Source organism: Bicyclus anynana, chromosome 9, assembly GCF_947172395.1.
Source record: "Bicyclus anynana chromosome 9, ilBicAnyn1.1, whole genome shotgun sequence".
Classification (NCBI taxonomy): domain Eukaryota; kingdom Metazoa; phylum Arthropoda; class Insecta; order Lepidoptera; family Nymphalidae; genus Bicyclus; species Bicyclus anynana.
The window spans coordinates 10291108-10579465 of record NC_069091.1 but is presented as its reverse complement, the minus strand read 5'-3'; the positions used below and the strand labels follow the sequence as shown (position 1 = coordinate 10579465).

Genomic DNA, 288358 nt, shown 5'->3' with positions numbered 1-288358 from the left:
GCTAATATGAAATTTTAATTGTTTTTGATGTTTTAATAAACATAAACAATCTTTAATGAAATTTATTTTCAAACAGGTATACGATGAAAAACAGTCTATGTGGTATTGTATTATACGGAATCATAAATTTACATTTTAAGCAAATTTCATCCTGATCCATTCAACCATGCGTGATTGAGTAAAACAAACCAACAATTACATCCATCCATTCGTTTAAACGATTGCGTTTTATAATATTACTTATTGCTTTTGAATTCATTTACAAGAAGAAGGCTTTTATACAAGAACTGTTGAAAAGCCAAGTGAAGAGTGACTACCACCGTACTCGTATGCATTAAGCTCTACAATGGTTGAGCACGAATCGAAGGCAAAGGTATCACATCACAGCTCTCATTATATATATATTTCTAAAATAATTGTGTAAGTCTTTATTACAACGTCTACAGAAACATATCAGTAAAAGAGCGCTAGATGCTAGACGAGAGCTGTAGATCCGACCTTAAACTCGAGCGAGATTTCAATCTACGAGAGGATATTTTATTTCACTTTTCCGCTCGAGGTGCGATCGGGATCGTTCATTTTATCGAAGTCGGCTACTTTTCAGAAAATATATAGATCCCTAGTATTTATAAAGAGCGTTCAAATTGACTCTTCAACGAAATTGGACTTTTTTTGACAGAATGATTGAAGAGATTGCAAAATTCAAAGCAGTTGTTTGTATTGTACATTCAGTACCTACAACGTAGAAGGCAAAGTGCTCACTCATTACGATTATTACGAGTATAATATTAGCGGACGCCCGCAAACTTCGTCCGTGTGGAATTCAATTTTTCTCAAATCCCGTGGGAACCATGAATTTTTCCGGGATGAAAAGTACTCAACGTGTAATCCAGAGTAAAATCTGATTCCATTCAAAACAGCACATCGCTTCAGTAGTTAAAGAGTAACAAACATCCAAACAAACGTTCATACAAATTTTTTGTTTATAATATTAGTAGGATTATCAGGCTTTGGTATATATTGTAGAAAGTAATCAATCTACCGAATCGATTTTGAAAATACTGTTACTACTAGAACGCCACGTTATTTGTGAGTGGCTAAAGCTATATTTTATCCCCGTATTCTCACAGGAACGGGAACTACACGGGTGAAACCGCAGAGCGTCGACTAGTGTTAAATATAAAAAATCTGGACCAGTGAGAGTAATTAAACTCCCGTGGAGAAAGTTTCATGCGTTGGTTACAATCGAACTTCTGTCGTCATTACAAAGTTTAAGGGTATTTTTGTTTTACAACAGTATTAGTCCCCATTCGCACGAGACTTTTTTAACGCCCGTCAAAAAAGCGTTCAAATACAACAAATGCATTCCCAAGTATATATGTTCACACGATGGCGTTTTTAAAACACGACGATGTTTTCGAGCAATGTTGGATTTTCAATTTTGGGCGTTGGAAACCTTCATACTATATTTGAACACTTTTTCAACGTCCGTTAAAAAAAATCTCGTGCGAATGGCTAACCATGAAAATTTGTACTGACACCTTAAAACAACAAATCTTTTTAAAACTACAACAATGCTTAAAAGTGAATAGTGTAAAGAAAATACTTCATAACCTGTCACATTTACAAACACAAAAGGGATACAAAAATAATTATCTTGTTAGTTCGTAAAGGAACGTTGAACGCATTTAACGTAAAATCTTGTTAGTATTCTTTCCCTTTTTAAGTTCATTATGGGAATATTATGTTCCTGTAAGCTCATTTTGCCTTCGTTCAAAAGAGCTCAACAGTATTGGAAAAAGTAGATTTTCCGCCATTGGGAAAACTTTAGATCGTCGTCAGTCAATGGAGCAAATATTCCGAGAGGTTCCTATATTACGAACAGGTCTACAACGAAAAATGAGGTAATAGATTTTGAAGCTTAAAAATATTTCCAAATAAAATTGAAAACTCATACAATCTAAGATAATCTCATCGAGATCATAGAGACGGTAATAGCTAATGTTTATCCCAAACATATGTTATAATTTTTTTCTACTCTCATTTTTTTTTTCTACCTCCAACTGTGTCAAAAAGCTATTCATTCTTTTATTTTATTTTAGGAATTCCTGAAAACAAATACCAACGACTTATTAGACAGGCCAATAGCGTTGTCTATAGGTGGTACAAAAGTTAGTTTGCTATTTCGAACAACTCATAAATGACTGATCTTATCTACCTCAGTCAACCAGTCGTTTATGTTATATACAAATTTTATTAAAACTTACTTTCTTACAGGTCGTTTGGTAATTGTCAATATCACACTGGTAAATCGTGCTGCAATATATATTTTTTTATTTTTAAATAGTTCCATGTTCCATGTTTACAAAAATTCAGGCTTCCTTAGAAGAGACAAAATCAAAATCCATGCCCAACGCCAATTACTGTTTACCAAGTTTTGTTAATTCTATTTTTTTTATCATGGTCATATAAAATACTTATAGCGTCAATAGCTCAACGGTAAGAGCGATCAGACTCATCACCGAGGGGTGGTGGTTCGATCCCCGCCCGTTGATCCATTGTCGTATCACTCTTAACACAGTCTGTCCTCTCGGATATAAATCGGAATAACCTCTCGGTATCGAATTCGTCCAACCTTGGAGCTTTTTTTTATTTTAAACCATAAACCATTTTTTTATTTTTTATTTTGACGGCCTCCGTGGCACAGTGGTATGCGCAGCTGACTTACAAGATGGAGGTCCTGGATTCGATCCCCGGCTGGACCGATTGAGGTTTTCTTAATTGATTGAATTGGTGAGGTGAGATTGTAGTCAAGGGCTAACTTGTAAAGAATAAAAAAAATGGTGTATTTTTGTTTAATATTTATTAATGCTTTAAAAGAAATATATGAATACTTAGTTTATTCAAGTAATACATTTTCGCTTTTGTAAAGAGGAAAGCAGGTGGAGCTTTATCAGTTTAGAATGGGAACATTGGCCTCACTTCCGTCCTTATCTAAGTTTACTTACGTTTGCCTGGGAACCATGAGTGAAATCAGCTGTGTCTTCCGTATACAAAAGTTGCAATCGTTGGGAGGTGTTATACATATGTATATGGCAGGCGACCTCGTGATGCTAAACGTGTACTTACTCGAGCGTCGCGTGGATTTTTTTTTAATTTCTGGAATGTCTGAAACTATTTTGAAGACCTTCACTGGAATATAAAGGACTTGAGGACTAACCAATGGTCCCTGCGGGATTTGTAAAATCTGACTTTCACGTAGATGAGGCTCTTCGTTTTTTTATTAAAAGTATATAATAATAAAATTATGCCGTGAAAAAAAAAATATGCGTGATAGCCCAGAGGATATGACCTCTGTCTTCGATTTCGGTGGGTGTGGGTTCGAATCCGGTCCGGGGCATGCACCTCCAACTTTTCAGTTGTGTGCATTTTAAGAAATTAAATAGCACGTGTCTCGAACGGTGAAGGAAAACATCATGATCACCTGACGGTGAATGAAACCTGCATACCAGAGAATTATCTTAATTCTCTGCGTGTGTGAAGTGTGCCAATCCGCATTGGGCCAGCGTGGTGGGGCGTGACTATTGGCCTAACCCCTCTCATTCTGAGAGGAGACTCGAGCTCAGCAGTGAGCCGAATATGGGTTGATCATGATGAATAATAAAATGTTTTCATTTTATTAAGAAACCGAGGCTCTGTACTAGTAGGCGCAGATCTATCTACGAACGTTTAAATAAATGTGTCAACAAATAACCATAAACAATGGAATACATAAAAGGATTTGTATCTGAAATCCGATGAAATCCACAGTATTTGCTTCATAACTACACGGATACGTACAGATTTAGAATCCAGTTACATACAGATCGCTCCTGCCTTTTACTGCTTATTCAATTTTCCGATTTGTGCTGGTACATATTTTTATTTCACATGCAAAGTATACTTTAAGTGAATAGTTTGAAATAAAAATATCATCACTTTTAAGTTACGACAGTACGCAAATCGTCCAAATAACACCTAAATACCTATCACACTAATATTATAAAGGCGAAAGTTTGTGTGTGTGTATGTTTTTCCTCCTTTGCGCTGCGGCTACTGAATAAAAGCGATTTGGCTGAAATTTGGAATGGAAATAGATTTTACTTTGGATTAACATAGGTTACTTTTCCCGGATTAATCGGTGGTTCCCGCGGGATTTGTGAAAAACTGAAATTCCAACAGGCGTCCGCTAATTACAGTATAAAGGCGAAAATTTTTGTGTAAGTGAGTATGTTTGTTACTTCTTTTTCGCCACAAGAACTGAATCGATTTGACTGAAATTTGAAATGGAGATAAATTAAACTCTGTATTTATACTTTTTTCCTAGAATAGGTACATGGTTCCCGCGGAATTTGTGAAAACAGAATTTCAGGATAACTCGCAGGCATCCGAGAGAAAATAGCGAAAGAAATACTCAAGTAAGACTTGAATTTGTATCAAAATTTTCCTCTAAGCTCGACATCGCATCGGAGCAGCCTCGTGGGTTTAAGCTCTATATCTTCTTTCATAAAAAAAGAAAAACCTGATAGACCTATTATATGTACCTATAGGGTGCATTGTCATCATCTTTAACAGGAGGTGGAGGTCCACTGCTGGACATAGGCCTTTTACATGGACTTCCAAACAAAACAGCTAGCATCCAAGTTATATATTGAAAAACATATGATGATGATTATTAAATGTTTTAGAAAATTCGAACGTAAGTTAAGTATCTACCAAAAAACAGTATCTATATTCCAAAAAAAAATCAAACGACTTCTACAAATAGCACCCGGTAAGCGATGTCATCTTTCGTCATTATTTTTTAGAAAATTATATATCTAATGTACAATCTGCCCCAAGTCACCCACACTTCCATGTTATTGACAATCTTCTATAGGTAATACTCGAAGCGGTAATTGCTTCCTACGTAACCTACTTGTATAATGAAATACGCCTCAGGAAGGAGGAAATTAATATTTTTAAAAAGCTCGCAAGAAGGAGGAAGATCCTAATACTTATGGAGTGTTTTAACAAATACGATAAAAAACGATAAACCTGCATTAAATTAAGATAAACCTCAACAGCTCTATGGTAAAGGGGCCAATAGGTTAGATGTTACTTTATTTAATGGTCTAAAATTATTTATTATTTAGTATATGAAAATTTTTAATTTTAAATATTTTTTTGAAAATACGACCCAAAACGCCTGACGGCCATGGTGGTCTATATTTCAACCGTTTAATGACATCACATTAACAAATCCTATACAAACAGCGTTTGACAAAAAAATTAGTTAACAATTTAGTTTGACGTATAGTACCTACATCAAGTAACACTGACGTTACAAAATGGACGACAGCGTTTTTGACACTTGGAAAATTTTAAAAATACATGATTTTTAAAATAAATTTTATAGGAAATCCCTAACTTTTATTAATAAATATCGATATATTTCAGACCCTTATTCCATGTACAACACGTAATTAATATTGTTTTTACTCGTAATAATAAATTTGATATAAGTCAACTACCCCATATTTCGTCGTATTTTGTTGTTCTTTTTTATTTTGTTACTCATACCCTAATTGGCCCTTATATGAGCTTGTTTCATCCCTGAGACTTGATCGTAATATACAACTGCGAACAAAGGTAAAAGTAGATAAAGTGAAAGTATTTCGGTTATTTGTTAGAAAAATAATTAATGTTTATTTTGAATCAAAATGTATGTTATTTATAAATAATTTCGTCTGCGTGAAATTTAGTTTTTCACAAATCCCTCGGTAACCATGGATTTTTCCGGGATAAAAAGTAGCCTATGTGTTAATCCATGCTATAATATATCTCAATACCAAATTTCAGCTCATTCAGTTAAGTAGTCGAGGCGTGAAAGAGTAACAAACAATTCATATCATTAAAATAATCAGTTTTCGCAAATCTCTGGAAACCATGGATTTTTTCGGGATAAAAAGTAGCGTATGTGTTAATCCAGAGTAAAATCCATTTCCATTCCAAATTTTAGCCAAATCGCTTTAGTAGTAGCGGCGTTAAAGAGTAACAAACATCCAAACATCCATACAAACTTTCCCGTTTATAATATTAGTAGGAGTAGGATAGTTAGTAAAAAAGTAGATAACTAAAAATTAAAGCTGCTTCCAAACGCGCCTTAGTATTACATTTGTAAGAAATGGCATAATATATTTTATCGCAAACATTGAAATGCTTGTGAGAGCTGGGACGCAAAAGCTAGAATTCACAAGTACCACTTCCAACTCCCCTCGAAATCCTCTTATAAAGCGCAGATTTTTTAAACGATCTCTTTGCAAAAAAGCCCGCTCGATCTTTTACTCTTTAATGTAGAGCTCACAACAATTTGATAAGACTACAATAAATCGCAGGGTACTTCCCTGCGATTTATTGTAGTACCACCCTACTTCGAAACCATTACACAGGGTTTAAAAAAATTATAATTAATTAAAAAGTAATCTATATATATAAAAATGAATCCATATATCCCTTGGTCACGCCGTCACGCGTGAACGGCTGGACCGATTCCACTATTTTTTTTTTGTGTTTGTTATTGTCATGAAAAGGTTTAAGACCATAATACGGAGAAGGTTATAGGATACTTTTTATTGCGAAAATAAAATGAGAAGGGGTTGAAATAGGAGTTGGAAGTTTGTATGGAAAGTCCTTCATTTTTAGAGTTACAGAGTTACAGTTTTAAAGATCATAAATCATAAAAAAATACGAAATTTAATGCAATTCAAAAATTTTTTAAATTCAACCCTTAAATTAGTGAAATAGGGCTTGAAAGTTTACATTGATTTCCACGCGGACGAAGTCGCGGGCGTCCGCTAGTCCGTAATAAACGGACTAATATTATATGAACTTTGATGGTGATTAGAGACGAAAATGTTGTGAACGGTTATAAAAATTCTAACCAAGCAATGTTACATTATACGTTTTTACGTAATTTCATATTGTACACGCAATTTTACTTAATTGCCTACAATTTGAATTAAAAATGGGTGAAAGTGAACGTTTATTTATATCATAATAGCTAATTGTATATAATTATATCTACTTAACAAAAATATTATTATTATTGTACATTCTTGAAAATTACAATAATAAACAAATAACTTCCCTAAACTTGAATTCGTTAAATAAATAGTTATTTCTAAACAAATTTCTTTTCTTCACAATGAATTTAAATTTAAAACTAAACTTCCACCGTTCCTTCCACCTTTGGGTACGACCGAAAAGGATCTTTGCCAAAAAAAAACGAAAATAATAATATAGACTTCGCATCGTTTGAAATAAATATTACAGTTACTCTACACTTTATTATATAACAACTAGCTGACGCCCGCGACTTCGTCCGCGTGGAATTTAGTTTTTCACAAATACCTCGGGAACCATGAATTTCCCGGGATAAAAAGTAGCCTATATATTTTAATCCTGATTATGATGTCTCTACTTCAAATTTCAGGTGATTCGGTCAGTAGCCGAGGCGTGAAAGAGTAACAAACATTCATACCATCAAAATCATCAGGTTTTCGCAAATCTCAGGAATCCATGAATTTTTTTCGGGATAAAAAGTAGCCTATGTGTTAATCCAGAGTAAAATCTATTTCCATCCCAAATTTCAGCCAAATCGCTTCTGCAGTAGCGGTGTTAAAGTTAAAACAAACATACATCCATACAAACTTTCGCGTTTATAATATTATTAGGATTATTTTATTTATTTATTAGATAGTTTTTGGTTCTGAGCTGGTAGCTCTGGATAGGCTTTGTAGGTTCAACAAGACACGTTAAAAAAAGAGAATTTCATTCGTAAGCTTGAGTTATTGCAAACAACAGTGAGGGTAGCATTATGAAACGAGCAAAGTCACAGTAGATTTAACTTCGGGAACGATTTCTCGAGTTCCGGCTGTTTTTCAACGCATGTAGAGCAGAATGGGCTCATATTTCAGCCCTCGCTGTTCCATTAGTGACGTAGGAGCCCCAACCAATATGGCGTGGCGGCGAATCTGCAGTGACAGGGGCATTCACCCCTCGTGCAACTAACCCTCGGTTTTGTTACAAAATCGATATATTTAGTAACAGTTGCTATTTGCAACAAGATACTCGTACATGGACTCACAAAGTTATCCTTTAAGCCACTGTTACACATGCTCATTTCAAGCACGAAAGCATGCTACTTTTGAGCAGTTGCTAATTATAAGCTCTACAGCAATAAGATCTATGCGTGTGGAACTGCGGAACACTACTAGTTAATCATAAAACCATCTAAATGATGAATATATGATGAATAATAGATTTATCACTCACTTTAAGTGAAATTTGTTATTCCAGTATATTTGTGCAATTAACATAATGTAAGTGTATTATTATACATAGCCGTTAAAAGTTAAACTCTTTGTGAAATTAAAAAGATTTTTAACATCTCGAAAATCAAGATTCAGGTAGAACGTATTTGTCCCTGACACAATAAAAATCCCTGGATTGCGTTTGTCAATTTATCTTGTCTACTGTTGAATCCACATACATTTATTGAGGTTTTGCTGAGGGTACTACGATGTTTAAAACATTGACTATGTTACGACAATTGTTTATAAAGCCTTCTAGAAATTTACAATAATTACAGGATTTTTTATTTTTAATTTTTCGTATCAATTTTTTTATACTTAGATGGAAAGCGGGGTAACTTGTGTATAATGAAAATCCACACATATTTTTCGGTTTCAACACAACATCGTACCGAAACGCTAAATCGCTTGGCGGTACGTCTTTGTCGGTAGGGTGGTAACTAGCCACGGGCGAAGCCAGTCAAAAACTTTAGTGGATATACACGAAATTTACCAACCACCTATTCTAAGTGATTCTGTTAAATTTAATCTTACCTCTTTATTATAATAATAATAAAGAGGTAAGATGGGCTATCACGGCTCTCAAGAGTGGATATGACCTCTGCCTCCGATTCCGGAGGGTGTGGGTTCGAATTCGGTCCGGGGCATGCACCTCCAACTTTTAAGTTGTGTGCATTTAAAGAATTTAAATATCACGTGTCTCAAACGGTGAAGGTAAAACATCTTGAGAGAACCTGCAAACCAGAGAATTTTCCTAATTATCTGCGTGTGTGAAGTCTGCCAATTCGCATTGGGCCAGCGTGGTAGACTATTAGACTAACCCGTTTTATTCTAAGAGGAGACTCGAGCTCAGCAGTGAACCGAATATGGGATAATGATGATTAAAACAAATATCAAGTCAACTGAGAAATGTCATCTACCTACTATATGATATCCACGAAGGGTCGCCAGGAGGCACCGGATGAAATTATTAAATAATTATTTCTATTTATCCAAACAGAAAATAAATATACTACCAAATGTTTGCCTAAATTACTCGTTGTATTGTACTTTAATGGAATGTAAAGTAGAGACCCTTCTACTAATGAGACTTGAGGAGTGTAAGGCGACCTCTTGCGGGTACAAACCGTCAACCCGCAGAGGGTCTTAGTGCCTCTATTGAAATTGATGGATTTCTAAAGAATTTCCTTTACAACCTGGAAGTTTTATTACAAACTAGTCGTTGCTAGAAACCTCGTTTGTGTGAGTTTTTCTCTATTTGCAATAGTTTTACATCGTATACCTACCTCTTTGGAAAACAAAATAAAAATTCTACCAACAAAATTAATAGACAATAAAAATTACCTAAATAAAAACAGTTATTATAACAGAAATATATAATTGAAAATAATGGATAAAGGCTTAAAATTTAAACATACATGTGAGTTTATACCGTTTTTATTTAAATAATATTATGAATTTTACGTCAGTAAAGTAGAAAACTGACTAAGTGCGTGTCGGGACACGGGCAGTGTAGGATTCCGTAGATTAAGTTAGCACTTTTATCCCTTATGTAATAAGGCACAAAAATACCGATAAGGATACCTCACACCATGGGTTAGATGATAAAAAAATCATCTTGACTTTTCCGCACATCCGCATCTAGCGGAAATGACAAAACTATAAGGGTTCCTCGTGGACTACGGAACCCTAAAAATCGTCGATAATTATAAGTCGATAAGTCCTCACTCTCCGTTGATACGGATTTTTTCAATTAGTTATGACAATATTAACACCTTTCAATCCATATCGACGAACATGCTAGTATAGAGGTAAAGTTTATCAGGTTGTAGGGCGTAATCTCTAAATAGACTGAACCTATTTTGGAAAATATTCTATCAATAGAAAGCCACGTTATTTGTGAGCGCCATAGACTATATTTTAACCCCATATTTCCACAGGAACGGCAACTATGCGAGTGAAACAGCGGGGCGTCGATAGTATTAGTATATTCCTGTGTGCCTCCATTTTGCTTTAATCGATCGAAACAGCCCAAAACAGTAGCCTCCGTTGAGCTGTGCAGCTTAACTTACCAAGGCCTATAATCCTTTCGAAGTAATTGCCCCATTTTGTTTTCAATTTCAACCAAAGCTCCACTTTTGCTAACTTCACCACTTATAAGCGTTTTCCTCAGGCTTACAGCCTAAGTGTAAAGTTATTCGATGTAAACAAATACCTACACTACTAATTAAGGAGCCGTGATAGCCCAGTGGATATGACCTCTACCTTCGATTCCGGAGGGTGTAAGTTCAAATCCTGTCCAACTTTCAGTTATGTGCATTTTAAGAAAATAAATATCACGTGTCTCAAACGATGAAGGAAAAAGATCGTGAAGAAACCTGCGTACCAGAGAATTTTCTTAATTCTCTACGTGTGTGAAATCTGCCAATCCGCATTGGGCCAGCGTGATGGACTATTTGGCCGAACCCTCTCATTCTGAGAGAAGACTAGTAACAGTAAAAGTAACAGGGAGCCGCGGTGCATACGCCGGACCGAATTCGAACCGGATTTCGCCCTCCGAATCGAAGGCAGAGGACATATCAACTGGGCTATCACAACTCTCATAGGTAATAATAAAATATATAATGAACCGTTTGATGAACCTTTGCATTCACCTTGACAATACATACCCACTTGCCTTCCATAGGACCCATAGCCAACAGTGCTATATAAATCTATATCTATACTCTATACTAATATATAAAGCTGAAGAGTTTGTTTGATTGAACACGCTAATCAGGAACACTCAGGAAGTACTGGTCCGATTTGAAAAATTCTTTTAGTGTTAGATAGCCCATTTATCGAGGAAGGCTGTAGGCTATTATATTATCCCCATACTCTTACGGGAACAGGAACCACGCGGATGAAAACGCGCGGCGTCAGCTAGTAAATAATATAGGTAAACGAAGTATATTCGCAAAGACATAAACAATTCAGTACCTACTACCTAATTGGTGTTAAGGCAGCTCGCAACTGACCGCACGGTTTGATAAGAATATCCCGGTATTATCCCAAAGTATTTATTTACACGACCCCGGACAGAGTACATAAAGAACCAAAAGGAAACGAGGTTTACTGGAATGATCTACTAAACAGTAACTTTATAGAGATTCCTATCCTTTAGGGTCGTGATAACCTCATGGAAAAACATATTTCACACAATATCGGGGTGAGAATTATGTAGGTAAGTCATACAAGTACTTTGCTTAGTACTTTGGTTAGTTTTAACGGAGGTACATTATTAAAAGTAAATAAATAACAACCAATATTGAAACTCACATACGTTTGTTTACATTTTAATATTTTTTCAATTGCTCGATTATGTACCTACTTATATTTTTGTTTCATTCGATGTATTTAGTTTAATAAAAGTTTGTTTCACCCGCGTATTTCTGCAGGAATATGGGGAAAATGTAGCCTAAATTACTCCTCATAACATTAGCTATCTGCCAGTGAAAATCCTGTGAAAATAGGCTCAGCTATTTCAGAGATTAGCCGGAACAAGATGACAGACAAACAGACAAATAAGTTTTACTAATAAGTTTCGCAAATATCTATTTTCATTTATGTATGTAGCGAAAATTAAAATTATGTACAATTATATAATTTAATATAAATTAAAAGCTTTTTCTTTGTTTCGTATGTTTATTTTCCGTTGAACTACTTTCTTTAAACTTTGAAATGTTCTAGTCAGTTTGATGATAGATTAAATGTGTTCTCCCAAGGAAACTGTTCAAATACCTACATTAGACACTTCAATTATTGAATTAGTTTAAAAAAAATACTGTAGGTAGGTACGTCGCAGCAAAATTCCTCCATGTTTTAGCAACCGACATACTCGTAATTCCATCCTTTCCTGGAATCTTTGGCAATTCAGAAATAATCTAAAGAGAAAATATTCGTTAAAATTGTCGATGTTAACTTTCGAAACTGTATAATTATGAAAATATGATAAATCCCTACTGCTTTAAACAAATTCCCTGTTAGAGATACCTAACTAATAAGGTATTTAGTTGTAATACCTTAATAAAATGCTGAAGTATCTAGTTTTCCGAAGCAATCAGGTGGTCGTTAAATATTTAATAAATGTCTTTCAACAGCAACTTTTTAAATAAACACAATTTTATGTCTGTACTAATATTTACCTACGTCGTTTGTATCTACGTCCACTGTAATTAAGTCAATTGAATGCTACAATCACAGAATAAAGAATGATCCAGAATGAGTCTTAACAAGCAGCGTGGTAAAGCTGGTGAAACCCATAAAAATCCGTCACGTGTCTCCTTGATATCCGCTTATATACAAATATTTTTTATAATTTGTATTTCAAAATTTAACCAACATTTACGTAAATTAATATTATAATAAACAATAAATATCAATAAAAAAATACTAACGGCTACGACATCATCGTTTTCCGTGCGCTCTATCTGTTTATTATTCTTTAATCTGTGGCTACAATGTAACCGGAAAGGTGTTGATTAGGTCTTAGATTTTAAAGTATAGAGAAAAAAATAATATAAATGAATTTTAAAATTTAGGTTACCTCATCTAAAAATTGACTAATAATTTAAAATTTGGTGGAAAATTAACCTTACTTCTAAGATTTTGTACTGAACACAAAATGTTTTGTTTCGTAAAATGGAGCTATAAAGTCGAATTAAACTGTTTATTTATAGGAGAATATAATATCACAAGAAAAGCTTTTTGTGTTATACCTACCTATCTACATTATCAGGCTCGTCACGGCCTTTTGTGAATTTTAAAATTAATGAGTAGCGATCCGTATCAAACAAAATTATTAATTCATAGGTACCTTTGTAAATAAATTCAGCTCCACCCGCTTACCTGTAAAGGTGTTGTATACAAATGTAGGCTTATATATAGAATACCTACGATTAAAATCTGGTTCGCTGATCCATTGGTTAGTTTGTAAAACAGAGATCTTGGGTCGGGTTTAGAAATACTATTTTTAGGGTTCCAAACGTACGTAGTCCAAAAACGGAACCCTTATAACATCACTCGCGCACATTTTAATGGCGGTCTGTTTTCTTCGAATATACTGGACCAATCAAGTTAAAATTTATTACACATATCAATTCTTGTGACATATACGCAGAAATGTACCGTGAATAGATGAAATTTGAATATGGGGGATTTATGATGTAAGATGGAGAGATGAAAAAAAACTTTTGCCAACTTCATCGTGTTATACATCGAATGAAAGTTAAGAGGATCTTAAAAATATTTTTTTCTTTCTTTCTACAAATTTTCAGCTTAGGAGATCACATTAGGCAGTTCCGGTCATCATCATTATTCATTGGATACAACAACTTTTTTGATGACCTCTATGGTGCAGTGGCGTGCGCCGTGAAGACGGAGGTCCTGGTTCGGTTCGATCACTGACTGGGCCGATTGAGGTTTTCTTAATTGGTTCAAGACTAGCTGATGGAAGGCTTCGTGGCTAGTTACCACCCTACCGCCAAGCGATTTATCGTTCCAAGCGATGTCGCGTAATAACCGAAAGGTGTGTGGATTTTCATCCTACTCCTAACAATTTAACCCACTTCTATCTTAGATTGCATCATCACTAACCATCAGGTGAGATTATAGTCAAGGGCTAACTTGTAAAAAATAAAATGTAAATTAAATATATAATTAAAAATAAGCTCGCTAACTCACATTGGGGCACCGACGTTCTATGCTCTATAAAGAATCTTTTATTTTAAGTTTTTAACCGGACTCTGCAGTGTTGTGAATGCCTGTAAAAGATGGCTGCAGTAGTTCAAGAATTTTGTAACTCACTTATATATAATGTTTTCTGCTGTCATTGTCGGCGTTACAAATAAATAAATAAATAAAGAAGGGTGCCTGGGTCTGTAGCCATGTGGCACATTTATTCTCTTTCTTCAAACGCCAACGCTTCAAAATAAAAAAAAATGTATGAGAATGACAGATCCAATCGATAACTTGATCACGTGACCTGTCGACAACGAATGTCATTCCCACAGAACACAAAGCATAGGTAAGCTACGTTTATGGTCATTCCCATACATTATTTAATTATGGAAGCGCTTCCGATTGTAGAAAGAGAATCGATGTACCTTTTTCTGGATTTACAATAAGCTAATGCTGACGATTAAAATAAAAATAAGTATACCTATGTTTGTGAAAATATATAGGTATCTGTTTTAGAATAACTTTGTTGGATAATCACATAATAGCAAACAAAGTGTAACACGAGAATAAACTAGAAATAGCCATTAACGCTGCATTATACTGTTAGTAAACATGTTTTTAATGTATCTCAAACAGAGCTCAGAAGGGGAGTGAAATAATAGCGCCCGTTGTACATCGCTTGTCATTGCGGCGGCTCTGCAATCATACAGCACTTGAACTGCAGGTATTAAACACCGTTCACACTCGCACGGCCGCTACTTGGATAATGTAAACGCGGTTATTACGTGCTACCTTTGTCGTGTTTTCTAATGCAATGATTTTAAGAAAATATAATAGACTATACCTACTAATAAAAATAAGTCGGGTTTTCCTTCCTGACGCTATAACTCCAGAACGCACGAACCGATTTCCACGGTTTTGCATTCGTTGGAAAGGTCTCGGGCTCCGTGAGGTTTATAGCAAAGAAAAATCTGGAAAAGGTAGGGGTAGGGTAGGGGTAGAGTTGGGTAGGGTTAGTTGAAAGTTTACATAGAGTTTCACGTGGACGAAATCGCGGGCGTCCGCTGGTACCTACTAATATTATGACAGCATTCTCTGCCTTCTCCTTTCTTTAATTTTAACTTTTCAGTTTTAACTTAATTCAAAATTAGCTGTGCATTTTAAGAAATTACGTGTTTCAAACAGTGAATGAAAACCATCGTGAGGAAACCTGCATATCTGAGAATTTACTTTCTCTAATCTCTACTATCTACACACTACGTGTGTGAAATCTGCTAGCCTACACTGGGTCAACATGGCGGTCTATAGCTTATACCATCTCTTTCTAAGAGGAAAGATAATTAATTAATTAATTAATACAGTCACCGCAACGGTAGCTCCGAAAAAGATCGCTGAAACGATAGCTTCCTCGATAAATGGACTATCTAACACAAAAATAGTTTTTCAATTCAAATTACTTCAAGCCAACCAAACAAACAAACTCAAACAAACTCAATCAAATCAAACTCTAGCTGTAATATTAGTGGGTAGTAAAATTTAAACAATTTCTAAGGAATATTGTGAGAACCATAATTTGTCGCTCTTAAATCTCCCTCATAAGCCTGTCTATTGTTATTACATTTACATATACATAAATATCTACTTAGCTATAGTCATTAACTTCATTCTCTTATTTCCATTCTTCCAATATTCCGAGCATAATAGCGAGCACACACGTTCCGTAAACCTTTTCTGTTGATATAAGATAAAATAATTATGGAAAGCGTACCCACGGGCCTAATTGTATTTAAGAATTACTAGCGTAAAGCCTTTTCGCGTAATTAAAATGTTCATTTTGTTTTGTATGAAAGGCTCAAATTGAAATACGGCACTTAATTAAGTATGCAAATAATGTTGTATCATCCGAAAATCTCTCATATAAAGTACATAATGAGTATATCCTAACAGCATATGTATAAGACAGATCTATGTTTGAATTTGGTTCAAATTTGGAATGAATTTATTAGTAAGTATAGCATATATCCTGGACACACAATACTTTGGCTACTTTTTATACTATCCTAAAATCTTTGAAAAAAAGATAGAAGCTCTAGAAATGTGGTGCTGGAGAAGAATGCTTGGCATATCCTGGACTCAGTTCCGATCCAACATTTCAATCCTCCAAGAACTGAGCATCAAACAGCGTCTTTCTTCAATAGTCCAATGTCGCATACTGACTTTCTTTGGTCATATTACAAGAAAAGATGACACGTCCATAGAGAGACTTGTGGTGCAAGGAAAGGTGGAGGGCACAAGAGCACGTGGCAGGTCACCAATGCGCTGGACTGATCAAGTAAAAACCGCTCTCCATGGATCGCTCCACGAATGTTCTAGGAGAGCCACACTGCGGGAGGAATGGCGAAGGATAGTGAGGCTTGCCACCGCGCCCAAATGACGACCACGACCACTCTTTCAAGAGTGTAACGACGAAGAAGAAGAAGAAAATCTTTGATTTCCGCGCAGAATTTCACGCGAGCGTCCTCTAGTAATAGAATTCTTGTTTTTTATATATATTAACTTGGATGTGTTTTCTTAGATTAGCTATCAGTGTAATTAACGAGCTATCAGTGTATTATAGCCATAATAGCCCAGTGGATATGACCTCTGCCTCTGATTCCGGAGGGTGTGGGTTCGAATCCGGTCCGGGGCATGCACCGCCAACATTTCGGTAGTGTGCACTTTAAGAAATTAAATATCACGCGTCTCAAACGGTGAAGGAAAACATCGTGAGGAAACCTGCATACCAGAGAATTTTCTAATTCTATGCGTGTGTGAAGTCTGTCAATCCGCATTGGGCCAGCGAGGTGGACTATTGGCCTAACACCTCTCATTCTGAGAGGAGACTCGAGCTCAGCAGTGAGCCGAATATGGGTTGATAACGAGTAATAAACCCGTTCGCTGCATTACGAGAAGTATTTTGTCGTATATGAGTTTCTGTCTATACGGCAGTAATTGTCCATATCCTGGTGCGGCGGTGGATAAACTAAGTTTCCATACAAGAACAAAAGTGATAACTATATTCTTGACATCCTTGCTTCATATGTAATCAGTTTCTCATAAAAAAATGTACGGGAAATATTTTTGCGCAACGCACAGACATACAGTTATTTTCCTCTGATGCTGCACGGGAACTATTTGGCCGTACCTCTCCACGCCGTACCGCACTGGCGAGAACGCACACGGCGCTTCGGTTTGCACTAGTATGGTGCGTAGTTCAGTCGTTTCCACGTTGCTTTTTTTGTAGAGGGGGAATTAAGAAAACACTTTAAAATCTTAATATGACAATCAAATTTCAATAAAACAAACAATAAAGATTTTACAAAGCAATGATAATGCAAAGGATTTCGATATCGATAAGGGTGGAGTATAAAAAAGAATGGACAAACAAGAAACCAGGAGGTTTCCTGGCAACATCCAGGATCATAATTAGCATACTTTTCTGAGTACAAAACTGTCCACAGAACGAGGTTCTCATATTATGCACATTCAACACCTCAGTATAAATATGAACATTGAGGTTTTACTAAAGTCAGCCACTGACGATCAAGTAAGCTTAATTGATCATCAGTGCCTGACTTAAATACAATTAATTTGAAATGAGCAAATCTTATATGCGTGCGTTTTATTACTAATGTTTGGTAAGTACCTACGATTAGAAGATAATATAAAAGTTAGTAACAAAAAGTTAAACAATACAAAAGTAACGTCAATATTTGTACAATTAATAATGCACTATTACTCGTTATATACAGTGCATTGCTATAGTAAGTAGGGTATTGATTTTGGTTGAACGCAGTAATCTAACAACGCCTAGCGTATACCCATAGAGGCCGCGGGGCAAAGAGTCTAAATTGACAAAGTAATCCTTGCATTGGAACGGTTTAGGAACGGATTAATGTGACATACTCCAACAATAAGCACTGCATTCTATACTAATATTATAAAGAGGTAATTTGTGGTATTCTATTGGGTAAATATACTGCATCGATTTTGAATTTTTTTGTACCACTAAAAAGTCACATTATTTGTTAGTGTCATAGGCTACATTTTCCCCGTATTCTCGACGATAAATAGGCCCTTAGTAGCATGACCTTCCTGTTTATGTATACTTAATTTGCACACTACTATTACAAAACACTCCCATGATATGCAGGCGACGGGGGGAAAGACTACGCGGGTGTGAAATCGTGCGTGCGGGGAAGTGAGGTGCATCAGTCGTCGGGTTTTCATTCATCGCTACGCCCTGGCCCGCGCGGCCAATCGGGAGTGTTACGAACGAAGTTATAGCCGTGATAGCCCAATGGATATGACCTCCGCCTCCGATTCCGGAGGGTGTGGGTTCGAATGCGGTCCGGGGCATGCACCTCCAACTTTTCAATTGCGTGCGTTTTAAGAAATTAAATATCACGTGTCTCAAACGGTGAAGGAAAACATCGTGAGGAAAACTGCATACCAGAAAATATTCTTATTTCTCTGCGTGTGTGAAGTCTGCCAATCCTCATTGGGCCAACGTGGTGGACTATTGGCCTAACCCCTCTCATTCTGTGAGGAGACTCGAGCTCAGCGGTGAGCCGAATTTGGGTTGATAACGACGATTGAAGTTGTCAAGCTATAGTCCAAGTCTCTATCCTTAACGTTTGAAAGGCAGCTTTGTATTTTAACTCGACATCTAAATAGCATAAATAAGAAATAAAAGAGCACCTCTCTAAAAAGACCTGCCGACGGACTCGCATTTTATCTCGCTCCGTTATTTCCTGTTTGCCTCCGCTTTCTTGGCTCCGTCGTATTCACACCCGCACATTTTTTTATTCCCCAGTTGCCTCGAATCGCTGTACATTCCTAATAGGGTACAAAGAAACATACAAAATTGATTTGTGGTACTTACAAGCTAGAACTACTTTTGACTTTCGGAGGCTTCGGCCGTGGCTACCGACAAAGACGTACCGCCTAGCGATTTAGCGTTCCGGTACGATGTCGTGTAGAAACCGATAGGCGTGTGGATTTTCATCCTCCCCCTAACAAAGTAAGCCCGCTTCCAGCGGCCAGCCCTGCATTCAGCGAATGCCTAACGACTCTCTTGATGTCGTCAGTTCACATGGTCGGGGGTCGACCTACACTGCGATTTCTACTGCGGGGTCGCCATTATTTTATTGTAATTTTTTTTGCTCTGTCTGTGACACACATCAACTAATATTAATTCCCCATAACCACAAATACATTGCAGTGTTTAGTTATAGTAGATATATTTTGACTTCAGCTTTGATTTACACTTGCTTTTAAGCATTACAATTGCTAATCAGATCGCGTGAACTAGTAACTCTTCAAACCTGACCTACTTTTGCACTCATGCTTCAGGCATGTATGTTATTTTCGTTCCAGTTTTATACTCTTTAAATAAAATATTACTCAATCAAATACTATCAGTCTTGTTGGTTAACCAATACAGCTAGCTAGCTAGAAGTTTAATGCGAATCTTTAGGTCCTGGGTTCAAGTCCTCGGTTAGGCTATTAGACGGAGAGCCAGCAACTGCCAGGTCGCAGAGAATGGTGGATTTACAAGTTCGAGCAGTCTCCGACGACCTCCCTGGCGCAGTGATATGCGCGGTGGATTTACACCACCCTACCGGCAAAGACGTACCGCCAAGCGATTTAGTGTTCCGGTACGGTGTCGTGTAGACACCGAAAGGAGTGTGGCGTCATCCTCCTCCTAACAAGTTAGCCCGCTTCCATCTTAGATTGTATCATCACTTACCATAAGGTGAGATTGTAGTCAAGGGTCACTTGTAAAAATATAATGTATAAAAATAATAATAATAAAAAATTCGTCATTTTAGTCTACGATAAGTAAGTACCTACGGAAGACAGTTACGGGATTTGGAGCTTAATTACTTTGGGAAGTAACAGTTTTCAAAGATCCAGACCCTCAAACATTGTGTGTGATTTTTTTTATATTTCCCTCGACATTAAATTAGAAATTATATCCCGATTCCCCCATGGCAACCCTTCGCTAGACTCGACAATAGTCAAGCGGGTTGGGATTGAACTACCACTTCTCGGTGTTAAGTCTGGCCCCTTTACTTACCACTGAGCTATTGAGGCTTTGGGACCCCAAGGTACATACAATCAAATGGACTTCGATATGGCAGCCTAAAAACAGGTAAGTACGTACTTAATACTTTCTATCCGGAAACATAGAACAGTTACTTCCGCCCTTTACTTTTCGTAATCTATACTATTATAAAATTGTAACGAGTTTGTGTCTGTACGGACGTCAATGTTAATATGGGCATCATTTACATCAAGAAAACTCTTATATTTATCTATTTATATCTGTTTTATCGGACGCCCGTGACTTCGTCCGCGTGGCATTTAGTTTTTCACAAATCCCTCGGAAACCATAGATTTTTCCGAGATAATCTAGACTATAATCAATCGCTACTTCAAATTTCAGATGATTTGGTTTAGTAGTCGCTGCGTGAAACAGTAAACAAAAATTCACGAAACTATAGATTTTTTCGGGACAAAGATTATGTGTTAATCCAGAGTAAAATCTATTTCCATTCCAAATTTCAACCAAATCGGTTTAGTAGTTGCGGCGATAAAGAGAATTAAGAAACTCTCTGGTGTGCAGGTTTCCTCGCGATGTTTTCCTTCACCGTTTGAGACACGTCATATTTAAATTTCTTAAAATGCACACAACTGAAAAGTTGGAGGTGCATGCCCCGGACCGAATTCGAGCCTACGCCCTCCGGAATCGGAGGCAGAGGGCATATCCACTGGGCTATCACGGCTCAACGTATTATATATTTTTGGATATTTAATAAGATGCTCCATAGCTTTTGGATATTTATGTTGTTGGTCCGTCCAACTTTCATGCAGTTTCAGTATGGAGATTAGGCAAGGCTTACTTGTTTAATTGAGACCGGGTAGATGTAACTAAAATAGTTTTCCAAAAATAGCCAAACTCCACACGCGGACGAAATCTTGAGGCAAGTACTTACACAATTAGGTCAATTTGAATTAATGACGATAACTAATCCGAAATTAAGTGTATTATTATAATATATCAGACGCGGTGCGGTTTCCCCCGCGTGGTTCCCGTTCCCGTAAGATTACGAGGATAAAATATAGCCTATAGCACTCAGGCATAGTGTAGCTTCCCAACAATGAAAGAATATTTCAAATCGATTCACTAGTTTCAGAGCCTATTCTCAGTGTGAAGTTCAGGTGAAGGAAAAACATCATGACCTGACCTGCATACTTGAGAATTTTCTTTATTCTCAACGTGTGTGAAGTCTGCCAATCCGCATTGGAGCAGCGTGGTGGACTATTAGCCTAACCCCTCTAATTTTGAGAGGAGACTCGAGCACAACTGTGAACCGAATTATTGATTGTTAATGGTGATGAATTTATTTTTAACTCCTAACGAACGGCGACGGCCTCCGTGGCGCAGTGGTATGCGCGGTGGATTTACAAGACGGAGGTCCTGGGTTCGATCCCCGACTGGACAGATTAAGATTTTCTTAATTTGTCCAGGTCTGGCTGGTGGAAGGCTTCGGCTGTGGCTAGTTACCACCCTACCGGCAAAGACGTACCGCCAAGCTATTTAGCGTTCCGGTACGATGCCGTGTAGAAACCGAAAGGGGTGTGGATTTTCATCCTCCTCCTAACATGTTAGCCCGCTTCCATCTTAGACTGCATCATCACTTACCATCAGGTGAGATAGTTAGTCAAGGCTAACATGTAAAGAATAAAAAAAAATAAAAAACTAAAGAAATTTTATTTTACAATCTACTTATTATGCCTACCTACTTTTCAAAAGCTACGCATAATCGCAATCATTAATCTAGTCCTATGACACATAATTCATTGAAGCGAAGCAGAGGAAAAAATGAAGTAGATAAATAATAAAAATAACACGGAATAAAAAGCAGTCACGGATACGCCTATCACAGGATGAAGTCATTCCGAGCCATTCATTGTCCAAGCAAGAGGAAATACCGGTCTAGTAAAAACACGACAAGCACTGATTAAAATGCGAAATCTTCACCATTGTAACTGTTCCTCAAGAGCCCACGACGAAAGTAAAAGACAGAATCTCTCCGCATTTTGCACAGACAATTACAGATTTACGAAGAACAAAATACCTGTTTTGAATAGACCAGCGACTTAAGAGAAAACTTTTAATTAAAGTTGTGATTAATTTTCACAATTGACTCTATTATCGGTAAAATTTATCACTTTCTAGTTGAAAATGAAAGGATTTACGAGCAATGAGCGTGAATTGATTGGCTGCATCTTAATTACAAACTCATTATGAGCCATTTTTGCATCCCACTACGGGCCAGCTGGCCTTTACACTATTTTGGTCTTTTATCAACCTATTAAAATAAACTTCAAATAAATTGACAAAATTAATTTTAACTAGTATTTATCAGTAAGCACCATTTTTGTAATTTTCCAAAAATGTGCTAATTTTTATGATGTTTTATATAAATTTTACATTTTCTTTGCTTCTGTACTTTTTACACTAAAAGATAAAAATGTTTTCTGTAAGTTTTAATTAACCGAAAAAAACTTAATATTTACTAAATACTTAGCCTTAGTATCAATACTGGAATTATGTTAAAGGTAAATTGTATTTTAAAAACAATAGTTGAGCTGTTTATTAGCTTGTAATCTGTTTCGGGAAGGTTTTGTATATAATTCCGGCACTACTGAAAAATTGTCCGCTGGGAATACTTGCAGGCGGAGATGACAGGAATCTCCGAGCCAGTGAAGAAAGGTCTTTTTATAGTGTTTTATGCATATAAAACTTAAACTATAGTCTAAAATCTAGAAATTTTAGTATTAATTTATTTTGATTTCGAACGAGTAGTTCATACACCATCTAATACTCGTCTACATTATTTTAGCTTGATTTTGATTTGGAATAGCTACAAACATTTCGGGTTATAAGAAATCCGAAAAATAAATCAACCAGGTGAAGAAACACTTTTCACCACTCTCTACCCAAACAAAGAATGAGCAACATAATCGTTAATACTAAGTGGTTGACTGGCAATGGACCAACGAAAGCAGGCATTGGACGAATTCAATTTATACTAAAGGCCCGATTGTGCCAAGTTCGTAAGTACTTAGTACCCTATATACGAGTATAGCAGTAGTGTAGCCAGGGGCGTAGCCACCGCTGTGTCAGCCATATTAATGTTACGGGGTCCTCAGACTACAGGGGGGGGCCCTGTAGTCTGAGGACCCCGTTAACGTGTTAAAGCAAAAATTGGTAAAACTTAATGGATTTCTCTGAAAAAAATCATTTAAAAACAGCCTACTTTCACTTTATAAATGAGAAAATTAAAAAAAGTAAATTTTTTCCCGGGTCAAGCGTAAACCCAATAAATAGAAACATCCTATACATATATATATATATATACACATGACAGCGACTTAACCTATATATATATATATATATATATATATATATATATATAATATATATCGCTGCCATGTTTAAGCCAGCATTTTGGTTTCTTTTGTGAGAAATTTTTACCCTGGGCCCTACCTAATTTTGATACAGGGCCCCAAGGCACGCTACGCCACTGAGTGTAGCGGAGCTTTGTTCAATTAGATAATACTTTAAGAGGATTTACGCCTTGTTTTAAATATTTTACTAGCAGTTAGAATTTTTCTAACAGCTCTAGTTTTCCAACAAAAAAATGTAGAATGTTTAAATTGTTACTTTTTCTGACGTTTGCATTTTCGCGAGATATTCTATACTTTATTATAAAGAGGTCTATTCCAATCCACTTAAACTATAATTGCGTTATTTTTTTATGCACAATACGATTATAGATATAAAATATTTTAAAACTACCCCTACACATTTAATTCTGATAAACATTCGTCAGTATTGCGTCAATATAGAATATAAATATATTGTATAGTGTACCTATACGACTCCATATTATATTATGATCTATAAGTAATGTCAATATACAATATACATATATTGTAAATTATACGACTCCTATAATATCATTTAAAAATTTTTTTTAGAAATATATATTTTCATTTTCTCCGTGTTAAAGAATTCTCTATATCTATCAATTTTATATTGTCATTTCAATCTATTGCCGAGATATTAAATCACAATTGTTATTCCAATTTGCAAAAAGCAATGGCGTGCACTTCATAGGTGCAAAAATGCACTGCATACCCTAATAACTCATTACGAACCTGTATTGGGAAAGAATTTTCAATTTGTATATATTAGAATACCTACATACCCTAGTTAAAAACCGTGTGCATCCAACTGTTTAAAAGCTATATCATAAACTACATCCATATCCAGTCAAGCTGGTATAACGTGAATGTGTAACAAATATTTAGACATAAAAGGTTCCACAGTTATAAAATGTGTAAGATTTAGTGTTCCTCTCTAGGTACAGAGAGCATCTTAGTGTCCTGTGCACAATGAGTAAATAACGTCTATTACGATCGAGTAAAGTTGTGAAGATTTTATTTTAAAATAACCTGAATACGCTTTGATATAAAAATGTTATTTCAAGCAGAAATGCGTTATTCATGTTTGCTTTTACGTAAATATTACCTGTTTCAATTATTGTTCTCTCGAGAATAGAATTGAAATTGTAGGCAAGAATTCAAACCGCTGTGAGCTTCTATTGTTGTGAAGGAACGTTTTGTCACAAAACTCAGTTTATGCGACACTACAGCGCCAAGCCCGAGCATCATAAACCGTCGGTGGATAAAATTATACTGTGTACACAATATGGACTTTTGTTTTATTGAAACCAATATGTATCAAGGTTATGTACTGAAGCCAGATATTACAAGCTATTATTTAACTCGCGAGTATTATATACCTAGGACACACAATCCAGTTACAGAGGTCCAATTTCGAGAAAGAGATAAACCGCTGAACCAAATTCGGTTAGGCAGCGTTCGGGAAACTTTTGATCCAAAAATCTTTAATGCCTGAAGACGAAAGTCTTCAAACAGTGGCAGTTGAAAGTGATGACCTACGGATACGAGACTTGGTCGCTAACTATGGGTCTCATCAGAATGCTCATAGTCACTCAGAGGGCGATGGAGCGACTTAAGCTTTAATTTCTCTGTTTCATAGTTCGAAGAGCCGATGGATGTTGGAGTCCCAAGGTGCTGGAATGGCGACACCGGCACTGGAAAGCATTGGTCGACCCCTAGATGGACCGAGGATATTAAGCGGGTTGCAATGAGCCGCTGGATGCTGGCGATCGAGACCGTGGTGTTTGGGAAGGCCTACGAGTAGGTATGTCTTGCAATGGACGTCCATTGGCGGATAATGACAATGAATTTAACTTGCCCTTTTATAAGTGTAGGTCAAATTAAAAGCTAAATTAGGGCAACTTTCTGATCCTTAACTTCCAATCACTTGCGGAATCGGCCCAGAAAAAAAAAATGTGGCAACTAAAAGGAAAATCCATAGGCTGTTAGACGAATCTTGTTTTGTACTATGTGAAATTGATATTATAAACCAATGAAATCTGGAAGCTGGTCTTGTCATTCAGACGGGCAGTCTACCGTAAAATGGTTCTGTTATTCTTTTGAGATATGGAATCCTGTAATAATATTATGTGTTTATTTCAGTAGAAACTGATTAGGTCACTCATGAGTGAGAGCCTACGAATGCTAGACCTATGTGTACGTCATTTTATAAAAGCTGAAGGTGATTTTGCCCTTGCTACGAAACTGTTTGGCGAATGATGACACGATTTTTCATATAACCTTGAAAGAAAAATGAAAAAATAGCGCTTGATGATTGCTGATGAGGTGGATGAAGGCGCCAAACACCCAATGATGTTTGGATCAGTTTTTTGGAACGCTTGCTACATTCAAATGTCATCGCAATTCAAGCTCCATAGTTGCTATACTTACGTGGGCGCATGGGCTGACAAAATTCCAGCTTTTATTTATTCTATGACAAGTTAGCCCTTGACTGCTATCTCACCTGTTAAGTGATGTAGTTATTTTACCCATATCTCTGACGGTTTCTACGCGGCATCGTACCGGAACGCTAATCTCTTGGCGTCTTTGTCCGTAGGGTGGTAACTAGCCACGGCCGAAACCTTCCAGCAGACAGCTTTTACAGAATGACGAAGCTCATGCCATGAATGTCATCACATGCTTCTCTATATTACTAGTGTGTACACTAAAATCATAAATTGCTTGTGGTTTTTTTTAAAGTAGGTAGTAAGTCTACATTAAAAACTAGCATAAAGATAGTGAACATACAAACCGACAGCAGAGCAAACAGTAAAAAGGTAAAGACGAGACTTAATTAAAAAAAGGAATGAAGCAAAAGGCAATATCTACCTTGTGTCTCAAGGGGGACTCTTCATAGTGAATGAAGTCGAGCATGACCGACCAAACCGCTGTAGAAATGTTGTGACACGATATTAGTCTGCTCTGCACACATCTTGGTACAAATAAAAAAATAAAGGTAATCTCCAAAAGAACTTCTATTTTCAAAACTGAAGTGGTTACTAATACATACAGATCTCATAGTTGCATTTAAATAGCTTCACAAAAAGAAACACCTTTAAAATGTCGAAAACAACTGTAATTATAACACTGTTGTAGTGGCTAGAATTTTTTATTAACTGATTCAAAAATATTGTTTCATATTATGAAACATTCCCAAAAAACTTCAGTTTTATTGGAAATAATATGGGCGGATGTTTGAAAGTTTGATAGAACGCCTAAGGCACGAAATACATATGTACATTACTAGTACCTATAAGGTACCTAAAGTACCAAGGTACCAAGGTACCAAGTACGAGTACCTAAGGTAAGAGCACACGTTGTACACTAGAGGTTCTTTATCTTGACAAATATTTTCAATATGATATAATAGAATACAATAAGAAACCTAACTTAAATCTTATTAGCATACAAATAATACAAGCAAGAATACTGCTCCATATCTGCGTTGGAAAGCCAATGAGCCCAATAATGAGCCAGCCTTAAAATTATTACCAGCTTTTTTTGTCTTATCTAAATTGTCTAGCCATTTTATAAAATTAGGATAATTTGGAGTTGTTGGGGATTGGAATGCGATAAATTGCGATGAGCAGTTTTAATTCTGGGAATCACATTCCTAAACAATTTAGGATCCTATCCTATTTCCGAGAGCAGTCTACATTCACTCACTTCTTTTGTGTCTGGACAAAGCATGTACTACTGGGTTCCACAGGACCCGTGAATCAGGAAGAATACTCGCTAAAACTCTGCATGCTATTTGGGGCATCAAGGACACGTGGAAACGTGCTTTTCGACTTACCGACCAGTTTTTCTTCTGCGGAGCAAGTGCGCATCAGCTGCCTGATCTCTCTCTCGTTCCAAGGTCTCATATAAGCCGATTACGGTATCACAAAAGCCTACAATGTAAGACCTCCAATCGGGCCAACCAAATTTTATGATGGTTTAAATTATAAATATAACTTGACTTTGTTACTAAAAAAGTTTATTTTTTGCCGCGGAGTTACCAATGAAGATAATAAGCTAAATACACATCATAATCACTTCATTTAAATGAATTTACAATCAAACGCTCATTGTTCGTGAGGATAAATGTCGGTATCTAAGTACAATATTTCCGTCAGTTGCCTATTTTTCACGCTCTTACATCTGACTCCACTTTCCCTGCCTTTAACCCTTTCGGGCAAAAAGCTCTCTACTTATTTAAATCTGTACGAAATGGGTATTGAACTCCCTTAAGTCAAATTTCATTCTCCAATATTTGACCACTTCACGCTTCAAGCTCGATTGCATTGAACCCGTTTAGGGTCCCCTTCTAATAAAAAACAGAATTGAGCGGAAATGAAATAAGCCTAACCGGTTCTACTTCGGTGCCTGTGAGGTGAGCTCAACTTTATTTTTTGTCGCACCAACGCAGTGCTGAACAATACACATTGAGGAATTTATTTATCCTTATTTCTTGTTTTATTTATACAGATTATAGAACATAAACCACCGGAAACAGTGATCATAAAGTCTTTAGTTGAATAGAATAAAAAAACAAGACGGATACTCGACTAGGTAACATACCTATAATATAGCCTTTCTTGATGAGTACAGTTTAGGTTTACCAACAAAGAAATTAGAAACGAAGGCACATATGTTTTCTGTGAGGTAGAAAACGCATGTCATTTCATAACTTATTTATTTTAAACTAGCGGACCTATGACGAAAAAATAGTTTTGGTGTGTTCTTCTTATATGGGTTTCCTATGATATGCGTTCTCGTATTTATGTGGCCCGGCGGTATTCTACTATTTATAATAATATTAGCGACGCTCCGCGAATTCACCCTCTTAGTTCTTTGTGTATGTTACTCGCTGATAGTGAAGATTTCCATTGCTAAAGATTTTTTTTCAATTCATTTTATCGGTTTAGCCGTGAAAACGTAGGTAACTTCCACGTTTATAATATACCTAAGTACTGACAACTAGATAGGTTAGTTTTCTTATGACGTCATCGCAAATTGAACGTGCTGGATAGAAAAAAAAACAAAAATAAATCGAGTCACCTTGATACCCATATTGAATTCGGTATGAATGAAAGTAATCTATTGGGATGATATTATATTTCCAATGATGTTTCTATACGAAGTTTTACTTTATACAGGTTGCTCGGGAGTATTTTCCATAACTCTAGAGTTATATTCTATAAGGAAAATCAATTAAAAATATCGAAGGAACATGTTTTCGGAAATTAATATTTTCGGAGTAAATAATACTTTTTTTTTACCAGGTCTAACTGGTAAAAAAAAAGTATTATTTACTCCGAAAATTGACTACAATCAATCTCACCTGGTGGTAAGTGATGATGCAGTCAAAGTTGGAAGCGGGCTAACTTGTTAGGAGGATGAAAATCCACACACCTTTCAGTTTCTACTCGACATGGTACCGGAACGCTAAATCGCTTGGCGGTACGTTTTTGCCGGTAGGGTGGTAACTAGCCACGGCCGAAGCCTCCCACCAGCCAGACCTGGACCAATTAAGAAAATCTCAATCGGCCCAGCCGGGGATCGAACCCAGGACAAAATTTTTGTAAATTTTTGTAAATCCACCGCGCATACCACTGCGCCACGAAGGCCGTCTTCTATTGTGTATAGATCTTAAAATGTATCACTTATACGCATCCAACAACAACAATAATGACGTATTTATATTTTAAAATGTAACGTTCTCACTTTGTAACATAAGGGTGTGTGTTACATGGATATTCGGTATTATTTGAATTACTTTGCATGATTTTTTTAGTAAGTAAAATATTAATTAAGCCTTTCAGTTCCTATAAGTGTACTCATGAATACCTTGAAGTTGTGGGAAATTCTCCCGAGCATCCTGTATAGGTACGAAACATTAACCGTTCTACTGTCGAGATGTTAAAGAGCACCTTTGATATTTATAACCCAGACAGAATTTAAGTTATTGTACTTTATCTTGTCAATAATAATCCTCAGCTCAAATATTCCCAATTTCCTGTCGATATAAAAGGAAATTGCTTTACAGTTTTAGAATAGTTTATGCACTATAGCGTTGGAAGCGAAATCACGTTCATAGCTCCATTTATTATATTAAATAGCATAGTAGAATTTTAACCGACTTTCTGATGATGGAGTCGATACACAGACGATGGAACTCGTCAACGATTTACAGCAGGTACCTTTTGTTTGGGCTTAATTTATTTGTATTGATGTGAAATTTCCACCTAGATGGGTTGTGACTGTATTAAGGGTCTGATGATGAAGACGAAGGACAGTGAAGAGAACTCCTCGACGGTTCACAGTAGCTACCTTGTGTTTGGACTTGATAAATTTGTATAGATGAGAACTTTCCACCTAGATGAGTTGTGACTGTATTAGGGGTCTGGTGATGAAGACAAAGGATAGTTAAGGGAACTCCTCGACGGTTCACAGTAGCTACCTTGTGTTTTGACTTGATAATTTTGTATTGATGAGAACTTTCCACCTGGATAGGTTGTGACTGTATGAGAGGTCTGGTGATGAAGATGAAGGAGAGATAAGGGAACTCCTCGACGGTTCACAGCAGCTACCTTGTGTTTGGACTTGATAAATTTTATATTGATGAGAACTTTCCACCCATATGGATTGTGACTGCATAGGAGGTCTTGTGATGAAGACGGAGGACAGTCACCTTTCACGTTTTTCTGAATATTATTACGTGTGGATAAAGGGGGAGTGAAATTTTGTATATGAGTTAAGGTAGTATTTTTAAAATTGGGATTGTAGGACTTAGATACTTAAAGGCCCTACTCACACATCTGCCGCAGGGGCAATCTAGGGTGTAGGAGTGGGGATAACCCTTAATTGCATCCTTAATTGTGATGTGTGTAGGCATGCCGGGGCAATTTGGGAGGATGGCCCTGCGGCAGGGCGGCAGGGGCGCGAGACTATCCTTGATCCCTAAGTCGTCCCTGTCGTCGGTGCGTGTGTAGCGCGATTGGGGCAATTTCTCAGTCAGTTTGTCAGCAGCTGTCACACGGAGTGCACGTACAAACAGCGTAGAATCAAAATGTGTACTTTTATAATATTTATGTGGCATAACTGACTTCTTTTCTGTAGCCATTTCTTCACCCAGTATCTCCTTTTCCTTTTTTTTTGAGGTAGCACCACAGAAAGCGCCAAGGCTACTCCAATCTTTTGAGTGGTCGATAATATGGGTGCCATTCTCAATACGTGTGCTAAGCTCGGCTTATTCTGGAACACTGCACGGCAGGCAAGTATGTAGAGATACTCCCGATATCGCCACAACCGCCGTGCACCCTAGATTGCCCCTGCGGCAGATGTGTGAGTAGGGCCCTTTATCATAAGAAAATAACGTTTCAACTAATTGCTCATTATTTTTTGTTCACACTCAGTAGGTGTGCTAACACTAAAAATTAAAAAATAAAAATTTTAATAAAAAAAATTCAACCGACTTCCAACTCAAAAATTAACCTAAACTAAAAAGCAAAAAATAACATCTTACCTATGTGCTACCTTCTGATCACTTTGAAGGCGGTGCCAATCCAGTGTCATGTTTTAATTAAAGCCGTTTCTGAAAGAACCACAGAAATTGTATAATTTAAACGGCTTGAATTAAAACATCACTGGCTTGGCACCGCCTTCAAACTGATCAGAAGGTAGCACATAGGTAAGATGTTATTTTTTGCTTTTTAGTTTAGGTTAATTTTTGAGTTGGAAGTCGGTTGAATTTTTTTTATTAAAATTTTTATTATCTGTCCAACCAAGAAGATCTACTTCTATCCAATGTGATTACCTGCTTTTGGGTTAATTAATCATCATCAAAGAGAGTTTATATAATTTATTCGCTGACAACTCAGTCCAATTACCTTCTATTGGACTTGTATTGCATTCAAAAATTAAATTGAAACAAAACTCAAACTTCAAACCTCATTTAAAAAATTATATATCTTGTACTCAAACCATAGAAGTACGAGTCGGTACAAGTACTTATAATTCTATGACTCAAACTCACCAGCAAAGGATGTCCCAAAATAGGCCTTAATTATTTATAATTGACAAGCGGGTTGATAGTATTTTTTACGGATGATAGACACGAATTTTTGCTTATAAAACAATTTTCAAAATTCTTGAAACCAACATTAATTAATTTTTTTTTGTTTCGCTCCCTTGTCCACAAATTATGCTTAGACAATAGACTAAAAGTGTTCAAAACAGCCAATGAAAATAATTGTAATTGAATTCATATCCGGTGTAAACTGTCAATGTCATGTAATATTGTCAAATATCAATATGACACATTTAAAAAAAATATTAAATCGTAGACAGAGGAGCATGAAACAAAAAAAAAACTTAAATTGCTATAGGAACGTCCTAAACGAACGCGACTACGCGCACATCACTGACGATCTGTCAGGGTGTGAGTTGCAAGTATATTGCCATGATGAAAATTCTTAATTAATGTTGTCAGCTAATGAAAAAATTTTTTTATTAAAAAACAACATTTTATTTTTAAACTTTTTATTTAATTAGTAAAAAAGTTCCAAAACATTTTTTATTTTAGGTTTTAAACCCCATACATTTTATGTTCTTTTAAGATAAAAATAATTTGTTCTGCTTAGTTGACACTCTGATTAAAGGCCCAGCCTCCATACAAAATTGGGACATGTCCATTGTCTGTCGCTTTTTGAGGGGGACGAGGTAAATTCACTAAATAAAATATCATACTTACTTATATATTACATACCAACCTTCAGTATTATTGAAAGCAGAGCGGCGTGTTTCAGTCTATTCAGTATTCAGAAGTCCATTCGCATACTTGCGGTAACCTTGAACTATACACATTCCGTGCCTCAAACGACAAGGCTATGGCTAACTATTTTATTATATACTCGTACCTACTTATAGTTTATTTGAATTAGAAGCCTTTTGTAATCCTACTACGAATATAGATATATTTAGTACGTTTTTGTGTGTTTATTTGTCAATCGCGCAAAGATTGCTGACATTTTGCAGCTTTCCGAGATAAAGAAAAGAACGAGTGAAGCTACTTGCAATAGTTTTAGAACAAAGTTCCAGTCGTCACCATCAATATCATCCCATATTCGGCACGCTACTGAACTCGAGTCTCCTCTCGGAATGAGAGGGGTTAGGCCAATAGTCCACCACGCTGGCCGAATGCGGATTGGCAGACTTCACACACGCAGAGAATTCTGACGGCCGCGTGGCGCAGTGGGTAGTGACCCTGCTTTCTGCATCCACGGCCGTGGGTTCGATTCCCACAACAGGAAAATATTTGTGTGATGAGCATGAGTGTTTTCCTGTGTCTGTGTGTATTTATACATTGTATAAGTATTTATATGTAGTATATAATTGTATATTATAATATCAACTATCTTAACACCCATAACACAAGCTACTCTGTATGCTTACTTTGGGGCTAGATAGTGATGTGTATTGTTTAAGTATATTTATTTATTTATTTATTATTATTATTATTATTATTAATTAAGAAAATTCTCTGTTAAGCAGGTTTCCTCACGAAGTTTTTCCTACACCGTTTGAGACACGTGGGATATTCAAGTTCCAGTAATTGTCAGTAAATCTAAATATACTAAAAGCCTTAAGCCTTTAGACCTTCACTCCTGAGTGCACTCTATGTCATACCCTCTAAACTTGGTACGTGCATTAGACAAAGCTGCATTCACGAGGCCACGAGAGAGCTGCCTAAATAATTAATCTTCTAACTTTCTAATCCCTGCCAAGTGCCACAGAATAATTAATAGCCTAGAGAATGAACCAGAATTGCACATATCATTGGAAATCCCGCTATTCTATCCCGGGTTATAAGAATGTTAGACTGTTATGGTTTAAAAAAAAAGAATATTTGCTATATCTTTTGAATATGACGAATATTCCCGTTCCACTCCAATTTGTCATAAAATACGGGAAGCAAACCTATGACCTCTCGTGTCTAGTCCTTTTGCCGTCGAGATTTGAAGGCTTTAAATTTAACGTTTAATGTTTATACGTGGCAATTAACTGCACCTGGTTTAACTAGCCCTAGTAGTAACCCTGTGAGGCTAAGGATACCATAAAGTACAGACACCATAAGGTACAAATACCATACTATAACCAATCTAGCCTTACGAGTATATGGTATGAAAATTATATAAGATATTGAATTCTGAATCCTGATTTCATTAAAATCATTTTAATTATTTTAGAGATTGTCTTTAAATAAGCAAATCTATACTTATAATAAATCTGTAGAGAGGTCAATTCTGTATATTTCCCAAAATAGCTATCAGGGGGTGATTAGTGATCGATACTGATGCCAAAAATGCAATCAGTAAAATTTTTGTCTGTCTGTCTGTTTGTTTGTTCGTGATAGAAACAAAAACTATTCGACGGATTTTAACGAAACTTAGTACAATTATTCTTCATACTCCTGGGCAGGTTATAATATTCTTTTCATCACGCTACGATCAATAGGAGCAGAGCAGTGAAATGAAACGTTGGGAAAACGGAAGAAGTTACTCCATCTTTACAGCTATACTACTGTAAGGGCTGGATTAAAGAGGTCTAAGGGCGGACGAAGTCGCGGGCTTCCGCTAGTCCTTAATTATTATAGAATTACTACAGCTACCATCGTGAATTTCTAAAAAAATTTAACTTTGTATAAAAATCACAAACTGCCGTAATTAATTATTTATAAACCTGTCAGAAACGGAGCATATTTGGGGCCCACGTATCTTTAACTTTTAAATTAAACTAAGTTTGTGATCGACCCTCTTTAGAACCTTCAATCATTCAGACATGCCTACATATTCGATTTTGTTAATCAAGTCGCTGTTAGACATTTAATAAATAAAAATACTGTAATCTTTTAACCTGTCTATTTGCAATAATATTATATACTAATATTATAAAACTGAACAGTTTGTTTGTTTGAACGCGCTAATCTCAGGACCTACAAGTCCGTTTTGAAAAATTCTTTCAGTGTAAGCCATCCCATTTATCGAGGAATGCAAAGGCTATATTCCGTATTCGCACGAGAATGAGAACCACACAGGTCACAGCACGTCAGCTAGTAATACATAATATAGAGATTGCGTTTTGCATGTTCAGTAGTGCTATTCTATAACGATGTTTGGTATAACTCACAAGTGCGAGTTTCGAAATCATCTCTATTTCTTTCTATAGTATCGTGTTAGACAGAGAGAGATGAAGTTTGAACTTTTCATCACGCTACGATGAAAAGGAGCAGAACAGTGAAGGGAAACGTTGGGAAAACGAGAGAAGTTACTCAATTTTTACAGCGATACTACTGTAAGGGCTGGATTATAGAGGTCTAAGGGCGGGCAAAGTCGCGGGCGTACGAAAGTACGAAATATTTTTCTAAAATATTACTGCACTAGAAGAAGAAAATATACTACAATAACTCTTGGAAAATCCAATTTCATAGTTAAAATATTTGCCTGAAACTGTTATAACGGTCTCTTTGTACGTTACGTTACTAAATAAAAACCCCTAAATAGAGAGTATCGTTTCTTTTGTTAATGTAGCTACATAGCCGAGGTCAAGGTTTTCATTGGTTCAGTAATGAATACAACAGAAAATAAAACGTATGAAATTTTCCTGCTTGAAGTACATTTTACAAGTTGGTCGACTACTACTCTATTGCAATTGCTACTTATGTGTTAAGTATCTATCTATACCTTATATAATAAAACTGTAACAGGTCTAATTCTGTGAATAGAAGATATTTTATAAAAAATCTTGGAGAGTATTATACTGAAGCCATAAGTATTTTTTGTCTGTATATATGTCTGTGTTTGTATTTTGAAGACTAAAAAAAGTAGGAATGTGTAGACCAAATTTTTGTTCTGATTTTGAAAATTCAGCACCTCCCATAGATTTCTAGCAGTAACTTTGTAACTATAAAGAGTAGACACGTTTTATACCAATTTATAAACCTCGAGAAGCGCATACATTTTTTAATTGGTACAATCAATTAAATAATGTATTTAATGACCTTTAAAAAAATATATGAAACTAAATCATATATTTTTTAAAGGTCATTTAATCGGGTCATCTTCGTGAAAGAAAAATAATTATTGCACCTAAAGCTTCTTCTACAAAACAAATAAAACATTATTTATAAAAATAGTACATTGGTAATTTAATCCGTAAACTTTAACAAAAATCAATTCTCTAAAATCTTAATTACAGCAGCTACAGGCTGACTGATTGAACTGATTAAGACAAAAAAATGCAAAAATCCGAAAAAAAAATTTAGCTTGGTCACCCTAAGGATTTTTTCAAACTATTTATATATGTTTTAGATAATTAGGTGGTGCATCTACCATTTGCGTTTTATCCATTAATACCCCACACTCTATACAACTACTAAATCTGCGAATTTAATTTTTAGCACGTCTCAAAACAACCATTAGCTGGCAGAGGGATACGGATACTAATTGACTCTAACAATAATTAACATTATAATATACTAGTGTATATCTTAGCCATTTTTCACAATTAATAGTTATGCAAAAAGAGCCAAATTCGGTACAAATTGATTGTAAATTTTTGTTGAAACACTTTATTTACGTTTTAGTCAAAATGCTTTTTTTGCCTAAAATTTCCTGAAAAGCTCATTTGTAACAATGTAAACGTTTCTTTAACTTTTAACTTGCTCATTCAGGAAGAGGTCTGACATCAATTCGTATTTAATGTTCTGGACGTAAAAAAATGTTGACAGCACATTTCTTATGTATTCTTCGAACGGACGTCTTATCTACCTCAGCTTCCGGAGTCAATGTCTTTCTTGATACTATCGTAAAGTGGGCTCTAACTATTCTTGTATACCTAATGTTTTATGCCAGAAGGTCTATAATTGAACGAAGGCACACATGGTGCCTAAAACCTATCATAGAGAAAGCCTTCTACACTGAAGTAATTTCCTGTATAATAATAATTATTTCTTACCATTGATTCCAGTGGGCCACCAACATATTCTGTTCCTGTATCATTAGAATGGAAAAGCTTTGAAATTACTTAATACTAAATATTTTGAAACGAATATTTCGAAACGAATGATTCTAAATAATTTAAAACTTATCTGATTCAGCTTTGAAATTTAAGCTTATTTTGTATTTAACATTTGAATCAAAATAGTAATCAATAAAAAATTTAAAGAAGAATATTGAATCTCGAAGTACTAGAATTAAAACTGGTTTACTTAGTATGCAAGGTACTAAATGTAAATTAAATCGCTGGATTGCTTTGAGATTAAAATAATTGGATTGTAGAAAAGGTCAATAGATACACGTTGTAAGTTTTATAATCGCCTTGTTTATTATTTTCCCATTTTTTATTTTTTATCTCTATATTCTTATATTTTTCAACATAAAATACTCACATACATTATCTTACATCAAATAACATTTACCGTGCATTACATTAATAATACATTATAGTAACACACATTATTGTATTACTTTAGAGGGAAAATTCTTTGGATATTTTGCTTTTGTTGTCATATTACTTACGACTTTATTAATTATGTAACATCTATTCAGAATTTCAACATTCAGGATATATTACAATCAGTATAACTTTAATCATTTGGCGATCTTATATAATACCGTTCCATATCACGTAATAACTTACTGTTACTTCTTTCAACTAATCAGTCGTGGATCCTATATATCAGGACCCAATGTAACTTTCCACTAATTATTATTAATAAATTATTATATTATAATACAAAATCTACCTATTACATCATCTTTTACAAGTACGACGGTCCCTAATTCACTATTCCAAAAAACCTAATGTCTTCATGATTTTATTTGTTTCTCAAAGGTAACTTTAAATAGGTCATTTTAGCACAAAATGTAGTCCCCAAGCAAAATACCAATTTTACCAATATTTCTAAAATACTAAAATTGTGCTTTAGCATTTTTAGTTCAAGTACAATTCAATTAATATATTTTTTAAGAAAAACGGTATTATTATTGATTTATCACTTCTTTTGGAAGGTAACAGAATAGTAACTCATGGTAACAGAGGTGTTTTACATACAAAAAAATCTGTCCCACATCTCACGGCACTATGCAAAAATATATATATACATTATAATATTTTGAATGTACTTAAGATCATAATGCTATAGTGAATCAGGGTCCAAGTCTTTTATTTACAATATTCACATTTAGAGAAAATAACATCTGTCACCCTATACGTCAGTAGCACAGCCGTCTTGAAAGCCGTCATCTGAGGGCCTCGTGATCGTGAGTACTCGTTTGAGTGCCGACACTGGGGGAAGAACTGGTGGAGCACGCTGCCACACCCGGAGCGTGCGCGCTCCACCTACTGGTAATCCATAGTCTGAGGGGTATGGGGCGTCCCCAGGACCAGCGTTCGCCGTCGAAATAGCGTGTGATCGTGGAAACGTCCGGCTCATGTATCCCAACTCCTCCTGCGATCCACTTACACTACTATTTTCTATTATCGGTGTTCGGTCATTATAATACGCAGGTATCGCTGAACTTATCGCGCGAGCCAAATTATTCGCTTGATTCATCTTGATTTGATCCCAGAGACCAGATGGGTATAACGAATCTGATGTCTCTCGCGCATATTCGCCACTTCCTGGACGATTAGCACTCTCTGGTCTAGTATCATTAATGAGATCAGGATCGATACCGCCGGACACCGTTGGAGAAACAACCACCGGCCCTCCCGCTGTGACTAAGCTTCCTCGACCTTCGTAGTGGTTCGTCGTATAAGCTATATCATTTGTTCTTGGTGGTTTTAATACTGGGTTACATTTGACGTCATCATAGTTCGGAGAGTCTTGTCGATTAGCCAAAACCGCTACATGCGGTCTATCAGTGACTGTAGGGTGTACTTCGTTTCCCGAAACGACTCTATCTAAAGTGTTTGGTGTTTTACTTTCACAAGCAGGCGTAGGGCGGAATCTTACAAAAGTAATTAATAAGCCCAGTGAAATTACAATTATAACTAAAAACAGTGCCGCACCAAGACTCGCAATTTGAGCGTTTCCTAACGACGATATTCCAGCAGCCATGTGTATGACATGAACCGTAAAGTTAGCTTCCACGTTGCCTCCTTTATTTTCAGCAACACAATAAAACTCGGTCGAATCTGATTCTTGAGTGTTCGTAAGAATAAGTGTTGATTTTTTCTTAACTTCGCCCTCTTCAAAAATATAAATTTTTTGGTGTGAGTTAAAACTAGTCCCATTTATTAACAAGCGCCCGTTCCAATACCAGTTAATATTTGCACTTGGCATGGCTTCCGTTCTACATACGATGGTAGTATTGTCTCCTACAGCAGCCTCCACGTGTCTGCTTACGGGTAATATTTCCGGTTTACAGGCGAATTGTTCGAGAGACAGTTCCGAAAACGGTTTATTTTCTAAACGAGGTGGTGAAGCACAACTCGGCGACAAGAATAATTTATGTTTCGACAGCCACAATTTAAGATCACGAAGTCGGCAGTCACAGGTCCAAGGATTATCAGACAAATCGATAACTCTTAACTTTTCAATTCTTTCCAGGAAAGACAAAGGTAGATCTCGCAAGTTATTGCCGTTCAATTTCAATGATTCCAAAGAATGTAAGTGCCTGAACACCTCAGCTGCTATATCTCTGATATCACATCCTGATAAGTCAAGTTTTACTACGCTTCCGAGATTACTGAGAGCGTCTGAATGAAGTTTTGAAATAGGATTGTTAGCCAATGTAAGATCTCTGAGAAATGGAGCATCCTTGAAACTATAAGAAGGTATTTGGGTAAGTAAATTGTGAGAGAGGTCTAACTCAACTAAATTGGTTAGGCCCTTAAATGCTCGTTCGTTTATTTGACCTATATTACAACTACGTAAATACACTCGTTGAAGGTTAACTAGTCCAGTTCGTTCAAAAGCTTCCTGAGGTAGAATTTGTAAATTATTTCCTGAAAGATCCAGTACTTGCGTAGCAGGATCTACGGGTTCAGGAACTGTGATAAGCGCCCGATCCACACACTCTACAGTTTGTTTTCCACCCTTCCACTTGCACACACACACTGCAGGGCAAGATCCAGGGGGAGCAATCCCAGCCGTAATTGTTTTTGACACCACCACCATCACTGCCACTATTAGCCACTTCATTTTGGTATTTCTGTAGTCACTGTTCACAAAACATTGGTTTAAAAAAGTTTTAATTTAATGTCACTATCCAAATTAATTGTCAGAACTTTTATTGTCTACACGTACACCACTTCTTGTACACGATACCGTATCACATCTCTACTCGAGAAAGTTGGTGAGCGACACATGACGGCACAGCGACCGCTCGCGACGGCTGTAAGTCAACTGAGAGGGAGGGATCGTCGGAGTGAAAAGCGCACGACGCATGCGCTCAGGCACCCCCCGCGCCCCTCTCTGCGGCTTATCCTCGGCCACCGAGTTGAGTAGCTCTACTCGACGTGTTGAAAGAATTCCAAAAGTGTAATTTTCTACCTGGCTGTGACCGCAGCCGACAGAGCAGCTCGCCTGCCCGTCACGTTCATTCATAAATACCTGAGCCAGTGTGGCAGTGGGAGCGATATTTTCAATACGGCTCGAGATATAACAATGCCACGCTCGCCCGCCTCCAACACGCAAGCCGCTTCGATTGTTATACCATACCTTTTTTTTATTAGAGCACGTTGAGACAGTCTCAGGTATGAGACAAATTAACAATGAAAAATTGATGTCCACTGCAGGTAAAAGGAAGAAAGGCACAGGATGTGCATCAATAACCTACCGACTAAAGAAACAGTCCTTCATTCATGGTTTCCTACAAACTTATTTACCGTAATTTGTTTATTGTGTTTGTAGCTAACAACTATTGTTTTCGCGTTGCATTCATTGTGCCAGACATTCTTGAATACCTTTACCTACTTTTCGTTTTACTCATTCATAACACGTAAGTAACTAGACATTCCAATTTGCTTTACTCTAGTAACAGTTAAAATATGGATTGGGTATTCACAAAAATTGGAAAGTAATTGAAAGTAAATTATGTACATTACACTTAGATAGAACCAATGCTAAATCCGATGACACTTGTGTCGATTTTTTTATGTTAAAAATTTAAGGACTGAGTAGAAATGATATACGAGTACCTAAGTTTTAAGTAAAAGTGGTCATTATTGAAAACACATAATTACCAGCTAGGTAGGTACTAGGTACAAGAAAGTAATAAAATCACAGGCACTATTTATTTTTAGGCGCCATAGTCATTGGCCCACACACATGTCACACCCACAATCTTTTTTGAGATGTTTATCAAAACGGAGGTATTTTATGAGCCCATTCATTATTTTAATTAAAATATTTGTAATTGACTTCGTGTATTTTTATTCATTGAAAATTTAAATTCTAAATTGGCCCTAAATTAAATTCTGCCTTATTAAAAAATATTTTCCGTATTGGGTGAAGGAAGATCTTTGAGGAGGAAATATTCCTTGAGTATCCCAAGGGTGCACTAAGAAAGAAAATTTGGGAAATTCCGCCCTAAACGGATTAAATATAGGATGATGTTTTACAGAAATCCCTAAGTTTTTAATTTATATTCATAACGAAGTCAGTCGCAAATTGTAAATGGATTTACAGTTCCTATTTAGTTAATATGTAAGTATTTTTTTAATTCTACGACTTATAGATATTTGAAATATATATTTTTCTAGTTACGCCCATAAAAAATAGTAATCTAGTAATTATAATATAATATTTTAATTTCGATTTTCCTACGCCTTGTTTTTTAATATTAAAATCGCAATTTTAATATCTTGTATGAAAGAAAATATGACAGAACTTTACAGGATCAACTGCTTTATACTTAACTTATTTTTTATACATTCGACGAATTAAAAAAAAAAACAGTAATCTGCATCAAAAATATATTTTTATGAGTATAATATAAAATCTTCGTGTTACTTTGTTCACACATGATAATCTCCGAAAACTTCGCACAATTTCATTGGAATAAATTTTGAGAATATATTTTAGTCACTTATTATTACTTATAAGCTCATTGCTGGGCTCTCATTTACCTGCAAAAGAACGAAATTGGGTGTTTTGATCCACCACGCCACTATAATACGGATTGGCGGACTTAGGGATAATGTTTGACTTCAAAACGATCACTATCAGATGTTAATGACCATAACGAGGACGACGACTTAACGTGCTCTCTGAAGCATGAGAATATAACACTATAATAGATACCAACCGACTACCCAACCGCCTTTTAAGATTTTCTTGGAATTGAGAAAAACTTAATAGGACTTTATTATTTTTTCATGGATCTATACTTCTATACTATCTATACTAATACTATAAATGCGAAAGTAAGTCTATCTGTCTGTGTTACCTTTTCACAGCTAAACTTCTGAACCGATCAAAATGAATTATGGAGCAAAACATAGGGTACTTTTTGGTCCTAATTAAAATAGAAGGGTGTGTAGTAGCGGTTGAAAGTTTGTATGGAAAGTCGTTCATTTTTAGAGTTACAGTTTTTAAAATTTGTTCATAAATCTTGAAAAAATACGAAACAACGTGGTTCAAGAATTTTTAAAATTTAACCCCTAAAGTGGTGAAGTAGGGGTTGAAGTTTATTCATTTCATTCATTTCATTTTTGAAATTTCATTCAAAAAATAAAGACGTATCTTTATTTATTTAATAAAAAATACTATTTTAGTGTTGAAAGCGCAGTGTTGGTCGACATTCCACCAGGTAGACCGACGACATCAACCGGGTTACCTGGTAGCCGCTGGATGCTGGCTCGAGACCGCTGGTGTTTGGAAATCTATACAAGAGGCCAGTCCAGCAGTGGACGTCCATTGGCTGATAATAATATTGATTCTTTTTTGTCACATTTATTTATTTTTAAGAAATTACGTGAAGGAAAAACATCGTAAGGAAACCTGCATACCAGATAATATTTCTTAATTCTCTGCGTGTGTGAAGTCTGCCAATCCGCATTGGGCCAGCGTAGTGGACTATTGGCCTAACCCCTCTCATTCTGAGAGGAGACTCGAGCTCAGCAGTGAGCCGAATATGGGTTGATGTTGATGATTTATTTACGCTTCTTTTTTTAATTTTCAACAATGCCTTTAGAGCAAAAACTTTAAATAAAAACTAATTCCACGCGGACGAAGTCGTATTCCAAGTAGGTGATCTATTTTCGAATCCATCTGCTTAACACGGTGCTCATTATCATTATGAGGTAGCGAAACATGTAAAAAAGTGGCATATGGTGGCTGGCACATGACACGCGGCTGGCACACGTCCTCGCTAGGGTTGCCAACATTCAGGGAAAAATAATTACAGTACTTTTCAGATAATGTATACTTATAATAAATCTGTAAAGAGATCAACTATCGGGGGGTGATTAGTGATCGATACTGATGCCAAAAATGCAATCAGTAAAATTTTCGTCTGTCTGTATGTTCGTTATAGAAACAAAAATTACTCGACGGATTCTAACGAAACTTGGTACAATTATTCTTCATACTCCTGGGCAGGTTATAGTATACTTTTCATCACACTACGATCTATAGAGTAGAGCAGTGAATGGAAATGTTGGGAAAACGGGAGAAGTTACTCCATTTTACAGCTATAATACTGTAAGGGCTGTATTAAAGAGGTCTAAGGGCGGACGAAGTCACGAGCATCCGCTAGTCAATAATAAACCCTTCTGGCAGTCTGGTAAAAGTTTAAATAAATGTACTTAAACAAATTATAGTACGAGTAGGTATTCATTTAAAGGAATAAGCAATAGACAAAAATAATTACATATTATATATTGTTACCTATTATTTTTTTTATAAAAAGTATATTTATTTACACTTCTTGTATTGCATTTTTCAAGATTTTTTGGCTAAAATAAGAATGTGACATGGTTGTTCTTAAGTTAATTTTTAAGGGAGGCAGTTTATAGTAATTAGACGTCTGCTAAGAACGGGTTTTGCAAGAGGATCGGATTATGGAGGTCCAAGGGCGGACGAAATTGCGGGCATACGCTAGTTTTGTATCATCATCATCATCATCATCATTAGCAACCCATATTCAGCTCACTTTTGAGCACGAGTGTCCTCTCAGAATCCACCACTCTGGCCCAGTGCGGTTTGGCAGACTTCACACACGTAGACAATTAAGAAAATTCTCAGGTATGGATGTTTCCACACGATGTTATTCCTTCACAGTTTGAGACACATGATATTTAATTTCTTTATTTTCGTATAATTTATAGTGCTGACTCAAGATAAAAACCTTGTGCACACTGCATATTATAATAGGGTTGGCAACCCTAGTCCTCGTCCGTCCGTCAGCTGTCCGCGCAGCTGGAGCCAGCTCGTGTCCGCCTGACACTCGCATGCCACGGTGATACGGCTTCCAAACATTCTAGCATATTTGTATACTTGCCCTTATGCTATCCTTACTTACAGTAGGTAGGTAACATAATGCTCCCGACCGAATGTTTCTCTGTTCGGCCACGGCCAATTTAATGGTGAGATTAACCATATACGCAGGAGATATTATAGTGACCAAATGCGCGCAAGCACAGGTGCACTCTATACAGTGGCGTAATTAGGGTGGTGCCATCGGTGTCCAGGCACATGGCGTAGACTCTTGGGGGCGCAAGAATAGATAAAATTAAGCATCAGAATGGACAACGCATTTGCAGTAGTACGTTAAACCTGCGTTTGAGTTTTAGTGAGTGAGGCACAGTGGGTGGTATGATAGGCAAAGGGTCTAGTTAAATAGAGCGCAGTTATAGAAGCTCGCACAGGGCGCGGAAAAGGCTATTTACGGCACTGCTCTCATAGTTCGATGAATCAAACCAACACGACCGGTGGTGAGAGATCAGGCGCAGGACTGACGGCTTTACGTGCTCTCCGAGGCACAGGGGATGTACTAACACCGCCAACTTCCCAACTCCAGGCTGCTATTAAGATTTGTCTTGTGAGAAAAATCCCAATAACGTATTTTTTTGCTGGCCTGACTCGGTATTCGAACCTTGGACCATTGTCCGCTGAACCAGCTAACCACGGGACCAATAGGGCAGTAACATAACATTTCTTTACCATTTATCTACTCAGCTTAAATACAATGGTGGATTTATTTTACCGCCAGTAGGCTGTTGAATTTTTGCCGCCCTCTGTCTTTATTCAACACCCTAGTACGCAATTACACTAGCTTTAATTATTCTGGCAATTAATATGATAAAATTTGTGTTCTATGAATATATTGATGACTTCATTATTAAATATCTCTAACTGTAAGACAAAAAGTTTTAGTCGCCACTAAAAATCTGCCGCCCTACTTAGTCTGCTAAATCCGTCTTTGCAATATCACGCTGTAGAGTCAACATTTCCTGTGGATGCTCCGGTTTCGGGGTGAAACGTACGTAGAGAGTATTTCGTCGGACCTGGGTGACGTTGTCGCATGGGTTCGTTGGCTTTTTGCGGATGATAGCAAAATAAATAAATCATGATGAACTTCCGCAAAGTAACGCCTGCTTCTATCCAATATGCTAAATCCGTCACTGATGAGATGATAACTGGTGTAATAGAATGGAACGCACTGAGCGGCACACATAACAAAGATGCCAACTTTGTCATATATTGACTAACTTAAATTCCGGCCCTAAATACATAATATTATACTTTGTATATATTATATTTTATATACCTTTACTTCAGCCATATTCAATGTGCACAGTTTACCAACAAACAAATTAAAAATTAGGGTATAAATCGCTAGTCATTTCACACCATATAGCTACCTTTAATCGAATAATTCACAATCAAACGTTTATTTCCAGTAAGAAAATCTTATTCATACATTTGTTTTCATATCATAAACATAACACATTACAACAGTTGGACGATCTCAAACTGTTTTCCTGACTGAGACGATAACATCTATTGATGGAAACGGAAGCAGAAATGTAAACTAAACCATTTATCATTGTTACAATAAACTGTTCTTTCTCATATTCAGAATCATTGATGTATAAATCAAATGTTATTATTATATTATTTGTTTGTTCTGTTCACAGATTAAAGAATAATAGGCAGATAGAGCGCACGGGACACGGCGGTAATGCAGCCATTCTAAATAGAAATTCAAAAACTAATATGTTCTCGAGACAGGACGACACAAAGCGTCGCATTAGTAATATCCAATATTATTCAAGAAAAATGGCGTCTAATTTTTTTAAATATGTATTTTAAAACTGTTTATAAAACCTAAAAAAATAAGATGGAGTATTTTTTTAGCTCAGGTTAGGTAATTGTTGTTAGTGAAATACAAATTATGAAAAAAAGTTTGTATATGGCAGATAGCAACATTTTATGCAGATATCAAGGAGACGTTTGTTTTTTTATGGGTTTCACCAGCTTCACTATGCGGCTTGTAAAGACTCATTCATACTGTATCATTCTCTATTCTGTGGTTTCCCAGCTCGGGTTTAGTTTCGCAAATTGATTGGTTGGCTTCGGTCCTGACTAAAAATGTTTTATTTATACGTTTTTACACTTTATCATTGATTAATCATAGATCATGATAGATGTCTTAAGATGTCACAAGTCATAGGTAAATCGTAAACCACCTTAAACTTAAAAAATCTCAAATCCATAATCTAACAATCATATTTTGAATTATTAAACGCTTTTGATGTTAGATATTCGCAGGCAGATCTGATTTTCAGACAAAGAAAATACATAAAATTGTATAACTGAACGAATCGCAAAATATCTTTATTCAGTAAATCATAAAAATCAAGAAAAACGGGTTTTAAACCGCAAGAGACATTGAATGAACTTTTAATGTCGTCCAAAGATATTAACCTACGTCTAGCGCATTTTGTTGATGAAAAAAGCGGACATAAACTGGTTTTAATTGACCAGACATGTACTTTTTTACGCTATTCAGAGAGATTAAATGGCGTCGAAAAGTCAAGTTAATTTATAACCGTGCATTTTTTATCTCGAGCTTTTAACCGAATATACGTCAGTAATAATTAACACATGAGCACAACACACAGAAGAGATGTCCCAATTTCGTTATGGGCTAGTTCCAGTGCCTATTAACTTGACGAATTTGAACAAGACGGTATGGTACTCAATTATTTTTTTAATTTAATACAAGTTTGTGGTGTTTTAGGGAGTGATCTCTGGATCTACTGAACCGATTTTGAAAATTCTTTTACCATTAGAAAGCCACGTAATTTGTGAATTCTGCGAGTACTTATAGAATATTGTATCCCCGTATTCTTACCCGAACACAAACTGAATTGAATTTGGGAACGAAGACACGAACTCTTTGTCCTAAAGATAGCAATGCCATAGGGATGAAAACCATCCCTTGCAGTGATATACTTTTAGCATGTTCGATGCAGTTAAAATGATAATAACTAAAACGTAAAAATTTTTTTTTTATATTTTTACATTATGTCGGCAATTTTTAAAGATGCGCCTTCAACTAAAGTTCTGAAGCTGGACTTATCAGTACAGTATATAATATGTATCCGTGACAGATTGGCCTAACCCCTCTCATTCTGAGAGGAGACTCGAGCTCAGCAGTGAGCCGAATATGGGTTGATAACGATATATACTCATATATATAGTTTTTACACTTCCTAAGCACACAATTCGACATTGTTGACTATATTTAGGTATTATATAACTTTCGTTGTTTTATAAGCGACTAAATGAAGTTAAGACAATTATGCACATTTGGCCACCTCACTTTTGATGCGCTAGTGTCCTGTCTCTAGTATAAAATATTCTTGACATCTAATACATCAAAATGTGTTTGTCGCAAACCTCCGAACGGCTCGACCTATTTTAATGTTTTTATTAGGTGTAAGAATAGATCGTAAAGTATTTTTCCCCCTCATAAGCTCCCATTTTTTAATCGTGATTTTATTTATGGTATAACAAAATTTACTGAGCCTGCTAGTGTAGTGTTTTTATTTGGTTATAATTAATGGAGCTGGAATATATTTTATCAGTAAACGCTTAGATACGAACTTGTCATGTACAAAAATAAACAAACACGATGGGTACATTTGATTGATGATGATGACGATGTACTTATGAGGGTACATTAAAACTTAATCAGTCTTCTAGCGAAAGTTGACAGTCATTAGAGCTATTCCAAGTTAACGAGACCGACCGAACACCGTGGAATTATTTAACCTTATTTCCCTCCCGCATTACCACCATCGCGTCCCTATCTTGAGGTCGTGGCGATATATTGATTTTATGTGAGTTCAAAGTTTTTATTAAACGCAACAGTGGCGTAGCGTGCCTTGGAGGGGTCCTGTATCAAAATTAGTTGGGAAACCCAATATGAATTGTAAAGATATCTTAAAACAGAAAGATGTTTGAAGAAGCTGTGAATATACGGGAGTTCATAGGTTCTTCACACGTAAGGGGCCATGCAGTCCAGGGGTATCATACGGCGGTAGTTGAAACGCAAAATGTTATGTAACACGATATAAACGATAAACAAACTTGAAAATTAAATGCACAATATGAATGGCCACTTACATAGGTATCTATTGTTAAAAGGTGATAAAATAAACCAGAAAAGGCCTGGCTGAGTTTGTTTTCAAGGCGCGAACCCTCGTAACTTTAATTTGAAGTTTGCAACTAATTATTGGGCCGTGATAGTCCAGTGGATATGACCTCTGTCTTCGATTCGGAGGGCATTTGTTCGAATCCGGTCCGAGGCATGCACCTCCAGCATGCCTCAGACCGGACTTTTACGTTATATATTGTGCATTTTAAGAAATTAAATATCACCTGTATCAAACAGTGAAGGAAAACATCGTGAGGAAACCTGCTGATAGGAATTTTCTTAATTTTACGTGTGTTAAAATCTGCCAATCCGCATTAGGCCAGCGTGGCAGGGCCTAACCCCTCTCATTCTGAGACTCGTGCTCAACAGGGGTCCGAGTATGGGTAGCTAATGATGAATGAAGACTAATTATCACCATTATCTAATAATATTATTACCTGACATTTCGAAAGTGCTTGTAAACTAAGCCTAATTGAAAAAAGTGAATTTTAATTTTAACTGACTTTGGCATGAACTGCTATTGTGACTAAAAATTTAAAAGCTTCGCACCTGTAAGTACGAGTATATAAAGTAATTGCAGACCACCATCTGCATTTACAGCTGCTAGTTAACCTTAATCGCAGACGATGTTATTTTTACTATGCATCGTAGTTTTATAGACACAACTATATTTTTTATACACTTTTACACAGTACATTAATTTTTCATTTTACATTCAAACAATTGTGATACTGTGTGTATTTTAATTTTTATAATGAATCCTTCCTGGACACTGGAGTTACAAATTACACTTTAATCGACTCATGTTTAATTACGGTTCGTGATTTCATTGTCTCTAATCGTTTAGATTGGCCATGTATTTGACATTAATAATTAACAATAATTATAGTCCTTACTAGCAAAAGCTCAATGGTTTTACCCACGTAGCTCTCGTTCCTGTGGGATATCAGCTAATGTACTTTATGTTATTCGCTGATAATATGGCTTTCCGTTGGTGAAGGAATTTTTAAAACTATAAAACACTAACAATCTCTAAAAAAGTGCAGGTAATCCTGCAGGAGCCGTGATAGCCCAGTGGATATGACCTTTTCCTCCGCCTCCGATTCCGGAGGATGTGGGTTCAAATCCGGTCCGAGGCATGCCCTCCAACTTTCAGTTGTGTGCATTTTAAGAATTTAAACATCACTTGTCTCAAACGGTGAAGGAAAAACATCGTGAGGAAGCCTGCATACCAGAGAATTTACTTAATTCTCTGCGTGTGTGAAGTCTGCCAATGCGCATTGGGCCAGCGTGGTGGACTAAGGCCTAACCCCTCTTATTCTGAGTAATGATAATGATGATGAATTGAAAAATTCTGAGGTTGATAATGATGATGATAATGAATTCTGTAGGTAGGTAGGTCATAATCATTATCAGTCGATGGACGCCCACTGCTGGACTGCCTCTTGCATGGACTTCCAAACACAACGATATCGAGCTGCCAGCTTAAAACTTAAAATGAAGTAGCCGAAACTTAAAATGTTAATTCGTGTTCAATGGATATAAATCACACATCCTTCTACATTTTAAATTCATACGTAATGAAGACTGGTCTTATCGGCCATAATAAATAACCCGGAGTCGAAGCCGACCAAATTAATTTCTTTGTTTTTAACGACGAGCGACCGCGATAGGGATCTCCTGATAGCCCAAGAACGGTGGAATAAAAGTTAAGTTAAGTTAATAATGACTGTTCGACGGTTACCGCTAAATTTGAACACTGAATCTAAATAAAGAATAGGTCAAATTGTGATATCTCCATAAAAGTTGGACGCTTTTAGATTGTTACTGCGATGTCACGATACTTCGAATAATGACTACGTTGATCGTGTAAGTGATATTTTTATATACCTACTTTGCATCTTTGTCCTTTGTTTTGGAAAACATGCAATGGAAAAACGAGTTTTGCACTTTTAGCTTGTAAACTACAGTAAGGCCAACGAGGCAAGGTAAAGAACACTTTTTATTTATAAAGAAATAAGTTTACAAATTAAAATTGTACATATGTTTTGAATCATCATCATATCAGCCGATGGACGTTCACTGCAGGACATAGGCCTTTTGTAGGGACTTCCAAACATCACGATACTGAGCCGCCTGCATCCAGTCAATCCCTGCGACTCGCTTGATGTCGTCAGTCCACCTGGTGGGGGGTCGACCAACATTGCGCTATCTAGTGCGGGGACCATTCCAGCACTTTGGGACCCCAACGACCATCGGCTCTTCGAACTAATATTTTCAATAGAATTAGCAAAAAAATATATAATAAGTAGCATATTGAGGGCATATTGTAAATAATGCTAAAGAATGAAATATTATGGGATATATTTGTTGAAGCTCTGCAGAACGTATAGAGCTAGTTGCCTACACATTTAAACTAGGTTAAGGGATTTTTGCGTCAAAGCATACGCTAGCTTCAATATCACGCTAATATTGTAAGCCCGTGATAGCCCAGTGAGCCGTAATAGCCCAGTGGATATAACCTCTGCCTCAGACTCCGGAGGGTGTAGTTTCGAATCCGGTCCAGGCCATGCACCTCCAACTTTTCAGTTGTGCGCATTTTAACTATATTATATTTATAAACTACATAGGTACAAATACTTATACAATAATGTGTAAATACACCCAGACACCGGAAAACACTCATACTCATCACACAAATATTTTTACAGTTGTGGGAATCGAACCCACGGCCTGATGCAGAAAGGAGGGTCACTACGGCACCACGCGGCCGTCTAAATTATATTGATAAAAGATTTGATTCAAGAAAAAGACGAAGAATTGTATAAATATATCAGCCAATACAAGATTAATTAGGCTTATCGTTTGCTACGAGACCGAGGAGGATTACATCATACATTTTCATAGAGCGGATATTCCACTTAATGAATGAGTTGGCCACCATTAGTGTCGCCACCCAAAACGTTATCCGGCCGAATGACGCATTGAAAGAATCGTAAGTCCCATTTACAAATTAATTAGGCCACATTGTATATGATCATACAATGTTATGAAGATAGTGTGTTAAAGTAAGGACAAGATATTTGTTACATTCTTAGAAGTAGTCATATAAAATTTTGTTTAAATAAAGACTTCCTGTGGCCACTATGACTTCATAAGCTATGCGTATTCAAATTAAAAACTTGTAACAATGTGTAGGTATGTAATGTACGATGATGTTATGTTGAAAACAAATGTGTATTCACCAGTGTAAATGAAAACAACTGTGGTTTATGTATTCGTTATCAACCCATGTTCAGCTACCTGCTGAGCTCGGGTCTCCTCTCAGAATGAGAGGGGTAAGGCCAATAGTCCACCACGTAGGCCCAAAGCGGATTGGCACACTTCACACACGCAGAAAATTAAGAAAATTTTCTGGTATGCAGGTTTCCTCACTCATGATGTTTTTCCTTCACCGTTTGAGAGACGTGATATTTAATTTCTTAAAATGCACATAACTGAAAAGTTGAAGGTGCATGCCTTGGACCTAGCGCCTTCCGAATAGAAGGCAGAGGTCATCCACTGGGCTATCATGACTCTTGGTTTATGTATTATCTAAATAAAAGAAAAAGTAGATTTCACCACGATATAATCGAATTAAAATATTTTTTGTGGAATTACTAAGTTAATTCGTGAGGTAATAAATACTTACTTTATACCAAAAAGCAACTCTAACACATTCAGTTAGTGAAGATAGACGTTAAATAGTAGACAAGTATTGAGAAATAATTAGACACAGCTTCCTGTTATGATTATGTAAATACATAGTTGGCAAACATGACCTCCTTTTCACTTTTCTCATGAATCAGTGGTAACCAACACGCATGTGTCATTGTCTTGTAATACTTGTGCAATGTGAATATAAAATTCGATACACGTCATCTTTAAATAATCCTTGAAGATTTAACGTTGAATTAGTATAATAGTGACAATTTCTTGACGTCACTTTTTATAGTTCGTATGAAACTTTGGTTCTCCTATATTCTCCTGTAAATATTTTATTATTGCATGATTTTCTCACGTATAACTTAATAAAAATGAATTAGTACAATTGCCAAATTTAATGTAGGTACTACATAGTTTTATAATGTGTAGTTTATTAAATTATTAACTAGCTGACGACCGCGACTTCGTCCGAATTCAGTTTTTCACAAATCCCGCGGGAATCATGATTTTTCCGAGATGAAAAGTAGCCTATGTGTTAATCCAGAGAAAAAACTATTTCCAATCCAAATTTCAGCCAATTCGCTTCAGTAGTAGCGGACTGAAAGAGTGGATGTTTCTTATCCATACAAACTTTTGCGTTTATAATATTAGTAGGATATGTATTTTTGCAAACATATAAACATTTCATTACCATTTAAATTTTTGTCTTTTTTAATTAAAATTAGTTACATAATTACCTAATTATCTTGTCACGACGTAATATGTGATCCAGTTAAGAATAAACGTATATATTATGTTCTGTAGTAAACAAAAATCTACTAAACTTATACGTTTATTGTATGAATAGATAATGGACTAGTATAATCAGAATTTTTTCGCTTGTAACAAATCCACACGTAAATAGATATCTAATAAGGAAAAAGACGAGCCGTATTCGCCACGCGATATGAACATTATGACGTACCTTCTTCATATAAAACTTTTTGCACGTCAAAATTCTGGGACCTCTAAATTGCAAAGGTGTCTTTTCTGAAACGTAAAAATGCCTTTTTTACAAGCGTATATTAAACTTCAGTTGTTAGTATCAAATCTTGAAAGTTAAATTTAGACTGAAAATGCATGCTTGTTCAGTTCTTGTGACAATACATTGATTAAAAATATGTTGCAGTTAGGAATGTCTTCCGCATGAGGGTACCCCTCAAAGATAAGGAATTTTCTATAGTATACCTACTTGTACGTTTATTTTAACAGCAAAACATTTTTATCATCATCATCATCATATCAGCCGACGGACGTCCACTGCAGTACATAGGCCTTTTGTAGGGACTTCCAAACATCACGATACTGAGCCACCTGCATCCAGCGAATCTCTGCGACTCGCTTGATGTCGTCAGTCCACCTGGTGGGGGGTCGGCCAACACTGCGCTTACTAGTGCGGGGTCGCCATTCCAGCACTTTGGGACCCCAACGTCCATCGGCTCTTCGAACTATGTGCCCCGCTCATTGCCACTTCAGCTTCGCAAAACATTTTATCTGCCATAAATTATTTCTGCGACCATCGTCTCTTAACGAATTTTTTATGTAGTATGGCCAAGGAATTCTGCATGTTATCCATGTCTTCAGCATTTATATAAAAACTTGTTTTTAATAATTATTTAACTTCTAATACTGATGAGATTTTATCCCGGAAATACCACGGGAACCGTGGATTTTTCCGGGATAAAATGTTGCACAATAACTACATCTATCTCCCTGTGAATGTTCTGTTAAAATTGGTCCAGCCATTTCAAAGAGTAGCACGGACAAACAGACTGACAAATTTAAAAAGCTTTTGGTTTGGTATTGTAAATAACTATAAGCACTTGAAAAAACACAGTTATGAGTATTATGAAATCACAGACATACACTTCAATTTATTTATATGTATTGATTGATAATTCAAGTAAACTTGATAATAGGTAAAGGAATTTCAATTTCTACCGTAAGGTAAATAAAGCCTACAGATACCAGGTAAAGGAACTTTTGTGCGAAAAGAATCGGTGACATTCTCAGACCAATTATTATATAGGACCTGCCTCGATAGACGTGACTTTTCTGTCAAAGTATATGATCAACGATCTAATGCGATTATAAAAACTATCTCTATAGAATCGATGTTAAATAGTTGTAATCGTGTTCGTCGGTTAAAGAGCTCCGTAAAAATACCTTTTTGTGTAATTGAATTGTGTAAAAAACGGGCAAAAACCTTTAGATTAGTATAAGATATATACCAAATCTAAGCTCGTTTTCCTCAGAAAATGACAGACAATTTTGTTCGTGACTTTGAGTGCGATACAGGTCCTTCTATAATTGGTCTGAGGTGACATTGAATTGAAATTAGGGAGAAGCGAGTAGGTTCCGCAGAACGGCGATGTTTGCAATCCTCAATGCGAACAAAAGCGAGCTACGAACCACTGCATGAACAAAATCAACATCGTTGAGCTCACGTCACGTATTTATAATCCCGCATTCGCTTCCTGCTTTTTGTTACTTTTAGCCCGAGGTTATTAAAAGGAATTAAGCTATTACGGGGCCCCTTTGTGAATTCTATACATTTGTTTCATAAAAAAAAAAGTTCTGTACTTTTAATAAACGCGCCGGCGTTTCTTTGTGATTTGGCGACCAAGGACGCAAGCGGCCGTTTCACGGGAACCGATTTGTCGCGAAACCAAACAAAGCATACACATATCTATTCTCTATCCTAGTAAATGTATATACATAGTTATTAGACTTGCTAAGTTATGTTGTAAAATGGGATAGTTAAACTTGCGACAGGTATGTTGCAATTAACAATTATATAAAATTTATAAGGTGTACTGTATTATGGGATAGTTAAATTACAAAAGGTATGTTGTAAAATGAGATAGTAAACTTGCAAAGCTTGTAAAATTAAGCAACTTGATTTTTAGGGTTCCGAAGTCTACAAGGAAACCATAAAATTTTGCCATTTCCGTATGTCCGCGGTATAAGGCAATGTAATTTAGCATAGGGATGTATATTCATTATCTCTTTAAAGTAGTAAGAAGAAAATTTAAAAAAAAAATCGATTATCTGTAAAGTCGGATTTATCGACGATAGTTGAACGTGACAAAGTCATAAGAAAATACTAATGGAATGGTTGAATTTTTCAAAAGAAAATGTTCGTTTCTCTAAAATATATATATAAATCTTCATAGACCAGAATATACTTCATTTCTTATAAAAAAAGTTGGCAACCCTAGAGCAAGGCAACGCTGCATTACATCATCTTTTTTCGAGTGTGCAGCCGGCCTCATCGAATTATAAGACGTTGTAACGTCAAAATTTGTGGGGTTTATGGGTATTTTTGTGCATTAAACAAGGGTTTAAAGTGCTAATTTAGTTGTATACGGAACCCTACAATGCGCGTGGCCCGATGCGCACTTGGTCGGTTTTTTAAAGTCATTAAGCAATTTCATATTTACACCGTTAACATATTATAGCACAGTATTTACACTTCCATAAAAATGTTCGCTCGTAAAAACAGTTTCTTGCGTACTTTTAATCAGCGTAAATATTTCGCATGTAGAATTTTTACTGTACCACTGCAAAAAGCTACTTCAGTACAAATGAAATTTTGCGCCAGTGTTCTGAGAACACCAAAAAAGTGGCAAAATCCGACATCTTTTTTTAAAATAAACAAGTATTGTCGGTGCGGTTCGTACTAGGAGAATGTGCAAAAAAGTTCCAAAACCGCATTTGCTTATCTAGGTACGCCAACTAACTGGGAGTACCTATGTAAGCAACGCATTCCCAACTGGGAGTAATTTTTACTGCGACTGCACGCTCGTGTTTGCTTTTGGAAGTCATTTTGCCAACGAGCGATGGGATGAATTAGACACTATTTATTGAACTCAGGCGTAGTGCACCCTTACTAAGGGTTCATTTACACGAGCGGCAACTCTACAGACGACCACAGTCGACTGCAGTCGGCGACGTCTCTGCGGCAGCTGCCGCTCGTCTAAATGAACTCTTAAGGTCGCCATTGACGGTCAATTGTTCTCACGTTTCTGAAAAGCAAACGGAAGCAACAACGTGGCATACATTGACGGCATATTCGCGAAGCACCAGACTCATTGGGATTACATAATCCCACTCAGTCTGGTGCTAAAAACATCTAAACCTTACCTCTAGGTACTGCATTACTGTGTAAAATGAGTACCATTATGTTTGTTGTAAAGACAAGATTTAATATTTTTTTTATACATTTACATATTTGTGCTTTCACACGTAAAGGGCCTCTGCAGTCCGGGGGCCCGGTAAAATTACTATAAAATCGGTCATAGAGTATGCAGTTTATGACCTATTTTCAACAATGATATATTTATTATAGTTACAAGCGTAACTCTGACAAAATTAGAGCTCAAACGTTTTACACGTTTAAACTTTAAATTCATTAAACCTTTTTTTCGTGTAGGTAGGTACGTAATATACAAAATTTTACAGCACAAGTGCACTTTACTCTCGGTTAAGCTTTGACCGATCTTTTGTGGAATGGCCCAGTTTTCGCCGTCATAAATATTTTATAGAGTTATCAAGGGATGTAAGTACTTACATTAATATAATTTTTAAATTAACGGCTATGTATGGCATTGTTCAGCGAGATTTAAACTGGCAACAAACACGGTGATAGTTCTGAGAACATTCCATCATTATCATACTATTTTCATAGTCTACAGAGCGAGGCTTTCCTCCGTCTGATGATGAAGATGGAGATGGGATACAGATTTTACCACACTGTTCCAATGAGGGTTGACGAGTATAGATAAAAAAAAAATTGAGGAAAGAAATTGTTTGTTTGTTTGATTGAATAGGCTCTGAAACTACGGAACCGATTTGAAAAAATTCTTTCACTGTTGGAAAGCCACACTATCCCCGAGTGCTATAGGCTATATTTTATCCCCATACTCCGACAGAAACGGGAACCACGCGTGAGAAACCGCGCGGAGTCTGCTAGTAATTTAGAAATTCAGGGCAAAGAAACACGCCGTAGGTGGCTCAGTAACTAAAAATTAGGTATTGAACTACCCCGCAAAATCCTTGATGGAAAACAAAATACATTTATTAAATTTCTAAAAAAAATCTCTCATTTCTACTTTGATAATAAAATAGGACTTCGTAACTTTGTAAGTATTTACTGCACACAAAAATACATTAAAAATGAATAATTTTAACTTAGTGTTAACATGCAAAGGCGGCAAATTGCTATAAGGAATCTCTACCAGGCAACCCCTGACGAGAGGACGTGGAGGGGATTGAGAAACCAGGCAAACAGTGTCTGCATCATCATCATCCTCATTAACAAACCATATTCGGCTCACTATTGAGCACGAGTCTTTTCTCAAAATGAGAGGGGTTAACTGGCTCAGGATTCACCTTCACATATGTAGAGAGTTAAGAAAAATCTCAGGTAAGCAGATTTCCTCACGATTTTTTTCCTTCACCGTTTGAGACACGTGATACTTAATTTCTTACAATGCACATAACTGAAAAATTGGAGGTGTATACCCAGGACCGGATTCGAACCCTTTCGATTCGGTCCCGGACCCGCCGAATCGAAGGCAGAGGTCATATGACATATCCACTGGGCTATGTCATATGACCTCTGCCTTCACGTAGGTAATGAGATAATGCTTGGCCCTAGTTTATTTTATTATTATTAGGTATACATTTTCGTTAGAGTAATTCAACAAGTTTATTACAAGCACCCGCCACTTAGCTTCGAAGTAAATTGACCTGCAGCACAAGTTACAGCGTAAACGATACCGTCTCTACCTACGAGTACATCACGCCGTCCCATTTCTAAGGCATCCCTGAAGGCGCGCTAAATTAAACTTTAACGTTATTACTTCAATGTTCAATTTAGATTGACACTTTCAGGTGTTATTTATTTGGTTCAGTGGAACACTGTTTTAACAAGCCTAAATAGAGATTAAGAACACCTAACCAGTGGAATTAATATTACAGAGTCCTGGATCAGACTATGAAATATTTAGATTTTTTTTAAATAAATTTTCATTGCCTGTCCATAGTTGGGAAGTAGGTAATATTAAACGCCGTCGTTGGAGAGAACGTTGGAAGTCTAAAAGTCTTGGTTAGCTTGGTATTAACATGTATTGCGTAGGGAGGAAAGTCATTTTACTAGAAAAATGTTGAATGTTCAAGTGGAAGTACATAAGAGGAGAGGAAGACCAAAGAAAGTGTTGGAGTGTGTGAACGAGGACATGGTAAAGGGAGTGGATGATGAGTTGACGTGTAATAGAGACGAATGAAAAAAATTTACATATACTTTCGATCCCATTTAAGTAGATTATGGGAAAGGAGATGATGATTATGAATGACCATGAAGTCCGTGTTCAAATAAAATACTTATTATTTTTAACCGACTTCAAAAAGGTTCTCAATTTGATTGGATTTTTTTAAAGAAATTATAAGTTGCAGTCGGAACTGAGTTGGAAAGAGCACTTAGTAAGCTAAAAACATAGTGTCGTATTAATTGGTGCTGTTCATATCGTACAAAATTTTCTTTTTCAGACAGTGCATTCAGCAACGCTAATTGGTATGAATATGGCATTAATTACCTGCTGTTGCCTTAGCATAGATTTTTTTTATTTTTAGAGTACTTAGCACATTTTGTGTTTAAAAATCGGTTGGTTTTTTTAGTTAATTTCATTTAGCCTTACCTACATGTGATAAAATACACGTTCAATTTACACGTGATATTTAATTAGACTAGACTAGCAACGAAATTATTCGCATAAATAATACGATGCTGAAGGCCAAGTCGCGGCAGCTTATCACTTTTTTATGTTGCCGCGAGACATGTTACAGCATGTTCATCCTTTAACCTTGTTTGTATCAGAGAATGTATCTACCTACTCGCCTACCTTAGTAAGTAGGTACCTATTTACGTATTTCTTAAACCGACTTCAAAATAAGGAGGAGTTTTTTTTTGTTTGTTACCTCCATTAACTCTCTCTAACTTCGCCATTTCTTGACCAATTTTGAATTTTTTTTGTTTGAAAGAGTAAGTACGTATACTTCCAGATTAGTGGTCTCATTTAATTTTCATGAAAATCGGATTAGTAATGTTGTATTAAAAGCGAAATAAATAAGTCTTTGAAGTCGGTTAAATTTTTATGTTAAAACGATTATTTATTTATTTTTTACTTCTTTCTGCTACGCCTTCTTGATCTTCGTTTCGCTACAAAGGTCGCCGGGTCGCTTTCTCCACTCGACCTCGTAGGCGTGCTTCATTTAAAACTTCCTTCGCTTCGCGCTTTACAAAAATACTCTAGGAGTGAGGAGAAGGCAGACAAGACTGCACGGAGTCGGGGTGCCCAGATTTTGATATTGACAACAGACCAAGACCATCGAGACCCGGAGTCGCTCGAAAATTTATATTCGTCGCTGGGTACAAATTGAGATTGGTTATGTTAGATTTTTAATTATTTAAATAATTATAAATACATAAGACAACATATAAAAACTCCTTCTTCCAGATAAATGTTTTAATCTGTACTGTTTATTAATGATAATGGTTTTATTCTGAGGTTGGTAGGGTATTGTGATATATACTCTATGTAAAAGAGGCGAACATGCGATTATGTGGCGTGAAGTTTATTTAATTAATGTATTATCCATCTACCAAAGTAACGATTTGTTTAAGAATGAGTAATAAGTTATTTGAAATACAGTTTATACATTCCAGCTTGTGTTATTTTATTCCATTGCTTTTATCAGAAGTGAGAGTACCTACGAACACGATGTCATTACCTACATTAAAGTCGATCTACAGAAAGAAATGTAACGGCATTTAAATGAAGTGTGAATTTGGGAAACAGTGGTTTACATTACGAGAAATGCGATAAAAATCATACGTGTGTACAACCATTAAGTATGTATACCACTGACGGCTATGGGACGCACGCCGCACTGGTCCCGGTAAAAGTATTTATGCGATGTCGGTTGTCGATGCTTACAATATCTAACAAGAATGAAGAAACGTAAACGTAACACACTTATACCATGTTGACGATATTTATGAGCAAAACAGTCAAACAGTCCAACAGCACTCATAAGAGGATATTATTTGAAAAACTGCGAGAGAACAGAGAAGAACGTGTAAATTAATAACAAAATACAAAGATGCATGTGTGGTGTTAGCTGCAGAGTTATATGAGATGGAATCCTGTTGGTTTGACGGATGAGAAATACCAATGATGTCTAAATATATTAAACTAGGTGTCTGGTGAGTTTTATTAGTTTGATTAAACAGCCTCATAAATTATTCAGTTGTGACTAATATGAAATAAAATTACAAAGAATAAATAATCACTAGGTGAAACTAAGTATGGTTGATAGGTTGTCAGTTTGTCTGGCTTATTGTCAAAACATTTTTGTTAGATGACTATATCTAGGAAACCAAAATCATTTAAGTGAAAAGTACACACACACACACACATACACACTGCTCAAGAAATTAACGTATGAAGACAGACCACTCTAGGGTTGTTAGGATGTAGGACACTGGCATAATGTAATATTGAGAAATCTTAATTATAGAACTACATTACATCCGTTGCTGACATGGGACTAAAATGAATTAACTAAAATATTGTTTTTTTTTGTGCCTGTAACTTCAAACTATACATTTGTTATATGTGAGTTTTTATGACTGAATAACATAAAAATTAAAAATATATGAAGTTTTATGTAATGGTTCAAGTATTATTTTAGGCCTTGATGTAGGTACCTGATAACAAGTTTTGAGACAGCTATTACAATATTTTCAGATAGGATTTGCTTAGATATATCATTATGTAGATTACTGTATGTACTTAATATAAATTTTTTTAAATCTTTTAAGAAATTGGATTGATAGATTTCTTGAAAAATAAATTTGTAGTTATGTTTGAAAACCTATTTAACTATTCAAGCGTTGACAACATGCCTTCAGCCTATTTAGTATAGAACAGTTATTAACAATCTGCAGCAACACAGTAAATGATTCTTATCCATGAATATTATTATATTCGGCTTATCTACAAGAGTACTAAGAGATATTATGATATTCATCTTAATGAAATCTTATAATTAATTAAATTGGAGATTTTTTTTTAGGGTGATATTAAAAAGTTACTTGTGTGACAATTGAGTAATAAATAATTAATTATAATAATATCATTGATCACAAATTGTCTTAGAGCCCAGTCTGTATGGACTTCAAGTAAAGAGACACAGATTGCCATAAATAGGTTGTAAAATATTTGTCTAAGACATATTTTGACAGTTTTGTGGGTGGGTGACGTTGGGCTCTCTTTTCATTAATGGTCATGTGCAGATGTATAGATTCTACATACAAGTAAATTAACCATACTATTGCTGTTGTTTTAGATTCAATCAATCAGTTTATTATTTGCAGATACACTAGTGTATTTAATCCATGTCTCATTTGTTTATTTCTAGCATTTTATTAGATTGCAACATTTTGTATAATTATGAAAATTAGTAATTATTATGGGGTTGTGGTTAGAATTATATATTCGGATGGTTACAATGATATGTGCATAAGGTTTTAACTAGGGTATACTAGTACACTAAAGGTAAAAAAAAAAAATTAGAAAATTCCTTGGCCAACATATTAAGTGGTATAGGTTTTGAATATAGATTTGTATTGGGTCCTTAGGTAGTCAGTACATTTGTGCATCTACAAAGTGCACGCCACCGAGTTGTTGGTACCTGCATGCAACTGATGGGTGGTCTGCATCAAGTATGAATCAATATAGAGACTTAAATCATTACATCAGTAAAATAATTAATGGATATAGCCAAAAAAAAAAAAAAAAAAGAAATTTAACAGAATTAAAAAAAAAAGAATATACTAAAATTAATGAATAGGTAAAACCTCTGATAGCAAACTAGAGGTATATAACAAAGGGGGTGGTCTGGTCTAAGACAGGTTTATGCTACTATTATTACAAAAAAGGGGGTAGTCTGAAGATAATTATACAATACATAGTCAAATATCATCTTTTCTTATCTAGTGATAACTACTAGGATTGGATTACATACTAAAATTATTACAATCATAAATCGCAATATTTTCAAGAAGTCTTTATTATCATTAAAAAAAAAAAGCATTTCTTTAAGAGAAAGAGTCTTTTGTCTGAATTAAAGTAAATTGATAGATTAACACATGTTTAACATTTTATTTCATTTTATGTACCAGGTCTAAGGTTCATTCAATTATAGACTGATTTTCTCTTGGATGCTAGGTATGCTAGTTATGTTAAATTAAATTATTTGTCAAACAAGTATGATATTTATCTGAACGATTAAGTGACTGAGCTATGTGATACTGTGTGAAAATATTTGATTACAGATCCGAGATGCATGGATATTGATTGATGAATATGGGATATATGAGATTCTCATGATAATCATTGGGTTGAACACAGCCCTATTCGACAGTTGACCCAAATCACAAAGATGAGAGAAGTTACACTATGTATTGATAACACACGATTTAAATTTAGTATTTTTATTTATGATATGATGATATTATAATTATGTATTATATTGAGAGTTATTAGTTTTGATATCATATATACATATATTTTAAATATTTGCTCACATCCATGATGTTATTCATTAATTATGACTTACTGATGACGATTTGTGTTTTGGTAAAATTTTAATATAAGGATAGATGTATTACACAGGCCGACACGATTTTCGTTGTCCAAGATATAATTATTTTTTTTCTACTGATTTTGTAGTGCTGATTACGAAATCAGACCTAATTTTATCATATCACATCAGATTTTTAGTAAAATTAATATATTCGCTAGTTTTGATTTTTCAGTGAAATTTTCGAGTTTTGGCACTCTTTCTTTGAATTAAGCGACCTCTCATGAGAAATTACTTCAGTTATAACAACGACACACCTATTTGTAACGCGTTTCGTGGAAATAAGCTGTTATAGTGCCTTTGTTAAAAAAAATATATATATATTTTAGTTAATGGTTTTTTTTTGTTGTTGGAAAACGTCTGATAAACATAACGTCTTCTATAAAGTGTCACAATAGTCCAGATATATTTTGTTACATTTGTTGAAACTTTATGATTCTAAGCAAAAACTGAAAAATTTGTGGAAAATATGTATAATAAATATGTAGCTTATTTTGACTTCAAAATACAAATAAAATCGTGGACTCTGCAGTTTGTACTAATCGTGTTGAACAATTAAGGCAGTGGACACTGGACATACAGCAAAAGACAATCTCTACCTTTTGGTACTACCTATGATATAGTGAAAGCAAGACAATCATACAGATATTGTTATTTTTGCTGTATGTTAGAAGCTTTTAAAGTAAAATTTGTTTTCCTTTTTGTAAAAAAAATTGATGTGATAGAGTAATTGTGCAGGTATTTTTGTGTTCAAAATACTATAAATTACTGATAATTTTTACTGAAATCAAAACAACGTTCAAAAAGTATTCATTTGTCGGCCGGTGTTATCGATAATATTTTAGATAGTATTATAGTATAGTAGTGTTATGACGACTAATATACCGTTATTTGTTTTGTGAATGATTATGGATATATTTGTTGTATAATAATTTCTCTATTGATTATTACACAGCAAAATAAAATAAATAAATAAATATAAAAAGATTCCAACGAATTGATAAACTCCTTTTTTTTGAAGTCGTTTAAAAATGTATGTATATGTATTTATATCTGATTTTATATTTTGATTATCTTCTATCACATGTCATCTGGAAGTCTAACACGATCATGAAGTCCTGTAACTATATTAGTTCTGAACTTGATGGTGAGGGGTTCGGTGCAGATGCAACACATCATCTGGAAGTCTAACACGATCACAAAGTCCTGTAACTTTACTAGTTCTTGACTTGGTGGTGAGGGGTTCGGTGCAGATGTCACACATCATCTGGAAGTCTAACACGATCACAAAGTCCTGTAACTTTACTAGTTCTTGACTTGGTGGTGAGGGGTTCGGTGCAGATGTCACACATCATCTGGAAGTCTAACACGATCACAAAGTCCTGTAATTTTACTAGTTCTGGACTTGGTGGTGAGGGGTTCGGTGCAGATGTCACACATCATCTGGAAGTCTAACACGATCACAAAGTCCTGTAACTTTACTAGTTCTGGACTGGGTGGTGAGGGGTTCGGTGCAGATGCCATTAATCGATGATGACGAATTTGACAAATATAAATAATGTTTTGAAATGATGAAAATAGATAAGTTGATTGACAAAAGCTTCACATGAACATTATGTTTATTTATAATATGTATCACTCTTATTCTTATTTAACATTTTTATGATAAAAGTATATAGAAGAAATCAAGAATTTCATTATAGTTTCATTGGATTCTTTTAAATAACTTATGGGATGCTGTGTGATAATTAATTATAAAATTTTATTGTTAACATTGTTCTATTTATAGTTGATATTATAGTAATGTCATAATTTCATGATATTCTTGTGTTGTTTGGGGACAAACTTTTAGTAAGGATGGCCGAATATTAGAAGATAAAGACATTACATTTGTAAATATTACATATCGTCTATGTACTTAATGCTTTAAATTAATCTACTACTCTGTCTAAGTTAATTACAATATTTAATAAGTCTCTGTCTAGAGTAAAGCTCCCTCTTGTCATCTGGAAGCTCAGACAAATATTAGAAGATAAAGACATTACATTTGTAAATATTACATATCGTCTATGTACTTAATGCTTTAAATTAATCTACTACTCTGTCTAAGTTAATTACAATATTTAATAAGTCTCTGTCTAGAGTAAAGCTCCCTCTTGTCATCTGGAAGCTCAGACAAATATTAGAAGATAAAGACATTACATTTGTAAATATTACATATCGTCTATGTACTTAATGCTTTAAATTAATCTACTACTCTGTCTAAGTTAATTACAATATTTAATAAGTCTCTGTCTAGAGTAAAGCTCCCTCTTGTCATCTGGAAGCTCAGACAAATATTAGAAGATAAAGACATTACATTTGTAAATATTACATATCGTCTATGTACTTAATGCTTTAAATTAATCTACTACTCTGTCTAAGTTAATTACAATATTTAATAAGTCTCTGTCTAGAGTAAAGCTCCCTCTTGTCATCTGGAAGCTCAGACATACATAAGACCTACCTCGCTAGATGTTGTTTTTCGTCAAAGTACATGATTTACTTGTATGATCTAATGCGATTATAAGAACTGTCTCTGTAGAATCGAGGTTTCATAGTTATAACTTTATATTAACATAACTTTTAGTTTAGTTTAGGAATGACAAAATGACAGACAATTTTGTCATGAATTTGGGTAATTGGACTGAATCTGGAAGTGATTAAAGATTGAATTTATTTCAAATTTGTAAAAACAAGAATTAACATACCAGTTTAACTGAATTTAAGTGTTTGGATTTTTATCAATAGAATCACTATCAAAATCTGTATAGGTCTGTATTCACAATTTGTAAATATTGAATGAGAAATCTGTTAAACTATAATTATATAATTCTTAAAGAATAATTAAATGTATTGTAGGGTGTTTCAACATATTGTTAAATCAAGGTTTAAAATTAGAAAATATCTGTAATGACAAAATTGAATTTTACTACTTGTAAATCAGTGAATTTAGCAAGTAGTAATAATAATAGATTAATTGGGACTCACTTTTGTTATAATTAGAAATTATTGGAGAATTAATGAGTTGTGGTAATAAACATAAATTAAAATTTTAAATACTATGAGACATAGTTCAGTGAATCTTTATAATAATGTAATGTTAGAATTTATTTGTGTTTACAAAGTTTGAGGACAAACTTGTAGTCAGTATGGCCGAATGTTAGATTTTTAATTATTTAAATAATTATAAATACATAAGACAACATATAAAAACTCCTTCTTCCAGATAAATGTTTTAATCTGTACTGTTTATTAATGATAATGGTTTTATTCTGAGGTTGGTAGGGTATTGTGATATATACTCTATGTAAAAGAGGCGAACATGCGATTATGTGGCGTGAAGTTTATTTAATTAATGTATTATCCATCTACCAAAGTAACGATTTGTTTAAGAATGAGTAATAAGTTATTTGAAATACAGTTTATACATTCCAGCTTGTGTTATTTTATTCCATTGCTTTTAGTTATATTTTCAGACGGAAGTAATTAGTAACGACATTAGCTGTAACATGTCTACCAAAGAACATTTATAACATGAACATTATACATTTTATTATATTACCTACTTCATTTTAAAAATATTTTTGCACGTCTAATTTGTGGCAAAACATGTTTGGACACTTAATTATGAATCCGTTTATTGTAGGCATCTACTGTTACCCAAACCACCAAACCCATGTTTTAGCAAATAAATTATTATTATTAAAGTCCAATCGATAGTCAAGAAATGGTTATAGTTTAAGTGTCATTAAAAAAATTTACCCACGCATCCTAAGATAAGAAGTTTAATAAAAGCTTGGAAGAATATTTAAAATGACAGACAATTCTAATATTATTCGTAGATAAAGTGACTTCTCCGCATTACAAACCAGTTCTATTTACATAATATACTGGTACATAAACGTACCTACAGACACGTATGAGTCAGTGATACGGGCAACAATGCGTGTCTGCTCGGCGCGGCGATAAACCACGTGACAAAGGACTCACTTGAATCGACAGGTTCACACACGTTCTATTCCGACGCGAACCGTAAATTATGTTACATTTAAACCTGCTGTAGGCTATTTTAGTGGATTTGAACATATTCGGTATTCATTATTCACACATTCAAAAGCTTCGTTATGAAGAGGCTTTATTTATATACATAGTGATATAATGATGTGCTAAATTAAACAAAAACAAATAAAAAAAGAAATACGTTTAGCACCTACATCTAAATACATTTAATCATTATAGATAAACTACATGAAAAAGTATACTTGGGTATTTTGTATGAAGAAAAATATAACTATAATATATATAGGTATAACTACTTATTTATCTAATGCCAGATACTCACACTTATTAAATCTCAGCAAACCATCACAACTTCAAACGTTTGACTTACCTATAAAAGGAAGATATTATAAAAGTTAGTAGCGGTATAGAATACATATGACTAAGGTTGCCAACCGTAACATAATATATAGTATAGTACTCTATTTACGGTCTGTGTACTAAGTATATACTGAAGAAATATACAGTAGGTACGCAAAAATACTAAATTTTCATCATTGAAATCTAACAAACACGACCTATGTGGCGCAGTGGTATGTGCGGTGGATTTACAATACGGAGGTCCTGGGTTCAATTTCCGGCTGGGCAAATTGATATTTTCTTAAATGGTCGAGGTCTGGCTGTTGGGAGGCTTCGGCCGTGGCTAGTTACCACCCTACCGGCAAAGACGTACCGCCAAGCGATTTAGCGTTCCAGTACGATGTCGTGTAGAAACCGAAAGGAGTGTGGATTTTCATCCTCCTTCTAACAACTTAGCCCGCTTCCATCTTAGACTGCAACATCACTTACCATCAAGTGAGATTGTGAACGCTATGAACAGTTTCGACAGATAAATAGCGTCTAGCGTGTCCAAAGTTGTCTATATTATCAAGTTCCGATCTTTAAACAAAGAAATTACAAAAAAGCTTGCTTTTGGTTTTCAATAATTTAAAAATTACATTAGACCAAAGAAAAAATTACATTAGAATCCAAATAAAAAAAATTACTTATAATATTAATTAATGTTTTTTTTTCGCTTATTCCATAAAATACGTACTATATTTTCTTTAAGCGCACTATATTAATTTTATAGCTAAATCTGAAATATACTATATTTTTCTCAAGAAATGTTGGCATCCCTAAAGTAAGCGGATTCAATATTGAGTTATGTACCTACCTATCATAAATACTTTTGTCACAAATCAAAGAATTAAACGCGTTCACACGTTTGCGGAAAACAAATTGCCCTTTTCTTGTGTGAAAAATGCTTTAAAATCATTATTATTTTTGGTTAACAATTTTAAAGTTCTCAATTTATGGATACAGAACATACAAATATATGAAGCAAGATTTCTCGATTATTACTCACACTCATATGCAGAGATTATTTATCCGTATTGATATCTCACTTATCCACATGAAGTGGCCTGCAAAGGGTCGTTTCGGTTTTATGTCCAATCTTGTTATAAATGCATCTAACGTTCGTCGTAAACACACCGGAATCACGACCTTTAATAAAGATCTTGGCAGTAATATCTAGGTAGGTGCCTATTGAAACAGCTACTAAAATGTAATAACCCACTCAGGTTCCGCGCCTGGGAATGATATTCATCTCTCTCAAATGTTATTTTAAGGATAGCAGACACATGAGTAAAACTCGATGTGAGTAAGTATCACTACGCTAAAATGACAAAATATGAGTAGGTACATGTTTTAGGAGGAAGATGATTTCTATATGCCAGATAAAAATGGGGCATGGATGTAAAATTAAGACTGAGTAAGTAACAAACATTTATAAGGAAAATAAACAAACCCGACGGATATAATCTAAAGTATCCGATCAATAAAATGAAAATGGTCTGGGCATATTTGTAGATTACAGAACGGAAGCTGGACCGAAACAGTCACAAAATGGGTGCTTAGGGGCGAAATAGAAAAAGGGGACCTCAAAGAAGATGGGTATCTTCTGACAAATGTGGCAAAGTCTGGATGCGTGCAGCCCGAAATAATAAACTATGCAAAGATTTGGAGAGGCCTACGCCGTAGATGCGATTTGTACATAGTCAAATGATTTTTTTCATTAATCTAAAGAAATAAAAGCCAAAGTCACTCATCACGAAATCTTAAAAACCCTTAACGTATAGAAAGATGAAATTTAGTAGGGAGGTAGTTTATTGTTAGTAGGCGTCCGCTAAGAACGGATTTTGCGACAGAGCCGGATTAAGGAGGTCTATGGGCGAACAAAGTCGCGGGCGTCCTCTAGTGTTAAATAAAGCATTTTTATTTTATTTTAATAACATTATTGTTTTTAACATTAAACCTAAGAATTGACCCCTTTATAAAATGTTTTTTGTAATTTTTTTTTCATTATTGAAAATTATATCCATAACTTTTCAAGTTTACATCCTATCAAAACCATGGCGCAGGTTGTCTACGTCTAAAATATTAGTCCATAAAGTACGTACGGTGTCTTAAGGCTTGTAAAGTAAAGGAAACGCATGTTAACATAGAATACTCTAAAATCTAAACCCATCGACCTGCATTGGAACACCACGGTGGACCTAAGCTTTAAGTCCCTTTCCCTTAATAGGACTTTTGCCCTCTTTTTAGATATCGTATGTTGTACCGATGAAGATTATTTATTCTCGGCTCAAATTGTAAACAAAACAAAATAGATGAGTTTTATCTTAGTACAGTAGTAATACTTATAACAATGTCTGTAATGTCTGTATTTATATCATTAATTTACTGCACGTTTAGTAGCACCAACGGTTAAGAGCAAAACAGAAAAACCAATGTTCATACAGTACGACCTAGACAGTCTCCCATGTCGTATAAAAAGGATGAAACTCAGAAACCGGTTGATCCTTGATAGATTTCATTAAACGAAGTTCCGTGTTTTACTCGCTCTATACCCTAAAAAACCAGCCTATAATAAATCTCCATTCACTTATCAGGCGCTAATATCAATAAAACTTAATACTGAAGGTGGACACCCAAATACTCTTAGGTCGATAAATACCGAGATCATTCCATTGATAAATGAGAGGCTCAAGCGTGGAGGATAAAAGGGAAATTGTGTTGGAATGTCACTTGCGGCGCGAGCACCCATTCAAAGAGTCGTCTCTCGCAGGAAATCGGAGCGTGTATTGAGGAGTGTCACTCGACTCGTATATTCAACGACGACTCGCATACAAATTATTGCATTTAACACTGCAGTTCGCACGCCGTGTCTCGATGCGGGTTTTTTTTTCAATTAGTGTGAATGGAAACATTCGCTGGTTATACGGTAAACCGAAATAACTGCAAACTGTTTTTTGGGTCACATTTCGTGTAGGTAAAAGACAGAATTTCAATTCATAAAAATATTTTTAACCGTAAGTGGATTTCAGTTGGCTCGTTCAGTATTTGGATTTTATAATCGTGTACTCGTACAATGTAGGTTTCTAGGGTTCCTTAGTCAATAAAGAACCCTGATAGTTTCGCCAAAATTAAAAAAAAATCATATATATCAAGTAGGCTCAGTTTACAAGCACTTTTGATACGTCAGTGTACTATTTGTAAAGTTTCTACCACTGGTTCGGAAGGCAGGAAACACAACAATTGCTCTTTTAACAAAAAATCATACAATATTATAATTTACAATTGATGACAACATGTCATGTCCATCTGTCTGTCCGGGGTTTAGCTCAGAGACTTTGACTATTAGATAACTGTTTAAAATTTAGCATGAGTTGGTATGTACAATGTACATCAAGAACGGCGAGAAAGTCGTAAAATAAAATCTTGAAAAATATTTATTAATCACGCCTACAAATTGATGATTCCTACATTAAATAAGGATGATTTTTGTCATCTATGACATAGTGTGGAATATCGTTGGATAGTTCTTTAAAAATAGTGTTTTTTCAATACAGGGTTCATTAAATTTTCGAAAAACTACTTCGCGTAGCCCAACACACACTTGGCCGGTTTTTATTAATATTAGTTACTGTCACCAACGGCAATATAAATATGCCTTTTCATCAGAGTTTTATTTTTTAATTACCCTAAGAAATCGTAATTTTTTCACGTAGGTTAAGTAGTAGGTATTATAACATGTAGGAGGTGCTACGAAATTGCGTTCCTTTGCTCACATAACTTACATTCTTAGCTTATCCTTAATTCGCATTCTCAGCTAATAACATCAGCTTACGTTATTTTGTTTCAACGAGATTATATTATATGAAATGATATTAAATATTACTAGCGCATGAAAATTGAGGCGCTCAAAAGAGGAAATTTCCACATTTCTGTGTTAGTCCATCTCAGACGTCCGTAAGATGAGCGTAATAATAGTTAAATATTATCTACAATGCCGTGTTATGTGTTCAGGAAGTGTTTTCAGCTCAGTAAGGATATAGGAATTACATATCATATGTAAGTACTTAAATATTATATATTATATTTCATTCGTACAGTAAAAAAAATATGTAGAAAGCAATAAAACGTATGCTAAACAAACGCAAAAATCTCAAATGTAAATGTTGATTATTTTTATTAGTAATGGCAAAAATTTATATAGGCACCTAAAGGTTTCATTTGGTTTTCATATTTTGATATTGTATCAAACTCTGATTTTCATAGCCAAATATTTACATTAAACCTAAGCTATCGGTTGGATGAACCAGTGGGATTGATTGCGTGAATACGCATTTTAAACTCAATAATGAACAGAAGATACACGGCGTATTTCCAAACAAAATATTTTATTATCGGGACGCCGGACTCGGTACATAAATCCTTGTCCCGATTTACCGGGGGTGTAACTAACTGCTCTGGATTTTTATCCTGAGATGTAAGAGGAAAGATAAGTTTGACGTATCTGTCAGTGGGATCGTAGCCCCTATACGATTTTTTTTTATTCTTTACAAGTTAGCCCTTGACTACAATCTCACTTGATGGTAAGTGACGATGCAGTATAAGATGGAAGCGGGCTAACTTGTTAGACGAAAGTCCATACCCCTTTTCGGTTTCTACACGATATTGTACCGGAACGCTAAATCACTTGGCGGTACATCTTTGTCGATAGGGTGGTAACCAGCCACGGCCGAAGCCTCCCATCAGCCAGACCTGGACCAATTAAGAAAATCTCAATCGGCCCAACCGGGGATCGAACCCAGGAACTCCATTTTGTAAATCCACTGCGCATGCCTCTGCGCCTCAAATAGACCGAATACATTTTATTGAAGTGTCAAAAATCACCTACTGCCAAGGTGCCAAGGTAGGGATAGTTACCCTCTTGCAGAATATCTATATCCCCTCTCAAAATCTCAATAAAGCTCGACTCAAAGCCCCGAATCCAATCACAAAATATTCTCCTCTTTTCATTCAATCACAGTCGTGCCTACTCCTAGCAGTCTTTCCGTCTAGTTCGATGGAAAAGAAAGAAAGAAAGAAAAAAGAAAGAAGAAACGAGACTCTTTTCATTAAAAGTCGTATACAAAATGGCATCACTATCTTGCTGAAGTGATAACTTCTTATGGGAAAGTAAACCGTTTCGTAACGTAACGCGTTACGGCGCCACTCTGTCTGGCTTCCGTTTCTCTCACGCATACGGCAGCAGAATTAAGTTATCACTTCTTTCGAGCGTCCTGAGTTCCTGACACGTTTCTTTTTTCGTAAACCTCAATAATGGTTACAAATAATGGTTAAAAAATGTTATTTTAGCCTGACCGGAAACCGCATGAGTCACAGCTCTCCATACATGTATATTTAACCAACAAACGCAAGCAACAGTTTGTCACGTCGAAGTAACGGAAATAACTTATCAGACACGGCGCGTCGGCATCGCATTATATTTTTATTTAGCCGAGTCAGCCTGTCGGTGCCGGCTACGAATATAAAAACACTTACAGCTGACTCGCCGCTCGTCCACTGCGGCGGTATTTTACACTTTTGTCATCCGCGCGGCACAAAGACGATCCCGGATTATTCTTCGTGCTTGGAACAGGTAATAATGTTAGTGATGCGCCTGACACATTCTTAATATCGATCGATATCGATTTGTTGGTAATAAGTGCTTTAAGACGTCGATCTTAAGCAATAATTACAAAATCAAACATTGTCATTGTAAGATTTTGTGGTGGTTTTTCAGCCCATTTCCAAATCCTACCTTAATGAGCTGCTTTTTGAACTGATAACTTCTTTTTTTTATTCTTTACAAGTTAGCCCTTGACTACAATCTCGCCTAATAGTTAAAATCCACACCCCTTTCGGTTTCTACACGACATCACGCTAAATCGCTTGGCCGAAGCCTCCCACCAGCCAGACCTGGGCCAATTAAGAAAAAATATTCTTATTTGAGGGTAAACCGCTTGGTAACGTAACGCGTTATGCTGCTCTGTCTGGCTTCCCCATCTCTTACGCATATGGTAGCAGGCTTAAGTTATAATTTTTGGAGCGTCCGGAGGCACACATGTTTATTTTTGTTTAATGACAAGTTAGGCCTTGACTATATCATCAACTGACGTGGTCTACGATGATAGTGGGCTAACAAGGAAAGGTGTGTTAACACTTTGACTATTTAGACTATGGACCTGTTTCGCACCCAAATTCACCAACAAAAAAGTCTGTCGTTTTTTGAGGGGGACAAGGTAAACTCACGCTATATAAACCGGCATTTTTAGGGAGCTCTTTACACGGAGAAAACGATTACAACAATGAAACATCGATTCTATAGCAACAGTTTTTATAAGCGCGTTAGATCATTGATATTTGATCTTTGCCAGAGGGGTAACGGTTAGCGGAGCAGGTCCTGTTATTAATGGTCGAAGGTGATATTACCGGAAAGCTAAATCGCTTGGCGATACGTCTTTGTCGGTAGAGTGTTAACAGATCATGGCCGATGCCCACCACTAGACAAAAAAAACTTTAACACTGAGCCATTCAAGTAGGCTGAATACTGAATGACTCTAATTAGAAAAATAAATAATTTTCTTCCATTCCATTAGTCATCTGATCTTAATTTAGTAACCAATTGTTTATAGATAATCCCTGAGGAAACTCTTTTACTCTATGCTGATGCTTGAACCATTACATAAAAACTAAAAGTATCGAATTATCGATAGTTTAAAATAACATTGGAATCTCTATCGAGTGAGCAATATCGTGTCGGTGCTATGTGATTGGCGCGCGGAGTGGGCGGCTGCATAATGAACCGAGGGAAGGGGACGCGGGGAGGTGTGGGGGGACCTCCGCATTCTGTCGTCTGCCACATCGGAACCCACGACCTGTATCCTGCCTTCACAACTGTCAATATTACCACTAACTATTGGGAAGCTAACTTTGTTATAACACTAGAAGACTAGTAGTAGTTCTTTCTTTCTTTCTTTCTAGTAGACCCCTGCAGTTTCGCTCGCGTATTTCACACTAATGTAATGAGTACGATGGCACAATAAATTTTGCTTATAATGTATAGGCGATGTTACTTGCTTATAATGTAGCTTTCCATTGATGAAACTCCTAACCAAAAATCATATCTTATTATTTATTCCGAAATGAAATCGGTAGTTATTTTTTTAACTTAATTTTTAAGTGCTCAATCAAATTTTTGTTTGATGTCATAAAATATGTAAAATATGAAACCTTATTCGAGTCAAAATTGTTTAACTATATGTTTAGTAATCGAATCAGAAATGAGGAGATCCGCAAACGAACCAAAGTCACTGACATAGCTGAGCAAGTCGCGAAGCTGAAGTGGCAATGGACAGGCCACATATTTCGAAGAGCCGATGAACGTTGGGGTCTCAAGGTGCTGGAATGGCGACCCTGCACCGGAAAGCGCAGTGTTGATCAACCTCCCACTAGGTGGACCGAGGACATCAAGCGGATCGCAGGAAACCACTGGATGCTGGCGGCTCGAGACCGTTATACTTTGAGTTCCATGCAAGAGGCATATGTCCAGCAGTAAACATCCATCGGCTGATAATGATGATGATGATGATCAGTAAAATAATTTAATTTAGTGACCGATATCCAAAGAACGTTTTAAAGTAAAATAAAAAATAGTCGCCTCTGAAGTTACAGCACGAATAGCCAGCGAAGTTTTTTGAACGCGAGCCACTTTTCTCCTCGATTGCTGCTTTTTTTTTACTTTGCACATTTCGTAGATACCTATACATTTTCAGTATATTGGTACAACCTGCGAGAGCCAGACACACATCATTTTAAATAGGCTACTTTACACTCTTTTCAAATGGTCTTAAATTATTCGTTATTGTTCTAAAAAATTGAAAAGGAATTATCATAGAGAGAGAGAAATGGTATATTTCAACTGTTTCATGACTTGACATTAACAAATTCCTTACAAACGATGCGATTTTGAAGTCGGTTTTTTTTATTATTTTTTTTTATTTTATGCAATAAAGAATATATCTATCTATCTATCTATTAATAAAAGTAATAAATTCAACTATATACTTCTATGCGGTAACCCTAAATAATGTTTACTATTTTGTGTTTGATCTGGTATTGGAAAATTCAACAAGTCTCCATTTAACCGCGAAATCAGAATTGTTCCTTTGACGTCCAAAGCACGCCCTGGGGGGGAATGAGTAAATAAAGGGGACTCCTTTATTGACGAGGTAAGGTCGTCGATATCAGCGTTTTGTTCATCCATTTAAATGAAGAGACTTGGTATAAATGTTTCGATTCAATTTCTATTTAACAAATTTCTAAAAAAAGGGAACTTTATAAAGTCTGTGTGGTACTACGGTGTGTGGACTATTGGCTATTTGGTGTAAGTTTTGATTATCAATAATAATTTTTTTTTATGATAAATCTTAGGGAGAATAAATCTTTATACAATATCAAATAGTTCCGACCGTCTTTTTTAAACAACTGCAAAAAAGGAGGAGGTTCTGGACGGAGGACGCGTTTGTTATTTTTAATGGTAATAGTAACTTCGTAATTTGTTAACCAATTTACCAGATTGGTCCCATTTCATTTTCATGAAAATCGGTTTACTAATGTTGTGTTAAAATGGAAATAAGTATTTGAATTCGGTCCAATTTTTATGTTAAAGAGATTATTGTTTATTTATTTTACTTTAAAAGTTTAACTGTCGTGAATATTTTCTGTAATACTGAAATAGAAAGGTGACTAGACTCACTTAATAACTGTCGGCGTAATACTTAGTAAACGTTTTGATATATGTCGGCGCTGACCACTCAAGCTACCTCTACCACACACCTCACTGAAGTCGAGGAATGTAGACAGAGATCCTCAAAACATCCACATCGATCGCACATAGATTAATATTTGAGAAGTTAATTCTTTATTTGCAATAAGTGAGCCATAGAATCCTCAGTAAAGTTATAGACATTACCTTTTAGAATAGTTTCTCTACATTAAATTATCCGTCATATAAATAGTTTTAGTTTAGATTTCATTCAAAAGACTAACTGCGTTACAAGTATACTTTGCCCACAGCTTAAGCGTAATTAGTTAATATTGTACCCAAATTTTCACCCAACTCTCTACTAAATACTAAATCGCTCAGTACCAAAGTTGACAAGTTACTCTTGAACCGCAACGATCTAAATTGAACCTTTGACACGGAAGCACGCCCCGGGGAGACGTGGCAAATAAAGGGGCTTGCTTTATTGGCAAGGTAGCGGCGTGGAAACTAATGGTGATAAGTGTTGGTTCATCAGTTGAAAATTATTATTTTTATGCAAATTCATGAAGACCTCAAAAATCATCATAAACTATTTGCATGTGTATATGTTTGAGCCGGTCCGGATATTTGTCCTCAGACCCTTACATTTTAAAGACCCATTCAACAATAATACCCAGCACTATAAACGAGTAAAAAAAAGTTAATTCCCATTTTATATTTAGGGAAGATAAAAATATTTTTCGGTGAAGGAAAACATCGTAAGGAAACCTGCATACCAGAGAACTATCTTGATTCTCTGCGTGTGTGAAGTCTGCCAATCCGCATTGGGCCAGCGTGGTGGACTATTGGCATTAGCCCTCTCATTCTGAGGGGAGACTCAAGCTCAGCAGTTAGCCGAATATGGGTTGATGACGAAAAATATTTTTCAAGATTTTACTTTGCGATTTTATCAAAATTTGTTATGTGCTCATGCTAAATTACAGCTTTCTAGTAAAAATAATCCCTGGCGGACAAACAGACGACGGACATGGCGAAACTATAAGTGTTCCTTGTGGACTACGGTCCCTACGGAAGACTCTGAAAAAATAAAATTCAAATCAAACCTATATTAATATTATGATAAGAGAAGGTTTATTTTTATAGATATATTTTTATGAGATTATAAATTATTTAAGAGGACATCACCAAATTCTTAATTTATTCATCGTTATCAGCCCATTTTAACGGCCCTATACACCCAATACAATGCCTTATAATTTTTGATTTTTAATAAAATCAATCAATCATTTTAATGAAATCCTAGAAAAGCAATGAATAAAGTAAATATAGTCTGAGAATAAATTCCGCAGCTTAATTTTTTATACCGCCTTCGCCATTTCATTGTTCGTTAAGAATTAAAGTTAAGGCGCTATGTACAGCTAAATCACGCTGAATGATTGGGGTTGTCTGTAAAATGTATAACTCATATAATTCTGCATAAATTTGTGGTTGTAATAGATCGTATTTCTGACCTAATGGCCAGTCTCAAAACACGATTTTACGAACTTTCCTCGATCGAAAATAATTGCAAAATTGCCTCTGAAAATACTTAAAACTCTTAATATCTCAGTTATACCTAAAGTAATTTCGCTACAAAATATTATAATTATTTGTCATCTGTTACTAAAGAAATTGGCCAAACGATATTTTAAATACAAAGAATATTACATTTAAAAAAAAATATTTATTCATTTGGCACTTAGGTCCTTGTATTCTGAATCGCGTCTTCTCTGTTACTCGTATTCCATTAGACAGTGAGCGTTGAATCGCGCTGCTAGACGGATGTGCGCTAAGTTGTGCTCTCGGACGTATAATATTTTATTCAGGAAAAATTGTTTTAGTTTTATAAGTTTGAGACATTCGTGTAGCATAAGTTTTATAGACATAATTATAGTGTTAATAATAATTAAATATAAGTAATAAATTGATATTATAGTATAAATTATTTAAAATGCGCCCGAAATTGAAGAATATACAATATAAAAAACAACAAAAGCATATGCTCGAAGTTGTGTAAGTACCTGCTTATCTATTTTTTTTTAATGATTTTTTAACAAATAATATATTTGGTGATGTGTGAATGTCTATGTACACGAGTACTGTACCTATTTTTCAAATTTTCTCATAGTAGTTTCGTGGAATAGGGGGATGTCGATTACACTAAGTATTTTATGCTGCGAGTTCGAGCCTTGGACACTTACATAATATCATTTTTTTTTAATTTTTCTAATAAAGTAATTTAATTTTTTCATATTTTCCTTTTTTTATTTTAATATTTATTTGTTTTCAGTCGGAAAAGACTTTTGAAGATTAATTCTGAAAATTCATCAATTCGACCAGTTTTGCAAGAGTAAGTTTTTATTATCGATGACCTAAACTAAATAAATGCAAAAGAATCACCTGTTCACTCTCAGTTGCGTGCACTTCATAGATGCAAAAATGCATAGCCTACCCTGAGTACTCCTTACGAACCTGGATCAGATAGGGCACTATACGTACAAACTTCTCAATTTTTTACCTTGGCAAAAGCCTATGAATGCAAAAGAATCTGTCTGTTTGTCTTTTACCTTTCACGGCTGATTTGCTGAAGCCATTAATATAAGTTTTGTTCTAATTCTTTAACCCTTAAATGCTATAACCCATTTTAATCATAATACATACATGTTCTATGATTAAAATGGGTGTAAAAACACCCACAATAAATATTTATACAGGGTGTCACGTAATCAATGTATAAAACGCCAATGGTAGATACACTACCTAATTATCTAAAACTTATTTGAATAGTTTTCAAAACATCGCACCCCATCTAAATCAGTTAATAAATAAATAATTATAATAATAAATCACAAAATTACTTAAGTATTATACTTTTTTGATCACCTAAGTAATTGTCCAACAATATACAGGTCTCAATAGCAATTTCAAATATCCTTACAAGAGTTTTCGCATCAATTTCAAAGGTCGTTTTTTTTAATTTTAGAATACAGAATTCTCAGCACGAATGCCCTGCAAAATCGCTGACAATACCAACAGCTGAACCAACACCAATCTCAATAGATACAGGAGCTATGCAGAAACCAAATTATGATGAGTAAACGGTTTATTAAATACTACACGGCAAAAGTTGTTTTGCCTTGCCGGCATTAAAAAATAGGGATGGTTTGATAAACAAAATTTAGGGTTACTTTACTTCTACCTATTCTTCTACTAAAGTTATTTCAAATATAACAATAAGTAGTGAGATATTTTTCATAAATCTTAGAACACATAACTATTTATATTTTTTCACATAACTAATTTAGCTGAAAGTCGATGTAATTTTACTATGTTTTAGAGAAGTTGCCGAGGAGCAGTTATACACTAAGATCGATCGAGGTACATATGAACCAGTGCAAGGTCGAAGAATCATAAATATTATGCATTTCACTTAAATAATATAGCAGCAATTGCCCATGGTATGAAAAATGAACACATTGCCATTAAACAACTTACATTACAAGATTAAGTCGTTATTGACCCTTGTGGTCTATTCGTGGACCATGACTATCCTTTTATTGGAGCTACACCCGATAGATTAATAGGAGATGACACAATTGTGGAAATAAAATGTCCGATAGTGACCTTCAAGAATGGGCTTAAAGAATCCATTCAACAAAATAAGATACAAATATGGAATTACAATAAGAAAACTAAACGTATAAATAAGAATACTAACTGGTATTATCAGATACAAGGGCAGTTACACGTTTCACGAAGAGCAAAGTGTTTATTTGGAGTATGGAGTGGTGAAAATAAGCCTCTCAAAACAGAAACGATCTTAAGGGAGAAAAAAATGAAAGAAATACTTCTCAATTTTTATATGGATTGGCTATTGCCAGAATTGGTTGATTTACGAAGAGCGCGAGGTATGCCAAGAGAAGAAAATCCTCCTCCTCCTAATTCACTCTGTGATAAAAAAGAAAATTACCTTTGTAACAGCAGACTGCTTAGTTTTAACGAATTATAATACTACTGGAAAGCGTAATAATGGAGGAGAGATATAATTGAATGTATTGTATTTATCTTTATTTATTAATTGTATTATTTCATAAGTCTCATGACATTTATATGCCATTTTTATTTTAGATCGGTCGAAGAAAAGGTAGAATATGCATTGGCGTTTTATATAGAGTTAGCACAGGAAGTGGATATTGTGTGTCTATTGTGAATATCAACATGTATAAAATGTCGACAATAATTACTTCCAATATATCTCAGTTATATTTATTCTACTGTACTTTGTACAATTTCGAAAAAGAACACTAGATATTAGATATAGAAATGATTTAGAAATTATTTAGATATAAAAATGATCATTAGAAATAAGATATAAAAATGTTGATTCTTTGTAGATTGAAGATAAGTAATAGGTCAATTTAAAGGCTTATTGATGCATATTAACCAAATATAAAGACCGATCAATTTAAATTATATATGTTTTTAATTTTTACATACCCCTTTAAAATAACTATAATATTGAGAACCATTTTTTCGTAGGCAATTAATTAACTGGTTTTTTTTTCAATAAAAAAATAACATCATAATATGTTCTACCTGCTGATCAGTATGAAGGCGGCGCTTAGCCGGTGTTGTCTTAATTTAAGCCATTTCTGACAGGACCACATGAAACAACACTGTCTGCAAAATCTAAATCTATACGATATTCTCACATGGCTTAAATTAATACATCACCGGCTTAGCATCGCCTTCATACTAATCAGCAAGTTGAACATATTATGATGTTATTTTTCGCTTTTTAGTTTAGTGGGTAAGTTTTTAGGTTTTGAAGTCGGTTGTATTTTTTTTTTATTAAAATTTTTATTATTTTTCCATTTTTAGTGTAAAATTTCATCTCAAACTAATACATCAGACCCCTAATGACAGTCACAACCCATCTTGGTACAAAATTCTCAGCAATACAAATTAATCAAGCCCAAGCACAAGGTAGCTACCGTAAACCGTTAAGGGGTTCCCTTAATTGACCTTGGTCTTCATCAACAGACCCCTAATAACAGACACAACTCATCTAGGTAGAAAGTTCTCAGCAATACGAATTAATCAAGGCCAAACACAAGGTAGTTACTGTAAACTGTTAAGGAGTTCCCTTAATTGTCCTTGGTATTCATCACCAAACCCCTATTGTGGAAAGTTCTCATTAATACAAATTAATCAAGCCCAAACACTGCTGTAAATCGCCGAAGAGTTCCCTCGTCTTTTTTATGGCTCCATCATCAGATCGATTTTAAACCTTCATGAAATTTTAGTGTTTAAAAGTACTAAATAGAAAAGCTTACGAACACACTAGACACCCATATAATTTTCGAAAGTTCCTCTCAATTTCTCCAGGATTCCATCATCAGATCTTGACATGATGGCAATGGGACCAAATGGGGACTATACCGTTTCAAACAAAAAAAGAATTTTTGAAATAGGTCCAGGCGTCTTTGAGTAATCGGTGTACGTAAGAACCTCCTCCTTTTTGAAGTCGGTTAAAAAACTAAATCAATACATCAAAAGGCCAAAGAGCAAGAACCAATATTTATGTATACATCATTATAAATGTTAAATATATTTGTGTAAAAAGTTTAGTCCAATTATTAAATCTGGGTGTATTTACACCCATTGTAGTTATAGTGGTGTACAATATTATCAGGGTTAATTTTATTGGTCAGCCTTTTGTAATGGGTAAATGCTAAAGGGCCCTGTAGTAGGTACCTATTTCATGGCGACGGCCGAATGACGCAGTGGGTAATGACCCTGCTTTCTGGATCCAAGGTAGTGGTTCGATTCCCACGACTACAAAAATATATGTGTGATGCATTTTCAATGTCTGGGTGTTTACATAATATTGTATTAGGTATAAGTATTTATACCCAAGTAGGTATTATCAACTAAATAGGTACCCATAGCACACGCTTACTTTGGGACTTGATCGCAATGTGCGTATTGTCCAAATAGGTAAGTAGGTGAATAACGGATATGACCTCTGCCTTCGATTAGGAGGGTGTAGGTTCAAAACCGGTCCGGGGCATGCACCACCAACTTTTCAGTGATATGCATTTTATGAAATTTAATATCACTTGTCTCAAACAGTGAAGGAAAAACATCGTGAGGAAACTTTAATTCCTGAGAATCTTCTTAATTCTCTACGTGTGTGAAGTCGTGATGAAAAAGTGTGTTTTGTATTTAATTTAAAAATTATGTAGTTAAAATTTTCTTATAAATAAAATTACGGAAATGTTTTTATGATAATATGTAGGAACCTATTCATTGACGAATAGGCGCGAATTTTTCAAGCGACGCGTCGGCCGCCGAGGCCCCGCGCCCACCGCCCGCGGGCGAGACTGGCGCGATAAATTCGTATCTCCCCGCACCCCGCGTAATAGCCTAAACATTGTCTATTCATAGCGCCTTAACAAAAGAAGCCACATTTAAACGTCTCCTCGTTAAAGAAAAACTTCGCAATCTTCGCCCCGCAATCAGGTCGTAGTTGGCATTTAGGGCTGTACTTTTAATCCGTTACTTGCTTGTTGAGACCCAAAATGCAAGAATCTTCGCTTAGGATAATAACATTAACTCTTATAAAGTAAGACAAAGTATTTAAGAAACATTTCCGTATATCCCTGCACGTTTTTCAGACGCAAAAGCTGCACTGTAATGAGATTACTTTGCCTTTAAAGTGTAAGCTTTTGCAAATGCATAAATATTAATAAAGTATACATTATTCATATGCAAATGTTTGAAATGTGAATACGGAAAAGTCAATGAAAAACATGTGAATCAAAAAACATTTCGTATTCACGTAAAGTTCTTTTAACCATGTAAGCTTGAGAGCAAGTAGACATTAGGCGTTCAGCGGGCGTTGATAGCGTACATACATCGCGCTCAGCACGACGTTTTACGAGCGCAGTCAAGGTATCCATACTACCTACTGGTTTACTTCAAAAATGGACGTCGAAGCGCGCGCTCAAATGTACAACGACAAGGCGGTGCATATTGTATCTATAAAGCGCGCAGCTAACGCCCACGCAAATTCTGACGACGCGCGTCTACCGCGCGCTTCGAAACGCCTAATATGTCATCATCATTATCAACCCATATTCGGCTCACTGCTGAGCTCGAGTCTCCTCTCAGAATGAGAGGGGTTAGGCTAAAAGTCCATCACGCTGGCCCAATGCGGATTTGCAGACATTACACACAGAATTAAGAAAATTGTCAGGTTCCCTCACGATGTTTTTTCTTAATCGTTTGAGGCACGTGATATATTTGTTTAATGCACACAACTAAAAGGAAAATTTAGAGGTGCATGAACTATACTGCAATCGAACCTATGCCCTCCAGGCAACACAGGCTCCAATACAATATTTAAAGAAATACACCAATACATATTTAGAAACTTTAAGCTTTATACATTGAAAAGAAACCAAGAGAAATAAGAAAAGTAAATCATTATAGAAAATATCAAGGGGCCATTAAAATCGAAACGTATAATACAGCACAGATTCAGAAGCTCAAAGGAGCCCAGGAGACTTATTTGTAGCAATCTCTATTCACAAATACGATTACCATAGCGAATCCGGAGCACTCGGCCGATTGTATTATGGGAATATTTTGCTCTTGTAAGTTTCGAGCAAACAAGGAAAGGAGATGCGAAAAATTATAATATTTGTGTAACTCATTTACGAATTTTATTTAAATTTAAATCGATTTATTACCAAGTAGACTTAGTTTACAAGTACTTTTGAAAACAAAGTTTGACTATTCGTAGACTGTATGCGTGATAGCCCATTGGATATGACGTCTGCCTCCGATTCCAGAGGGTGTGGGTTCGAATCCGATCAGGGGCATGCACCTCCAACTTTTCAGTTGTGTGCATTTTAAGAAATTAAATATCACGTGTCTCAAACGGTGAAGGAAAACATTGTGAGGAAACCTGCATACCAGAGAATTTTCTTAATTCTCTGCGTATGTGTAATCCGCATTGGGCCAGCGTGGTGGACTATGGGCCTAGAGACTTGAGCTCACCAGTGAGCCGAATATGGATTTATAATGATGATGATGAAATTTCTTGTATATTCTTTAATCACGTGATTTGGTATTCACAATTAATTTATTGCTAACTGATCAAAATTACTAACCAGTGTGTTTACCTTTGTGAAAATTAGGTTTTACGGAATACGAAAAAAAGTGTTATTATTGATTTGATGTTAATTATATTAGTTGGCTAATAGACCAAAATTAGTGAATATGTCAATTGGACTAGTAAAGTAGTCTTAGCTCTTAAGAATATTCATAAAAAGCTTAATTTTAATAACAATGATTGTAACACTAACTCATAAAACTGCAAAAAGGTTGATTTCCAGCCAAGTTCTACAGACCTTACAGCAAGACGTTAAAGAATTTTCATGATAATCCCGGCGCGTTAACGGTCTCTTGGGTATCACTTTCATTTTCACTTAGGAGCCACCGACTGCTCCATAACCATTAAATCTTCTTGTTTACTGCCCCTGTTTGTACGAGCTACCCCCTTAGCCACCCCCCTCACTTTCTAACTTATTCACGTTGCAAACTAAACAGTAAAACGGGTACGCCGAATGAAATCGTTCCTCAAAGACAAAGAGTTTTATATCTCCTGAAAATGCGAACACGAATCTCACCCTCGCCGTCAGTAAATTAAACATTCATAAATATGTAACGGTACTGAAATACTTTTCACAAAAATAGTTAATAATGCCTAATCTTACACTTAGACTTGCACATATGTTTTCTTTAACTTAGGTATATACTATCTATGTGTTTACAGTTCATATACCTACATATAATATTTTTCCGTCTCCATAGCACAGCTGCTGTGGCGCAGCAGAAACACGCGGTGGATTTACAAAACGGATATCCTGGGTTCGATCCCCGGGTGGGCCGATTGAGGTTTTCATAATTGCTTCGCCCGTGGCTAGTTACCGGCAAAGACGTACCGCCAAGCGCTTTAGAAACCGAAAGTTTGATAATATTTGAGTTTTTTTTAAATATCTTTTAACAGAATCAATTCGAAATCACGAATTCCCCGCAGATAAAATCACAATCCGCGGAGCTTGCTTGCAAAAAAATTTAACAAAGAATCGGTCTGTAAACCCTTTGCACGATATAATATTTTCCATAATTGTACTTTTTGTGACAAGAATAAACATAAAATGGTATCCTTATCTCATTCCAAACATCGAGCACGCACCAAAGTCATAATTTCAGGACGAAGTATCGCACAGGCAGAAGCGTGCCTTACAACTGATGATTCAGTGTTACGAGTGTTCGCATGTGCCCCAAATCACAGACTAATTTTCAAACTATTTGACCTAAAAAGTCACATCCTACTAATATAATAAACGCGAAAGTTTGTATGGATGTTTGGATGTTTGTTACTCTTTAACGCCGCTATTACTGAAGCGATTTGGCTAAAATTTGTAATGGAAATAAATTTTACTCTGGATTAACACATAGGCTACTTTTTATCCCGAAAAATTCCATGGCTTCCCGAGATTTGCGAAAACTGATGATTTTAATGGTATGAATGTTTGTTACTCTTTCACGCCTCGACGACTTAACTGAATTAGCTGAAATTTGGTGTTGAGATATATTATAGCATGGATTAATACATAGGCTACTTTTTATCCCGGAAAAATCCATGGTTCCCGAGGGATTTGTGAAAAACTAAATTCCACGCGGACGAAGTCGCGGGCATCCGCTAGTATTTATATACAATCGTTTTAAATTTTTAGCTGGCAACATTTTTTTTATTAAACAACCATCATGAACAATCTTTAATAAAGAACTTCGCGTAGCGTTCGCGTAATACTGTGTATGTTAATTTAAGCAAATACACACGAATATCACTAAAGTGAGTGTGTGCATGACAATTGGGATTTGTGATCTCTCAATTGCAAAACCAATATTTCCAAGAAGCATGCTTTAAGAAGACACATATAAAGCTACTGTTACACATGCTCATTTCAAGCACGAAAGCGTGCATTATTGAGCAGTTGCTACTTATTAGCATGTGTATCGCAAGATTGCTAATAATGAGCATGCTTATTTCGAGCTTGCTCAAGAATCCACAGTCGTGCGATTTATGAGCATGCTACTTGCTGCGCATTTGCATTGCTATTCTGTATTATCTTCACCTTCATCTCTCCTTGTCTAACACGATACTATAAACAGAGAGCGATAGATACAAATTAGCCTGTGTAATTGGAATGTTTGCTTTGAGCATGCTTATTCAAGAGTATACCTAAAATAGCATGCTTATTGCTAGCAAATGTAATCTTATGATAAGCATGCTCGTATGGAGCAAACTTAATAGCACGATTTTAGCATGCTATTTTAGAGCATGTATAGCAGTACCTTTATTAATATACATACCTACCTACGAGATTCAGATACGCTGTCGAAGAAAAAGTAGTTTTTCATAACGAGACTTGGAATTTATTATAGTATATTATGTAATAACATTATTTCCCATTCGATTGACGGAAACTATAACACGCCTCTGTATAAACCCCAAAAAAAGAGAACAAAAGGCCATAACGATAAAACACAAAAGGTGCCTAATCTAGTTCTACACGGCTTCCATAAAGAGGAAAACTTAGATTTATGTTTTGAGATAAAAACAATGCAAAGAAACATTGCTAATGCCTTCAGCTGCTCGCACACTACAGTAATGGAACACAAAAACAGGTCCAACTCGGTTCCGCGGTTACACAAAACTATACAACTATTTGTTGAACGTTAATTTAAAGTATTCGCCATGTGGTACCGTCACGAGATTAGTGCGGTGCTGTTCTTTGATAGCTTATATATAATGTGTAGTTATAACAGCCTCATTGGTCCATTGGTTAGTCTAAGTGACTTTGGATCATGAGGTCTTGAATTCGAGTCCTGGATCGGGCTATGAAGTGCTGAGCGCTTCCTTTTAAGAAATTTCTGTAAATATTCTTAGCTCGGTGTTGGGACGTCAATGGTGATCTGGGACACATTAGCTCGCCAACCCTTTGGAACAGCAAGTTTCCTCGATTCTCAGAGGGGACGCCTAAATGAATTTCGAATTTTGAATTTCATGCAAGCGATACGTTCTATATTGAACTGTGTTCATTAGTCTGAGACAAATCTATACTAATATTATAAAGCTGAAGAGTTTGTTTGGAACTACTGGTTCGATTTGATAAATTCTTTCAGTGTAAGATAGCCCATTTATCGAGGAAGGCTATAACAGAAACTAGAACTAGAACAGGAGCCACGCGGGTAAAACCGTGCGGCGTCAGCTAGTAGCTAATAAATCCTCATAATATGTCCAGGTTGACGTCATTATTGCTGTCACCACCGGAATTAAAGCTTCTTAACCGGAATTAAATTAAAGATCTTTCTGTTAAACTATAAATGTTCAATGTAAATAATCATAATATTAATTAACACGAAAACAAAAAAAGTATTGCATTTATTGAAGTTCAGTTACAGTTCATTTATCATTTTTCAATGTGTTTTGTATTGAGGTTAGTTTGTGTGCGGCAATTACAGCAATCAATCATTCGTACGATAAATATCTAAGTAGTGTTAAATCAATACGACTACATTTGAAGTTATTTACTACTGCCGAGGACTTAAAAAAAAAGAGTAAAATTATTCGTAAATATATCTATTTGTATCTGTAGAAGTAAAAGTCGCAGACGCCAATTTTCTTTTAAAATTAAGCTGCAGCTACGAAGTTATTTTTATTGAAACAAAAGAAACTAAACCAGACGATGAAAAACCAGCCAACAATATATTCTAAGCACTTTACATGATATTATGAAACATTTAACATTAAATGTATATGTAGGTAGAATATGTAAGTCACAAAATAACTACTAAGTGTCAGAATAAGTTAGGTTAAATAGATATAGGTATCCCAGTGGATATGACCTCTGCCTTCGATTCAGTGCCGATTCGATGCAGTGAATTATCATGTGCATCAAATGGTGAAATAAATATTGTAAAGAAACCTGCATACCTTTCCTTATACTCTACGTGTGTGTAGTCTGCCAATCCGCATTGGCCCGGTATTAGTTTGGGGAACATTGGGGTAGCTTAACCCCTCTCATTCGAAACGGAAATCCGTGCACAACAGTAAGCCAAGTATGGGTTGTTAATGATGACGAATAATGATTGATGAATGATTGAATAATGATTGGTTAATGATTGATGAGTGCTATCTTTTTCTCAAAGCAAACGTCACCTGTCTACAGACTAATGTAGTCAAAACAAATCACGATCATTTGTAATGAGCCTAGGCAGCGGTTAGTCAAAATTTGTCTGCGTAATAAATTTAACGGTCGGCCATTTATTTACACAGTGACGGGAAACTGAGACTCGCCTCTGGAGAACACTTTAATTTATGGACACTTTCCTTCTGGGAATTACTCTTTGCTTGCTTAGTAAAAATGGATTTTCTGCAGGCGTAAAAAAGCCGAACATTAAATTTGATAAAGTTGAGTCTAATCAAGAGGGCGAGAGACTTCGGTAAATGTTTCGTTTTTAACCGTAGGCTTATTTTATTGAGCCTCTGTTTTTTTTTTTCATAATTAAAAATGGGATAAAATTTACATTTAAATTGAGGGTTTACTCATTTTGATGGAGATGATCAAAATGAGACTTGGTCGCTGACTATAGGCCTTATTAGAAGGCTCAAAGTCAAAGATGGAGCGAGCTATGTTTGAAGTTTCTCTGCGTGATCGAATCAGGAATGAGGAGATCCGCAGACGAACCAAAGTCACTGACATAGCTCAGCAAGTCGCGAAGCTGAAGTGGCAATGGGCAGGCCACATAGTTCGAAGAGCCGATGGATGTTGGGGTCCCAAGGTGCTGGAATAGCGACCACGCACCAGAAAGCGCAGTGTTGGTCGACCCCCCACTAGGTTGACCGAGGATATCAACCGGATTGCAGGGAGCCGCTGGATTCTGGCAGCTCGAGACCGTTGTGCTTGGAGGTCCATGCAAGAGACCTATGTCCAGCAGTGGACGTCTATCGGCTTATAAGGTAAGGTAAAGATCAAAATGATGTTGTCTCTTACGTAACGGTCTCTGCTGTTATCTCATAAGGAAGTCCTGGATAGGATTCATAGCGATGGAAATCTAGTCAACTATATTTCTAAATATTAATAATAAAGACTGGTTTTAAGACCTTGATTTTGGCTTTTTTTCCACCGCTTTGTGACGTTTTGGTACAATCCAAGCTTGATAACGAATAGCTGGTGCAACGTTTTTAGTTTTAATCGTTGTCAACTTGTAGTAAAAATTAACGTCCAACCCAGCAATAGAGTATTTATAAGGATGCCCTAACCATTAAGCATTTAAATAGTCTAATGATGATGGTTAGTAACAATTTTATATGAGAACACTAATAATAATATGACTAGAGTATGCATGTATGTACATATAGAGAATGTCTATGTATGTATGTACATGTATATCTGGTTTTCGTTAATAAACATTTTGACATTTACGTACCTACACCTACAAGTATTTTTTTTATTACTTAAATATAGAAAAAGGGAGAGCGTCAGTATGTTGTGGTCTGAATAATGCAGGGTAATGTGGAAATTAAAAAAAGTGGTATAGTTAAGGTTTAAATAAATATAAATATGTATATTAAGTTACGGTCGCCATAACTACAGAACAACTTTAGTAAACATACTGAACTTTCAAGTTGAAGTTTGTTTATTATCTATCATCCGGACAAACATACGCTACATCCGCATATCGGTATAACAATGCAAACGTTTACTTATGAGTTACAACAGTCATCGAGATACTATACCTACTCTCCCTTGTGAACTTTATAGATGCAACAGAACAGCAAAAAAAATGTAAGGGAATGACATTTGCTATCGATAGGTGACGTGATCAAGATCTGTCATTCTCGTACTTTTTTCTAGTTATCGAAGCGTTTGCAATCGTAGAAAGAGAATCGACTTGCCACTTGGCTACAGGGGCAGGGTCATGTATGGGAATGACAGATCCGATCAATAACTGGATCATGTGACCTTTCGATAACGAATGTCATTCACATACATTCTGCCCAGTTATGTCAGCCACTGATTCACCATCATCATCATTATCAACCCGTATTTGACCCACTGCTGAGCTCGAGTCTCCTCTCAGAATGAGAGGGGTTTGGCCAATAGTCCACCACGCTGGCTTAATGCCAGATATGCCTTCCATGTTAGATTGCATCATCTAACACTAACTACTAAAAACTATCTCGTAAAGAAATTAAAAAAAAATCTTCACTAGATATGTGTTTGGTCTCATGCTATACATAGAGGTTAGTATTTAAATAACAATTTGTTAGGAAAAACAATATTCAAAAATGCATACTACAGATGTATAATAACAGGAAATACATTGTACCTACATACTCTTTTATACAACAATGTACCTAAATAATTGGGCGGGGTCACGATAAACTTGTTTAATTACACATCATGCGATTTAGCCACGCAACCAGCCATTCCAGACATTCCTGACATTCCAGTGCTGCCAAAGCCTCAACTTGGCTTTCGTATTGAATACTCTTACAAAAGCACAGAATCAAAGACAATATCTACTGCTGCCACGGATACAGCAAAGTCGAAGAAGATGCCTGCGGTTTTTCGATTATTACCCCAATTTATTGATCCCTAAAGAGCTTGATAGGGTGCATCCGATCCCCAGGCATACACCTCCAACTTTTCAGTTATGTGCATTTTTAAGAAATTAAATATCACGTTTCTCAAACGGTGAAGGAAAACATCGTGAGGAAATCTACATACATGAGAAGTCTCTTAATTCTCTATGTGTGTGAAGTCTGCCAGTCCGCATTTGACCAGCGTGGTGGACTAAGGCCTAATGCCTCTCATTCTGAGACAAGACTTGTCTCAGAATGAGAGTTATTAGCACAAGCTCAACAGTGGGCACAAGCGTTGAGCACAAGCTTGAAACAGTTGTTGTTGCTTTTGTTGTTAGTCGAACAAGACTTTTTTAGGAGTGGGTGTGGGTGTGGGTTTTTAGGACGTGTGATTATTGAGTCTAGCCGACGAAGATCGAACCACGACCTCTCGATGATGAGCCCGCCCTTTACCGTTGAGCTATTGAGAATTTTAAGTTTAAAAGAAACATGAACATTTTACTGATGCCGTACACGCTCTAAAGCTTAGTACGGTAAGTAGATGGAGAATAAATAATTCAGATTCGCGAGACTCTCAAGTAATTAATACAAACACATGGTTTGTTTATCTTGTCAGTCTAATTAATTTAAGGATCTTACTTATGGACCGATTTTAAAGCTTGCACGTGTTGGAAAACGGGTTGACATCAGGAGCGGATTTAAAGTGCAAAACACCATTGTTGTATGGGAAATTATCAAGTTTAACAATTCCCATTAAGAATGTTACCAACATACCCTCGAATGCAGAGAATAACCTGAAGTCCCGAACTTGTGACCGAAGGATGAGGGTTAAAGTCTTACCTTTAGGTCCTAGTTGCAGCGTTAAAGGGTAACAAACATCCATACAAACTTTCACGTTTATAATATTAGTAGGATAAGGAACCAAGGTATTATAGGTATATAAAGATGACTATAAGCCTACTTTTTATGTAGATACAATACTATGAATCACTAATTATAAATGTTTGTCAGCCCACGTTACACGATTAGTGCTCAAGTACGGTAGCCAATTATGATGGCTTTGAATGATATCAAAGGTCCAAAAACTTGGGTCCAAGAATAAAGCGAACTTTTTATTTCAAGTGATATAATGAGAAGTCACGAAGGTCTGACAAGTATCAGATTAAAACAAAATCTTTTCTTTTTTTTTATTCTTTACAAGTTAGCCCTAGACTACAATCTTATCTGATGATAAGTGAGTGCAATCTAAGATGGATCGGGTTAACTTGTTAGGAGGAGGATGAAAATTTACACCCCTGCCTAATGTTTTGTAGCAACTGCTAGGCTATTCTGTAACGATATTTTTATAACTCGCAAGTGCGAGTTTCGAATTCGCCTCTAACTTTCTCTGTTTAACATAATACTATAGAATGAGAAAGATAGCGGTGAATTCGAAACTCGCACTTGCGAGTTACACAAAACATCGTTACAGAATAGCCGTGCAGTGTCTACTAACAAAATAGTATTTTATTTCGATTTCCATTTAAGTGGAATAAACAAAGATGTACGAATAAATTATGGCAGATAGCGCTGGTACATTGGTCGACATAAAGTCGTTTTGTTGTGAAATAAATCTGGACAATGTGTTGAGGGTGCCGCCGCAGCCGAGTGGCGTGGAGCCAGCGCCTCGCTGTCGCTGCTTCGGAGCGGCGCGCATTGAAATATTAATTTGGACCGTTTTTAGAGAACAACTAACACTCGGGTAATTTATATTCAGTTTGGTTCGTTGTTTTAGTAACTGAGCACAAGTTGCGTGCCAATATACCGCGTCTATATTTAACTGTACTGCTTAAACACTACAATGCAACGACACAATACTCATTTTTACATTATTATAAAGAGGTAAAGTGTGTGTGTTGTTACAGGAGGTAATCTTTTAATTATTTTACCACTAGAAAGTCACGTTATTTGTGAATGTCATAGGCTATATTTTATCCCCGTTTTCACGGGAACTGGGACTCCGTGGGTAAAAACGCGGGGCGTCAGCTGGTAAATTAATAATCTGAGAAGCTTTACGGTTATAGGGTGTCATTCCAATGTCCCAACTCTTTTTTTTTATTCTTTACGAGTTAGCCCTTGACTACAATCTCACCTGATGGTAAGTGACTCTTGCACAGGCTTTTCGTCTATTTGTAAGGGTAGGCAAACAATTGATAACATTTAAATAAATATATATGTATTTTAAATGTATGATTAGTAGGTGACTATTACTGATAATAATATGAAAACATAAATACTATGGAAAGATTTGGGAAGAGCCTACGCCGTAGCGCTGACTTGTACATAGGTAAATTATTTAATCATTATACAAACTAAAGTAAAGTTTGTAGTATTTTAGTAATCTTTGGATATCCTAAACCGATTTTGAAAATTCTTTTACCACTAGAATGCCACGTTAATAGGCTACATTTTATCCCCGTATACTCACAAGAACGGGAACTATGCGGGTGAATCAATCAGCTTTGGGTAGTTGTAAGTAAACTTACAAAACCTTCCACAACAATATAAAAACATCCAACATTATACCTACACTTAGTTAGATAGTCAAAGATATATCCATAAAGACAGGTTCCAAAGCACAAGTCCGTATACAAAGTATCCCCTTGTCGCGAAGATCTTTGCATATCGCGATCAAAGTAAATGTGGGCGTTTCAAACGACTCGCCGTAATGTGTTGCTGTATTATAAGCGGGCTCGGCGAAAATAACAGCCACTGGCCGCCTGCCAACACAAGAAAAGGCATTTATTACAAAGGGGACCGCCACGTAACAGTAGGCTGGTTCAGAACTAACATTTATATAAATGTATTTGAAAATATTAAGCAAAACTACTCAATTATTCAATGTAAAAATAACTTTTAACAACAAATAACATAATGACCTGGCTTATATACAAATTAACGCAGGCCAAAAATTATGGTTTTTGTCTGCTATGCCTGTAATTTTCAATCCATGTCCCCATAAAGAGTAAGCCTGGCCCTGCAGTGGGTCGGTAAAATAAGCTAATTAAGATGATAGATTATTATTTTAAAAGATTGAAATAGGCTAGTTGACACTTTTTTTAAATGGTCCTAAATTGTTCTCGTTATCGTTCTACTAGATTTTTTTTGAGATGTGATTACATGAAAATTTTAGTTTTTAAATATGTGTTTGACAATAGGAGCCAAACCGCCTGTCGGCCAAGACGGTCTATATTTCAACTGTTTCATGACGTCACTATAATAAATCCCTTACAAACGGAGCGTTTGACAAAAATATTAACAATTAGTTTGACGTTTAGTACATCAAGTGTGCTAGTGACGTCACAAAACGGATGACAGCTTTTTTGACTTTTGGAAATTTGAAAAAATACGTGATATTTAAATTAAGTTTTATAAGATAAGTTTGTTAAATTCTCAACTTTTATTAATTACAATCGATATATTTCGGATCCTTATTTCATGTACTACACGAAATTAGTATTGTTTATATTAAATTTGATATGAGTCAACTATCCTATTCCCTGTATTCTATTCTATCTCTGCTGGACTTATGAGGATAGGACTTTCCAAAAGCGAGCCGCCACATACAATCCTCTGTCTATGAAATCCCATTTCATTCATCTTCCTGAAGGTTGACGGCCGGACCATTGAGTTACATTGTATTTTTTAATTCTAAAAATACAACGTACTTTGTATAAAATATATTACTGTTGAAATTTATTTTTAATTGCGTAAATAGTGAGCCATTTTCCATTGCTTGATTCAGTACAACTTTATACCGCCGCCCCGCAGCTAATAATTCACGACACTCCGTGAAATGCAATGCGGATACTGTGATAATATACGAGGCGCAACATAATCGTAGTTTTTCTGGGAATACAAGATTAAAAATTATGTATGCTCGTACAATATTGTTATCCCTGGATACTGATTTCGTTTAATTTACCTACTACCTACATTGCTATTTTATTTTGGATCTCTAATGTGTATGTATCACACAATATGTTTTACTGAACCGATTTGGCTGTAACAGAGAGAGATAGACATGACTTTGTTATCCCGGAAAATCCAGAAAAACGTTTTCGTGGAATATATAAAAATCTTTAGATTTTAAAGCGAACGGAGTTGCGGGTATCTACGGCTAGTATTGTACAAGTCAGAAATTATTTTAGTTTTAGATACATAAAACAGTTATTTAAAATTTTTACTTTTTTTTTAAATTTTTACGAAATTATTTTAGTTTTAGATACATAAAACAGTTATTTAATTTTAAAAAAAATAAAGGTATTCATTATATAAATAATGAATACCTTTATTTTTTTATTCGATAATTTGCCATTGCAATAAAGCCTCAATAGTTCCACGGTTAGTCAAACCCAAAAAGTTCAGGGTATCTCTGTCGATTCTGTAGTTTTCGTATTAGTTTACCGTTAACTATTAGGGAAAAATGGGAATATTAGTCGTGTTTAAAAACATGGCTTATTTTCTCTATCAAATATATTCGTAGAAATACAAATAGAGAGCGTCTAAGAAGCGCCCTAATCCGGACTGAAAGGGATATTACTATTTACCCGAGCTTCATCACTAATCGATTTCTATTCGACAACATATAAAAACACTTAGATGTCTTTGTTGATAGATTGATACCAATTTGCTATTCCGCAGTTATAAATCATATAATTGCCACGACTCAATTATCCACAACTGTAACACTATTATTTAACAATGTGTTCATAATTGGCCAGTATGAGTTTCGTATTCGATAATAAATACAAAGCGAAATATAGACGAAAATGAAACTCGCACTGTCGATTTAAAAAAACGTCGTTTGAGAATGGCCGAGGCACGCCGTCATGATGCTGATGAATTGACTGATTACATTGCTTTGTGGACTAAATATATTTTGAAATAGACAACTTAATATTGTGAGAATAAGGTCAAAGTTTCCAACAACAGGTTGTTAGTGTAGGTTACAATTAAACATCATCCTACCTACCCTACAGAGAGATACGAATACTTTTTTATTTTTTTACAAGTTAGCCCTTGACTACAATCTCACCTGATTGTATATAAGTGATGATGTAATCTAAGATGAAAGCGGGCTAACTTGTTAGAAGGAGGAAGAAAATCCACACTCTTTTCGGCTCGAAAATTTTCGCAATCCAAACTAGCCACGGCCAAAGCCTCCCACAAGCCAAGCCAATACCTTAGCATTCCATGGATTACCCGTGCGTGTACTGGGTCCGTCGTGTGGCAGAAAGAAAAACTCCGAGCAGATCCCTGAACTTGTGACCAATGGATGAAGGTTAAGGATTTCCTTAACAATCGATTAACACTCCCCTTCTCCGCTCGTGTTGTTCTTCCTGCCGTACCAAAGTTCCTACTAAAGCAGCTTTGTAGACCTGTTCTAATATAGAACTGGCTGCAGTTCAACAGAGGCCCAAGATCTTTAAGCTAGTTAAAGAGATTTTGCTAGTAATCCTCTCGCACCCACTTCTACGACGTTCAAACTAACTCATTTGTTAGGTCGAATATTTATTCACTTTTATACTGTGGTCCTTCGGATGGTTTGTCTCCCAAAGCACAGTAAGCTCTACAGGTACAAAATGAAGTTATAAAACTATAACCCGACTACGAATAAAAGTGGTCTAAAAAGGGCGAAACAAAAAAATATTTATGATAGAAATTGGGAAATGCATAGGTACTAAAATAATCATGGTAGAGTCGTGGGAACCCATTGTATTCCTACTCATACCTATGTTTAATGGAGGTGTTTTCTGCATAATCACAGTAGGTATATAGTAGGTGCGACCACGGCTTTACCATGATCGTCGTTATCAACCCATTTACGGCTCACTGCTGAGCTCGAGTCTTCTCTCAGAATGAGAGGGGCTAGGCCAATAGTCCACCACGCTGGCCCAATGCGGATTGGCAGACTTCACACACGCAGAGAATTAAGAAATTCTCTGGTTTGCAGGTTTCCTCACGATGTTTTCCTTCACCGATTGAGACACGCGATATTTATTTTCTTAAAATGCACACAACTGAAGAGTTGGAGGTGCATGCCCCGGACCGGATTCGAACCCACACCCTCCGAAATCGGAGGCAGAGATCATATCCACTGGGCTATCACGGCTCTCTGTTTACCATGATCATTTTAAGCCAAAAAAGAAGGAAAAAATCCTTCCTTTTTTGGCTTCGCCGTTGTCGGGTAAAAAAAGCTATCTTCTTACTATTACGTAGAATATGAGATCTTTTAGTGTTAACAATAATATTTCATTTTCATAAATTACATTCTCCAATATAAATCTAAAATATAAAAATTCCCGTTCAATTATGTCCCCGATGCTTTACAAACTCACTGGGCGTTTATTTCTAAATTTCCTTTTACCGAATCCAGCGCAATAAGTCGGAATTAAATGTGTCTCTTAATTCCTACCAGCGAGTCCCTTTGTTTGCGATTGTTTGTTCTGCTAATTGTGACGGAAGTGCTATTTACGGATCTAATAAACTTCCAGCTCGTAACTTTGCCAATCATGAAAGACTTGTTATTGCATTTTTATTGTTATTAAAGGCTCTAATTTTCAGCTTAAAAGATAAGCTTCATTCAAATTGTTGTAAATAGTAGAGTCGTCAAGCAGCAAAATTTTCCTGAAAATCAAATTAGGACATTTTTATACATACTCTATAATTGTATATAGAACCGTGATAGCCCACGTAATTCCCATTCCCATGGGAATACGGGGTTATCTAGAACTTATGTTACTCCCTGATAATGTAGCTTTCTAATGGTCAATTTTTCGAATCGGTTCAACAGTTTTTGAGTTTATTTGTGTATACTAAAATACAAAATACAACTTTTTTTCTAATCCTTTTCATAATCTAGGTACACTTATATTATGAAGAGGAACGTTTTGTAATTTTCTAATGAAAGAAAAACCTATATTATGTTAACCTGTGTCTAACTAAAACCTGATGCCGTATGCGTGAAAGAAAGGGAAGCCGGACACAGTGGCGCCGTAACGCGTTACGTTACGAAGCGGTTAAACCTCCCATAAGAAATTACCACTTTAAAAAGTAATACTACAACGGGAGTCGGACGCAGTTTTATATTGGTCAAACCAAAAACCAGTGTGGTCTTCGCTTTATTCGGAGTATTTATGGATCGCCAGATTATTTTGCCAAAGAACAAAGAGTTTCCACATGTCAATATCAGTGTTCGGCAGTGCGTAAAGTACGTTTTTTCATTAGGTTCGTAACTTCGCAAAACGTAAAAGGAAACCTCACAAGAAAATAATATGACGAATAGAATTTGCTAAAAAGAAAGTTTTTCACCGTATATAAATAGGCCGTACAAAAAGAAATAAAGTGAAGATCATAGATATAAAATATGTTTGTAATGTTTTTTTCATCAGGTTTATGTTATAGCAAGTTAAGACATTTTTTAGTTTAGTTCTGAGAGGAGACTCGAGCTCAGCGTGAGCCGAATATGGGTTACGAGGTTTAGACATTGGCATTAGGATTTTACTCCTGTTCCAAGTGTTAGCCCACTATGCTACTCAAATAAATAGCTCAACGGTAGGACTTATCGGACTTATCACCGAGGGGTGATGGTTCGATCCCCGCCCAGTTGGACTATTGTAGTACCCACTCCTAATACAGTCTTTCCCGACTAATTGGAGGGAAATGAGAATATTTGTACTAGTATTTAAAAAAATTGGCAAATGTAATTTTTTTAAAAAAGGTCTATGTACCCACTAAAATGCTTTTTCACTGAAGCAGAATAATATTTCCCACAACTCAACTCAACGTAATATGAAACTAAATACACCTAATTATAAATATAATTAAATGTGTGCTATTTACTCTCTAATAAATCTATTATAAGGAAAGATTAGTACCGTATAGAAAATTGTTGTGGGGTTCTTTAGCGTCCCATACTAAATTAACATACTGTGTGTAAATATTAAAATATAATGAAACAAATGAATGAATTAAATGAGCAACATATAGCAATATATTCATTATATTTTAAGTTTGAAAATATATGTTTATATTAAACAGATATTTTTAATCTTAAAAATAAGCTAAAAGTGGAGTTTTGGTCACTTAATTAAAGTCCTGCCATCAAAAACCCAAGGGTCGCATCTTTCAATTATGTGAAATTCGAATAAAAGCTTTATATTTTACGGTAGATACCTAATCTTCATTTATTTTAATATCTCACTACAATGCCAAGCCTCCTTCCTTCCTCATCCATAAAGGAGTTAAGGAAATTTGATGTTTAGAGGTCTATGCCCAGCTGTGGATGTCCATCAACGTTTAATGATGATGTTTATTCATTTATTTATTTATTTGTAATGCTAACAATGACATCAGAAAACATTATACATAAGTCAGTTACAAAATTCTTGGACTGCTGCAGCCATCTATTACAGGCATTCACAGCACTGCAGAGTCCGGTTAAAAACTTTAAGTAAAATATTAACCTACACTTAATTCTAAGAAAATGATGATGATAAAGCTTAGACACACCAGGCTTCTCTAATGCAAGTTGGTGGGCTTAAGGTGGTCATGTCTGACAGTGTAACGATAACTATTAGATGTTAGATGTCCGGAATCGATGATTTAACGTGCTCTCTGGGGCACGGGGAAACATCGGTTCCCTAATATGTAATAATCAAATTCTGGGCCTTTGTAAGAATTTCTTGGAAGAGAGAAAAGCTCAGTTTATTATAGCTAAATAGCTCTACCCAAAGATTTTGTACTATTAGATATGACACTGGGTCAAAATAGAGTAAAAAACGTACAAAATGCTTCGCTATAATTCCATTTAGTCGCATAATAAACAACGAAGGTTATTTAAACAAATAATACCTTAATATTGTCTACAATATCGAATTGTGTGTTCAGGAAGTATAAAAAGAGAGACCTTACCCATCCATGGCTTCACCGTGCGGGTGCCGGGTCCATCGCGTGGCAGAGAGCAAAACTCCGAGCAAAGTCCAGGACTTGTGGCATGTTTTTGGCACGTGACATAATAGTATAAATCTTTGGTTCTATCCAGAATCTAACCCAGCACCTTATGACCCGATCTAAAATCACACCAAGGCAATCTTTAAATTTTATTCGCAATTCTTGGTGTTTATTGATTTATTTCCTAATTTCGTGCAAAAAGGATGTATAAAATAAAACCGTCCTAGATAGATCGGCGACACATTAGCATTGGCAATGTTCCAAAGTTCGGAAAATTGCTGTAAAATTAGTCGAATTATACTTTGCCTATTTAATCCTGTAGGTAAATAAGCATAGTTTAGTAAAGAATAGAAGGGGACAAGGATAAAATTTTGGTTTCCTTGCCACACAGTGATAAATAAATTCTCTTTTTAATTTAAAACATTTAAAAAATGATGAATACATTTTTTTTTTTATTTATTACATGTTAGCCCTTGACTACAATCTCACCTGATGATAAGTGATGATGGAATCTAAGACGAAAGCAGGCTAACTTGTTAGGAGTAGTATGAAATCCTCACCCACTTTCGGTTTCTACACGACATCGCACCGGAACGCTAAAACGCTTGGCGATACGTCTTTGCCGGTAGGGTGGTAACTAGCCACGGCCGAAGCCTTCCACCAGCCAGACCTGGACCAATTAAGTAAACCTCATTCGGCCCAGCCGGGGATTCCTCTTAGCATAACCTTCCGAATTAGTGGTAGTCATCTTGTATACCTCAAAAGGAAAATCATGTAAACTTTAATTATTCAATATTAACTTGCGTTAAATAAATCAGAAAAAGTGAAGAGAAGACACCGAGAATTTCGCTCACACAGATATTTTGCTTAAAGCAATAACGATCGAACATGGCCTACGAATCTCATTGAAAAGTTCTTCAATTTTAATGACGAACTTAGCAAAGGTCGGGAGAAAGTTTCCTCTGAGTAACAAGTTTTACTTTAGTAACAGACAAATAATTTCGAAAAGGAATAATTATCGCTTTTAAACTAGCTATTTGGCCATGAATTCGCTTCGATTTATATTTTTAGACATAGTACTCGTAGGTATTTACCCTTTATATATCAGACCGTGATAGGCCGTGATAGCCCAGTGGATATGACCTCTGCCTCCGATTCCGGAGGGTGTGAGTTCGAATCCGGTCCGGGGCATGCACCTACAACTTTTCAGTTGTATGCATTTTAAGAAATTAAAAATCACGTGTCTCAATCGGTGAAGGAAAACATCGTGAGGAAACCTGCATACCAGAGAATTACCTTAATTCTCTGCGTATGTGAAGTCTGCCAATCCGTATTGGGCCAGCGTGGTGGACTATTGGCCTTACCCCTCTCATTCTGAGAGGAGACTCGAGCTCAGCAGTGAGCCGAATATGGGTTGATGACGATATCACCAATGTAAAATTTATTTTACAAAACGAATTTAGGTGAAATGTAACTATCGTAGATTTAAGTTTAAACGCCAAACCCGTACCAAAATTTATTTATATTCTAGCTACATCGCTTCAAAATCCGTAGAGTGGTCTTGCGTTAGGTACTCGTACGTATATGTATTCCAAAACACAAATATAATTAGCTAATATTTATTACTAGCTATGTATGTAATGTTTATTACACATATTTCCTCACATAATCCTTATCTATGAAGAAAATTATTTCATTTAACATGCATATTTTATACATACATACAGTAATGTGTTTACGTTCGTTTTTGCACGCGATGCCATAAAGCATAAAGAAGATGACGTATGAATAACAAGTGCAAGCCAATAAGGAATTGGTATTGTCCAAAAACATCAATCACTTTTGGGCAACATTGTTGTACCGAATATTGTTGTTCTAGTAAATATTTTTGCGCACACAGCCATAAAACTTGCTTAAAAAAAAAGTTTCGGCAAATGGACAAAGCCGATGCCGTAAAAATTATAGGTAGAAAATATTATTTTGTACCCATGATTTTCATTTTATTATAAAAATCAATGCTATACAAAATATAGTATAAAGCAAGTTTTTTGTGTATCTATACGGAAACGGAAAATTATTTAAGTATATTCGTTTGTCCGATACGTACTCATCATTTTTATTTTCTGAAAAATACCACTTTTGAAACTATATCCAACAAATATATCTCCTTACTTCTACTTCTTAGCTACTGTAAAGACTACCTAATAATAATAGCAGTCTCCAGGCAACAAACCATCGACTTCCTCAGAATTAGAACACATGGCATAAAATATTATATTATACGAGTACCTTCTTGATATTTTTATGAAGTTCTGTTTGCTAAGGCAAAGTTTAATATCCTGTACGGTTGCTTCCGCCCGCAGACATTTTCTTTATAAGACCGATATTAAATGTTTATATTTATAAGTAGAGCAGTGCTTTGAGTCTACAGTATTCTATGAATAGCTGTTTCTCATCAACTCCAGATGAATGTTGTGCACTTTTAGTTATTATAATATCGTCAAATTATAATATAGTATTTTGGTTGGTATATAGGTTATATTATAGGTTACTCAGTATAATTTTTAGGGTTACGTAGTCAACAAGGAACCCGTATAGTTTTGCCATATCCAGACGGATAAAGACTATAGGTACGCTGACGAATGGATAGACAGACAGACGTCTATCCATACGTCAGCGGCTGAGCTCAGAGACTATTACTACTATAATGTAATTATGTAATTTAGCATGACTATATTATTTAATTTAAAAATGTCGACAACGAAATAAAATCTTGCAAAGTACTTTAAAAGTGGGGTGATTTTTTTACTCGTTTATCTCAAAATGTGGGGTCTTTAAAAATATGGTGGGTCTGTCAAACACTATTTTTTCAAACAAACGAATTTTCGTATTGTTTGTTCTACAGTGGTATGGGCGGTTTATTTACAAAACGGAGGTCCTGGGTTCGATCCCCGGCTGGACCGATTGAGATTTTCTTAATTGGTCCAGGTCTGCTGCTGGTGGGAGGCTTCAGCCGTAGCTAGTTACCACCCAACCGACAAAGACGTACCGCCGATTTAGCGTTCCGGTACGATGTCGTGTGGAAACCGAAAAGGGGTATGGATTTTCATCCTCCTCTGACAAGTTTGCCCGCTTCCATCTTAGATTGCATCATCACTTACCATCAGGTGAGATTGTAATCAAGGGCTAACTTGTAAAAAATAAAAAAAAGAAGATATAGATTTTGTGTCGATAAACATAAAACTGTTTGTGACATAATATACATAATGTAAGTACATGAGAAAGAAAATGGTATTTAAATCCATTAATGAACTAATAACAATTAAACGATCAAAGAATATAAGCATTCAGAAGTTCCACTTACTTTTCGGTCATTACTACAATTTTGGCACGGAACCGGCGCGCTGCGTCACTGCCGAGAGACGTAAAGCTCTGAGCTCTTTATCTGATCTTATTAAAGCCAGCACGGCACCCCATTCCGATCACGTAGACAATTATTCGAGTAAAGTGTACGGGCTTGAATCACTAACCTCAGTGAACGGCCAACTTTTACAATAAATCCGTCCTGGCCTCGACAGTTAATCAGTCCACCGATAAAAGCTTTAATCACGAGTTGGGTAGGTACCTGCGAGGCGGAACTCATTTTATTCTATTAAGCTCTTTTCATAAAGTTGCTGTGACGAAGACTGAACTAGAGTAATCGCTTTACATGACTTACCTATCTACAGCCTTTCTTGAACAATACTGTTTACCAACAAATAAATTAGAAATGAAGGTAGAAAACGCATGTCATTTCATAACTCCTATATAGTATAGAGTATTATAAAAGGGAAAAAGATTTGAAGAGCCGTACTATGAAATTGGCGTAAGTTTATTTAAAGAAATAACTTACAAAAAAACTAATTTACAAAATATCTAGTATTGTTGTTATAAAATCGCGTATGTCTGAAAACATTACTTACTTTATAAACAAATGTTTTTATACCAATTTACACAGCACAGTATTTTTTTAAAATGCCTCCGAATTATTTTTCTGTGCGTTAGAAGTAAAAAGAGATAAATAGGTAGGCGTATATAGTGGGACAAAAACACGCATTAAATTAAACCTTTTGTTATTAACCTATATACCTGTACATATGTTTTCTGTGCTTATATTATATTCAGTGTTATGACACATCATTTCAAATTCAAAATTATAAAACTCTTTTTTCTTAAGAGTCCGTACAATAATTCAATCTGCAATATTAGCTCTCGTCATTAGTTGTGACTTAAAGAGTTACCTAATTTATCTATTGTTTTTTTATTACCAATATATAATTAATTAATTAAGCCATACTACATGATTGTAATTTTTATTCTTAATGTGTAAAATGTATAATTTTCTCTCAACTTATGATTTTAAAATTTTAAATTCCTTGTTTAAACTTTTTTTTTCAGTTTTTGGCATAATGTGAATTTTTAATATAATTTATATATACATAATTTATATTTTGTATTTTTCTTTTTATTTGTCAATTATAAATTATGTTAACCGTATTACCTGTACCTACTTTTTGTATGCTGTGGCTACCTATTTATGTAAAATATTCTAAGTCTGTGTTCATATAATTTTGCTGGTGGTCCAAATAAATAGATATAATATTAAAAACCACAAGTCGCACATCTCCAACCTTAATACTTTCTGAACTTTCATTTCTAAATTAAAAGTTTTTAATATCATAATAGTGTGATGTAGCGTGCAACGTGCAACACGAATTGAACTAAAATGATTATCTTCCACAACGCGAGTACGTTCTCTTATGTTGGTACAAAACGGGAGGCGATGTCGACGACATTTCATTTTTGAAATAAGTTTCATAGAGATCCTTGTCCGTTCGCGCATTGTTTACGAACAAAGCGGAATCTCGTTCGCTCCCGTTTCGAATTCGAACGCAGATCGAGTCCGCCATTCGCGTCCAACTTATCCGTCTTTGTTCGACAACTATTGATGCTTGATGAAACTTTCTGCGTCTACGTGTTCTTACAATATTATTTCATCCATTTGTCGATGGGAACGAGCTTTTGTGCTACTTTTACGAGATTATGCTGGAATATTGTCGTAGTTTATAATACTATTTATTTAGTTTCGTATTTCGTAGAATTTGGTACCAATATTCTCTAGGTTGGGGTTCGAATCTGGTCCAGCATGCACCTCCAACTTTTCAGTTGTGTTCATTTTAAGAATTAAAATTTCACGTGTGTCAAACGATGAAGGAAAAACATCGAGAGGCAACCTGCATACCAGAGAATTTTCTTAATTCTCTGCGTGTGTGAATTCTGCCAATCCGCATTGGGCCATCGTGGTGGACTTTTGGCCTAATCCCCCTCATTCTGAGAGGAGACTCGAGCTCAGCAGTGAGCCGAATATGATTTTATAAGTAAGCGTCGTTGACTTGTTATTTTCAAATAGAAATTCCACGTGAACAATGAATATTTTACGTAGATGATATCAAAAAGTTATTTTTATTAAAGTACTTTGTAAATTTTACAATTATTTACGCTAACTAAATACAATAATATTTAAATTACTAGTAACTAACCTAACCTAAACTTATTATAAAAATAAAATAAAAGGAAATATAAAATTCTATCAACAGACTTAGGCGGCGTAGAATTCATCCGAATCGATGATCATTGGTAAAGTGGTTTATTCAATATTTTAACAAATTTTATTATGTTTTTTTTAAAGCTTTAATAATAAATTTAGACAAACAGTGTTAAGAATATTTTTAAAGTAATATTCTTTATACCTAACTCCTAAAGTCAATTGAATCGACGAATTTTTCCCATAGCAAGCATTCAAAAACGCTTTCAGGGGAATATACTTCTGGGAGCGGATGAGAGACGTGATTCAATTTGCATGCCATGATGAGCGGATTACTGCTGCCGGTATGTACTTATATAATATAAACCTTTGGCACAAAATATGGCCAAAAACGCGATATATTAAAGCACTATTGATCGTGGTAGAAAGGTAAATCACATATTAGTACATTATGACGTAAGTGCGCTAAGTTGAAAATTACAGCCAAGGAGATATTGCAAGTTTTTGTAAGGAAGCAGATGCTGTAATTATCAAAGCGCACTTTGAACACACTTTCTGAAAATGAGTTTGCATCTTTGTCTGTTTTCCATATGATGGTAATCGCTATCTGTGCAAGAATGACGCTTGTCATTTTTTCAACAGCATAATTTGCTGATTATGAAACACGGCCAAAACTCAAGTGATATTACGTCGACGCATACTCCGACGTAATATCACGTGCATATCAATTAGCATAATTTGCAATAATGCAAGGAGTTTGTTAGTGTGCTATATTTTTACACTATATATGTGTGTTTGTTTAGGACTCGCTCCCGGGTACGGAGTGTTCAAAACTAAAAATGGCAGAAGCTAATTCCAGAGAATTCATTATTCCGTGATTGGCACAGTATGGCTTCTATGATCTTACATCTATATCTAAAAAATATTACTGGGGTGTGATTTCGCTATTTTATACTCGTCGATGTAATATTCGCCTATATCAAGTTTTATTAGAATTTGAACTTTATTTCTATGGGATGTCACTAACAACGTAGTTGTCATGGTAATGAGCGATGTCACAACGCTGTACTGTAACTTTACAGAATGCAGGGGCTGATTAATAAATATAAGCGGTGGGGTCGCTGATAGTTTTTAATCACTATTACATAACATTGTAAATACATATAAAGGTATAACTTTAAACAGTCCTACTTGTTTAAAGTTGTTAAAACTTGTTTATTAGCAAATAAATAAAGGATAATACGTATTGTATTTTATTTAATAAAATCTACTATCTTAAGTTTAAAACTCTTATAGTAACCTACTTTACAGAGAAAAATCCAAGTGAAACCGCGTAGATTTGTTCCATTTATTTATAGACTTGGCAAGCGACTTTATCTCTTGTGACAGAAACAGAAAATGGAGCGGCTTTTATCTGGATTTTTAATCGCGTAGAAAATAGCTACCATCCTAAGCTTTTCATGATAACTTGTAATAATGTATCAATATCTATATACAAATGAATAAATTTGAAGTGTCCGTTTGTAACATTAAATCAAGATAAGTGATAGATATGATACCGTACCCTCAATCACACGTCACTTGTTAACATCTTATAGAAAAGGAGATATGAAGTTCTAACCCAACACACTTCTCCAATGCGGGTTGGCGGACAAGGGTGATAATCTTAAAGTCGAAATCGAAAAATTGTTAGAAGAAAGAAAACCCCCGCATTTCATAGCTCGAGCCAGGCTCGAACCCAAGGCCTTCTGATCTGAAGCCACATAGGCTAACCATTGGACCAACGAGACAACTACATTTTATTATTATCTAAAATTACTAGCAACTAGTGTAAAACATTTATATATGCAACGTTTTCTTTGTTAAAGGACTAAAAATGTTCCATAGTTAAAACTCTACCGACCCAGCGCCGCACTGGTACTAATGAATGAGCTACTATACCGCGCGGTGGTATTACATGGGTACCTTTTTCGGAAAATAAATCGATTTTAATGAAAAAGGAAAATAGAAACTTTCTTAATAAATGTTATAGCACAGTAGATATAACAAGGTTATAGTTCGTCACGTGATCAATACCTAATTTCTTATTAAAAAGTAATAGAGTGAAAACTGAATGTAGGTAATTACAAAAAAACACATTTCAAAGTTTATTAAACCAACGACCTCAATGTAACCGCCAACAGGCGTCAAGCTACGTTTCCCAATAAACCTTGCTATTTATTTTACTCGAACACTTACGATTATTTAAATATTTAATTTATAAAACTATAGATAAAATGGATATTCGTAATACGAATATTTTAAGTTCTATTTACGTGACACATAAATGACACCATAGAACTGGATTCCAAAACATGTATTTATTTTTAATTTTAAAAGACGTTATTTTAGATGAGTATGGACGAAAACGACTAAACGATAGACTTTTAATCATGCCTCCATCTAGAATATTTTAATTTAGGCTTTCAAATATCGTAGTCTAAGATTCTTTAAGAATCGACCTATATCTATCACCTCCAATCTCTTTAATTAGATGAAAAGGTTGAAAAGCGTTTCTAATTCGGATGTTACCTACTGTTTTCGCTTCACCTCTTATATAATATCGACATGTAAGCCCCGCAGAATGTTCAGGCGCTAATGAACCGCGCGATGAACATCGTACCAAAGACTGTGGAGTGATCTTGGGGTGGATTTTTTTGAGCGCACCTTCTTCGCTTGTTCATTAGTGTAATTAACTTACGCCGTACTCTTCCACAATTCGTTCCTGTACCCCCTCGTTATTAAATTGCTCTTTTACTCTCAAACATTAAGTATAATTTATATTCTGACAAAGCTCTACTTATTAGGTACATTTAGACTTCACAGACTGAATTTCTACTTACGTTTTAGAATTAGTAGAGCTTTTTGTAATTCTATTGCTGTGCTTACTTCCGCTATCATGCAGCATTGCTGTATCCTAGTCTGAAGGTTATGGTTGCCGGTGTAATTACAGTAAGACCTACTGGACAGTTTGATGTGCACAAGTCAGCACTTTGTAGGACGTAGTCCTTGTATGCTCAGCAAAGTCTTAGTCTGTTTGTAAGCGGTGGTTTTCTAATCACCGTCAAGTGGGCTTTCCATGGTGGATGCATCTGGAAATGTTAGTCGTGTTCAACGGACTACCAAGTACACTCGTAGATGTACCTACTTGTAGGGACTATAAGTAGATAGGTACTTACCAAGTATACTCACTTCCGTGAGTGTTTTTTTTTCTTAAAAAAGAATATTTGCCATATCTTTTTAATCATTACCAATATTCCCATTCCCCTCTAACTAGTCGGGTAGTGTATTAGGAGTGGGTACGTCAATAGACCAACGTGGCGGGGATCGAACCACCACCCCTCGGTAATGAAACCGTCCGCTCTTACCGTTGAGCTACTGAGGCTCTGTTTATCAGATTGTTATTTTTTTATTTAGCGAAACATCGTAGTTAAACCATAGCCCTTAACATCATTATACATACAGTGAGATAGTGATAATATAACCAACTACAGTTGATTTTAAAGCCGCGCCTAGCTCCTAGCAACATTGTCAACCTCTTTTAATAACCCACTACTAGCCCAGGATTTCCTTCTTATATGAGAGATTTGGAGCTTCACAATACACACAACCCTCATCATCATCATCATCATCATCATATCAGCCGATGGACGTCCACTGCAGGACATGGGCCTTTTGTGGGGACTTCCAAGCATCACGACTTGACGTCGTAAGTCCGCCTTCCGGGGGGGTCGACTGACACTGCGCTTACTAGTGCGGGGTCGCCATTCCAGCACTTTGGGTCCCCAACGTCCATCGGCTCTTCAAATTGTGTGCCCCGCCCATTGCCACTTCTGCTTCGCAACTCGTTAAGCTATGTCGGTGACTTTGGTTCTTCTGCGGATCTCCTCCTTCATTGTATATGGACCAACCCACAACCCTGCTCGTCATATTTATCGCGATTTTAGTTTTTTTTTTGTATGAACGATTTTATTCGTCTATGCCACAACGTTTGCCGGATCAGTCTAAAAAAGCGATACAATAAAAGTTCAATAGGTGAGATATAACCGTACAACCTCTCAAGCTACCATTTCTCGCTGTTTCACTGTCAGTTAATCCGACGATTAAGTGCTTCGTTGACAGTTTTTAGTTAAAGTTACGGTGCGCTTTTTCTGGAACTGAGTAGATCAAAACCTAACCTAACCTAACCTAAACCTAAAACAAAAACAATATTATATGGAAATACCGTGTTTTCCTATTACGCTGTTTATACACTCTGAAGCGGCTCAGCCAATTATGATTTTTTTGTTGTATGAAAATAGGTAATTAAGTATAAGTACCTATTTATTATTCAGCCCATACTAGCACCCTTCATTTATTAATATCTATTAAGTATTTTTGTATAGGGTAGAACAACATTTGCCGGTCAGAGCTAGTAGGTACTTATCTATTCTATAAAAAATTTAAGATTATCAAATTAAAATTATATCTATTGGAATTTGTATAATAGGCAGATACAATCACCTGAATACTTTAACATTCAGCTTTTTTTTAACAAAAAGAAGCCATGATAACCAGTGTAGGAAATCTGAAACCGGCGCAGCTACGGCTCAAAATTTCCCTTTGATCTATTTAAAAAGCCCCCGGCGTTTCCACGGATTTCATTACAAGGGGAACTTTTAAAGGGACCAATTCTCGGTACCTTAGTACGAATTTTTTTACAAATCTCAGAGAATGCTAACAAATAGCCTAGATTTCGGTGAAAAAAATTGCTTTGATTTCAAAATATGAGTTGGAGTTTTCTTTACAGCCTTGATAAAAAATTGTTATCACTTAGAGACCGTTAACCTTAACGTTTCATCTTTAACGAAGTTTTTCGAAGGTTTTTCACGAAGCTGTATAACTGAGGACATGATATCTCATATTACTACGAAGAAAATAAAAAAAAACATTATCCTCCTTCTGACGCAGGCGAGTGAAAATACGATTTATGCTTAAACAATGGGGATGATGACTAGGTTTGAATATATTGATTTTTATGATACATTCGGGTAATTATGGTCAATGTTAATTTATACATAAAAAGATTGTCTGGATATTTGCAAAATAAATAAGATTCAAAATCTATTAAAAATCTATTATCGTAATTAGATGAAAGTTCATACAGTTTTCCTTTCCTTTTTGTGACATTTTTTAATACATGAACTATAAACATAAACGCACAAATAACAAAGATATTAGTAATTTTGTTTGAACGCCCATACAAATCTAACGATCATTATGTACCTATGACGTCATTAGTTCGTGCCAGCGCCGCAAATTTGACCCTTTAAATCCCTGTAGCTCCGAAAGTAATGATCGCAGATATCCTGTTACTTTTACAAAACATACATACTCTTAATTTTTATACAATTTAAAAAAACTGTAATGATCTCTATTGAAGGGACCTTTGAAACTCGTTATCTTCAAAGCCAATATGATCCAAACTCTATATTTACCTATCTACTCACTTACCTATTATAAACACATGGATTGACAAACTTTTTTAAAATGAACTTCTGAAGTTAGGTACTTATTTTATGAATTATGTAGGACTTTTATATACAGTGTTTAGCGATTATTATAATAAAGAGGCTAATGGAAAAGGTCGCATATACCTAGGTACTATAATGATATCATGCGAGTACCTTCAAGTATACCGTGGGTAGGAATGTGACAGTTTACTAAGTACCATCACCTAGGTTTATTGACTGTAAAAGCACGTTGAAGTTGCAGGAAAAGAAATACACAACGAGCACTCTGCAAGCTTGATTTTACGTGCAAGTAGCTTTAGTGTCTGCATTGAAAAATGAGGGGATAGCTTTTTGTGACAGCTTTCATGTTTTTATACCTCGCTGGAGCTTAAAACAAAAAACCGTTTAAACGCGTCATTTGCTTGAAAGAAGCAAAAAATAATGCAAAATGAGGATATTGTACTTTTAGGGCAGCTATCCAATTTATAGTTCTTGAAAAGAATCAGTTCAACGTACAATTTATCTACACTAATATTATAAAATTGAAGAGTTTGTTTGTTTGAACGCGGTAATCTCAGGCACTAATGGTCCGATTTATCGAGGAAGGTTAAATTATATTATATTTTATCCCCGTAATCCTGCGGGAACGCGGGTGAAACCGCGCGGCGTTTAATAGTAGTAGATATACAGGGTGTCCTTAAAAACCGTAAAATTTCGACTAACATATATTGCGTTATTTTAGTAGGCCTTGATGTAAGGTATCACCCTGTAAAATATGTTGTAGTATTTACGGGACCTGTATAAAGAATCTATCTTTCGCCTACTTTGGGCTAACGCTAACTTTAGCCTGCGACTTAAGTTTAATTTTTAAGGGGAAATAATTCTGATATACATGATTTTTGCGAAACTTTAACCGTATACACAGTTGATCTTAGCGTAATAATATATAGCCCATAGCCATAGCCTTCCTCGATAACCTATCTAACACTAAAAGAATTTTTCAAATCGGACCAGTAGTTCCTGAGATTAGCGCGTTCAAGCAAACAAACAAACGAACAAATTTCAATTAGTAATACAACGATTGGCCATATTTCACATGTGTACAGTAGATAATTTTGTCTTTTTATTTAAAAACATACCTACCTACGAGTAGGTACATACAGTCGAAAATAGAAGCTTCACCTTTTTGGAAATCGGTTAAAAAAATACTTAATTGGTAAAGTTCCGACAACGCCTCTAAGAATTTATGGAAACTAGACAATCTTATTAACAAAATTTTCCATATTTAAAAAAAATATACATTATTTTGAAAGGCCATATGTTATTTATTAATAGTAGGTATGACGAGATGAATAATAACAGTAAGGTTAGCTTATATAGCGGCCAAAGAGGATAAATGTACGCTGCGCTGTCCAAATCAGACGAGATCCTTTGCGAAATTGTAGTAGATTTTGTGCAAAGTAGTTCAGTGCAGTAATGCGAGGTCACGCATGCAAGCGGAAGGCGCGATCTCGGAGCGCACTTCTCGCATGGAGAGCAGCTCTCTGGAGCGTAGAATGACCCGACTAGACGTGCTCTAGTATTGCCAGCTCGACGGAACTTTCGAGAATATCCCGACAATTGTAAGCCCAAAATGTTAGCAAAAATATTAAAGTCCAGTGTCAAAATAAAAACTATACTCTATACTCAAATATTGTTGGTGATTAAACTTTGTATTCTATAGTTTAAAAATGAAAGAGTTTTAGAACTCTCATATTTTTCCTTTCAGTAATTTTCTTTTTTTTTTCATTATTTATTTTCCTTTTATTTTCTATTAATTTGAGCACGAGAACTTGCGATAAAAAGGCAGACGCCTCATTGTATTTAGGTTAATATTTTGTCATATACCATAGTATGATAGACAATTAAGAAGTTTGCGATAAATATTAGTTTTTAATTTTTTCCTAAATAAATTTGCACTGGCACTGAGTTTGCAAATGTCAATAATAAATAATACATTTTCAATAGAACCTAAAATTCTATTTCATCGTAGGGCAATAAAATGCGAAGCGTACTTATTGAAATTTGACGTAGAGGATCACGCAACGTTGTCAATAGATTCACCAGGTTTCCATTGGTTGTTGTTAAGTTGGTTGTGTTAAGAAATAAGTTCAATTTGATTTAGATGTACCTAGATACTTTTTGCGCAATTTCCTCATACACCCACAAAATCATAAGAAAACTAATGTCGAACAAAAGTTATGATTCACAACACGTGTCAGGACAACTTAATTAACAAATCAAACTGCAACCAAAATGAGACCGTAGAATAGCAGAGAATGACCTTGAGTGAAGTCATGCACTTGTGAACGATGTGTGTAGGTTTAAAGGCGCCTTTGACTGTTAACAACTTTAGATTCCCGCAGCCGAGAGTGTGGCTTAGAAATGAATTTAGAGAAAACTTGCGTGATGTCAAATAGTGATCAATATAAAGTTACAGTACAAGGGAAAGAGATTAAATATGTGGATGAGTATGTCTATCTAGGTCAGAACGTATCCTTCAAAGGTCATTATGTCAATGAAGTCGAAAGGCGCATCAAAAAAGCCTGGGCTGCATACTGGTCTTTAAAACATATATTTAAATCAAATATGGAAGTAAAACTAAAGAAACTGACAATGGACTCTATAGTAACACCAACACTTCTATACGGCTGTCAAACGTGGCCGATCACTAAAGAGATCATTTATAAAATACAGATTTCCCAAAGAGCCATGGAAAGAAGCATGCTAGGCCTAAAAATAAAGCATAAAATAAAAAATAGAGTAATAAGAAATAAGACAAAAATTATAGACGCGGCAAAACTAGCATGTCTCTTAAAATGGCGCTGGGCTGGACACATAGCCAGAACAACGGACGGGCGGTGGACAGAGAAGGTACTGCACTGGTACCCACGTGACGAGCGCCGGTCGCGAGGCCGGCCGCGACGACGCTGGCGCGACGACATCGTCGATGCAGCGGGGACTACCTGGACAAGGTTGGCGAGAGACAGAGATAAATGGAGAAGGATGGAGGAGGCCTATGCCCAAAAATGGGCGTTCCAATAATAATTAATTGACAGCAAGCAGTGACGTAAACTTATAGAACTAATTTTCTTTGACTAAATTGGACTAAACAAATACTTACTAACAATGACGAAGAACTTTTCTGACATAAAACATCTATAAAAAATTTTATTTAGAATTGACATGTTTGCTTAAAAGAATAATATAAGATTTATGATGAATACTGTTTTTGAAATTACTTGTATATTATTGGAAATAAAGGCTTTATTATTATTATTATTATTATTGACTGTTAACAAACACTCCCCTTTTCCACTCAAGTCACTCTCCCCGCCTATCCCAAGTAACTCAAAAAGAATTACACAACAAGAGATGTGGACGGCTCGAACGCCACGAGCACACTGAAGCCGTCAGTACCGCAAGTCGTTGCAACGCGGCGATAACATTTTCTAATTAATATACAATTAATATTGTTAAACGCTAACGTAACATTTCAAGCACAATTTGACACCAAGTGGATCTCTCTCTCTGGCGATTTAAGGCAAAAACAAAAAAAACGCCACTACAGTTTTTTTTGGTTGCTTTAATCGCACACCATGTATGTATCCATGAAAGTTTATTGTCATGAACACAAATGTTGGAATTCTATAATAAATACATGGATATCTGTTGTGATGTTCAGTGTCAGAAAATAAAATAAATAAATGTTTGTTTACTTCGGTTCGAATCCACACAACTGAATTTATAATTAAATAGGTCGAAATAAGTACTAAGCATCTAGTTATTATGTAGTTTAAACAAGGTCCTTCCAACCAAATTTCAGCTAGGTACTGAGTAAATCACATGTGACTAGCAATTTACGCAATAACTATAGATAATATCTCTAATAGGTACCTACTAGCGGACCCGGTCAAGCTTCGCTTTGAATAATGTGCACTTCTTCCCTATCCCTACCCTACCCTACCCTACCCTACTCCTACCCTACCCCTATCCTAAAAAAAACTCTCCGTAAGAACCATCCTCGTACTTCAAGGAGTATTCTAAAAAAAGAATAAGCCAAAATGGTTCAGTCAATGTCGAGATTTGCGCCTAGCAACAAATTTCATCCATTAATTTTTATATTATAAAGCATATAAAAAGCATTCACTGAAAAAAATCAATAAGTACCCAACTTAAGTATAAAGTTCATTTAAGAGTAGCTAAACTAAAGGAATATAAAAACTAAGCAATAAGTACTTAATTGAATAAAACTTAAAAGCATGTACCTTTAAAAAGAAAGTGTTATTTTATCAATAAAATCACACAAATACGACTACAAATCTATATTTAACATAGCCTGTCTGCTAGTGCCGAAATAAAAGTGTTCTGCAAAAATCCCTCGGACGAAAAATACATTACAGGCCTTTAAATATCTTACCTTACTTACCTGCAATTTATAAAACCCTTATGTTCGCACGTTACTCTTCTTCGGGAGATAGATATAGGAGTATCAATAGGTCTTAAATAAATAATCACAAACAAGGGTGGAAGGGCCTAAGTGCGGGACATTAACAAGGGTCCAGTCCAATTTTCGTCCTGTCTACGTTGATATATTGAGGACCGAAGCGAAGCCGCTACGGACCTCGCTTTGACCGACGACACAACTCATTTAGCTTTTTCTGCAAATGCTATTCCGACATTTTATTGAAACACAAAGGTCTTCCTATTAACAAAGTAAAGTGATTGGCAGTAATTAACGACTAAAAATCAGAAAAATGTAAAATTGTTGTGGACTACGTTTTCTACAGGCTACACCTAAACTTGTGCTTTAAACGAACTGATATGTATTATGCCATCAAAAAATACCAATCTGAACTAACTAAAATTTTTTATTTTTTTTATTTTGTGGTTTTCGAGCACAGACCCACCCACGCGGCTGGTTGTTGGTGGCTGGCACACTTGAGAAAGTAATATTTAACTCTGTAACTATCACTATCGAAAGATTATGATAATTACAGGAACCGACAGCTAAAGATAGATATCCTTCACACAAAGGTACAAAGGTCAACTAGCCAACTTCCCAAAGCCGGGCCTGAACCTGAAAATTTCCTGTAGTAACGCAATTCTCAATATTTCCCATTACAGCCCAGTAATTAAGCCTCCTTGATCGGAAACTAAGACATAATGATCGTAAGCTCCACATACTAAGCATTGGACAATAACTAAATAATCCATGAATCTGCCTCAAGATTCATGGATGGTTTATACTTGCCAAATCTGACGGCCTCCGTGGCGCAGTATGCGCAGTGGATTTACAAAACGGGGGTCCTGGGTTCAATACCCGGCTGGGCAGATTGATGTTTTCTTAATTGGCCCAGGTCTGGCTGGTGGGAGGCTTCTGCCGTGGCTAGTTACCACCCTACCGACAAAGACGTACCGCCAAGCGATTTAGCGTTCCGGTACGATGTCGTGTAGAAACCGAAAGGGGTGTAGATTTTCATCCTCCTCCCAACAAGTTAGCCCGCTTCCATATAAGATTGCATCATTACTTACCATCAGGTGAGATTGTAAGGGCTAACTTGTACAGAAAAAAAAAATAAAAAAAGAGCTCAACCCTGCATTGAAGAAACACGGTGCTCGGTAACTTTCGTAGTACTGGCACAGTAGATATTAACTGGTTCGAGTAATACCTACATGCATTGCATGCTTGCATCTCTGCGTCTGCATCGAATATTTTCAGTTTGTACTAAAAGTAAAAAAGCTGATTAAAGAAAAACAACTAAGAGACTTCATAGTTGCAGTGTTTACGAAACATCCTGCAAAGTAAAGAGGTGTAGTATAAGGAGGAAGCATATTTGAACCCCCTAGAGGCAACAAGCCTTGAAACCAGCGCTTTAAAAATTCAATGTGTGTCCGACCGCACGCTTGCAGTTTTCGAGAGTACTAAAGTCTGCTTCGTTTATATTAAAGACCTCTATCTATTCGTTTTATCCGCCGAGAAATAAGCTTTCACTATCATCATCTCTTTATTCCAAGACCTCCTGCTTCAACTTTTTAAGATTTTTTGCCGACCATCTTTTGAAAAGAATTTCTCCTGTAAAATAAAATTGTTATAATGAGGGTATGGCGAGATTACAAAATTACTGTAAATATTCTTTATTCATAAATACTCGGTCATATCTAATGACTATGTATAATTGTTTATGCGGCGCTTGCCTTTGAGACTTGGTTGGCCCTTGGTCATCTGATACAAAAAAAAATAAATTCTATGTCTGACACATTGATCCAAGCGTCAGGTGACCCAAGAGCTGGCGCTTGTTTGGCCCAAAGGTTAAGCCTAGCGATCCAAAGGGGTAATAGCGCCAGCGTGTTGGGTACCTTGCCCATGGATGAACAATAATTAATTAGATGGTGTGTATTTTTTATTTATATTTTATCTATAATATAAAAATGAATCGCAAAATGCGCATTACTCAATTACTCAACAACGCCTGGACCAATTTTTCCAATTATTTTTTTAGAATGTTCGTAGAAGTTCTAGTATGGTTTTTACGGCGAGAACAATTCGAATAAATGCCGGAAAAACCATAAAAATAGCCCTTTTCTTTTTCCCATACAAATGTTTTCTAACTAAAACGTAGTCAATTTGAGCTTTATTGTTATTGTATAAAGTTCATATTAATACTAATTAGAAAACGGGGGTGGGGTAGGGTAGGGTAGGGTAGGGTAGGGATAGGGTATGGTAGGGTAAGGTGGGGTAGGGTAGGGTAGGGTAGGGATTGGGTAGGGTAGGGTAGGGTAGGGTAGGGATTGGGTAGGGGTAGTTGAAAGTTTAGATCGAGTTTCACGCGGACGAAGTCGCGGGCGTCCGCTAGTTTATTATAAATAAATTAATTAAACTTAAATTGGATATCAGCAACATGTAATAGAGGGCGTATATAAGGGGAGGCCGGCCCACCCTAGAATGGATCTATGCCCAGGATTCTGGGCATGGAAACCTATTAAGATACTAATAATAGACTTGATGTCGGGGCCAGGTCCCTCTAGGAAATAATCCTAGATACGCCAATGCATGTACTTCGTTATCGGCATACGATCTGTTCGTGAAGGAATAGCCCAGTGCAGCCAAGAGAACCTGATAGTCCACAAATGATCTAGCGCGGGCTCTGAGTCATGAAACCTGGACATTGTTTTGCTCGGTTACAGAGAATTTACAGCAATTTTGGCTTAAGTACCTAATATATATATATATTAAAATAAATTAAATCCATCTTGTTCTTGTTACTAGTTCCAACAGAGTACAGTATAGTATAATACTGAATGAAACTAACTATATAGTTCCATCGTGTAATAACTATGACTAGTTCTACTGTTCCTAACCATAAACAAACATAAAACACAGAGCAGCATTGGAAGCGGGTGGAACTAAAATCTGTCTCAGACCTGTATAGGTCCTTCTTCGACGAAAGTTGCCATCTTTTATAAACAAGATATATATATACATAGATATGCCTAGTTTGACTACTTTATTATTTAAGTCGTGTACGAACGATTTTTGGATTTAGCAAAAAATGCAGGCTGATTATGAGAAGCCATAGAGTTTGGCTTATGAAAGTTAACACTGAAATCACCCGCCAAATTTAAAAAATATGGATTTTTAGGTACATAATTTATGGTTTAATTTACGAACAAATTGCAAACGGTAATAAAATTGAATGTCGTTGGAATTGATGATGATTTTAATAGAAAGTTCAACACATTTGTACCCCCCTCAGTGCTGCCTCTAGCGGATTTTTTAAACACCTTTAGAGGAAAATGGCTCATTCTTACCCTCCGTACTGCACATTTCCCAGAGACAAACTGACGACAGTGCGTACTTTGCATCATCCTTTCACCAAATCGTCACCATCAACAAAATGCAGCGTCTGCTGGACTTATTACCCGAATGGTTGGACAAATGGAGAATGGCAGTCAATGTGGGAAAGACGGCCGCCATAGCATTCAACATTCGGAGGTCAGCCTGGTACGCCCTGTGCTCCGAGTACCAGAAACACCGGCTCCAGTAGGAGTTGTTTTCCCAAAAAAAAGGCCAACTTCAAAATATAGTCTTTCTAATAAAAAAAGTAATATCAAAATCGGTCCACTCAATGGCCGCCCACAAGCGCGTGCGACTAATAACTGCATAGGTTTGTATTTACACGTATAGTGAAAGCATTGCTATGTATGGGTAAAAATATGGCGTACGTGAAGTAGCGTAGTTTATTTTATTTTCGGGATTTAGCACAAACGTTTATCTATTGTAGTACGTTCAATTGTTGGTGCTACTACCCATACAAATTAAAAAGTTGCGCAACTAATTTGAAGGGTTGACAACTTTGTTGCTCGATAGTCGGCCAACTAAAAGTTGCCAGTGAGCGGGGGCTCTTACTCGTAGTTCTTTGGTCAGCATAGATAATATATACTATATGCGTCAGTGTCACTGTCAAATGTCAATGTCAACAAGCTTAACGGTCAACAATCAACTCAATCAATCAATCTTCTAAAAACTTAAATTAAATTCTCTTTTGTGCTTTTGTAAATTTTTGTTAACTTTTTAAAAAATTATGTCACATTACAATTACAATTTAATTTTATTTGATTAATTTTAATGATCTTTGAACTTACTTAAAATTTACATACCTAATTTGTTTTAGACTTAAGTATTTATATTCAGATATAAACAAGATGCAAGAAATATTTCCAACGTTGGTATCTTGCAAACCTTTGCAAAATGATTTTAAATGTTTACAACAAATTGTTGTAAATTCGGAAAAGGTAAGAATCTGAATTACTTATTTGAAAATTAACATTTTTTTCCCTGAAATACATTACTATTAGCGTTTATCAATCGTGTTTTGATTATTTCCAGTTCACCATTGGCCGTGGGCCTCATAATAACTTGAATATTCCATATCTAGCTATATCAAGAAATCATTGTAATCTGATAAAAAATGATAATAATTGGATTTTGGAAGACCACAGCACATTCGGTCTCTACATAAATGGCGTTAAATTAGGAAAAGGCAATAGAAAACAAGTAAATCATCATGATGTAATTACACTGGACGATTCAAAGGAATTCGTCTATAAATTTTTAAATGAAGATGCACAATTGATGCCTTCATCTGTTAAACGTATAAAACTGGAACCTGAAGAAGATCACAAAGACATAATAAATGATATGAAAATGAAATTTGAAGAATCACAAAACCATGAAATGAAGCACATAGAACACAAAATTGAAAACACTAAACATATTAAAACCACAAATATGATATTAAAAGAACAATTGCAATTAGACATGAAAAGAGAAATTAAAAAACTAGAAAAGGAATGTGCAGCAAAAATAGAAAACTTGAAGGGTGAGAAAAATGAAGTGGAAAGACAAAAGGTTCTTCTGATCCAAGAGAGGGACACACAATTAGCGACTCTGAAAGAGAACATGGAGCGTAAAATAGCTGAGCTCATGGTAAATCTTGTTTTTAGTTAGTATATTGGAGAGCTGTGATAGTTCAGTGGACATGACTTCTACCTTCAATTTGGAGGGTGTAAGTTTGTAATAAAGAATTCAAATCCAGTCCTGGGCATACATATCCAACTTTTAAGTTATGTGCAGTTTAAGAAATTAAATAACATGTGTTTGAAATGGTTAAGAAAACAACTGTGTGAAGTCTGTCAATCTGCATTGAGCCAGCTCTGTGGACTATTAGCCTAACCCCTCTCATTCTGAGAGGAAACTAGTCCTCAACACTGAGCCGAATATGAGTTGTTAATGATGATGATGAAATTTTTTCTGCTACCACCACTGTTTTTAGGGCACCAGGCCCTAACACCAGTGCCATGCATAGTTGAAACTTTTTATTTTGTCTTTAAAAAAAAATTAAAAAGCAGTTACACCCAGTTGTCTTGGACTTAAATAGTAAAAAACAAACAAAAATCAAATCTCACCTCTTTACAGTATTCATTAAGATTGAAGAAAACTACAATAATGCCAAAACCTAAAAGTTCGTTTTTAGGGTTCTGTATTCAAAGGGTAAAAAGGGACCCTCTAAGACTGTTGTTAGTCCCTCCGTCAACATCTGTCAAGAGACTGTATCTCATGAACTGAGATTTATATTTCTGTTGCTGTTTATAACAACAAATACTAAAACCAATAAAATCTTTATTTGTACTAGGGCACTAAAATAGACTTTTATGGTGTGAGTGTGTTTTGAATGCAAAGCAAGCAAAGGATAGTTATTTATAAAACACATACATCATTATCTAGCCCCAAAGTAAGCATACCTATAGATAGCCTTTTTTATGGGTACTAAGATAGCAGATTTTTTACCATGTACATTTATAAATACCTATGTATAAACCCAGACACCCACTGCACTGGAAAACACCCATGTTTATCTTATCAACACACAAATATTTTCTATTTGTGGGAATCAAACTTACAGCCTTGGATGTAAAAGGCAGGGCCACTTCCCACTACACCACACGGCTCTAAAATTTCCTAAATAATTTACTTACTTTCTGCTCCATGAGTCAATTTATTTCTATACCAAATTTCATTAAATTTTGTTCAGTAATTTAGCCAACGAAAACATAACTGACAGACAGACTTATTTTCGAAATTAGTGTGAATGTCATTATACAAATTTTATTTTACAGGAACAAATAAGAAAGCACACTGAGATAGAGTCTGAACTTATTGTCGAAAACAATTTACTGAAGGAAAAAATGCTTAAGGAAAGGGAAGAGTTCCTCTCAGAGCTGAATCGAGAGAGTTCATTGAAACAGGACATGTTGAATAAGTTGGAAGCAAAAATGAAGGAGCAAGAAGAGGTTCGATTAAAAGAGAAACAAGAGTTTGAGTTAATTTTGCAAAAGGAAACAGAACAACTAAGGCTAGCCAAAGAAAAGGTATTTTTTTTTCAAATTAAATAATATGAAAGTGAAAAAAATCTTGACTATACATACTATATATTTCCAAAAGCAAGTCCTATTCAATTGTATTAGTAGGTTCTGCACTTTAATGGATACATATAAAAAAGTATTGAAAATAAAGTAAAAGTAAGTAATAGTAGAATGTTATTGAACAATTTAAGACCATTTAAAAAAAGTGTCAACCAGCCTATTGTCAAGGATAATCCTTGACAATAGGCTGGTTGGTGACAAGTCCAGGACTCTGTTCGGAGATTTCCTCTATGCCACTTAGTGGATCCAACAATAGCACAGATCCATAGGCTAAGATATGTAATTTTTAGAATTTAAACTATCGTGAGTGTTATTCATATTAATTGATTGTGAAACACGGCTAAAACTCACGTGATATTAGGTATGCCCGACTAGTTTCGAACCCATACGGGGCCCTTAGTCATGAGCTGGTTCTTGCATCGCGGCATGATCAAACTGACTGACTGAAGTTTACCGCCCGACCTAATATCACGTGAGTTTTAGCCGTGTTTCACAATCAATTAATATGTAATTTTATCCTAAAAATATTTTGATAATGCAGGAAGTCAATGAACTAGTAGAGCAAAAGAAACAAAAGGAACTAGAACTGATGGAGGAACTTAAAAATATAAAGAAAAATCTGGAAGAACAGGAAATGCAAAAACTTGAGGTTCAACAGCAATATAACAATCATTTAGATGAGATTCAGAAAACCAAGGAATCTGACAAACTAAAACTTGAACAGGTAATATATAGGTTATATTGTATGTATAAAAATGGCATTCACTTCATATATCCAAAAATGCAATGCCTACCTAGCATTATGAGACAATATTAGAGAATATATCCACCTTGCAAAATTTGTATGTGCACGCCACAAGTATGTTGTGTTTACAATACACGTATTTTCAACAAATAATTTGTTTTATAGTTGAAAGTTAACATTTTTCAAGTTTGCAATATGTAAAGTAAAGTGTGCAAAGTGTGCTTTTCAGAAACGTAATCTGAGCGGCCGGACATTACTAGCAATCATTGTTTAGTAAATTAATACATAAATGACTAATCTTAAGATGAAAGTGTTAAAAAAAAATAATAGTGTAAATTATGTTGTTGGATTTCTAGATGCATACAAAATTAAATGAAGCCCAAGAAAATGCTCAAAAAGCCATTGAAGATTTGAAGGTAAAAAAATTGTTTATATATGATTTCTATTTAACATTGTTTTGATCATTTCGAAAAATTATTCTATTTGACACATTTGTTATGTATTTCTAGAAAAAAATCGCAGATAGAGAAGTTGAACTGAAAACTCTAGCAGTTGAAAGAATAAAACAGCAAGCTGAACAATCAAGCGAGGTTATAAGCTCTTTACAGGACCAGTTGGAAAAGGTATGTTGTTTTGTATATCTTTTTTTAGTACCTTGGACTGTTGCTCCGCAATTTATAGTTGTGATATTCATAATGAACTTTCACAACAAATAAAACTTTTTTCTGTCAATACGACAAATATTTTGTTGAGCAAACAGATGCCTTTGTTTATTATTAAATGGCAAGGTCTCGCTTGGAATTTTCAAGGAAAATAACTAAATAAATCAAGTATTCTTTATTTAGAATAAACCTCAACATAGTTACACTTTTTTCCAATGATAATTTTATACTATAGATAGTTAACGAGCCTACAAAATCAATCTAAAAAGTGATCCAAATTTAGCTACACCACTGAGCGCACACATGCACAATTTTCCATTATATATTCATGTATATATAGTTTTTACACTTACTGAACACACAACTCGACATTGTGGACGATATTTAGGTATTACTTGTTTAAATAACGTTCATCGTTTAATAAGCGTCTAAATGAAATTAAGACAATTATACACATTTGGCCGCCTCAGTTTTGATGCGCTAGCGCCCTATTTCCAGTATAAAATATTATTGCTTCTTTCCTTAAAATGATTAATAGTCTTTGTTTTTACTATTTCCATTCATTTGCTGCAGGTCCGAAACCAGCTGCACAGTGTTGAGAGTGAGAATGTGAAACTTCTCCAAAACACAACAGACAAAATGGAGGGTACTTCAAAACAAACGCTAACAGAATTTGGTGAAATAATGGAGAGCGAACTGCAGTGCAGTATTTGTGCCGAGCTGTTCGTGTCGGCCATCGTTCTCAACTGCTCTCACACATTCTGCAAGTACTGCATCACCATGTGGAAGAAAAAGAAGGCGGAATGTCCTATATGCAGGTATTTTAAACTTTAATGCAGGTTTTAGAGTCACGCTGACCGGACACTGACAGCCGAAATGTATGAACTTCTATGGAGCGTTTCAGAATAACGCGTAGCTATCAGCGCGTAAAATCGTGACGAATCGCGATGTGGATACAGGCCGAGTAATCGACGAAGTACGTCTGTTAAACCATTTGTGGGATCCATCCGATCCACTGTACAAAAATAAAGACGCTAGAAACAAGTCCTGGGAGGACATGTCGGACACTATTCGAAAATGTCCTGCGACTACTCAGTGGATGAGCATGAAGTCTCTGTCGTCGTTTTTTCATGTCTTTTTAGGTAATACAAAGCAGCAATAATTAATGCACTTTTCTGTGCGTCTGTACTCCGCAGCGATCAGCACGATACTAAAACGTCTCGCGCTGACAAGCTTCGCGCTGAGCTGCCAGCGCCGACGGTCAGCGTTCTGTCATCGTGGCTTTAAAACCAGCCTAATTCTTTTCACAGTACGAGAGATACCTAATATGAAGTTTCATCTAGTCATATGTCGGGTTTGACATCAGAATGAAGTGGAAGAAACTTGATTTTATAAAATCTTGAATAGGAATTGTGCATGTGTGCGCTCAATACATGCTCAATTTTGTCTTTAATTCCATTATTTATTTATGTATAAATATAGTTTTGACACTTCCTGAACACACAACTTAACATTGTAGACCAGTGAGTGATTCCTAAAGTGGTCTATATCGACCCCTAGAGGTCTATGACAAACTGCAAGGGGTCTATGTCAGCAAAAAAAAAATTGGGGGTCCATTAAATGGAAATGGTTTCCGCCATAGTGGATACATACACTGATAGTACCTATTTTTTACTTATTATTATTTTACAATATGAAAACATAAACATTATTTTAAAAGTAACTATGAAGTAAAAAAAATATATAAATATAAAATTGTGTAAGTTGTAGGATACAGAAAATCAATATCAAATAAGTAGGGGTCTACCCAACACGGAAAAACATGGCAAGCGGTCTGAGACACCTAAAAGTTTGGGAAACTCTGTTGTAGACGATATTTAGGTATTGTTTGTTTAAATAACGTTAGTTGTAGACCACAACTAACATTGAGATGTGGAAATTTCCTCTTTTGAGCGCCGCATTTTTCATGACCCAGTAACACATCTTACAGTATATAACATCATTGTATGCTACTGCAAAATTTAGTAACAATACTTTTTTTCAATTCCAGGACACTCATTACTTCTGAATCTAAAAGTTTAGTGTTGGACTCGTTTATAGAAAAAATGGTACAAAATCTCACAGAAGAAATGAAGCAGAAAAGGAAAGACATGCTGCAAAGTAGAGAAGGTACACAAATACTTCATTTCAAACTTTGATAAACTTAAGGTTGAGTCACATTTTAGTATATCATTTATACATCATATCTATGTCAGTCAAACTTGAAACTTTTTAGTAACTAATTGATATGATAACATGGGCGTAACCAGCATTGTGTGTGGGGGGGGGGGGGGGCAGCTATACTTAAATTGAGTATCTCACCAATTTAAACTGTCCGACCAAACCAGATTTTCTGGCCGAAACCGAATTTCAGGTTCAGCCTCAGTTTCGGTTTCAGCTGGTTTTCAGCCCAAACATTAATTTATTAAGTAACCGGCTGCTCTGCTAGTCTGCTACCTGAACACCCCCCCCCCCCTGCCCGTATCTCGCTACGCCCATGTATGATACCCTAAATGTATACAAATATTGATTCAACCTTACTTATCTTTATGCATTTGTGCTCAAGGCAGCTTCATAATGTATGTTTTTGAACCATTTGTTTTAATCTTAATATATTGAAATATATCCGATAGTCGTTGCATTACACTGTATGATGCATTCAAAATGTTTAGCTGTTAGTCTTTACATTAATTTTCTTTAAAAAATAAAGGATTTTGATACAAACTTGCATGACTCTTGTATATTACTTTAGGAGTTAATTATTAAATATATTTCCTTGATTTTAAATTTGCTAGCCCTAGTTTTTTGAGCTATGCGTTGGTATGTCAGTTAGTCAGTCATACTTCTATATATTTTTAAGGTTAGGGTTCAAAATGACCTCTTTCCTAATTAGTGGATCTCTGTTCAGACTTGAGATTTTGTTTTTTTTTTTTAATTTATGTTTTGTTTAATAATTTATATAAATCTACCCAAAAAATACTTGCAACCCAACAACAAACACTATGTTTATTATTAAAATGTAATTATAATTTATAATAGTGAAAATACAATAGATTGTTTTTTGATGATTGATTCTACAATAGATTATTTTCACAACATTTAAATGCAGTTAAAATAAAATAACTAACTTTATGAAGCTGTGTTGTTCACAGAACAAGAGAGAGAAATGAAACAGCCCAGTACCAGCAACAGACGGTATGCTTACATTTCTTTCATCATTATCAACCTATATTCGGCTCACTGCTGAGCTCGAGTCTCCTCTCATGATGAGAGGGGTTAGGCCAATAGTCCACCACACTGGCCCAATGCGGATTGGCAGACTTCACACACGCAGAGAATTCAGAAAATTCTCTGGTATGCAGGTTTTATCATAATGTTTTTCCTTTACCGTTTGAGACATGTGATATTTAATTTCTTAAAATGCACACAACTGAAAAGTTGGAGGTGCATGGCCCGGACCGGATTCGAACCTACGCCCTCCGGAATTGGAGGCAGAGGTCATATCCACTGGGCTATCACGGCTCTTACATTTCTTTACCCCTATTAATGTGGAGAGTAGAGGTAAGGTATAATGGGAGGGGGAGGAAGTCGCGGGCGTCCGGTAGTAATGATTTATAACTGACAAACAAAGAAAAAGTTGAATTTATGGAAGCCAGCCAACTACCCAAACAATTGGGTACTTTTCTCACATAAAAATTCAATTTTTTGACGTCACAATATACTATATTGCACTATAGGAATAAACGTCAAACTAATTAATAACTGACAAATTTGATAAACACTAAGCCGGTTGGTTAGGGTTTAGTATTTACGTGACGTCATGAAACGATAAAACATATGCCATCATGAAAAATATTTGAAAATTGAAATTTTCATGTATTCACGTCTCGATTTAGTAGCAGAGTAGCCTAGTAGAACGATAAAGACAATTTATAAAAGTGTCAACTAGCCTATTAAAAGTTTTTCAACCGACGAAAAACAGAGATGGTTATTTTTGTAGTTAAAGGCTAACTTGTAAAGAATTAAAAAAAAACTGCTTGTCATGTGCCTTTTTCCTGTAAAGATTTTATATAAAACCGCACTATCGTACAAATGTGTTGAATTGTTTATTGATGAAGCATAGACCTGGTCCGAAATCAAGCATTTCCTATTTATATATTAAACGCAAGCTTATCAAAAACTATCATATAGAATCGTATTATAGTTATAGTTTTAAATATACAAAAAAGCTAGGAAATGAAATGTATTGCATGACTGGCTACGTATACACCTATTGTTAAACTAATAAAAAAACTGTCTGAGTTTGTTGTGGGCTGATCTCAGACAAAGGCGCTTTTGGAACTCTCGTAAATTTAATTTAAAGTTTTCGACTGATTATTATCACCATTATCTTATAATATTAATACCTAACCTTGGAGGCCGTTGGATCAGCTTCCACCTTCACACAGGAAGTAAAAGAAATTGTATAAGAATATGTAATGTTGTCATAAATTGTAATTATAATATTATAGTATGATTTTTTTTTTAAAAAAGAGCAACTGTTGAGTTTCTTGCCGGTTTCTTCTCAGCAGAATCTGTCTTCCGAACCGGTGGTAGAATCTTTACAAATAGTTAACTGACGTATCAAAAGTGCTTGTATACTGAGCCTACTTGAAATAAATGAATTTTTGAACTTTTGAACCTTTCGAAAACTAAGTTGCTTGGTAAATTAAGCCTAATTGAAATAAATGAATATTAACTATTTTACTTTTTTCGTAACAGACGAGGTAGCTCGTATGGATCAGAAGGAGACTTCGAATACCTCGAGGAGGAGGAGGAATCAGAGGGCTACGAGGAATACGAGGACTACGAGGCGTTACACCACTACGACCCCGGCGACGAGGAATAGTGAGTTTTAAACCAGAGATTAAGAGGTTAAGGGCCAGTTTCATCACTTTCTGATATGAGTAAGTGTCGGATACTTTAAAGTTTCCCAAACTTTTCTCGTAAACCAACCAGTAGTAGAGTTTTAGTCACGACAAACTGACAGACCTGACGTTTTAAAAGAGCTTGTAAACTAGGTTTAGTTGTACTTAAATAATCTAATTTTGCTTTTCTTTTTCTAATTAATAAAACTCAATAAAATGTGAAATTTTGTGAATCAGATAACTAACTATGAAAATTTGAATTGCAGCTAATCAACATTTACCACAAATTGGGGTTTAAAAAAGAAAAGAGTGAGAATTGAATAATTTATTAATTAAAAAAAAATAAAGTTTGCCAATCAAAACAGTGATTCTAGCGAACTTTAATTTTTCATATCTACTTACAGAACAAGGAAGCATAATTCACAATTATTTTATTTAGAAAATTCGGTATTAAACCAGATAAATTTTCGTGGAACCCGCTTACAAATCGTGAACCCCCATTTTTATGTCACGTCACCGTAGACCAATTTGGGAATCAATGGTCTAAAAAGTTTTGTCACTTTGTGGCAAATGGCAAAGACAAAATAATGTGTGAATAAGCTATCAGACAAATTATCTGAAGGTGGTGATGCTCTCCCTCGTTGTTATAGATGTTCCATTTTATGAAGGCTTAGCTTTGTTTGATTTAGTAAAACCCACAGCGCCTCAGTATGAAAACTAATAAGCGTACACGGTACAAGCAACAAAGCAGAAATATGTTATCGCCGTTTAGTGTTGGAAATAGTAGTCTGTGACGGATATGACGTCGCACGATCTCGTGTTGGGTGTTGGCTTCAGTGTGCTCGTGGCGTTCGAACCGTCCACATCTATTGTTGTGTAATTCTTTATGGGTTACTTGGAATAGGCGGGGAGAGTGACTTGAGTGGAAAAGGGGAGTGTTTGATATCAGTAAAAGGCGCCTTTAACCCTACACACATCGTTCACAAGTACGTGACTCCACTCAAGGTCATTCTTTGCCATTCTAGGGTCTTATTTTGGTTACAGTTTGATTTGTTAATTAAGTTGTCCTGACAAGTGTTGTGAATCATAACCTTTGTTCAACATTATTTTTGTTATATTAGTAATCACTTTTAAGACTATTATAAATATATTATGAAAACATATAGAAAAAAAAGTATCTGGTTAGTAACAACTTTTGTTACTCTACCCTCCTCCCAACTAGTATAAATAACGAGGTTATTAAAAGTTGTTACTAACCAGCTGTTTTGTTTTACTGTTGCTCGATTAACAGCCACATTGCGTGGTACATTATCTTGTTCCTACGCTCTGTAATTTACATTTCCTGGTAACTCAGCTACATCAAGAATTTTCGAAAATAAAAAAGTTGATCGTCTCATCGAAATGAAAGCTACTCACGAATTAGGCGCTGCGGTGGAACAAAAATTCATACATAGACTGCCAAAATCATTACCCTTCCTTTTGGCTGCGCCGTAGGCGGGTAAAAATTAGCTTGTTAGTAATCAAGTGTACAAAATGTTCTAGGGATCCCTGACTATGAGCCAAACCTTCCTGAGATGGAATAACTATACATTTATTTGTTTGTACCTTGCAGGATTTCAATAATTTTTAAATTCATTACTCGTAAAATTTAAATTTGTGCATCGGCTTACTACATGTCGTGGATGGATGTACTCTGACAAGATGCGACTACCAAATTGAACAAAATGTTGTAAATTAAAAAGTTAAACTATTTTAACAAACCGTGAACATATTTCAAATGTCATATCGTCACACTACATTGACGCTAAATCAGGTATTTAAATTACCTACTGTGGTAGAAATTCTCCCAACTTATTGTTATTAAAGTATATAAGTTTGGTAGTTTTGGAGAATTGCGTTAATATTTGATGTAGCTGAAGATATTTAGACATTTTTTACGAGTCTAGGCTAGAATTAACCTTATTCTCAAAATTTCAGCTGGGATGACTTTGGAAGTAACACCGATTCCGACAGTGGACCTGACTTCGATTTCGGTATACTCGAACCGAACTCGGGCCAATCCGATAATGCTACAGGTAAGTGTTATTTATACTGAAAAGTTTCACTCGCGTAGTCAATGTAATCCATTTACACATTATATATATATATGTGTGTGTGTGTGTGTAAATTAATTGCTGTTCGTTAGTCTCGCTAAAACTAGAGAACGGCTGAACGGATTTATCTTAACTTGGTCTTAAAATGTTCGTGTCTATGTTCTGCCCCAAGGTTCAAATTTACCTTTAGGTAGATATACCAAATTTCATCCACATCAGTTCAATGGAAAAGGAGATACTTTCGCATCGCGTTTGTAATCATCATCATCATGATTATCAGCCGATGGACGTCCACAGATAGACATATTAGGCCTTTTGTATATTTCCAAACATACCACGGATTCAAACCGCCAGCATCCAACAACTTCTGCAACCCGTATGATGTCCTCGATCCACCAAGTGGGGGGTCGACTATCACTGCGACCCGATGCGGTTCGCCATTCCAGCACCTTGGGACACCATCGCTGCGACCCGATGCGGTTCGCCATTCGGCTCTTCGAGCTTTGTGCCTTGCCCTTTACTTCAACTGCACGCCAACCTCGCGACTCACTGAGCTATGTCGGTGACTTTGGTTCTTCTGCGGTTAGGTATCTTTATTTCAGAGTCTGTAGCCATGTGGCACTTAGATTCTCTTTCTACGATCGCAAACGCTTCAAAAATTAAAAAAAGTATGGCAATTACATTTGCTATCGGCAGGTCACGTGATCCAAGTTACCCATCGGATCTGTCATTTCCATATTTATTTTTAGTTTTCGAAGAGTTAGCGTTTGTAGAAAGATAACCTACATGCCACATAGCTACATGTCCTAATTCGATCACGTAGAGAAACTCCAAGCATTGCTCGCATAGACTCTGAGCTATATTATTAAACCTATAGAGACCAAATCCCTGTAATAATACATTATATGGTTTTCAGGAGCTGGTGCCGGAGGAAGTGATAATAGTGGGTCAAGACATCGAGGTCGGGTACCAGGTCGGCCCGGCGCCTACTACGGCGGCTACGGGCGATGCTTCACCTGCGGCGCTCGCGGCCACTGGGCTCCCGGGTGCCCATTACGCGGCGACTAGTGTTCACAATACAAATCAATTCTATTAAACAAATTAATTAATTTTTAAAGTGTAACTTTTTATTTGTCACTTGCGTGTAATTAAACTTATGTATTTGAGCATAAATTTCATCTTCCTTACCAGGATAAAATGAGACCTTAATATTAAGAGTCGACTGTCTGTCGTCCGTCTCGTACCAGGCTGTAACTGTAAATAGACGGTTGAAATTTTCACAGATGATGTCCTTAACAAATACTAAAAACAGAATGAAAAAATATTCAAGGGAGCTCGCATACAACAAACGGTATATGTTATAGTCAGGGATCTCGAGAATATTTTGTTCACCTGATTACTAATAAGCTAATTTTTCGTGAGTAACTTCATCTCGATGGGACGATCAACTTTTTTATTTACGAACATTCTTGATTCTGGTAGCTAACTGAGTTGAGAGGAGGGTAGAGTAACAAAAGTTGTTACTAACCAGATGTCTTTTTACTGTCGATTAATTAATAGTTATACAACTTAATAACCACAATGTCCTACAAATTGCGTGGTGCATTATCTAGTTCCGACGCTCTGAAATTTCCATTTTCTGGTAACTCAGCTAACCGTGATAGCCCAGTGAATATGACCTCTGCCTCCGATTCCGGAGGGTGTGAGTTCGAATCCGGAAGAAATTAAATATCACGTGTCTCAATCGGTGAAGGAAAACATCGTGAGGAAACCTGCATACCAGAGAATTATCTTAATTCTCTGCGTGTGTGAAGTCTGCCAATCCGCATTGGGCCAGCGTGGTGGACTATTGGCCTAACCCCTCTCATTCTGAGAGGAGACTCGAGCTCAGCAGTGAGCCGAATATGGGTTGATGACGAATTGGAATCAATAGTGAGGAAACCGAACATCCACATAGCGAAATTCGTCTTCGGTTTCAATTACGTTAAAGTAATTGGAACTGTGGAGGGTTATATAGGGTGTAGGGCATAGTTAAGGTTTCGGGATATCATAATGTTAGTTTTGTGAAGTTCATTAATGGAAGTCAGACAAAATAATAAACAATATTGAAACAACAATTTAATAAACGAGAAAAATCAAATTACTGATCAAATAATAATCATTTAAAATTTACATTTCACTAACAAAGATTTAGGTTGCGATTTATTAAACACTGAAAAATAGAGATAATAATTTATAATACTTTTTTCGAAGATATCATCAGATATTTAAAAGAGATACTTTAAGTAACATTGAATTTAATAAAGTTAAATGAAGCTTTAAATAATTTATTAGTAGTATAAATACATGATAAAAATGTTTGTAGGTAAGTACATATACATATGATTGAAAAAGGGCCTGCTAATAATTTATTGATAAGTATTACTTTATGAACATAATAAATTCCTAAAAAAGTGAAAATAATACGTGTTTATTACATGAAAATTTGTACAAAATGCAAAGTTTATTATTACATAAATTGAATCAAAATATTTCTTGTACACATGACACAACACATAACATTTATAATTATTATTAACTATATCTACGTAAATACTTACAACAGGATTTTAAAGAGTTCATTACGTCCATTCCCTGAATTTTAAATATTTCATTTCATTATTTTTTTTTTCAAATAAATGTTTTTTTTATAAAAATGCGTGTTTAGAGCGGTTTCAGACTAGCATTTTATACGCGCGTATGAGTTCGTATTTGGAAGCGCGTATAGGCGCGCCTTCTGGCACACGCTCGACTCGTACGAGCGTTGACGAGTTTCTAAGCTCGTATAAGCGCGAGCCGCAAGACACCTCCTAGAGCCGCTATGCTCAACCTGCGGTCTCTCAGGCTTTTGTTGGCCCATCTAGGACATCTTGTATTAATTAAACCGTTTTGAAAACTAACCCCGCACGCCTTTTACCCACCACAGTCGCCTGACGCCTCACACGTTTTGTTTTTAATGTGCACTGAACTTATTACTTGCGCATAGTTGATTTCAGAGACGATATCTACTATTAGCTCTTAATTTACTTATATACAATTAAAAAAAAACTATTATCATTCCAATTGTGAAAATCCAAGAAATAATTTATTTATATTTAGCGGCCCGCGACACCATGACTAACTAACATGTGTATAAGGCCCTTTGGTGAAAAAGGTTGAGTATCATTGCCCTAGAGATACTGACACGACACCACCAGTTCGAGCGAACATAGCGAAATATGCCCGTTCACGTTAGTCCCGTTTTTTGAAACGCGTAATGCAGCGCGCGTATAAACGCGTATGCTGATACATCCGTATACGCGCACATAATACGCTAGTCTGAAATAACCCTTGAAGATTAAAAGGTCACAAAGTATTATTAGATGCTTACTTGCAGGCATGCAGAATTCTATTTATGTGTAAACAATATTAAAACTTCATAAAATCAACCTTAATTATAATGCTAGCCACTCACCATCAAATCATTCCGCGTGCCTGCAGCACTAACCGCAGGACATCCGATAAAACTGATTGTGTGTTGGTCACTGTGCAAGACATCATGCAAATCACAACCAATCGCAACATGCAGGCACGTGGACTTATTGGATGGTGAGTGGCTAGCATAAAGCAAACCCAATGGAAATATAAAATAGGTACAAATAAGTTACTACTTTACTGGATATCAGATATATAAGTTTTGCTCTTCTCCTCTAGAAGTCCTCTCACTGTAACTTTTTATCTTTACTACTATAGTAAATAGTAAAAAGGACTTTCACTGTTTACTATACTATTCGTGGTTTAATTCCATATTAAGGATTAAGGATTTAAATCTGTGTCTATAGTTTATAATATTCCTAAACAAAATTTGATGAAACATTGCTCAGGCATTACTTAATTATTAAAAATTTTATATAACTATACTTTGAACAAGCTGTTTCCAATAATAGTATTAGACCAGTGATTGCAGAAACAGCAAAATAAAAATCCATCATATTACAACACACACAACATTATCTCATTATTCAATGGTTTTTTTTTGATTGAATGGAAAGTTTGGTATTGATCAAAATATAATATAATCTATTGCTATAATTTTAAACTTAAGCAATATGCTTGTTCTAATAAAGTCTATAAGTGCTAGTGCACTTAATAATTAATTTGATATTCATAAAGAATGTAAATAACTTTGTTGTTATTAATCACTATAATAATCCCACTGAGACCAATAACATCCTATGCATATTTTAAGAATTAGTCCTATGTATATTCAGTTTGAGTAACAAATTAAAAAAAAAAAAATTAAGAAGTAGTACTTACAACTCTCATTTTTTGTTGAATTAACATTGTCTATGTTATATATTGATCAAGCTGTTATACATAATCAACAGAATTTCTCACAAAATAGCAAAAAAAAAATTTTTATAGAAAATACATTCTATTTTTGTTGAATGTAAAAAACTGTAGGTACTGTAGATCATTATCCTGTTTTACATACACATACCACATCACTAGTCTGTTTGGTTTCTAGCACATTGCAGTTCAAAGAAGAAAATGATTCCTTTGCTCGCTATCGCTTGGATTAAAATTTTTAAACCTATTGCTATTATAATTATATTAACTACATAATTATTATCGTAATTACTTACCATTTGAATGTTTAGGATGAATTTGAGACAAAACTACTAATAGTAGTGATAGTATAAATATTTGTAGATGATTATATTTATAGACACACATTTTGTTATCATTATTTGTACTGATTCACAATAGCATATCATTTTCTTATCAGCATAGTTTAAATAGACTTCAAAATTTGTTTTATTATTCTGTCAAGCAAAATTAATTTTAGTGTATACTATATGGATGTCATAACTTTAACTAGCTAAAAATTATCTAAATTTAATCATTTTTCTTATCTGAGGTGCCTTGATCCCCTTCGGTGATAGCGAGGTTACCATTCTCAGACTTCTGCTGTTCCATTTCTCCTGAGAATCCAAACTCATTGACACGTTTGTGGTCAACCTTGTAAATCCAACGTTGATACAGGAAAATGAAGAATACAATATCTGAAAAATTAAAGACAGTCATCATCATCATCATTATCAACACATATTTGGCTCACTGCTGAGCTCCTCCTGCTGAGCAGCTGAGCTGAGAGGGGTTCGGAGTCCACCATGCTCGTGCAATGCGGATTGGCAGACACACACACAGTGAAATAAGAAAATTTTCTGGTATGCGGGTTTCCTCACTGTGTTTTCCTTCACTGTTTGACACACATGACATTTAATTTCTTAAAATGCACACAACTGAAAAGTTGGAGGTGCATGCCCCGGACTGGATTCAAACCCACACCCTCCGGAATCGGAGGCAGAGGTCATATCCACTGTGGGCTATCACAGCTTTAGTGAAAAGACAGAGTAAAGCCACATACATTTATAATATTATAATTTTAGTAGAATCAGAAACTTAGGAATTATATGTGAACAAAGTTGAATGCAACTGCTAATAAAAAATATTATTTATATTTAAAGTATAGAAAAGTTGTACATACCATCTCTGAAACAGCCGATGCGATACATGGTTGGCATTTTGATAACAAATGCAAAGATATCATCAATAAATGTGTTCAGGAATTTGTACGTCATCATGCGCCATGGCAAATGTGCCACTGACTTCAATTTATAATTAATAAATAGTTGAGGTGTCATCATAATAAATCCAAAGGTTAAAAGGTAACCGTACATCATGTTAAGAATGAATGAATACCATCCTTTGTGCTCTTGATACAGCAAGGAGTATACCCCATATCCAATCAAAAGTGGGAAACAGGCCCAGCTGAGGTATCTGAATGCCAAAGTATCATATTCCCTAGTACTAGATTGTACATAAGACCCTTTGTCAGTAAATGTAATCTTTGGAATTCCAAATATTCTGTCTTCTCTGTTCAATTTGACATCCATCACTTTATTTATCTTCCAAATCTCAATCATCAAGCCAATGAAGCAGGATATTCTAACCATGACATTTGTTTCATTATCCAAAACATAAAGTAGAACAACAGTAGATTGGAAAACATTGAAGAATACTGATCTCACGGAGAGGCCTTCCAGAGACTGCCTGTTGTTCCAAAACTGAATATCATTTTTGAATGCCAGCAGCTCAAATATTGAGTGTAGTATGGAGACAGATATTGTAAGCGCCAGTAAATAAGGCGATGTATCTAAAAGCAATTCCTTGACAGTATCCTGCTCTTCATCTTGTTCCTCGCCACCCAAAGCTGAAAACATGCTCAATTTGTCCCGCATAGCCTGAGCAGTGTATAGCTGCCACTTGAACAGACTCAATGGCTGAAATGTCATTTCTAACTTTAGGTTACTTGTTGTTTTATTGAGTGGAACATAATCTCTCATCATGTTCCAATAGTCATTTAGAAAGACTGCTGGTTTGTATTGGTTACCATCAGGCAGGAAGTAGATGAATTCATCAAGAGGCGGCGGTACACTTCCCTGCATCCAATTAGTTTGATCAGTCACTAAGTTAATAGTTAGATTGGGATGCCAGTGTGAAACAATTTCTTCTTTTAACGTTTCTGCTTTCATGATTTCCTCTTCAGACTTTTCAGTTTGTCCCGTTAGTAGATTATGAGTCTTCAGATACCTCAGCTTCTTGTACTTATTTACCATTTTTTTACCATATGATACATAAGGGCCAGCGTAATTGCTCTTGTCTCTTGGGTCAGGAGATTTTCCTGACTGCACAACATATACATGAAGATAAATAGAACCATTATTCTTCAAAGCCTCTGAGGGTACAAATGTAGTTGTGTGTATAAATGTTCCATCTCTATTTGGCCCACCGTTCCAATCTCCATATATTAAACCAGGTAATTTCCAAATTAATTCAGCATCTTGGAAGTTCTTGAGAAATTCGTTTTCTGATAAATATGCGTACATGTCTAACGATGTCCCATTCGAAAACATATTAATCGCCGGAGTGCGAACTACACCAGGGGGACTATTTATATCAACCTTTGGAGTTGAAGGCTGTCGGAACATTGATGTTATAAAATAAACTACTAAAGCTCTTATTATTAAAGATTTTGTTATCGCAAAAAATGATTCCATCTTTGTTGGTTGCATTCGACGGCGCTGTTCGTCAATTTGTTCATTGATCTGAAAAAATCGAAATCAAAAGCGTGAAGATTGACCCAATTCAAGAGAACATTAATAATTGTTATAGTTTGCTAGACAAGACAAAATAACAAAATTTTACAACTATAATTTCTTTACTTAATAAAATGTAATACATACATCAACATTTTCATCAGGAATTGTCTCGATTTGACTCGAATTAGAATCACTTGGTATTAACTTGTCCGTTGATTCACTAGAAGAGTTATCCTCTCCTGTATTAGCCATAATTTTAAATGGAACGTGATGTATTAGTGAATTATTTGTTCAACTTCTGTCAGATTTTGAAATTATTTTACTGCAATGTGTAAAGATTTTTAATTTTTCAGCACCATCATGGTCGACCGACTACACAGTTCATAGACTAGATCTAGTCTATAGTGATCTGTGGACTAGATTGAATAATATCTATGGACTAGAACCAAACTAGAACATAGAGTAGACACAGATAACAAAACTATGTACAAACCACGGCACGTACTCAAAGAATATTTTTAAAATAAAATCACGGCGAACTGCGAACCATAGACTCAGACATATGAGAACGTATATAATTTTTTAAATCATTGTATTTTTGTGTATTTCTTGTGCAATTCTTTCGTGTCTTATAAGTTTGCATTGTTATTGGTTTAAAAACCTACTAAAAAGTTCGTCTGTTTAGAGAACATTACTCCAGTCCATATTCAATGTAGAACATTTTTTACCGGGCGACTCCATGAGTGTGCCCTGTCCCTGTTCTCCTTAGTCTTACTCTCATATGAGGTAAGGAGAAGGAAAATCATTTCTACTGTGAATAAAAGTGTCGAAATCGAAATAATATGGTGGTAAACTATATAAATATACTTTATCTATTTTAAACTATAACATGTAGTACCTAAAAAATCATTGCTTGGAAAATGAAAGCGTGACCTGAAAAACGCGGCAAATTGAAAAAATCTGCATGTGGTATCCACAGATTAAAAAATAATAGACAGATAGAGGGCACGGAACACGACGTTGTCGTGTTCCGTGCCCTCTCAAATACAAAATTCATAAACGAATACATTCTCGAGCAAATATGTTCTTTGTTCTCGAGTCAGTATGACACGAAGCGTCGCATCAGTAATTTTCAATATTATTCAAGAACTAGCGGACGCCTGCGACTTCGTCCGCTCTTAGACCTCTTTAATGGGGATGATGACTAGGTTTGAATATATTGATTTTTATGATACATTCGGGTAAATAGGGTCAATGTTAACTAATTTATACATAAAAAGCAAAGATTGTCTGGATATTTGCAAAATAAATGAGATTATAAAATTTCAAAAACTACTAAATTTTTTTTATCGTAATTACATGAAAATTCATACAGTTTTAGCTTTCTTACATTAAATGTGACATTTTTTAATATATGAACTATAAAGATAAACGCACAAATAACAAAGATATTAGTAATTTTGTTTGAACGCCCATACAAATCTAACGATCATTACATTGCCTATGACGTCATTTTTTCGAGCCATTTTGTATGGGGCGTTTTTCAGGGATCCGCGGCAGCGCCGCAAATCTGACTCTTTAAATCCCTGTAGCTCCGAAAGTAATGATCGCAGATACCCTGTTACTTTTACAAAATTGCTTTACTATTAGTATACTCTTAATTTATATACAATTTAAAAAACTGTCATCATCCCTATTCAGCCGTTACAGTAGTAGTAGTAGTAGTAGTTCACTGGACTGTAGGTACAGTTGTATGGAAATTTGCATAATCGACACAGTGCTATTTTGATTTGTTTCGTATAGCCCGTTTTTATTGAGTAGGTACTCTCAAGTTGATCTTTACCTTCAAATGTCTAATGGCAGGAGTCCAGAGATCCGCATCGTATAGGTATCGGACGCATCGCATCAAACGGATTTTATTTTTACGATAGATAAAATCCGTTCGATGCGGATCAGTGGATGGACTCGTATGTCTTTCTATACTAAGAATACTATAGTATGCGCATTATCATCTGAGTCGTCCGGTCATAAAAGTCAAAAAAGATAGGAATGTGCAGCGCGCCTACCTGCGCACCCTAATTATCGATAAACGGCTACCTGCGCACGTGCTAATGATGAGTCAATAATGATTTGGACGATTCTGATTGGTCGGTTTCTAATGTAATTGCATTGCGTATTTTTTTTGCTATAAATGTGTTTACTGCAATTAAATAAATACATTCATGTGTTACTCGTTGCGCACTATGGATACTAATATATAATAAATTTGGCAGAAGACGAAGATTCTGATGATGAAGACTCAGATGAAGATTAATTTTATTTAGTTAATAATTATATAATATGAAATATGTATTATATTAAATCAAATATTGTTAATTTTTTTAATTTTGTGAACAAGATACGATAATAAACTTTACTTATCGATAATATGTCTTTCATTGTTACACCCTTCACTAGACGGCTCCATAAGACCCATAAGTGCAAGCGAGATAGATATAGAGAAATGATTTATGGCCCTAAGACTCAGTTGTTAATGCTATTAGTATAAAATCCGTTTGATGCGATGCGTCTCCGATACGTACCTACGATACACCTGCTAAACGAGAAAGGAACCTACTTTGGGGCACAATTTTATTTGAATCAAATTACGGTTCTTAAGGATTGGTTAATTGGTCTTTATCAGCTTTTATTCAATGACGAAGGTCTAGCAATCACAGGCTTTTAGACTATTGGATATTTGTGAAACAAAGACTTTATATATTATTATCTGTTTATTTCAAACACAAATTGAAAGATTCGATAACTAATCGGACCCAAAACGCATTTGGAAATATTCCCAATTCATTATAGTTAGTTATGACAACATTAAACAAAACATAAAAAGTTACTAACAGCAATTCACTTTATAAACTTTTACCTAGAAACTACTCATGTGACGTAATACTCAGAATCCATGTTGCACGTGTTGAACACTCAACACTGGGTCGATCACAGAGAATTCTTAAAATATGGAGGTACCGTCCACTGTTATTATGAAAAAAAAAAACTGAAACTTATTTCTGGAATTATTCTCTAGCAATGTAGATTTTTCCATGATTCTTTACCTACGAATAAAAAAGGCCATATACTACATCTTGTGCTGTCAAAATAAACCTTTTGGAGATTTTCTTTCTTAACCTTGTCTCTAGCATACATCATCTTCCATTGTTCCAGGCGACCCTTTGTACATACTGACATAATAAAGGTTTCATTTGAACGGGCACAAGAGTTCGGTTGTCTAAGTGATAACAGTCCACTCAACAGAATTTTTCATAAATTATCTATTAATCAATAATAGTGTAAAATATTGTAGTTCAAAAGGTGAACATAATACATTTCCAAGTACTGAAAATGTGGCTATGAACAGGGCTCATAGGTACTGCATAATGCACATAGTAGATGCAAATGGACACTAATCATTCATCGCCATCATCATCCAGCCATCTTTAAATGGTAAGACCAGGCGCCTGAGGTAATTGTACACACCTACAGGTTACATTACATAGTAGGTATATTATGTAATATGTTACATTGATCATGGTGCAAGTTGGACCATGAGCCTGCGATAGCCAGATATACCTCATTTTATGAAGGCTGAAAATTTTTCATTCTATTCTCCTCTCAGACTAATTACTTAAGGACTAGTAACGCACCCAAATTGGGATGATGACTAGGTTTGAATATATTGTTTTTTATGAGACATTCAGGTAAATAAGATCAATGTTAACTAATTTATACGTAAAAATCAAACTTTATAAAATATCAAAATCTATTGAAAATCTTTTATCGTACCTAATTAAATGAAAATTCATACAGTTTCAGCTTCCATAAATTAAACGTAACATTTTTCAATACATGAAAAATGGTAAAAGCTCTGAAAATAATGATAGCAGATACCCTATTACTTTTACAAAATTGCTTTACAATTAGCATACTCCTAATTTATATACAGTTTAAAAAAACTGTTATCATCCCTATTCACGAACAATATTATCTGTCATTTTGTGAGGAAAACGTGCTTAGATGAGGTAAATATCTTTTACTAAACTAGAAAGGTATTATTACGGAGCTCTTTAACCGAAGAACACGATTACAACTATGAAACATCGATACCATAGAGACAGTTTTTATAATCGCATTAGATAGTTGATCATATACTTTGACAGAAAAGTAACGTGTAGCGAGGCAGATCCTTAATTAGTCTGAGATTCTCCTACTATAGAAGTACGGTAGCCAATTACGGAGTTTAGATTGTTATAGCTTTGTAAGGTAGCGAGTTTCGAAGCTTCTAGATCCTCACATACCAAGCTCACTAGTAATAGTAATAAACACATGACACATTTTTTTATGGTCTTAAATTGTTCATTATCGTTCGTTTCGTATCGTTGTATGAGATTGTAACGAATATATCGTACTTTTGTGACTTGTATACTCCATAATTATAGTCCTGATGATGATTTATCTGTGCCATTATGTCAAGCAAGTTGGAGGAAGCCTTTACCGATCGGCAACTAGATCATCAAAAATTAAACAAGTTACAAATACAAGCCTATACCAATTATATGATATGTAAGAATAAGTTTTAAATATTAATTTTCTTTTGATTTGAAATATTGTTATTAGGCTAAGTTTTTGATCTGAATAAAGGCAATTGTTATTATTACGTCAAGCAAGTTTTGTTTACTAGTTTTTGTTTTGCAGGGATTTTATTAAATACCATGATTTATAATATTAGGTAGTACCTATAGTAAAAAAAATAAATAGAATACGCGATTTTTACTTGAGTTTCTTAAGTAATATTTTATTATTTTTATTTTAAAAACTGAGATATATTTCAAACCCTTATTCCAATTACTAAACGAAATTAATATTGTTTAAATATATTAAGTTTAATACGAGTCAACTACCCTATTGGCTATCATACTTACCTATGGTATCATAAAATGAGATATATCTGACTGTCACAAGCAAACGTTCTAAGACTCAAACCAATTATCTTCAATTTGACTCATATTCACCTACAAAATGGTGTCGTTTTTTGAGGTGGGCGAAGTAAACTCACAAATCGAAAATATTTAACACCAATAAATATATCCTATTACACTACACACAATATTAAATCGTAATACACACACGTATAATTTTAACACAAAGTAACATCAATTCTATAGACGCAGTATGTATGAAATCATTAGATCATGATCATATAGTTTTGACAGAGTGGTAAGCTCTAGCGAGGCAGGTCCTATGATAGGTAATTGGTCCGAGTATCGTAAGAACATGGGTATAGTAATCGCCATTTTATAAAACGCTCTGAAATTGCACTAAACAGCTCATGCTCAAAACGAACTTGACTTTCCCATGGTACTTGTATATCAGCTTACACAAAACACTATTCACCAATTTTCTTAAACAAGGAATATAATATCCTTCATTATGTATTATTATTGAAGTGATAACTTATTATAGAGTGGATAAACTGCTACGTAACGCGTTACGGCGCCACTCTGTCTGGATTTTATTTATTTATTCTGGATTCCCTTTCTCTCACGCATACAGCAGCAGAATTACGTTATCACTTTTCTTTTTTTTTTTAAATACAGACGCAGATCTTTTCGGTTCATTTCATAGAACATGTATAGTTTGCCTTAATAGATCCACAGTAACTGTACTGTGCCAAACAAATATTTTTACAAAAAATCACTTTTAAAACAATTAATAGGATCTATTTAAATATGGATACTCCTACCTCTAACATCAAGGGTAGCTGCCACATAATGGCTATCTCAAAAACTCACTGTATATAATTTTAGGGGAGCCCATGATGCTAAACGTGTACTTACTCAAGCAACGCGAGGATCTATTCGATTTGGCAGATCAGATATTAGAAAGAATAAATGATTATATATTACTAGCGCACGCACACATTGGCGTAAAATTCGGTTTTCTAAAATCCCGCAGGAATGATGATTTTTCCGGGATAAAAGTAGCTTATGTTCTGCTCTAAAGTAAAATTTAACTCTATACTGATTCTCATTCAAAGGTAAGACTTAATTTAGCATTTATAATATAAAGTAAGGATTTTCAGTTTCAGTAGTACAGAAAAAAACTACAATTTCTTATACTTCAACTTCGTCACAAATCTTCAAAATTAGCTATTGACTATTCTTATCTAAGTATTTTTGAAGTTGATTTTATTATGGGTTTGCCCTAAACATGCCCATTATTGATGCTCGCTTATACATTGTGGTACTCAAAAACAAGGCAAGGTATCATCTATTGTGTTCATTTGCCATGCTCGAGTAAATACAATAATCCTGTCTATGTCTCCCCTACTATAACATACTTTAGTACAAATCTAAGATTGATAAATGAAATACAATACAAAAATGTCAAGTGAACTGTTACCACTTGTAACCTTCCTTACTATAATTAAATTTAATCTTGCATCTCTTCAGGCAACTCATGGGGATTAATAATGCCCGGTACGGATAACTGGACCCTTCGCTTCTCCTCCTGAGCTTGCCGTAGTGCAAACAGTCGCTCTTCAAGATACAAATCACTGTCATCTTCTCCAGTGTACTCCTAAAAGGAAATAGAAATTCGATGAGATTAAGAAATTATAGCAAGTAAAGTTAATTTATTGAACATATCCATTGAATATACACTCAGAGGCACAATTATCCGCCCACTTTCTTATACTCGCGTCGTCGCGGTGAAAGAATTAAAAAATCTGTTAAGTCTTTGAAACTTCAAAGTATATTCTTAACAAACAAAGTAATATAATCAAATCCGACCTCTTTATAATATTAGTTAATTAGATTCTACTAAATATTTACCCTGATTTGCACTAGGAAATCTCTGAGGTGATCTTTAAAGGCCGGGATATCTTGGTCCAAGTTGAACAATCCTTGAACAGTTATCTTGACTTGGTTGTCTGTCAGATGTGGGAATGCGGTTTTCAAAAGATTTGCCACATATTCCTGAAATTATACAAGTAACACATTTCATCACAGTTTCATTATATTTATCAATAACCATAACCAAGTTGGACATAGCCCCCCCCCCAATATTAACACTAAGGCTGACTCTGCAATAGTTGACACATGTTTTTAATTGGTCTTCAATGGATAATTATCATTCTAATAAAAAAAAAATAACATATTTTTTAAGATGTGATTACATGAAGATTTTAATTTTTAAATATTTATTTGACTATATGAGCCAAAACGTCATAAGATGGACGACAGCATTTTTTACATTTGGATAATTTAAAGAAATAGATAATTTTTAATATCTAAGTTTTTTAAGAAATATATCAATATATTTTGGTCCCTTTTTCCATGTACTAACGAAATTAATATTGTTTATATTACAATTTTTTTTTTTTTTTAATTACAATTGATATGATAGACTCATATCAATTGTAATTAAAAAAAAAAAATTGTAATATAAATGTAGTCTATATGAACCCTATGGTGAATCTGTTGCTATAACTGAGAAGCCTTGAGTTTAATTCACAACTCTGGTCTATTTCCAAAATTTTGGTCAACTTGTAATTTTTGTTTAAACAAACAACCTGTTTCTGCCACGGTTAACTATTACCCAACTCCCGTTCAGAGTGATCTGTTTAAAATTAAAATAAACATAAATTCAGTCTGCTATAATTTTTTTGCTTTTAAAGTCTTAACAATAGTAAAAGTTACATATATTTGCATAGATTTGCATTTGAAAAGTGTTAAGAATATAGTTACCTGTATGTATAAAACATTATCAGGAGTTCGACCAAGTGCGACAGAAACACGGCCCGTTTCTACCAAGGAGAATATGTATGCTAGAATTGTAGCATGCATGGTGAGGCCAGCTCCGTGAGACGTGTCAGTGACCACACTGAACACGTGCTCCAATATGTCACACAGGTATGTCTGGTAGAAGCTTTGTGCCGCCTGTGTGTGTTGTTCTACATTTTGCAGCAATCTGTACAGTATCTGAAGGCCCGTGTCGGCCACATTTCTCATGGTATGTTTAAATGCCCATATTATGGAATCAAGTACCAACTTAAACTGAGCTGGAGGTATACTAAGGAATGCTTTAAAACAATGCGTGTTGACCGCCTGTAACAGCAGGAAAAACTCTGTCCTGTGTTCAGGATACTCTTCAAAGTCTTTATTGATCATTTCCAAAGTGCATTCAAAGACTGCATCAAATATTTTTGGGACTTCAGAAGTGATATGCCCTCCCAATTTGTACACAATGGCTGCCATGCACGATAAAACTTCCGGCTCCCTGGCGTCAGGCACTGTGGTCTTTTGGTAGTCAACTAAAACAGCCTCTAATAATGGAGGGATAAAGTTCTCCAACACCATACTGTTGTCGGTTGATCGTGACACCCAACTCGCGATTAGCTTCAATGTTTCCTTCTTAATTATCCTCATGTTCTTTATCAGTGGTTGCTTTGTCACCACTACCCCATTCAATGTAATAGCTTGGGTGATATTTTCTGACATAACTTTATAAATATTCAGCATATCCAAATAAATTCTGCCAAGTTGCACAACATATGGGTGACCTAAGGCACGACAGGCTCTGCCATTAGTCTTAAGTATACTTACAAGCTGTTTAACAGCTTCAGGATCCTTGAGGATATCCACATTGTGGGAAGCTTGAGAAATTATATCATCCCAGACCTGATTAGGTAGCAACATGTACTTCTCAATGAGTTGCTCTTGTGCAACTTGGTCCACTTGTGCACTGATCATGTATCCTACTGCCTCATAAAATGTGTGCACTTGTAGTGTTTGCAAATCACAGATTATAGAACTGATTGTACTTAGAATTTCCTCAATGAATGGACAAGCTTCTCCCACTTGTGTGGTGACAAAGTGACGGCGACATTTCAATGCAATTTTTATGAACGTATCACATGCCATATCTTGAACACCATCATGAGTTTCATGCATGAACTCAAACAGTTTATTAACAACTGTTTTCAAAAACTTCCAATGAGCTCGAAGAAAGCGAGGATACTGCCCAACAACATACATAATGTTGCTGGCAATGATAGCTTTGTTATCTTTGCCCTTTTTTTGTTCACACAATCCCAAAAGCTCCTTAATTACAACTACCAAAAATCTCTTCTCATCCTCCTCCAACATAGCTCCTGATATTGAGCCAATGGCCCAACATAGAGTGTTGAGATTTTTCCATGACCATTCAGTGCCATTAACTTGATTTTGAAGCTTTTCAGTCATAATACGTTCAGTATCTTGGTAATCTAAATGAGTCAAATAGACCAGCGTTTCTCTCATATTCTTGTACAAATTTATAGAATCAGTATCCTTCATAAATTCTCTCACAACTTCACCATTTTCATTTTCCACTACCAGAACCTCTTCAGGTTTTGCCATTCTTGAAATCATGATGTACCGAACACCACTGAGAACATCAGCGTATAGTGTCTTACGTCCAACAGTTTTTCCTAAGCTGTACAGACCAGTTGAGTGCGAACATGGTGCAATCTTGTACAAATCAGCTGCTAAAGCATTCCAGAACTCTAAACAAATTTTGAATATTTCAACATCTTCTACTTCCGATATCAATACAAGGTAACGAAGAGCATTCATCAAAGTATTTGTAAGACCTCTTCTTTCTATCAATGGCCCATGCTCCTTTAAATAAGTACAAAGAAATAAGGCAAGATTTTGTATGAAAACTTGTTCTTGGTCTCTGCCTGCAACATAAGCCTCTCTAATGTTGGTAGTCAGTGGCAGCATAGCTTCCAGTTGCTCCATAGTCTGGACAAGAAGAGCCACAAACTGATCTTCATAATTGCTGACTGTCACCCCAGCTATTTCAGTTAAGCAGCTGAGAGTTACATTGCGGAACATGGGAACATTCAAAAATTTAAATATAAGAGTGCTAATCAATTTCATTTCAAATATATATCCTAGAGGAATCCAGTTCAAAAATCTTAAAAGTGTGTGAAGTGTAGCATCTACCAAGGGTGCGTTTTGTGAATTCTCTAGAACAAATTGACAAAGAGTGAAAATCTGACTGAACTCTGAACACATGGTATCTTTGAGATGTTTCGCCTTTGTTTGTGTCAGTTGGCCTGTACTGAAGACAAACACTTCTTCGCTTAAAAGTTTTAAAATGACCATGTTATTTTGACAGAGACTTTCATTAGTTTTGGACGCTCCAACAATGTCACTGATGAACGTCTCCCAGTTATGAGGCCACTCTCTTTTCAACACTTGTATTAATATCAAGTTTAGCTTCTTTAGATACACTTTATTGCTTTCCATTGTGACAGGATCTGATGAATTCTTAATAATAAGACCAACAATGTATTTTTTTATACCTTCACATTGATTTCTTGGTAATACTTTCCATCTTGTTTGTATAACTTGTTCTAATATCTGCAATGCATAATATTTTGTCTCCTGATTCTGTGAAAACTCCAATATTGTGTCGACACGGGTCCAAGCATCAGGGTGTTCCTTGAGTGCAGTTAAAATATCTTGTGCAAGTCTCTGTTGATCCCCAACAGCTGAATACAGACACCCAACAATATTGTCAAGGAGGTTGATATCCAGTTTTTGATTGAAATCCAAAAGTTTAGAAGCTTGCTGTTCTAAAGTTGCCATTCTGATACAGCTTCAAATTAACTTAACTAGTTCCCCTTAAAAACAAGCAAAATGTGCCTTATTATCATTCATTCCTCATCACACGCCACACTGAAAGAAATTAAAATTTAATTAGAATGGAGTAGGCTCTAACCTCATTCATGTGGATAAATATACTAATCATATATATCTTTTGTTTGAAAAAATATTATTTGTACAAATACTGCTTTTGAAATGTAAAGGAAAGTAAATTATTTTCTAACAGTCCTCATGTTTAGAGAAGAGTATTACGGAGGGCACACACCCGTACAATTTACAATGACATTTTCGGAATTAAAACCACAAATGCTTTCAAGTTATGAACTTACTGCAAAATTAGTTGTGAATTTAAAGATATTAGTACAATCGTGTCTTACTTACCGGGGAATAATAATTGCGGCGCAATCGGTCAAATGCACTTCCATACACACTAGCCCGTTGTTTTCGTGATGCTTGAAAAGCTAATAGATTAAAGATAAATCTGTATGTCGTTGTGTACAATGTCTATGATTCTACTCCTATTGTATTTTAATCTTTGGCCTCCTGACGCTTGGTAAATTTTACACAGACTATGTAATGTACATTTCTTCTGATCACCTTCTGACTCTGAATATGGTCTGACCCAATGATATTATATACTAGAGAAGGGGCATCAAAATTGAGGCGGACAATTACTGCGCTTAAAAGACAACGAACGGTATGAAAATAAATAAAAATAATACCTAATATCGTCTAAAATACGAGTTGTGTATTCAAAAAGTGTAGAAACTTTATACATAATTTGATAATGGATTTAAAGGCAAAATTGTGCACGTATGTGCTCAGTGGAGTCGCTAAATTTGGATCACTTTTTGCGGTGATTTTGTAGGACGTAACCTGCTTATAGTATAAAATATACTTGTACCGACTCGTAAGGGCGGCCACTCACTGGCAAATGGCAATTTTTAGTTGGCCGACTATTGAACAACTAAGTTGCCATCGCTTACAACTTAGTTGCGCAACTTTTTAATTTGTATGGGTAGTGACACCAAAAGTTGGACAGACCCCCAATAGATAAATACGGTTCTGCTAAAATCCCGAAAATAAAATAATAATGTTCACTAATAATACAAGTACGCAATATTTTTACCCACACAGCAATGTTTTCACTATAATGTGTAAATACAAACATAGGCATATTATTTTTTAACTTGTAAGTGGATAAAAACTAAATTTCTACTTTTTATCATTAGCTTTTTCGATTAATGATCATATGTAGACACGTAAAAATTACAAAATTATTAGTTCAACTATAGAGTACTAAACGTTCATAATTAGGGCTCAGTGTTGAATTACTATGGTAAATCCCCAAATTATGCAATCAAAATACTTTTTTTTATAACTTATCGAGAACTAGGACTTTTCCATTTTATTTGGTCAAATTTTGATTATATATAGAATTATTTAGTAAACTCAATAAACGTCATTGTCATGAAATATTTATTTACATGCATTTAAAGTTGACCAAAACGCTTAAACGTTCATCTTTTGGTGCCACTGCCCTAATCGAAAGTGAATCCCTACTCTGATACGATCGGCGTCCAATTAATTAGTTGCGGCGATTTAGTTGCTGTAGATGTGCGGGCTGTCTTATATCGTTGTTAGTATCGTTGTATAGTATCGTTGTTAGTATACTCGGCAACTTAGTCGGCCAACTAAAACTTGTCAGTTTGCGGGGGCTCTTAATCTATGTCGTATTTATTCTATAGTACTTAGTACCACAGATTACAGTGTATTATTGGAAATAGATAGGCTACTCTAATTTTTTTCGGAACGCCTGTGATAGCGCCATCTAGTAAATAGCCACGGTATTTTTAGTATAGTATCCATTATTGTTATAAAAATAATAATGCATATTTTTTGTAAAGGAGAGAGATTTTTGATTTTGTAACAGTTGAAGAAACCAATATAGAAAAACAAAAAAAAAAAAGACAAAAGTTTTCTATTGATACCCCCGGGCTCAAACTCAGGATTGTTAGATCGTACCTTTGTTATACACCACTAGGCCAAATGACTATGTGGAACGTCATTGAAATTAATGTACACTTACTGTCTTTCTTTAATAATCCCTTTGCTTTAGAAATACAAACAGATTCTTCCTATTACGCGTCATAATTAAAAGGAAAAATAATTCTTTTTTTTTCGCTTTTTTTGCCGTGCTTATACGGTTTTAATCTCTAAAATCATTTTATACATATGATATCATATCATACACACCTTTAGCCATTGAATTAACTATCCTGGAATCTTAAATCTAGAATGTAGATGGCGCTGCTTCATAAAGATTTCACGTTCTTCTAAGTTCCCATGGCATGCTTAGTACTTGGTAATGGTAGTAGATTATGTTCCTTGGATTAGATCATAGAGTATAAGAGTAGTATATTACGGATTAGATTGAATAGTTATACACTCTTTGTTCACGTACCAGTTTAAAAAAACAATGATTTAAAATAAATTCTAAGTAATAAAAAAATTGCATTTTAAATATCGATTATTAATATCTATAAAAAATGATGAACATTGTGCATAATGAAAAACATAAACACTACCGTAAAAAATATCACTATATGAAATTGAAAGTGAAAAGTTTAATAATAGTAAGTAATTTTTTTTTCTATCAATTTAACTTATTTATTTTAAAAAGTGTATTGTTTTTTAAAAGTATTATTATCCAAAATACATTCACTATATCTAATCGTTCTAAGCTTTTAATCAAATTTATATTCATTAATTTAAGAACAAGTTAATTTTAAGTATATGTATATAATGTATTTAAGTACAAGTTAGGTGCAAAATGACTAGCGATTTCTACCCTCATCTTTAATTTTTTTGTTGGTAAACAGTGCACTTTGAGTATAGCTTTAGTATAGATTATCTAATAAAGACTTTGAATCTAGGAGGTTGATTAATAAATTCTCAAATTGTTTTGTGTAGCTTAGCTAGGCTGTAGGAAATCAAGAAACAACAATGAAGCTGCAATATTTCACCAGTAAAGGGGCCGGACTCATCACTGAGAGGCCATGTTTTAAATACTAGCTGCTGGACTATTGTTGTACATATTCCAACAGTCTCTTCTGACTAGTTGTAGGGTAATAGGAATATTGGTGTCATGTTTAAAAATTATTGCAAATATTCTTTAAAAATATGAATATACTTATCCACTGACTGATTTGCTGATGTTGATATTGAGTTGATACCTTCTAATAGAAGGTAATTCTAGATAGATAGTCAGTAGTGTCTATTCATACCAATAAACAATAAGAATAACAATAAAGCCAAACTCAATATGGAAAGCTTCCCAACAAACAAATTAATAATGAGGGTATAGTCGTTTTACACCTAATAACAATTTTATTTAGCTTGTTTCTTAATTATAATACCATGGGTGTTGGTTTAGGAAAATGCAGCCTTATGTGATGAAGTGGCAAAAATACAAGAAAACATCCAAATTGTTAAAGAAGAAAGAAAATTTTTACTACGAAAACTACTTGAATTTGAGAATGATGCAGATTTATTACAAACATTCTATACTAATGAACCTATAGCTTTGGCTAATGGTGCAAGATCAAAACCTAAAAAACAACGCAGTATGGAAGATGGTGGGAAGAATACTACAACATGAAAAGAGTGCTTATTATTATAAGTAAAAAAATTGTTTAGAGAGTTTAGTGAGAGTACTTTAAGCTTACTGTTGTTTAGAGAATACCATGTCTGCTTTTGTTAGCTTATTAAAAAACACCAATCTTAATTCAAAACTCAATAGAATTTTTTTTTTGGAAAGGGTCCATGTTGAACTATAAATAATTAATTTATTATGTACTGATAGGTATTTTAAATATTACTGCATCAATTAGAATAGTTTCTTGTTGATATATTATTGAGAAAGATTGTAATAGATTATTAGTTTCAATCTAGGTATATCTAATATATAAAACCCTAACAAGTGTGTCTGCGCAAGGAGTGTGAGGTGTATAGATAAAATTAATCTTTAAACCGTTAAAATGCTCAAAAATACAAAACACTGATAGAGATAAGGGGTAGATGAGAAAAAAAACCCCAAAAATATATTTATATAATTTTTTTTAACACTATACAGACATTTGAAGCAAGAAGTAGAGGAAAAGTTTTTTTTTTTTCAAAATGCCTAAAAAATTAAAGTTAAGTAAATGTAGCAATGTAGCAATGTTTCCATAATTAAAGTAAATTATCAATTTTTTTTTTAAATTCGAGTAAGTTGCCAGATGGTAAGGATAGGACATTGCTCGGGATGGGCAATACTCTGGCACTGATAGATTATAGTCACATAACCTACTTATACCTTGATATACTTGTAGGATTAGGATAATAATATAATTATGGGAGTGAAACAGCTACACAGCTTGTAAGAAAAAAGGCTTAATATTAGAAAGTAATGGTGGAAGCTAAGTAATTATTATTGCTTGTTTCTAATAATAAAAAGCTGTTTTATGAACTTAATTTCATTTATTTATTATATTACATTTCCATAGTATAAAAATACATTTCATAACTTTACCAACTTTTAATTAATTAAAAATACAATTTATTAATAATTATTTTAGTTAATTTCAATTAGCATCACAAGATGTCTATACTTTCTGATATTAATAATTTCATTTATTCTATTTTTAAAAATTTACATTTACATTTGTTTCAAAATTTACATTTTTCATCAGTTTCAACAACTAAAACATAAATGTATAAATCAGTAGAATTATTTTTGTAATACTGAAGTAGTACTTATTGAGTCAGCGAACCAAAAAGTGTGGTGAAAATGAAATACCTTTTTTTAGTTGTAATAGAACAATTATAGAACAAGCAGATGGCCCATGTGATGTTAAATATGAAACCTTTACCTATAAAAGAGCAACATTAACAACTTCACTGTCCAATGAGTCACATATGACTCATGAGGACCTTTTGAAATAAGTTCAGGAGTCATATACGAGTCATTTGTTGGTGCAACTTGGGGCTGTATTTTTGTCGTGAACGTGGCATATTGTACCAATAATAAATACGTGAACTTATAGCAAAAAACCTTAAATTTAATGAAGTGAAAAAAAATTCGTAATTTTTTTTTTTATTGGGTGCAATAATAATCATGATGAGTATTCGTAAAGGATAAGATTTTGTATTTGAATGAAATAAAACTAATGTAAAAGACATTAAAAAGGTTTTTTTAGCGAACGTGTTTTTCATTGTAGCAATCTAAACAAAATGGTTTTTTGCATGCTTTGCACTCTGTGTGCACTTGTTTGGCTTTACGAGCTAATTGCTCTTGACTTTATAGTTTGGCATAGCAACCGGAGCATCTCTTTCGAACTAATATATTTTTTACAATATTAAGCGGCATTTCTTGAAGACTAGAAGAAAGAGAGGAACTTGAAGATCAGGAAGTCAGAGAGAGCGAAGGTCTTTGGGGCACATTGGATTCTATAGTTGTTGCTGCTGGCCCGAGGAAATATCAAACTAATTGTTCTTGGACTTGCAAAACAGACAATTTCTGATGTTCTGACGCCAACTCATTGTGAATGCACCTAGAATTTATAACGGCAACTTGAAATAGAATATCAACGGCTATTTTTTTTGTACTAGTAATGTGTGCACCCGTGACCAGCGCCGGACCGAGGTAAATTTTAGAATGGAGCGAGATCCAATTATGGCGCCTTTTCTGTTTGCTCCTAACATTATATACTAGGGACGTTTGAAAAGTTCGTAGCCTAACGTATATCGGAATGTCATACATTTTTAACCGACTTCAAAAAAAGGAGGAGGTTTCTCAATTCGACCGTACGATTTCGATTCGATTCAAACCGTTTAAATCATAAAGATTTTAACTGGATTTTCAGAAACTTCTTTCAGATACGGCTTTAATTAACACAGCACTAACTTGGTACCGCCTTCAAACTGATCAGAAGATAGCACATACGATGTTATGTTTCGCTTTTAATTTAATGAAAACTTTTTTATGATATAGTAGTATACTATAAAGTGCGCGGCCTTCGGTTTTTTGCGCTTAGGTAAAATGCCCAGCCATAGTCACAGTCGGAAGCCTTATTACAAACCCCCGGCCGAAGGCCGGTTGAGAATAAAGTTCGCGGCCGAAGGCCGCGCGTTTTTTGGGCTTGGGTAAAATGCCCAGCCATGGTCACAGTCGGAAGCCCTATTACAATATAGTGCAGAATAAAGTTCGCGCGTTTTTTGCTATAGATCCGATCTTAATGAAACAAAGCCTATATGTTGTCCTGGACTATGCTTAATCTATTTGTGAAATCCGCATCAAAATTCGTCCAGTAGAACCAGAGAATAGCACGAACATACAGACAGAAGGACAGACAGACAAGAAAATAAAAAAAAAATGTTTTCGTATTCAATTGCTCATTTCTAATTGCCCTAACTTGATTTTAGTTAAATTTGGGCAAAGTACAGACACTCGATTTCTACTCTTTTATTATAGTATAGTATATAGTATAGATAGATAGATAGATTGACTTTTAGGAAGATAGCTGACATTATTGGCATCTCAACAGAAGGCAAACATCACATAATCGCCTTGGCTTCTTTGAGTTGAACAAATACGCGATCGACTGACGAATTTTCGCAACTGCTTGGAGTTGTTTAAGGCAGATACTTTTTTGTATGTTTTGTGACCATGGTTAAAACCTGAGTATATTACTTTAACTCCAGAAACAAAAGTATAGTCTAAAAAGTAGACACGACCAGGATCCAATGTTCCAAAAAGGCAGAAGCGGTTTTGCGTGTTGCAAAAGTAATGGCCTTAGTTTTTTGAGATTCGCGGGATGTAATTACGGTGGATTACTAAAAAAGGCGTAAATATAAACTCTGCTTAATAGTGAAATCTGCTGCGATGTTTCAGAGGACAAATTAAAGAAAAATGGCCATGATCATTGAGAAGAAAAGTTTTGTTTCATCAGGATAATTGGCGAGTTTCTGCTATGCTTTTAACAAACGTGTGAAATGTTGTTAAAAGCATAGCAGAAATTCATCAGTATAATTTAGAATTCTTACCTTACCACCATATTCATATGATCTAGTCTCGTCTCCATCAGACTTTTATCTATTTCCGAAGCTAGAAAAAGCACTTATCGAGTTCAAAATTTTTATGAAAGTGGTCTATGCATTTTCTAAGAGTTTAAAGAAAAAAAATAGCTGGTATAGAAATGTTTCCAGGCCTACAAAATAAGTGTATTGAGCTCTAAATAAAGTTGAAAAATAAATTAACTAAAAAATTATAGCTTTGTAGTTTCCTGGTTTACTTAGGCTACGAACTTATGGAACGCGAAGATTTTGACCATACTCAGGCCAATTGAAAATCAGGCACAATACCGTCTCTCGATCACGTGCAATCATCACCCTAGCGCCCCCGAGTACCTATAGAACCCGCGCGGCGAGTGGCGCTTGGGCGCCCCTGAGATCGCGACACCCGGGTGTAACGCACCCCCTGCACTATAAGTAAAGACTCTCTAGCTCACGCAGCGCCCGGGTGCAATCATCACCCTAGCGCCCTCTATTACCTGTATATACCCGGGTTAAAATCAACGCACTCCCTGCACCATAGGTGAAGAAAGACGCCTCTATTAGAAGTAAATTCGCGCACGTCGCGTTCATCTCTTCGCTTTAAATATAGATCTTGTCTTTACCATTTCGGCGCCCCCTAGGATTTGGCGCCTGGAGCGACCGCTCCGTTCGCCGTATGGACGGTCCGGCCCTGCCCGTGACTCACTGGACGTGGGAGAGAAAATATTTTATTCCACGCCCATGAGTCATAATGAGTCAAAAAAATCGAAATAGTAAAATAAATTGAAAACAATTATTATTTGTATGAATTATTGTTTTTTAAGGCAATGTGAATATTCTTTAATCTAACGGAACAAGAAAAATGCTGGATGTGGGCAGTCGATTTTTTTTTGTATGGGGTCAGTGAAGTTGTTAATTATAAAATGTCTTGAAATGTTTTCCCATAATGCAGGGACCACAGTGAGTAAAAAGTTTTATTTGCAAGAAACAAGATCTACCTTACATTTTTACAATATGATTGATAGATAAGACAACACCTTGTCTTTAACAATATATTTAAAATATTTACATGAAAAATTTTAAACAGTTACATACTTAGACATCACAATGAACAGATTTGAATTATCATGTCTTATGGAAAGTGACAAGGTCCAGCTTGGAGAGCAGACTAGAATATGCCAAGAACCAACTTCTAGTCTGCTGCTCTCTAGCCTTCATGCTGATTTATCTAATTTTTTTTAGATTGTAGTTATGCAAATGCTGCAACAGTCACTAGTGGACTAAATAAATAAATAAATGTATATGAAAAAAACTTTACAATTTTTTAAAATATCAACTATTGTCCATGATCCAAATAGTCAGGGACATTTGATATTACTCTAACAATTGGATCAATGGTTATATTGTTTTAACAGTAGTCTGCCTGGGTTCAAAAAACTGCTTTATACCAACACTTTTCTATTATTGCTTGTGATGATTACACATATTATAACCCAAATGTTAGCAATGTCTCATTGTCTTAAGTATCACTATCAGAAGCTTCATCATCATCAAAAGATAAAAGTTGTTTATTTTTTTCTTGCTTTTTCTTAGGTAAAACCTTTTTTTGGTCTGTTTTATTGGATGTTTTTGATTTAAATACAACTTTCTGGGATAAGTCCGCCTTGGTTTCAGATTCTACTTTTTTTATTCTCTCTTTTTCTACTTCTGCTTCCTCAGCAGTTAGGTCACCTTTCTTAAGAACCACTACTTGCGGTAGTTCGCTATCATCATCATCGACAAAATCCTCCTCAGCATTGTCAAGTTTGTCGAATTTATGATTGGTATTATCGTAACCAGCTTCCTTTTTTAACATTTTCAAAAAAGGTGGATCTTCAGGCTTGATGTAGTTTATATTTCGTTTTCTATTCATTTCTATTTCAATATTTTATATTATAGTGAAAACTGAAAAGTACTTCTTAATTAATTTAAATGAAATGTTATTTTTTCTTGTTTAACAACAATAAAATTAAATAATAGTTTGTGTACCTGTACCTGCTACATACATGTGTATTGTCATTTGTCAACCTCAACGTATATGTGTATTATCTATGACCTCAACCACAAACGTCAAATGATAAGAAGATGTCAACAACTTGTCAAGTTTTATTCCAATCTATTTTACTCTGTGATGATATTCAATTTCCTCAGAGTAAAACACTCTATGAATGGAAAAGTTGCCTTCGCTTCCAAATATATTCAAACTCAGATTTCCTGTATGTATACGTATACGTACTCATAGGAATCAAAGGACCATCAACATCGAATGGTTATTATGAACCTTTATTGAGTGATTAAAATTATCTATGGAAATCTATACTTTTGTCTTTGGGGACAAGGGACAATAATCCAAAAAATAGAAAAAAATGTGTCTATCTATGGTCAACCGGCGTCTGATAAATGTTTTTGTTTATTTGTGAAATCTTAATAATAAATGATGTAAAATTTAAAACATGTCTGTATTATCGGAATATAAATTTTTTTTCCCAATAGACAGTATTCAAAAAGTATGTGATCTGTTCGAGGAGCAATTGCGCAGCAATAAAGAACCGGATTTGGCATTGTTTTCCATCGTAGTTGGAGCTGTTGAAAATAACTTAACAAATGTTAAAAACAGTGAGAAAGACGTTAATTTGTCCTCAAACAAATTTATTAAAATGAAGTTTCCCTCCGTGGAGTGGGAAGAAGTTAAAACACTTTACGAGCGCTTCGTGTCTCTGATGAAGAACGGCGTCGACACAAAGCTGTTAAACGGAGAACACGCTACTCGTGATTTGGTGAAACGAGTGGCGGACGTGGTTTGGAACTCCCTGACACGCAGTTACTACAAGGACAGGGCACATTTACAATCTGTGTACAGCTTTTTAAAGGGAAACAAGTTGGACTGTTTTGGAGTCGCCTTCGCAGTAACTGCCGGTTGTCAAGTTCTTGGTAAAGAGGATGTGCACTTGGCTCTGTCAGAAGACCACGCGTGGGTAGTTTTTGGAAAAGATGGAGCTAACACTGCTGAAGTAAGATATCTTTCTGTGAAACTAGTTTGCCCTGAATACATCCTGTTCCAAAACCAGATTCATTCCATTTGCTTTAGCAGACTAATATAAATTCTATCCAGATCAATTCTGCCTTTAAGCAGTGATTTATTAACAAAAATCCTTGAATTAGTACTTTTTTAGTTTTCTGAAAATTTTCTATTTTATCTTTGAATTCTATGCTGTCACAAATTATTATATTATTATATAATTTATCCTGAAAGTTGTATTGTGGTTTTAACAACTTTGAGCCATTGATGCAATGTAGCCAATGTTTAAGTAACAAGTCAGACAATTTATTTTAATTTTTGCCTTGGTTGTAGTTAGGGAACATTAACATTTATTAGGGATTGTTTTTTTTTTATTCTTTACAAGTTAACCCTTGACTGCAATCTCACCTGATGGTAAGTGATGATGCAATGAAAATCCACACCCATTTTGGTTCCTACACAACATCATACAAGAATGCTAAACCGCTTGGTGGCTTGATATTTTTTTATTTTTTTTATTCTTTTACAAGTTAGCTCTTGACTACAATCTCACCTGATGGTAAGTGATGATGCAATCTAAGATGGAAGCGGGCTAACTTGTTAGGAGGGGGTTGAAATGCACACCCCTTTCGGTTTCTACACGACATGCTAAATCGCTTGGCGGCTTGGCATATTTGCCAGCCAGACCTGGACCAATGAAGAAAACCTCAATTGGCCCAGCCTGGGATTGAACTCAGAACCTCTGTCTTGTAAATCCTCCGCACATATGACTGCACCATGGAGGTGCAATATTTATATTATAGAGTGAAACACCACTTGTGGCATAAAGCCATTTGAGCAGAGTGGCAGGTCTAAGCTCATTATTTTTATACTTTATTTATAGGAGAGAGGAAGCAAAAGCCTTGCTGTGGGCCACTATAAGCTTTTGATATTAATGATAATAGTAAAATCAAGTCAAAATTTATTTATTTTAAGGCTTAGTTTACAAGCAATTGAATTGAAAAATAACTTTGAAGCACTCAGCTAGGTTATTTATATTTATATATTAATAATAATTATCTCTTATTTATTTATTTATCTTTCTTTTTAAAATTTTTAACAATGTTAATATAAAAATATAATACAAAACACTATTAAAAATTAAAAAAAAATATTAATTATTATTATATAATATTATATTATTATTATTATATTATCTGTTTTATCAGGTAACTTGGCATGGTAAAGGCAATGAAGACAAAAGAGGCAGGTCCGTCGGAGAAGGAGTGCTTGCCCGATCTTGGCTGTATGTGGCTGGCAAGCCTGTTGTGTGCACACGGGTAATGGAACTTGCAGCTTTAGTGTCGTCCATTAACCCAACACTAACTCCCACTATTGATGTGCATGAAGTGGCCCAGATGCAACACAGGCTACTTTGGTTGCTTTATGATAAAGGTAATTAATTAAATAATACTTTGAACCTTTTTAGGGTTTCATACGCTATTACTAAGATGCTGCTGTCCAACTATATGTTTGTCCATCCAAGTGTCACCGGGCTTAGTTTCATGAATTGTGATAGTCAATTGAAGTTTTCGGTTGCCTCTATAACAATGCATATTAAAAAACTAAAAAAAAAATTTAAGAGTACCATACAAAAAACATGATTTTGTGGCCATTTTTATAGATAATGTTAAACAACCCATTGTGTGCAAGTCTGACATGCACTTGGTCGATTTTATTCTTTAAATTTTTGCACTAGGCCTGGCTGTTAACTGTTGTCCTTGACTTACTCCTCCTTTAAGTTAAAAGTGACAAGTTAGCCCTTGACACGCGCCCTTGTTGTCATACTACTATTTGAAGATACATACACAGTTGTTTAAAATGTATAGAAACATAAGTTGTATTATATATGTATATTAATAATAATACAAGTTACTTTTTCAGGTCATTTAGATGCATACCCTATGGCTTTAGGGAATCTTGGTGATTTAGATGAGTACATGAAAATATCTAATTGTACAGAAGAACCAGAGAGTTCTGCATTAAAAAATGAAACTGGAGTCACAAGTACAAATACACCTCGGCCAGATTCTGCAACTTTGTACGTACAAGCAATACGATCATCACGAACCTATTATGAGGACCGCCATGTGTACCCTTATACATTTCAAGGAGGATATTATCACAGACACAAAATGTATAAAGAAGCTTTTCATGCCTGGGCCTGTGCTGGGGATGTGATCCGACAGTAAGTCATACAGACACTTAATGGATTGCTTTATTTATTTTTATACTAGCTCTTTTTTACCAGAAATCTTCACAGGCATTCAAAGAACTCTCTACTAAAGTATCATCACAATCTGATTAATGGTTTTGGAATTTACAGAGGCCAAACAAATGAACATTGATTTTTATTTTTTACTAGTGGCGCCCGCGACTTCGTCCGCGTGGAAATCAATGTAAGACAGATAGACAAAAAATCGAAAAAAAAGACAGTATCAATTACATAATGCCCCCGACAAGAATTTTCAAAATATCTTCAATGTGCAGAATGTAAAAAATGTACATATTACAGTTTTATTATGAGTTCTAGATGGCGCTAGTAGTCCTTAATTCCAAGGTAACGTTTGGTGTTACAAATAGTATAAGTAAAATCTCAAATTGTGAATTAATGTATAGAATTTGATCAGTTTTATTCTCTTCTTTGTCGCTGCGCTCTTGACAGAGCGGTCGTGGTCTTTAGGACGTGTTGGAGGCAGATGTAATACGCCTCACGAGCATTCGCCACTTCTCCCTTTGTGTAGTGAGTCGCGTACATTCATGCAAGGGACCGCCTACAGCAGATTTAATATAAGTATAGATATTGATAAGAGATTGTTGTAGAAAATCATGTTCTGCCTTTGATCCTCAATTTCTTGATTATCAGTAAAGTAAGTTGTAAAAGTGTACTTAACAACACACACAAACCAATAAATGGTTCCCCTGCATGGTTCCCGTTTCCATAGGAGTATGGGGATAAAATATAGCCTATAGCACTCGGGGATAGTGTAGATTCAGCAACAGTGAAATAATTTTTCAAATCTTTTCAATAGTTTCAGAGCCTATTCATTGCAATGAAACAATCAAATTTTTCCTTTGTATAATATTATTATAGATGAGAATGAAACTTAATCAATAACCAGATTTTTTTTTAATTAATGTAATTTGACCATTTATGTAAATTACAGCTATAACTATTCAAGAGATGATGAAGAAATTTACAAAGAATTTTCTGAAATTGCGAATGAACTTATACCCCAGTTGATGAAAGCTGAAAGTTCTGGACATTCTGCCAGATCTATATTGAAAGATCCAGAATGTTTTGCATCTCTTCTCAGGTGAGCTAGTTTATTATTATATTTAAATTTATTTAAAAATTAATATTTAAATAATTATTATAATTAATATTTAAATATTATATTTAAATAACTTGTTTCATCCTGAACAGTATGGTTTTACAAAAGGTCGCAATACAACTGATGCAGGGGCTAAACTTTTAAAACATATTTATGAAGCATGGGAAGGTTCTAAGAATGCTATTGGTGTGTTCTGTGATCTGTCCAAGGCGTTCGATTGTGTTGACCATAACACCCTTCTACTCAAGTTAAGCCACTATGGCATCAAAAGTGTTGCACTCGATCTCATTGCCTCTTATCTCAGTGATAGAACACAAAAGGTATGCATAAATGATATAAAGTCGCACGGTTCCACTACCATAATGGGCGTCCCACAGGGTTCAATTCTGGGTCCTTTTCTATTTTTAGTGTACATAAACGATTTACCATACCATGTCAGCGGCATATGTGAGATTGTACTGTTTGCTGATGACACATCCTTAATTTTTAAGTCCGACAGAAATAAAGATAACTCTGACGACGTAAACCGTGCCATATCGCATGTGTCGCATTGGTTCACTGCAAATAATCTACTTTTGAATGCCAAGAAAACTAAATGTATTGAGTTTTCATTGCCAAATGTTAAAAAATTAGATAAGTCTATAATGATCGATGGTGAAACACTGGAAATGGAGAGTTCCACAGTTTTCCTGGGAGTGACCTTGGATTGTAAACTTCAGTGGGGTGCTCATATAGAAAAACTGTCTGGTAAACTTAGCCCAGCGGCATTTGCCGTGAGAAAAATAAGACAGTTTACTGATGTTGATACAGCTAGGCTTGTTTATTTTGCGTACTTTCACAGCGTAATGTCTTACGGTATTTTATTGTGGGGCAAGGCTGCCGATATACAATCTATATTTGTACTTCAAAAAAGAGCAATTCGAGCAATATATCAATTAAAATCACGCGAGTCCCTTCGTCAAAAGTTTAAAGAAATAGGTATACTAACAGTAGCCTGTCAATATATATATAACAGTATAGTATAAGTAAGACAAAATATTAATTTGTACAAACGAAAAGGAGATTTAAACCCACGTCTTACTAGACATGGGCATAAGTTAGTTATTTCTGCATATCGTCTCCAAAGAGTAAAAAAATCTTTTGTAGGTTTGGGTGTACTCTTCTATAATAAGATCCCCAAGACTGTGATGGACCTGCCAATGCATAGCTTTAAGCAATGTGTTAAAAAACATTTACTTAGTCGAGGGTACTACAACATTGATGAGTTCCTTAATGATAAAGATGCTTGGAGGCCGTTGGATCAGCTTCCACCTTCACACAGAAAGTAAAACTATAAAAAATGTAAACAGTAATTGTTATTAATTGTAAATTATAATACTGTATGACTTTTTCAAAAGAGCAACTGTTGAGTTTCTTGCCGGTATCTTCTCAGCAGAACCTGCCTTCCGAACCGGTGGTAGAATCTTTACAAACAGTCAAATGACGTGTCAAAAGTGCTTGTAAACTGAGCCTACTTGAAATAAATGATTTTTGATTTGATTTGATTTGATTTGATTTGATATTTTACTATCTAAGTTTGAATTTAGTATGTCAAGCTGTTTTGAGATTTTGTGATAGCCTAGTGTATATCTGCCTTCGATTTTGAGGGTGTAGGTTTGAATCCGGCCTGGGGCATGCACCTCCAACTTTGCAGTTATGTGCATTTTAAGAAATTGAATATCACGTGTCTCAAATGTGGAAGGAAAAACACAGTGAGGAAACCTGCATACCTGAGAATTACCTTGATTCCCTATGTGAGTATAAAAAATTCCAAAAAAAAGAAATCCAACCATTCCATTCCATTCCAACAGTAAGCCAGTAAGTTCATGGTATATTACTCATGCGTTTAATGAAATTTGAGCATTTAAGAAATACATCTCAATACATACATATTATTATGTGCTGGGGTTTAATAATTAGGAATGTTTACTCTGATGATGACAACACATTTTGTACCAATTTTGAACCTTAAATTCCTAGTACTTATATTCTTTCTTACTATATTTATATACATGCTCGTGCTAGTATATACAGAACATAATATGGAAACTATTTGATTGAATACTTAAGGATTTATGTTGTTATTGGAATAATAAAAAGATTTAATTCATTTCATATGGAACTTTTCTTAAAATAACAAAATTATTATGCATTTCAGGTTCTATGACGGGATATGTAAATGGGAAGAGGGAAGCCAAACACCCATCCTGCACATTGGCTGGGCAAAACCACTCGTGAGCACCATATCAAAGTTCGACGCTGAAGTGAGAGCGCAAGTAAACATTGTCTGCAGTCCCGACGATGGTGAGTCTACTGAGGAAACTGAAAAAACTGAAAATTCGACTCAAAAAGAGGATAACGAGATGGACAATGACATATGGAACAACAATGAAAACGCAGAGCTGTCAGTGAGGGAGCAGCTGACTGCGGCAGTGAACAGCAGGCCTCGTGTCACTCTGTACAGCCACAAGATGGCCGCACTCAAGCCGTTGCTGTTGGCCGAGCGTCTCAACACTCACGCACTGCAGCTGCAGTTGACTGCGCAGAGTCAGTTGCAGAGGCCGCAGCCACCAGCCAAGAGATCCAAAGAGGATGAAGAGCACAACGCTCAAGCGCCGACGGCACGAGCGAAGCGCGCTCGTCGTGAACGCTAAGTACGATTTGTCGATTCATTAGCAACCTATTTTCGGCTCACTGTTGAGCACGAGTCTCATTTCAGAATGAGAGGGGCTAGGCCAATGCAGATTGGCAGACTTCAGACATATAGAGAATTGAGAAAATTTTCAGGTATGCAGATTTCCTCACAATTTTTCCTTCACTGTTCGAGACACGTGATATTTAATTTCCTTAAATGCACATAATTGAAAAGTTGGATGTGCATGCCCCGGACCGGATTTGAACCTGCACCCTCCGATTTGAAGGCAGAGGTCATATCCACTGGGCTATTACGGCTCTCACGGATTTTTGTGAGGTTTGTCACGACACGACGGGCCGTCGCTATAGCCCACTGTGGTGGACCAACCTGTTATTGGGATGGTATCAGTGACAGTTTTGTGCCACACTTCAAAGGATTAAAACCAAGAATGTCGATTAGCCTCTATGTGGCCCAATGCTGTTTTTGAAATGATTTCTTTTGAATTGACTTGATTAGGCCTGTTGTGATTTCAGACCAATTATTGTATAGGACCTGCCTCGCTTGACGTTACTTTTCTATCAAAGTATATGATCAACGATCTAATGCGATTATAAAAACTATAAGATAAAGATAAGATAAATATACTTTATTTGCACACCACAAAGACAAAAACAAGTGAAATAAAAAACAAATTAGGAAGAGATCAGCATACAAAAGGCGGCCTTATCGCTAAGTAGCGATTTCTTCCAGGCAACCTTCGGTTTAGGAAAACTTAAGGACATCAGCAGGTGACGTAAAACAAAAATAACCATAGTATTAGTAATACACATACATACAAATAATTTACATCCTAATACATAAACAATATTACACAAATACCTACAATAATGAATAAAATACATATCAAAATATACTAATAAATACCTTATATTGAAAAGAAATAATATACACAGATTGTCTTTACTGCACCAGATAATGAGACTTTACGGCATTTTTAAAAATGTCCAGTGTCTTTGATTGCCGTATGTTTAAAGGGAGAGCATTCCATAACTTAACGGCTTGCACAACGAAAGAATGTTTATAAAATTTCGTCTTATGCACGGGTAAACATAGAGTTAGTAATCGACACTGTCTCAGTTCAGACTGCACTCCCTGAAACGTAAATTTCTCCTTCAGATATCTCGCGTCCGCATAATCTAAAACCGAAAGAAAAAGAGAATGTGCTAACATAACTTTAGTAGGAATTGGTAAAAATGATCTTAAACGTCTCTATAGTATCGATATAGTATCTCTATAGTATCGATGTTAAATAGTTGTAATCATGTTTGTCGGTTAAAGAGCTCTTTTTTTTATAGATTTATTTGTAATCAACAGCGTAACAGTAGGTACATAATTATTAGATTACATAGGTTTAAAACTAAGGCCTTAAACTTGAAAAATACTTTTCTGTGTTGTGTTAATTGAATGGTGTGAAAAACGGGCAAAAACTTTTAGTTTAGTATAAGATATATACCAAATCTAAGCTTGTTTTCCTTAGAAAATGACAGACAATTTTGTTCGTGACTATGAGTGCAATACAGGTCCTCCTTCTATAATTGGTCTGAGGTTGTGATGGATAGATAACATCTACCATTTTTTTTCTTATATACATTGCTAGCCGACGCCCCGCAGTTTCCCGTTCCCGTGAGACGGGATAAAATATACAGCCTATGACCATACTATTTTGGTTATAAACCAATCACCCAGTTGAAGGGGCTATTACAACCCATCGTACATTCTGTACAATAACATGTAAATATACAAATATTATTATTGCATAATAAATAGTATATTTGATGATTAAGAATTAGAATTTAGTGTAATACTTTTATTTGATAGAACAGATGATAGTTCAAAAATTGTGCTTCATTTTGCAAGCTATAGTCTAGTCTGACTGTTGTCATGGAGAACTCTAAAATAAACTGCAGCAAAAATGGAAGGAATGTCTTTATATAATAATTTCGAAATTGTGCGAGGAGTAGTGTTTCATAGTAAGATATTACTTTACGCTTTTTAAATCATTTTCAGACTTTAATGGACTAGTGTCATCCCAATCTCTCCTTATAGAAAAGGACGTGCAGTTGCAAGGGCGTTCATATAATGAAACTGTAAAATAATACCAAGCTTCTCAGGCACTTAACGAATGCCTTCTTTTATAACAAAAAGTTAGGGTTTTAGATTGTCGTAAGGTTGCCATACCTACTATCGGCAAAAATGTAGCGCCAAGGGATTTATGTTCCTATATGTTGTAGTTCAGAAACCACTCTAGGCACATAATATATGAATTAAATCACACTCCTTCCAAGCAACCATTGTCGTCTTCACCTAACATCGCTGATAAATGTTAATTTTCTGATAAAATAACATATTAACCTCCAGGCGACTTACCTACTAACCTACATGTTTTTTTTAAATTAACGGTTAAGTGAGTAAGAAGTAACTTATTATAACAAAGTAAATAGTTTATAAAAAAAACAGCTATTGTATTTTCCGATTTCACTTTTGAACATAGTTTTAAGATATTTAGTGCAGGTGCGAAGATTGTTGCATAGCTAAGAATGCAAAATATGAGGGCTGAATTCCAGTTAAGAGTAAATCAAAAATTTTCATTAGTAACTGAACTTAGGGCCAGACTAAATAAAAACTGATGCAGAGGTCAGGATTTAAAAGTGCTCTTGTTACTATTCTCGTAACGAATATAAATAGAAGCAACGACATTTCATACAATAGACATGTTACATGCCTACAAAATCACCGCAAATAGTGTTCCGGATTTAGAGACTCCACTGCTCATGTATATACAGTTTTTACAGTTCCTGAACACACGACTCAACATAGTCAGTGGCGTAGTGTGTACAAATCTAGGCGTGGGCAAAAATGCATCGCGAGGCCCCGACGAAAAACTAGAGTAGGTTCTCATTTGTCCGAAACTGATATTTTTTTTGTTTGAATGAGTAGGTATAACTCAATGAAACAAGAATGTCTCCTTTAGATATAAGTAGTGCTTTATTATTTAAAGCCATTAATATCAATAATACAATTAATATAATATTCGTATGATAGTGAACAAATAAAACCGTGCTGAAAAAGAATATCATCTATATTATTATTACGGAGTGGGAAATTTTGTGGGGCCTCGCGTGGGGCCTTGTAGCTCCGCGAGGCCCCTTTGGATGCGAGGCCCACGCCTTGTTACGTCACTGGACATTGTATACAATATATAGGTATTATTTGTTTAAATAACTTTCTTGGTTTAGTATGCTACTCAAATTAAGACAATTAGCCGCTTTTGTCCGCCTTAATTTTAAAGCGCTAGTGACATATTTCTATTACGAGTATAAAATCTTTGAGTAGAGGGGATAAATAGTACCAAAAATGTAAATGTACAAGATCCATATCAAAAATTTTTAACCTATTCTTAACTTAAATCTATTAGTGGAATTCGGTCCACATATTTAGCGTACTGACTTATCTCTAGCGGTCTATTTTCCACGACGCCCGCTATTACAGCTCTTCCGAAATACACATTTAAAAAGACACCAAAATGTCTCTGTAAATAATAATTGTTCCATTGAACTCTCTTGAAGGTAGATCAGATATTGTTAAGTATCTGAATATTTTTTCATGATCACTATGTTCGCTTGCTTTAAGGTAGAGTCCTTTTCATGAAAGAAGTCCCGCGGTTAAAACCTGAACTAAAATTATTGACAGCGCCTTATCAAATGACCGCCGTTACTAAATGACAATGAGCGCCATTAAGACATTAAAGGCCGTACAGACTACTTTTAGTCGAGTTCGAACAATTTTTAGCCGGTAAATTCAATAATTGTTCGTACTCGACTAAAATACTAAAGTAGTCCGAACTAGGCCTTAGCGCCGCGTCTGGGTGACTTCTTTCATGAAAAGAACTATATGTCTAATCGGATCACAGTTTTAAAATTAATATGTATACGTTCTATAAGTTATGTTGTTGAAGATATTTTTTTTTGCTTTTACTTTTCAGTATAGGTACCTGTGTCGTCAAAAACTGTTCGCCTCAAATATATTGTTATGTTGATTTGCTACCCCATGTAAGTTAAATCAAATAAAATTTTAATATTTTTCAAGAAAATATCCATGTAAAATTTGTGGCTATATACATGGGGATTTCCATACACGAACTAAAATTGTTGGTGAATTGTTCTTTATTAAGAGTTGCAGTTTTTAAATGGAATCTAATATTTAAAAATGTTCTTAGAATGTTAATATTGCTTTAAATTGTTTATAAAGTTGTATGCGTAGCATAATTGTGAAAAGAGTGAAACTCTTTATTTGTTATTATTTATTACTTTACGTTCCGTTATATCAACTGTACATGGCTTCGTAAATCTTCTGTTTTTTATTAATAAACTATGGATAATAATTAAGTCACTTTAGAGTAACTAAAACTGTTTAAGCTGTTGCCATGTACAAATTTTGTAGATCCTAAAAGGATACTTAATATTATTATTATTAGTAGGCATAGAGATTCATATAATGTTAAACTATTGTTTATAAATTGTTGTATTACATTGGTTTTGGCCAATATGCGTCTTATAAATTTAATTTAAGATTATTTTATTGAAATTTAAAATCAGAATAAGTTATAATTGAAAAAATATTTTCATATGTTAATTATTATTGGTGAAATAAAGAAAAAATCCTTCTAAAAGGGTAAAAAAAAATGATGTATAAAAAGATGTTACTTTCTGTAATTTGATCAGATTATGTAAATGTATCGAATTTCTAGTAATCAAAATATTAACGGGGACTTTTCCAAAAAAGATTTTATTATGTGTTAGTTAACAAACTGTTTCCACACTCTAACTTAAACTGCACCCCAGATTCCCTTCCAAATGGAGATTTGTCGATAATTGTTTGAAAAATGGCTATTCGGAAGCAGTGGCGTAGCTAGGTAACCAAGGGTCCTGGTGCACATTATAAAAAGTAAAAATAGGACCCCACTACACTACTATTAAAACTGGTTAGGTTTTATCTTAAAAATCTAATATATAACTCAAAGGTTGACTGACTGACATAGTAATCTATCAACGCAAAGCCCAAACCACAGGACGGATCGAGCTGAAATTTGGCATGCTGGTAGATGTTATGACGTAGGCATCTGTTAAGAAAGGATTTTAATCAATTCTACCCCCAAGGGGATTAAAGTTTGTATGAAACTTTGTCAGTTTTAAACCAATTGGGCTGAGATGCATAAAGCTACTATGACGTAGGCATCCCCTAAGAAAAGATTTTGATAAATTCCACCCCATTTGTATAAATCTTGGATGGATTTGTAAAAAATTAAATTCCACGCGGATGAAGTCGTGGGCGTCCGCTATTACAAATACATAAAATGCTAAATTGCTATATCATCAGCTCGTTTTCATTTTCGAAATTTTGTAAATTCAGTCCGATCGCGATTTTCTGGTAAGTATTAGAGGCCCCCCTGAGCTTGACGGTACCGGGCATTGCACGCCTAGGCCCTTGGTAGCTACGCCATTCGGAAGTCATGTAGACTCGCATTGCGCGAAGAAATCGCATAAAAGTCGCACGCAGTTCGCTTCATAAACAGTGCAAATCTAAAAATCATAAAAAAAAATCACTGAAATGTCATTTTACTGACTGGAATTAATAATCGATAAGATTAATCGTATGTACGATTATTAATTCCAGCCAGTAAAATGACATTTCTATGACAGTTTCACTTGTTTACTGAATTGAATTAATAATCATACTATACAACTAAATAGACTTATCAGCAAAGCATGCGCGGTTGCGTGGACATTTGGAAACTGAATTCTGGACCGACAAAACTTACCTATTAAACAACCTATGAAGCGAACTGCAATAATTAAGCTATTTCAATAATTCTTTTAAGTATATTAATTACATCTCTCAACTTTAATTTTGATAAATAATTGTGATAAAAGTAGATTTTAGAAAACTTCTCCATTTGTGTAGTTTAAATGAATAAGCTAAAATATTGTGTAAGTATCCGATTGTGAATAATTTAATGTGATCATAGTTGCATTTATAGTTTTTAAATATTGATTGATTTTACATTTTATCTGCACTTCAAAATGTAAATAAATTTGATTTATTATATATTTACGAGTATTATTATTTGTACCCGTACTTCGACGTGTTTATATTCTTTCTATGAACATGCGTAAACGTAAAGGCAGATTTACATTTGTCTGACTCTGTTAATACAAATACAAATACAAAATGTATGAAACCGATTCTGTTCTGATGCGTCACAAGACGACACGTCAGACAAATATAAATCTGGCTTAACTTTTAACTAAGAGGTCCGATTTATTAATTTTTTTTACTAGGTAGAATATATTTATATTTGGTCCTATAAAAATTAAAAAAAAATCAATTATAATGTCTTTATAGTTCAGACTACTTTGGTAGGTCGAGTACAATCGATTTTTGGGCGGTAAATCCAAAAATCGATTGTACTCGACCTACCAAAGGTTCTCGACTATAGTACTAATTCTAAAGTAGTTAGGCCTAGTTCGTAGTCGAGTACGAACGATTTTTGGATTTACCGTCCAAGAATCGTTCGTACTCGACTAAAATACTTTAAACAGTAGTCTGAACTAATAGACCGTACAGACTACTTTAGTATTTTAGTCGAGTGCTTTGCGCAATACTTAATTTTTAACCGACTTCCAAAAAGGAGGAGGTTCTACGTTCGGCTGTATGTATGTTTTTTTTTTTTTTATGTATGTCCAGCGATAATTCCGTCAATTATGGACCGATTTTGAAAATTCTTTTTTTGTTTTGTAGGGTTTACTTTCAGGGTGGTCCCATTTTTTTCATGTCAGGATCTGATGATGGCATCCTGGAGAAATTGAGGGGAACTTTCGAAAGTTGTAGAGACGGCTAGTACGTACGTTTGTTAGTGTTTTCATAAGGTATTTTAAACCACTACAACTTTATGAAGATTTGGAGTTGGTCTGATGATGGAGCCGAAACACAGACGATGGAACTCGTCAAGGATTTACAGCAGTCACCTTTTGTTTGGGCTTAATTAATTTGTATTGATGAGTACTTTCCACCTATATGGTTTGTGACTGTATTAAGGGGCTGGTGATGAAGACGAGGGACAGTGAAGAGAACTCCTCGACGGTTCACAGTAGCTACCTTGTGTTTGGACTTGATAAATTTGTATTGATGAGAACTTACCACCTAGATGGATTGTGACTGTATTAAGGGTCTGATGATGAAGACGAGGGACAGTGAAGAGAACTCCTCGACGGTTCACAGTAGCTACCTTGTGTTTGGACTTGATAAATTTGTATTGATGAGAACTTTCCACTTAGATAGGTTGTGACTGTACACACGTAGTGGGTATGCTAACACTAAAAATAAAAAAATAAAAATTTTAATAAAAAAAATTCAACCGACTTCCAACTCAAAAAATAACTTTAACTAAAAAGCAAAAAATAACATCCTACCTATGTGCTACCTTCTAATCAGTTTGAAGGCGGTGCCAAGCCAGTGTCGTGTTTTAATTAAAGCTGTTTCTGGAATAACCACAGAAATTTTGTAGTTTAAACGTATTTAATTAAAACATCACTGGCTTGGCACCGCCTTCAAACTGATCAAAAGGTAGCACATAGGTAGGATGTTATTTTTTGCTTTTTAGTTAAAGTTATTTTTTGAGTTGGAAGTCGGTTGAATTTTTTTTATTAAAATTTTTTATGTATATAGAAAAATTGGTACATATATCTATACTAATATTATAAAGCTGAAGAGTATGTTTGTTTGTTTTTTTGATTGAACGCGCTAATCTCAGGAACTACTGGTGCGATTTGAAAAATTCTTTCAGTGTTAGATAGCCCATTTATCGAGGAAGGCTATAGGCTATATATTATCCCTGTATTCCTACGGGAACAGACACCAAGCGGGTGAAATCGCGTGGCGTCAGCTAGTTAATTATAAATTACGTTACGAGATGTTCATTGTTTTTGGAATTGTCGAAGTAAGTCCAATTGATGTCCACCTTTTTTGAAGTTAATTTTTAAAAAACAAAGACTTAATCGTTTCATATAATTTTTAATATAAAGTTATTAAATTTCTATAAAAGCAAACTCCCTACGGGAGGCTACATCAATAAGATGCAGGGCCGGACCGTCCATACGGCGAACGGAGCGGTCGCTCCAGGCGCCAAATCCAAGGGGGCGCCGAAATGGTAAAGACAAGATCGAAAAGAAATTTATTTCTTTTCGATCGTCTATATTTAAATCGAAGAGATAAACGCGACGTGCGCGAATTTACTTCTAATAGAGGCGTCTTTCTTTACCTATGGTGCAGGGAGTGCGTTGATTTTAACCCGGGTATATACAGGTAATAGAGGGCGCTAGGGGATGATTGCACCCGGGCGCTGCGTGAGCTAGAGAGTCTTTACTTATAGTGCAGGGGGTGCGTTACACCCGGATGTCGCGATCTCAGGGGCGCCCAAGCGCCACTCGCCGCGCGGGTTTTATAGGTACTAGGGGGCGCTACGGTGATGATTGCACCCGGGCGCTACGTGAGCTAGAGTCTTTACCTGTAGTGCATGGGGTGCGTTACACCCGGGTGCCGCGATCTCAGGGGCGCCCAAGCGCCACTCGCCGCGCGGGTTCTATAGGTACTACTTTGGAACATTGGATCCTGGTCGTTACTTACGGTGACGACGAGGACGACGCAACCACCGGACATGACACCGTCCTTGCGCAGGATAGCGACGACATCGCAGTCCGCGCAGGGACCTCCATTGAACCCGGCGCTGCCCCGACGCAGGATAGCGAGGAATCGCAGTCCGCGCGGGGCCAACGGGTCCAAAGCCCAATCCCTTAGGCTGAAAAGCCTCAACCCCGGGAGGGGTTGGAAGAAATTACCGGGGGAGAAAGTTCCCCCGCGACATGCCCGGGTAAGGAGGCATTGCCTCGAGGCCCGTACCCCCGCCCCGTGTACCACGGGTCGGAGAAGACCCGACATATCCTGGTCGTGTCCACTTTTTAGACTGTACTTTTGTTTCTGGAGTTAAAGTAATATACTCAGGTTTTAACCATGGTCACAAAACATACAAAAAAGTATCTGCCTCAAACAACTCCAAGCAGTTGCGAAAATTCGTCAGTCGATCGCGTATTTGTTCAACTCAAAGAAGCCAAGGCGATTATGTGATGTTTGCCTTTTGTTGAGATGCCAATAGTGTCAGCTATCTTCCTAAAAGTCAATCTATCTATCTATCTATCTATACTATAATAAAAGAGTAGAAATCGAGTGTCTGTACTTTGCCCAAATTTAAGTAAAATCAAGTTAGGGCAATTAGAAATGAGCAATTGAATACGAAAACATTTTTTTTAAGTTTCTTGTCTGTCTGTCCTTCTGTCTGAATGTTCGCGCTATTCTCTGGTTCTACTAGACGGATTTTGATGCGGATTTCACAAATAGATTAAGCATAGTCCAGGGCAACATATAGGCTTTGTTTTATTAAGATCGGATATATAGCAAAAAACGCGAACTTTATTATACACCGGCCTTCGGCGGGGGGTTTGTAATAGGGCTTTCGACCGTGGCTATGGCTGGGCATTTTACCCGAGCGCAAAAAACGCGCACTTTATAATATACTACTATATCATAAAAAAGTTTTCATTAAATTAAAAGCGAAACATAACATCGTATGTGCTATCTTCTGATCAGTTTAAAGGCGGTACCAAGTTAGTGATGTGTTAATTGAAGCCGTATCTGAAAGAAGTGTCTGAAAATCCAGTTAAAATCTTTATGATTTAAACGGCTTGAATCGAATCGAAATCGAACGGTCGAATTGAGAAACCTCCTCCTTTTTTTGAAGTCGGTTAAAAATGTATGTATGTATGGCTACGAACTTTTCAAACGTCCCTAGTATATAATGTTAGGAGCAAACAGGAAAGGCGCCATAATTGGATCTCGCTCCATTCTAAAATTTACCTCGGTCCGGCGCTGATAAGATGTAATTACAGTGCCACAACGATTGTCACGATTTAGTTTATTGGTTTGCAAAATGACGATCTCCGTTCTTTCATTCGAAAGTTAGTTTCAGTTTTGGCCAAGATAAACTTATAGTGCCAAAAACTTTTCTAACCCGGTTCGTAAATTTTACGAAAAAGTTTTGGGGCCGAAAATCCAAAAATTGTTCGTACCAAGGAACATATTTCGTACTCGACTAAAATACTAAATTAGTCCGAACTAGGCCTAATACATTTTAATCACAGATAAATATGAATTAAGTGCTGTGGTTGGCTGTACAATCTACATTTTTCCATTTGTCGTCTGTGGCTTCTTATTAGTCACTTCATTCCAAAGACCTATAAGTATACGGTCTTTGCTTCATTCACTTGTCAAAATTTATAATCTATTAATTTATTCTGTCTGTGTTCTGTCCTTCAAAATGCAATTTTATTTTTAGTGTTTGCTTTCACAAAATATTGTTTAAGTTTTTAAAACTGTTTTCACTTTTCAACTTTTCATTGGGTTGAATGATCATGTCGCGTCGAGTATGAACAGCTTCAATGCGGATCAAATTGTTAAATATGTGAAAGTTATAACGGATAATAATAAATGCGTGATTTGGTAAGAATCAGAATTATTGCATCGGGTTCCATGAGAAATTTATAGTTTGTAATTTATTTATTTTTGTGTATTTTAGTGACCAGTTAAAAGGTCTACGTGTGAGATATCCGTGCGGTCAATCGGTTTGTAACAACTGCATACTGACGGCCGAGACCTGTGTATTCTGCCTTTCACCACAAGATGAATCAAAACACGTCACTGATGACCAACTGAGCCTCCGTGTGGAGCATGCTTCAAACCTGCTAAAGACTTTTCAAGAACTGTATAATATAGATGGTAAAAATTAACTTTGATAATCCCTTACTCACAAAATGTCTTATTTTATTACAATAGGTAGCTGCACTGTAACCAAGAACAGCATAAAGTTGGTAGAAGTTAATTATTTTACCTCTGCTCCAAGGTCACTATCTTTAAGACCACCATCCACCCATTAATGACCTATGCTGGTGTAGTGTTTGCCCACCGCCCAAAGGCGACCTGGAAACCCCTCCAGGTCCTTCAGAACTCGATTCATGCGTCAGGCCACAATTGCTTTGTGGTTTGTATGTAATAACAACCTACATAAAGACCTAGACCTCCCAATATATGAAATAGCTATCGAAAACTTATTTTGAGAGAGCTGGCACCCACCCCAACTAACTAGTGGTTGAGGCTTGCAACTACACCAATATTAGATATCACTTTGTGGGTTTTTAACCCACCAAGGCGCACAGACTGATACCCTCGCTTCTGTGCTCACCCAAACATCCCTTCTTTAACGCCGCCGAGGTACCATTAAGGAGTCTATGGCACTGACACAATCTGAAAAAAGAAGTTAAATAAAAGTTAATTTGCATAAAACTGCTTTGTCAGTTTTGTATGAATGGTTAGCAAATGTATATTATTATTAATACATATATTATAAATATTATTAAATAAATAATTAAATACTTTACTTACTAATGATTGTCTAACACATATCAATATTTAGCCCCAAAGTAAGTGTATAGCCTGTGTTAAGGATACTAAGGAAACCGCTCAAGCTTCATTTTGACTTATGTGCACTTCTAGCCTACCCCTACGCTACCCTACTCTTACCCTACCATATCCCTACCCTACGATTATTGTTTTATAATAAAAATAATTTATAATTATAAGTATTCTCACTATGTTAGTGTATTTCAATTTATAATAATTATTTAGTTTACAGAAGGCTCAGAGTCTCAGAGCAGTTAAAAGTAGAGAAGCAATTGTTTCCGGAATGCATTCAGGCTCCAGTGAAATATTCAAATAGCAAAAGAATCTCCAATATTTCCAATAAAGAAAACATAAAACCTACTATTTTACCCGGTGAAAATACTTCAAAACCTGACATTGTTAAAATGGAGAACAAAATAAATTATGTTCATCAGTGGTTAAATAAAAATGATACAATCCTAAGTGAGGCTAATTATGATCTACCTCGTAAACCTTTCACTGACATAAATGTGAATGGCCAAAATGTTATTAGACCTAAGACTACAAAGAACGTTACTAAAAAGAAAAAGAATCTTAGCTTAAAGAAAACTCGCTTGAAAACATATGATCCTGATGTTACCGATAATTTGAAATCATCAACAGAATTAAAAAAGAATGTCAAAATTAATAAAAATAATAAAAAATTTGGAAATTGCAATAAAATTAAATGTGATAAAAATGAAAGTGGTATTGTACTGGATGATGAAACTATATTTATTGATGATTTTGAAACTGTTGATAAAGATAAAGCTGCTTTGTTAGCAGTATTAGAGGCTGAAAAAAACAATGCTTTAAATGAGACTATCCCTACATGTAATATGAGTGATAGAGAGAAAGTTGTCAACACAAATCGTATAGATAAACCAACTCAATACCAGAAAGCAAACAGAGTACAATTTTACAAAAAAGGATCTCTTTTTAAAGATCAATGTTATGAAAGTACAAATGAAAACTCAAGCAAATCTAACAATGTTACAATTACAATAGAAACTATGAACTTTGTAACTACAGTAAAATTTTCAGAAGAAGATAAATCTACAGATGCAACCAAATTTTCTATTGGAGTACAGACTGATACAATAGATGATTGTGAAAAAAATTCTAAAATGGTTGAGTTACAGTTAGCAAAAGTAGACCATAATATTTATCAGAATCAACATCAAATTACTGCATCAGAAGTTGGTAAAAACAATAAAGAAAATTTGAAAGATATTGCAGTTACAGTTAATCTAAACCCTACTGAACCTCAGCAGTCAGATAAAAAACATAAAGGTTTGATTATAGAAGAGTCGGATTCAGATAGTGACATTTTTCCTACTGAAAATAACATACTTGAAGTTATTGCTGAAGTGCACAGATCAGAAACTGAAAAGTAAGACATTTGTTGTTAATATTTGATAATTTCTTTCACTGAGGTAGCATTATTTTTCTTAAAAAAGAGGATCATTATTAATTTGCCCATCATATTTGATGCAGTATAAGATGGAAGCAGGCATATTTGGAAGATTCACAAGTTTATTTAACCTGTACCTCCAACGGCTGGATCAGGTCTGGCTGGTTACCACACTACCGGCAAAGAGTTTCTGCTAAGCAATTTCGAGTTCCAGTATGATGTCGTGTAGAAACTGAAAGGGGTGTGGATTTTCATCCTCCTCCTAACAAGTTGGCCCGCTTCGATCTAAAATTGCATCATCGCTTACCATTAGTTGAGATTTTAGTCAAGGGCTAACTTGTAAAGAATAAAAAATAATAGAAAACTTATAACTTAGTCATAAATCCTAGAATATTAAATCTCATATTTTATATTTATTTATAACAGCATTTATATTTATTACAGCAACTGCAATGTTCTGTCTCAACTACAACAAGATGAATATAAACATAGGAAGAGGCATGCAGTCCGAGGAAACACTCCGACGAGCACAGACTCTTCGGACAAGGAAAACTTTGATCCAAACAGAGCCAAGCGTCGAAAATTGGATAAGAAACGTAACAGTAAAAAATATTAATTTTGAAAAAATCTATTTATTTAATGTTTTGAATAGCATTAAGTATGATTTAAAATATAGACATTTGTTTTATTTTAACAGTTTATTATTATTTTTTTATTCAATGCAATATTTCTAAATATGCGTCACACTTCGAATTCTCTAAACACAAGGCGTCCATACACCTTGTGTTTCGCAGCCATCTGCGAAAGTATAAGTTCAAAATTCAAATTCATTTATTTCAATTAGGCTTAATTTACAAGCACTTTTGAAAAGTCAAGCTATGTCATGATTTAATGGTGGTAATTGAAGTCGAAAACTTAAAGTTATACGAAAATATATCCCAGCGGCGTTATAAAATCAGATAAATTCGGTGGTCACTTCGGCGTAATGCAGTGTCAGAGCGAACTAGAAGATTGGGTCTTAGAAAGAGCCGTAAAACATAAAAATATAGTTTTTGATTTCCTTGTCTGTATGTTTGCAAGGTCAATACGCAAAAACTATTGATCCGATTTTAAAAATTCTGCTACTAATACATACGTAACTAGAATTAAATATTATGTATATGATACCTAATAGCACGCAACATAAATAAAGGCTAAAACTAACGCTTTTTGCCTGATATCGTACCACGCGCTGTTCGCAGAAGTCTAAAAGATTCTGTTACTGATGTATAATGAGTTTTTTTTTTTTAAATTAGTATTGATCTTAGCAATCGTTGCCGGCAATTGTGTTGCGAAATATGTTACCTCTCTCAGAATGAGTGACTCGTGCTCTGAAGTGAGCCGAATATGGATTGTAATCATAGATTTAAGAGTCGGTACGGACACGGACGTTGTAAGCTACGTAATGGTGTTGCAGAAACATTGTAAAAATATAGGTAAATCATCCTCGTTAGGGCCAGGTCTCCCTCCACATTAGAGGGGATGTGAAACTTAGACCCACCTCGCTGCTCCAATGCAGATTGGCGGGTTGGCGGGCTTAGAGTGATAATGTTTGATTCTGTAACGATCACTATCACTATGACCGTTACCAACGGAACGGGCTTTCCAAATTCACCAGAGACCTCAAACACATTACAAGAATAATTATGTTTTCTAATTCTCGAGCTGAAAATTCTGTATTCTCAATCATGATGATGTGTGGATCATATCCGTTCGACACATACATTCCACATAAAAACTGTAAATTAATATCATTTTGTTGCCAAAGGTGGGAATAGTTGGAAAAAATTAAAATGAAATATATATTTGGAGGTATAGTTGTATATTTAGCATCATTAGGCTTCTATCTTAGGGTTGATCACCACCAGCCCGAAGAGCCGCCGCCGCCTCCGCTGGACCAGCCGCCGCCGCCGCCACCTCCGAGTTGCCATCCGCCACCACCGCCGCTCTTCCAGCCACCGCCGCCGCCGCCGCTGGACCAGCCGCCACCACCTCCGCCGCTTTTCCAGCCACCGCCGCCGCCTCCGCCGCTCTTCCAACCACCGCCGCCGCCTCCGCCGCTCTTCCAGCCACCGCCGCCGCCTCCGAAACCGCCTCCGTGACCACCTCCTCCAAAACCACCACCTATATAATATACACACGTTTATAAACACGAATTCACCAACATTATTATACTATTTTTGATAGTTTACTAGGCATGGCTTAGGCTGTAAAATTCTGAGCTTTTCTTTCTTCTATGAAATATTCTAAAAAAATTCTCATCCTGGAGTTGGGTATTTTGTGGTATACCAACCCCGTGTCTCAGAGAGTACGTTAAACCGTCGCCTTGGTATATGCCTATAAATAATTTGACATGGTCACTCACCCACCGACCCGCATTGGAGTCGCATGGGTCTAAGCTCTATATCCCCTCCCCTCTAAGCCTCTTTCTGCATTAGGCCAAAAAATAGGCTGATGTAATGATTATCTTTATGAAGAGTACTCAGTCCTTCTTACTGTACAGGTCTAGTACATGGGTAGGTACTAGAAGGTCGCACTCCCATCCCATCAATAATATAAACTTTTAAAGATAATTATTATCGACCGCTAAAAGTATTGTAGTGTAACCATAGATTTACGAGTTGGTACAAAGTGTAACACTATATAACTACACAATATCGGACTGATTATTATTAAGCCTGGCTCAATAACAGAATCGAAAAGCAATTAGACCTACGAGGCAATTACACTAAAATTAATGTGAACTTGCAATCGATGATAAGTTTAAAATTTTCGGCAGCGGATTAGGGTTGACTCCAAATAACTATTTTACCGAATGGACTAAACATAGTTATTTTGTTTTCTGACACGAAATAGCTACTGAGTATTTAAAGTCCAGGATATGAAAAGGTCACCAATTTGACCGCAACCAGTCTTTTTTTTTCATAATTGAAAAGTCTTTATTAAACCTAGATAAGTAATATTATCAAGTGAAGGCCCATTAATGGATTCTTGAAGTCAAGAATGTACTAGGTAGCTATATTTAGTGCGTACAAGTGATACTCTTTTGAGTTCCTTGGAAGCATCATACCGAGAGTTAATCCCTAAAGTTTCGTTACAAAAATAAATCTATCTCCATATCATATTTAGAAGTAATAACAGCAACCGTAAGTGTTACATAATACCTGCATGGTTCGGATAAGCTAATTAAGCATTCCAAATGACCGCGTGCAAATTAGAATTCAATTAAATTGAACCTTTTACAATTGCCCATTCAACGTGAATCATCTCGCACGTCTCGTAAATCTATGACGTTTAGGCACTATACGGAAACGAATGTATACCTATACATATTTATTATTTACACATAAAGGATGACCAAAAATAATAACCAAATGTATTTACAAATAGTATAAGTTTAAGTAATGTATTGTACCTATATTCTTTTGATAAATAGGTGATCGTGGCAACATGAATTTTGTGGGGTGACGACAAATCATTGTGTTTCAATACTGTGTACCAAAACATTAAAAAAAATATTTTCATGCCATTGTCCATAGCTCACCGAACGCTGCGTTAGATGTACCTACGTGAGATTAAACATAATGATTACGAAATTCGTAATTCTGTTGTACCGTCAAGTGAACGGATGACCCTCTTGTGCGGTCTTTTGACCTCTCTTAGTGTGCAAGGCAGCAGCAATGTAAGACTTTTTTTCTAATTTCATCTCACAGGCGTCAGATTGTTATCAGTTTCATACAAGTACTTTTCACAAGAGTACCTACGTAAGGTATCACTATAATTAACGAACGCAGTCTCGTTGAAGTCTTTTATATGAGGATTTTGTAAATTCCATATAAGTTATGCTCGATCAATGATTCTTTGGTGGTCTCAAGTTTCATGATTATGATTATACTTTACCTATTTACCTATACGTTTATTAGTTAGTGGGCTTAGTTTACTTTTAAAAGCTCAAGTTTGACTATCACTGGTTTAGAAAGAAATTCCTACAAAGAAAAGCCAGCAAGAAATGAAAAAGTATATACCTACTTATCTTATATTTTTCTACATTACATTAATTTGCAAATGTTTCAAAAAAAAAATTGTCCTGCAAATCGTTGGTCACATGAAAATTGCGATAACATACAATGAAAACCAAAGTAGATTTTTGATTTAGATAATTAATTATTTGAAAACAATGAGTTGGGTATTCTAACCTTTTGTATAATCTTTAGAAACAAGTATCTGTATAGTAGGTAGGTAATATATGTTGAACTACGTAACACAGTACTCGTATTAGTAATGTCCTTTCTAAAATGTCGAGACTTTAAGTAAAGCATCATTTACGTTTATTGCTTTGAATGTTCATCATGTAACAAATATGTAAAGTGTATATTGCTTTTAATTTTTCATTAGTCCTTACAACTTTTGTTGTAAATCAAAGTGACGAAGTACCTAGTTACAAATGTAAACAACTTGCCCATAACCGAACTTGCTGAAACGCAAATTTGTAAATGTAGTAAAATTGTAATTTTATTCGTCTTCAGAAATTCACAATCATGAAGATGTGAAGTTTCAGTCATTATTTATACTATGTGCGCTGTAGCATGGTGCGGGTACAGTTGCCTTATGATATTCATAATACGTACTATTATCATGAATCGCGACAAACTTTCAAGATTGGAAAAAACTGTTACTCGCACCATGTTAGAGCGCACGAACTGTAAATAGAGGTGAAATATGGAAATAAGATAATCATTGTTGATTAAAAGTAGACATATTCGTACAAGTAAATCTTAATTAAGCTACTAAATAAACTAAACTCACCGCCATAACCGCCGCCGCCGCCGCCTCCGCCGGTTGTGATGATTTTGATGATCTTCACCTCTGTTCAATAATAAGAAATATTTGTAGTAAATTATAAGAATTATAGTATGATTTCTATGTAATTGAGGGCCTAGGTGTTGTAACTTTCTCGACATATGTATGAATATTATTAAAAAAATTTTTTGGTAAAAGCATTTATTATCCCATTATGGTATCCATCGAATAATTCAAAGATTAAAGTATCTTTTTAACCCCCAACGCGACGTCTGTCAGCCTGTGTCTGTGGCACCATAAGTCCAGAACGGATGAAGCGATCTCAATTTAGTTTGTTTTGTATGAAAACTTATGTGCGAGTGATCTTAGACATGTTTACAAACTTTACAAAAGTTGTGTACTACACTACTGCTGAAGCTATAGAAGCTAAAGATGTAGATAGCTGAAGGCTTTTAGTGGTAACTTTAGTGGACTACGCTTCATCATTAGGTGCCACAAAAAGGTAAGGTAAGGTAGGCCAATGACAATCCTTAAACAACTGATAGACGCGGTTTATTAATATAGATTAATTTATCACCTAAGTCAGAGGTAAAGTTTATGGTGTTGTAGAGGGTAATCTCTGGATCTGTGGAACCGATTTGGAAAATTATTCTAACACTAGAAAGCCACGTTATTTGTGAGTGAAGCACAAGTTCTTCTGAAACATCCTGGTATGTTTTGTTTCTATTGACCGCTATTTGTGAAAAAAATTTAACTGAAACTATCATTGCAATTCTATTTTATCATGACTTAATGAAAACTATACTCATCAGTAAACGAATCATGTTCAAAATTACGACCCTAAACTGTTACCGATACCTAACATATGTTAAGTAGATAAGGCAGAGAGAGTACTTACGGCCGCCTCCACCGCTGCCGCCGTGGCCGCCACCTCCGTATCCACCACCGCCGCCACCGAATCCACCACCGCCGCCGTGGCCGCCGCCGCCGCCATATCCGCCGCCTCCACCACTGGACCAGCCACCGCCGCCGCCGGACCAGCCGCCGCCACCGCCGCCACTGGACCAGCCACTGCTACCACCGCCGATGTAGCCGGCTTGTGTGGCCACCGCTAGGGCCAATAGGCACACGAATACCTTAAAACGTAAAGAAAATGTAAGTCATGGTGTAACGTCTTTATGTATTTATTATACTTTTTTATGTTTGTACTTTCATAATACTCTTATCAAGATTTGTGATTAGATAATTTGCCTAATGTTTAACTGACTTTGAAAAAGGTAAATATTCGGCTGTAAATGTTTTACAACTATTAATTTTTTTCTTTTAATTTGTGATCGTTACAACTAAAATTTTCTCTGTAGTACTAGTAAAGCTTCTGTTCGTTGAGCTCAAACTTCAAGATATTATTTGAAGACGTTGCGATGTTTCACTTAAAAAAGTGCACCTTGCATTAATAATATTATTATTTTAGGAACTATAAATAAAATATCATTTAGTACGACTAGTATACTCTTTGATGATATTAAAATGATTTGTAAAAAATCACTATATCACTATGACTTTTGACATCAGATTGATATGTTCGTTAATGATATATGGTGAAGGCTGATATAATATATGAGATATTACCTTCATGCTGATGCTATGCGATATGTCTGTGAGGGGTCGGCGGTGTATGTTATATATGCGGCGCTTCGCCCCACCCGGGGCTGCAGGGCCGTGAGACGAGCTGGAGAACGGAAGCAGATCCGCGCCCGCTGCGGACGGCGTGACGCAACCCATTGTCCCTGCGACGACTCATCTCGTGTTAACGCTGTAATTATGGAAATGGGATCACACTGCTTCAGTCGCTCGCTATCTTTTATTATCGCCAACACACGTTACAAAGTAGTTTTGTAGGCGTAGTTCCCAACCCGTCGCCTGTGAACGGTAACAACTAACAACCCTTTATCCCAGCATCGTCTCATTTCGTGATAACGCTTTAATTATGCATCTATCTTTTACTATCGTTAACATACGTTACAAAGTAGTTTTGTAGGACAGTAACTACCCTTTGTGCCAGCGTCGTCTCATCTCGTGTTAACCCGTCATTGTAAACAAGGAAATAGGATCAATTGATGAGGTACACACTACTTCAGGCACTCGCTATCTTTTATTATCCTTAACACACGTTACAAAGTAGTTTCGTAGGCGTAGTTCCAAACTCGTCGCCTGCGGACAGTAACAACCCCTTGTCCCAGCGTCGTCTCACCTCGTGATAACTCGGTAATAATGAAAATGGGATCACTTGACGAGGTATACACTGTTTTAGTCGTTCGTCGTCTTTTATTATTATCATCAACATACGCGTAGGTACTCGTACCATACAAATTAGTTTTGTAGGCGTAGTTCTAAACCCGTTGCGCGCAGACAGTAACGAAACCCACCTGTGTCATCTTATTTCGTGTTAACCCATCGCCCTAGTTATGGAAATGGGATCACTTTATACACTGCTTCAATCACGCGCTACCTTTTATTATTGTCAACACACATTATACAGTAGTTTTGTAGGCGTAGTTCTGAACCTGTCGACCGCGAACCGTAACAACCCTTTGTCCTAGCGGCGTCTCATCTCTTGTTAACCCATCGCTGTACTTATGGAAATGGGATCACTTGATGAGGTAGTTACACACAGTTTCAGTCGCTCGCTACAGTGCCTGATTAAGGTAACTTGATGCCCTAAGCAATCCTGCAAGCCCTGTGGGCCTTTTATCCTTAAGTATTGTAGTCATAAAGTATTAATTAAAAAAGAAAACTGTGTATCGTCCACGTAAGTACAATATATTTGTTTAGTTACTCCATGCTAAATGGGGTCGGCTCAACATGATTTAACGATCTTTGAACTATTCGAAGGGTTTTAATTTTTATAATAAATAATAATAAATATACTTAAACAATACACATCACTATCTAGCCCCAAAGTAAGCATACAGAGTAGCTTGTGTTATGGGTACTAAGATAGTTGATATTATAATATTTATATACTACATTTGTTGTTGTTTGATATTTTTTTGCCTCTGATCCCCAAAAATACCAAATTCCATCCAAATTGGTTTGGCCGTTAAAAGGTACTACTAAGTGAACGCAGTTCCCTAGTAGCCTACGCTTTTATTTTCATCCAAGCTATACGCACACATACTTACTGCTACGAGTCGGGCTAAGGGTGGTAATGTTTTACTCTGTAACGATTGCTATGAGAGGTTAGTAACAACAATAACCAGGATTAATAGTAAAAGGTGCTTTCCAAGTTACAAGACTATCGACATTTCCATTTCCACCAATTTCCTAGATCCGGTCTGAATGTAATAATAAGTTTTATTAGAATTTGAACTTTACTTCAATGGGATGCCAACAGGGACACAGCTACCGTCGTATCAGCCGTATCAATGATACGAGGCGCCCGGACTACAGGGGCCCCTTATGTGTAAAATTAAAATGGTGTAAAGACTGATCCACAATGTTGCTTAATTTGGTGCGACCTAAAAATAATCCCGTCTTTGGGCCTCTAACTATGTCTTTAATACGCAGTTGCCTTGCAAATGAGCGATGTCATATCGCTGTAACTTTACAGAATGCAGGGGCAGGACGTCATGATGCGAAGCTCCAAATGCTAATCACTAGACCCACGAGGTAGTTACCATCTAACACATACTAAACAAAAACATTACAACTTAAAATCATTGTCACTTAACATCAAATGTGATGATGTGATCGCAGTAAAACTCTGACTTGTCGTTAAATTAAACAAACGGTCTTTAAACTCATACAAATACATGTATAGGTACTTAAATAAAACCGAAAGATCACTCATCGCGAAATATCGAAAACCATTGACGTACAAGGATGAAATTTGGTAAGGAGGTAGTTTATAGTTAGTAGACGTCCGCTAAAAATGGATTTTGCTACAGGGCCGGATTAAGGAGGACTAAGGACTAAGTCGCGGGCGTCCGCTAGTAAGTCATAATAATGATGAAACTGTCTGTGCGATTAAAAGACAATGTAAGTCACATGAATCGCATCAAATCGATCAACGCTCATCCAGTTGCAAACATTATATCACTTTATTCGCTCGAAGCTTGGCTGCTTGGATGTAAAGACTTTATGTAATGTTGCGTTATACAGAGCATTTGTTTGTCTTATCGAATAAGGAAATAACTTCGCTCGTCTCAGTAAATAACCACTCACCGTTCAGTGCAACTTATGACCTGAGAATGATCATTAGTTTTCTTAGACCTTTAAAAACATCGTAATTTAGTAACTTTATTTCACAAAAACATGTTTACTAATTAATAGTAAGTCTGGTCTAGCTAATCTTTCGGTCTCTAAGATTAAAAAAAATTATGCATCAAAGGTTAACCATCAAATGTCAGTGATATAACCGTGATCATCTTGACATGCTCTCCAGGGCAGGAAGTGAAAGTATAATCGTTAATATATCTACAGAACTGACCATTCATCCAGTTACCGACCTGAGCTAACGTTGCTTGACCAGCCAAATACATGGGATTATTAACAATTCAATTAAGGACGAGGTCTGTAACTCTGGCTTCTTAAAGCTTTTTTATTCTGGCGCAATGTAAAACTGAGACAAAAGCAAAGTGACGGGAAAAAACTAATCCTTTACAATGTTATAAATGTGTGACTATTGATTTAGGAATCTGGTATATAAATTAATAATAGGTACCTACTAACTATTATTAACCAGATTACTAAATCTGCTCTAATTTAAAAACAACTTTGTCTGTGGTTCGCATGAATCGATTTTGCTGATTTTGTTACATGGGTCGTATACCTATTATTAGAGACGTCGGGTCTTCTCCGACCCGTGGTACACGGGGCGGGGGTACGGGCCTCGAGGCAATGCCTCCTTACCCGGGCATGTCGCGGGGGAACTTTCTCCCCCGGTGGTTTCTTCCAACCCCTCCCGGGGTTGAGGCTTTTCAGCCTAGGGGATTGGGCTTTGGACCCGTTGGCCCCGCGCGGACTGCGATTCCTCGCTATCCTGCGTCGGGGCAGCGCCGGGTTCAGTGGGGGTCCCTGCGCGGACTGCGATGTCGTCGCTATCCTGCGCAAGGACGGTGTCATGTCCGGTGGTTGCGTCGTCCTCATCGTCACCGTAAGTACCTGCGCCTGCAGGGTCGGCCGCTTGGAGGAGCTCCCGAGGTAGGGGACGCCCGTTCTGTGGCCTATCGCAGTGTGGTGCGATGTCGCGGAGGTGTATATTCGGTCCGTGGTCTGCGCGCGCGAACATGCGGCATGCTAGGTCACGGACGAATTCCTCCACGGTGGGCGTCTTCGTGTCACGGTGGATGACATCATTTCTGACGTATCTCGGAGCTCCCGTGGCAAGGCGCAGACACTTGTTCTGCTGGATTTGCATCCGGTTTTTCTGGTGCGCGGAGCACAGCGCGTACCAGGCCGGAGCCGCGTACGTGAGACGCGAGCGGACATAGGTGTTGAAGATCTTCAACTTGGCCCTCAGTGGTAGTCGGGAAGTTAGCACCTGGTACAGCATCGACTTGGCCGCCGCCGCCTGACACACGGCGTGGTTCACCATGTGTATCATGGTCAGGCTGGCGTCGATGGTGCATCCCAGGTAGCGGACTGAGGTCTGCCAACCTATGTCCTGCCCTCGTAATTGGAGTGTCCGCAGCGGGATCCGGATGCCGAACGCTATGGCGGCCGTCTTCCCCACGTTGACGGCCATTCTCCATTTGTCCAGCCATTCCGGGAGCAAATCCAGCAGACGCTGCATGCGGTTGGTGGCGATGATTTGGTGGTAGGACGACGCGAAGTACGCACTGTCATCAGCAAACAGTGATAACAGTACGTCTTCCTCCCCCTCGCGCAGGTGACCGGCGAGGGTAGGGATGTCATCCGTATATAGGGCGTACAGGCTCGGCGATAGACAACTGCCTTGTGGTACTCCGGCGCGTATCGGACGTGGCTGGGACTCTGCGCCCTCTACGGCAATGTGGAATGTTCTGCCCTCCAGGAAGGAAGCCACTAGCCGCACTAGTGCTGGTGGCACGGTGGTGTTCTTCAACAGCTTCGCCAGGAGGCCGGCATGCCACACACGGTCGAAGGCTTTCTCTATGTCGAGGAAGACTCCGACGGTGCAGTGCCCTTTGTTCTTCTCACTGGCGATGAAGTGAAGTCCTCGAGCCAGCTGGAGCGTCGTAGAATGGTTACTGCGAAAGCCGAACTGCTCATTTCGCAGTTGAATGTGGGGAGACAGCCTTCGCAGCAGCAGACGCTCAAACAGCTTGGCGATGTGTGGCAGAAGTGTGATCGGACGGTAGCTTCCTGGGAGACGACGGTCCTTTCCTGGTTTCGGGATGGTGACAACCTTTCCTCGTTTCCATATTTCGGGGAAATGCCCAGTGCGAAGTACTCCGTTGAAGAGTCTCGTGAGAGCTACAAGGGCTCTTCTTGGCAGCTGTTGGATTGCGGCGATCGGAATTCCATCATAACCCGCCGCCTTCCTTTTGGGTAGTTGGAAGACGGCTTTCCTCAGTTCAGACGGGGAGATGAAATAGTCGCCCCGGAGCGGTAGAGGTTGGGTTGTGAGGAACTCTTCAATTTGGTGTTCGATCGCTGCAATGTGCTCGGTTGTTGTAGGGTCTGTGGCCGGTGGGTTCGGATTGAACTGGTGTTCCATATACTCCGCCAGAATTTCCGATCTGTCTTTGGCGGAGTATCTTCGTCTTCCCTCGCTGTCGAGCAGCGGGTAGACGGGTGAGGTCGTTTTGGTAAGCGTCTTGCAGAGATGGTGCAGTGAAGTTTCGGACTCCGACGCCGCGTCGATTTGTTTGTCCCAGTCATCGGCGGCGTGGTTCTCCAAAGCTATCACTATCTTCTCCGCAAGGTGGTTGAGGTTGCGCTTCACTCTCGGGCAGCGAGTTCGCGCCCACAGTTTTCGTAGGGCGCGTTTGTCTTCGAACATGCGCCGAAGCGAGCTCGGCAGCAGGTCTCGACGGCCGGGGTGGCGGAGGGTCGACGTGGCTTCGTCCTTGGCGGTTTTGATGGCCTTCGTCAGGGTTTCCGTAGCTCGGTCGACCTCTAGCGGGGTCGTGAAAGGGCCTGTGAGCTCTAGCTTCGACAGCGCGTCTGCATATCTCTCCCAGTCTGTTGAGGTTCTGGGGGGTCTCGGTATCGTGCAGTCGCGCTGGAGATTGAGCGTGACCATAATTGGTTGGTGTTCCGTGTCGGCGTTATATATGACGTCGACACTGAGCAGGTGGTCAATCCTGTGGTGCAGCACGATGTCCAGTATGTCGGGCTGCCTGTTGGGATCTGTTGGGATGTTGGTCGGCGATGATGGAGCCAACACCCCAAACTGGCGATTCTCGCTGTCTTCCAGTAGCGCCCTTCCAGCCGTATTGATGACGCGCGATCCCCAAGCCGGGTGTTTCGCGTTAAGGTCACCCACGACCAGTGTAGGGCGTTGTGGTTCCAGCAGTGCCTGGACGTCCATGCCGTGGTACTCTTCATTCGGTGGTTTGTAGGCGGCATACAGGTGGAGCTCTTTTTCTCCAATCTGGATCCGTACTCCTTGTGTACGTAGGGATCGGTACGGAGTGTGGTCCAGTTCCTCGTGCACTAAGTCTCTCCTCACCAGAGCCGCCGTGCCTCTATAGGCATTTCCTCTGGGGGAGACTTCGTCGCGACGGTACACGAAGAAGTTGGGGACACGAAGCTCGAAGTTGTTGTGGAGCTTCGTTTCTCCCAGGAGGACGACATGAGCGTCCTGCAACTGGGTGATTGTGATGAGCTCTCTGATACGGCCCTTAATGCCGCCTGGGTTCCAATAGATTACTCTTAGTTGGTGATGTGACGGAGTAAGGCTGCCATTCCTGTCTGAATGGCCGCCACCGGTCCCTGGCCCTGGAGGTATACGGTCAGCCCGGCCATCAGCGCTTCCACTACCACCCGGACTATGGCTGATAGGTCCAGGGTGGGCGTGGCTTCCCCCTGGTTCGTGGGGGGGGCTGATGGTGGGGCTTGAGGTGGAGTCTCGGTTGAGGTTGTTGGTTGTGGCCCCATTCTTGTTCTCCTGTGAGTGGGGCGTTGTGGTTTGGGGGCTGAGGTCGACGCCGCATGTGGTTCGCCAACGCCCTGTGGTCTGGAGGTTGATGGAGCTGGTGGTGTTGTTTCTGCTTCCGTCGTGGGCACTTCACGGTCCGGTTGAGCAGGTCCCTCGGTTTGTTCTGGGACTGGCCGTAAAGGTGGTTCAGCCGGTACTGTAGGTACTTCCGCCGCTTCCGCTTGCGGGTGGGGGGTCGATGCCGCTGCAGGCTCTGTTTGGTGACGACGGCCGCCTCTGCGTCCGCGTCTGCTGCGCGGCGCCTTTCCCCTTTCCGTGGGCGGGTTTGCTGGCGGGATCAGAGTACTAGGTGCAGCCTGGCTGGAAGTTGCCTGCTGCTGTCTTCTGTCGGTAGCGCGCTGGGTCGTAGGTGGTACTTGTTGGGGTACTCGTGCCGGCTGCGGGTCGCGTCTGGCCTGCTGGTGTTGCTGTGCTCCTGGGCGAGGAGGGGGGAGAGTAATACCCCTCTTTCTTGCCTCCTTTTTCAACACCTTGCAAGCCATATCGCTTGCCCGATGTGCCTTCCCGCAGTTCGCGCAGGTGGGCAGTTCGTCCCTTGGCCGGGGACATTCGCTGGCGGCGTGAGGGCCTGCACACCGCACACACTTGATGGGGCGGTGGCAGTTTGTCGATGAATGTCCAAAAATTTGGCATCTGTGGCATTGGGGGGGTTTCTTTCCCCCCCTCCATCCCTCGATGGTTATCTGGGGCATGTTGAGCAGCTCCGTCACCCGATAGAGCCGCTGCATCTCTTCGTTCGGCATGTGTGCCAAGGTGACGAAGTATGTGCACCCGTGCTTTCCTCTTGGTGGTGGTAAAGCACGGGCGGCGTCTGCGGGAAAGCCCAAAGCTTGGAGGCCCCTGACGACGTCTTCGTTCGGGGTCTCATAGGGCAGTCCTCGCACGGCCACCTTCATAGGCCGTTCCTATTATTAAGTTTAATAGCTTCGTTGGTTTAATTTAGTTAGTGGTCGAATTGTTTATCAAAAGGAGGTTATCTTAAAAGCCACCTGTCAATCCAAAACTGTAGTGACAGATTCCTGCTAACACTAAAGTTACTGATGGTGTTTAAAGCAATCATAACCTTGAGACCTTACATTCCATAACTTAATTTGTGCTAGGTCAGGTTTGTGTTTCATTGTTTTAAAAGTTTTTAGAGTAACTCGCGTTACTTTTTATCCCACTGAATTAGGCACATTGTAAAAATGCATTAAGAAACCGCAAAGTCGCACAAAATGGCAGATTTAATGTTCATAATAGCGATATTGCGTAACATGCAATCAAATGAGCAACAGGAACACAACAAAAAAAGACGGTCAACTTCAAATGTTAGTAAGGCTTAATGCTTGAAACGATTCTTCGCGTGCCTAGAGTTTATATGAGTAAGGTTTGTTTTAAGGTAAGGTTTAATTTTTTTTCAAACTGTAGAACTTACTATGTTTTACAATTGTAGAAATATAATTACCGCAATCCTAGGGTGGAGATGACAGATCTATTTTAAATATTGTGAATCAATAAACATTTTTTTAAATTCAATTATTGACTGCCTTGTTGGTTTAGTGGCTAGCCTGGGCGGCTTCGGATCATGAGGTCCTAAATTCGAGTCCTGAGTCGGGCTTTTTCACCCAAGAGCTTCTCTGTAGCAGCTCAGAGCTGAGAATTTGGTAGTTTACATCCCTATGTCTAGACTCTAGGATCATCATCACCATCTGATATTGATGGCAACAGGTCAAATTCGAACACCCTGCCGGCTGAACCGGATTGAGCAGCGCAGTGTGATTAAGATACATTTTTATTATACCTTTTGTAAGAACAAAGGCCTGGTGCTCATGTGGTCCATTCAAAATAAGCTTTTTCATTTTACCTTTTCATGAAGTTTTTTAAAATAATAGCAGACTTCGTCCGCGAAAAATCTATTAGTAAATATTCATTGTAGGTAGGTACGTGACCATCTTTTCCAAAGACCATCTTTATAAAAGACAATTTCAGAAGACCAACTTTATCCCATCATGTGCTGTTTTGTTATACTTATTTCAAAGGGATTAGGCAACGTCTTCGACGAAGGATTCCAAGCGGCTTGAACAACCCATAGTAAGTATTTTAGCCTATTTCAGCCTCTCTCTTCACAGGAGAACGGATATAGAGTTTAGAATCACCACGTTGCACCAATGCGAGTTGGACGGCATCCTAGTCATATTTCAATCGAATTTACAGACCATCATACCTTCCTCATAAAACTCTTTGGTGGAAACCACACGAAAATCCTTTTTGTAGTTTTCCAGTTTATCGTTATCAGATAGACATCTGTCTATATGTACAGACGCGATTGCATTTTTGTTATATGTATTCTGTGCTGGAGGGTAACATCCCAAAGAATTAGTCGATTCTGTTGATTACAACATTGCCTCTATTTGGCAAATGAATGGACTGACTTTGTTTTATTCCACTTTTGGTCTGCGACCTATCCTGCGTACCTTGGAGTCAAAGAGCCCTTTACGTTGTCGGAAACTTCGTAGTTTCATATTTTAGTTTCGAAATTGTTTTGATAGCTAGGTATGTATTTTTTAGTTTACATTTTACAAAGTGGACTATTCATAGCGATATACTGCCACGCTTTGCGGTTTCAAAAATAATTAAGATACAGAGCTATGACGTCAAATATTCTTAACACCGATGAAATTGTACATAAATACCTTATGTAACATATTGTTTTATTAAACCTTCTATTTCAAGTACACTTTTACAATTATACATATGCAACTAAATACAGTAATATTTAAATTACTAGTAGGTAACTAACCTAACCTGAACATAATATAAAAATAAAATAAAAGGAAATATAAAATTATATCTACAGACTTAGGCGTCGTAGAATTCATACGAATCGATGATGTATGTGTACTATTATAAAACCTTATGTAACTAAATATTTCTTCCGCAACATTACTTAAAGTTAGGGACATATTCAGTTTTCAGGCATGGCATTTACCATCTGGCACTGCATCGGGTTAGGTTTCCATTCCTATGTCATTGACAACCCTAGAACTTGTAAGAAGCGATTTGCCTTTTGGTTTCTTGTAGGTGCGCATGACTCGGGTATGGAACTCTCTCCCGACGTCCGTGTTTCCTAATTCTTACTACCATGGGCATCTATATGATATGAGTGAATAGGCATCTTCTAGGCAAGCGCGTTCCACCTTAGGCCACATCTACACTTACCGTCAGGTGAATTGGTGGTCAAGCGCGAGTCTATTTTATTTCTTACTAGCCGAAGCCTAGTGGACTTCGTCCGCGTGGATTTCAGTTTTTCACAATTCCCGCGGGAGCAATGAACTTTTCCGGGATAAAAAGATTAACCAAATCTCAAGCTTATGTGATTAACCAAAGTAAAATCTATTTCCATTCCAAATTTCAGCTGAATCACAAATTTCAACACACACTTACACTCGAACTTTCGCCTTTATAATATTAGTATGATGAAGTATGATAAAAAACCGAATCCTGCCAAAAGACGACCTTTACGTCACCTAAAATAACATAAGAAACAATATAATTTATATAAATAATATAAGAAACCTAAAATACCATAAGAAACTATTTAATAAAGCCTCAATAGTTCAACGGTAAGAGCGGTTGGACTCATAACCGAGGCGTGGTGGTTCGATCCCCGCCCTGTTGGACTATTGTCGTACCCACTCCTAGCACAGTCCCCTCAAACTAGTCAGTCTCGACTAGTTGGAGGGGAATTAGAATATTGGTCATATTTTAATAATAATATAGCAAATATTATTAAAAAAAAAGTTTGTCTGAGTCAAAAATCAAACACACCACAGATCCTCGAAATAAAATAACGACTGCACAATGGCCGTTACATATTTCAAAATCTTACACATCATACAATTAAATTTTATTTCTATGTACGGATTATATTCTAAGTACCTATCATTCGCCTTGAAGAATATTTTACCGAATCACGATCAGCACTTACTAACTTTGTTTTCACAACGTTAGGTATAAAGCAGATAGGTATCTATAATAATATTGAAATCGTTCAAATAATTTCCACTATTACAATGCATTAAATTTTTGAAACTGCTGATTGTTATCGACAAAGAAGACGATGCAATAACATTAAAAGATCTTTAAGTAATTAATATTAATCTTCTAATGATTGAGAAGGTTATCATTTTATGAATGGTACGAAAGATTTACTTAAACATATTCATTGGTAATTGTCAAGGTCGGTTAAAAAACGACGTTAAAATCTATTAAGTTTTGTTGATATGACGGTGGTTTATTCAGCTACACATTATAGTGTCCTTTACACATTATAGTGTTTTTCAGATAGCATGGGTACGGTGACAGTTCGTTTCGCTTTTGAAAGTTTGCCGCGTTTCACGATAATAGTACGTATTATGAACGTCATAAGGCTACTGTCACCTACTCATCCTATCTGAAAAACACTTTAAAATCATAAATTTCTTCTACTTCTCTATTCTGATAATGGGAACACGTGCGTAAACAGATCAAACATATTCAAGAGCATAATATATAGCGATTCAAACGATGCGAAATCACCGATGACCTCGAAGTCTCGTAAGTAGCTCGAAATTAAGTTCTGGATATGCTTCGAGTACCTTAAATACGGTTATTACTCAATTTGAGCACTATTCTTCTGTTTAAACTTGAAATCGTATAATTATGTATTACATCTCACTCTCAGTGTGGACATTGCGTTAAAATGCGAAACGTTGCGTTGTGCTGAACGCTGTAGACTGTAGCACAAATGATGAGGTAATTGTCTGCCACTAAGTTTACCAGATCACGTTTTGATATTCTCATACGCATTGACAGCTAGGGCTGGTATTTTTATAGATATCTAACTGTGATATTATTCCAAACTAAACATTAGTTTAGTTGAATGCTGTGATAACCAAGTGGACATGACCTCTGCCTCCGCTTCCGGAGTTATCGAATCCGGTCCCAGAGGCGTCTTTACCTATAGTGCAAGAGGGCGTTGCAACCGGGCGCCGCGATCATAGGGCCGAGGGCCACTCGCCGAGCGGGTTATGATGGCGAGCCCGGGTATAACCTACGTAACCTCACGTAAAAAATACTCCGGTTTGCATACCTACACATTGCATGACATCTAGAGCTCTTCTTCAATAAATGGGTCTAGTTTGGTTGCTACACCGACAGTTTATGTTAACTTCAAGTGCTGTTTGCACATATTCCATTTGAACAGTGCTCAGCACGCTTAGGTACTAGAAGATGCTAGGGTGATAATTGCACCCGGGCGTTACATGAACTAGAGACGCCTCTGTCCGATCCGGTGCATGCATCTCCAACTTTTCAGTTATGTGCACAAATAAAAATATCATGTGTCTTAAACGGTGAAGGAAAAACATCGTGAGGAATCCTGCATACCTGAGAATTTTCTTAATTTTCTACGTGAAGTGTGCCAATCTGCATTACATATGCCAACATAACATACTCTTAATTATAATAATTGTGCCTCTGAGTATATTTTGAAAACGTAGTTAAAAAATTTGTTGCGTGGCACAAACACAAATAACATTTAACTATCCATTCGATTTATTAAAATCCTATGTAAGAGGATCAACCGTAGAATCTTAGACCTTTCGAATTTTATTACGGCCTTTTAACTGTGGAGCTGTTCTACCCTTTGACTTGATCCGGCCGTGTCGTAATATTCGTTCTTAGTGGATCTCTACTACTATAAACTACTTCTCTGCCAAATTTCATCTTTGTACGTCAAAGGGTTTTCGAGATTTCGTGGTGAAAAAAAAAATTGGCCCATAGGTAAGTATCAGCCCTACAGAGTAGAGTATAGATTATGATTAGGTAGTGGTGCATAGGTACTCACTACTCATACTTACCTACATCCGTTCGATCGATGTCGGTTATTGGGAAATTGTTTTCTACAGAGTGTTACTTTAGGAGCTGATACAATAAACAAATAATACTTGCTCAGTACTCAGTTGACGATTTTACGTAACTAAATAATATTGACAACAATGATGTTAAATACTGTTAGATGTGTTACTAGCGTATGAAAAATGAGGCGCTCAAAAGAGGAAATTTATAGTAAACTAAATGTTAGTTGTGGTCAACAACGAACATTATTTAATCAAATAAAACCTAAATATCATCTACAATGTCGAGTTGTGTGTTCAGGAAGTGTAAAAACTATATATACATACATAAATATATAATAGATTTAAAGACAATTGTGCATGTGTGTGCTCAGTATTGTAGCCTATTACGGATCACTTTTTGCGGTGATTTTGTAGGGACGTAATCTATCTATAGTATAAAATTTTCATTGATTGACACATTATGAAACAGTTTAACGGTTAAGTACCTATAGGTATTTTTATTGTAAATTAAATCTGAAGCGAAAAAAGTATAAGAAGGCCTAACAATTTGTCTATGTCGATTTCCATTAAAAATGTTCATGACAAATATTGTATTGGGATAAATATTTATTCATAAGTGAACAAAAAGACAACTACTCCTCGTTTGAATTTATAATAATTTATCTGTAAGTATTTTGATTAGTATAAAAATAAATAGACAAAAAAAATTCAAACGACATTTTTTTTGTTTGAACAAAATGAGCGACTTTCATGCAGTTTTTGTAAGTACGGTCTACCTTACATTAAGTTTCGCTTAATGTCGTAGAAGGCTTTGTTTTATTAGATGTAAGGAAATATAGTTCGAAAAAAATGTTACGCGGTCCTAGAGAATCCGTGCAAAGTCGCGGATATCCGCTAGTATATATTAAAAAAGGAAAAAGTTTTTTTTTACATTTAAATCTGCCTCAAAGTTCGTATAACCTCCGCTACGGCTCAATGAATTTCAATGAAAATTTGTATTAGATCAGCACATTTACCGAAGAAGGTTACAAACGTTTAAAAATAAAACATGGCATCAAAACCTTGGATGAACCCGAGCCAGTTGTTTGTGAAACGTAAGTCATAATTATTATAGTGTTTACTTGCCTTTCTGACCTTCTCCGAATATTAAATAATCAACGCCATTCGTTTGCAACGAAATCTAAAACACCCACTTACTTTAAATAAGCCTAGCCATGGATAACGGTGGTAACTATTTCCATTTATAATTTACTATTTATCTATAATCTTTTCTAAGTCTTCTTTATCAGCAGGTTCAAAAAGAAAATTTGAAAAAATAATTTTTGGAGTTCCTTCCCTACATGCAAAGTGAGAATGAATTTTTTATCGTATATCCTCTATTGTGGGGTATCGTTGTCGGTATGTATGTGCATTACATAAGGGATTAAAGTGCTAACTACCCTACACTGCGCGTGGCACGACACACACTTAGCCGGCAGTTTATTAGTTTTTTCTAAAAATTCTATTATTTTGTAATCGCTTAGCAAACATTGGAAAAATAATATAAATCAATGCCACTATAGGTATAATTGCCTCAAAACATGATATAGAGGTCGTAAAGCATATTGATGATTTAATAATTTTGCCTCTCGACTGTTAACCGTACATTATTTAACCAAGGTAAGAGGTCTGCGGTGATGCAACTGCCGCGATGATAGGAACAGATTCGGATGTGGATCAAGATGTGTACGCCACTCGATGACATACAACTGCTTTGTGCGCATGACTTGTATTGTCTCTGGTATTTTTATGCACTCGGTACGTGAAGGCATTTTTGCAAATCTAAGGTTAAAGCTTTTATGGGAGTAAACACAAAAGGCAATCAAAGAAGTTCATATACTTTTGATTCGAACTTCTTGATATACATTTTACAATTGATTACAGCATTTTTCAAGTTGATTTTCCGTGAGTAGCTTCATCTTGATGAGATGCTCAATTTTTATATTTACGAAAATTTTTGATTCTGGTAGCTAACTGGGTTACCAGGTAATGAAATTTTCTGAGTGTCGGAACGAGATAATGTACCACACAATTTGTAGCTGTTAAGTTGTATAACTATTAATTAAGCAACAGTTAAGAACCATTTTATAGAGAGTTAATTCCATAGAGCTACAAATTCCTCTTGGGCGCTATGGTGGTAACTCGTTATTTAGATATTGCTATTTAAATAAACAAATATACTTACACAATACACACATCAATACTTATGATTTAGTCCCAAAGTAGGTACCTATTATGATATACTATACATATAAATACATCCAGGCACTGGAAAACATCCTTGCTTATCACGCCAATATTTTCTAGTAGGGGGAATCGAACCCACGGCTGGATGCAGAAAGGAGGGTCAATACCCACTACGCTACGCGGCCATATAATTTATCAGCACGTTTCGAAAAATAGGAGCTTACACGCAAGAAACAAGTATAAAGGAATTGGATAGAAGCAGGCGTTACTTTGCGGAAATTCATCATGAATAGATATTTTTTTTAGTTTGCTATCATCCGCGAAAATCCGACGAACCCATGCAACAACGTCACCCAGGTCCGACCAAATACTATTGCACGTTGTAGAGTCACAACTCCTGAGAATGCTTCGATTTCGGGATGAAAAGTACGTAGAGATGTTTGACGGCCTCCGTGGCGCACTGGTATGCGCGGTGGATTTACAAAACGGAGGTCCTGGGTTCGATCCCCGAAGATTTTCTTAATTGGTCCAGGTCTGGCTGGTGGGCTTCGGCCGTGGCTAGTTACCGACAAAGACGTACCGCCAAGCGATTTAGCGTTCCGGTACGATGTCGTGTAGAAACCGAAAAGGGGTGTGGATTTTCATCCTCCTCCTTACAAGTTAGCCCGCTTCCATCTTAGACTGCATCATCACTTACCATCAGGTGAGATTGTAGTCAAGAGCTAACTTGTTAAGAATAAAAAAAAGAGAGTATTTTGTCGGACCTGGATAACGTTGTGGCGTGGGTTCGTCGTCTTTTCGCGGATGATATTAAAATAAATAATTTTTTATCTTTTTACAAAGGAATTGGTTTTTTAAAAGTTTAAAAAGGGCATTCAAGCGGACGAAGTCGTGGGCGTCCGCTAGTATTTCTATAAGTTTTAGGATTAGTGTCGATTGCCTATGAGAGGCGACAATGATGTAGTAGGCACTAGGCAAGTACCAGTACCAAAGGTGCGCGCCCTGAATATTTACTGCGAATGTGACTAACCGGCCAAGATGTACAAACTTTACCTGTGCCGACGGGTCACGGATAGATTGAGATAAATTTATTGCAAAATATCTATGTTCCATCTATCTAGGTAGATAGATATAACGTAATAGCGGTATTTATTGATATTGATACAGGTTACAGATACCTCGCTGGTTTAGTGGTTAACGTGTGCGGCTGTGGATCTTTGGGTCCAGGATTCGAATCCTATGGGTCAATGAAAATTTCGAGTTAAGTAGGTTTATAAGTTTTAAGTTTTTTTAAGTAGGTAATAAGTTTTTTGTTGTTGCACCCCCGTGAAACTGAGAGCAAGTAATTCTTTTTTTCAAGATTATTTGCTATTTTTTTCAAATATGACAAATATTGGAAAAGGCTGTGTTAGGACTGGGTACGACGATAGCCCAGCGAGCGGGGATCGAACCACAACCTCTCGTTTATAATATAAGTCCACCCACTTTACTATTGAGCTATTGAGGCTTCAAAAGTCAATTAATAGTCGCAATCCCATCAGTCACAATCATTAACATCTGATAGTGATCGTCAGTGGGGAGTATAAAGCTTTTAGCTAGAAGCACTGTACGTACGGGCTGTAGGAAATGTAAAATTTCTTATTAATTACAGCTCATTTGCTTGCATCTATGAAGTGCACGCCATTGGTGATCGTTAGAGTTAAACGTTATCATGTTATAGTCTAAGGTCTGTATTAGAAACGAACTTCACCCATCTGTTTAATTTTGTGCAGGAATACTACAGACCCCACTCCGGAAAGTGTAGTGTCGGTCGACCCCCCACTATTTTTTTTTATTATTTACAAGATAGTCCTTGACTACTATCTAATTATGGTAAGTAATGATGTAATCTAAGATAGAAGCGGGCTAACTTGTTAGGAGGAGGATAAAAATCCACACCCCTTTCGGTTTCTACACGACATCGTACTGGAACGCTAAAACGCTTGGCAGTACGTCTTTGCCGGTAGGGTGGTAACTAGCCAGACCTAGACCAATTAAGAAAACCTCAATCGGCCCGGCTGGGGATCGAACCGAAGACCTTCGTCTTGTAAATCCACCGCGCATACCACTGCGCCTCGGAGTGTTGTCTAGTTTATTACTACTTACGTATTAGCTAGGATAAGCTTTAGGCAATGTTATAATTTTAGCCTATTCTAAGAGTCAGTCCAGAGCGATGTCGCAAGTTAGAAGGTGGTTATTTTGACGAGGGGAAAGGACTGTCGGTCGGTTACAACAGTGGGTATCGTATTAGGTTGCGTTAATTCAATACGAAACGCTCTTATTTTGTCTTGTTGAGCCACTCAAATTATAATGACAAATTAGACAAATGTAAGTTCCCAAGGGGCTATTTAAGTTACTTGGTATTATGACGGTGTAACTATGTAGGTAGGTATATGTAATTAATGTATACTTTATTTTAAAGAGATAAAGTTTGTGATGTATATTGAGTAGTGTGTGGATCTACTAAGTCGATTTTGATAATTCTTTAACCAATAGAAAGCCACATTATTTGCGGGTGTTATAGGGTGTTATATCTCCGGTTACAAGTCGGAGCAACCTGTATAATATGTGACAGTTATCCTTTTCGCTTACACACCCTGACTTGTTAAATTTAAGTTGTTTCTTCGTGTATGCTAGCGTTTGGTTATTATATTTTAAGTTATTTTAGTGTACCTTTTATGTTTTATGTGTTTTACATGTATATTGTTTGCGAGCTCAGAGTGCTGACGACGAATGCCGGTGTGCGGAAAAATTCAATCAGAGTTTATGTCACACCGTTAAGTTACATATGGAAATGATGAAAAATTAATATTTATATGTATTTAAATAAATAAAATAAATAAGCATAAAGTATATGTAAGTGTTACCATACTATAATATTTTTTTAAATATATTAATCTGATGTATTTTATAGAGCCTGAGCATAGTGGGGATGACAAATGACAATAATACAGTAGGCGGATATTGAACCCAGGACCTCTGGGCCTCGAGTACGGTTGTTAACCGTGGAGTTAGTAGGTAGATAAAACGCTATACGATAGAAGTAGAGCATCATTATTCTTCTTCGTCGTTACTCTTGACTTGAGTGGTCGTGTTCTTAGTCGCCATTTAAGGATGGTGGCAAGCTTTACGATCCGTTTGTTTATCCAACACTTTATTTTTAAAAGTCGGAGGATTTAAAAGACGGAGGTTCTGGGTTCGATCCTCGGCTGGGCCGATTGAGGTTTTCTTAATTGGTCCAGGTCGGGCTGGTGGGAGGCTTCGACCGTGGCTAGTTGCCCTACCGGCAAAGACGTACCGCCAAGCCATTTAGCGTTCCGGTACGATAGGTATCTATCGTGTAGAAACCGAAAGGGGTGTGGATTTTCACCCTCCCCCTAACAAGTTAGCCCACTTCCAACTTAGATTGCATCATCGCTTACCATCAGGTGAGATTGCAGTCAAGGGCTAACTTGTAAAGAAAAAAAATTGAATTTTTTTTCATTTTTTCTTCATTTCGAACTTCATGTAGTAGCACCCTTTTTGAATATGACGGCAGAATATCACAAGTTAGATATAGCCGACATATGTTTACTACTTAAAACAACCGATTGCATTATTAACACTGAATAATAATGATACAATCGCGTTGTGATGACCAGTGACCTACCTCTCACTTGTGGTTTGAGAAATCATTTTTAAACATTTCGATAATTACTCATATGTACCTACCTATATGTTCTAATCTAACTATAGTTATCTACCCGTGACATTGAGCAGAAAAGAGATCCGAGAATAATGGATTTAGGAAAAAAAAGTAGCCAATGTGTGTGTGTGTAATTCCATTCCAAATTGTTTCAGTAGTTTTGGCATGAAAGAGCAACAAACATCCATACAAACATTTGCGTTTATAATAGTAGTGGGTTTATATTGTATTGTGACAATTTAAAGGTTGTTCGATCAGCTGGTACTAATAAAAACCTCAGACCCGAACTCTTCCTTATCCTACTAATATTATAAACGCGAAAGTTTGTATGGATGTTTGGATGTTTGTTACTCTTTAATGCCGCTACTACTACAGCGATTTGGCTGAAATTTGGAATGGAAATAGATTTTACTCTGTATTAACACATAGGCTACTTTTTATCCCGAAAAAATTCATGGTTTCCCGAGATTTGCGAAACTGATGATTTTCGCTGGCGTCCGCTAGTCAACAATATTCATAGATTTAAGAGTCGGTACAAGTTATAATTCTATGACAATAATATTATAAAGACGAAAGATTTTTTGTTCGTTTGTAAGTTTGTAGCGAACATACTCTGAAACGATTTAGTATAAATACTTAGTATTTATATCTGAATATAAAGGCTGTTTATGTGTTTTGTACATACTATGAAACGAATACTTTAGCAATTCATGGATTCACCGTGCGGGCCCAGCGCGTGGCAGAGAGAAAAACACTGAGCAGAGTCGTGAACTTGTGACCAATGGGAGTAGGGTTAAGGAATTCCTTGACAATCAATTAACACTCCCCTTCCTTCTACGCTCGTGTTGTTCTCCCTGCCTACCCAAATTTATCAATCTGCAATTTAATACGTAAAAAAATGAAAATTATTAAAAAACATTGTTTTATTTCATATTATAAACTCTACATTCATATCTACACAATTATTCATTATAAAAAAGCCATAGACAACACTATTTTTTCTTCTTTTTCTCAGCGCGAGCTCCTCCCATGTCTTCCAACTGTTGTTGCAAGTCGATCAGCTCGTTGTCCGGCACGTAGCGGATTTCCTCGTGGTCAGGCGTGTGTTCGTGCACATTGAGCGTACACCCCTCGGGCAGTAGTGCGCGCGACACTCGCAGCAACGTACCGAGGGCCCACGCGGGGACATCACTTACCTAAAATGATTAATGAATAAATAATTGGAGTTGGGCGAGCGCAGAAGTATCGCCTGATGTGACCCGAAGGCTGAAATAAAGACAGACGGAACGACTCTCCGGAGCGGAACGGAACGGAGAGGGTGTATGGTTGGTGGATGGTTTTCCTTCACCGTTTGAGACAAGTGATATTTAATTTCTTAAAATGCACACAACTGAAAAGATGGAGGTGCATGCCCCGGACCAGATTCGAACACACACCCATCGGCATCAGAGGCAAAGGTCATATCCACTGAGCTATTACGGCTTTCAAAATGATTAATGAATAAATAATAAAATAGCATCGTAATTAAAAACGAAAGTACACAGGTTTATCCAATGACGCTAAGATGCGACCATCGATTAATCTCGTGAAGAGAAATAGACAAAATCCAACCAATGGCAGGACAACCAGAAATATCGCTATCTCTTACATTGCGTTGGTGCGAGAGGGAGTGAGATTACTCCAATGCCAATAGTTTTGTCTATTTTTGTCTTCACTGAGAGTCAAAGGGAGAGCAGTATTTACGATTTTGCTGCCATTGGTCGACATTGGTCTTTCTCTCTTCTCGAGATATGTTATGCGTACCACAGACCTACTTGCTTCCCTTCTTATAAAATAGCGTATTTTAGCTTTAAAACTACCATCTTACTCATAAACTGCTCTAATGCAAATTACAGGTTTAAGGCATTAAGCCATATAAAAAGTACACAGTCTAGAAGCTAGGACTCAATACCCAAAGGTCATGGATCCCTGCTTATTTTCAGACAAACTGTTTACAGTTTTATATCAAATTTCACCCGCGTGATGCACGTTCCCGTAGGAATACTGGGATAATATATAGTCTATAGACAAGGAAAGAAACCTTTAATATTGAACTATATTATGTGTGCTGTAGCATGGTGCAAGTGACAGTCGCCATATGACATTCATAATCCGTACTATTATTGTGAATCGCACATAACTTTCAAGAGTGAAACGAACTGTCACCTGCACTATGCTACAGTACACGAACTGTAAGTGACCACATACATGTGCCACATTTACTTGATAAAACTCAACTCAATTTACCTGAACATTCCTTTCATAGACATTTAAATGATATTCAGACTCTACTGCTGTGCTTGCAGGTTTGTAGCGGTGAACTTTTAACTGTTGAGCTGGTGTAGCCCAGCTGTAATCATATGGAAAGCATAAATTATCAATACAACACATTACACACCACCAAAATATAGAACAACTACCCAACACCCCATTATTTCACCTGTGTAGTTCCTGTTCCCATGTAGCTTATGCCATTTAGAAATAATGTGGCTTTCTAGAGGTAAATACTTTTTTTAAATCACTTAAGTAGATCCAGAGATTACCCCCAACAATACCACAAACTTTACCTCAATATAATATTAGTATAGATTACAACTTCAATCTCAAATAATACTTAAATGTTTTATATATTCAAATTGGGATACATACCATTCTTCAACCTGTATTCCCATTATTTCAGCATATCTATGTATTTCTTTTTGGCAAGATTCAAGCACAGTGAAATCATATCCCTTTAGTTGAAAATTCAAACAGTCATAAACAGGCTCATCTGGTTCCATACTCTGCAATGAAAACATTAATCATCTGAGCAAACATTCAAACTCTGCCAGTCCTGTGCCAGAGTTTATCAAGTTAACATAACTTCCAGCTTTATGCTTATTAATTTTGAACTTCTTGTATAATATTTGTAGTTTTTTTAAAGATTATGTGCCATGTTTTATATTTGACCAATATTTCCATTCCTCTCCAATTACTTGAAGATGACTGTGTTTAGAGAGGCGGACTTGGATTGAACCACCACCTCTCTGTGAGTCTGGGCCCTTTACCGAGGATATATCGAGGCTCGCTTCACTTCATTAGAAATCAGCTATTTATCTAAGAAACAAAGGTCCTGGGTTTAAAACTTTGGCATCTCCCTTATCACTCTTCTCCTCCCCATGCGGAGCGATATTGAAGCCTAACCCTTATTGTATCTAGGCTACAAAACTCCTCTTCTAAGGAGGGTAGGTCCTGTCATGGTCTATTCAAATATGCTGGTGATGATGCCCAAGAAACATACTTACAATAAGATAGTCTGGCTCATATAGATCACTTTTGAGCCGTTTTTGTTGACACAATGGAGCACAACACTTCCGTGAAATGGTACTACTTCTAATTATACTGTTTAATTTAACCTGTAATTTAAAAGGAGTTAATGATACTGTAATCAGAAGAATTTATTTAAACAGAATTCACGACGGAATTATACTCACTATATTATTTAATTTCTTTATTCCAAACATTTTGTAAGTTGAGATTTCAGATAGAATATTTATTTTTCTATAAATGTTTTTGTATAAAATATGATTTGGATGTCTTCAAATCAAAGGTGAAAGAGTTAAAAGCTTTTTAAATTCAATTAGATATTCACTTCACTTATTTGAATGTTTTCTGTGTTTGCTTGTTTTATTTAATTCCAGTGATAGATAGAAATTAGAAATAAAAATTATGATTTCATTTTATTTCTGCTGTACACCTCAAATTCAAAAACCGGAGACGTCAATTGTCAAAGTCAAAAACATAAGTTATCGTTAAGTTTGACATGACATTTTGATGATTTGACAACAATCAATACATCAATTTCAGAGATTATACACAGCGCTGCCAATACCTATTTTCCTAATTCCCCAAAATTTCAAATGAAACTTCCCAATTTCGGGAAAGAAAATATTCCAATTTCCCATTTGTAGAAATAATAAAAACCCTGTGGTACCTTGACGATCCGTGATAGCCCAGTGGATATGACCACTACCTCCGATTCCGGAGGGTGAGGGTACGGTCCGAAATTATAAATCACGTGTCTCAAACGGTGAAGGAAAACATCGTGAGGAAACCTGCACACCAGAGAATTTTGTCTGCCAATCCACACTGGGCCAGCGTGGAGGACTATTGGCTTAAACTCTCTCATTTTGAGAGGAGACTCGAGCTCAGCAGTGAGCCGAATATGGGTTGATAACGACCTTGACGATCAGACCTTGCGTTGTGGTTCACAGATAATTCTAGCGAACTTATTACAAATTCACAAAAGATATATTGGTCTTGAACTGAACATTAGTAAAATATACGAGTTATTATAACTTACATTAATTATTATGTCTTGGAAAGTTTTTCATTTTTCAAATTACATTTGTAAAAATTGGTGTGTGTATCTACCAGAAAAATACTAAAAATAATGTCAATCAAGGTTTTATAAAATTCTACCCATTCTACCCATCAAGGGTTATAAGTGGTTCAAGTTTTTTTATTATAAAAGTTTTGAGTTATATGTAAAATGGCTAGCGGACTATTTGTTATTTATAAAATATTTGAAAATATTTATATATATACGGGAATGAAATAGAGGTAGAAAATTCACATCGATTTTCACGCGTACGAAGTCGCGGGCGTCCGCTAGTTAACCATAAAATCGCTTTATTGTCCATGAATTTTTCTTCTGATCTGTCGTCGACTGTACTCTCCTAAAATCTCTGTAGTTTATGGTCATTAGTCAATCAAATGAAAGGTTACTTCAAAAATAAGAATACGAAGAAATCATAAAATTTTGAGTACTGATATAGTGTTTTACTGTTAAATAAATGGTGTATCGTTAAACTTTTGTTGAAATAAAGAGGATGGCTTCTACGGGCAGTACACCTTTTCCTAAATGGCAGCTAGCCATCTTACTCGGTGCTCCATTGGCTATCGGTTTAGGTTACCTTTATCTGAGAAATAGATTAGAGGATCCCGAAAAGAAAAAGGCAGCAGAATTGAAAGCAAAGACTACGATCTCCTTAGACAACGAAGACAATGTGAAAGCTGCGGAAAGCGCTATAGACCGTGCCATGAAACTGAAGGGAGCCGGAAACCGAGCATTCCACGCAGGTGAATACGATAAAGCTATTTCTCTGTACAATGAAGCTATCGAGGCATGCCCGCCCGATCGTTCCGTTGACTTGGCTACTTTTTATCAGAACCGGTCGGCTTGCTACGAAAAACGGGAAATGTGGGAGCAGGTAAAAGAAGACTGTACTTTTGCACTTAAACTCAACGAAAAATATGTCAAAGCGTTTCTGCGGCGGTCTCGAGCAGCTGAAAAGAGTGGCGACCTTGTTCTCGCTCTAGAAGATGTTACATCTGCTTGTATTCTTGAGAGATTCCAAGTGCAAAGTTCTCTGGTAAACGCTGATCGTATTCTTAAAGCTCTCGGAAGACAACACGCCCGCGAAGCACTTTCCAAAAGACAGCCAGTGATGCCATCTAAACATTTTATTAAAACTTATTTCTCTGCTTTCTCTGAAGATCCTATTACAAAACTATATGTGGATGAAAAAGATAACAGTGGCTTTGCTAATGCAAAGCGTGCTCTGGATGCCCAAAACTATGAATCAGTAGTTGATTTATGTACTGAAGAATTAAACACAGAAGGAAAGTACAAATATGAAGCCTTACTGTTAAGAGCAACATTCTATCTGCTTTTGGGAAGACATGACGAGGCACAAGCTGATCTTGCGAGGTTAATTGACAGTGATGCACCTACTAAAATTAGAGTCAATGCCCTTATAAAAAGGGCTTCTCTATACACTCAACTAGAAAACACTGAACGCTGTTTAGAAGACTTTGCAAATGCTGCAAAGTTGGATGCAAACAACTCTGATATCTATCATCACCGTGGTCAAGTGTATCTTCTGTTGGAAAGAATGGACGAGGCGACTGCAGAGTTTGCCAAGGCCGTTGAACTTAATCCTGATTTCTCCATTGCTTACATTCAAAAATGTTATGCAGATTACAGACATGCACAATTGCACAAGAATATTGGAGCTTTAACCCAAGTTAGGGCTGACTTTGAGCGTGCCCTAGAGAGATTCCCGAGGTGTGCTGAAGTCTATATTCTCTATGCTCAAGTATTGTCAGATCAACAAGAGTGGGGTCGCGCCGAGGCTTTGTTTGAGTCTGCTTTAGCTGTTGACCCAAATAATGCCACATTATACGTACACAAGGGACTTGTTCAGTTGCAAAAGAGCACAGACTTTGATAAAGCTGTCAAATTAATTAACAAAGCTATTGAGATTGATGACAAATGTGACTTTGCATACGAGACATTGGGAACTATTGAAGTACAAAGGTAAGGAACTTTTATCATTCATCTTCCTTAATTATAACTAAAATTTGGAGAATTTCAGATTGACCTTGTAATTTTGACTATGTAAGCTAAGAAGATAAAGGTTATCAATTTTATATGACTTGTTTATCTTTGGTATTGTTCACTATCTTGTTTATATTCTATCACTACCAATATGTGAAAAGATTATTTCACAGATTTCATTCAAGTATAACTCAGGATGTAACAATTATAAAATTTTTGTAGATCAAGAAATTAGTATAGTTTACAATATATCTGAAAATATTTGTTTTCTGTACTGAATGAATAATGAATGTAAGGTCTAACATCTTACTCAAATGTTTTCTTATGTTTAGCTGCCTAACGGTAACATAACATGCATTTCTGCAATTAATGAACAAAAAATGATTGTAAATAAGTATAATTTACGTTTTTATCAATTTGTTCAAATTTATGTAATTATGAACTAACTTTTCATACTGGAATAAAGTTGTTCAAAAATTAAAACATATGTGTAATATGTATTTATTTATAATTTTTCAGAGGCAATCTACGAAGGTCCTTAGAACTATTTGAAAAGGCTATTGCATTGGCTAAGACAGAACAAGAGATGACACACTTGTTCTCCTTGAAAGATGCTGCAGCAGCCCAGTTAAAGGTATCAGAGCGCTGGGGATTAGATTGGACTGTCAGTTAGACTATATCCAGGTCTTGTTTAACATGCACAACGAGAAACAATCCAGTATGGTTCTGAGACGTCCAAGTAGCTTGGCAATATTGAATGCTATTTATCTATTTAAATTACTCGTCATGTTTTACATACTATTATATTTTATTAACTGGAATCATTTGACTGTGAAAACTGTGTAAGGGTAAAAATATTTTAGAAAATATCTGTGGTATAATGTGTGAATTAGATGACTTTGGTTAGTATCACTACTTAATATTGGAATAAAATCTCGTTGTATATTGTGCTGTAGCCATTAAACATCCAATGCCGTCAACTCGTCGCCCATTCTCTATGCTTTTCCGTAACAATATTAGTCACATATAATGTGACTTAAGTTCAATGCATGTGGCATACATTTATACATTGTTACACAACTGTATATATTTACGATATATTGTTTGAAAGGAGTTTCAATGTGTTATTACATGTACAAACTTGTAACTGTCTTCATTCTTGAAGTATTTGGAAATATACTCAATAAAATTCCATTTAAGCAATTGGCCTATAATGAATATATGTAAATATTTTTTCCTTTATTAATATTAAAAAACGTAGGTTCATATTCATATACATAAAATGCACTGTTATTTAAAAATGTTTCTCTTCTGTGCTATTTGCTCAGATTTTAAATTTGCACATCAAGTACTTTAGTTACCAACTTTTTGCACTTGTAAGATAACTTGTAAATCACAGGCATTTCCAAATCAAACTTAAAAAAATTAAAGAACTTCACATTGAAGTTCTTTAATTTTTTTAATAAAATTGCTAGGATTAGTATGTGGCATTTAAATTGTAGATTAGTTAGTTTAAAAGTTAGGTTGGAACTCACAAGTTTTGGGTCATATAAATATATTATATGTATTATTAAAATAATAAAAGTCACCAGGAATTTTGTTTTTTTTTTTATTGGATTATATTTAATAATTTATGTTTAAATAAACAAATTTAATGCATTCAAAATATTGTTTCAATATTGGTGGAATGTGATTGAAATGTTTTGATTGAAATTTGAGATGATTTTGATAACAACTTGTTAAAATCTTTCACAAGTTTAAAATATGCATTAAATTTATTGGTTAGTCAATATCACACATTGTACTTTGTTGTGGAATTGAATATTTATAGATAATATTGCTTTAAAATAATATCACATTTTTAGCCTATTTTGTAAATTATTAGTTAAAAATTGTTTGTATGCAATACTAGCAATCAAAGTAGGTATATAATATAATCTATATAAATATTTATTTGAAAAATAATAGACATGGTGAGATTTCTTTATAAAATCCTGCATTTAATTCTATCTTTTTACAATATTTTATAAAGCATGCTGTACTTTAATCAAAGAATTCTATGGACACTAAACCAGGATTTTTCTTATATTCGTGGGAAAGTAAACCTGAGTTTTGTAAATGAAAGGGAGATATAATTATTTTACTTTACTAAAACTTATCAGGCAATTTCTTAAGTGTTAACTAAAATTTATCAGGCAATTCTTAAGTGTTAACTAAAATTTATCAGGCAATTTCTTAAGTGTTAACTAAAATTTATCAGGCAATTTCTTAAGTGTTAACTAAAATTTATCAGGCAATTTCTTAAGTGTTAACTAAAATTTATCAGGCAATTTCTTAAGTGTACCTGGGCCCGTAGCCATGTAGCATCGATTCTCTTTCTACAGTCGCAAAATCAAAATATAATGTATTGGAATGACATTCAGTATCAACAAGTCACATGATCAAGTTAGCGATCGGATCTACCGAGCCACATGCCTACAGGCCCTGCCGGCCAATTCACTAACTTTGACGTATATTAGCTACCTATTATAATTAACATCAATAAGAACCGCATTTTTCGTTTTCCGTAAAGCCCATTATTAGCAAGTTAAAATGACAATATCAACTGGGCAAGGGTTGTACACAAGTAATTACCCACTAAATCTTATTTTTTATATACAATCTCTATGTTGATCAGTTAGCGTTAAATACGAAATCACGTGACTTAAGAATTACTAACTATAGCTAGGTAGTTGGTAAATTTCGCGTATATTCATTACATACGTCAAAGTTAGTGAATTGGTCAGCTGGTTTGTGTCTTTTTCTTTTTCTATAATACTAGGGCTCAAACAAGTATTTTCAAGTTAAAGAAGTATGTAGTAGTAACATGAAAGTCTTTGATATAAAAAACAAATACATACCTACATATATTTTTTTTCATTAAAGACAGTTGCTCTGTTTTAAGTTACATTTTTGCTTTTGATGAAACTGACATCGCATTAAATTTTCATTTAATACCACTATTTGCATAAAGACCTAATGGTTTTTTCGTGGTGTTCATAAATTAAACATAAGCAAATATCGGTATTTCAAACATTGCATACTTTGGAGGTTTGACCTCAAGGTCCAGCCTCAATAGTACTACAATGTGATACGTCTAGAGTTCAATCTAATTAAAACTAAAAAATCTAAACTATTGGCTAGGATTTCAGTGGATGGGAAAGGACTATTAAAAAACCTCCGAGTTACAAAAACCGCGCCTTATATAATAATCAGTTTTAAAAACGCCAAAATTTAATTTTGATTTTAATATAATAATAAATGTGTGCAATATATTCAACAATTGGAAGTAGGTATCAGGGTTAGTGTGATTAAAAAGTGCAAGAATTGCTTAATTCTATTGTTTATTAACAGTAACAAGACTATGAAAATCTTAATAGTCCCTGTCTATCCATTTTGATGACACGACTGTGTCCGGTTTGTTATGTACATTGTCCATGTATGTACGTAATGGTTGTATTTGGAATAGGTAGTGTGTAAGTAGTTCACTGCCGTGTTATATCTTATTAATTTACAATGGGCGTGTTCAATATCTGATGCTCTATTTAATTTCTAACTTTAGTCTATATAATAATTTTCAACTTAAGACCGCCACATATTTTTCCTTGTACGAATTTTTTTAATTTTGATTATTTAGTCACTGGAAGGCAAACCGCATAATTTAGTGCGCGGTGTGGTATGCAGGGTAACGATAGAGGGAAGGGAGCGATCGGCAAAACGGACGCCTGACAAGGAATAATTGACAATACTTCTGTTGCCTCGTTGCTGCTTTATACCCTCAATTAATCAACAGCAAAGCGGTCGGACTCATCACCGAGGGGTGGTTGTTCGATCCCCGCCCCGTTGGACTATAGTCTTACTCTTACCCACTCCTAATACAGTCTTTCCCGACTAGTTGGAGGGGAATTGGGAAATTGGTCATATTCAAAAGATATGGCAAATATTCTTAAAAAGAACTCGTACCCTCTGTTGTCATATTCCTGCACCTCTGCACCTGATACATGGTGTATAAATACGCGAGTGATAGGTATCAAACGGCCTAGTGGCAATTTGATACTGTTACTATCGCGTTAACGTAAACAGGTATTTCTAAGGAATTGAAACAGCGCCATCTAGTGGCACTACTGCACAACTGTTTCAATTCCATATAAATTTGCGTTTACGTCAACGCGATAGTAACAGTATGAAAGTATTGAAAACTCCCACTACACACAGTGAAGAAAGTACCGTACCGAGTGCGCCAAAGGACGATTTTATTGCAATAGACTTATTTTACTGATCTCACTGGTATTTTCAATAACTTTACAAACTATGCGTTGCGCGCAGCTCCAGATCAATTTTATCACAATTTTTTTCATTTTTTTACAGCTATTACAATATTTAGCGTAACGTGTTGACATTTTTTTTTGTTGTACAAAACTTTTTTTTAAATGATTATTTCTTGCCTCTGAAATGATATAAATTATATTTAACGTTTTATTTTACTAGTATAGCAATGTGGATTTATTTTTACGAATACCATGGCCATATCCTTTCTATAATAAAATAAACGAGTAAAATAGTTAACTATCAGTGTATTCTAGTTATTTTTAAATTAATTTATATGTATTGAGAAACCAACTCTTACAACATATAAGATTCTAAAAAAATGTTAATTCATCTTTTGGGTCCAAGTTTGATAAAGTAATAAAGATCTCAAAATTGTTACTCGCTTTAATGTGAAAAGCATTAGCGCCTCATAAGAATTAATGTATTTGAAGGTACTGAACCTAAATACTGTATCAAAGCTGTATATGCGAACTATTTAATTTATAGGCAAACTGCATAACTGAGTCCATCTCCGGTTATGTGGCATTGGCGTATCTAGGATTATTTCATAGGGTGGGCTTAACCCCCGCCATCAAGTCTATTATATTAGAAGTATTATAGAATTCCATGTCGATAGCCCACAATTCTAAAGTGGGCACAAGTCCATTCTAGGGTGGGCACGGGCAATACGCCCCTACCCTTCCCCCCTCCCCCTATATACGCCTATGTTCTGAGGACCGGAGAGCGAAAGAGTTACGCGTAGCAACGCGCACGCAAAGCGTCTAGTAAACAAAGCGTCTGCTTCTCGTTCCTCTTTCGCAGTTAACTGACGTCATATATCCCACGCGGTCGAAGACTCATTATGTGGTTTATATCGGCTCATAAACTAAATTATGATGATAAAGTGCACGTCTTGAGTGACAGCGTATCCGCGGCGCACGAAACAACCATTAGGGTTCCGTACGTACGTAGTACAAAAACGGAACCCTTATAAAATCACTCGTGCACATTTTAATGTCTGTCTGTTTTTTAAGTTCTGGCCCTGAGTGCGAGCGGGTTGACGTTTCTTGCGATGGTCGTATTGTGCGTCATGGACTCAACTCGCCTACAACTACAGAAGCAACGTGGTGAAAATCCTTCAGGCACGTTTGGATAAACGGGGCACTGTAACCCCGTGGTGTGAATGTGAATTCTAACAAAGATTTTTTACTATTAGATATGTCACTAGCGCGTCGAAATTGAGGCGAATAAAAGCGCCTAATTGTCTTAATTTCATTTAGTCGCACATTAAACAACGAATGTTATTTAAACAAATAATACCTAAATATTGTCTACAATGTCAAGTTGTGTGTACATAAAGTGTAAAAACTATATATTATACATAAATATATAATGTAAGTAAACACAAAATTGTGCATGTGTGCGCTGTGTGGAGCAGTTAAATTCGGATCACTATTTATAGAGATGTAGGCACGTAACATATCTAATAGTATAAAACATCGTTGTTTTCTAAGCTATGCTGATTGGGTCTCCTATCTGCATTAATTCCTTTGAGGCTGAGGCATCAGCGTAGCGATGGGTTGATCGGTGTGGCGCAGAGCAATTGCTCTTATGAGAGTTATAAATTGTATGCTATATCAGAGCCGTATTGTACGATCAGTATAAATGTTTTCCTTACATGTTATCTCGGAAACATTAGATTGGATGGCTTTTGGACCGCGGTATGAATGCTGCCTGAAATTATTAGTTAGATTGTGAATTTAGATTTATAGATGGCAGATATATGGTTCTACAAAAAAAATTGTTACCTCACCGATAGTGAATAGTTATCAATTTATGAAAACTAAAAATACAATGTGAAAAACATACATAAATTATCTTTTATTTAAATACCTTTGTTTAAATACCTTTAATCGTTTATTACCGATGCTTACGTAATTTTTCAACATCTATACCTACTTATAATAAATCTGTAGACAGATCAATTTTGTACATGAAATATATTTCCAAAATAACTATCAGGGGGTGATTAGTGATCGATACTGATGCCAAAAATACAATCAGTAAAATTTTTGTCTGTCTTTCTGTCCGTCTGTCTGTCTGTCTGTATGTTTGTTATAAAAACAAAAACTACTCGACTTGGTACAATTATTCTTCATACTCCTGGACAGGTTATAGTAAACTTATCATCAAGCTACGATGAATTGGAGCAGAGCAGTGAAGGGAAATGTTGGTAAAACGGGAGAAATTACTCCATATAGCATTACTGTAAGGGCTGAATTAAAGAGGTCTAAGGGCGGACAAGTCGCGGGAGACCGCTAGTTCGAAATAAGTTTCTAAGACTTAAGAAATTAAAGCTATATGTCAGTAGATACTAGATAGCATATTTAAGTACGATGTCTATATTTTGTTTAGGTAGGTACTTGGATGACATATTTAATTATTTAGTTTAGCTCGTATTCTTACTACTTTATATAGTTACTCTTAGTTTCGATTTAAAATCAAACTTGGTACTGAACTGTTTTTTGTGAATACTTAAAAGTCTGGATATAGGAGTTTAGTCCGCCGCAGATTACTGACCGTAGCTCAAAATGACTTTTATGTAGAGAATGCCTGAAAATGATTTTTTTCTATAGCTAAAAAAATTACGTAGGCCATGCCATCGTTATATTGGATTATATCTGTTTACATATATTTTATTCTCATAAAAATAAATGAAACGTTTGCTTTACTATGCTATAACGGGACCCTGAGTTATAAATCGTATGGCGTTGATCCATTGAAAAGTGGGGGGTTTTCTATGAGTAGGCGCGATGTCTGCAGGTTCCGGTGCTCTTCGACGGTTTTATGTGAAGGTTCTATATACATCTAAAAGTAAATAAGCTAAATCTTTATATTAGGTACCTACCTAAATATTTCAAAGAAAAGTAAGTGATTTGATATGATATTGTAAAGCCCAGTGATAGCCCAGTGGATATGACCTCTGTCTCCGATTCCGGTGAGTGTGGATTTGAATCCGGTCCGGGGCATGCACTTCCAACTTTTCAGTTGTGTGCATTTTGAGATATTAATTAAAACGTGTCTTAAACGGTGAAGGAAAAACATCGTGAGGAAACATGCATACCTAATAGAAAATTTTCTTAATTCTCTGCGTGTGTGAAATCTGTCAATCCGCAATGGGCCAGCGTGGTGGACTATTGGCCCAACTTTTTACTCTTTTGACTACAATATCACCTGATGGTAAGTGATGATATTTTCTAAGGTGGAAGCTCGCTGAATGGAGGAGGATGAAATCCACACCCCTTTTGGTTTCTTACACGAAATCATATTGGAACGCTAAATCACTTGTCGGTACGTCTTTGCCGGTAGGCAACTAGCAACGGCCGAAGCCTCCCACCAGCCAGGCCCAATTAAGGAAACCTCAATCGGCTTAGAACCAGAACCCAGGACCTCCGTCTTGTAAATCCATCGCGCTTACCACTGCGCCACGGCGGGCACCAAATGTATTATAGCTTACATACCTACCTATGGTAGTGCTCCTACCATGGTTATGTAAGCCATTATAGTTTTGTTATTATGTACTGACAAACTTTTCGTCTGGCTATTGCTAATACCATAAACTATACTTACCTACCTGCCTTGCATTTTTCGGGCAAAACCACGGCCTTACAAAAATTGTACTTAATTTTTCTTTTTTCAATTTGGTTCTGCAAAAACTTATTAATTCTCAGTCTACGGTAGGAATACCTATTATCTACTCTATGATTTTGCAAGAATACAGTGTCACAGTGATGTTTCGTTGAATTATCCTTGGTAATGACAAGTTATACCTATAAAAGCATACAAATAAAAAAGGTGTCTCATGTAAAAAATTACAGTGAACACTGTCAATATTTATTTATATTAATTTCCACATTAAGCCATGCGTAGTAATGTAATTTATGTGGTATGGCTATCGACGCCATTGGTTATGTTTTGTGTGTACAAATCATCCGCGTTGCTTTGTTACAATTGTTCCTCCACTCACCGCACCGGGGACCAGTGTGGTGGAGAGTTTGCGAAGTCTGCGCCTCAGTTCAACAATAGTCACCAACTATTAGTCAATTGTGCTGGAGGTGGCAAGTTTTATTCCATCATCATTATCATTATTACCAGCCCATTTTATCGACAAACTACGATATGGACATATGGAGCTTAGTTTTACTAACACTGCTCTATTGCAAGGACTTTTTTATTCAAGTTAGCCTTTGACTACAATCTCACCTGATGGTAAGTGATGATGCAATCTAAGATGGAAGCGGGCTAATTTGTTAGGAGGAGGATGAAAATCCACACCCTTTCGGTTTTTACGCGACATCGTACCGGAAATCGCTTGGCGGTACGTCTTTGTCGGTAAGGTGGTAGCTAGCCACGGCCGAAGCCTACTACCAGCCAGACCAGGACCAATTAAGAAAACCTCAATCAGCCCAGCTGGGGAACGAACCCAGGACCTCCGTCTTGTAAATCTAAAGCGTATAGCACTGCGCCACAAAGGTCGTTAGACCTACAACTTAAGATGCTCTCCGAGACACGGCACACTGACTTCCCAATTCCAGGCAGAGATATTTTACTAAAAAATTCTTAAAGAAAAGCTCAGCATTTCATAGCTTGCTAGCTCGAACCCCGGACCTCGTGATCGGCAACTATATACGCTAACCACTGAACCGACGTGGCACTTAGTACCTTCTTTATTATTATCAACCCACGTCCGGCTCACTGCTGAGCTCGAGTCTCCTCTCAGAATGAGGGGGGTTAGGCCAATAGTCCAATAGTCCACCACTCTGATACGCACGATAAAGCGATTTCAATTTAGTTTTTTTGTATCAAAGGTGACTCACGGGCGGGTACGTATTCTTAGACATGTTTCCCTTGAAAATCGGTTGGGCCGTTTAAAAGTTGTGAAGGGTGAAAGTGCGGAAAAACAACCGAATGTCTGCAAATAAATAAATATACTCGAGTGGAGTCTCAAATGAAAGCGCACTGAAAAAGAATATTGGTGACTTGATCGAGAGTGTAATTAATACCCTCTATAATCCAGCCCTTACAGTAGTATCGCTGTTAAAATGGGGCAACTTCACCCGTTTTTCCAACATTTCCCTTCACTGCTCTACTTGTTCGTAGCGTGATGAAAAGTATACGATAACCTGCCCAGGAGTAGTAATTACAGCGAAGAAGAATAGTTGTACCAAGTTTCGTTAAAATCCATTGAGTAGTTTGTTTCTATAACGAACATACAGACAGACGGACAAAAATTTTACTGATTGCATTTCTGGCATTAGTATCTTGGCAATATATTTCATGTATAGAATTGACCTCTCTACAGATTTATTAGTAAGATGAATGAAATTGTTTTAGAAATATGCTTTTTGCGCAGAAAACGAAATGTGTTTCGTCCGCTCCTGGAGTGCTCGAGCGAAGCACGCGTGGATTGTCCAACGTGGCTGCTATCAAATCCGCACTGCAGACCCACTCCTGAGCTCCCTGGACACAGCCACTAGAGCTATGACTTGTAAATTAGAGAGGTAAAGTACCTGAATAATAATCTAAACAGATTCCTTCGAAAAGGTAAACTTTGAACGGGAATTTGCCTACTATACAATTTTTCCTTTATCATTATCATCATCATTATAGACAACCGATGGACGTCCCCTGCTGAACATTTGCCTCTTGCATGGACTTCCGACCAAACTGGTCTCGAGCCGCCATCATCCAATGGATCCCTGCTACCTATTTGATGTCCTCGGTCTACCTAGTTGGTCGACCAACACTGCGTTTTCTAGTGCGTGGTCGCCATTCAAGCACCTTAGGACCTCAACGTCTATTGACTGTTCGAACTATGTGCCCTGACCATGGCAGCCAAATGGGCAGTGCAATTTTCTTATCTACATGCCCTTGGCAACGTGCTGCTCGTGTAAATTAACTCTTAAGTAAAATACCTACTAATTAACTCATATAAAATAAGCTTTTCACTGTGAATAGCGATTTATGGCATTCTTGCGCGAACGGACAATGGAACTGGGGACAGTGGACCTTTCGATTAAAAGAAACCTAGCTAGCAGGTTTCAAGCGTCCAGGGTCTGAACTCTGTAGCCATGTGGCATGACAATTCTCTTTCACAAACGTATACACTAAAAAACTGTATGGGAATGACAGATCCGATCGACAACTTGATCACGTGACATGTTGATAGCAAATATCATTCCCAAACATTTTTTAATTTTTGAAGCGTTTGCGATTGTAGAAAGAGAGTCGACGTGTCACATGGCTACAGGCCTTGATCCTCAATTGGCCAAGTATAAAACGTATTTTTCTATCATGAGAAATCATGAGGAATCATTCCCCCAGTCGCCAGATAAACATAACTTCGCGGCAACCCTTCGCTAGAGACCCTAAAAGTTCTCTTTAAGAATAACTTTAAATGTGTTTTTGGAAGGCTTGTAAAGCTTACTAACTGGTGCTTGGGGACCTGATTTCTCACATTATGCTCGGGAAAATAAAAAAAAAAACATGTGCGTCTCGGGACGCTCGACAGAAGTGATAATTTAAACTAATTGCTTCATTCAATCTAATTAATTAAGATTCCTCTATTGCCGGAGAACTATGAAGAACATTTTGACAGCAACAACATGGAAATTTTTAGTATAAGGTCGTAATATCAGCCCGAAGTTCGCTCTTATAGTACGTACGTATAGTAGGACCATAAAAACTTTAAGCCTTCTTAAAATGAAGTCTGGTTAACGCAAGCTCTCTATATATTCAGATACTTAATTTAATTATTTATAAGACGTGTCTATTTTAGGCTTGCTGATGCTGAATACAGAGTTTGCTTATGTAAAGCTGATTGGTGTAACAAAGGTGTGACATCCTTGTCTAAGGAACTTTTCCTGTACCTTCAAATAGTGAAAAGCATTCTATACATGTTCAGCACATCTCTGCTTTCGTAGCTGTATTGGACAATGGATGGATTGCTGTTTTGAAACAAGTAAATACTAAAGTGTACGTCATTCATGATTTCCTATGAATTGTGTGGATTGCAATAAACGATGGCTTTATAGGTTTATAAACGGCTTTCACTTTAACTTAGTTGCTAGTGTATTTCTACGAAAAGGACGGTAAGAAACCGCGTGTCAGTGGGCCGCGTCCGCTGCGCGCTCGTGCCGCATACATATTTTTTTGCAGCAAAGTGTCAATCTAAACCTAGGTACCTACCATAATCTATACTTGTAGTAAAACTGTAACAGGTTACAGGTCAAATTCTGTACATTGAGGATATTTTGGAAATATTTGTTGGAGGACAAGTCGATACTGAAGCCAATTTATTTGTTTATTTTATTTATTGCTAGAATTCTCAAGATGTTCGTAGCAATATTTGGCTCACTGTTCAGTTTGACAAATATAAAAACGGCGAATGCTCAATGTTCTGTTACAAGTGCGTCTGCCAGTTAGAAAAATAATTTAAGAGATGAAAGTTAAATGTCCGCTTTGCTTATAAGGTACCTATAAGGTACTTACATTTAGTGCGACTCTGTTTCTTGTGGTTGTGATTCATAACGTAATTAAATATTGACTCGTAGGTTCCAAGTAGGTATTACTCGTATCTATTCCTAATGAAACCGAATATGTATACCTACTTGCTTTGCATAAAATCACCAAGAGTTGAATAGGGACGATACAGAAGGAATAGTAGGAACCTAATATGACAGAAAAAAATAGAATAAAAAACGGAAAAACTCAAAAAAAAAACGGAGCCGTTATAAATTATGTAGGATTCCTTGCGTTCCTACTCGTATCTAGGTCCAGTCAATTAGATCCGAAACTAATAACCGATTCAGTTAAAATTTGTTACGTATTATATTAATTTGGTGAGCCATAGTTAAATGTGTAAAATAAATAAGTGATATCAAACATGGGGACCACTTTTGGGCGTCATTTAAGAAATTTAAAAAGCATTAATATTTTTAAAATTTCGATTGGGTAAAAATAATACTAAAGTTTGTGATTTCTGTAACAGTCTATATTTTCTATAAATAATACCTAAGTTATTGCTTATCTGTTTTTAGGAAATATTAAATGAATTTTGGCCTGAAAATCTTTATTGAGTAACCGTTGTTTTCAGACAATTATTATTCATCAAAGTTAAGAGAAAGTTTATAAGAAATAATCTTTATATTCTAAACATAGTTTAATATAATAAATGATAGGTTTATCTATAAAGTTCTTAATATGCTTGTACCTACTTATACAATATTAGCTATGAATTATTTCCACGTAAATATTTTATTGTACATTAGTAACGGTGGGAATGCCTATTTAATAAGCATTGAAGCTCATATGAAAATATCTATATAAATCTAACTAAGTTAGTAAACCGACTTCCAAAAAGGAGGAGGTTCTACGTTCGGCTGTATGTGAACCTATTTTGAAAATACTTTTTTGTGGTACATAGAGACATTCAACGAGTTTTTGACGTCAGATTAGTGACCGATAAAGTTAAAATCCGTGTCTATTATATTAAAAAATTATAGACCTATTCGAGAATGTCTCGAGACCCATTTAAAGACGAGGTTTTCAATTTAGATACAGTATTTGTGTTATTTAGAAAATCGATTTTAAATACGAGTATAAATTTATTCTTAGAAACTATAATAAATAAAGTCTTAGAATACAAAAACAAGTGAATAAGTTGAACTACATGGGATTTTTCTAAAACTGTTGGAAATTGATGCTACTGCTCGTAAGAGATATGGAGAATTTATCTAATTATATCATCTTCTTCATCATCGTCATCATCATTACTATCTTCAATGGATTCCGAGTTGTCGGATATAGCCTGCGCTATTAGGCTAGTTACTCCTGTTTCATTTCTGTTATTACTGAAAAGGTTAGACATAATATCTTCTAAGGAATCTTCGTCTATAGGTAATAGGCTTTCGAGGTTTATTTGTCTCTTATTACGATCTCCTATCGTAAATCTTTTAGAGTAATCATTTTCATCGTTGTCAACAATACCTTTTCTGTATATTTCTACCGGCACTTCACTTCCATCACTTACGTCGTATTTAATACCTACATCAGTCTCTTGAATTTCTATCGAACCTAAACCGTTATCTATTAAAGCTTTTAAATTTTGTGTTCGGGCTTCTCTACGTTTATCGGGTTTATCAGATACTTTTGCATATTTATCCTTAATTGGATGTAAGTGCTTAACTTCAGTGGTTTCATTCGGATTAGGAATTTGATTAGTTGTTGCACTATTTAATTTTGGTTTAGATCCATAGGTTTTAACTTTTGAATGTCCTTGTATAATTAAGTAGGTAGGCAAAGATTGCCCTTCGGTTGTAGAGCGGATGTCTTGAGAGGGAGCAACAGTAACAGACATAGGGGTAGTAAAACGCATGTGAAGATAGGGATCATGCGTATGTATAATAGGTTTATCGTGCGGTCTGTTATTTAAAATATGTGGGTTTTCATTAAATTGTGGCGTTGTATTTTCTGGGAATTTAATTGGTGGTGGAGGTTGCATTGTTTGCATGATTTCTAAATTCATTTTCTCTGCATCTTCCGTTAAAGGGTCCTTGAATATCTGGATAGTGTCGGATGCATGAGCATACAAATTATCTTCAGGCCTATTCGGGTCTGTTACCATTGGCATAGATATCATTGAACCTAACATATCAAAAATATTAGCTTTTGGTTTTACCAAAGGTTTTGCAGTGGAATGTATAGGTTTTGTAAACATTTTTTCAGTTGTTGTTTCTGTAAAGTAGTTTGTAGTTTCTGTTGTCGTTTCTAGGGTCGTTTCTCTGGTTGGCCATGTCTCCTCTATATCACTTATAGTTGGTGGTAAAACAGTTGGGATAAATGTTGACTGAATTACAGGGCTTATAGAAGTGCGAGGCGGTGGAGGAGCTTCAGACAATACAGGTTTGTAGTAAAAAAGAGGTTCTTTGGAAAATTCGACATTATGGTGATCTTTATAAGATATTAGATTGTGTACATCATTGTCCTCAAATGGTGTCGTTGGACCCCAACCAGCGTAATCGCTACTTACCGTATTATTTGGGAAACTTGTTGTTTTATTGTAGTCGTTGTACCAATTCTGCTTCGTTGTTGAAGCTTGGTATACAAGATTAGCTTCTTGCAGTGCATATGAAGTAATTAGTTCCGGCATTATTGTAGTATCTCTTGTGATTGTTGTTACATCAACATTCGTTAGCTTTGGAGGTGGCGTTGGCAACACTTTTTCTTGGGAAAGAATAAATAAAGACGGATTATGTCCAGGAGGTGGTAGCGGGGGTGGAACCAGAATTGTCATTGGAAAATTATCTCCAAACTTATACGAAAAGTCTTCATATTTTGATGGAAACATAGGTGGTCTAGTGTGCCTTCTTGGTGGCATCGGAGGTCTGGAGGCAACACTTGGTTTCCGAGAAGATATTCCTAGAACTAAAACCTCCGACTTGCGTTCTGGATTTTTTTCTCTTTCAATGCGGCTATCGTCGGCCCAGTAATGAACCTTTTCTAAAACGGGTGGCTCATAGTCATAAGTAGGATCATTACGTAAAGGATCTCCTCGTCCGGTCAACGGTTTCCATTGATCAAAGTCCATCCGCGGTGAAAATATAGTACCGAAACTGCTTGGGTTTGAGTTCACTTCATCTGAAAACCATAAAATAATTTTGATGAGTATCTTGTTTTTATTTTTTAGGGTGAATAAACTAGAACGGTTATAGGATTGTTAGGAAAAACATCGTGAGGAAACCTGAATAACAGAGAATTTTCTTAGTTCTCTTCGTATGTGAAGTCTGCCAATTCGCATTGGGCGGCGTAGTGGACTATTAGACTAACCACTCTCAGATGAAACTCGAGCTCAACAGTGAGCCAAATATTTGGGTTGTTAATGATAAATGAGAATAGGATTGTTTGTGTGCGTGGTGGTATCAAGTTGAAAATTATACTAAGATCCTTTGCGAGTTATAAAAAAAACCAACTTTTACGTTAACGCAGTCCGATTAAAAATCAATAAATATTCGTTTAAATCGTAAATTTTAAACTGATTGTAATTGCGATTGATCTCTCAATAAATTCATATTATTATGAACTTATTGTTCATATTATTGTGTGGCCTCACCCACACCTAAAATTTAAACTAAATTGAAACTTACGAGATATTGAATTTGTGGTGAGTTTGAATCTTCCTCCATCAGAGGTCGGGCTTGCTGGATTTACCAACCAAATCAGAAGCCCCAAAAGCTTGGTGTTCTTTCTCTGTAAATAAACGTGCCAACGTTATTAAATAATCATGATTTCTAAACATACCTGGGCCTGTAGCCATAGGACACGTCGATTCTCTTTCTACAAACTCAGCTTTCAGCTTTAAAAATTTTACAAATGTATGGGGGCAGGTCACGTGATCAAGTTGTCGATCGGATCATTCCCATACAGTTTGTATCTGATATCAGAAAGAAAATCGACATGCCAAGGGCCCAACTCTAAATAAGGGTTCAGATGACGAAAATTTTTGACGGCCTCCGTGGCGCAGTGGTATGCGCGGTGGATTTACAAGACGGAGGTCCTGGGTTCGATCCCCGGCTGGGCAGATTGAGATTTTCTTAATTTGTCCAGGTCTGGCTGGTGGGAGGCTTCGGCCGTGGCTAGTTACTACCCTACCGGCAAGACGTACCGCCATGCGATTTAGCGTTCCGGTACGATGCCGTGTAGAAACCGAAAGGGGTGTGGATTTTCATCCTCCTCCTAACAAGTTAGCCCGCTTCCATCTTAGACTGCATCATCACTTACCATCAGGTGAGATTGTAGTCAAGGGCTAACTTGTAAAGAATAAAAAAAAAAGCGTCGTCTAGATAACGTTTAGATAACTATTATACTCCTAGGTACCTACCTACATTTTCCTGCACTTTGTTGCGCATTGCGTTTGAGCGAACGATAGTAGATATGTTTGCGAGTTATAGCCCAATTCAATCTTTATGACTCCTCGGAAATACTTAAACACTAAAATCAAGATGCGTGAGGCGACTGATAGCTAAAATTAAAAATTTAATCACCTTTTTGATGTTATTACATCACTTTTGTTTTTGTAGTAGATACAGCAGATTCTTTCTCAGCTTTAGTACGTACTACGTAGAGATTAAAGTCTGATTCAAAATCCTGAATTGACTCATGAATGAAGTTAAGAATCGAATCCATTAGGTACCTCTCTGTTAAATATATCAATGCATTTTCAATTGCATTAGTGAGAGAGACGTCGTCAGTTAGGAGTTACGACAAAATAATGAAAAGTTTAAGCAGAAGTAAGTACACGCTACATAATTAAGTAGGTAAGCGTATTGTTTTCGTCCTTTAGAATATGTTTTAATTATTATAAATATGGCCGGTTACATAATCGCAGCAGTTTCGTGCAATTAGAGCGCTGGTGGATTGGCAACCACTTTTTTGGGCACGCAAGTCGCTCGTTAAAATACCGGGCGGCTTGGCAGGAAGAAAGACGAGCTAATTTTATATTATAACCATCCTCCCTGTTCATGTGTGCGAAATGCGTGACCTCGATCTCCTATATGGAATGATGTTGATATTGGTTCGTGTGTAATGGTTGAAAATGTGTGTTAACGAGTGCCGGCGTATGGTACAAAGGATAATTACCTACTTTTATTCATTGTTCCTTCAATCTCGTTTTTAAATAATTGCTTCGTTGGGCGTAACATGTTAAAATAAATGATATTTAATAAGGGCATGTAGGTCCATAATATATTGTAGCAGAAAGTTAATAATTAATTACATTCGCTTTAGGCAATAGGCTTTTTAAATTTATTTTACACGTGAAAAATAAATAAGACATTAACCACAAGTAACACTTGTTTACTCATTTGACTCTATACCTACATTATAGGATTAAGCTAGAGCAGAGGTTTCCAAACCTTTTATTCTCTTATACCACTTAAAATTTTGAAGATTTTAAGCTTTATAGGCATAGTAAGACCATACGGATACTTTTTATTGCGAAAATGAAATAAGAAGGGGGTGAAATAGGGGTTGAAAGTTTACATTGATTTCCACGCGGACAAAGACGCGTTCGTCTGCTAGTATGAATTTAAACAAAGTTTGAAGTTTTGCACTGGTACAAGTAGGTAAGTACGAGTACATGCCTACGAATGCGGATGAAGTCGCGTCTGGCAGTACCTATATGAATATATAAAGAAGAAAACGAAGAAAATTTCTTTAAAAAATACACACAAGACACGATTTTTTTTGATTTCGTAAATGTACCTTAAACACAATTTACGAAAGACCAGTAAAACAGCGGAAACGGCCCAGAAGAAAGAAGAAGAAGAACACCGGTATAACGATATCAGCGAAGTCAATTGAACTGTTCAGAGGAAGTAATTTTAATTAGTAAATAGAATTGTAGAGTGGCATCCACAAGAAATGCGAATGCGACGTAGATTACCAGGATACATTTGCGACTGTAGTGAAAGCTGTGCGTGATTCGCATCGCTAACAGGGACGTTACATGATGGGAATAGTTGTATGGTGTTTTGCATGCCATTTGCCCCTGTGATATCCTTTCACTCTTATGTCATTGTCAATTTTATAGTTCAAAATATTTGGTACTATAGTCTGGCAAGTTCGTTGATGACACTAACATGTTTTTTTTTTACAAGTTAAGCCTTGACTACAATCTCACATGATGGTAAGTTATGATGCAATCGAAGATGGAAGCTTGTTAGGAGGATGAAAATCCACACTCCTTTCGGTTTCTCCACGGAACGCTAAATCGCTTGGCGGTACTTTTTTGCCGGTAGGGTGGTAACTAGCCACGGCCGAAGCCTCCCACCAGCCAGATCTGGACCAATTAAGAAAACCTCAATCGGGGTTTGAACCCAGGACTTCCGTCTAGTAATTCCACCGCGCATACCATTGCGCCAAGGAGGCCGTCAGCCGCCGTGATGCGGGTGATGGGGGGGGGGAGACCGCGCGGGTGTGAAGGGGTCGAAAACTTAAAATTAAAGTTACGAGGGTTCCAACCGCGCCTACATAGGTATTATAGGTTTTATATATTACATAGGATAAAGAAACTTCAAGGAAGAACTCCACAAAGTATCCCGGACGAAGCTGCGGTGGGTTATTAGTTACTCATCTAGTGTAATTTAACAAAATCAATCACTTACCACTTAGTTCTCGAAGCTCGCATTCCTATACCAATGAGTATTATATTAATTCACTGACTTCGTTCGTGTGAATTTTTACTATGCTACGAAACCCTTTAGGAGAAAAAGTAGGCTATTTAGAGAAGAAAGTCGTGTTAGTTACATTATTTAAAACTCAAGAACGGCTAAACCGATTTTGCTGAAAATTGGTGGAGAAATAGCCAAGAATCAGGAGACGGACATAGGATACTAAGAGTAAGGTTAGGTTTCACGTGGACGATCAAAATGAATCGTGGGCGTCCGCTAGTTATTAATAATCCTAATAACATTAATCTATACTTGTGCCAAATGTTACAACGTTTGTCCCAGTAGTTTTGCGTGATTGAGTAACAAACATCCAACCATACAAAAATATCACATATTAATATTTTAGATATAGACTAGCGGACGCCTGCGACTTCGTCCGCGCTTAGACCTCTATAATCCAGCCCTTACAGTAGTATCGCTGTAAAAATGGAGTAACTTCTCCCGTTTTCCCAACATTGCACTTCACTATTCTGCTCCTATTGATCGTAGCGAGATGAAAAGTATACTATAACCTGCCCAGGATTATGAAGAAAATTTGTACCAAGTTTCGTTAAAATCTGTCGAGTAGTTTTTGTTTCTATATATGTTCGCTATAGAAACAAAAACTACTCGACAGACAGACAAAAATTGCATTTTTGGCATCAGTATCGATCACTAATCACCCCCTGATAGTTATTTTGGAAATATATTTCATGTACAGAATTGACCTCTACAGATTTATTTGTATAGAAAATGGTAAGGCACTTTTAACCTAATATTACCTAATCAAGACAATCGTTACTAACTCCTATAAAAATCTTAGTTTGCATGTTCACTTAAAACAAAAGCGTTGATAATCGTACGGTTACGTTACAACTTACATGATAAGAAAAAGAAAGTTTGTCCGAAAACGCCAGCAAGTACTCGTACTTGCCTAGGTACTCATACGTATCTAGTAGCTAAGTGTTCCTACTTTAGATGCTTATAATGTATTTTCATGGTTAAGAAATTCTTTAAGTACTGAATTGGTATTTATTGAAAAATTAGATATTATAAGTTTTGTTCGTTTGATACGAGTAATTATTTATAGTGATGACAAATCGTGCGAAAGCATAAGTTGTTCTTCTAATATCTTATCTATCTATATATAATAAAAGCCGACTGTAATTTTTTCCAAGATGATTCAATGAAAGAATAATTTGATGGAAAAAACCAATTTCAGTTTTTTTGTTTTTAATGCTGATCATAGAATGTACTAAGCCGATTTTCATACGTTTCTTACAGAAAAATTAATAGGCTACTTGCCTGCAGTATTAAAACAAGAAGATGTTAGAAGTTTAGATGCCTAGAAACTTAAATCATATTTTTATTTGTGAAAATAATGGTGCAAATAAAAAAATGAGAGCCCCTGGATTGCTTCGCCATTGGACACATCGCATAGCGATACGAGTATTTGGCCCACAGATCATAGGCAACGCTAAAGTAAACGCTTATTGGCCCGTGCGTATTCTCATATTATGTGATTGATGGTTTTCACGTGGTTTTTACACATGAAAGTAGATTAAGCAAAATTTGGTTGTTGCTACTTTTCAAGTTCAGGCGAAACGTAAAAAATAAAAATGTTATAAAAATACAGGCGAACGAAGTCCGCTAGATAATAGTATTATGAATGCGAGAGTGAGCCTGTCTGTTAAGTTTTAACAGCTAAACCCTTGAACCGTTTTTAATATATTTTGGTACAGAGATAAATGTAACCCTAAAGAACTACAAAGGCTATTTTTGTCACGAAAAATTTATCTTAAGAAAATAAGGGATGTAATTTTACGGAGATTTTCTCGGAGACTTCCTCGAGGCGTCCGCTTGAATAATATATAATTACAAATCAATGAAGACGTGTAGTAATCTACCTAATGAATATTATTGTCAATCCTTATTTTACCTGTGGTAGTTTGTTTAAAACTGATTTTATTTTACTTTGTAAATCTAACACTAATATTATTTTTAAACGACTGTTTTGCAGACAGTCATCGGCCTTACTTTGTTTCACAATATATATATTTAATTAGTAATAGGAAAGCCTTAATAAAGTAATTATTTAACCCTTTCATATTTTCTTTTAACGACCTGTCATAAAATCTGCAAAAGTTGTCTCCGCTAAGAACTTCAAGCAGTAAAGAACATTAGTTGATAACAGTTTTAGGTTAATGTTCATTACATAGTTAACACTAAACTAAGTAAGTGGTGATGCCTGCGGTCACGTTCCGCAAATATTTACTCGGACCTGGTCCTAACTTTCAATTTCTAATTTTATAAGCTATTGTGGTTAACCCGATCGCCTAGTTTTACTGGCAATGAACACACTGATCATGTGTACTGCGCACGTACTCAGGTGAAAACGTTGCTAAGAATGGATGTATCATTTTACCCTATAAACACTGTCTCACTTGTCACACAATACATATCGGTTACATTCCAATAGTAATATTTATTTATATTTTATAGAGAGTTTCGAACTGGCTTGCATTTTTTACTCTACTTAATACACAGGATTATGTGTTTCATATTTACATATAGCCTATTAGGTTAGGTAGATACAAATGCAAATATGTCCTTTATTAATTCGTAACAAGGTACTCAACGGTTAAATCGATTTTTAAATTTCGAATGTCATTTTTATGGCACAAGTGTCAAAAGGTACACATATAGTTATTTAAAAAATCTGAAATGTGCGGTTTAAAAAAAAATAAAATAAAGGGTTTATTAATCGACTTTTTATCCTTATAGTTTAGCCGGGTATACACGGCTTTTTTATTTCTTCTTGTTTTAGAAAATATCTTTAATTTTATTCCCTGATAAGTTGTTAATTTTCCGATGGGAATTATAGTGGGACCCTAATAAGGATTCCTACTAAATGTCTATGTCTTTTACTTTATATTTTGTTATGAAATATCGAGTCGCAAATATTAATGTTTGTGGGTCTACTTTTTTACTCTTTTTGGGGTTTGATACTAAAGCTGCAAATACAAAAATAATAACTTGAAAAAAATATGTTTTTCCATTACCTACGAGTATATTCTCATTTCTAACCAAGCAAACAATTTCTGACTAAGTAGCATGATAAAATTGGCGATGATCAAACTCAAAACCACTCGCAATTTAAGTCTCCTAAACGAGAAGTAACTTAGACAAAACTCTGTACGTAGATTTAGATTTCATTTCTACTGCTCCGTGTCAATTATGATTTTTGCACTGTTGGATTTTGCGAAAATGAGAAAATAATTATTTTCTAAGGTAGTTTCGTGTGTACGCGCCCTAACTAACATTTCTTTTCAAATAGTAGGTAAACGTCTAGCAACTCGTCTAGCTAAGCTTCCATTGTCAGCACCGAACCTGTCCCACCGTTAGGTGTCACCCCGTAGGTGCCACGGTCAGCACAAACATTACTCATTGTGATTTTTGTGACAACTGACAGCTGTATTCGTAAACATTACCTTCTATGTCTGATAACTCTTACTGAGTCCAACAGTAGCTTCGCTTGAGTATTATTTATATATTGTGTGCATTTCTAATAAGGACAACATTTTATAGTAGTCACGTTTTAAAAACTGCCGAAAGAATAAATCGATATATTTTTGGTGAAAGTTTCGAGTCATCTATTTGTTAACTTCAATTAGGTTTAAATATGCAAGGGGATTGAAGAGAGGGGTGGGGTGGCGTGAGAATCTCTCGCACGCAGACTGTATGGCGCCATGGGCGGTTTGAGTTTGACGCCCACTGACTAAGATTTCCATGCACCTAAAGAGTCGAATATGAATATATTTGGTTTATTAGATATATGCAATTTTTCATGAAAATTCAAAAGCCTAACTCTTACCAATACAAAGAACACATACCGCGTTTATTTGGGAGTCAAAAATATTTGTTTTAACTTATTATAAAAATAGTATAAGTAAAAAGCTTGGTTTAGAAGCAGAACTTAAATTTTTTACAATATAATACAACCTACGATTTTAAAATTAATAGTTTTAATATAGCGTAGGTATAACTACAATACATATGTACAAGCTATAACACTAAAGTTTTGCGCTAAAAACTATATATTAAAAAACTTATCGTAAAACATGTTTCCGAACTAGAAGTCTAGCGGACGGCTTCGACTTCATTTATTCTTTAAGAGATATTTATAACCGACCCAAAATTAAAAAAAAAACGGCTGTTTTAATAGATACTCGTATGTACCTGCCTGAGTTTACTTAATTGTGTTGATATATCTAACACATGTTATAAAGAGGAAAGATTTGTATATTATGTTTGTGTAGGTAACGAATGAATTCAAAAACTACTGGACCGATTTGATAAATTCTGTCATCAATAGCTATATTATCAGGACATGAGCTAAATCATTCCCGTATTCTCATGGGAATGGGAACAACGCGTTTGAAAACGCGTTTTCTACTATAGCTTGGCAACTTCGTTCGTATCCGATTTGTCCGATGGTCCGCGCGGGCCGGGGGGCGTGTAGCGATGAATGAAAACCCCACGACTGATGCACCTCACTTACCCGCACGCACGATTTCACTACCGCGCAGTCTTTCCTTTTTTTTATTCTCTTCATGATGCAATCTATGATAGAAGCCGGCTAACTTGTTTGGAGTAAGGTGAAATCCTTTCGGTTTGTACACGGCACCGGAACGCTAAATCGCTTCGCGGTATGTCATTGTCGGTAGGGTGATAACTAGCCACGGCCGAAACTTCCCACCAGCCAGACCTGGACCAATTAAGAAAGCCCCAATCGGCCCAGCCGCGGATCGAACCCAGGACCTTCGTCTTGTAAACCCCCAGTGCGCCACGGAGGTCATCAAAACATGCCTACACTAAAATTACACCTGAGCCTCAAAAACTGTCTGGGTGTCCTTCTACATTATAAAGCTTTTGTTTACCATGTACAGTGTACACCCACTCGTGTGGGTGAAGGAAACAAATTTTAGCACTTTCACATGTTTTATGTGTCGATGACCAGAAGACGCTTCTAAGGTAAAAACGAACCCACGCAGCGTCTGTGGCGATACCATTCATCTTACAATTTCCATAGGTTTTATATCTCTCCGCATGTACATTGTACATATTTATCTACTCATTGTTATTAATCACATCTATACATATTACAAAACAAAGTCCTACGCCTCATCTGTCTGTCTGTTCGGGATAAATTCAAAAACTATTGAACGGATTTACATACGGCTTTCAAATGATGTAAAATATATTTTTTGAAGAAAGCTTAAATATATAATTTGTCAAGTATTTGTGAGAACCAGTTGAAATATTGATAATGATTGTTGGAAAAGTCGAAAAGAGTCAAGCGGTCTGGAAGCTTTCATCGAAAATGTCTAATTCTTTCGAGATATCACAAAACAATGTAAAGTGAGATATTTCTCTTTTAGAGTTCTACAAAAAAGTCCTCGATGTTCTTTCAATGATATGCATTCAATTTTTTAAAAACTTATCGAGTAAAATGAAAGTTTACACCGATTTCCTCGCAAATAAAGTCGCAAGCGTCTGCTATAGATTAAAAAAAACTTTATACTGACTACCTATACCTACCTATTGTAAATTAAGTTAAAAGGCGGAGCCATAAAGCCATTAAAATTACGATAAAGCCAAGTTTTTTGGTAATTTAAATATGAAGTATGGGCCAATATTTCTTTTTCTTAAAAATAAATGAAAAGAAAAATAATAATAGATATTTTAATTTCCTTAAAAGAATAATGCCTTTCATATCATATGATAAAAATGCGAGTACGCTTGCTAATTTCAGAGGTCAGTAGCGCCGTGAACGCGTTGATGTCTTTTGTAGAGCGCTGATTAAGTACGTAAGTAATAAAATATAATAATAAGTATGCAAATTAAACTCGTAGGAACTAGTATATGTGTATCAAAAATAATAAATATTTTTAACCTTCAGGTGCTAATAACTGTAAAAAATAACATAAATACAAAATATAGAAGAACATTGTTTTGGAGGTCTGGAAATAAAGTAAATTTCGACTGAGTATTCTAAGTAATTCTAGACATGGCTGAGATGCTTTTTAGAGGGCTGTTAATTTATTATTATTATTTGTGTGACACTATCATTTTTTTAAAGCGAAGAATCTCTATTACGTCACTTTATTTTAAAGTTGTTTGGCTGATGCGGAAGCTTAATAAAGATCCTAACATCATATTAATAAAGATCCTAACCCGAACTACCGAGACCCGAGGTACCTAAACCGCACTAAATTTTAGATAACCATTTAATTAACTCCTCAAACAAAATTGTCTTCTTATTAGACTATATAATATTGCACGAAGTGCACGGAAATTGTTTTTTTGTTATTTAGAAACAAAGAAAAACTAAAATAAAATAGAAGAAACAGTAATTTACTAAAGAAATAAATTGCTTATTTATAAAATACTGACTAAAATACAACGAATTGCATCTTTAATTAATCAATTAATGTAAGAATCAATTATAAGAACTTGCACAAATGAAAAAAAACTTACTAAAACCATGTCGAACTTCAGTCACATGCGATATTTCAGGAAGCACTGACAAAGGTCGCAAACCACAGTTCAAGCACAGTCCACCTCACTAAGTAGAAACGAGTCGCGTTTTCTTCACGGCGTCTGCCTCACGTCTGTCGATCATAAAGCACGAGACATGGGACAGCGGCAGACCTCAGGCGGCTTGGCAAGCAATGCATATATTATTGTCATTACATAATTGAAAACTTTTAGTTACTGTAAAAATGACAATTCATTGCATCTAATCTGAAGATTATTAACTATTAGTATTAACTGTCAATTTGATAATAAAATAAAAAAAATATTGTAACTAAAATAAATATATTATCTAATCACAAGGGAAATATTTAGTAATACTAGCGGACGCCCGCGACTACGTCCGCCCTTAGACCTCTTTGATCCATCCTTTACATTAGTATCGCTGTAAAAATTGAGTAACTTCTCCCGTTTTCCCAACGTTTCCCTTCACAATTCTGCTCCTATTGATCGTAGCGTGATGAAAAGTACATATAACTAAAATTAAAATACGTCGAGTAGTTTTTGTTTGTATAACGAACATACAGACAAACCGACAGACGAAAATTTTACTGATTGCATTTTTTGCATCAGTATCGATCACTAATCACCGCCTGTTACTTATTTTGGAAATATATTTCATGTACAGAATTCACCTCTCTTTATTATAAGTATAGATCATTATTTTTTGTATTGAATTGTTATGTAGTATTCTTTCTTTCTTTGTAAAATATGAAATTCTCGTGTCACAGTGTTAGTTGCCATTCTTCTCTGAAACGATTTTTTGGGTATACCTACCTATTCGGTAGGTGTAAGAATAGGTTATTTATTTTTTATAAAAATGTGGCAAAACAACATTTGACAGGTCAGCTAGTAAATCTATATAATTTATATACTTAAAAATTCCAACTTGTAACCGTCAGAGCATAATAAATTAGACATGTGTTTCAAAATACAAAGTACCTAGGTAATTTCCTAAAAAAAATGGTTTTTTTTTATGCTTTACAAGTTACTACAATCTTACCTGATACCATCAGTGTAAGTGTAAGTGTAAGTAAAATGGAAGCGGGCTAACTTGTTAGGAGGAGGATGAAAATCCACACCCTTTTCCGGAACCGGAAAGTTTACCGGAACGCTAAATCGCTTGGCGGTACGTCTTTGTCGATAGGGTAACTATCCACGGCCGAAGCCTCCCACCAGCCTGACCTGGACCAATCAAGAAAACTCAATCGGCCCAGCCGGGGATCGAACCCAGGACCTCCGTCTTGTAAATCCACCGCGCATACCACTGCGCCACGCAGGCCGTCATATGTAGCTTAGTTAATTTATATTTAGCTAGATGTATCTGATTTACCATATCATTGTGTGTAAATTTTGATAACTGTTTAACTAACGACTTCGTTAGCGTGTAGATATGTGTTGATTTTTATATGATGAAGACCTAGGATCGATTCACAGTTCGTCAGTTTTATCACAAATAGGTATATTTAAGTACTTTCACCGGCACTAACAGACAACATAGGTAGGTTCGGCCGTGGCTAGTTACAATCTACCGGGAAAAAAAACAAGTAGGCATATATTAGCGTTTCAGTACAAAGCCGTGCAAAAACAAAACTGGGGTGCGTTTATAAACTGTTAAATTAATAGAGATTACATCAATGAATAATAAACGAAAATAAGTTATAACAATAATAATGATCGTTAATCAAATACCTACACAATCTATACCTACTTACTTATAATAAATCTGTAGAGAGGTCATTTCTGTACATGAAATTTATTTCCAAAATAACTATCAGGGGGTGATTAGTGATCGATACTGATGCCAAAAATGCAATAAGTAAAATTTTTGTCTGTCTGTGTGTCTGTATGTGAAACAAAAACTACTCGAAGGATTTTAACGAAACTTGGTACAATTATTTTTCATACTCCTGGGCAGGTTATAGTATACTTTTCATCACGCTACGATCAATAGGAACAGAGCAGAAAAGGGAAATGTTGGGAAAACGGGAGAAGTTACTCCATTTTTACAGCGATACTACGGTAAGAGCTGGATTAAAGAGGTCTAAGGGCGGACGTAGTCGCGGGCGTCCGCTAGTCATGAATAACATATCAGTGTCTAAACTTAAACATAACTGTGTTTTTTTTTTTACATACTTTTCACTTTTTACATACAGTGCATTTATAAAAAAAAAATTGTCTGTTAGTCATTTTGTCCGGGCAATTCTCTTTTACGGCTGAACCGATTTTAATGAGACTTTCATTGGAAGATAGATTAAGTTATTGAGCAACTTATTGAGTAATAAAGAATGGTGTCGTTCAGAATTTCCATGCGGACGAAGTCGCTGACATCCGGTAGTTCGGAAGAAACAACATTTTAAAAAGATTCCAATAAGAACAATCGTGATGGATGTTTCAACTTTGGTAGTTGCTGCTCTACGTTATCTAAATAAGTACCTACTTACTTACTAATATAACCTTGCAGGTACATATGTTTCCCGTGATATAACATAGACAATAGACTTACTAAATAGCTACTCCTTACCTATTGTTGGTCTCTAACTAGTAGCTACATATCAACTCCCACTTCTAATTAACTTTCCACTTTAAAGGATTATGTAAGAGTAAAATTGTCACGTCTAAAATAATGGCATGAACACCATTTGTATCGTTTGTTACACAAGTTATTTCTGTGCCGTCCTATACAGGACTGTTAAGTGTTAATTGTACAATGTAATCAGCCTATTTTTAATAGCCCACATCAGTATTAGAGGACCTTCTTGTTAGCTCTATGTGCTGTATAGGATATCCAATGTTTGCATTAGGGATCGCCGGCTTAAAGTGTTCGCAGATGCGACATTTATTATGTACGCACTATCACACGAATATACTTTTTTTATATTAATATAAAGAGGAAAATTAATATAATTTGTGTGTTGCTTGTTACACCTTCACGTAAACAAAAAATCATATGAAATTCACCCTAACGTCCCCCGCTCCGAAAGTCGATATTTTCGTTGTTTTTTTTTATTATTATTCTTTACAAGTTATTTGAGTACAATCCCACCTGATGGTAAGTGATGATGCAATCTAAGATGGAAGCGGGCTAACTTGTTAGGAGGAGGATGAAAATCCACACCCCTATCGTTTCTACACGTCATCGTACCGGAACGCTAAATCGCTTGGCGGTACGTCTTTGTCGGTAGGGTGGTAACTAGCCACGGCCGAAGCCTCCCAAACGCCAAATTGTTGTTAATACACTATTCAGCAATCAGCATTAGACTCTGTAAAGATTTTTTCTATACATACTAATGTCACTAGGTAGGTACATCGTATAAAACAAAGTCGCTTTCTATGTTCTTAAAATCTTAAGTATGCCTTAATCTTTAAAACTACGCAACGGATTTTGATGCGGTTTTTTTAAATAGAGAGAGTGATTGAAGAGGAAGGTTTATATGACATTTCCGGCGCGATTTCTGAAAAGCTTAAGTCCACGTGGACGAAGTCGCGGACGTCCGCTAGTTATTATATATAGGTTTTGTGGAATTGTAGGGGTAATCTCTGGAACTACTAAACCAAGTTCGAAAATTCTTTTAACACTAGAAAGCCACGTTATTTCTGAGTGTCATAGGGTATACTTTATCTCTGTATAAATTTATTAAAACTGGCGAAGCGGCGGCTACTGATGAATATATATATATAGGTATATTTTACATATTAATTTGGGGTTAATTTTGAGGCTAAAATAAAAAAAAGAATTATCGAAATCAGACCACATTATAAAAAATTACGTATGGTTTTACTTTAGAATGAATGGGTGTACAATCAATCAGCATGTTATTAATAAAAAAAAATTTTCATAATCAGACCACTCAGCCAAAAAGATATGTGTTCATACATACAAAAAAAATGTCACTGAATTGATAACCCTGAAAATGTTAAAATACAAAAAGTTGCTCAGCGCCCATCACCCTGAGGCACCCCTGAATTATACTAACAACATTTTATGTCCAGCAATAACTTAAAGATCTAAATATTTTAAAAATTGTTGTTCCATTTCTGTTTTGTATTATACAATTATACATATTATAATTACATTGATGGTTAAAATAAAAAATAAATCTTATAACACTAAAGTATGTTTATTTGTACAATAAAACAATATTTATTAACTTTGTTGCAGTTTATTTGAAATATGTTGCATAAAAACATCTAGAGTGTCACTGTTACTATCATTCGACTTCTTTCTTCCATATTCTTGGACGTGCTGCATGTGCTCCTCCAATGTCTCCGCATCATTGTCTTCAGAATCAAAGTATTTGTCTTCAGCATCCCGTGACATTTGTTGTAAATCATCATATTCCTCGTTATTGTCAACACTGTCATAATCAAAGTCAATATCTCTGCCCTCAATGAAACTACTGCACATTTCTTGCAAGAACTCTTCTCTTAAAAGGTTTCTCTCGTTTGCATTTATCATACAACGTTTCTCAGTTTCAGGAATGTAGTTGGGTTTTGTGTCTGGTACATCAAAATCTCCCCATCGCTTTCCTTGACTAGGTGTACTTTCTGTATCTTGTAAAGTTTGTGTTGATGTTTCACCCTCAATTAGCATTTGTCTGTTTTTTGTTTCTCTCATTTCATTTCTGTCTACTGTTTCCAATATCATACTAAGGAAAGTTAAGTTTTCATTATCAGCACCATCTCGTTCAAGTTTTTCTTCGTCGGTCATGTACTGGCCCACAAGCTGTTCATACAGTAATGGGTTGCGATACATCATTTGTTTTTCGCTAAAATAATCAGTGTCTTGTAACTTCTGCATGGCTCTGTATCGACGGTTTCGTATTCTTTTATTTTTGCATTCGTTTGAGTGATATAGTTTTAACTGTTCTATACATGCTTTGTAATCCTTATTGGTATTGTTAATTTCTACGTTTTGGAAATATTCGATGTGATTCGGTGATAAATATTTACCGAATTGTATTAAAAATTGTGTAGGTGATTGAGTGTACATTTTGTATGCCACTTGAATTTTTTCGCTTGTCCGTATTTCTGCTTTGTTATAATGTGGATTTTTAAAAGAAATGTTTGCACACCTTACCAAGTAGTCAATGATATCGTAAATAGGATCAATTTCACATATTTTTTCTTCATTATTTGGTGATGAAATCTTTAAATCTCCCATTTCTGATTATCTCAAACAAATTCGCTGTTTATCGTAGGAGTTGCGGTACGTTATTGATTATATATTATGTAAATATTAAACCTACGAAACTTAAAATTATTAACATTACAATATTAAACATAGTACGAAAATTGATTGTATCTATTTCGATTTTCGTATCGTATTTTTTGTTTTTAACCAAAGATTACAGTGTATTGTATTATTGGAAATAGATAGGCTACTCGAACTTTTTTCGGAACGAATGTGATAGCGCCATCTAGTGACTAGATATGGTATTTTTAGTATAGTAAAAAGTATAAAAATAATAATGCATATTTTTTGTAAAGGAGAGACATTTTTGATTTTGTAATAGTTGAAGAAACCAATTGAGAAAAACAAAAAAAAAAAAGACAAAAAGTTTTCCTTTGTTACCCCTGGGCTCGAACTCAGGATTATTATATTGTACCTTTGTTATGCACCACTAGGCCAAATGACTATGTGGAAAATCGTTGAAATTAATGTACACTTACTGTTTTCTTTAATAATCCCTTTGCTTTAGAAATACAAACACATTCTTTCTATTACGCGTCAAAATTAAAAGGATAAATAATTCTTTTTTTTCGGTTTTTTTTCCGTACTTACACGGGTTTAATCTCTAAAAACATTCTAGTACGTACACATCTATGTAATTGTATTTACTATCCTGGAATCTTAAATCTAGAATGTAGATGGCGCTGCTTCATAAAGATTTCACGTTCTTCTAAGTTCCCATGGCATGTTTTTAACCATGACATGAAGCACGGAACACGGAACGGAAGTCAAATGTCATTAACTCATTTAGCCTTTCATTTGTCGTCTGTGTCATATATCAAGGGGCCAAGTGGGGCCAAGTGGGGCCAAAAATGTCAAAAGCACTCTATGTCTGCGATTACAGCACATTCCTTGGTCTGAATTAATACTCTATGCTTAGGTCTCTATGTCTAATCTGTGGTATCTTTTGTTTTGTCAATTTTGATTTTTGTCACAATCACAAAAATAATCGGGGAATCCAGGAGACGGGAAAATAAAAATAATACAAGTTTAATTTATATTTTATACTAAGTTTAGACATGTTGCTACTGAGAAATTATTTTGACTGATCTTTGAAGGTTGTTTCTAGATAATGTCGATTTGTTATGTGGCGGTGAAGTGCTTATTTTGGTTACAATAATGTTTTCCCTCATGAATTTAACTTGGAAATGGGAATACATTTGTGGCCCACAGGGTCTGGCTCCATGGAACGAGACGACAAAGGACATCGGAATATGTTTTCAAGAGTTATTCTTCCAAATACCTATATTTTTTATCTTGGCAGTAACTTCAGGATATTACGTGGGATTAAGAAAAAGTTGGGTAGTGAGAGAAAAAACTCAAGAAAGATCAATTACTCTTCGTAGCTTTGTAGCACTAGCACTTTTTTGTATTCCAATTATACATATGTATATCATCATATCTGATGATCAACTTAGATTATATCCCATTGACTATTTTGCTGCTGGAGCGGCCTGTATATCATGGCTGGTACACTTCGGGTATGTCATAGCACTAAAACATCGTCTAGGACAAAGTTGTCGGGGACCCAAATTTCAACTCTTTTTGTGGAGTCTCACAGTCCTGTTTAGTGTTATAGAACTTCGAAGTAATATCCTTACTGGTGCTCCAACCTCATTCGATATTGCTGTACTGTGTTTCCATTTTGTATATCTCCTAACATTGCTACCAGCTAGTGATTCTCGGCCAACGTTTTACTCCCCTTGCCTTGTTGGCTCTCAACATTCTCATGTAAGTTCTGTTTTGAGGCATATTAACCTTAAACCTGCAAGAATCTATATGCTACAATATTACTTTGGATTTTCAGAGTGAATACACCCCACTCCTCCCCCAAGGTGATGAAGGGGTGCTTGGCACAGCCATGCAAGGCGCAAGCTGGTGGTCTAAACTTTGTTTTTCATGGGTTGATCCTCTTTTACAAAAAGGTAATTTAATTTTATTTAATTTCTTGCAATTTATGTTTATGTGGAATTAAAGGTGATAACTGATATAGGCTAAGAGTTTTCCAATAATAATTATTATATCTTTTTTATTATTTATTTTAGGTTTTGATAATAAGCTACATGACCTTGAAGAATTGTATGACATCCCAGCAAGGTATAGGTGCACTTATGTTGGAGCAAGGATGGATAAAGCACTGATTGGCAATGTAGACAATTATCAACAATTCACTGAAGTACCACACCAACCTTTTATAGGACCTGGTAAATTATTATTTAATAAAAAAAAATCAAATTTGAATTTTTAATATTGGTGTCTCTGAAATTATTGTAATACGGTTCTTTGATTAAATTTTTTCTTTAACCAAATTAAATACATTTTTATAATTTTTTTTTTATTTTTTATTATTGTAGGCTATGGAGCAACAAGCGAGACGCACCCTCAGTCATCGACACCAGTCACCCCAACAGCTCGAGTGTTACTTCGTCCAGATCGGCGGCAGAATGTGTCATTGTTTCATGCTTTACACAGCTGTTTCGCTTTGCAATTTTATAGCATTGGAATTCTGAAACTCATCTCTGATATGGCTGGCTTTGGTGGACCCATACTCTTGAATAAATTGATCACATTTATTGAAGATGACAGTATTGATCAACATTATGGGTAAAAATAACATTTTATTTACTAAACACACTAAATAAGTAAAATCTTAAGAGTTTTTAACGCTATTGTTATATTAAAATAGAAAAACGGTTTAATTTAATAATATGTTTGGTTAATGTTTGATTTTGAGCTTGTTCGTGCAGTGATCATTTGAACATGATTGAGAAATAGTTCCAAAATAGTTGATAATATTCAGGTGAACATTACAATTTATATTTGTTATACTTATTACCATCAATGTTCAGTAATGATTAACAGGAAAATCTAAAAAATTCAAATTATTGATATTTAAAAAATTTTCATTTTATATTTAAAAAAAATTGTATATAATATTTTATATCAGAAATATTTCTATCCTATTAGAAAAACGCTGATATCATCAAATTGGATTATCAGGTCTTTATTCTATATAGCTAAGAATCATATCATGTTAAGTTTCAAACTGAAAAACTGCAACATAATTGGTCAGTTCATATTATGAACAGACATACACAAAGATATACAGATAACATAAAACATGAGACCCATATTTTCAAGTTGAGCATCAAAAATATATCTTGTGCTCCCTGAGATTGCTCTTTGCAGTGATTGTGCAATGTGCATGCAGTCACAAATTTATATATTTTAAATTTGAACTGTATAATAACAAATCCTCAATACAGAGGTCCAAAAATAAAGTGTCTTCAATAATTTTACAGCAATTTTGAACATCAAAATCTTTCAGGTACATATATGCAGCCAGTCTTCTATCAGTTACAATCATATCTGCCTTATTCAATGTTCATTTCACCTGGTTAATGTCTGTGATTGGCCTCAAAATGCGCGGAGCTATAGTGTCTACTATTTTACGAAAGACCCTCAGTGTGACATCAACAGAACTCAACAAAGCCTTTTCTGTTGGGGAAATCACTAATTTTATGTCAACTGATACAGACAGGATTGTGAACTCCTGTCCAAGTTTCCATGCCCTCTGGAGTATACCATTGCAGGTGAGGTTAATATTAATCTAATCTTATTATTCTTTATAAATCTTATTATTCTTTACAAAGGCTGGAGGTTTAATTGGTCCAGGTCTGTCTGGTGGAAGGCTTCGGCCGTGGCTAGTTACCACCCTACTGGCAAAGATGTATTGCCAAGCGATTAAGCATTCAAGTATGATGTTGTGTAGAAACCGAAACGGGTGTAGATTTTCATCCCCCTAACAAGTTATCCCGCTTCCATCGTTGATTGCATCATCATTTACTATCAGGTGAGATTGCAGTCAAAGGCTAACTTTTAAAGAATAAAAAAAAATATTTGTATTGAATTTCCCTATCCTCTGAACTACATTTATATTGAGTGACAAAGAAAGGATAAAGATGAGTCATTCCTTTTACAATATCACTATCTTTGTTTTCAGATAATTTATTATCAAACTAGTGAAAATTGTAATAGGTACATTGATTTTAATTCATATTGTTTTCACTTATCTTTAAACAAAATGAAGTTTTTGAAAATATTCAGACAAATGTCTGAATATTTATCTCTATCGGACACTTATTAGAATGTAGCCTTAAGTTTAACTTTATAGTAACTTCTACTTGAGTGTTAAAATTAATCTGAATAACAATATTTCTCTATTTCAGTTAGTCATCACCCTGTATCTTTTGTATATCCAAGTTGGTATATCATTTTTGGCTGGAGTCGCGTTTTCGGTGATTCTCATACCTATAAACAAATTAATAGCTAACAAGATTGGACAGTTGAGTACAGAAATGATGAAACACAAAGACACACGCGTGAGTTTGATCAGCGACATGCTCCGCGGTATACGGACTGTGAAAGTACATGTGTGGGAAGATTATTTTATTGACAAAGTATCAGGTAATAATGCATTGCTGTTTTTATATTATAATATAATAATAATTCATATAACTGTGTTATATTATAGTATTAATAAAATTTAACTTTTGCTTCTGTACAGAGGCGCGCGCCAGAGAGCTGAGGTACCTGCGCGGGCGCAAGTACTTGGACGCGGTGTGCGTGGTGCTGTGGGCCACCACGCCCGTGCTGGTGGCGGCGCTCACGCTGGGCACGCACGCGCTACGCGGACTGCAGCTCAGCGCGCCTACTGTGAGTGTGACATTGGGTACCTGGATGCGGTGTGCGTAGTGCTGTGGGCCACCACGCACGTGCTGGTGGCGGCGCTCACGCTGGGCACGCATGCGCTGCGCGGACTGCAGCTCAGCGCGCCTACTGTGAGTGTGACATTGGGTACCTGGACGCGGTGTGCGTGGTGCTGTGGGCCACCACGCCCGTGCTGGTGGCGGCGCTCACGCTGGGCACGCACGCGCTGCGCGGACTGCAGCTCAGCGCGCCTACTGTGAGTGTGACATTGGGTACCTGGACGCGGTGTGCGTGGTGCTGTGGGCCACCACGCCCGTGCTGGTGGCGGCGCTCACGCTGGGCACGCACGCGATGCGCGGACTGCAGCTCAGCGCGCCTACTGTGAGTGTGACATTGGGTACCTGGACGCGGTGTGCGTGGTGCTGTGGGCCACCACGCCCGTGCTGGTGGCGGCGCTCACGCTGGGCACGCACGCGCTGCGCGGACTGCAGCTCAGCGCGCCTACTGTGAGTGTGACATTGGGTACCTGGACGCGGTGTGCGTGGTGCTGTGGGCCACCACGCCCGTGCTGGTGGCGGCGCTCACGCTGGGCACGCACGCGCTGCGCGGACTGCAGCTCAGCGCGCCTACTGTGAGTGTGACATTGGGTACCTGGACGCGGTGTGCGTGGTGCTGTGGGCCACCACGCCCGTGCTGGTGGCGGCGCTCACGCTGGGCACGCACTCGCTGCGCGGACTGCAGCTCAGCGCGCCTACTGTGAGTGTGACATTGGGTACCTGGACGCGGTGTGCGTGGTGCTGTGGGCCACCACGCCCGTGCTGGTGGCGGCGCTCACGCTGGGCACGCACGCGCTGCGCGGACTGCAGCTCAGCGCGCCTACTGTGAGTGTGACATTGGGTACCTGGACGCGGTGTGCGTGGTGCTGTGGGCCACCACGCCCGTGCTGGTGGCGGCGCTCACGCTGGGCACGCACGCGCTGCACGGACTGCAGCTCAGCGCGCCTACTGTAAGTGTGACATTGGGTACCTGGACGCGGTGTGCGTGGTGCTGTGGGCCACCACGCCCGTGCTGGTGGCGGCGCTCACGCTGGGCACGCACGCGCTGCACGGACTGCAGCTCAGCGCGCCTACTGTGAGTGTGACATTGGGTACCTGGACGCGGTGTGCGTGGTGCTGTGGGCCACCACGCCCGTGCTGGTGGCGGCGCTCACGCTGGGCACGCACGCGCTGCGCGGACTGCAGCTCAGCGCGCCTACTGTGAGTGTGACATTGGGTACCTGGACGCGGTGTGCGTGGTGCTGTGGGCCACCACGCCCGTGCTGGTGGCGGCGCTCACGCTGGGCACGCACGCGCTGCGCGGACTGCAGCTCAGCGCGCCTACTGTGAGTGTGACATTGGGTACCTGGACGCGGTGTGCGTGGTGCTGTGGGCCACCACGCCCGTGCTGGTGGCGGCGCTCACGCTGGGCACGCACGCGCTGCGCGGACTGCAGCTCAGCGCGCCTACTGTGAGTGTGACATTGAGTACCTGGACGCGGTGTGCGTGTGCTGTGGGCCACCACCCCCGTGCTGATGGCGGCGTTCACGCTCAGTTTTTATTGTTTATAACATATATAAATTAAAACGCACAGCTTTATAAAAAAAAAAACGGAATATACCTTCCGTTAATATACGACCTTTTCACCAACAACGCGACACATTAAAAATATGTTCGAAAGTAATTCAAATCCAACAGAATTCTAAAAACTCACGGCGTTTTTTTTAATTAACGGTCATTATTTTCGTTCGTTCATCTTCAATTTCGATTTTTTGTTATTAAAAATTATTATTTTTAATCGCTGTTTGTAAAAAAAATAAATAAACGATTTCAGGTATTCACAACTGTGGCGTTAATAAATATGTTGATTGCGCCATTGAACGCGTTCCCCTGGGTGTTGAACGGGCTTACCGAGGCGTGGGTGTCTATAAAACGTATCCAGAAACTCTTAGATGTAAGTATTACACGTACATTTATAAACATTGCTTTTATTATTTCATTTTTATTATAAAATGCGAAATATCTCGTAATATTTAAGAAGTATTTTTGCCGTCTTACTATATTTCTGTTTATAATAATAACCGCTTTATTTGATTATCTTTATTAAGAAATTACGTCCATCTGCTATTTTAATAATGATTTATAAATACTCCTAATAATCCCTATATCTTATTTTGTTAAAAAGCGGTAACCCATAGAAAACCTCATTTCATTGCATCTAATTAAAAGACCGAAAACGTATCATAAGTACTTGTATGTGTCATTTATGTATAATAGACTGTTTGCAATCAAGTATAGTATGCTCCTAACTTTAAGTACACTCTGAAGTTGCTAGGCTCCGAACTGTGTATATAATATTATAACCTTGCTGGGATATGTTACTGTACACTGCACAGCCATACGCATACGTATTCAGTGCGAATTATAGCTTGGCAAATTCGTTCGTAACACTCCTGATCAGTCCGTTCCCCCCGTCGCCCGCATATCATGGGAGTGTCATCAACGAACTTGCCAAGCTCTTTAGTACGGCGCATACTGTACCTATTTAGAATCATGTTGTAATATTTTAGCTGAGAGACATGGATATTGAACATTACTACGATCGTCTCAACACAAACTGCGATGAAGACAAAGTTATTATAATAAAGAACGCGACATTCGCGTGGGCGAAATCTACCGTACGCAAAAAAACAAAAATGCCAAAGTCGAAGAAAAATAAGGGAAAATCTCAAAAGAAACTCTCAAAATATAGCACTCCGAGGAGGGATTCGGAGTCATCAACTGAGGCGCTAATACAAGAACCTTTTACTCTACAAGATATATTTTTTGAGATTGGTAAAGAGGAACTAGTTGGAGTCACTGGACCGGTTGGCAGTGGAAAAACGTCTCTGTTGTTGGCTATAATAGGTGACATGTTAAAAGTGAAAGGAGATATACAGATACCAGAATATCTTAACAGTAAGTATTAATTTTGTTAAAAACACCCAGTCGTAGACAAAGAAAGAAATGTACGACCGATTGGCATGCCATTGTCAGTAAAAATTTATTCAACTGCGGACGCAGCGGCAGCGGACGCAGGCGATTTCGTCCACACTTAGACCTCCTTAATCCGGCCCTGTTGCAAAATCCGGGCGTCTACTAACTATGAACTATATCATAACTATAACTATCTCCCTGCTAAAATGTCTGCTGTATCAGTGGCGTAGCGTGCCTTGCAGGGGTCCTATATCAAAGTTAGTTGAGGCCTCAAATGAATGGTAAAGAATTCTTACTTAAATTCTCTCTCTCTCTCTCTCTCTCTCTCTGAATTCTAAAAATACATAATTTCTAAAATAAATATAACACTGATTTAATTTATGTAGGGTGTTTCCAACTTTAGGGAGAACGCATAACCCGGGAAAATTATAGGCGTTATTTTTTCGAGAAGCGTCAGATTTTGTGAGATTGTGGATAAAATTTTACTTTCAAGGGGCCCCTGTAGTCCGGGGGCCCCGTAACATTGATACGGCTGATACGGCGGTAGCTACGCCCCTGTATATAATAGTTCCGTCCATTAACCACATCAGTGAAGGTTGTCTTATACTGAGACTATTATGATTTTTTTACAGGTTTTGGTTACGCCCCGCAGCAACCCTGGCTGGTGCGTGGAACTATACGTGACAACATACTGTTTGGAAAACCTTATGATGAGGTCAAATTTAGATCCGTCATCGACGCTTGTGCATTAACAGGTAAAATCCGTAAATGTATAGTTTTGTAATAACATACTAATATTATAAAATTGATAAGTTTGTTTCTTTGTTAGTAGTGGACGATCTTTAAATTAAAATTATATTGTTAAGTGTATTTTTGTAATTAGAGGATTTGAACCAACTGGGCTGGAACGCGTACGTCGGCGAAGGCGGCTGCACACTCAGCGGCGGGCAGAGGGCGCGCGTGTCGCTCGCGCGCGCCGTGTATCAGGACAAACAAGGTTGGTACAAGTTCATTTATATTTGAACCAACTGGGCTGGAATTTATACGTCGGCGAAGGCAGGTGCACACTCAGCGGCAGGCAGAATCACTCGGGCCAATGTCTTTAATGGGCCATTAACCCTGTGGCACAAGTCTCGAGATTTGTACGGAATATTTCCATCACGCAATGGACTCTGCATCAGCACGGTGAATCCATAAAATTCAAAGGTATTTGTCTTATCACCACCACGTTGTTTTGTCGACATTATTTATGTTTCTAAAAAATCAGAGTATAGCTAAATCGAGCTGAAGCTAGAGTACTTTCGTTTTTAACTTGATTTGATGGTGTATGTTTTGTTGTTATTTCAGTGTATCTGTTGGACGACGTGTTGTCGGGCGTAGACGCGACAGTCGCGCAGCACATAATGCAGCACTGCATCCTGGGCCTGCTGCGGCGCACGGCGCGCGTGCTCGTCACGCACTCGCCGCGACACCTCGCGCGCGCGCACCGCGTGCTGCTCGTGCGGGACGGACGGATAGTTTCGCAAGGTGACACTCGTTACAGGCCCAAATGTCGTCATCATCAGTCTGGCAGCACTGTATCCTGATCCTGCTGTGGCGCACGGCGTCATTGCCATTACGACTCATTACGTACTCGCTGCGGTACATCGCGTGCGTAAAGGTGATATTTGTTACAGACTGCCGTTACCATCACATCAGATAGTGAACGTCCACTACTAGAAATGTGTACGTCCACGTGTAGTCCACGTCTCTAACCTGTATGGTGTAGAGACGTGGACTATTCACGCCAGAGAAAGACAAAGAATTGATGCGTTCGAGATGTGGTGTTGGAGGCGAATGTTACGTGTACCGTGGACTGCCAAACGCACAAATGTATCAATTCTTTCACAGCTTCAAATTAAAACACGTCTCTCAACCATCTGTCTACAGCGCATCCTCAGTTATTTTGGACATATCACACGCCGTGGGAAAGAAAACTTGGAAAAAAATATTGTGGTGGGAAATGTGGAAGGCAAACGGCCGCGAGGTAGATCTCCAACCCGATGGTCCGATCTTCTAAAGGAAGCAGGAGCCCGAACCTTTTACAGTGCCGTCCAAATGGCCAGCGACCGTACTCGATGGAGGAGCATTGTAAACCAAACGATGACTCGCCAAGGTGGTCACGATCCTCAGTCATGAGGGACCGACTAGAGAGAGAGAGAGACTACTAGAAAAACCATCACTGCCTTTAGCCGCCGGTGTCCAACGGACGTCAAGATTCGCTGAGTTCAGCCAACATAGCTTTTGATGTCTGTTCGCCTGTCCGGTGTTCATTGCCACCGTATAGCTGAGCGTCACTTTGTGACTTCTTATTCAGATTTCGTATGAACAATGTGTCTAGCCGCAATTTAACTAGGCAAGCTATTTGCAATGTGTCAATATGAATGTCACTGTCATTTATTTCTTGTACCAAATAAATATAATCGATGAGGGTATATATTCCTCATGCCAGATCTCGTGCTATAATACATTATATTATTCTTAATTGAAAGTAATTTAAATAAATTGACAAAAAAATATCTATATTTTATAGGTCCACCAGAAACTGTTGTAAATGAAATAGAAGAGTTTCTGCCCGGCGAAACAGACTCAATAGGCGACGAAATACAACAACATCACGACACAGAGGATAAACCAGCAAATGATTTAGACGTCGTCAGCCAAAACAGTTTGGACAATGAAGTAAGTATCCACATATTTAATTAAATCTCTAGCACTTATTTTCGCATTTATTATTATAACTCATGGACATTAGTATCTCCGTACGCGTGATCCTTGAAAAAACGCGAGTGTTGTTCAAGGATCCGTGGCAGTGCCACAAATGTGACCCTTTAAATCCGTGTAGCTCCGAAAGTAATGTTCGCAGTTACCCTGTTACTTTTAGAAAATTGCATAGCATACTCCTAATTTATATACAATTTAAAAAAACTGTCATCATCCCTATTACAACACAAAACATTATCAATAATCAGAACACAAAAAAATATTGCACAAAATCACTAACCCGACTGGCAGCGTGACGGTGTCTACGCTGCCTAAAAACAACTGAGCTTAAGTCATCAAATACCCTCTTATTTATATACTAACACTGATACCTTCCCTCTACAATAACATAAATAATGAATGTTAATACCAGCTGTAATCGAGGAATTTACAACTTTATAATATTAGTGTGATTAGTAAGTATGTTTTCTTTTGCAGGAAAGCATGTCTGAAGGCACAGTTGGATGGTGGGTGATCGCACTGTATCTGCGCTCTGTAGGTGCTTTCCTAACAATGTGCATCGTAATGTCGTTGATACTCATGCAACTGTCGCAGAACTTCACCTTCGTATGGCTCACCTTCTGGGTCAGGAACAAGAGCAACAACTCTGTTACCTTAGAATTGGATGTACACGAGAACACAACCGCTCTAGACCACGGTTTCAATATACTTGATAATATAGTCCATAAAATAGTGAACACATCCATTGCTATAATCAATAATTTTAATACAAATAATACAGAGGCAAATAATACAGTGGTTAACAATGATATCACTTCAAGTAACATGCAAGAGTCAGTGTTAGAAGCGTCTGGGTTAACAGACAATTATTATTTGGAAGTATATTTCGGGTTGGCTGGATTGAATTTGGTGTTCACCATAATGCGAGCGTTCCTCTTCGCCTACGGAGGTGTCAAAGCTGCGGCCAAGATTCACAAGATTCTATTGAAAGTTATTGTAAAGGTATGTTGATTTACTGTAATATAGTTATTTTTAATACATTATGGAAAATATAAACATGTGCGCTAAATTTGTATGTGTAACTTTATAGTTCAATAGCCGACGCGTTTTCAGCCGCGTATTTTTCGTTCCTGTGGGAGTACGGGGATAAAATATAGCCTATAGCACTCATAACGTGACTTTATGGTGCTAATTTTTTTTTTCAAAAAATGATATATTTTTCGTCGTGACGTGATTGCGTGAAAATTTTAATTTTTAAATATTTTGTGACAATGCGAGCCAAAACGCCTGTCGGTCATGCTTGTCTGTATTTCAACTATGAACAAATCCTATACAAACGGAGCGTTTGACAAAAATTAGTTATTAGTTAACAATTACAATTACAATTTTGTACATCATGTTACATTGTGACGTCACAAAATAGACGTTTGGAAAATTAAAAAAAATACGGGATATTAAAATCAAGTTTATAAAACGAAATTTAAAAAAGAAACCCTTTACTTTCGTAGTACATGGAATAAGGGTAATACGAAATATAAAGTATAACTTTATATTTCGTATTACCCTTATTCCATGTACTACACGAAATTAATATTGTTTATATTAAATTTGATATGAGTCAACTACCCCTTTGATTTGATGTTTATTTTAATTGGTTGATAAGTTACACCAGAAAAGTAGCCAATTAATTGGTATGGACGTTTGAATAACTGTTCCTCTATTTCAGGCGAACGTGAAATTTTTCGACATCACCCCGACAGGACGAATAGTGAATAGATTCTCTTCTGACACATACACGGTGGATGACTCGTTACCATTCATCATGAATATTCTGCTCGCACAAGTATTTTCTTTGATAGGTGAGAATCATTTTTTTTTTTTGTAATTTTTACACATTTTTAACGAAATTAATCAAATAGATAAATTAGGTCAGGCGTTATGGGCAGTTGAGTGCGTGTAATATGAGAACCGCATTCTGTTTTGAACTAAGAAAAACATGCAGATTATGATTCTGGATGTCGCCAGGAGGTTCGTTGATCAAATTTTTTTATACCCCTTTAATATCGATTTCTATCATAAATCGTAAAAGGATTTTATTGCATATTTTACTAAGAATTTCCAATTGTTTCTTTTTTTTAAAACATAATTTAAAATACGAAATTTAAAAAAGAAATCCTTAAATTTTATTCATTGATATCGATATATTTCGAACCCTTATTCCATTTACTATACGAAATTAATATTATTTACCTTAAATTTGTCATGATTTAACTACTCTTATTGTGTAGTACCCATCGACTAAGTAAATGTTTTTATTTTTAAACTTATTGCTTAAACTCATATTTCATTGACAGATCCATAACATCCAGAATCCTAATCTGCATGATTTTCTTAATGCGAAATTGGGAACAATGTGGTTATTCTATATTATAAAAAATCATTTTTTGTTTACTTGATTTAATGTAGCCTAACCCTTAGAGAAATATTTCTGAATTCTGACATCTCTTAGATAAAAGAGATGTTTCCAAAAAATGTTTTTTTTTGCTACGTGATATTCTACTAGTCACACAATAGTTAGCTTAAGCCTTAAAATACTATTTACAATTGCTATTTACAAGCCTTATCTAAAGCAACTAAAGATATAATTGTGGATGATTTAATAAGCAAATAATAATGATGTTAAAAAATTTGTAGCATTACTTATACCACGCGTAGAGCAAAAGCATCGCGCGAGGTTAATTGCGTGTGGCTCCATCTATTGTCGCCTTTAGAAACGTGGAAAATGCCATTTTCTACCACACACGAAGATTTCATACAGCTGAAAAGAATTATTGTATCAGGACTACATTAATATATTGCAACAATACAATATTTAATCTTATTTTTATTAGAATGTATATATAACTAACTATTGTATAAGTACTTGGTAGTAGACAAAAACTGCTCAAATATTGCATACAGCAAAATAATATAAGTCTGGATTACTTCAACACTTTAGTGTTAAGACTAAATACACTAAATATCTCTTAGATTACTTTCGCACTATTGTTAGCACATAACATTGTTTACTTTTACTACAAAAGCTTTTATACTCACTATAAAATAAAAATTATTTAATTTAATTTAAAATAATAAACAAATTAAATTTACTGTAAGATAATTTTTGAAATATAACTTATTTATTTTGAGGATTTCACAAAATTCAAAACGCATTTTTGTACAAAAAAATATTTTATGTTTAGAATTAAATAAACTTCATTATTACATAATTTATCACAAATAGTGCTTCAAAGAGAGTAAATTAGGAAGTTTTGTTTATTTCATTATAATTATTTTGTATCTATCTAACATTATAGACACACAGTATATTTGATTAACACTAGATTATTGTCTTAGGCGCGGTGGCGGTTACAGTCTACGGGTTGCCTTGGTTGCTAGTGGGCGTGTTGCCTATGGCTTATATATACTACAGGTGTGGATACTTCATATGGATACACGTCTATTGCCGGATCCTCACGTTTGTCATATTTTAACAAAACATCACAAATTAAATCTTTCAAACTTGGGTTGCGTAGGTTTGCAGTGTTTGCAAACACTTGAGGTTGATCCGATCGAGTGTCGCTCTTTTTTACAAATCAAAGAAAGGACATGACGTTTAGAATTGGGCCCACTTTTCAAAACGATACAGATATGAAAAATTTACTAAAAATCATGTATATTTTACTAAATTATTCCATTACAATCATAGCCGAAATAATATTCGCTAACAGGGAAAATAAGCAGATTTCATTATTTTTAATTAGATCATTCACACAGATTCGCGGGCTTCACGCGGGCTGTCAATGTTAAAGTCAATCAATAAATAATTGTCAAATGTTCTGTTTATCAAACCTAACCAAGTTTTCCTAACGATTTGATAATATAAATTGTCGTATTTTTAATGTCAAATCCTTATTAAAACTGTCACCAATCAGTTTGACGCAGATAATGCAATGAATTTTATGTCAAAGGAATACAAATGAGTTAAATGAGGTGCCCACCTGTAACGAGTAATATAACTGATCGGGCAAATGTAGAATTCTTTGAAAATTGACCTCATAAGTTTTCCTTAATTGTCCTAATTTATTGTAAATTTTCAGCTCTGTACCATTCATATAATTTGGGCCCGATTTAGTATGGAGACTGGGTTTCTCCTTTACCACAAGTGTAATTGCGACGCAATAACATGTTTGTGTACTTGCAGCAAACCAAAAGTATATTGTTGTGGAGTAAAAATGATATGTTTCATGCTAGCCCCTTCAGAATACACTAATTGGGAAATTGTGGATAGCGATGTTTGATTCCCAAAATTAAACCAAGCGCTTGTACAAGTTTGGTGTTTGTGGTAAATGACAAACATGTGGTTCCAGCAAATTGTTGCTTTTTTTATTATCAAAACTTTTACAGCAAATCAGGTCATTAAGATGTAATGATTTAATTTATCTCTCATATTTAATAGCACATTTCTGTGTTTTCTAAAAAAGAAAATACTATCCTGAAACGTGATTTTGTTGAAAATAAATGAACATCTGATACTCTAATATAGCACTTGCACATAGATATTGCTATTCATTATTTTTATTTACCTGAGAAGACTTATAATGGCGAAGAGTACATTTCCACAGATAACTTTTAAAAATCCTTAATTACATATTCATTGTTCTAATGAATATGTATGAATGTATGAGAAACCGAAGTTTGTATCACGCGATATAATTTTCCTTTTCTTTGTGACAGCGTATCTTCATTATAATTCCATCCTTCGCCACTGTATAGTTAATTTATATCGGGAAGTGCGTTTAGCTATGGATGTAGTGGTAAAACCAAGCGCGATAATGTATAAAATGAAAAATCGTTTCGTCAAATAATGTTTCTGAAAACCATCCGCATCGTACCATTACACACCAACGCGTTGTTTGTCAACTGTCTACTGTCAAACGCTTGTCTGTTCACATTAATACACAATATAAAGAAACTTCCAAAAGTACACAAACAATACCAACATCATAATATCTGTTTGTGTGTGCAGATTACAGCGACAATATCGGATCACTTCGAGACAACTCAAAAGGTTGCAGAGCGTCGCCTTGTCACCGGTCTACGTACACTTTAATGATACACTTGAAGGTGAGATCATTTTGCTTGAGGTTTTTTGTTTTATATTTGTGCCTAGTGCTTAGCCACTCGTCGTTGGGATATTTTTTCCATTATTAAGGACACGTCAGTGGGACCTACTCCCGTCTATTCCTAAATAATCCATGAAGGATTAGCCAAAAAAAGGTTTGGACGGATCGAACGCCATGATAAGACGCAGCTAGTCGCCTATATCGTCAGCACTAGTTCTATTACTATTCCCCACGTAACTCTCGGAACACTTCGTACTATATGACGACACGAGCGTAAAGAAGTTTTTCTTTAAAATGTGTCATGAATCGTATTGTTCCAGGCGTGAGCAGCATCCGCGCGCTGGGTGCGGCGGCGCGCTGGGCGGAGCGCGGCGAGGAGGGCGTGGAGCGCTGGCAGCGCGCGGCGCTGTGCGGCGCGGCGGCGGCGCAGTGGCTGGCGCTGCGCCTGCAGGCGGCCGCCGCCGCCGCTGTCGCCGCCGCCGCGCTCGTCGCAGTGCTGCAGCGGGCCACGCACGCCGCCGACCCGGGTATTTTTTTTTTTTACATGTTAGCCCTTGACTACAATCTCACCTGATGGTAAGTGATGATGCAATCTAAGATGGAAGCGGGCTAACTTGTTAGGAGGAGGATAAAAATCCACACCCCTTTCGGTTTCTACACGACATCGAACCGGAATGCTAAATCGCTTGGCGGTACGTCTTTGTCCGTAGGGTGGTAACTAGCCACGGCCAAAGCCTCCCAATTAAGAAAACCATTTTTTGCCAAATTGGCACCAGCCAATTAAGAAAACCTCAACCGACCTGGACCAATAAAGAAAACCTCAACCGACCCAGCTGGGGATCGAACCCAGGACCTCCGTCTGGTAAATCCACCGCGCATACCACTGCGCCACGGAGGTCGTCAAAAAAAGTATCCTATAATTTTCTACGTATTGTGGTCTCAAATCGTGCCAAGTTTCATTTAATTCAGTAGTTTAAATGTGATTCCCGGGCAACATTAAATACGGACAGACAGACAAACGACAAAATAAAAAAAATATATTTTTGGCGTCAGTATCGATTATATAATACCCTCCAACTAAAAGGAGATGGTCCACTTTTGTACACCGTATTATTAAAATTTTAAAAATACAAGGATTTTATTAAAATCTAAATAAGTAAATAAATCTAACTAAATAAAAGAAATAAATAAAACGAAAACCCAAGATTTTTAGTTATATCAAGATGGCGCCCTTAAAACAACTATGACATGACAGTTGACAGCAAACGTCAAATCGACTACTGCATTGAAGACGTCATCTATCTGCCGTTATTACCCATATTAGTGTTGCATTTCTTGGGAGAGAATGAATAATATTTCGAAAGAATTAAATTAAATTCGTAGATTTGTATAATCAAAAATAGTTAAAAAAAAATATTTTCTTTTATTTCCGCCAGGATGACTGATCCTGGGCTCCATACAATTTTGGACCATCTCGTTTTCAAAATATCTTCAATGTACAGAACTTGACCTTGTACAGTTTGTTATAATGGTAATACAAATATAAATCAGCCATTATTTTCGGTCCAGGACTCGTGGGGCTAGCGATCTCGTACGCGCTGTCGATGACGTCGATGCTGAGCGGCGTGCTGAACTCCTTCACCGAGACCGAGCGTGAGATGATCGCAGTAGAGCGTGTCGGCGAATATATCACACAGGTTTATTCCTTTTCATAGTTTTTAGGGTTCTGTAAGTACTCGTACATACTGACCAAAACGTTCATACGATCACTCGCGTCTTTGTGTCTACTGACTCCGAATCTACTGGACTGTCAGACTATTATTATTTGTTAACAAACAACTTTTGGTAGCCTCGAAAGCTAAAATATGTGCAGGAAAAATATTTGTTATCGATATATCAATATCAGTCATATGGCGAACCTATAAATTGAGAATACAGCTATACATTTTGTAATTTTCGAAATGTTAAATTACTGTCATTTTAGATTACTGCGGTTAAACGTAAAAAATAAAACATTTTTGTGTTAAGTAGATAGATACTCGTATCGTTCGGCTTGGGTCTGTATCACGGGTGGTATTAACATTCATTATTTATGTTTATAAATAAAAGAATATTTGACGACTTGAGCTCAGTTGTTTGTTAGACAGCCTGGACACCGTCACGCTGCCAGTTGCGTTATCATTATTGATAATGATGTATGTTGTAATTATTGATCATAATAGTGTGAGTATGGAGAACGTGTAGGGCAGGGGAGTGTCAATTTCTTCAAGACAAGTCATGGGACCTGCTCGCTCTGCTTTGCTACAAATTTCATTTAAATTTACAGGTAGAAAGTGAAACTATAGAAGGGGAATCTCCTCCATACGGCTGGCCTTCGCATGGTGTTATATCTTTCGAAGATGTCTTTCTTAAATATGGGTGAGTTATGAACCCAAGATTATTTCAAAATATATCAATAAACAATAATCAATATCAATAATTGTGCTAAATTAGTCAATCTTGCTGGTTAATCTACTTTGAGCGAAATCCGAGACTTCTACCTTTGTACCGATTTTTAAACCACTGATTCCAGGTACTATTACTCAATAATAAATAATAATCAGTAGATTTTGAGGTTTCAAGACATTCGCTCGCAGCCTGAATCAAAGTTGTAGTAATCCATCAAAGTGATGGATATAAATTGATATGTGAAATCGATTCTAAACGCAAGCAACTATATTTAGACATACTTAACAGTATGCCTATTTGTTTTGCTACAAATCTTGATGATGGTTAGTCGGGATTTTGTACTAAAATATAATTTTGATCATTTGCTTGTAAAACTTGGTTGCTAACTAACTATAGGCCTTTTAAGAAGGCTCAAAGACACTCAGCTGGCGAAGGACCGAGCTATGCTTGGAATTTGCCTGCGTGATCGAATCAGATATTAGATCTGTAGAAGAACCAAAGTCACTGACACAGCTCAGCGAGTCGCGAAGCTGAAGTGGCAATGGACAGAACATGCAAGTTCGAAAAGCCGAAGGGCGTTGGGGTCTCAAAGTCTTAACTTATATGAATTCATATTGAACGATATATTTCGGAACCTTATTCCACGTTCCGTTCCGTTCCACTAATATTGTTTATATTAAATTTGATATGAGTCAAGTACCCTGTTTCGTGTATAGTGCTAGTGACACCGGCGAGAGCGCGTTGCGCGGAGTGACGTTCGCGAGCCACCCCGGCGAGCGGCTGGCGGTGGTGGGGCGCACGGGCGCCGGCAAGAGCTCGCTGCTGCGCGCCGTGCTGCGCCTCACGCCGTGCGCCGCCGGCCGCGTGCTGGTGGACGGCGTCGACGTCGGCTCGCTGCACCTGCAGGCGCTCAGGTAAGCACTACCCCGGCGAGCGGTGGCGGTGGTGTGGGTTAGCATTTTACCTTCCCCCCTAAAATCGTTATCGTTAGTTAAACTAATTTGAAATTTTACCCTTTGAAAATATTGTACTAGAATTGACACTAATAACAAAAGTGTCGCTTACTATAATTTGACGGTGATATGTCAATTTGTACTTCCCCTCGGTGCTGCGCCTAGCGGATTTTTATAAAACCTTTATAGGAAAGACATTCAACTGTATTGGTTATATCGACGATAAATAGAACAAACATCCTAGACATTTCCTAGACATTCAAAATCAATTTATCGTTTTTTTATTTGCAGATCTCGCATCGGCATAATCCCGCAAGAGCCGTTTATCTTCGCGGGCAGCATCCGCGAGAATGTGGACCCGCTGCGGCAGTACCTGGACGCGGAGGTGTGGCGCGCGCTGGACGCGTGCGGCGCGCGCGACGTGGTGGCGGCGCGCGGCGGTCTGGCCGCGCCCGCCGCGCAGCTGTCGCGCGGGCACGCGCAGGTGCTGTGCCTTGTGCGCGCGCTGCTGCAGAAGGCCAAGGTCAGTGAGCATTGCGCGTGCACACGTCAAACTTTTTTTATAGTAAGGGAGCCCGGGATGGTAAATTTGCAGTTACTCAAACGTCATGGGGACCGATTACATTCGGTAGATTAAATTATAGGAAGAATAAATGGTTATTTACTTTTTTCGCTTTAGTGGGGGAAAAAAAAACTAGAGACTTTAAAAACAATTTTTATTTCTTTGGTTTACTAAAATTGTCAGAAAATTGTAGCGATTAACTAAGAGGTTATTTTTTTCAAAATAAGTAAAAAAAATATTGCGCTCAAACCTCAAGAACTAAAATATAAGGGTTTTATTTTGTAACTTTAAAACCCTCCCATTCCATTACGTTACGCTCAAATCGTTGGATTTTCGAAATGTGCAGTTTTTAGCTATCAACTCACTTACCTTATCTTTATCTGATGTGCTGGTTGTGTATTTCCGATGATTGTTTTTTTGTTGCCCGTACGTACCCATCAATATTAAGGGCTCATACTTGGTGGAGGTACTCAACAACGTGCAAGGTATAGTCCCTTATGTTTATCTGCCGCGCTCGAGTAACTGCAAAAATCCCCTCTTCGGCTCCTTTACTATTATGGTTGCCTTCGCTTAAAACCAACTGACGGATAACGACGGACGATGGACTACTTCACCACTTTCGCCCTAATATGGAAAATTAGAGGACTGGCGAAATGCACAAATTGTGAAGCCATGATGAAAAAAAAACAAAGCGTCATCGTTGCCACAGATCCTGCTCGTGGACGAGGCGACGGCGAACCTGGACCAGGAGAGTGAGCGGGTCATCCTCGACACCATCCGCTGCTCGTTCGGCGGCAGCACGGTGGTGTTCGTGGCGCACCGGCTGGCCGGCGTGCTGGAGTGCTCGCGCGTGCTGGTGCTGGGAGCCGGCCGCCTGCTGGAGCTGCGCGCGCCCGACGACGCGCTCGCCGACCCCACCTCGCACCTCTACCAGCTGCTGCACCCCGACCAGTAGCTGACGTCACGTGCTGGAGTGCTCGCGCGTGCTGGTGCTGGGAGCCGGCCGCCTGCTAGAGCTGCGCGCGCCCGACGACTCGCTCGCCGACCCCACCTCGCACCTCTACCCGCTGCTGCACCCCGACCAGTAGCTGACGTCAGGTGCTAGAGTGCTCGCGCGTGCTGGTGCTGGGAGCCGGCCGCCTGCTGGAGCTGCGCGCGCCCGACGACTCGCTCGCCGACCCCACCTCGCACCTCTACCCGCTGCTGCACCCCGACCAGTAGCTGACGTCACGTGCTGGAGTGCTCGCGCGTGCTGGTGCTGGGAGCCGGCCGCCTGCTGGAGCTGCGCGCGCCCGACGACGCGCTCGCCGACCCCACCTCGCACCTCTACCAGCTGCTGCACCCCGACCAGTAGCTGACGTCACGTGCTGGAGTGCTCGCGCGTGCTGGTGCTGGGAGCCGGCCGCCTGCTGGAGCTGCGCGCGCCCGACGACTCGCTCGCCGACCCCACCTCGCACCTCTACCCGCTGCTGCACCCCGACCAGTAGCTGACGTCACGTGCTGGAGTGCTCGCGCGTGCTGGTGCTGGGAGCCGGCCGCCTGCTGGAGCTGCGCGCGCCCGACGACTCGCTCGCCGACCCCACCTCGCACCTCTACCCGCTGCTGCACCCCGACCAGTAGCTGACGTCACGTGCTGGAGTGCTCGCGCGTGCTGGTGCTGGGAGCCGGCCGCCTGCTGGAGCTGCGCGCGCCCGACGACTCGCTCGCCGACCCCACCTCGCACCTCTACCCGCTGCTGCACCCCGACCAGTAGCTGACGTCACGTGCTGGAGTGCTCGCGCGTGCTGGTGCTGGGAGCCGGCCGCCTGCTGGAGCTGCGCGCGCCCGACGACGCGCTCGCCGACCCCACCTCGCACCTCTACCAGCTGCTGCACCCCGACCAGTAGCTGACGTCACGTGCTGGAGTGCTCGCGCGTGCTGGTGCTGGGAGCCGGCCGCCTGCTGGAGCTGCGCGCGCCCGACGACTCGCTCGCCGACCCCACCTCGCACCTCTACCCGCTGCTGCACCCCGACCAGTAGCTGACGTCAGGTGCTAGAGTGCTCGCGCGTGCTGGTGCTGGGAGCCAGCCGCCTGCTGGAGCTGCGCGCGCCCGACGACTCGCTCGCCGACCCCACCTCGCACCTCTACCCGCTGCTGCACCCCGACTAGTAGCTGACGTCACGTGCTGGAGTGCTCGCGCGTGCTGGTGCTGGGGGCCGGCCGCCTGCTGGAGCTGCGCGCGCCCGACGACTCGCTCGCCGACCCCACCTCGCACCTCTACCAGCTGCTGCACCCCGACCAGTAGCTCACGTCACGTGCTGGAGTGCTCGCGCGTGCTGGTGCTGGGAGCCGGCCGCCTGCTGAAGCTGCGCGCGCCCGACGACGCGCTCGCCGACCCCACCTCGCACCTCTACCAGCTGCTGCACCCCGACCAGTAGCTGACGTCACGTGCTCGACGAGCTGTTAGTACAGCATCCAAAGTCTCTACTTTATCAATTCATATCTTTTTTAGGTAATTCTCTGTTACGGGGTACTGACATATTCAAAAAATTCTTATTTACGACTTACGTCATTCGTGATGATACCTCGGAGGTGCTTCGGATTAAGGATTCCGAACTCGATTAAGCAAAAGAGGATGTTCCCAGAACTAGTGTGTAAGCACTGGTAGAGTTTTTTAAATCCTTTTTTTGCGGATTCAGATCCGATGCAGTGCGTAACCGCATCGCTAATTCATCGCTTGCCATTCAATGTCTTCCTCATTGCTAAATGGTATTGAAATTTATCAAACATTCCATTAGTTTGTTATATTATCAAAGAAACATAGTATTTCAATGCCTACGTACTTTAAGTTTTAAGAATAATTCATGTCTTTTTAAACAATATCATTATGTTTAAAATAATGATATTGTGAATTCAGATTGAATGAATTTTAAGAGTATTAATTTTGTAAAAGCATTTAATGGTTTCTTGTGTTTTTTTCGTTTTATTATTTTTGTATTACGTGATCCATAGTACATATAGATCTCAGCAGTAGATTCCGCATACAAGTTTAAAATGTGTGTCAACCAAAGTGGTCTTGCCTACTCACTACCTTTGCCTACTGTCCAGATAGCGCTCACGGAACACGACGATGTCGTAGCCGCTTCAAATACAAAATTCAAAGACCAATACATTCTCGAGTCAATACGACACAAATCGTCGCATCAGTAACTTTTAATGTTATTCAAAAAAAATGGCGTCTTGTGTTTTGAAATATTTTAAAAACTAAATAAATAAGATGGAGTCTTTTTTTTATTGGTAATTGTTGATTATTATATTAATTTACGTAATTGTTGTCAGTGTTAAATTTTGAAATACAAATCATGAAAAAAGTTTGTATATACGGATGTAAAGGAGACGACGCGTGACGTTTTGTTTTTTATGGGTTTTACCGGCTTCACAAATTCACACTTCGACAAATTGTGCTAATATAGTCAATCAATCAAACATTTATTTGCATGTAGACAGGATGAGGGTGTAGAAAGTCGTCTAAGACTTCAAGTTATAAAGTGTATATGTATTCATGCTTCATACGAAATGCCATCGATATAAATCATTAGATGGGCAACTACATATTAAAGAACGTGCAATATTATGTCATTACTCAAAGACGTGCACGCACATCTTATTTTAGTGCGCAACGAGCGCATGCTGTGAGTGGACGTGGACTTAAAAAAATATTTTACTGTTTTTTCTTGTCAATTAATCCCTTAATAATTATGCCTTAGTGTTCATTTTGGAAATATAAAAACAAGCCGCAACACGAATAAAGAGCTGCTACTTTCCATGGGTAAATCTTTGAAACAAATGACAATTCCGCGACGCTTCGGGGCCCATCTAACGATCTACGATCGATGCGAAATTCAGTAAAGTTTTTCTATATAAGTTATTGCAATATGATTGCTCTGCAACGCACATTTTGCAGTGCCATGAAATCAAACATTATTATTTTTAATATATTGTTCATTTATTTACATTTTATTAATAAAATAAGTAAATAAATAAGTAGATTATTATTTATTTCTTATTAAAATATATAAAATAATTCTTTATATTATAAAATCCATTATGTTCATAAAACTGGTTGATACAAATTAACTTATAAATATTGTTAATACAACATAGTTGCTACTAAACAACTCGCTTAATAGATTAGAATTTAGATATCTGAACTAATTTGTTTTGTATGTTATTAACTTAATAATATATAATACAAACCAGTTTTAAATTCACAACAATGGATCTATTAATAGATATAATTAAAACAAAATATAATTTAATTTAATAGCGTATATTTTTTACTTTAAAACGATTTACATCTAAGATATACCTATTCAATTATTCGAAACCAAATGAAATTACTTTAGTGGATACCATTTTCTATTTTACTTGTAAATAATTATGACTTTTATACATCGATCTCCTATTAAAAAGTAGATGCACAATCAGCGACCAAAAAACGTCCCCACTCAATGAGTGCCAAACACAACTTCTTGGCACTCAATTCAAGTAGTCCTTAAGGTTGAATTTGCTCTGAATTTGGGGATTTATTGAATATTGGACTATAATTAAAAGCCTTTAGGTGTAATTTTCTTTACCAATAATTCTAAAACTGTCAAAGTAAAATTTGCCAGTTTTTAAGTGAAATTTTCGACATGATTGTGCGTCCTTTTATTATAAGAGGTCAATGCTTTTATATAATTTAAATGTTACGTTCCTCCGGTTTCTTGTAGGGATAGTCGATGTAGTCGAAAATTTCTTCTTCCGATGTGACAGCCACGGGCTCTCCGGGCACACCTTAAAAATATTTTTGTACTATGTAAATAAAAGACGATCTCTAAAGTAGTAACAAGATAGTAACATTGTAAATAGATATTTTTATAATAAAAGTCTGAATATACTCCATGTGGTTATTTATTAATCTACTTATTAGTTACTAGGACACAAAAAAATCATCTTTTTAAGGAATTTAGATTTAGATTTTCTTGTGACTATCACAGAGATAAACTTAAAGGATACAATACAGGATATTTATAAAAAAATGGAAATACAATTCAAAGCAGTTTTGGGCTTTAGTAATTTATAAAATAATATTGTTATCTCATCGTTCTATTTTGATAAACTTAAATCAATATCAATCATATCAAAAAATCTCATTCTCTTAATGAAAAGTAAATTAAAAGAAATATTGTGATTATCATTACATACCAATAAAAATACAAAGATATATCATCATTATCAACCTATATTCGGCTCACTGCTGAGCTCGAGTCTCCTCTTAAAATGAGAGGGGTTAGGCCAATAGTCCACCACGCTGGCCCAATGCGGATTGGCAGACTTCACACACGCAGAGAATTAAGAAAACTCTGGTATGCAGGTTTCCTCACGATGTTTTCCTTCATCGTTTGAGACACGTGATATTTGATTTCTTAAAATCTGGCCTTAATCAGAAGTACATGAATATTCCCTATTAATATAATTATAAGGAATTACCAGTACATCCAACGGGTCTCAAAGAGTATTCATTAAGGGTGAAGCCCTTCTCGAGTGCGTGCGTACGCATTTGCTTGTTGAATACGTCACTGCCTGTGAAGTATAGTACAGCGCAGTAGTACTGGTCGCTGGGAATTAAACGGATATCCAAACGCCTGTACAGATATTCATCTGATATGCGGCATACACCCTGTAAAAATAAAAAAAAAACATTTTTAAAAATTACTTAAACCACTGGCAAAAATATTGCTAAAAATTTTAAAGATATATTCTTTGTAGAAATTGAATTCTTTAGGAAAAATATTACAAAAAAAAGCGGTGAGTATACGATATTTTGTGAGGCTTTAGAAATATTATTAGAACTAAGGCTGAAGTCCTGCCGCTCAGAGATAGCGTTTCTGACAGGTCGCGTGATCGAATGAGTGATGTAACTTCGAAATGGCGTACGAGGTTGTTGAACCGCTGTATTTCAAGGTTATGCCAACTGTTTGTCTTTGTAGTGATGACACAAAATAACAAGGCAATTAAATATGTTTGTCCCATTCTATCACGACCTGTCAGAAACGCAATCTCTGAGCGGCCGGACTTTACCATGAACTTGGTGTCGCCCATTGATATAACATCCGTGATCAGATCATGCAACGCGTCCACAACAGTCTTCAACAACTTCTCACTATGCTTTTTCTTTTCATCTAATTTTAAAGATGGGTGGGTTACTAGGGCGTCTATATCACCACTCTGTGACTTTCCACGTCTGTCAAACAAGTTAAAACATTACGTTTATACTGTTGTTGGAAATAAGTAGTCTGAGCAGGATATGACGTCACTCGACTATATAATGTTGGTTCGTCCCGACGCTAGGTGAGGTTTCCGTACAGTACAGAGTAGAAGTGGTTACTGGTTGGAAGGAGGCGACTGGTGGGGTGCGTCGCTCGACCTACATTCGGTGGCAGTATTATGATCGATCCGTCAATATCTCTTCTGGAGTAATCCTTAATGGGTTACTTGGTATAGGCGGAGAGAATAACTTGAGCTGTGAAAGGTGAGTGCTGGCAAATCGAAAGGGTACCCTTAAACCTGCATCCGGAGTCTCAAGCCTCTGGGACTGCTCAAGGTATTCTCTGCCATTCTAGGGTCTTATTTTGGTTACAGTTTGATTTGTTAATTAAGTTGTCCTGACAAATATTGTGAATCATAACCTTTGTTTGACATAAGTTTTCTGTAATCCACTTCTGAGTCTGCTAAAACTATTTTGTTTTCCCTATGCCCAGTTTGACGTTGTCGTTTAAAATATGCATAATGCAGGTAGGTAGGTTGAGTCAAGCGGAAATGGCAATGGGCAGGACACATAGTTCGAAGAGCCGACGTAGGGTCCCAAGGTGCTGGAATGGCGACCTTGCACCGGAAACCGCAGTGTTGGTCGACCCCCCACTAGGTGGACCGAGGATATTAAGCGGGTTGCAGAGAGCCACTGGGTGCTGGCGGCTCGAGACCGTTGTACTTGGAGGTCTATGCAAGAGGCCTACGTCTAGCTGTGGACGTCTATCGGCTGATAAGGTAAGGTAAAGTAAGGTAGGTAGGTAGGTAGGTAGGTAAACAAAATGCCGTTGTTGTTCTCACCTGTAACTCCCGCAAATAGTTATTGTGAATTGAGAATCTAAATTATTTAAAATATTTTTAAGCAAATGTTCAATTTCCTGTATTTCAGCTCTCGGAATTTTCTTCTCGAAGTCCTCGAAGTACCTTTGAAATAACCATTCATCAAAATTCATAGCATACTTAGTAGATACTTAGGTACCTTCCATTAACTAGCTGGTACCTACCTACTTAGTTCTAATCATCATTATCATTCAATGGTTCGCTATAGGCTAGGCCCCCCTCTTTAAAGGAGAGGGGATTTGGATTGGAGCCCACCACGCTGCTCCAACGAGGAATGGTGGCGTGATATTTGTCTTTTAAATGTTACTGATAATATCCGGAACCGACTGCTTATCGTGCTCTCCGCTCAGGATCAGGCTTCTAGTGAATGTCTTAGAAGAAAGAAAAATTCATACTAGGAACCTCGTGATCCGAAGCTTCTTAATAAACACTGGAACAACGACGCATTACTATAAATAGTAGGTATAACTCGTGCGGATTCACTTGACATCTGGCTATCAAACACAACCGTACAAACATCATTCGAGCCAGGAGTCAAATTATTCAGTTCATTAGCTGTATGTAATTGGATGTTGATTAATGTTAGGTACGTAATATTTGTAGGCTTTTCTTCAGCATATAAGTAGTTCACCTTCGTCACTTGGCAAACTAATAATAAACAGGAGTAATCTCAAGGTTTTTTACGAATTAGACACAAATACTTTTGTTTAAAACTAAATAAATAGGTAAGTAGGTACCTAAGTTTATAGAAAAGTACCTACCTATATCAAATACCTTTACTTACTTTAAACCGATAAGTTGGTGATGATTTAATTTTATTTGGTTTTTTCTCAAGTCGTCAATTGTTTTTATTCCGCTATTGACCAAATCGGCAGCTTTCACCGGTCCGATACCAGATACTCTCGTCAGTAAGCTAATGGCCTGAGCATTTTCGTCTTGATGTATATTCTCTAGCTTTCTCAATTTACCCGTTTGTAAAAACTCGTCAATTTTTTTTGAGATTTTATCCCCAATACCGCTTAGCTTTTTGGCTTCGTCGCCAGATTCGATCCTTTTGGAGTGGGCAGCTAACACGCTAGCGGCTTTCCGATAGGCATTGTACTTGTGGATGTTTCGGCTTACGTTCTTTTCGAAATCGGCTAATTCCATTAAAAAATCACAGAAATCCGTGTTCGGATTTCCGGTTTCAGAAGGATTCTTTCTCTTACTCATTGTTTTGAATTACGGAACCTGCACAAGTTTAAATTATCAGTTTCATAACTTACCCAAAGATTAATCAATAATAGGCAGATAGAGCGTACGAAACAGGACGATGTCGTAGCCGCTCCAAATACAACGAATACATTCTCGAGTCTCTGTCCATTTGCTACAACATAGACAGTGCAAAAACCGATTGTGTAGGTATTTTAGCCGTTTGTGGTAGGTAGGTACATAAAGGATGTCCCGTCATTAATAGGCCGCACCTTAGATTAATGGTCTCAGAGCCATAAAGACTATTTTAGTCGAGTACGTACAATTTTTGGGCGGTAAATCCAAAAATTTATCGTACTCGACTAAAATACTAAAGCAGTTGTACGGCCTTTAGTGGATATAACGCAAGAAGTGGGAGATACACAACATTAAATTGATTAGGTACTTGTGAAAAAATTTGTAGGGTGACCACTGACCAAACCTTGACCAAACATACATACATACATGTATTAAAAAACTAAAAAGTCCCTGATAACGTCTCCAACACAAACGCCATGGTTTCCAACTAAAAAGTGACGCAGCGCAGCCCAATGATGCCAGTACGCAAGTACACTTTTTCTGATCTGTGGTCTACGCATGTCGCATTCTATCCGCATCTATACATTATACATCCTAGAACTCAGGGCCGTAAAATTCAGTTTAAAAAAAACTTATAATTTTCTGCGTGACATCTGACAGATCTTCAAAATCACAAAATGTCAATCCAAGATTCGGGAGTATTTTTGTCCGAGGTTGTTTTGATTTTAAGGTTTTGTGAAAGTTTGCAAATACTGAACTGTTATTTAAGTGTTTTTGAAAAAATATAATGGAAAGAACTATAATAATATTATAATTGAACATACCTGTGCAGACTCCGTAAAAACCTTCGTGATGGATAACGTAACTGAAAAATTAGTGCAATGTTTTGGTCACAGAAAGTTCAAAAGCGAACTTCAAGAAAGAGCCATAAGAGCGGTTGCGAGAGGTAGGTAGGAAATTTGGTACCATTAATTAATTTCGAGCCTTTTAGTTAGAACGCAACTTGCCCTCTATTTGCGAATGTTCACTATCGAAAACGCATAACAACAGTGTTGCCATAATGCATTACAAAAAATCTTTTTTTTGAAAGAAACTGGCCGCAACGTTTACCTATATTTCACAAAAATATTCATAACATTAATTTTTTTTCAGGTGTCCATGATGTATATATTTCAATGCCCACAGGATCAGGAAAGTCACTATGCTTCCAATTGCCAGCTATGTTGCAGGACAACAAAGTTGCCATTGTATTTTCTCCCCTCTTAGCATTAATTAAAGATCAAATAGATCATTTAACCAAAATAAAGATATCGGCAGAATCAATAAACTCCAAAATGACAACTAAAGATAGAGAGAGAGTATTAAATGACCTTCGCAGCATGAGACCAAATACAAAGTTTTTATATGTCACACCAGAGCAAGCAGCTACAGAAACATTTAAATCGTTAATAGAACATCTAGTCAAATATAAGAAAGTTTCTTACATAATAGTAGACGAAGCTCACTGCGTTAGTGAATGGGGCCATGACTTCAGACCGGACTACTTGAAGTTGGGCAACTTGAGAGAGAAATACAGAAGCATTCCATGGGTAGCGCTCACTGCCACTGCTAGTGCAGAGGTTGCCAAGGACATATTGGAGAATTTGAAGCTCTTACAACCTGTTGCTCAATACAAAACACCCAGTTTTAGAAGGAATTTATTTTATGATGTTGTGTATCAAAACTGTATACAAGATGAAATTGGTGATTTAGTAGATTTTCTTAAGAAAAACTTAAACAATGATGAAAGTGTTAAACCAGTAAGTTACTTAATTTGTAGTTGTCTAGATATTGCTGTAAATTTCATTCAACACTATCTAATATTTGAGATGCTCATTATTTATCCAATCTGTTAATTGAACAAGGTCTTTTTTGCAATAATAAGTGACAGAGCAAGCAGACAGTCCACCTGTTGCTTAGTGGAAATCCATTGTCAATCATAACAGCAACACCATACTATGTGGTGCTTTGTATATGTCCATCTAAGGCCAGATCAAGCCTGACATGATTGTTATTACACCAGCTACAAGTAACTGTACCTGTCAGACCAAATTAGCAATAATCCTTGGTGGCAGAAATAAGCATGACATTAGTACTTATTAGATAACCTCTGTCACAATGACCTTGGGAAATATAAAAACAGGAACATTTTATTACACTAGCAGACACCATGCACTTCCACCTGCTTGGTTCTCATTCCCATAGGGATACGAGGATAAAATATAGCCTATAGCACTCTATACAGTTTAGCTTCCCAGCCTATTTTTTTTCATTATTCAGAGCTTCAGAGCCTATTTTTTTTATTATTTACAAGTTAGCCCTTGACTACAATCTCACCTGATGGTAAGTGATGATGCAGTCTAAGATGGAAGCGGGCTAAATTGTTAGGAGCAGGATGAAAATCCACACCCCTTTCGGTTTCTACACGGCATCATATCAGAACGCTAAATTGCTTGTCGGTACGTCTTTGCCGGTAGGGTGGTAACTAGCCACGGCCGAAGCCTCCCACCAGCCAGACCTGGACCAATTAAAAAAATCTTTCCCTCTTTATACTACTTTAGATAAAAGGCCTGTTTGCCACCTTTTGATAGTCTAAACATGAGTTTTGTCACTTTCTTACTGTACGTTTAGTGACAAAGTCAAAATTTTGAATAGACTGTCCAACACTTATCAAAAAGTGATGAGACAAGAACTAACAGTAATCATTTGTTAGCCTAGCATGCATAAACACAATGTCTTATGTAGAGAAAAACAAATATAGTTGACCAATAGTTAAAATATCACTCTTTCACTGCACTGAATTTAACAAAAGAGAGATAAGTTGTGGTGTGCGTCTTAGACATATCAATGGCATCATCAAACCAGTTTGTAGCAAAATATTTCAAAACTTGACAAGAGTTGACAATATTTATATTGTATTATTTTAGAAAGACAGAAGTGTTGCCATTGTTTACTGTAGAACACGAGACCAAACAGAAGAAATGTCTAGTATGTTGACAAAAAAAGGGCTAAAATCTTTGGCGTATCATGGAGGTATGTATGTTTTAATGTTGATTTTTTATTCATTATCAAGCAACAAACACATTTAATAAACTACAAAAAGGTTATTGATAGACACAATTAGTATTTTTTAAAGAAAACCCGTGATAGCCCAGTGGATATGACCTCTGCCTCCGATTCCAGAGGGTGTGGGTTCGAATCTGGTCCGGGGCATGCACCTCCCAACTTTTTAGTTATGTGAATTTTAAGAAATTAAATATCACGTGTCTCAAGTGGTGAAGGGAAAATGTCATGAGGAAACCTGCATACCAGAGAATTTTCTTAATTTTCTGTGTGTGTGAAGTCTGCCAATCTGCATTGGTTCAGTGTGGTGGACTATAACCCCTCGCATTCTGAGAGGAGACTCGAGCCCAGCAGTGAGCCGAATATGGGTTGATAAATGATGAATGAATGAATGAAAAGAAAACCAGATAGCTTATCAGTAAATTAAATTACTCATAGGAACTTCGCTTTGAGGTAACTTAAACGCACAAATAACAAAGATTAGTAATTTTGTTTGAACGCCCATACAAAATTTAACGATCATTAAACCTACGACGTCATTAATTCGTACCATTTTGTATGGGGTGTTTATCAGGGATCCGCGGCAGCGCCGCAAATCTGGTCCTTTAAATCCCTGTAGCTCCAAAAGTAATGATTGCAGATACTCCGTTACTTTTACAAAACTGTACTATTAGCATATATTTTATATACAATTTAAAAAAACTGCCATTATCCCTATTAAATCAGATAAAATATCTTAATAAGGCTTTATACTTATCTTCTGCATATATGCTCTTAGATAACACGTTCGCTGCGGCACTGATTTTTCTGTACTTTCTTCTGGTGCAGTACAAGGTTTTTGACCTCGTACTAGAACTTTATGTGGTCCAGTACGAGGTCCATCGACCTCCTAACTCTTGAATACGCTAGACGCACGAGGTCAATTGACCTCGTACCGCAGCGAATGCGTTAAAGATTATCTTACTATTTCCAGGTATGAGGGCAGCCGATCGCGTATCAGTGCAGGAGCAATGGTCCAACGGAGAGTGTGGGTGTGTTTGCGCAACTGTTTCGTTTGGCATGGGCGTGGACAAGGCGACGGTGCGCGTCGTGGTGCACTGGGGGCTGGCGCAGAACGTCGCTGCTTACTATCAGGTATATATAATAATAATAATAATAATAATAATAATAAAAACACTTTATTACACCAAAAATAAAATAACAAAATTTTACAAAAACAAACCAAGTAAAAATACAAACAATGGTGTAACGGCGGCCTTATCTCTAAAGTGATATCTTCCAGGCAACCGTTATTATAAGGAGTTCACGTTTACAAAGAGAAGTGGTTGGTGCGCAAATATCGACTTAAAATACTGTACAATAAAAAATAAATGAAATGTACTTACTTAAAACTACATAAATTAAGAAACACATTAAAATACATAAATACCAATATTGACATTAATAGTATATATTGTGAACGTTGTGAGAATCTATAAGTAGCCAAGCATTCACTAACTCTAATAATGTACATAGTTATAACCACAAACTTAAAGTATTAGCCGTTGATTTTCCTAATAAATAAATAAATAAATAAATATGACTATGACTATACAACCTCACACTTGGACTTGCCTGTGTAATAATAGGGTAGTTGACTCATATCAAATTTAATGTAAACAATATTAATAACGTATAGTACATGGAATAAGATCGATATTAATTAATAAAAGTTAAGGATTTTTTATAAAACTTAATTTTTTATCATGTACTTTTTAAAATTTTCACAACGTCAAAATCACTGTCGCCTATTTTTGACGTCATGTATGTAATATTTTTGTCAAATGCTCCGTTTGGTAAAGGATTTGTTACGTGACGTCATGAATCAATTAAAATATAGACCATCATGGTCAACAGCATTTTGACTCGTATATTATCAAATAAATATTTAAAAATTAAAATTTGAATGTAATCACGGTTAAAAATATAAGATTTTTTTTTCATTCTTAGTAGAATGATAATGAGGAATTTAAGATCATTAAAAAAAAGTAGCTTATTCAAAAATGTCTCAAGAGTACTTCCTAAATGACAAAGATTCACTGTATAACTTGCAAGTGCGAGTTTCAAATTCACCTCTAACTCTTAAAGAGAAAGATAGAGAGCGATCAATTAGAAACTCACTTACGAGTTATACAAGACATTGTTACAGAATAGCCCTCCAGCTGTCTTCTTTACAAAAGACAGAAATAAGTACTTAAATGAAATCAGTCATTATTACTTGATAGACTTGAGACTTTTCAATAGTGCTTGTCTATAAGCCCACTTGAAATAAATGAATATGATTAGGTTAGATTCAGGTGAAACATAAGGACTTGTTTAAATAAACAGTATAAGCAAAATAAAAAGCAAAATTCTATTTTACGATGACTGGATATTAGTAACATAAACACATTTGTGTTTAAACTAAATGAAAGTCCACAGCCGAAACAACTTTTCATCAAAAAAATTAAATAGACTATCAAAGTAAATTTTCTATCCCACAAGAATATCTAGTAAAAGTTTTCTAGATTTATACTCATACATCTAATTTTTATAGAACTTCTTAATCTCATGATGATTTCAGTTTGTTCTTTTTATCTATATTTAAATTTAAACTAGCGGACGCCCGCGACTTCGTCCGCGTGCAACTCGATGTAAACTTACAAATACTCCCTCCTACCCCTATAATTTTTTTTTCTGTCATATGAACTGACAATAAAAAACACACAAAAAAAATGTGAAATCGGTCCAGCAATCCATATATCTCTTGATATTCATCTACCTATATATATAAAAATGAATTGCTGTTCGTTAGTCTCACTAAAACTCGAGAACGGCTTAACGGATTTATCTTATCTTGGTCTTGAAATGTTCGTGGAGGTATAGGGAAGGTTTAAAAGGTGAGAAAAAATCAAATAATTTCCGGGAAAACTCTAAAAACTGCCGTTTTCTATTTCCCATACAAACGTTTAAGAGTCAAGCGGTAGGGGTAGGGTAGGGGTAGCGTAGGGGTAGAGGTATAGAAGGGTAGAGTAGGGATAGAGAATAAGTGCACTTATGTCAAAACGAAGCTTGACCGGGTCCGCTAGTTTATATATATATATTTATTATATATATAAAAATAAGTCGGGTTTTCCTTCCTGACGATATAACTCCAGAACGCACGAACCGATTTCCACGGTTTTGCATTCGTTGGAAAGGTCTCGGGCTCCGTGAGGTTTATAGCATATAGGGTAGGGTAAGGTAGGGTAGGGGTAGAGTTGGGTAGGGTAGGGGTAGGGTTGTGGTAGAGTAAGGGTAGGGTAGTTGTAGGGTAGTGGTAGGGTAGGGTAGGGTAGTGGTAGGGTAGGGGTAGGGCAGTGGTACGGTAGTGGTAGGGTAGTGGTAGGGTAGGGGTAGGGCAGTGGTACGGTAGTGGTAGGGTAGGGTAGGGTAGGAGTAGGGTAGGGTAGTGGTAGGGTAGTTGTAGGGTAGGGGTAGGGTAGAGGTAGTTGAAAGTTTACATCGAGATTTACGCGGACGAAGTCGCGGGCGTCCGCTAGTATATATATAGATATGATTATATTATGTGTTGAAGTATTTATAAGTATTTTATAATATTTCAGGAGTCAGGAAGGGCGGGTCGCGACGGCAAACCAGCTTGTTGTCGAATTTACTATTGTCGAACTGAACGTAATGCAGTGGATTTTCTACTTAAGTCTGAACTGGCCCGCTCTAAGACCCCAGAGCAGAAGCAGCGTTGTAAGAATGCATACAAAAGTTTCGAAATCATGGTCAAATACTGTGAGGAAGTCAAGTAAGTTGAATAAACCATTTAATTAATTTTATGGATGCTTGTAATGCAATTGTACTGAAAATTTTAAACATACAGCTGCATTGAAGTTGGTTAAAAATGTCATTTAGACATAGTTGCAACTGGCACTACGCACTTCACTAATTAGCTACTTCGTAATATTTATCAATGAATAAGTTTCGCTACGTCATTATTATAAGTATGATTATAAAGGTCACATTTTAAGACTATTTACAAAAGAAATATTATTTACTCCAAAAATATTCATTTTAGAACACATGTTCCTTGGATATATTTAATTAATTTTCCTTAGAGAATATAACCCTAGAGTTATGGGAAATGCTCCCGAGCACCATGTTTAAGAGCCGTGATGGCCATATGGATATGACCTCTGCCTTCATATTCCAGAGGGTGTGGGTTCGAATCAGGTCAGGGGCATGCACCTCCAGTCTTGTGTGCATTTTAAGAAATTAAATATCACGTGTCTCAAACGGTGGCCAGCGTGGTGGACAATTTTATTTTTTTATAAAAAGAATATTTGCCATACCTTTTAAATATTAGTCGGGAAAGACTGTATTAGAAATGGGCACGACAATAGACCAACGGGACGGGGATCGAACCTCCACCCCTCGGCGATGAATCTGACCGCTCTTACCGTTGAGCTATTGAGGTTATTGAATTTTCTGATAGGCGACTCGAGCTTAGCAGTGAACCGAATTTGGGTTGATAATGATGATGAGCCTGTATAGACTATGATAAATTGCTGCAGATGCCGCCACAGGATGTTTGCGGACTACTTCGGCGAGGAGGCGCCCAAGTGCATCAGTCGCTGCGACGTGTGCAAGGACGCGCGTGCCGTGCGCCGCGCGCTGGAGCAGCACCAGCGCCGCGCCATGAGCGCCACCATCGGCCAGGGCGGCTTCGTCACGCACTCCGACCCCGCCGACTTGTACGGCGAGGGCAGAGTCGGCCAGATCAAGTGAGTAGGCCTACCAGTATCAGTCAACCTTCGAACATTTACTTAGTCGAGGTTACTACAACATTGATGAGTTCCTTAAAGATAAAAGCGCGTGGAGGCCATTGGATCAGCTTCCACCTTCACACAGGAAATAAAACTATAAGAAATTGTAATTGTTATCAATTGTAAATTATAATACTGTATGACTTTTTCAAAAGACCAACTGTTGAGTTTCTTGCCGGTATCTTCTCAGCAGAACCTGCCTTCCGAACCGGTGGTAGAATCTTTACAAATAGTCAACTGACGTGTCAACAAAAGTGCTTGTAAACTGAGCCTACTTGAAATAAATGATTTTTGATTGATTGATTGATTGATTGACTATTAATAACGGGACCAGCCTCGCTAACCGTTAAACTTCTGGCAAAGATCAAGAACCAACTATCTAACGCGTTTATGTTGCTATAAAATTTATGTTTCATTGTTGTAATCGTTTTCGTCATGTAAAGAGCTCCCGAAAAATGCCAGTTTGTGTAGTTGAATGGCATAAAAAACGGCCAAAATCTTGTAGTTTCTTAGTTCTTGTAAAAAATGGAATAACGTTTCATTTGTAAGTATTTCAACGTTAATTTTATTAAATTTGTAATAAAACAATTTCTAAAAAGAATCGATTCTATTGACGGAATAGCAAATAATCGATCAAGTAATCGAATATTCTATGTAGATATTCTGTGGATAGTCTAAAAGATGTGTTTTTAGTCTATGTAAAAAATACGCGTATGTGTATTGCAAGTCAAATTTATGGTTGTGTGTAGCGTATGGACACAGAATATATTTAATGGTGTTAAATATTTTCAATGTGTGAGTTTACCTCGTCCGCCTCAAAAAACGACCGACTTTTTTGTTGGTGAATTTGGGTGCGAAACAGGTCTATAGTCTAAATAGTCAAAGCAGTCAACAGAAATAAACATGATAGGGTAGTTTACTCATATCAACAAAATTAATTTCGTGTAGTATATGGAATAAGGGTCCGAAATATATCGATATCTATATATATAAAAATGAATTACTGTTCGTTAGTCTCGCTAAAACTCGAGAACGGCTGAACGGATTTATCTTATCTTGGCCTTCAAATGTTCGTGGAGGTATAGGGAAGGTTTAAAAAGTTAGAAAAATTAGAATAAATGCCGGGAAAACCATAAAAACAACCCTTTTCTATTTCCCATACAAACGTTTAAGAGTCAAGGGGTAGGGTATGGTAGGGGTTGAGTAGTGTAGAGTAATCCCTACTCTACACTACTCTATTCAAACAAGGGAAGAAGTGTACATAAGTAAAAGCGAAGCTTGACCGGGTCCACTAGTTGATTAATAAAAGTTAAGGATTTCTTATTAAACTTCTCTCTCTTGGTCTATAATATTAGTATGGATTGTATAATATTAGTATTGTATGTATTCTTAGTTGAATAAAGTGTACTCTCGTTTCATTAAAATATATCATCATGACTATTGTAGGGAGTCTCGTGCGTATTATGACGACGGCAGTGACGAGTCCGAGGGCGAGGGCGACCGGCGGCGCGTCGCCGACGAGACCAGGTCCCTCATTATAAAGGAGTTTGCGAACAGGAAGAAGAATCTCGGGAAAGACAAAAATGTAAACAATAACGCTGAATCTGCTAAATATTCTAAATGCAAAGCAGCTGAAAGTACAGAAAACAAGGTAATCTATACTAATATTATAAAAAGGGTTTGATTGTTCGTGTTTGTTTGCATTGTTTAGGCTCTAAAACTACTGAACCAACATTTATTTCAACATTTGGATCAGCTTCCAACTTCACACAGGAAGTAAAACTATAAGAAATGTAAACAGTAATTGTTATCAATTGTAAATTATAATACTGTATGACTTTTTCAAAAGAGCAACTGTTGAGTTTCTTGCCGGTATCTTCTCAGCAGAACCTGCCTTCCGAACCGGTGGTAGAATCTTTACAAATAGTCAACTGACGTGTCAAAAGTGCTTGTAAACTGAGCCTACTTGAAATAAATGATTTTTGATTTGATTTGAACATTTGTAAGTAATCCTCAATTTTATTTAGAACTAGCGGACGCCCGCGACTACGTCCGACCTTAGACCTCTTTAATCCGGCCCTCTCGCGAAATCCGTTTTTACCTATGAACTACTTCCCTGCCAAATTTTATCTATGTACGTCAAGCAGTTTTCGAGATATCGTGATGATGACCTTTCGCATTTATATATTAAGACTAGCGGACGTCCGCGATTTCGTCCGCGTGAAAATCGATGTGAAACTTTCAACCCCTATTTCACCCCCCTTTATTTCTATTTTCGCATGTTTTATATATAAAAAATAGTCCACTAATCATTTTACAAAAATATAACTCAAAGCATAAACGATTTATATTAAAAAGACTATAACCCATTATTAACCCTGTACGGGTAGAATTTTGAATGACATTAGTTTTAGTATTTTTCTAGTCGTGTAATGTAATGTATTTTTAGTATTATTCTAATGTATTATGTAACATGAAATATTAAGGACTTTCCATACAAACTTTCAATCCCTGTTTCACCCACTTCTGGTTTAATTTTCGCGAAAAAAAAATATGCCAAACTACATATAACCTTCTACATATTATAATCTCAAATAGTGTCAAGTTTTATTTTAACTCATCCAGAAGTTTCAGCGTGATGCCCGGTCATCAATCATAAATACGGACAGACAAACAGATAGACAAAAAATTAAACTAAAATTTTGAAAATATCTTCAATGTACAGAATTTGACCTGTTACAGTTTCATTATAAGTAGTCTTTGATTTAATCAGAAACGTGAGACTTCACCCTCACTTTAAATTTTTTTTCGTAAAGGTAACATTCCGATCTTGGCGACCGCGACCTACGACTACGAAGGTCTCGTTTAGTGCTCCATATTCCAATTCATACTAAGCAGTGGGTCGCACGGTCGCCAAGATCAAAATGCCACCTTAAGTCGTCTTTCACTCATTTGTATGTAGAGAACATGCCCAAACATTTATGAAAGTAAAGATCAAAGTAGGTAAAAAAGATAAATTCTTTTTTTGTAACTTTTTCTAATAAGAATTTTCAAATATTTATTAGGAGCAGCGGCCTCTTTGACGGCTTCCGTGGCGCAGTGGTATGCGCGGTGGATTTACAAAACGGAGGTCCTGGGTTCGATCCCCGGCTGGGCCGATTGAGATTTTCTTAATTGGTCCAGGTCTGGCTGGGAGGCTTCGGCCGCGGTTAGTTACCACCCTACCGACAAAGACGTACCACCAAGCGGTTTAGCGGTCCGGTACGATGACGTGTAGAAACCAAAAGGGGTGTGGATTTTCATCCTTCTCCTAACAAATTAACCCGCTTCCATCTTAGACTGCATCATCACTTACCATCAGGTGAGATTGTAGTCAAGGGCTAACTTGTAAATAATAATAAAAAAAAGCGTCTGTACTCACGATCCAATTAAGAAGTTTTATTTTTAGGTAAATGGCCTGACACTGACAGGACGTGAAAGTTATCTATCACTGCTTACTGACGCTCTCAGAAATAATCTTGAAGATGTAAAAAATTTCGATGATCCAGTATATAAACTATCACGTCAAGATATAGAAGACTGTGCAGTACAATTGGAGTATGAGGCATTTTCTAAAAGTACTGTTATCAGTCTGTACAGAAGAGCGATGACGAAATTGGTAATAATATTATATTTTATTGAAAATATAGCTTTAGTTACAGCAAAAGAAACTAATAATTGTCTGTATTTTGCTTTTTAACCGACTTCAAAAAAGGAGGAGTTTCTCAATTCGAGTCTGTTTTTAGATATCCTCTGTCAGATCCTGCAAAGACTGTTTGTATATGGACCTCAAAATATATGAACCAAAAAAACCTGATACTCTACTAGAATTTGTTAGGGAACACGAAAGGAAAAAAGAGGAGACGCACAATTACGGTTTCATAACTGCTTCACAATTGGATAGTAGTAAGTATTTAATTCTAATTATGTATAAAACCATTAATTGTATGTAAATATTGTGAATTATAATTATTGATACCATTCCTACTTTAATAAATTGTTATTTTAGATCATATGGACTATGATAATAAACCGAAATCACTCTCCATAGCTGATAAAGAAACGAAAAGAAAAGCGAACTCATTTAAAAGAGATCCATTAACCCAAACAAAGCTACAAAACTTTTTCTTAGGAACAAAGTCACAAGAATCTCCAGTTGTTATTACAGATGACAGTGAAGATGAAGGAGGACTAGTTATAGACGAAAACGCACGATCCAATCATAGTGATTCAACATTCAAGCTGGAAGAAGCAGATGTTTCCATTGTTGAGGAAGACAGTAATAAAACAATGAAAATTGATCACGAAACAGAAAGTGACACAGAAAGCAATATCGGAGAACATACTAAAACATTAGTTATAAACATAACGTTACAAGGTATACCAAGCAAAAGTAAGGATAAGAAAAGCAGTGATGAGGTAAATACAGCAAACAATAATGGTGAGTTAAAGATGGATGATTCAGGTGAAAAATCTAAGCCTACTGCTAAAAGAAAAATCAAAGCTCTGTTCGGAGAATCGTCCGACAGTGAAATAGATTCTGACTGTAATAAAAAAATTAAACTTTCACAAGACACATATGCTGCAAATAAATCATCAACAGATAAGGAATGTGAAAAAAGGAGTTCTAAAAAGTCCAATAAGAGGTACAAGGATAGAAATTCTTCACAGTCTGATACTGATCGTGAAAAATCTGATAAAAAACACAAACACAGAAAATCTTCACAATCTGACACAGATCGCGATAAAAATGACAAAAATGTTTCAAAACACAAGGACAGGCATTTACAAACTGATACAGATCGCAAAGGTATTACAAAACATCATAATAAAAAAAAATCTCATACTGATGTGACTGATTTGGAAAAAGAGAAATGCAAGGAAAAAACATCTTCCCAATCCAATGATCGCGAGAAAACTTCATCAAAACACAAAAGTCGTAAATCATCACAAAGCGGAACTAGTCGAGAAAAAGAAGATAAGCACAAAGATAGAAAAAGTTTACAAACCGAGGACGAGTTATTGATAAAAGATAAGACATGTAATGACTCACAAATAAATGACATAGATGAAACTCTTATTCTTAGTTCAGACACGTCTGTTGAAAAAGTTCTAGACGATGATGAAACAGTTTTAGATAACAACCACAAAACAAACGATTACATTGACTCAGTAAAAAAAGAGAGTAAACATCTTGAAAATAGCGAAAAACTTGAAGGAAAACCATTAGATAAAGCGCACCAGCTTAGTTTAGAGGCGGATAAGGTATTGATGGCGCTCAAACAGTTTTCAGAAATAAAATCAGACCCAGAGCCTGAAGTCAAACTAAATAATGATGAAAAAGCAAGTGACTCTGAAAACTCTACTGTAACATTAAAATCGCCGACTAAACATGGAACAAAAGATAATGTAAAAGGTGAATTGACTTTCAGTAGCAGCGCAAAGTCTTTAAACAGGCACAACAACGACATAAAAAAAGAACACCTAAATAATAAAGATAAAATAATAGCCCAAAAAGAACCTCCTGAAAAGAAGGAATCAAGGAATGATAAAAACGACCTTGATAAGGAAAAAAGAAAAGAAATCATTGAAAACAGTACAGAGAAACGAAAAACTGAAAATTCAAAAAAGAAAGATCGCGCACACTATAAGGAGAAGAAAACTGAAAAAGTTGATGTTGCAGGATTAGTAGTTAAGTTATTAATGCCTTATTATAAGAAAAAGAAAATAAACAGTCGGGACTTATTTAAGATAACTGCGAGGCACATAGTTCACCAACTACTTGCAATACAAGTTACAGGTAAGTTTAAAATAGTACATTATGATATAAGTGCGGTAAGTTGAAAATTACAGCCGAGGCGATATTGCAGCTCGAGCCAAAGGCGAGAGCTATAGTAAGGAAGCAGAGGCTGTAATTATCAAAGCGCACGTATGTCATACGACGTTTTATAACACATTTGCGAGGAAACACACTTCGAACACACTTTCTGAAAATGTATTTGCATCTTCCTGTTTTCCTTATGACATTTTGATACACTTGTCATTTTTGTACAAATAACGAAGTGCGCACACCAGCGTTTGTTTTTTTTTTTAGACAAATTCACCAAAAACAGACAGTATTACTAATAAAGTAATATAATATTTTTGTGTTTCTGATACAGACATTTTTGTCAAAATTATTAAAATTAAAAAATTAAATGGCTTCTTATTATATTTTATTAGACGGATTCGACGATGAGACGAGACGTTCGTTTTTAGACGGATGTCAATGGTTTTATATATATTACATTACGGCACATGTGCGTAATGAGTTACATTACGATATTGAAATTGGTGAAATAAGAGACACTTTGCGAGCAAATGTGGTATAAAATAATTTATCATGAAGTTTATTCATGTCAAATGTACAAAATCCCTATTTTCTTTTATTTTTATTTCAGAAGAAGCAGCAATAAATATGTTACTAAAGAAAGCCTTTAGTAGCAAGGACCTGATAATTGAAAATGAAAGTGATCTAGAAAAAAAGTTAATTTTAAGTAAAAACATGTAATAATAATAATAATAATTTATTGAATTCATATTAATTGTTAGACATCCACTTTCATGGATTTTAATGATTATTCTTGTATGGTTATTCTGTTTTAATAAAATCATTATCACCACAGTTATTTATTACAGAGTATGAGTTTTAAATGCATTTTTATTTCTATTTTAATAATTAAAAGTATCTTAGCTCAATAAATTAAATAAAGTATCAGCTAGTAGGACGTCGTACAAGTTGAGTATTCATTGAAATTGTCCAATAAAAACCGGCCAAGTACGTGTCGGGCAACGCGCAGTTAATACCAAAAGGTGCTGATACGACGATGAGACTTGAGCATTCACTTGTTATGAGCTTTCGTGCGAATGTTACATTACAGAAAAATAGAAAACATTTCAGCGAGCATTTTATCGAATGTTCTGGCGAGCATTCTAGCGAGCAGATTTGCTTGGAATGGAAACGTCGAATAGAGCGTTCGCTAGAGCATGAAATAGACGATAAAAATTCATCCTCACTTTGCATGTAGGGAAGGAACTCCATTAATTTTCTTTTTACCACTTTATAGACGTAATTAATATAAATATACATACCCCAGCTTTCTAGTTTTAACAGTCTGAGTTATCTTACTGATAACTTTATTTTTTTAATTAACAAATAAATTAGTGTGCAATTTTTGATTTTCAATTATTCCGAAACCTACGTATTTCAAGTTGGTCGACTATAATATAACTGTTTAAAAAGAAATTGCTTCTCAGCTGTTATAGTTTCCTTGTAATTTCATTATTGTACATAATTATATTCTATTTTTGAGAATTTTTTCATACGTGAAAAAATGCATAAACAACCATTTAGCTGGTAGAGGGTGAGGACACTTGACTCCCTTGGATCCCTAAATCGAAAAATATTGGTAAAATACCGCTCATATCTAAGACCTATCCAACGATACCCTACACTATGAAATTAACGAATAAAAAAAAATAAATCATCTCCACTTTACATGTAAATATTTTTTCCCTAAAAAAAATATTTTTCAAGATTTTATTGTACGGCTTTATTCACATTTTAATGTACATACTCATGCTAATTTACAGCTTTCTAGTAGTATATTTGAGAAAGAACTATTGGGAAATTAAGTCTTTGCGCTAAACAGACAGACATGGCGAAATTGTAACGGTTCCTAGACTACGGAACCCTAAAAATAACTAGCCAAGTAATTGATTGCAATGTCAGAATATATTCAGTTGATGACAGACACTATTACCATTAATCCAGTCCCCATAAATTAAGTGCATTATATATAGAGGTATTTCCAGTTTAAATTTTTTTTCAAACAAAACGGAGGTCCTGGGTTCGATCCCCGGGTGGGCCGATTGAGATTTTCTTAATTGGTCTAGGTCTGCCACCCTAGATGTACCGCCAAGCGATTTAGCGTTCCGGTACGATGTGCAGAAATCGAAACGTGTGTGGATTTTCATCCTCCTCCTAACAAGTTAGCCCGCTTCCATCTTAGATTGTATCATCACTTACCACCAGGTGAGATTATAGTCAAGGGTTAACTTGTAAAAAAAAAAACAATCAGGGCCTTAAAAAATGTATGGTCGCACCGAGAATTTCAAAGAAAACCCAAATTTGACTTATGATTAGATTTAATATTAAAAACTACAGCTAAGTTACAAGTAAGTGCCTGTTTACTCCAAAGTTGGGAGTAAAAGTATTTTAAATAATTATTACATATTGTGAAAGAGTTGGAGACGCTCATACAAAGGAATGCGGCCGAACAATGGGTGCAATCTTGCACTTTTGGCAAGGGCTGCCTCACGTACTCGCTGCAGGGTTGCCTCGCGTAACACCTCCCCCCGTAGAACAGCGCCTGAACACCTTTGATGTGAAGGAAGCTGGGGGTTGATCAGGGTCAAACCTTGTTCTGACTTCAGGGACCACAATTTCCGTTGATGCTTCTTTAATAGATTCTTGGATACGCCAGTATTTCTTATAAATCAGGAACGCAATAAAGGACACACCAATTCCCACGATTATGAGATATAGTGGTATGGTTGTGTGGTATATACTGCTTTCGGTTGCTTCTAACTTTATATTTATCGGATGCTGCGCAGAAACTTTTGTGTTGATCTCATGTAGATGATTAAGGTTGATGGTATTTAACTCTATTGAAGTTGTTGATTGCAGCTGCGGTGATTCCTCTGAAGTTATATCCATAATCTTTAGTACTTGGCCTTCAACGTGATCGTTCATATTTGAGATGACGAAGTCTGATGTAGTAATAGAGCAACTCTTCGGAATAGTCGCAAGGTAGCTTCCTTTTAATTCTTTGAAGAGATCCTGTCCGCAGGATACACGCACTTTTGAGGGTGTGGGAAAGTGCATAGTATAGTGTTTCTCGTCGAGCTCGTCATAAGCTGGGCGATGAATAGTTACTCGAGCCGTTTTGCATGTTGTTAGCTTCTGTTGCTCAGTGATGAGTTGATAGATGCAATCTTCAGTATCTCGGCTCTGCATTCCGCTGTTCTCGTTGCAGATGTACCACTTGCTGGTCTTCGGGCATTCAGCCTCTATGTACCTGAATTCTTTGCCGTATATTGCCAGGAATGGGGAAGGAGATATAAGGATTTCGTTGAACTTATTAGGAATCATAGATAATCTAAACAAGGTATATATTTGAGAAAGAACTATTGGGAATTTAAGAACTATAATAATTTCATTATCTTTATAATAATAACCTACTCTAATTATTTCATAATATTCTCTCATATCAACCTCAATTATATTGTCGCTGTTATACAAACTTCGCAACTTGCTGAATATATTATTAAGCGATTTTCTCTGAATAATTGAATGATGTAAAGTCGACACTTTAATAAAGGCTAACACATTTTGCAATCTAAGTATCTCTTGCGAAATCGCATCGACGTTGTCGTCGATTATTAAGAATGTTTGTGCTAAATGTGCATATTTAACTAGGTTATAGTCACGAGTAGCATCTGCCTGACTAATTTTGTAAATTAACTGTTCAATTTTTACCTGATTTTTAGTGATATTATCTATTATGTTCGAGTATTGAGTCATCCATTCCTTAGAGATGCTAACCTGATTATTCAATTCTGTTACTAACTGATTTTCGCTAGATTTAAGATCTTTAATCGCTTGATTATAATGCAATGCATCTGTTTGATCTAGGTTACCCGTTATACTCTTAACTATACTACCAAGTCCATCTACTAATCCTCGTTTTGTACGATGTATTTCGAAGCTTTGTAATTGTTCAAGCACACTATAAGCTTTGTTAGTTAAGTACTGAATATGAGGTGAAAAAAGTGAGTTAGTTTTGTTATTAAGCACTGGTTCTATGGCATCTAGTTGGTTAATTACCGAATTAACTTTAGTCTCGATGTCTTGTAGGTTAATGGATTGGATGAATGAATGATAGTGTGATATGATTCTAGTAGGACCTAGTTTGAAAGGCAAAACACCAGGGCCTTCATCAAGGTTCTCAAGTTTTACTTCCTGCGTCCATACAGTTACTGGCAGGAGAAGTAGTAGTATTAGATGAGCCCTGTAACAATTGATTATTTTTAAGCACTCTTTTAAGTCGGGACTTAGCAACGGGTCCTCGGCTTTTCTTAGTGTAAATGTGTATCGGTAAATTGGCAGTGATTTCGTCACGCGTATAGCGTGGGGCCAATTTTTGTCTAGGAGCAATGGGATTTTTAATGTAAACCTGTTGCTCAGGGGAGTACTCTACTTCTGTTTCGCGATTACTATTGCGCTTATTAGTCATATCTGCTCGTTGTGAGGTACATGATTCATGAATAAGGTTATAGACTTTAGTCATTTTATATTTATGATCTGTCATGTATTGCTGTAAAAGATGAGATGAAAGGTCAATATCAAATAGATCTCGTGGGTCAAAGTGACCAGTAATAATTTCTATTGGCTTACACTTAGTAAAGCTGTGTATAGAATTATTATATGCTAGAAGTGCGTAAGGTATGAGGTTAGTAGTTGCTTCGCTCTTATGTTCAAGTTTTAGTATGCGTAAATGTTCTAGTAAAGTTGAATGAAATCTCTCAACGATACCGTTTTCGTTAGGTGTGTGAGGTGCTACTCTATGATGCTGAATTTTATGAAACTTAACAAATTCTGTTAAAAGTTGATTTACAAATTCGGGTCCGTTGTCAGTCACTATAGTGATAGGTAACGAATGATGTGTGCAATAGATAAGAAATGCTTGAATAACGCTAACAGCTGTTCCATCGCGTAAGTAATACGCTTGAGCATATTTTGAAAACGCGTCTACTATGGTTAAGAATTTATCACCCTGTATAGTTAGTATATCCATGTGAATTAACTCAAATGGTTTACCGGGTGGTGGTACGATTCGAAATTGTTGTTTTATGGGATTTCGATCATACTTTGCCTGTCCACAGATAGTACAACCACTGATAAATTTAGTGATATGCTCTCTCATTTTAGGCCAGTAGTATCTACGTGACAAGGCTAGAAAACACTCGTTAATGCCGCGATGGTTAGTTTTACCATCATGATGCTTGTTAATAATCTCCTGTTGTTTAAGGTATTCTGGAACATTTTCTAACTCTTTCCTTACAAAAACCAAGTTCATGGCTGAACTTTTAAAGTTATTTTGTATGATAGCTGTTATTCTAGTCATAGCGTCAGAGGGATTGATGAGTAAACCTGTCTTTATCTTAGGATTTACATATTCTCTAATCGCATTAATAACGTCTTGCTCTAAGCTAGATTCGGATAACTGAATAGATGTTTTAGTATGTGTATCAAAAGGCTTACTAACTACAGTCTTACCTTTGATATCACCCACGATATTAAAGATAATCTGCTTAGTGAACTTATTTAATGGTTCCTCTGAGATTGGTACTTCCAAGATGGGGTTTTCCGCATCAGTATGAACTGTGATGGTTCTAGAATCATCAGTGCCTTCAGAAGCCGTAAGGGTTCTAGATTCATCTGACCTTATGGAAGGGTTTACAGCTATTGAACTAATTTCTTCGACATTTAACTGAATTCGAGATAGAGCATCAGCGTTTGTGTTATATTTGCCCTGTCTATAGACAACTTCGAAGTCGTATTCAGTTAATTTCAAACGCCATCTTGTAAGTCTCGAATTTGGCTCTTTTAAACTCATCACCCATTGCAAGGGTTTATGATCTGTTAATATTTTAAATTTCCGACCAAATAAATAGGGTCTGAAATACTTGGTAGCCCATACGATGGCAAGAAGCTCCTTTTCTATTGTGCTGTAATTCAGCTCGCTAGAGTTCAGAGTTCTCGAGGCATAAGCGATAGGTTTATCTGAGCCAATAGTACCCTGGGATAACACAGCTCCAATAGCAACATTGGATGCATCAGTTGTTAAAATAAATTCCCTTGTAAAGTCTGGGTATTGAAGAATCGGGTCGTTGGTCAAAAGTGTCTTGCAATGTTCAAAACACTTAACGTAGTTTTGGTCTAAGGTTATTTTAGAACCCTTTTTAAGGCATTGAGTTAGCGGTTTCGTAATACGTGCGAAATCGGGAATGAACTTTCTGTAATACCCTAAGAGACCTAAAAAGCGTTTTATTTCGGTAGGTGTTTTAGGAATAGGGTATTCCTTAATAGCCTTAATTTTATTAGGATTTGGCTTCACCCCGTCTCTGCATATAACGTGTCCTAGGAAATCGGTTTCCAACTTTAAGAATTCAGATTTATCCATCTGTATTTTAAAATTGGATTCACGTAATCTATTAAATACTTTTTCGAGGTTAACCATCATCTCTTGTAGTGACGTGCTAAAAACTATGATATCATCTAAATAAACTAGGCAGATATTATTCTGCAGATCTCTTAGCACATTATCCATGACCCTTTGAAAGGTGGATGGGGAGTTTTTTAGCCCCATTGGCATTCTAAGGTACTCATAGTGTTCTTTTTCAACATTAAATCCTGTTTTCGGGATGTCAGAGGGGTCCATTTCGACTTGATGAAACCCACTTGCTAAATCTAAAGTGGTAAAATACTGACATTTACCTAACTTATCTAATACGTCCGTTATGTTTGGGATCGGATATTTATCGTTAATAGTTTTTTCGTTAAGCTTCCTAAAATCTACAACTATTCGCCATTTAGTTTTACCAGACGCATCTGCCTTTTTGGGCACGACCCAGATAGGCGAACTCCATGCAGAATCGGATGGTCGAATAATATTCTGTTCTAGCATTTTTGCAATTTGTTCCTGTATTTCCTGTCGGTGGACATAAGGATAACGATAACTTTTGGTATATACAGGGACTTCATCCGTCGTTTTAATACGATGTTTTATCTTGTTGGTGAATGTTAATGGTTCACCATCTATGTAAAATATATCTGCATAACGTGAACACAATGCCTGAAGGTTAGCAAGTTCCTCAGGATTTAGATGGTCTGTTCTAAGCTTAGATAAAACTTCGGATACGCGCTCAGGAGAGTTTTGTACATAATTACTCTCAATGTTAAAAATTTCACCTTCAATCGGTCTATCCATAGAAAATATTATGTCA

General features: G+C 36.4%; 14 protein-coding genes and 1 long non-coding RNA gene across 21 annotated transcripts; 7 read left to right on the top strand and 8 right to left on the bottom strand.

The window, feature by feature from the left end:
- Positions 1 to 37035: 37035 nt before the first annotated feature.
- On the bottom strand, positions 37036 to 40179 carry LOC112053955 (leucine-rich repeat, immunoglobulin-like domain and transmembrane domain-containing protein 3). The gene has a single exon (XM_024093589.2). It carries the CDS (start codon positions 39883 to 39885, stop codon positions 37945 to 37947), a length of 1941 nt encoding a protein of 646 aa, XP_023949357.1. The 5' UTR covers positions 39886 to 40179; the 3' UTR covers positions 37036 to 37944.
- A 37273-nt stretch (positions 40180 to 77452) lies between these two features.
- On the top strand, positions 77453 to 81716 carry LOC112055820 (uncharacterized). 2 transcript variants are annotated; one of them, XR_008251081.1, is made up of 3 exons: positions 77453 to 78101; positions 78379 to 78438; positions 79426 to 81716. It is a non-coding gene; the product is annotated as an uncharacterized LOC112055820 (long non-coding RNA). The 2 variants fall into 2 exon arrangements; XR_008251080.1 differs by having other exon boundaries at positions 79072 to 81716.
- Positions 81717 to 119474: 37758 nt separating this feature from the next.
- On the top strand, positions 119475 to 131516 carry LOC112055822 (E3 ubiquitin-protein ligase RNF8). Of its 2 annotated transcripts, XM_024096067.2 has the most exons (12): positions 119475 to 119763; positions 119858 to 120457; positions 121648 to 121899; positions 122495 to 122677; positions 123055 to 123114; positions 123208 to 123321; positions 123934 to 124178; positions 125411 to 125529; positions 126552 to 126594; positions 128161 to 128286; positions 130284 to 130381; positions 131316 to 131516. In XM_024096067.2, the coding sequence occupies exons 1-12, from the start codon at positions 119674 to 119676 to the stop codon at positions 131465 to 131467; spliced, it is 2082 nt and encodes a 693-aa protein (XP_023951835.1). In that variant the 5' UTR covers positions 119475 to 119673; the 3' UTR covers positions 131468 to 131516. The 2 variants fall into 2 exon arrangements, with proteins under 2 accessions (XP_023951835.1, XP_023951836.1); XM_024096068.2 differs by lacking the exon at positions 126552 to 126594.
- Positions 131517 to 133057: 1541 nt separating this feature from the next.
- LOC112055823 (putative lipid scramblase CLPTM1) lies at positions 133058 to 137990 on the bottom strand. The gene is made up of 3 exons (XM_024096069.2): positions 137728 to 137990; positions 135969 to 137589; positions 133058 to 135483 (listed from the first exon to the last, which is right to left on the bottom strand). Exons 1-3 carry the CDS (start codon positions 137833 to 137835, stop codon positions 135317 to 135319), a joined length of 1896 nt encoding a protein of 631 aa, XP_023951837.1. The 5' UTR covers positions 137836 to 137990; the 3' UTR covers positions 133058 to 135316.
- A 2345-nt stretch (positions 137991 to 140335) lies between these two features.
- Positions 140336 to 148828, bottom strand: LOC112055817 (exportin-1). Its single transcript, XM_024096059.2, has 4 exons — positions 148668 to 148828; positions 145377 to 148358; positions 144462 to 144605; positions 140336 to 144207 (listed from the first exon to the last, which is right to left on the bottom strand). Exons 2-4 carry the CDS (start codon positions 148266 to 148268, stop codon positions 144061 to 144063), a joined length of 3183 nt encoding a protein of 1060 aa, XP_023951827.1. The 5' UTR covers positions 148269 to 148358; positions 148668 to 148828; the 3' UTR covers positions 140336 to 144060.
- Positions 148829 to 152787: 3959 nt separating this feature from the next.
- LOC112055818 (uncharacterized protein KIAA1143 homolog) lies at positions 152788 to 157454 on the bottom strand. Of its 2 annotated transcripts, none has more exons than XM_024096060.2 (2): positions 157410 to 157454; positions 152788 to 157325 (listed from the first exon to the last, which is right to left on the bottom strand). In XM_024096060.2, exon 2 carries the CDS (start codon positions 157291 to 157293, stop codon positions 156901 to 156903), a length of 393 nt encoding a protein of 130 aa, XP_023951828.1. In that variant the 5' UTR covers positions 157294 to 157325; positions 157410 to 157454; the 3' UTR covers positions 152788 to 156900. The 2 variants fall into 2 exon arrangements, with proteins under 2 accessions (XP_023951828.1, XP_023951829.1); XM_024096061.2 differs by having other exon boundaries at positions 157416 to 157454.
- Positions 157455 to 157545: 91 nt separating this feature from the next.
- On the top strand, positions 157546 to 170654 carry LOC112055821 (menin). The gene is made up of 5 exons (XM_024096066.2): positions 157546 to 158431; positions 159648 to 159873; positions 160363 to 160666; positions 161646 to 161795; positions 164011 to 170654. Exons 1-5 carry the CDS (start codon positions 157874 to 157876, stop codon positions 164504 to 164506), a joined length of 1734 nt encoding a protein of 577 aa, XP_023951834.1. The 5' UTR covers positions 157546 to 157873; the 3' UTR covers positions 164507 to 170654.
- A 4265-nt stretch (positions 170655 to 174919) lies between these two features.
- On the top strand, positions 174920 to 178238 carry LOC112055095 (uncharacterized). The gene is made up of 4 exons (XM_024095090.2): positions 174920 to 175155; positions 175232 to 175431; positions 176338 to 177523; positions 177989 to 178238. The coding sequence occupies exons 1-4, from the start codon at positions 175082 to 175084 to the stop codon at positions 178158 to 178160; spliced, it is 1632 nt and encodes a 543-aa protein (XP_023950858.1). The 5' UTR covers positions 174920 to 175081; the 3' UTR covers positions 178161 to 178238.
- An 870-nt stretch (positions 178239 to 179108) lies between these two features.
- LOC112055090 (uncharacterized) lies at positions 179109 to 234109 on the bottom strand. 2 transcript variants are annotated; one of them, XM_052883359.1, is made up of 5 exons: positions 233934 to 234109; positions 184013 to 184196; positions 183282 to 183519; positions 182390 to 182449; positions 179109 to 179707 (listed from the first exon to the last, which is right to left on the bottom strand). In XM_052883359.1, exons 2-5 carry the CDS (start codon positions 184163 to 184165, stop codon positions 179442 to 179444), a joined length of 717 nt encoding a protein of 238 aa, XP_052739319.1. In that variant the 5' UTR covers positions 184166 to 184196; positions 233934 to 234109; the 3' UTR covers positions 179109 to 179441. The 2 variants fall into 2 exon arrangements, with proteins under 2 accessions (XP_052739319.1, XP_023950867.1); XM_024095099.2 differs by lacking the exons at positions 179109 to 179707; positions 182390 to 182449; positions 183282 to 183519; positions 184013 to 184196 and adding exons at positions 221158 to 223824; positions 224331 to 224433 and having other exon boundaries at positions 233934 to 234092.
- On the bottom strand, positions 203264 to 206166 carry LOC112055103 (uncharacterized). Its single transcript, XM_024095101.2, has 5 exons — positions 205871 to 206166; positions 205682 to 205792; positions 205047 to 205180; positions 204645 to 204747; positions 203264 to 203554 (listed from the first exon to the last, which is right to left on the bottom strand). The coding sequence occupies exons 1-5, from the start codon at positions 205898 to 205900 to the stop codon at positions 203351 to 203353; spliced, it is 582 nt and encodes a 193-aa protein (XP_023950869.1). The 5' UTR covers positions 205901 to 206166; the 3' UTR covers positions 203264 to 203350.
- Positions 207121 to 215000, top strand: LOC112055102 (mitochondrial import receptor subunit TOM70). The gene is made up of 2 exons (XM_024095100.2): positions 207121 to 208758; positions 209299 to 215000. The coding sequence occupies exons 1-2, from the start codon at positions 207269 to 207271 to the stop codon at positions 209450 to 209452; spliced, it is 1644 nt and encodes a 547-aa protein (XP_023950868.1). The 5' UTR covers positions 207121 to 207268; the 3' UTR covers positions 209453 to 215000.
- A 3983-nt stretch (positions 234110 to 238092) lies between the features above and the next one.
- On the bottom strand, positions 238093 to 239366 carry LOC112055099 (coiled-coil domain-containing protein 97). The gene has a single exon (XM_024095098.2). It carries the CDS (start codon positions 239152 to 239154, stop codon positions 238138 to 238140), a length of 1017 nt encoding a protein of 338 aa, XP_023950866.1. The 5' UTR covers positions 239155 to 239366; the 3' UTR covers positions 238093 to 238137.
- Positions 239367 to 240062: 696 nt separating this feature from the next.
- Positions 240063 to 263755, top strand: LOC112055098 (ATP-binding cassette sub-family C member 10). The gene is made up of 23 exons (XM_024095097.2): positions 240063 to 240954; positions 241031 to 241148; positions 241269 to 241427; positions 241578 to 241827; positions 242552 to 242816; positions 243453 to 243690; positions 243791 to 243939; positions 245803 to 245922; positions 246539 to 246926; positions 247577 to 247699; positions 247828 to 247941; positions 248292 to 248471; positions 249517 to 249665; positions 250185 to 250709; positions 251434 to 251566; positions 253104 to 253179; positions 254776 to 254873; positions 255193 to 255399; positions 256442 to 256569; positions 257199 to 257290; positions 258037 to 258234; positions 258565 to 258796; positions 259545 to 263755. Exons 1-23 carry the CDS (start codon positions 240343 to 240345, stop codon positions 259788 to 259790), a joined length of 4800 nt encoding a protein of 1599 aa, XP_023950865.1. The 5' UTR covers positions 240063 to 240342; the 3' UTR covers positions 259791 to 263755.
- On the bottom strand, positions 263130 to 268239 carry LOC112055097 (DNA polymerase beta). Of its 3 annotated transcripts, none has more exons than XM_024095094.2 (6): positions 268100 to 268239; positions 266791 to 267236; positions 265968 to 266090; positions 264939 to 265101; positions 264348 to 264537; positions 263130 to 263651 (listed from the first exon to the last, which is right to left on the bottom strand). In XM_024095094.2, exons 2-6 carry the CDS (start codon positions 267216 to 267218, stop codon positions 263557 to 263559), a joined length of 999 nt encoding a protein of 332 aa, XP_023950862.2. In that variant the 5' UTR covers positions 267219 to 267236; positions 268100 to 268239; the 3' UTR covers positions 263130 to 263556. The 3 variants fall into 3 exon arrangements, with proteins under 3 accessions (XP_023950862.2, XP_023950864.1, XP_023950863.2); XM_024095096.2 differs by lacking the exon at positions 268100 to 268239 and adding an exon at positions 267702 to 267812; XM_024095095.2 differs by lacking the exon at positions 268100 to 268239 and adding an exon at positions 267308 to 267576.
- LOC112055096 (ATP-dependent DNA helicase Q5) lies at positions 267940 to 281941 on the top strand. The gene is made up of 11 exons (XM_024095092.2): positions 267940 to 268221; positions 268428 to 269074; positions 270242 to 270347; positions 271351 to 271511; positions 274001 to 274191; positions 274958 to 275167; positions 276656 to 276860; positions 278658 to 278867; positions 278995 to 279154; positions 279258 to 281048; positions 281689 to 281941. The coding sequence occupies exons 1-11, from the start codon at positions 268128 to 268130 to the stop codon at positions 281796 to 281798; spliced, it is 3885 nt and encodes a 1294-aa protein (XP_023950860.1). The 5' UTR covers positions 267940 to 268127; the 3' UTR covers positions 281799 to 281941.
- Positions 281942 to 288358: the final 6417 nt, after the last annotated feature.

What these genes read in the sequence shown, in the direction of transcription:
- LOC112053955 (XM_024093589.2), bottom strand. Translation starts at nt 39,885, where the DNA reads ATGAAGTGGCTAATAGTGGCAGTGATGGTGGTGGTGTCAAAAACAATT.
- LOC112055822 (XM_024096067.2), top strand. Translation starts at nt 119,674, where the DNA reads ATGCAAGAAATATTTCCAACGTTGGTATCTTGCAAACCTTTGCAAAAT. An exon ending in TAAGGCTAGCCAAAGAAAAG is followed by an intron (nt 121,900 to 122,494) that starts GTATTTTTTTTT and finishes TTGATAATGCAG; the next exon opens with GAAGTCAATGAACTAGTAGA. An exon ending in GCGGAATGTCCTATATGCAG is followed by an intron (nt 124,179 to 125,410) that starts GTATTTTAAACT and finishes TTTCAATTCCAG; the next exon opens with GACACTCATTACTTCTGAAT.
- LOC112055823 (XM_024096069.2), bottom strand. Translation starts at nt 137,835, where the DNA reads ATGGCTAATACAGGAGAGGATAACTCTTCTAGTGAATCAACGGACAAG. An exon ending in TTCCTGATGAAAATGTTGAT is followed by an intron (nt 137,590 to 137,727) that starts GTATGTATTACA and finishes CGATTTTTTCAG; the next exon opens with ATCAATGAACAAATTGACGA. An exon ending in CATCGGCTGTTTCAGAGATG is followed by an intron (nt 135,484 to 135,968) that starts GTATGTACAACT and finishes TTAATTTTTCAG; the next exon opens with ATATTGTATTCTTCATTTTC.
- LOC112055817 (XM_024096059.2), bottom strand. Translation starts at nt 148,268, where the DNA reads ATGGCAACTTTAGAACAGCAAGCTTCTAAACTTTTGGATTTCAATCAA. An exon ending in ATAATGTTTTATACATACAG is followed by an intron (nt 144,606 to 145,376) that starts GTAACTATATTC and finishes GTATAATTTCAG; the next exon opens with GAATATGTGGCAAATCTTTT. An exon ending in ATTTCCTAGTGCAAATCAGG is followed by an intron (nt 144,208 to 144,461) that starts GTAAATATTTAG and finishes ATTTCCTTTTAG; the next exon opens with GAGTACACTGGAGAAGATGA.
- LOC112055818 (XM_024096060.2), bottom strand. Translation starts at nt 157,293, where the DNA reads ATGAATAGAAAACGAAATATAAACTACATCAAGCCTGAAGATCCACCT.
- LOC112055821 (XM_024096066.2), top strand. Translation starts at nt 157,874, where the DNA reads ATGTCTGTATTATCGGAATATAAATTTTTTTTCCCAATAGACAGTATT. An exon ending in TTGGTTGCTTTATGATAAAG is followed by an intron (nt 159,874 to 160,362) that starts GTAATTAATTAA and finishes TTACTTTTTCAG; the next exon opens with GTCATTTAGATGCATACCCT. An exon ending in GCTGGGGATGTGATCCGACA is followed by an intron (nt 160,667 to 161,645) that starts GTAAGTCATACA and finishes TGTAAATTACAG; the next exon opens with CTATAACTATTCAAGAGATG.
- LOC112055095 (XM_024095090.2), top strand. Translation starts at nt 175,082, where the DNA reads ATGAACAGCTTCAATGCGGATCAAATTGTTAAATATGTGAAAGTTATA. An exon ending in AATAATAAATGCGTGATTTG is followed by an intron (nt 175,156 to 175,231) that starts GTAAGAATCAGA and finishes TGTGTATTTTAG; the next exon opens with TGACCAGTTAAAAGGTCTAC. An exon ending in AGAACTGTATAATATAGATG is followed by an intron (nt 175,432 to 176,337) that starts GTAAAAATTAAC and finishes ATAATTATTTAG; the next exon opens with TTTACAGAAGGCTCAGAGTC.
- LOC112055103 (XM_024095101.2), bottom strand. Translation starts at nt 205,900, where the DNA reads ATGTTTGGAATAAAGAAATTAAATAATATA. An exon ending in ATGAGCCAGACTATCTTATT is followed by an intron (nt 205,181 to 205,681) that starts GTAAGTATGTTT and finishes TTTTCATTGCAG; the next exon opens with AGTATGGAACCAGATGAGCC. An exon ending in TCTATGAAAGGAATGTTCAG is followed by an intron (nt 203,555 to 204,644) that starts GTAAATTGAGTT and finishes TAATCATTTTAG; the next exon opens with GTAAGTGATGTCCCCGCGTG.
- LOC112055102 (XM_024095100.2), top strand. Translation starts at nt 207,269, where the DNA reads ATGGCTTCTACGGGCAGTACACCTTTTCCTAAATGGCAGCTAGCCATC. An exon ending in GGAACTATTGAAGTACAAAG is followed by an intron (nt 208,759 to 209,298) that starts GTAAGGAACTTT and finishes ATAATTTTTCAG; the next exon opens with AGGCAATCTACGAAGGTCCT.
- LOC112055090 (XM_024095099.2), bottom strand. An exon ending in CACCACAAATTCAATATCTC is followed by an intron (nt 223,825 to 224,330) that starts GTAAGTTTCAAT and finishes TATGGTTTTCAG; the next exon opens with ATGAAGTGAACTCAAACCCA.
- LOC112055099 (XM_024095098.2), bottom strand. Translation starts at nt 239,154, where the DNA reads ATGGGAGATTTAAAGATTTCATCACCAAATAATGAAGAAAAAATATGT.
- LOC112055098 (XM_024095097.2), top strand. Translation starts at nt 240,343, where the DNA reads ATGTTTTCCCTCATGAATTTAACTTGGAAATGGGAATACATTTGTGGC. An exon ending in TATTGAAAGTTATTGTAAAG is followed by an intron (nt 250,710 to 251,433) that starts GTATGTTGATTT and finishes CCTCTATTTCAG; the next exon opens with GCGAACGTGAAATTTTTCGA. An exon ending in TCGGCGAATATATCACACAG is followed by an intron (nt 256,570 to 257,198) that starts GTTTATTCCTTT and finishes TTAAATTTACAG; the next exon opens with GTAGAAAGTGAAACTATAGA.
- LOC112055097 (XM_024095094.2), bottom strand. Translation starts at nt 267,218, where the DNA reads ATGAGTAAGAGAAAGAATCCTTCTGAAACCGGAAATCCGAACACGGAT. An exon ending in CACCAACTTATCGGTTTAAA is followed by an intron (nt 266,091 to 266,790) that starts GTAAGTAAAGGT and finishes GTTATTTCAAAG; the next exon opens with GTACTTCGAGGACTTCGAGA. An exon ending in GAGACCCGTTGGATGTACTG is followed by an intron (nt 263,652 to 264,347) that starts GTAATTCCTTAT and finishes AATATTTTTAAG; the next exon opens with GTGTGCCCGGAGAGCCCGTG.
- LOC112055096 (XM_024095092.2), top strand. Translation starts at nt 268,128, where the DNA reads ATGGATAACGTAACTGAAAAATTAGTGCAATGTTTTGGTCACAGAAAG. An exon ending in ATGATGAAAGTGTTAAACCA is followed by an intron (nt 269,075 to 270,241) that starts GTAAGTTACTTA and finishes GTATTATTTTAG; the next exon opens with AAAGACAGAAGTGTTGCCAT. An exon ending in GAAGAGCGATGACGAAATTG is followed by an intron (nt 278,868 to 278,994) that starts GTAATAATATTA and finishes GTCTGTTTTTAG; the next exon opens with ATATCCTCTGTCAGATCCTG.